The following is a 288358-nucleotide window of genomic DNA, read 5'->3' on the forward strand; positions in this document are numbered from 1 at the left end:
GCGATACAGGCCCGCAGCAGGCCCTTCATAACCCAGGCCCACCTCTTTTTCTTGGGTGATGGAATCAGTTCTTTCCTTCCTTCTGTTCTCAGAGCCTGCCTTAGGAAGAAATGCCCCAGAGGACACAGCAATGACCATGGGAGGGGGACCCAACACAGGTCCCTCTCCTGAGCCAGATACAAGGAACAGAGGTCAAGCCTGCAGGAACTGGAGGAGAGGAACAGAATCGGAAGCCTGGCAACAGAAGAAAGAGCAATTAGCACTCGGGCATTTATCACCTCATCATGCCTGTGGCGTAGACAGACTGACCCGAGGCTGGGTGTGGTGGTGTATTCCTGAGATGCTGGAGTCTGAGACTGGAGGATGAGCAATTCAAGGTGAATCCCAAATACACAGAGAAACCCTGTCTCGGCCTCCACCCTTGCTGGGCAGATCACATGATGCCAGCAGAGTTTATTAATCTTGTACAGCCCACATAAAAATGGGATCCGCACGATGAAGGAGGAGGGGAAGGCCCAATATAAGTGGAGGCCAGAAACTGAGCCGCCAGGAATCCCCGAAAAGGTTGCAATCTCTCTATATGCCACATCACAACCATACGGAAAGAGTTTTTCCAGTTAGGAATGTTAGCCCATACCGCTCCTTCACATAAACCATAGAAAAGTCTTGAGGCCAAATCCCAAATGAAGTTAATTCAAGCAAGAAAAATGAGGAACAAAATAGCATTCCCAAAAAAGCATGCCGGAGAGATGGTCTCAGGGCAGAACAGAACCCTGACAGGCGAGGCATTCAGAATCACGCAGGGCTGTGAAAGATTGCCACACATCAGCACTAGGACCTGTGAGCACAGCAAGGCACTCCGGAAGGGAGGAGATGTGCATATTTTAGGGACTGTTTGAGAAATGAAGATTCTGAAGATACAATCAGTCCTGCCTCGAGATAATGCCTTCAGAGAGGCGGAAGATGGTAAGTCAACGGAACATACAAAACTGTGTGTGCTAGTGGCTGCCTTTTGTGCCATCACTTGGGAGGAGGCAGGTGGATCACTGCGAGTTCCAGGACAGCCAGGGCTAAACAATAAGAAACTCCCATCACAACCTCGCAAAAAGAAAAAAAAGAAGGAAGGAAGGAAGGAAGGAAAAAGAAAAAAAATGCCTTTAATCCCAGCACTCGGAAGGCAAAGACAGGAATATCTCTGTAAATTTGAGGCCAGCCTGGTCTACAGAGAGAGTAGAGAGTTCCAGAACAGCCAAGGCTGTACAGAGAAACCCTGTCTTGAAAAAAAAAAAAAAGGAAGAAAGTGAACACACAATATACCTGAAATATCAACACAGAGCAATTAGACTTTGGGACATATTCTAATAAAATTTGCAAACTTCAGGGAACGAGGGAAAAACCCTTTGTGTGTCTAGGGAGGATAAAGAAATAATACATAAATACATAAATAGCTGATATAAGAAAATATTGAGCAATGCTTTATGCCAAAATAAAAGAAGTGACATTTTAAAAATAGTCAATTTCTTCCATATTTACCACAGTTGTAAAAAGCTGACTGGCACAATTATGGACATGAAAGAACTGAAGAAAGAGGATTCTTGTGAATCCTAAAAACCTACAACCAAAATGACTAAAACTACAAAAAATAAAACGTAAGGAAATTGCTTGTGTGCCCAAGACTACATGAGAACCCCGAGGAGAGCGTGTGCCATGCAATCGCTCTATCCTGTGACAATGAAGCTAGAGGAACATTTCCAAAATATGAAGAATTTCTGAAATATGAAGAACTGAGCCAGTGAGACGGTGCTCAGCAAGCAAAGGGCTTCGTGCCAAGCCAGGTGACCTGAGTTTATCACAGCACTCACTGGGGAGAGGAGAACCCCACTCCTGAAAGTCGTCCTCTGACCTCCGCCTGAGTACTTGACATGCGTCTGTACATACATGTACACAGAAATACATAAATATAAAAAGAATAAAGGGTGGGAGAGATGGCTCAGAGGTTAGAGCACCACTGCTCTTCCGGAGGACCTGGTCTAATTCCCAGATCACACCTGTCTACAACTCCAGTTCCAGGGGATCCAACACCCTCACACAGTCATACATGCAGGCAGAACACCGATGCACATAAAAATATATAAAACAGGTATTAATATAAACTTTAGGGATTGGAGAGGTGGATCAACAGTTTAGTTTAGAGCACTTGCTGTTCTCGCAGATGACCTGGGTTCATTTCCTGCCACCCACAGCACAGCTTACAACCATCTATAACTCCAGCTCCAAAGATTCTAACAACCTCTTCTGGCCTCTGTGGGTACAGCACACAAATGGTACACACACATACATGCAGGCAAAATTCTTATACATGTAAAATATGAAATATATATACTTATATATTATCATATATATATATGGAGAGAGAGAGAGAACCTATTAGATTAGATTTATATGTATTTCAGAGCTGACAAAAAGGCTCAGTGGGTAAGTGCACTTGCTGTCATGCCTGACTACCTGAGTTCAATTCCCAGAAGCCACACAGAGAAGAGGGAGAACTGACTCCCATGACTTGTCCATTAACCTCTACTTGCACACCATGGCACATGCATGGGAGGCTGAGGCAGGTGGATCTCTGTGAATTGGAGGTCAACTGGTCTACAGAATGAGTTCCAGGATAGCCAGTGCTACAGAGAGAAACCCTGTCTCGAGGGGGGAAAAAAAGGCACAGCCGCATATGCCTATAACTGCAGTACTGAGGACTAGAGACAGGTGGAGCTCTAGAGCTCTCTGGCCAGACAGCCAAAACGTAGATGAGTCAGAGTCCCGTCCCATCCTGTCCTCCCCTCCCCCCACTAGCCGGGCAGTGGTGGCGCACGCCTTTAATCCCAGAACTTGGGAGGCAGAGGCAGGCAGATCTTTGTGCGTTTGAGGTCAGCCTGGTCTACAAAGCTAGTTCCAGGCCAGCCAGGACTACACATAGAAACCCTGCCTAGAAACGCCCCCCACACCAAAAAAAAAAAAAGCAGTATAAGCTTATGGACTCTCACACTGAGATGCACAGAACACACACACCACAAACTGTTAAATGAATTTGGAATTGGGATTAGGTCAGAATTCCCAATAATTTCTGAAATAGCCGCCCAAACCATACTTTGAACATTTTGCACCGTATATCTCTGTGAAGCATTATTCTCAGAATTGACAATTACAAAATCAAAATATATGGACTCTAACACTGAAGATGCCCTGTGTTATCAAATTTCCACTCAAGAGGGGTGAGCACTCATGTAGGGAAGTATACCAGAGGAGAGAGGACAGCCTTGCTATCAAGTTCTCAGGCACTGTCTGCCTTAATTGGTTGGTTGGTTTGAGACTTTGAGCCTGGGTCTCCCTGGGACCTGGGGATGCCAAGCAGGCTGGACTGGTTGGTCAAGGAGCCCCAGGAACCACCTACTTTCACCTCCCCAGCACTGAAATTACAAGAAAGCACCCTCAAGCCCAGCTTGTGGCGGGGAGGGGGGATGGAGGGGGGGTTGTTATGGTTTTCAGACAGGGTCTCTCTAAGTAGTCTCTCTGTGTAGTTTAGTCTGGGCTCACAGAGATCCACCGGCCTGGGCCTCCCAAGTGCTGGGATTAAAGGCATGTGCCACCAAGCCTGGCATGCCCAGCTCTTTACATGGGTTCTGGAGGAGCCAATTCAGGTCTTCATGCCTGTAGAGCAAGCACTTAACCAACTGACCCATCTCAACCCAAATTTAGCTCTTTCTGAGGGAAGGGGGAGACCAAATACATCCATTTCCAGTGTATGAAACCTTGTTAACTTTAATAAATAGTGAAATCATAGGTATAACGTGGGATTATTTTAAACTAAATTTCATGATTTAGTTCTAGTAGAGGTTTGGCTTGCATGCCTATTTTATATGCCTATATATCCAGGGGAAGAAACAAGGGGCAAGTCTTTAAAAAGCCCTGATCGAAGTCAGAAAATGAGGTAAACACAGAGATGACTCAGCAGACCGACCCTACAAGCCGTTCCTGCCCTCTCCAGATAGGTGACTAAGGTAAAACTCAGGACAGCAGTTCGCCTGGGAACACCAACAGGTGAATGAGGTTCATCTGTGGGTTCAATGCACAGTTGCTAAGACTCCCTGAGTGAAACTAGCCTGACATCCTGGTCACCTGCCCCATGCTGGGGGTGTGGGGGAAAGTGGGGAGCAGGGGCCACCGGCTGTGCAGAGAGGCAGGTAGTGTTCTGGAGGCAGTTGAGCCTGCAGTTCTCTCGGGTTCCAGAGATGACTGCAGGTGAGTTCAGACAGCCCTGCAGTTTCACTTCCGGTTCTCGCCGCTCTGATAGAGCAGTGGAGGAGCCTGAGAAAGGTCCCTGCCTGAAACTGGACAGGCTGGGGCCAGCAGGGAGTGCCACCTGTGCTTCAGGCTGCAGCTCCCCCCCCCCACTGAAGGTTTTATCTGCTGAGACCCCAACACTTGACACTCGGCCTTGGAGAAAGCAGACGCACAATACGCCTTTGTTGAGACCAAGTGAATGAATGAATTTAATAAACGTTTTGATCGCATTTAGATCTAAACCTCAATTCATAACTTTAAAATACATCCTCTTTTCTTCTAAAATGGGAGCGCAAAGGGAGAAAAATATAGCACACGTTTAGTATTACATCAAGACTAGATGGGAGCTTGTAGCGGGAGTGATCATAGCCAGGCAGCGGGTTTTCTGGTGCTTTGTTTTATTTTGGACAGTATCTTGCTGATCAGTCTAGGCCAGCCTCAAATTCACAATTCTCCTGTTTCAGCCTCTCAAATGCAAGGATTACAGGTTTATGTCCACATATCAACAACCTGTTTGGTTATTTATTTATTTATTTTTGGTTTTTCAAAACAGGGTTTCTCTGTGAGCTCTGGTTTTCCTGGAACACGCTTTGTAGACTAGGCCTGCCTCAAACTTGCCTCTGTCTCCCAAGTGCTGGAATTAAAGGCATGCGTCACCACTGCCTGGCTTAACCTGTTTTGTTAAACTATCAGTTATGCCCATATTGTTCCAGAAAGATTCAAGGTAGCTCTTAGCAACACTAACTGCAGAAAAGTAAGAATGGCAAAAACAGAACTTGTAGCTGACGGGATGTTCATCAAAAACACAAGCGACAGCTCCTTCTGGGAAGGATGTGGAGCAAGGGGAACACTCTTCTACTGCAAACTTTTACAGCCACTTTGGAAGGCAATACGGCAGTTTCTCAGAAAACTGGGACAGAAGCTACCTCAAAACCCAGATATATCACTCTTGGGAATATATCCGAAGGATGTTTCATCATACCACAAGGACATTTGCTCAGCTATGTCCATAGCAGCTTTATTCATAATAATTAGAAACTGGAAACAACCTAAATGTCCCTCAATTGAAGAATGGATAAAGAAAACATAGCACATTTACACAGTGGAGTATTACTCAGCTGTTAAAAACAATGACATCATAAATTCTACAGGCAAACGGATAGAACTAGAAAAAAATCACCCTGAGTGAGACAACCAAAACCCAGAAAGACAAACATGGTGTGTACTCACTTGTAAAGGATAACCATGCTACAATCCACAGACCCAGAGAGGCTAGGTAACAAGGAGGGCTCATGGGGGGGGGATGCATGAAATTCCCTGGGTCGGGGAAATAGAAGAAATTTCATGGGTGGACTGGAGGGGTGGGGATGGGAACAGGAGGGAATAGGTGTGAGAGGACAGAGGGGAAGAGTACAGGGATAGTACAGGGAGAGATAACTGGAAAAGAGGGACATTTCGGGATGAGGTAGAAACCTAATGCAATGGAAGTGCCCGGGAATCTACAACGGTGACCCTAGCTAAGACTCCTAGCAATAGATGATACGTAGCCTGAGCTGACCATCTCCTGTGACCAGGCAAGACTTCCAGTGGAAGATCTGGAACACCAACCCAGCCACATAACCTTTGAGCTACAATTTGTCCTAACTACAAGATGTGCTGGGGTAAAGGTGGCATAGACATTGTGGGAGTGGCCAACCATGGGTCTAGACTGAGACTCATGCCATGAAAGGACACCATGCCTGACACCGCCTGGAGGGCCAGGAACCAGATAGTCCAGAGATACAGGATAGAACCAAATATAACTTGAAAAAGAAAAAAGTCAATGTAATGATGCCTAATGAATGATTCTGCTATACTCATAGATTAGTGCCTACCCTAGTTGTCATCAGAGAGACTTCATCCAGTAACTGATGGAAACAGATGCTGAGATCCACAGCCGAACATTAGGAGGAGCTCGGGGAATCCTGTAGAAGAGTGGGGAGGAAGGATTATAGGAGTCAGAGGGGTCAAGGACAGCACAAGAAAACTCACAGAATCAATTAACCTGGGCTCATAGGGGCTCACAAAGACTGAACAGACAACCAGGGAGCCTGCGTGGAACTGACCTAGGATCTCTGCATGTATGTTACAGTTGTGTAACTTGCTCTTCTTGTGGGACTCCTAACAGTGGGAGCAGGGGCTGTCTCTGACTCTTCTGCCGGCTTTTGGAACCCTTTCCTCTTACTGGGTTGCCTTGTCCAGCCTTAATACAAAGGGAGGTGACTAGTCTCACTGCAACTTGACATGCCCTGTTAGGTTGATATCCATGGGAGGCCTGTCCTTATCTGAATAGAAACAGAGGAGAGGGAGGATGTGAGGGCAGACAGAGGGGAAATGGGGGGAGGGACCAGGAGGGGAGGAGGGAAAGGAAACTGGTCAGGATGTAAAATAAATAAATAAATAATAAAAAATAAACAAAATGTCTTAGGCTGGCAAGAAGGCTCAGCTAACACCTGCCTAGAAGCCTGAAAACCTGAGTTCCATCCACAGGCCCCACATAGTGGAAGGAGGGAACTGATTATTACAGGCTGCCCTCTCACCTCCACATACTCACCCCAATAAATAAAGAAATGTGGTTATGTCCCTTCTAGGCTCATGTGTGTGAACTCTCAGTCCCCAGCTGGTGATGTTCCGAAGGCTGTGGGACGACCTTCAGGAGGTGGAGACTTGCTGAAAAAAATAGGCCAGTGAGTGGACTATTCCCACTTCCTGCTCAGGTTTACCCCTCCCCTCTCCCTCTCTGCTTCCTGGCTCTTAAGCAATGTGATCTGCTGGCCTCTCAAGCCCTCTGGCCTGAGGCCAGCTCTTCCTCACTTCAGACCTGTAATAAACCCTGTCTCCCAGATCTTGCTTCTCATCAGGTATTTTACTCCAAGAAGAAAAGTACCTAATATTCCTGGCATGCTTTGAGCCCTGGGTTCTAGACCGTGCACTTCAGAAACCAGGCAGGATGGCACACTCCTGGTATTGTAGCACTTGGGAGGCAGAGACAGGAGGGTCAGGAGCTCAAGGTCATTCCCAACTTCATACTAATATTAAGGTGAGTCTGGGCTTGAGACCTTGTCTAAAAGAGAGGGGTGGGAGTGGGAAGAGAGACTGAGATATTTCTTCACTTTCTGACATGGCCCAGAGAACCACCAGCTGAGACCATTATTTGGGGCTGCCTTCCAGCTCAGCAGAATGCACAAAATCAATTCAAAGAAAGAACTGATCTGTCCAGTGACCATAACCATGTGTCCCTCAGGGCATCAACTCCCATTTGCCCTGACTTCTGGCTATGGGTCTGGACTCCCCCACCTCAGAGACCATGAAGGAAGGAAGGAGGAGCAGGCTTCTCACCAGCTTGAACATCTCAGCAGCTGCCAGTGTGGATATCACCCCAACAACCAATTATCCTTCTGTAAAAACACTTCCTTTAGCTAAAATCATAAATCTCCCCTTCTAAATGACAGGTTGGTTGTTGCCTCTGCTTTGAAGAGATATGCGCATAGCAAGTGGTCGCCTTTTACAGGCTCAAGGGGGACTTGGGTCAAATACCAGGATCAGAGCCTAGTCCATTCATCACTGGTATGAAAAGGAGGTCAAGCCAGGGACAGAGATGGCTGCAGATCACAGCCATTCTAGGTGATCACAGAATGCTGATGTCTGGAAACTGGAAGACTCAGCTCTTCTCTGTTCCATACACACTGAACTGACCTCATATTATTTCCCTAAGGCAATTTTGATACTCTCACATGCTCCCAAAGTGCTCCTCTCAAGAACTGATCACTAAAAAAAGGGGGGAAAGAAAAAAAGAAGAAAAAAAGAGCTAATCATTTTAGAGTAAAAAAAAGTAAAAAAAAAATAAGTGAAGAAATAGAAACAAAAGAAAATGAGCAATAAAAAACTAAGAGCCATTAGGAGTGAGGTCAGACAAACAGAGACAATCACAGAATCCCATGTACTGGAAACCACAGGCCATTAGTATGAATGAGCTTCCTAACAGTCATCGTAAAAAGGAAAATAAGATATACTGTGTGATATCTAAAGCTGGCTGGAAGAAAACGGTTCTCTAGGAAAATGCCTATCCTTATTAAGAAGGAGGACAGTGTTTCTTGGTCTCAGAGCGCACACAGGCAGACTGAACAAGCATCCTCACCAAGACTGAGCCGTCAGCCTCCTAGACTGTTTCCCTTAATTTTCCTCAATAAAAGCCTGCAATACAATGCTGAGGTCCAGCTTAGCAAAAACCATGATCCCTGGGAACTCCCCAAGGTTAAGCTTTGCAGGTACAGATGTGGGTTTCTAAGAATTACATGATAAATGAGGTCCTTAAACTGAACAAAATATTTGTTTAGAAAACTGGGTTTTCTAAAAAAAAAAAAAATTAGATTTTTTTTTTAACCTGTACAAGTGTTTTGTCAGTGTGTGTTCAAGTACACCATGTGTGTGTTTGGTGCCCCAGGAGGTTACAAGAAGGTGTCTGATCCCTTGGAACTGTTATAAACAGCTGTGAGAGGCCACGTGGGTTCTGGAAACTGAACCCGGTCTTCTGTGAGAGGATCCAGTGAGTGTGATGAATATGCTTATTTCTGCATAAAGAATTAAATTTTGGCTGAATATTTGGTTTTAATAATTTAAAATTATATTATTTATTTATATGTATCTTACTTAATATTTATTATTGTTGTATATACGTGTGCGTTTGAGTTCTACGACATACATGTAGAGGTCTGTAAAAGGAGACTGCACTTTAGTTTTCCGACTGCCCAGACCTGAATAATCACACTGAAATTATATTAATTACAACACTGTTTGGCCAATGACTCAGGCATATTCCTATCTAGTTCTTACATCTTAAATCAACCCATTTCTATTAATCAGTGTATTATCATGAGGCTGTAGCCTACTGATAAGGTTCTGGTGTCTTTCCCCTTTGGCAGTTACATGGCATCTCTTTGACTCTGCCTACTCTCTATCTCTTCCTGCCTGGCTATATTCTACCCTGTATAGGCCACAGCAGCTTCTTTATTAACCAATGGTAATAAAACATATTCATAGCATACAGAGGGAAATCTCACACTAGAGATTAAAGGGCAACTTTCAGAAGTCCTATCCCTCCAGTATGGGATCCAGGGACTGAACTCAGGTCATCAGGCTTGTACAACATGATTTTATTCACTGATCTGTTTTTCCATTGGCCAAATATTGGCTATAGAAGGACATAGAGCATATTTAACATTTATCAGTCATCATTAATTTGATTTTATAATCATCAATGCTGATTATAAATACCACTTTTTACAACTACACAGTATAAAACGGTAGAAGTGTATCTTTCGATTATTTCAGATATTGTTAAAAATTCTCTCCTGATTCCAAAACGAATTCATTTAACAATTCTTTTAATGAAATTGGAGCCAGCCACTTAAACAACAATGTCAAACATTCTGACACAATATAATACAAAGTTATGCTAATTTTGAGGCTGAAGAGTTAAGAGCACTGGCTGCTCCTCTGGAGGTGCAGAGTTGAGTCCAAGCACTCACACAGCTGTTTACAACCATCTGTAATTCCAATCCCAAAGCATCTGATGTCCTCTTCTGGCCTCCCTCAGCACCAGGTGCACACACAATGCATACACATACAGGCTAATGAAACACTCATATACATAAAATAAATAAAACTTTAAAATAGTGATTAAAAATATATGTTAATTTTATAGTTAACATTCTGAGGAATGACAATAGGGACATATTAAAAGTCCTTGCTTTTCACAATTAAATCATTATGCTTTTATAAGAGCAAAAAAAATTGCACGTGCTATAAAAAGAATGTAATTCGTAACATAGAATAAACAGTCTTGTCACTAAGCTGAGGTGTTTCAAACAACACTGGTTGGCATCTCATGATGTGACTACATGCTAAGTGCAGAGTTCCAGGGCTGTGTTCAGAACCAAGACTACAGTGAAGCCACGCAATGCAACATGGGCAAGCACTGCCAGGAAATGTCTGAATCACTGATTTGATTTTGATTTTGAATTATATTTTGGCTATTTTAAGTTTCAAACCCCTTCACTGTTACCAAAAGTCTCACAGCCCTACATTCCATTATGTAATTCCACATGGAGTCATGACCCACAGTTTAAGCAGCTGGGATTTAGGAGTCACACTTGTAGGAGGGTTCGGTTCCCATAGCTGAAGATGAAGAAGCACCCTACACATGGGTGGTGCCATGCCATACACTGGACACCCAGACAGAATAAGAGAGGAGGAAGGAAAAAAAAACAGCTGAGCCCCACTCAGCACTCCCTCTCTAGTTCCTGCTCAGCCAAGGTGTGCCCCAGAAAGGAATCCCAGCAGCAAGCCACCACTGTCCTGCTTCCCTGCCCTAATGACGGCAGCCCCTCAAACCATGAGCCAAAAGGAACACTTCCTACCTTACATCTCTTTGGTCAGGTATTCTGCCACAACCAAAAGATAAATAACTGAAATAAGGGAGACTCGGAGGTCTTCTGGGATGACAGCAATGTCTGTCAGTTATGTGGATACCTTATAAAAAATTCTTCTAATATGGGGCCCTTCCACCTTCATATTCTTGGGACTTGGACTCATGGTGTGGATCCAGGGTCCCCCTAATTCTTCTCCACTGTCCCTCTCAGACATTCCTTCTAACCCATCTCCATTCCTTTGTGACTTCCCATAAACCCACAGAACAGCCTCTACCAGGAACCCACAGCTGACACACTTGGCTAGCCCCAGAATTAGTCTCTGTCAGGAACCCCACAGACTCCACACTTGGCTGGGACCCAATCATTCTGTTTAGCCCGTTTACATCCCTTTGTGACTCCCACCAGCCTGAAGAACTGCTCTCTACCAGGGACACCACAGCTGCTACCCTCGACAGGGATCCAAATGGGGCAATAGCAACTAAATACTGAAATGCCAACATAAGCAAGGCAAGACCAGATAGCTACACCAAGACATAGCACAAATGTGGTGACCCCAGATGCTTATATCCCAGCACAAAACACAAACATAAAGAACCAAGGCACTATGACTCCTCCAGAAGCCAGAAACCCTATTACAATAAGACCTGAGAAGACCAATTTAATGGAGGCACATGACAGGAACTTCAAAATAGCAATTATTCATTTGTTCAAGGATCTTGAGGACATGAATAAATAACTTAATGAAGACCATGAAAACCCAAACGGTTGAATGAAATAATGAAAACAATTCAAGATATGAAACTAGAATTTAACAAAGAAATAGAATTACTAAAGAAAAGCCAAAATGAAATAAATAAAGCTCAAAATGAAAAGCTCAAGAAATCAAACAAAAAGCTGAGAGATTGGAGCATGGTTCAACTGTCACCAGAGAATCTTCCTCTTGCAGTAGATGGTGATTATCACTGAGACCCACAACGGGGCAATGTTCAGAGAGTGAGAGACTTGGGGGCACTCAACCCTAAATGGGATATCTTTATCAAATTTCTTCTCTCAGACTCAGAAAGCTATGTGGAAAAGTGGAACAACTTAGACATCCAACGGTGAAGGATAAATGACTCCAAGGAAACAGCATCTTCCAGACATAACAGGACTGATACACATATGAACTCACAATGGCTGTGACAAAAAAAAAAAACATGTTGACACACAGCCTCCACCTGCTGGGGAAGAGAAATCAGTTTTGTTTTGTTTTTCAATGGAGTGACACTAGGTATATCAACCACACTGTAGGGCAGGCCCCTGCCTAGAAGTTGTTAGCCAATGCAAAAGAAACTCATGTTTTCTGTGTGCTTTTAATTTTGTTTTGTTTTGCTTTGTTTTGTCTTACTGCTTTTTCATTTTTTTGTGGGGGTCTTTTTTGAGAAAGAGAACATGAAGTTGGGTGGGTAAGGAGGTAAGGAGGGTATTGGAGGAGTTGGAGGGGATGCCTTAGTTAGGGTTCCTATTGCTGTAAAGAGACATCACAACCACGACAACTCTTATTTTATTTTATTTTATTTTATTTTGCTTTTCGAGACAGGGTTTCTCTCTAGCTTTGGAGCCTGTCCTGGCACTAGCTCTTGTAGACCAGGCTGGCCTCGAACTCATAGAGATCCGCCTGCCTCTGCCTCCCGAGTGCTGGGGTTAAAGGCAACCACGACAACTCTTATAAAGGAAAAACATTTAATTGGTATGGCTTACAATTTCAGAGGTTCAGTTCATTATCATCATAGCTGGCATGACAGTGTGCAGGCAGACGTGGTGCTGGCTACATCTCGAACAGAAGGCAACAGGAGGTGGTCTGTCTCACTGGGCGTGGCTCGGATATAAGTGGGTCGTCAAAGCTTGCCTCCACAGTGACACACTTCCTCTAACAAGACCACGTCTAGTCCAACAAGGTCACACCTTCTAATAGTGCCACACCCTTAAGGGGCCATTTTCTTTCAAACCGTCACATTCTACTCCCTGGCCCCCAAAGGCTAGTAGCCATATTATAATGCAAAAATGCATTCAGTCCACCTTCAAAAGTCCCCATAGTCTATAATAGTCTCAAAATTATTTAATATTCTAAAGTCCAAGTCTCTTCTGAGATTCATACAATCTCTTAACTGTAATCCCTTGTAAAATCAAAAAAACACATCACATACTTCTAACATATAATGGTCAAGATATACATTACCATTCCTAAATGGTATAGGGAAGAGAGCATAGTGAGGAAATATGGGACCAAAGCAAGATCAAAAACCAGCTGGGCAAACTTCAAGTCTGCATCCCCATGTCTAGCTCCATTTCACTTCCTGGTGCTCCTTTTCTCTTTAAATTTTACATTTTGTAATTTATCCTGCTTATCTTGTTCCTTTTCACTATAATCTTGGTCAGAGTTACCATTAATTAACCATACAACACAATCTAGAGTAGGCTGTTTAGAGATTTCCTCTGTAAAAAGAATGAATCCCAAACTTTTTTTTTGAGGGGGGGCGGGTTGAGACAGGGTTTCTCTGTGGCTTTGGAGCCTGTCCTAAAACTAGCTCTTGTAGACCAGACTGGCCTCGAACTCACAAAGATCCGCCTGCCTCTGCCTCCCAAGTGCTGGGATTAAAGGCGTGAACTACCACTGCCCAGCTCCCAAACTTTTCACTTTAGCCTCTGGCAGATTCTTCAGACAAGGGCAAAAGGCAGACACTTTTTTTTTCACCAAAGTATCTAGGCAACATACTAAAATTCTTCTCCTTTGAAACATCTTGAGCCAGTCCCTCGGCAGTTCAAATGACTCTTAGATCATTGCTTTCCATGCTCCTACTAAAATGGCCCATTAAGCAGCACATAAAAGATTTTCAACTGCTTTTCTAACCCACAATCCCAAGGTCTATATTCCTTCAAACAAAAGCATGGTCAGGCCTATCATAGCAATGCTCCAATCTCTTGTACCAACTTCTGTCTTAGTCAGGGTTTCTATTCCTGTGAAGAGACACCATAACTACAACAACTCTTATAAAGGAAAAACATTTAATGAGGGTGGCTCACATTCTCAGAGGTTCAGTCCATTATCATCATGGACTGACACAACAGTGTGCAGGCAGATATGTTGCTGCTACATCTTGAACAGAAGGCAACAGGAAGTGTTCTGTCTTACTTGGGGTGGCTTGAGCATATACGAGACTTCAAAGCCCACCTCCACAGTGACACACCTCCTCCAACAAGGCCACACCTCCTAATGGTGCCACTCCATTTTCTTTCAAACCAATAGGGGAGAATAAAAAATATGATCAAAATATATCGTATTAAAAACATAAATGAAAATAATAATTTAAAAGGTGTTATCAAACATAATAGTACAGATTTTTAAATGAAGGCTTTTGGCCAGGCATGGTGTAATCCTATTACTTGGAAAACTGAGGTTAGTAAATCATAAGTTCAAGGCCAGCCTAGACCCCAACTCAACTAAACAAACAAACGTATAAAATAAGACATGAAGCTGGGCATAGTGGCGCATACCTTTACCAGTGGTTCTCAGCCTGTGGATCATGACTCCTTTTGGGCCAAACAATCCTTTCACTGGGTTTGCATATCAGATATTTACATTATGATTCATAATAGTTATGAAGTAGTAAAGAAAATAATTGTATGGTTGGGGGTCAGCACAATATGAGGAACTGTATTAAAGGGTCACAGCATTAGGAAGGTTGAGAACTTCCAACACTTGGGAGGCAGAAGCAGGTGGTTCTCTGAGTTCAAGGCCAGCCAGCTCTACAAAGGGCTACTCAGAGAAACTGTCTCAAAAAAAATATGCTATGCTGTTTAGGAAGACCGGCTTTCTGCCTAGGCTAGGATTAGGATCGAACCAGGACTGAGCCAAGATAAGTCAACTGTGTTTGGCTCAGGGTAGCAGACAGTAACTGCCACCTTGTTCCACAGTTCAGCTTAACCATGGCTGTTCTAGAGTCTGACCACTTGGTGTCTCCACTGGACATGCTGCTCAACAAGAACCAGAACTTACTACTGAATCCAGAGCCCATCCATCCCACTGAGGTGGAATAAGTCAGAGGTCTCAGCTCAGAGAAATACTGAGAAATGCCAGCAACTGAATTTGAGTGGTAGCAGAGCTGGCTGGTAGGTAGCTGAGATTCAGACTCCAAGAACAGGGGGCAGCCATGGCGGTACACTAAGGCATGTCTAATTTGAACACTCACCAAACCTACACAGTTCCCTCTCACCCAGAACCAATCTGCTAATCAGGATCCCCTTTCCTTTTTGTTGTCTGTCTCTCCCTCTAGGATGGACAAGCGGGAAGCAGGGGCTTCATTTGTCTTGTAAAGCCTAGCAACCCCAGGGCCAGGCTCAGAGCACATCACCAGCATCTGTTGAATGAAACTTGGACAAAAATGCAGTAGTCACACCACTCCGGCACAACAGAGATGGGTGGGGACTTCCTCTGAGTCTGGGGCATCAGCTTCCAAGAACAATTGCAATTGTTCTTTGTAATGTTGAAGGAAGCCTTTATGGGATGGGCACGGCACCTGAGTGGAACTGAGACTTGAAGGTCTCAGTGGAGGGTGGAAGGTGTTGGTAGCCTAATTAATGAACCAGACACTGGGCAGTTCCATTTCCCTTTTTTCAAAAGTAAACAGCGTGATGAAAGGAAGGGGCAGGTTTCCATATCACACTTTGATAGGCTCAGGGAAAACAAGAAATATAAACCAGCAGCAATTCAGTAGAAACCAACTTGGGCTGCCTCTTGTTGGTCTCCACTTCCCAACCACCTCCATCAAGCCTGGGCAGATGATGGAGAACAAACTGACCAATCAACCTAAGGATTTCTGGGGTCCTGAGAAAGACGTTTGGAAAGTGATAGAACATGTATGAGGAATGAGCATGGAAGAGACAAAACTATAGGCAGATACTTCTTAGAGATAGGAGGAGGGACAAAGAAGCAGAGAAACAGACTCGGACAACCACACAGCTGCAGGCAGCTGCCCAAAGCCCTTAGAAGGCCCGTTTGGGCACAGAGATGGGGCACTCAAGCAGACCTCCAAAAACAGTTCTGCATGATGCCACTCCATGCATTTTGATCAACATTTCTATGTGTGCTATCTCACCAGAGCCTAGAGTTGACCAGCATTATCCAATGGAACTTTAAGCACTGGTGGAAGTTTCTAGAGCTGAATTTCCTGCTGTGGGATTTTTAAAAATATTTTTTATAATTTATTTAACTTTATTTTATGTACATTGGTATGACGGTGTTAGATCCTCTGGAACTGGAGTTACAGACAGTTGTCAGCTGTCATGTGGGTGCTGGGAATCGAACCTAGGTCCTCTGGAAGAGCAGCCAGTGCTCTTAACCACTGAGCCATCTCTCCAGCCCCCTGCTGTGAGATATTTGAACACTCTATGAAGATATATTGCTGTGATTGGTGTATTAAAAAGCTGAATGGCCAATAGCTAGGAAGGAGGTATAGACAGGACTCTGGGCAGAGAGAGGAAGTAAGAGGAGACGTCAATGAGAATGGATATTCAATGAGATATGTAAGACATTCTAGGCCTGTAGACCAAAGATAGATGCCCTATCATTACAGAAGAAACTTGGGTGACTGTCCAGGCAGCCAGATGTCTTTGTTGTTTCTTAATTTGGGAGGTTGCTTGCTCTGCACTTCCTGTTTAATCAGGTAATTTTATATCCTTCTCAGATCTTTGATGAAGTCAAAGACTAGATAGTTATAGTTTTACTGTTTTCCTTGTTACCAAATTCAGAAAAGAAACTTACATAGAGATGGAAAGTTTATAAGGTTGAGAAACATAAAAGCTTAAGATGTTTATCGAAGAAGATGTTTTAAGGTCTAAAAAGGTATTTTTAGGATGGTAATACAAGTTATAATAGAAAACAGTTTAGGTATAAAACTTTAGACTCATCAAGATAAGATAGATAATAGAATAATTTCTCCTAATTTGCCAAATACAAATGGACTGAACATTGTGAATGTAATTCTTTTTTTTACAGCATTCTTTTTTTAAATTTACTTATTTATTATGTATACAGTGTTCTGTCTGCATGTATGCCTGCAGGCCAGAAGAGGGTACCAGATTTCATTATAGGTGGTAATGAGTCACCATGTGGTTGCTGGGAATTGAACTCAGGACCTCTGGAAGAGCAGTCAGTGCTCTTGACCTCTGAGCCATCTCTCCAGCCCATGAATGTAATTCTTATTTGATAATTGTTCTTATTGTATATAATTTTACTGTATTAGAGTTAACACTTTTCCTTTCTATTTAGACAAAAAGGGGAAATGTTGTGGGAAACATTGTACAGAAAATGTATCTGTACACTGTATGAAGGTATATTGCTGTGAATGGTGTAATAAAAAGCTGAATGGCCAATAGTTAGGCAAGAGGTATAGGCATGATTTCAGGGGAGAAAAAGGAAGAAGAGAAAGAATCTAGGCACAGGAGACAACAGGAAACAGAGAGAGGAAACAGGAGGTGCAAGATGTAAGAGAAGTAATAACACATAATAGAACATAGATTACTATAAATGGGTTCATTTAAGTTGCAAAAGTTAGTTAGGGACAGGCCGAAGATATAAGATGAGCTTTCATAACTAATAAGAAGTCTCTGTGTTATTAGTTGGGAGCTGGTTGGTAGGACAGCTCTACCTGTGTCCTAGCTTCCACACTTGACAGTGACAGTTCAAGGTACCATCACCACTAGTGCAGTGAGCAAAGCTGCCTCTTGGTAGTTGTATCTCTTCCCTGTCCCTCCATTATCTCACACTGTTAGGGAAACAGGCTCATCCCTTATTGTGCCCCCAGGGACCATTAAACAATGTTGGTGGGCTTGAATTTCATGTAAAACAAATATGTAAGATGCTTTGGGGGCTAGATATGTAGCTCAATTGGTACAGTATTTCATTAGCATGCACAAATCCCAGGGTTAGCATAACATAAAAAGATATGGTGGTGTATGCTGGTAATCTCAGCATTCAGAAAGTGGAGACCAGAAGATCCAAAGTTCAAGGTTATCCTTGACTACATAGTCAGTTTTAGGCTAGGCTGGGCTACATGACACATTATCTCAAAATAAAATAAAATAAAATAAAATAAAATAAAATGCTGTTTTCTGTGATTGGTTTTAATTTCTATCTCCAGGACTCATGTTGTTGTATGATAAATATTTACTCTAAATAAATGCAAGTTAAATGCAGTTGTATGAGAGTTTCCTCTTTCTTCTTCCAGAGTCCATTTGAATCTCAGGAAAATTTCAGGTATGTGTCCAACAGCCAAGTTTTGGGGAGGGGAGATATGTTGTGGAATAATTTTTTTGTACACTGTGATTGTGTGATTGGTTTAATAAAAAGTTGAATGGCTAATAACTAAGCAGAATTTTTGGGGCAGAGAGAACACTAGGAAGAAGTGTAGAGTTGCAAGGAGATTCCAGGAGAAGCATGAAAGCAGAATGGATGGTACATACATGAAGTAAACAAACCTTGGGGCAGCACATAGATTAATAGAAATGTGGGTTGATTTAAGTTATAAGGGCTAGCTAAAAAAAAAAGCAAGCCTAAGCTATCAGCTGAGCTGTCATAATTAGTAAGAAGCCTCTGTGTGGTTATTTGGGAGCTGGCTGACAGGAATGAAAAATCCACCCACAGGGACATGAGAAAACTTAGAGGCCACTGTCTGTGTTGGCATCTAACTCTGATCTATGCTTTCATCTCCAAGCATAAAATCATGGTCTATTTAGTCTCTGGGTTATAGGATTCCTGCCACCCCTACAGAAACAGAGGAGCAAGGCAGAGTCCCTGAGAGTCCTCAGAGGCCTGCACCTGCCCACGTGCGTCTATGTCTCCTGACCCTGACAGAAACAATAGAGACAGCTGGTATTTATCAAGCATCCCATATGTTCTAGGTGTAGTATTTTAACACTAACCCGGCTAGTCTTGACAAAAGCCCACAGGCATACAAGCTTTGCTACTCCTTCCCATTTGAGAAACTGAGACACAGGAAAGTCTCCTCTCCCCCACCCAGTCTAAGATTTCCTTATCTGTGGCTGGAGAGATGGCTCAGTGGTAAACAACACTTGCTGCTCTTGCAGATGATTCTGGTTGGATTCCTAGCACCCATATGGCAGCTCACAACTATTAGCAACTTCAGTTCCAGGGAATCCAACACCCTCGTCTAGATTCCTTGGGCACCTGCACATGGATGACACACACATACATATAAGTAAAAATACATCTTTGAAAATAAATAAAATTGCCCATGGGCAAAGGAGAGATTAGCATGGAGAAAACAGGTATAGAAGCTGGACTAACTTGAGTGTACTTTAAGACTGGACTATAAAATAATACAAGTGTTCTGTGTAATTATTAAAACAAAATTGAATTTTAATTAATCCCTAGAACTTGAAAGCAAAATGAAGTCAATGTACCAAACTGTGAATTAAATTGATGGTGCAAGTGTTTAGAGAAGAATTATTTCAAATTTTAAAGCAGAATTTGATTATATATTCCCACCAGAATATACCCAAAAGGTAAGAACAAAAAAAATGTTTTTAATTTTAAAATGTGTCCCACAAGTGTTACCATTAATAAAATCATTTTTATAGACATTGTAAGATGAAGCAAATGAATCTAATGGTACCATTAAAAACCAGGTTTGGGGTCAGCAATGAGGCACACTGGGTAAAGCTGTTTGCCCCCAAGATTGATCACCTAAATTCAACCCCTAGTACCCACTTGGAGAAAGGAAAGAACTGAATCCCATGAGTTGTCCCCTGACTTCTGCATGTTTTGGTACACCTGTGCATGTACATACACATATAACATAAATAAATAAAAACGTATTTTTTAAGCCAGGTTTTTCTTTAGTGGTGAAGAGGAGGTAGAACCATTATAAGAGCCAGAGTTGGGGAAAATTTAGCCAGAGTTGGGCTAAACAGTATGCTGTGGCCATGACAGGACTCATGAACTCATAGCAGCCATGGCTGCTTGCACAAGATTTGAGCAAGATGCCGGGCGGTGGTGGTGCACGCCTTTAATACCAGTACACGGGAGGCAGAAGCAGGTGGATCTTTGTGAGTTTTAGGCCAGCCTGGTCTACAAGAGCTAGTTCCAGGACAGGCTCCAAAGCTACAGAGAAACCCTGTCTCGAAAAACAAAACAAAACACAAAACAACAACAACAAAAAGATCTGAGCAAGATCAAGCCAATCAACACTCCAGCATGGAGAGCAGAGAGACACACAGGCCCCCACCTCTAACAGAGGACCTGTTGGCAGCTGATGGCTACTGGGGAAGGGAGAGCCAGTTTTGTTCATGCTTGCTTTGTTTTTTTTAGGCATGGCCCCTGGTAAATTGACCATCCTCCAATGAAAGGCTCCATACCCAGGTATATATGGGTGCTACTAAATGGACTGTTAAAACAAAACAAAATAAAAGCTACCATGTTTAGAAGGGGATATGGAAAGGGATCTCACTATGTAACCCTATCTGGTCTGAAACTCTACACATAAACCAGACTGGCCTTGAATTCAGAGATCTACTTGCCTCCATGCCAAGTGCTGAGATTAAAGGTGTGCATCACCACTATGTCCGCCTAAAAAAATATACTTTTTAAAAATCAGGTTCTTGGCACAAGAGAAAAGAAACACAAAAATAAAGTCAAAGGCCAGGCTGATGGTACAGGTCTTAATCCCAGTTACTCAGCAGATTTCAAGCAGAGAGTAGAAGGCTCCAAGGCAGACTGTACAACTTAGTGAGACTGACTCAAAACTACAAGAACCAGTGATAGAGATGGAGATCAGCGATAGATGATTACCTAAATACACAAGGCCCTAAATTCAATCTCTGTTCTGCTGCGGGATAATGCTCTTGTACACTGTAAAGATTTGCCACTCATACTGGTTTCATAAAATGCTGATTGGACAGTAGCCAGGCAGGAATATAGGCAGGGCAGCCAGACTAAGAGAATTCTGGGAAAAGGCAGAGATGTAGTCTTCAGTCAGACTCAGAAGAAGCAAGATGAGAATGCTTCACTGAGAAAAGGTACCAAGCCATGTGGCTAAGCACAGACAAGAATTATGGGTTAATTTAAGTTGTAAGAGCTAGTTAATAATAAACTGGAGCTAATAAGACAAACAGTTTATAATTAATATAAACCTCTGTGTGTTTCTTCGAGACTGAACAGCTCCAGGTCCAGGCAGGGCAGAAACATCCATCTACACTATACTGCAAAAACAAATAAAAAAACAATCAAAAAGTTGAAACACACCAGATGGTGGTGGCATACACCTTTAATCCCAGCAATTGGGAGGCAGAGGCAGGTGGATATCTGTGAGTTCGAGGCCAGCCTAGTCTACAGAACTAGTTCTAGGGCAATTACGGCTGTTACACAGAGAAATCCTGTCTCAAAAAACAAAAAACAAAACAAAAAACAAAAACAAGAAAAAGAAAAGTTAAAACAACATAGTCCTAAATTGAAAGTTAAAATACCAATTATGGATTCTGGATTGCTTCCAATTTCTGATGCTCTACTCATTGAAAGGTACTAAAATTTCATTTTATTTACTTTTATTATGTTTTATTATATTTTTGATTTTTTTAATATTTATTTATTTATTATGTATACGATATTCTGTCTGTGTGTATGTCTGCAGGCCAGAAGAGACGTCATTACAGATGGTTGTGAGCCACCATGTGGTTGCCGGGAATCGAACTCAGGACCTTCGGAAGAGCAGGCAATGCTCCCAACCACTGAGCCATCTCTCCAGCCCATATTTTTGATTTTTTGAGACAGGTTCTATGTATCACCAGATGGCCTGGAACTAGCTATGTAGACCAGGCACCTCAAACTCACAGAGAACCACCCTCTGAGTGCTGGCATGAAAGACGTGAACCAGGGCTGGGTGGGCATGGTAGCATACACCTTTAATCCTTGAATCCCAGCACTCAGGAGGTAGAGGCAGGTGGATCTCTGAGTTTGAGGTCAGCCTGGTCTACATAACTAGTTCCAGGACAGCCAAGGATATATAAAGAAACCCTGTTGCTGGGTGGTGGTGGTGCACGCCTTTAATCCCAGCACTTGGGAGGCAGAGGCAGGCAGATCTCTGAGTTCGAGGCAAGTCTGGTCTACAAGATCTAGTTCCAGGACAGGCTCTAAAGCTACAGAGAAACCCTGTCTCGAAAAAACAAAAAAAAACAAACAAACAAAGAAACCTTGTCTTAAAAAATAAAAAAAAAAAAAACAACTTCCCAACAAGGACAAACAAAAAAGCAAAGGCCAGGGAGTCAGGGGGACAGGGGATTAGGGGAAAGGGGGGGCCAAAGGATCAGGGAGATAGGAAGTTGACTCCTGCTATGTCCAGGCAAGAAAGGACAATTCAACTGGGGTAGTCAAATAGAAAAGAAGGACTGGATTAGGTTGGCAAGAGTTGGAGACAGATGATGTGGGGCTGAGGGAAGGGGAAGAATGAGGGGGTGAAGTTTTCTAGTTTGGCAGGCAGATGGTGGTGTCATTCACTGACTGAGAAAGGAAAGGAAAAGGAAAAGCAGGTCTGGAAGTTCAGCTTTGGAGCTAATGTTGTGAGAGAGTACCTGAGGAATGTCTGGAATGGGATGAGATGTCTCCATGGAGGTTATGGGGCTAGGGCTCAGACCTCATTTCCCCTCATCCACTGAAGTCCAGGCAGTTTCCCCAAATCGGAAACCAGCGTATATACAGCTCCTCCCTATGACTGGACCCCCCCCCCCCACACACACACACACGCAAGCTGGTCACAGGACCAGTCCCTTTCAGATATCAGAGCAGATGTCACCTAAACAGAAAATCCTTCCCCAGGATCCAAGCTACAGGCAGTGTCAGAACAGCTAAATATCCGTGGTCTCATCTTGTCATGATGCTATTGCATAAAACCAGCTTCCAGGGCCAGGCAGTGGAGGTGCACACCTTTAATCCCAGCGCTCAGGAGGCAGAGATAGGTGGATCAAGTTCAAGGCCAGTGTGAGTTCGAGGCCAGCCTGGTCTATAAGAGCAAGTTCCAGGACAGCTAGGGCTGTTTCACAGAGAAACCCAGTCTTGAAAAGCAAAACAAAAACAAAATCAATTTCCAGAAGAAGGAAGAAAAAAAAAAGCTGGTTATCAGATACAGAACTGAAGCTAGAAAGAAAGAATAAATCCTTGCTACTATAGGATTGCTATAGGTTACTATAAGAAACAGTACCTTCAAAAATGTTAGGAGAGGGCTCAGTTGGTAAAGTGAGACCTCAGTTCTGTCCTCAGAACCCATGAGAAAACTGACTCCACAGAGCTGTACTCAGACCTCCACATGAGCTATGGCACACATGCCTCCCCCCCCACATCATGTACATACACAAAATAATAGATGCATAATTTAACTTAAAAATGAAACGAAATGGAGGGTTCTTGAGTACTGACACACAAAGTGGATATCCACCCTCCAACAACACAAAGGAGGAGGAGAAAACATTTTTAATATTCTTACAAAAAAAAAAAAAGAAGTGAGGTAAGGGGTATGCTAACCATCCTGGCTGGATCATAGAAAACATGAAATTTCAAACACCAATAATAAATAAAATTTTTAACTTCCAGAAACTCAGTGCACATAACAGTGAACACTGATTTCTCTCTCGCCCAGGGGTCTGCGGTCAGCTGGCTCAGGCAGGGCTCCAAGCCTTGGGTCACGCACAGTTGCCTCACATGTCCGCTCATCCTATCTCCAGCCAAAGGACTCCCTGATGCCTGATATTCTCATGGCCAAGGACGATTGCTCAAGAGGTGGAGAGGGAAACACTCAGTGCCTTGGAGCTGGCTGCTGCCACTTCCACACATCATATTCTTTTGGCCCAAGCAAGTCACGTGGCTAAGTCCAGTATCAACAGGGTGAGGAAGTATATTCCTCTCCAAGTGGGGAGGGCCGGGTGAAGTAAATATTTGCTGAGCAATAATACAATCTACCATATGACCCCAAATCTTTTTTTCTCCTAGAGAGCCACAACATAGAGCAACACATCCCTTAGAAAATACCATCTTCTATGAATGAATGAATGAATGAAGAAAATGTGCCTTTCAAAGCAAAAAGATTCTCTCTACTCTTGAAATAAGGAACCTGAGAATCCTAGAAGGGAAGTGACTGGCCCCACAACCATAGAAACCAGCCAGTCTGGCTCCTGTCCTGCTCCCCACGTAGAAGGAATTATGCAGCACAAACACGACTTTCTTGGTAATCAAAGCCATGTTACTCACCCTGTCCTCTCACCAAGGCTTGGTGAACAGGTATATAACCATCCGGTAAGAAAGGTCATGTGCTGACTCAGTCTCAGTTCTCACTCTGAATCCAGGTAGTACTTTGGTTCGTCATTTTCAGTTTCCCAAGCCCCAAACGCTAAGTGTATATTGAATGGATGAGTCATCCATACTGTGAAATTTTAACCACTGCTTTAGTGTTCTGTGAATTCTGCGGTCTGCCCCACTGGGGCCTACCCTAATGCACAGACAGTTAGTGAACCTGAAGTACCGAACACACAGTGAGCTAAAAGTGAGAGACAGAGGCCTAGGAAATGTTTAGAAGGGCACGAATCAGATAAGCAATCCGCAACCCTTTTGAATTGGGGTTACTTAAGACGTTAAACTGCTTTTAGGTTTGTGCGTTCTGTAAATGGCTCAGTGAATACAGTTTGCTTCTATAGGTATGAATTCAGGTTATGTTTCTGTTGAATAGGCTACAATCAGAAATGGGTGTGGCATATGGATTCAATGGGTATTTCCCATCTGGAAATACTTTCAAGTTTATACTAGCATGCAAAAAGCAATTACTTGCTTGTTGAAACTCTTGAAAATCCTCCTCCTCCAGAATCAACTCCTACACATTTGCCTGAAGCCTGTTTTCAGAAACAGAGTCAATTTCTAGCCACTCCTTCAGTGGCAAAGGAAGTGAGTACCTACCATGTGCCAAGTGCTGAGTGAGCCGCCAGGGTAACAGGCGGGGAAACAGGTGGTGGCCAAAGTCGGCTAGGCCTACATTCATCCCATAGCTGACATGGATGGCACTGGACCATGAGCCAGACAGCGTGCTAAGTGCTCCTCATGGATTATCACGTTTAATCCTTGCAACAAGGTGATGAGGTAGGCGCTATTATTACACTGCTTTATAGCTGTGGAAACCAAAGTGCAGAGAGGCAAAGGAAATTGCCCAAGGTCACATAACTAGCAGATGGCTGAACTGACATTTGACTCTGGGGCTGTGTTCTAAAATACTCCCCTACACTGTCTCCTATTAAGAACTCGCCCACATTCCTGGAGCAGTAAGCGGCAGAGTTAGAAATCACAGCAGAAACCCTCATCCACCACGCAAGACTCTGCCCTGAATGGACAAGTCACCTTTTCTCCTTTCAACCCACCTCATTTCTGGATGCTACACTAACATTCTGGGGACCCTAGGGAGTCACCCTGAGCCTCCTTCTTCATGGCAACAAACAGAAACATTCCTTACCCTAGGAAGTTGTAGGGGGCTCATTTTAGAAGATGGCTCCTCCTATCAAACATGGTAGATACTCAAGCTACGTCTGTGTGCTTCCTGATTTCTAGGATTGGATGCAGTTAGCTAAATGCTTCCAGGAGTGAATCCATTCAACAATCTCCATTACTAGTGATGTCCTGGGGGGCAGGGGCAGGGGCAGGAAAAGGCCAGAGGCGTGCACTGGGTAAAATGTCAAGGGTTGTAAAGTGCCCACAAAACTCAATTGAGGGAACACTGGAATAAACAATCCCCAGAAGGAGGCAGCTTGGTTCGTCATCTTTCCTGTTTTTCCAGCTTGGCCCAGTTCCAAAACCTCATCTTAATCTTGTCAGGATTTTGGCCCTCTGCCCCAGGAAGGAGCCGCCAGGAGGCTCAACATGAGCCAAGTCTTCAAGGAAGTGATGTCTTTTGTGGGTCAAGAGAAAGCGAGCAGCTTTCTGGAAGGAAGAAGGTGGCAAGGACACAAACAGGCAAGGGCCAGCTAGCCAGTTCTCCCTGGAGCAGCAAAAAAGCTGAGGTTTAGAATGAGACAAGGTTTACTGATGATGTTGCTGGCAGGGCTGGGGGTAGCGATGTCCTGTGGACTGCATGGCCTAGCTGCTTTCCACACAGCAGCCTTCTCTCATTCCCTACAACTTCTTCTGGAAACTTCTCCCCTGCCTGCACTGGGGACTTCAGAACCTAAATGTGGATCCCATAGGCACTGGAAGAGGACACAGTGGCTATAAAGACATTAGTGCAAAGATTGTAGCTGGATTAGTTACTTTTCCTATTATGATAACAGACCCTGACAAAGGGAGAAAGGGTTTGGGAGGGCTCAGAGTTTGCGGGTCCAGTCTGTCATGGCAGGGAAGTCCTGGGGGTATAAACATAAGGCAGCTGGACACACATCAGCAGTCAAAACGCAGAGCAGGTGAGAGTGCCTATGTTTATCTGTTTCTCCTTTTCATATTATCTACATCCCACCCCAGAAAATGGTATCACCCACAGTGTGTGGATCTTTCTTTCCAACTCAGTTAATCAAATCAAGATAACCCCTCCCAGGCATGTCCAGAGGCCTGTCTCTAATGAATTCTATATCCCCTAAAATAATAACTGACATTAACCATCACTTTGGCCATATGGAAACTGGTGATGAGACTATCTGAAGGAGTTAGCATGTCCTGGACACTTTTAACCTGTTACATCACCTCATCGGCTCACTGGCCTTGAGATTATATCCCATCTTGTAGATGTCACCTGGATGAGACAGTTCCTCTTCAACTCTACCCATAACTGTTTCCCAAGTTCCAGACCAGGCTATCCACTTTAACTTGAGCATGCCCGTTTGAGTAACCCTTGTATTTCTGGAACTCTGAGCAGTTCTGAATTTAGCATCTTCTTCTCCCACAGATTTCTGGTTCCCAATCACAGTTTCCATATTCAGAGCCATAATCATGAGCCTTCATCTATCCATCTCCAAATAACAGCCTGGACCATGGGTTCAACCTCTGACTCTCTCCCAGACACAGGCTTCTCTCTGCTCTGAGATGTGTGGCATAGTTGAGAACTCATGTTAATGACACTAATTTTAATAACATTTTAAACCCTATTTTCAAAAAAAATGTTGTTATTCTAACATGTAATCAATGCAAAAATTATTGACCTTTTGGAGCTGGAGGATAATGACTCAGCAGTAAAAAGCACTTTCTGTTCTTGCAGAGGTCTTGGGTTTAGTTCCCAGAACCCCCATGGCAGCTCACAACCATTTGTAACTTCCAAGTTCCAGGGGATCCAGTACTCTGTTGGGGCCTTTTCAAAGATACTATGTATACAGCGAACACACATAGTTGCAGGCAAAACTGCCATACACATGCAACAAAAATAAATACATTTTAAGCATTATTGACATTTTATATCTTGTGTGTACCTTACACTCATAGCCCATCTTTATTTGAACGATCCAGTAACACCACGAGCCAGTAGCTCCCATGTTTAACAACACATCTTTAAAGAATGTTTAAAGCTGGCCGACCTATTTCCTGTTCTGGGGGACAGTAATTCTGAGAAATATTCTAGGCATTCTTCAGGAGGAAAACAGCAGTTTAAGTCAAATAAGTATTGAAAACAGTAACAAAGTGAAACTGAGTTTTCTACTTTAAGGACCTCCCAGAGTCCTCTCTGTGCTTACACAAAATGTGCTATCAGAAACAGAACAGAAAGCATGCAGCATTTCCCTCAACTTACCTGAGCTCAGAATTCTGTTTTCAGAAACCATTTCTGAGGACTGGTGCCCAGAGGAGTACACTCTTGCAAATGTGCTTTGGGACATATCCTTGACACAGTAGGTCCCCAGATCCGCAAAGGAAGAACTTGGAACTCAAAGAACCACCTCAAGTGTCTCTATACTTGAAATACAACTACTGGGCTGACACACACTGGAACGCTTAAGAGGACAGAACTGGAATTGGTTGGCAAAGGTTCCAGTATAATTGAGTTTAAAACAAAAAAAGAGGGATGTGTGTCCATGGTGTGTGTGTGTGTGTGTGTGTGTGTGTAAATCATTTAAAACTAAAATGAAAGGATGGGGGCAATGGCTCTATTGATAGGATTTTTTTTTAAGTAAAAGGGATAAAGGGCTGGTGCATAGGCATGAGGACCTGACTTTGAATTCTCAGTATCCATGTAAAAAGCCAGACATGGCAGCGCATGCCTATAATCCAATTGCTGGGGAGAGGAACACAGTAGTCTAGAGCACTAGACCGACAGTTGAGCTGAATGGTAAGCTCTAGATTCAGTAAGAGACTCTGTCTCAAAAAATAAGGTTGAGGCCGGGCGATGGTGGCGCACGCCTTTAATCCCAGCACTTGGGAGGCAGAGGCAGGCGGATCTCTGTGAGTTCGAGACCAGCCTGGTCTACAGAGCGAGTTCCAGGACAGGCTCCAAAGCCACAGAGAAACCCTGTCTCGAAAAACCCAAAAAAAAAAAAAAATAAGGTTGAGGGGCTGGAGAGATGGCTCAGAGGTCAAGAGCACTGGTTGCTCTTCCAGAGGTCCTGAGTTCAATTCCCAGCAACCACATGGTGGCTCACAACCATCTGTACTGAAATCTCGTGCCCTCCTCTGGCGTGTGGGCATACATCGAGGGAGAATGTTGTATACATAATAAATAAATCTTTAAAAAAAAAGTAAGGTTGATGTTGGCTGGCGGTGGCGGTGGTGGTGCACAACTTTAATCCCAGCACTGGAAAGGCAGAAGCAGAAGGATTTCTGTGTTTGAGGCCAGCCTGGTCCACAGAGCTGAGTTCCAGGATAATAAGAGCTACACAGTGAAATTCTGTCTAGGAAAAAAAATTAAATTAAATAATAAATAGGGTGGAAAGTAACTGAGGAAGACACCTGATGCTTGCTGACCTCTGGCCTCCATACACACACATATACATACACAAACATGTATTACACATACAACATATACACACAAACTAGGGCTAGGGAGATGGCTCCGCAAGTAAGAGCTCTTGCTGATCTTCCAGAAGACCTAGGTTCTATTTCCAGCACCCACGTGCCAGGTCACAACCATCTGTCACTCTAGTTCCAAGGAATCCAAGGCCCTTTCTAGCTCTTTGGGCACCACACCTGTATGTGATACAAGGACATATGGCAAAACACCCAATACATATAAAATAAAAATAAAACCACCTAAAACTAAGTTACTTGAGAGGTCTAGCCAGTTCAGCAGGTGATCTTGTGAGATGATGGTTTTTCCAACCAAGGGCAGTCTTGTGAGATGATGGTTTTTCCAACCAAGGGCAGTCAAAGCTCCAGCGCCTTTCGGGTGGATTGGAAGCTCCTCCCAGAGTCTCTAGTTTCCCTTTTTAGAAACCTTAGGTGGGGAAAAAGCAGTAGTGGGAAAAGAGTTTGAACAGCAGAGGAAGTGATAAGAAACGCCTTGGGCCCTCTCTCTCTCTCTTTTTTTTTTTTTTTGGTTTTTTTGAGACAGGGTTTCTCTGTGGTTTTGGAGCCTGTCCTGGAACTAGCTCTTGTAGACCAGGCTGGTCTCGAACTCACAGAGATCCGCTTGACTCTGCCTCCCAAGTGCCTTGGGCCCTTTCTTAAGAACACACTAAGTGATGGGAGTGGTGGTGCACACCTTTAATTCCAGCACTCGGGAGACAGAGACAGGTGGATTTTTGTCACTGTGATGTTGGCCTGGCCTACAGAGTGAGTTCCAGGACAGCCAGGATTATGTAGAGATCCTGTCTTTAAAACACAAGAACACACTAATACTCTGGAGGCTCCAGAGGAAGATCAGTTTGTGGCCCAAGTTCCTCCGAGGCTCCAGACTGTTGGTTCAGCTCAGAGGACTCTTGATTCATTATACAGTCATCTGCTCACTGACAACTGAGATCAGTCGTGATCTCTCTAGACCACCATGTGTCTGGGTAGTGGTCAGGAAGATGTTTCTTTTGAAATTGCACTGGTGGACAAAAGCAGGCAAGCCCCATCTCTGCTGGGAAAGTCATCAGAATAGTGGTCACCTTTGGGATTTTGTGGTAAGGAGGAAGCACAGGGAGGGCTCAAGGCGTTGGCAATGTTTAACTTTTTTATTATGTAGGTCATAAAGGTGTGTTCAGTTTTTCAAACTTATCAAGCTGTCCATTTTTATTTCTCGCTGTATGTATGTATGTATGTATGTATGTATGTATGTATGTACATGTGTGCCCCAGCACCCATGCAGAGGTCAGAGGACAGCTTCTCGGGATGTTAGTTCTTACCTTCCACCTTGTTGTTAATGCAGGGTCTCTCTGGTTATTGACACTGGACTGCACACTGGCATGAAAGTTGTTTAATTATCCAGCTTGCTATCTGAGTGTTTGCCATCCGAGTGCTGGTGTTACCAGACATGGATCAATCACAACTCTCTTTTCTACTTTTTCCTTCATACGGTCTCACTATGTAGCCCTGGCTGCTCTGAAATTCACAATATATAATTTTAAGGCTGGCCTTAAAATCATAGAGATCTCTTGCCTCTTCCAAGTGCTGGGATTAAAGGTATGTGCCACAATGCCAGCTCTCAGATCTGGCTTTTTGTGTGAGTAGCAGAGATTGAGTTAATGTCACCAAGTCATTTCCCATCCTGAGCCCATTTTTTTATTTTTATTTTTTATTCTCATGTACACAGGTGTTTTGCCATAGTTATCGGGTCTCCTGGACCTGTAACTACAGACAGTTGTGGGCTGCCATGTGGGCTCTGGGAATTGAACCCTCTGGAACAGCAGTCAGTGCTTTTAACCCCTGATCCATCTCTCCATTCCCTCCTGAGCCCATTTTATGTGAAGTTTTTAATATTACATATTGATAGACTTTCATAAATTACTTTTATGATGATGAACTGCATTATACAACTAAAAGAAAAATCGTGTGACTGATAAACCCAACATGCTAAAAAAAACTTAACAGGCTAGTCTGAGATTTGAGCTGGGGAGGAAGAGGGTTAACCACTAGCCAGGTGTTTTTCCCATATAGAGTCTAAACAGTAGGTTTTTGGCTAAAGTGCAGCTAAAGGTTAGTTGTGCTGCAGAAAGGTCCATAACCATCAAAATCCAGAGAGAAGGAATTAAAACAGTTACGTTATAGCATCCAGGAGCCCATAGGAATTGTACGTGGATGTACCTGCAAGCCCAGGCCTTTCTGAATTGGGTGTGTGTCCCCATGCCTTAGCATAGGGTAAGACACTCAGCTAGCTGTCTTCTTCCTTCTTCTTAGATTTCAGTTGTGTCTTGGGAACCAGAAATGTCCAGGCCCACTGTGAAAAGGACTGCTGTGCTCCATTTAGGGCCAGCAAGGATCACAGAGGCAAGCAAACCTGGGCTGAGAATGGAAGGGGAAATGAAACCCTGCTACAGCCTACATGTGCTCAAGCAAAGAAGCCACCTGCGGTCGGCTGAAGTGTGGCTCGGGTAGAGAGGGCAGTAGAGCAGTGGGGGTAGAAAAGACGGTAGATTGCAGGCAGAGATGGGGGCAATCAAAGACAACAGTGGTTAAGAATAATGAGCAATACATCACAGGGTGAGAGCAGTACGGGTCCAGGGTAGGGAGAAGGTGGGTTTCAGGTGGTAGAATTGAGAGGTCAAAAAAACCCAGCAGTTAATAGGCTCCAACGTTTGCACAGAAGAAACTCGACTTGGAACCATGAGGCACTGACAAAGCATGCAGCTCAGCAGTTCTCTCATCTGGAAGATTGGGACTGTAATAGTTCCTTCCTCTTGGGGTCATTGAGAGGATGAAGCCAACTGATGCATACAGTATGTACAGCTGAGCACAGCCAGGTGCAGAGCTACTCAGGAGGCTGAGACAGGAGGATTGCTTGAGTCCAGAAGTTCACAGTCAGTTTGAGTGACAGAGCGAGAAACCCATCTCAAAAACAAAATATTGTATAAATTTTGTAGTTTGCTGTAAATAAGTAAGTGTTGATGATGAGAAGAAGAAACTTCTGGCTTCTTCCTGGAGTCAGAGCCCCTCCTCTGGGGGTGTCTCTCTCGCTTCCCCCCTCTTTAGATTTTTTGGTTGTTGTTGGCTCTCCAGATGGCCTACCTCAGCTCAAGCTCTGACTCCAGGAAGACATGTATGTTTATGTAAAGTGCTATGTTTGAGCATACCATGTTCTGGGAGGAAGAAGGCCCATAACATACGAGCTTCTCATAGGACTTGACGGTACATGTGCATATACACATTTTTAAACTACTTAGCCTAAAAAAAGGAAGCAGATGAGACAAGAGGCCCACACTCATGCATGAATGGAAGTCTGTGAACCCAGGACATGCCGTTGGGGTAAAGAAAGCAACAAAGGAAACAGAAGGCTTAGAGAACCAAAACAGCTTGTAGTGAGATTAGATAGGAATTAGCTGAGCCCAGAGAAGGTTCACAGGGGCTGGTGAATGAAGTTTGAATGAGCTGATGGATGGACAGGTGGAAAAACTGCATTTCTGAAGGAAGAGTGATAATAAAGACCCTGGCTATGTTTCTGTTCTGCTTGACACATTAGAAGTTTATTGGTAGCTCAGCCTGGTCTACAGAAGCAACTTCCAGGACAATCAGGACTATAAAGACATTCTCCAGAGATTTGTGCAAATGTAGTCCTACTGTTATGCTTCCTGGTTCTGAACACAAATGCATAAGAAAAATAAATTTCAAATAAATTGTGTTGCCATTAAAAAAAAAAGCAAAGGAGTTGTGTTTGGGGTTACTCAGTATCACTGAGGGGATGTGGAGACCACAGCATTGTCTTTTTTCTATCAGGTATGTAAGGCTGGATTCCCTGTCCTGGGGGCTCTCTTACAAGGTTCCAGAAGTCCATGTTGTAATTGATACGTTACTCCATCTATCTCCTCTCCCTCCAGGTAGAGGGAGGCTGCTGCAGTGAACTTCGACCCACAGTAGTACTAGCAGGGCCTGACATCAAACAGACATGGAGATATGACAGAGTAATTTAACTGCACTGCAGAAGCTGACGAGGAACATCTGTCTTCCTGGCTTCTCCACATTCACTGCCAGAGCCCACTGCTGGTGCCCAAAGCAGAGTCCTGAAAAATTAGAGATGTCTCCTGCAGGTACTTTGAGAGGAAAATATCTCTGGGACCCTGAAAGATAAGCCATCCTGAAAAACTAGTCCCCTGAGTCTATCTTCAAGAAATTTCCTGGGGGTAGGGGCCCAGAGCCGTGAGAGTGAGGCTGGAAGCAGCTTGTGGCTCTTTAGAGGCAAAGAATGCTGCCTCCTTCAAAGGGATATCTCCTCTAACTGACTATAAACTACACTAGCGCTTTTTCAAGGAGGTTGGGATGATCCAATAGCTCTGAACTAGAAATCAGCAGACCCTCTTTCTTACCAGATGTGTGCTGTCCAGAAGCAGCACCACACACACACACACACACACACACACACACACACACACACACACACACACACACGCATGCACACGTCTTGGCCCCAGGCTACTCCAGTCGCTACCGTATTACATTCCTCCTTGTTTATAGTGAAACCTTCTGAACTACTTGTCTAAACTTGCTGCCTCCATTTCCTGATCTTCTACTCACTTACCAACCCAGGCCCATCCCTAAAATAAGGCTGTGCTTCCAGGCCCTCCCAATGACCTCATCTATTTGAATTACTTCAGGTATTACTTCAGTGCTGTTAACTTCCAGTATCTCTCCTGAGCTCCAAAGCTATGTGTCCTACTGCCTACAAGACAGACATCCTGACTCAGCTGAAACACAATCACTTTATGCTTTCCATGGGCAGAGCTGAATTCATCATCTTTTTCTCAAACCAAGTTGTTCTTGATAGCTTTATGTCAACTTGACATAAGCTGTAGCCATCTAAAACAAAAGAACTTCCATTGTGAAAATGTCACTATAAGATGCGGCTATAGGCGAGTCTGTACAGCATTTTCTTTTTTTTCCCTTTCTCTTTCTTTTTCTTTTCTTTTTTTTTTTTTTTTGAGACAGGGTTTCTCTGAGTAGCCCTTTGTTGTCCTGGAACTCACTTTGTAGACCAGGCTGACCTCAAATTCCTAGAACTCCACCCACCTCTGCCTCCTGAGTGTGTTGGGATTAAAGACACCTTCCTGGTTTGTATTTTCTTTCTTTCTTTTTTTTTTTAAATACATTTATTTATTATGTATACAATATTCTGTCTGTATGTATGCCTGCAGGCCAGAAGAGAGCACAAGACCTCATTACAGATGGTTGTGAGCCACCATGTGGTTGCTGGGAATTGAACTCAGGACCTTTGGAAGAGCAGGCAATGCTCTTAACCTCTGAGCCATCTCTCCAGCCCCTGGTTTGTATTTTCTTAATTAGTGATTGATGTGGGAGGGCATAGCCCATTGTGGGTGGGACACCCCTAGGCTAGTGGTCTTGGGTTCTATAAGACAGCAGGTTGAGCAAGAAGTAGGGAGTACTCTTCCATGACCTCTGCATTGGCTCCTGCCTCCAGGTTCCTGCTCTATTTGAGTTCCTGTCCTGACTTCCTTCAAGGATAAACAATGATATAGAAGCATAAGCCAAATAAAACTTTTCCTCCCTAAGTTGCTTTTGGTCATGGTGTTATGTTACAGTAATAGCAGCCCTAACTAAGATATAGGTCAACTCCCAGAATTCCTGGTTCTTGTGAACTGTACCTCTAACCCCATCCTTCACTTCTCCCCCATCACTTTCCCAGACATATATAATCAATCACTGACATCAACCCTAAGCTATGAATATCACCCTCCACTGCCAGTTTCTCTCCATCCTCATGACTGTTTGGCTGACCAGGACCATCGACATCATTGAGTATGGGGAGGAGGGTTTGTGTGTACACGTGTGTATGAAGGCGAGAGTCATGTCAGGTGTCTTACTCAATCACTCTCATGTTTCTTTTTGTTTTGTTTGTAGGTTGGGTTTGGTTTTGAGACAGGGTCTTTCACTGAACCTGGAGCTTCACTAAATGGGCTGGGCATCCAGTCCTAGGGATCATCCTGGGTCTACTTCCCTGGAGCTGGGATTACAGGCATGTGTTTCCACTCTCAGTTTATTTTTTATACAGGATCCAACTCAGGTTCTTGTGCTTGTTTTGCAAACACTTTATTACCTGAGCCATCTCCTCAGGCCAACATTATTATTTTTGCTTACATGAAACAACCACCTTCCTAAGGTCTTCTTCAAATCTACTTTTTATTCAAAAGGTAATATTACCTATAATGCATATTGATTATGTTTCTCTATTGCTGGTGGCTCATAGTGACTTCCTGTTTGCTTTTTCCTGAACCCAATTCAAGAAATCTGGGCTGGAGAGATGGCTCAGATGTTAAGAGCATTGCCTGCTCTTCCAAAGGTCCTGAGTTCAGTTCCCAGCAACCACATGGTGGCTCACAACCATCTGTAATGGGGTCTGGTGCCCTCTTCTGGTCTGCAGGCATACACACTGACAGAATATTGTATACATAATAAATATTTTTTTTAAAAAAAGAAATCCAACATGAGTTAGGCCTTTCTCACTGATTCAGCCTTGTATCCGTCTACTTTTCTGTGCCAATAATGAAATATTACAGACTAAGGAATCTTAAAAAGAGAGGCTTTGCTGAGCAGAGCAGTGGTGGCCCATGCCTTTAATCCCAGTATCTCAGCTCTCGGGAGGCAGAGGCAGGCTGTTCTCTTGAGTTCAAGGCCAGTTTGGTCTTTGGAGCAAGTTCCAGTACAGCCAGAGGTAAACAGAGAAACCCTGTCTCAAAAAAATAAACAACAAAAGTTGAGAGGTGTGTGTGTGTGCTTCTCTGGCCTTCAGTTCTGTAAGCCCAAGAGCAGGAGGCTGGTTATGGCCTTGCTGGTAGAGTCCAGAGGTTGTTCAAGGCAGTAAATGGCAAGAGGTATATATGTATGTGTGTGAGTGTGTGCTCTCCTCTTTTTATAAAGCTACAAGGATTTAAATAAGGGGGCACACTCTAATCTTAATTTTATCTAATCCCAATCATATTCCAAAAGCCCAACATTAAACCAGGTAATGGCAACATGTGCCTTTAATCCCAGCACTCAGGAGGCGGCGGGGGGAGGGGGGAGGGGGGGAGATCTCTGAATCCGGGATAGCCAGGGCTGTATACAGAAACCTTGTCTTGAAAAGCCAAATTAAATAAATAAATATCAAGGATTAAATTGAACCCACTTGCTGTTTTACAGCAAGTCCTGTGGAACGCTCTAATCCTACCCAAACTCTAGGTCTCATCTCTCACCGTCCATCTGGATAATCCACTCCCAGCCACACTGAATACCAGGAGCTCCCCAAAGCACCTGAGTTTCCAAGTCTTTCCCACCTCTTAGTCTCTAGTCATTTCCCTCACACACCAACTTTTAACCTGCTAACTCCTGTATCTTCCTCCTGAGCGCAAATGTCACTTTTGGATCTGGGCTCTGAAGGACTTCACAACATACAGCATTTTCCCCCACATCATAACAAACACTTGTTCCCCTGTCTGTCTTATCTACTACATCTGTGCTCCTTCAGAACAGGCACCTGGTCATTCTAGTTCACAGCTTAATTCTTTGTTCTAGGTGTAGTACTTGGCTCATTGGTTTTTGCTTGTTGGTGTTTGTCTGAGAGGAGAAGGAAGAGAAAAAGAGAGGGTGGAGGGAGGGATGAAGGGAGAAAGCAAGTTTAGGGAAGGTGTAGGATATAATAAAAATCAGGTCTCCTTTTATCAATAAAAAAAAAAGTAAAAAAAAAATCAGGGAGGGGAAGACAGAGAATTTCAGAAAAATGTCTTGGTAGATTCCACAGAGGTAATAGCTACATCTTGGGTATGAAGAACAGGACTAAGGATCTGAGGCTGAGACCTGGACAGGGCCAACAGTAAAAAAGACAAGAAGTTCAGTCAGAAGGCTGCACTCGTGAGGGCTGTGGGATTATAGAGTAAATATTTCAAAAGGAGTCAAGATTAGAAACATGCATTTGAGAGGCTACCTGTGGAAGTCAACGTTGGGGCTCTAGAGCTACTACAGGGGAATGCATAAGGAGAAGAGACTACTGCTGATAATAGAAAGACACCTCATAAGCATGAGGATTGAAATGTGTGTCCCCAGAATCCACACAACAGCTGGACCCAGTGGCACACTTAGAACAGCAGAGCCTGTACCTGCCTCCCACTTATCTCTCCCGTAAAGGTGAGGGGAACAGCGATCTCACGACAACTTGGGAAAGCAGCCTAGGTATTCAGAGGCTGGGCTTACTGGGCAGCTTAACACACTTGACAGTTCTTGCCGATACAATAAAGGAAGCACTAGTAACTACTCCTAGTTGCTACAAGAATTTAAGACAAACTCTCAGAAGCACTTGGCACAGGAAAGATCTCAGAGTAAGTAATCAATCAATGGGAGGTATTTATTGCTTTTATTTGCTGTTTTTGTCAAGATAGGGTCTCACTTTGTAGCCATGGGCTGGCTTGGCACTCAGAACATAAACCAGGGTGACCTTGAACTGACAGAGAACTGTCTGCCTCTGCCTCCCAAATGCTGGGATTAAAGGCGTGCGCCATCATGCCAGGTTTCTGAAAAATTGTTTTTAACAATTACAAGGACAAAGAGGGTATCAGGAAGAAGGGGACAAGTGAAGCTACAGGATCTCCTGTAGGAAGAGATGTCCCTTGCAACCACTGGGCTCTGGACAGGGTCAGAGGAGGGGGTGATAGAGGACTTAGAGGGTCTGTAGCGGCGGCGGGGGGGGGGGGGATGATGATGTTTATGATGTTTTCAAAACCTGACGCTGTCACCATTTGGTTGTTAAGTGAGGCTGCTACCTGCTACTTCTGTTTCTGCCCCCCCCAAAGGAGTCATGCTGAGTCAACTTGGGGTTTCTCTGGCTCCCAGAATCTTTGGGTGTTTTCTGGAATTCCCGTGCTTGCTTCTCTACCTCCCACTCCCTGCTGCTTCTCTAGCTGAAAGCAGTCAGACCCAAACAGCAGCAGGATGACCCACCTGGCAGCACACCTAGGAGAGTCAGCAAAATTGGCTGCCACACTTGCCCTGTGAGCTCCACTCTAGATGGGTCAAAAATCCTGTCTCCTTTCCAATCCGCATCTTTATGCTCATTCCAAAATACCTGCTGTGGTTAGTGTAACGACCCCAGGAGGTCTCCTAGCTAATCTCTCTGTCTCTATTGTCAGCTTCACTGAACTGTCCACTCCTGGACTCATGGTTTTCACACCTCATTTAAACTTAAGCTCATCTTGCTGTAGCTCCACTGGGATGGGAAGGGCCCTCCCACCTTCCCAGCTTCATTCTGTCTGACAGCTAAGGCTAAGACTTTCTCCTCTGCTGTGATCTACAGCTATTTATGCTGACAATCCTTAGGATAACAGTTGAGGAATGTGTGAATTTCTCATTGTTAGATTAGAAATATTTCTAAAAATGAAGATTAGGTCTTGTTTGTATCTGTACTTACATGGCCTAGCGTAGGTCCTAACTACCTCATAGTATGAACAATACTCCAAATCCTTAGGGAATAGTTATTAAACAAATATATATATTTGTTTAATATATATCCCGAGACAGGGTTTCTCTGTGTAACAGTTCTGGCTGGCTGTCCTGGAACTCGTTTTGTAGACCGGGCTGACTTCAAACTCCTCCCAAGTGCTGGGATTACAGGCAAAAATCACCACCACCCTGTCTATGATAAATATTCTTATCATAGCAGGGATGTCTTGTGGAAGGAAGACAACAGAGGGCTTGGGCCTGTAACCTCAGTGTTCTGGGAGGTTGAGGGAAGAGGATGTTGAAAGATAATGGAAATGCACAAGCCCTACCCTACCCCTGAGCCACATGGCAGGCTCCTACATCCTAGCTACATGAACTAGGCTCACTGTGCAATTAAAGGCTTGGTCTTTTTCACTGGCCTTTCCTTGTAATTAGCCAATTTTCAACCTTTGGTGAGCAGCTGTTGTAGTACAAGCAGACAGCAGGACATTTCTTGTAGCTACTGGGATCAACAGCATGAAAGTTTCCCATGAATCATGGAACAGGCTCTATTTTAAGAGTGTCCAAGTCTTGACAGGGCAGTGGACCTCTAGGCAAGGCATTATAACAAGGGGAAACTGTTGGAATGTACTGCAGCCAGAGGCCCAGTCAAGGCTACACGAGCATCTTGGTATCACAATGTCAGGAAGGCTAAATGTGGTGGTGCATGTCAGTAGTAAGGCTAGAACTTGGGAGGTTCAGGACAGAGGATCAGGAGTTCAAGGCTAGCCTCAGCTATACAGTGAGTTCAAGACCAGCCTGGGCTGCATGAGACCCTATCTCAAAAAGTTAAAAAACAACAACCCTCCCTTCCAAAAAAATATATAACAACAAATACATTTTTAAAGATGTCAGGAGGGGTATCTGAGTCCTGTAACATGAAGTTCCCAGTGGAGTTTAAAAGCACAGTGGAGGCCTTGAGAGTTCCCTGACTGAGCAGACTGCGGTTGAATATGAGTCATATGATCACAGCTTACGCAAGCAAAAGGAACAATGATCACACAGCACAGTGAGGCACAATCCACATCCCTGAACTTCATCAGGGTCTTCTCTCTGCCTCTTAGCACTCCCAAGGCCTCTCCTGTAGCACAAATCATAAAACCCAGAGACAGAAATTGGGGTTCAACCCGAAAACCAGAAAAGTCGCTAGAGAAGTTTTACCTTTACCAAGGCTGGGCGACCACAGACTAAAACAGATAGCCTCTCTTCTCATTTTATACTACCTCTAGGGCTGGGATTAAGGGTGTATGGCTCCCTAGTACTGGGATTAAAGGTGTAGGCCACCACCACCTGGATTTATTTCTGCATTGATTTTGTGTAGCCCAGGGTGGTCTTGAACTCACAGAGATTCATCTGACTCTGTCTCCCAAATCCTGAGATTAAAGGTGTCACCACTGCCAGATTTCCAGTGGCTTTAGCTTTGCTTCTGGTCTTCAGGCAAGATTTATTTATCAAAATACAAATAATATGCCACTACACTCTGCCCTCAACCTCTGCCAGCTCCCTCTGACCTTGACAGAAAGTGCTGTTCCTTAACTTACATACTATATAGAAGAGGCTTCCTTCTAAAGCCTCAAGGGATTTAAACGGAGTGGCTCAGTTTAGGCCACACATGGCATGACAACTGTCAAAGAGGAACCACAGCACATTTGTGGCTGTGTATATTGTCCCTCCAGAACCTTGTGAGTCTAGGAAAGCAGAAGTTGTTCAGGCATCATCACAAGTGTTTAATTCTGGAAGGCAAACGTTGGATCAGGTTTAATAAAACCAATCCATAGTCGGGTGGTGGTGGCACACACCTTTAATCCCAGAATTCAGGAGGCAGAGGCAGATGGATCTCTGTGAGTTTGAGGCCAGACTGGTCTACAGAGTGAGTTCCAAGACAGCCAGTACTGTTTCACAGAGAAACCTTGTCTCGAACAAAACAAAACCAAACAAACAAAAAATCCAAAAAGCAAACAGACATAGAATGAACCCTGAGCAGTCTCCCAGATCTGGTGAGGAGCCCAAGTCTCAAGCAGCAGTCAGAAGTGGCGGGGGGCGGGTGTTTCTTAGGTTTAAAGATATTTTGAAGGGGCAGTGGTGGCACGGACCTTTAATCCCAACACTCAGAAGGCAGAGGCAGGCAAATCTCTGAGTTTGAGGGCAGCATGGTCTACAGACTATTTTGAAAAAACAAAACAAATAAACAAAGACAAAAAAAAAAAAGATGTCCTGTGTCACGAGTCAGGGGCTAGAGAGATGGCTCAGTAGTTTGGCTGCTCTTCCAGAGGACACAGGTTCAATTCCCACCACTCACATGGCAGCTCACAACTGTCTGTAACTCCAGTTCCAGGGGATCTGGTACCCATCATATAGACATACATGTAGGCAAAACACCAATGCCCATAAAAAATAAATTAAAAAGAAAGTTATTTTAGAGACACCACACACCTCTGCCATCTTTTAAGAATCATCTAGGTGTCGACACATTGAAGTAGAACTCTGGGAAAAGATCTGTTAAAATCATAATGTACGCATTTGTGTGTGGAGTGCTCCTATTGCTGTACCAGCTATAAATCATCCGCCTTTCACGAGTCATGCTTTGGAGACAGGCCTATACCATCAGCTCTCATCTACTACTTATTTTTACAGAGGCTGAGATGGTCCATTAGTGAACAGTCTTGAGTCAAAGCAGTATTCCCAAACCTCATATATATCTGCCTTTGACCTTCCTGGAGTATGTCTTATATTCCCTGTTTGTACTATTCCTGGATTTATTTTTTTAATAGACAGTCTCAGTATGTAGTAGCCCGGGTTGGCCTGAAACTCACCATGCTAGGCTGGCCTCAAACTCACAAAGATCCCCTTGTCTCTGCCTGCTGAGTAGTGAGTTAATTAAAGGTGTGGGCCAACCTTTAATTTGGATATTTTCTATTTAAAATTAATCACCTAACTTTTTTTTAATCTTTAACCCAAACAGTTATTACCATGTGTTTCATGTGGTAGTTGTTTTTTCTTCCTTACACATATTAAAACAGATGCACATCAGTTAAAATATAAACACTGGCCTGTGTAGCCTGTGCAGACCAAAAGTCCTCTCAAGCACTATGACCTCGTGAGGAAGACAGAGGGTGGCCATGGGAACATGCCAAACATAGAGGCAGAGACATCTAGTGTACGACCAGATGATGAGTAGCTAGTGTGCCATCCGTGATCCATCATTCTGGGGCCTGTGTTGTCTCCAGGTATACCTGGTTTTTCTGGGAGGGACCTAGAAAGCAAATGGAGATTCTCCCAAGTCACCAGGGGTTGGAAGCTAAAGCAGAGGAAGATGGGACCACTCTTCTTGTAGGCTGCAATGTCTCGGCATAACTGCAGTAAACAGGGGGTAGCCAGACGTCTCCCCTGCTGGCCTGGGATTGCTTTCCACAGGGGCATGTTATGAGGACAGACACTAAGCCAGGCAAACTGGCTCTGGCAATATGGCTGCAGAGAAAGAGCACTGGAATCAGGCAGACCTGAGTTTCAATAAAGACTGGATGATACAAATTATCTACATGCCCTCAAATAAGGTCTTTTTGTTTGGTACAGTCTATTAAACACAATTATCACTATTGTTCAGATGAAGAAACTGGGACTCAGAGAGGCTACACAACTTGTCCAAGGTCACAAAGCTAATAAGAAAGCAGAATTCAAAATCTTCCCAGTGTGGGCTTAGTCACTGCATTATCTGCTTGTAAGCACTTAGTGCCTAGGACCCCTTCTGTCCAAGGACCTGTTGCTGGGTCCTGGGGACTAAGAGCTGAACAAGATAGACAAGCTCACCCTGACCTTGGATTCCATAGAGAAGACAGACTAGAAGTCACTAGCTCCCCTATAAGTAACTTAACGATTGTGACATTAGTTTATGAAAGGTATAAACGATCTGCGAGTGGAAAAGGCGTGTGTGTGTGTGTGTGTGTGTGACTTCTAGGTGATAATCGGGTTAAGTTTGGAAGCATTCACAAGAACTGCTAGTGTTGACCACTCAATGCGCTTATCAACATATTCCAAATTTATTTATATTTTACAGTACTGGGGATTGAGCCAGGGTGGAGATGAGTTCAGCCAGGGATGGGCTCGGGAGGCACCTAAGTTACTTGTGATTCAAAGTCAATTATCCCTGAGACAGCTCTATAGGGGGAGGTTGTCCACAGCTAGAACCCTGAGGATTCAGGCAGGCTTTACAGTATGTGCTCCCTAAATGAAAGTTCTTTCCTTACCTCTTTTCCAATGGCCTGTTCACAGTACAACCCTGGACCTCACATCAGCGGAATTCCTGGCTAACAGTAGATGCTCAAAATAAATATTTGTAGAATGAACGAATGCAGTTGAGCCCTTGTGACAAAGGGCTTAATGTATGAATCTGTAAACTGGAGCTAAACTTGACTGAAAAATTAATTTTAAAAAATGGGTGTGAAGTAACCCAGAAGTCTGGGGTCTGGACAAAGGCTGGGAAGTGACTCCACCCAACACCTTAGGGATGGTGGTAAATTAAAACCCGGGCGGCCAAAGTATGCGCAGATCGAACTTGTCCAGCTCTAGAGATGCGGAAGCTGAAGGCTCGGTCCCTGCCTGGCCCAGCTGGGTCCCGCCGCGGCCTTTAAAGGCCTACCACGTGGCCGTGCCGGTGTCCCGGGTCCAGAGGCGGTGTCAGCGCTGCGCTTGCGCACTGCCCAGAGCCAGCGTCCCGCCTCCGAGAACGCGAGCCGGCTGCTAGGCAGAGGGTGGGCGGGGTCAATCCCGTATGCAAACGAGGGGCGGAACTTGCCAGGCAAAAACCGGCTCTGCCTCGGAGACCTCGAAGAGACCCGCCGCAACCCTCAGCTCCTTTCCACGAGCTCTGACGTCGTTGACGTCCCATTTAAAAGCGGCCGCGCAGGCGCACTGAGGGGAAATGCGAACTTAGGCTGTTACACAACTGCTGGGGGTCTGTTCTCGCTCGCCCGCCCGCCCGGCAGTCTGTCAGCGTCGCCGCCGCTGTCGCCGCCTCCTCAGCTGCCCCGGGAGTCTCGGGCCCGCGGCTGCTGTCGCCGTCTGCTCGTCCTCTCGGGAAACTCCGTCCGCCTGCTCAGGCCGCCCCGACCGTCCGCGTCTCTTCCCCCGCGCTGCCTCTGAGCCCTCAGTGTCCGCCCGCCGGCCGACATGAGCGGGGACCATCTGCACAACGACTCCCAGGTGCGAGCCGCGGGCCCCCGCCTCGCCGCCGGCCTCCCGGCTCAGCCCCGGCCCCGGCCGCGCCGCCTTGACAGGCCCGAGTCCGCGGTGAAGGGCAGCCGACTGGAGCCGCTCGGGTGGCCGGGCCCCGGGCGGAGCCGTCAAGTTGGAGTTTGGGGGGGTTGGGGATGGCAGCCCTGGGGAGGGCCGTTCGCGGGGCTCCGGGTCCCGGGGCTCCGGGTGGGCCCGGCCCCCGGCCGCGCGCTCTCTCCCGCCGCCTCGGGGCTTCATGTGCCGGTTGTTTCATCTTCCGTCCTTTTTCTTTCCTCAGATTGAAGCGGATTTCCGATTGAATGGTGAGTGTGCCCCCCGCCCCACCCGAGTGTCCCCACACGCCGCCGGCCGTCTCCCCCGCGCCGGGCCGGAGCCGGGCAGAGGACAGACATGGCGTCCCAGAGACTAAGTCCCGGCTCCTCGCTCACCGGCCCCATTGTTCCCATCGGGCCTCCTCTAGACCCCCTTTCCCGGGGTCCCAGCACCCCCAGATCACGGCCTTCCCTAGAGGGGGTAACGGAGACCCCGCGTCGCTCGTCGCTGGGTCTCGGGCGGTTTTGCTCCGCCGGGATTCTTCCCGGGAAAGTCGCCTTGTCGACGGTCGGGACTTAGTCTCTGCGCCATTTTCTTTTTCTCTCTCCTCTCCTTTCAGTGCCTGTGTCTTTCTCTCCCTCCCTCGGCTCCTTCTTTGAGCCGGCCAGAAAGAGCTTTCTGCAGAGCAGAGCCTCATAAATCACAGACCTCACCCGAGAGGCAAGGCTTGGAGACTAAATTATCTTTTTTTTCCTAAATAGAACTTTATTTTGGAAGTTATTCGCTTTCTGCTTCACGTTTGCTTGCTTTTTTTCTGCTTCCAGAATGAAAGATTCCCGTAGGCAGCTGTGGGGTTTTGTGTTTTTTCGTGGTGAGATGTTTATGATAGCAGTTATGGCTCAAAAAACTAAAGTCAACCTTTTGTGGAGTTCTTTGTATTTTGGGATTGTTTTCCCAAGTTGTGTTCTTTGCAAAGATACCTCCCTTTAGAAAGTTTTCACGTTATCTATGTGTCACCTAGTGTGAGTGTTGGACTTGAGCATATTGATTTTCCTTATAAAATTAAAAGTGTTAGTGACTAGAACTTTGTGGTTAGGCTTCCCAAGGCAGTTGGGTTTTTTTTTTTTTTGTTTTGTTTTTAAAAGAGACAGTTTAGAGACTTGTCTTGAGGAAAGGTTGTGCTGTTCATCTGGACCTGGTGTGCTGGTCTTTTCTTTAGGGACTATAGAGAGTTTGAGAAGATTTTATTTATTGAAACAAAGAGTGTCCAGCCCCTACTCCTGTTTTTCTGTTCATTCTTCTCCAACGCTGCTGTATTTCAGGAATTAAGGGTTAGCTAGCTTTTCCCACATCATTTTTTTGAGCCCTTTCCAGTCATTTGTTTTAGATATTTCCACTAAAACTACCCTGTGAAGAATGTGTTGGTGGGTGTCTCCCTCCCACTACCCCAGTAAGAAGCTCATATTTATAGGCTTTCCAACAATCCCATTGTAGTATGCTGGAAATTCCCTCTGATTTGGTACATAATCATGTCTAATAGCGTTTGGGTTCTGGGGAACTTTAGTGGGAGAAGCCGTTTAAGAAGTAGGTTTTCTGGGTATTGGCCTGCCCATCTGAGAGCAGCCATCCAAAAAGAGATTTGAGTCCAGAGAGAATCTTAAGTAAAGCTTAGCTTTTCTTGAGCACCTAATATATACTGTGCTTAGTGCTAGAATTGAGACTGTGACCACATCTCTGCCTTACTCTCAATTCATCCTATTGGGGGAGTCATAATTAGTTAATTACAAGGTAAGTTCTGGAGCATTATGTGTACCCAAAATGCTTTGGGAACATAAAGGACTTAATTTTATCTGGGGGTGGGGAAATTTCTCCGAGGTGACTGGGCCAGGGTGTTGTACAAGGCTAGGTGCTGAGAATTGCCGGGGGTTGGTTTGTTTCTTGGGTGTGTTTGTCCATCTTATCAGGCTTTTAAAAGAGGGAGATGAGACCTCTGTAATTTAGAAAGCCATCTTATATAGATATGCTTCTTTGGAAAGGGGGCAAAGAATGCGGTAGGTGTGGATTTCAGAAGTGGATTTAAGCTCTCTGAAGGAAGGTAAGAATTTAATAATAAAAGTATTTGCTTTTTAATTGGGTCTGGTAGGTGATGTTTTTAGTGATGCAATAAACTTGAGCCTTTTCCCTCAAGTTTAACTTCCATAGTTCTCATCTAAATATTAGAAAGGAGCTTACTGAATATGTGCGTGATTATGGACTTGGTATGTTATCTTTGCATTTTTATAGAGAGTAAATTAAACTGCCTCTGTTAACTGATAGAATAGATTTACATTTTCCAGCAATGATGTTTAATATTTATTAAGCACTTAACTGTCAAACTTGCACCTCTAATCTTTTCTTGGTTCATCTAACTTATTCTTTGTAACCTTATGAATTAGGTATTTTAATCTCCATTTGATAGATAGGAAACTGATTACACTCTAAAGCCATGAACCTAGCCTCCATACAGTAGGTTTGAAGAAATGAAGTTTCCTGTTTTGATGAGTAAAGGGAGGTGATAATCTGTGGCAACCCATTTATTCCTTACCAAAACCTTGATGACAAGCAGTTTGTGTATCTCCCACCATAAGGTTCTGATGCTGTAGTGATTACCTTTGTGGGTATTGTCTACATGTAGTTTCAGTAACTGCTTGCTCTACCAAGGAATACACTGTTAACTGGTGATTGAGCATGTAAATATGAAAGACAATTTTAAAAATGAGTTTTTAATACCCTGACTTCTTAATTGATCCTTATAGTAAGAGAATATTTACTTAAATATGATTTTAAGTGATCTTGAGCTATCTATCATACAGATTAGCTGCAAGTTCACAAAGTAAAACCACATATTCCTTATTTTGTTTACTAAATTCTGTAACATATACAGTACTTTTCCCCTGCTGGGGAGCTCATTCTTTACAGTATTTAAAAATTACAGCCTTTTGTGTGAAATTTAGAACATTCTGAACCATATTCAACTGCTGTGAAAATATTATTTGTGTAGTATATTTGTATATAAGATATTAACAATGAGCTAGGAATTTTAGGAACACAGCCCATACTTCATACTTCCCTTTCACCTGAATGAAAGCTATTCCCTTTGTCAGTAGCACTAACCGTAGTGAGGCTGAGTCATTATTACAGTACTGCATAGGATGCCTTGCTGTAATGTTGATAACATCAGCTTAAGGTGCTGGTAATCCTTTTCTGTTTTCAAAGACTTAAAGTTACTGGAGTTTGGGAGCTTCCTCCTCTTCCTGCATCAAAGTAGACTGACTGACTACTCAACTCCATCATACTATGATTTGGCAGCATGTGTTGATTCTGGGTAGGATTAATTGGCTTAATTTTGATAAGGTCTGCTTGCTGTCTCTTGGGTATAAGTTGAGGTAGGCAATGAGAAGACTCATGGTGTGGCTCTGAAATGCTTATCATATTTTAAAGCTGAAAACTGGTGGTCTTTCCAAATGAAGTCTGGAAACCTTTAGACTCAGTTTGGACACATTTAAGTACTAGACTCCAGTGAGATATTTCTTTTTACACTGCAGCCAGACTCCTTGATGGACCTTTTTGAAATTTTGAAATGCTACTATCTTGGAGCTTATCAGATCTCACGGATTCTGTTAAAACAAGAAAACCCCCCAAAAAAGCTACAGAGAAACCCTGTCTCGAAAATTAAAAAAAAAAAAATCAGAAAAAGACCTCATGGTTTAAAAGACAAAAACTGGGTGCTATTTCTAACCTTTTAACCTCAACTTTTCTTTGGTTAAGTAGATATTGTAAAATGGAAGATAATCCAAAGTTGTTCCCCAAATTTTACTTAAACCATATCACAGGGTGGCAAAGTCGAGTCTTTTCTACAAATAAAAATAATGGATTTAGAAAGTTTAAAAAATTTTGAAAGTTTTGATTTATTCTGGGAATAGTTAAGTAATAGCTATTTGTGTGAGTGGCAGGACATCTTATATTTAACCTGTTTTTAAGCCTTATATGCCAAAAATAGGTTGTTAAATTTTTTTGTTTTGGTTTTTGTTTTTGCTGTGTGGCATGGGAAAGTTTTTAAAAAAGTCTGCTTTTTCAATCTGTAAAATGTTAGAAAAACTATATTAATTACAGCAACAGTTGTCTTTTGTTGGTTATGGTATGGGAAATGTTTTTGTCGTTCTTTCTTAATGCATGTCATTTTACAAGACCACATTATTCTGAAAATGTATTATTCATACAAGTTGGGCATGAGTGCATAATGTGCATTACAGATTTTCAATAACTTTTGCCATTTATTAGATGCCAAGTAAAACCGACTTTCTTCAAACTCAGTCATTTCTCCAGAAACATGTCGTGTGAGAGATTGTATCTTTCTCCTATGAAACTATGTTGGACTCTAAAAGTTCTAGGTTCACATTGAAATGAATTACAAGTGTAATTACTTTGTAGGTGTAATTTACCTTGAGACTGCAAATACTAGCAGTAAGCATTTGGTGTCAAATCTAGAGGTGGTTTGTGTTTTCTTATTCCTTTCTTTTTTTGTTTTTGCTTAAAACAAAAACAACTTGAAGGAATGGTAAAACATATTTGTTGGCATTTAAAAGTTGGAGTCCTTGAGTGAAATTCTGTGTTCTATGGTTTAAATTATCTGATTATATTTGATTACTTTTAATCTACTAACTTTGCAAAATAAAGGCATTTGGGCAAACAATTGAGAAATCACCTTAAGGTGTTGAATTTAGGGTAGAAGGTGCAGATTTAGTCAATGGAGTGTTGTGTTTAAGGGAAGATTTCATAGTAAATGGAGGGGTGTCTGTCTCTATTTTGTTTCTTTGTAAATTGGAAGTTTGAGAAGCACCTTTCTATTTCTGTGGCTTCAGGCCAGTAACTGAAATAGGGACCCTAAAACTGAAGCCATCGTTTGGAAGAATTAGCTTTTTTTCAAACTCCATTCTTCCTCATGGCTATCTAGGTGCTGGTAGTGTGCAATGTTGATAATGTGGGCCTGGGCACTTTAGAAGGGAGTGAAGAAGGGTGGAGGGCAGTACACTGGCCAAGACTTGATTAGGAAAGAAAATGTTTAAAGCAGAAACTCATGTGCGCCAGGCACTGGTGGCACTTTAGTCCCAGCACTTGGGAGGCAGAGACAGGTGATCCCTGTGAGTTTAAGACCAGCCTGGTCTACAGATGGAGTTCTTGGACTACACAGAAACCCTGTCTCAGATTTTTTTTTTAAAGGCAGATATATATGACCCATATTTAAAGTATTTTGGCAGTGTTAGAGGAAATGTTTCATAGTTTGATGAAATGACAAATAGGTGTTGTGTATGTTTAAGAAATATTGTAAGTACATGTTTTCAAGTAATACTTCTGGAGTACATACAGATTATAGTACCATTGACTTAGACTGCCTGTATCAAAATGTGTGTTACTTAGCATCTCAAAATTTTGGTTAAAAAAGCAACTTCAGTTTTTACTTCTTCGTGGCCCCTGGTTTTCTCAGCTAACCATTTTCTGTTTCTTAAACTATTACAGATTATTATATAAGAATGTGAAGGTTTATCTCTCTGTAATATTTAAACTTCAGTGAGATTGTATGTATTCTAAAATGGATCTTTATTTTCTTTTTTGTTTTTGTTTGAGATAGGGTCTCACTATGTAACCCTGACTGACCCAGAACTCACTATGTAGACCAGGCTGCCTCTTCCTCATGAGTGCTGTGATTAAAGGCATGTGCCATCATGCCCCAGGAGATCTTTATCAATGTTAGATTTGTAGTAGTGTTGTTATTGGTATATTCCTCACTGGTATTTCCTGCTAATGTTTTAAATCTTCCTGTCATTTATACACTATATTTGTAGCTTATAACTAGAGTTGGTTACATCCTTTCCTTGTCTTAATTGAGCTTCCTGTTCTACCCATCTTCCCATTGTAAAAGGAGTCACCGTAAAATAAAAGGGTCTCTATATCTATGTTTGAACTAAATGGGACCCAAGTATAGGCTGTGTTCCTGCTTTTACTCCTTTTAAGAATATTTTTTGTTTTATGATCATGTATATATCTGTGTGTGTGTGTGCGCGCGCGTGTGCAGATGTCCATGGAAGTCAGAAGCATTGGGTTCCCCTTGAGCTGGTGGTGAGCCACCTGATGTGGGTGCCAGAACTCAAACTCTTTCTGAGAGTCTATGCTTTTAACCACTGATCCGTCTCTCCAGCCCCCTGTTCTGCTTTTTTAAGAATAAGTTTAAAGCCTAACTAATTTCTTACAGCAATTGAGAAGAGAGGCTGAAAAATGAAGACCCATCCATTGATGTGACTGATTTTCTAGCTTTTTACTAGAACTGTGGGTTTTCAATTAAAGATGCCCATATTTTGAATACATTTAATAAATGAAAGACCATTTGTGTGTTTTGGGTTTTTTTAAACCATGAAAGTCAACATGCCTTATCAGCATATTTTTTAAAGACCACAATTTCTCTCCCAAAACACACAAAACATTTTTTAACTCAAAGACTGAAAACACCTGAGACTTAATCTTTTTTTCCATATCTTGCTTAAAATGGCTAATTCAGCTTCCTGTGAAATAGTGATTTGGGGAATAAGAGTAAGTGAGCAAACTCAGGCCTATTCTTGAGCTTATTAGAAGGTTGAGGCAAGAGGATCATCAAGTGAGTTCCATAGCAACCTGGGCAATTTAGTGAAACCTCGTCTTTAAATAAAAATGAAAGGAGACAGTGGTGCTTCCAAACAAGGCTGTAGCCACCAAGGACCAAAGTCCAGAATCCAGGATAGAACGTTTGGCACTGCTGTCCTTTTGACAGTCTTGGTGATATGCTGAGAGCAAAAGGTGCCTGCTTGGTGGTACAAAGCCTTTGGTATGTTGTCAAAAGAAGAGCACAAGCTTGTTGATCCTAGAATGTTCAGCCTGGAGACAAAGATATATTTTTCTCTAATTGCACTGTGGGGGTGCCCAAGCACATATACCACTTCCAGACCAGTCTCACTAACAAACACATCAAGGTCTTCTAAGCCAGTTTCAACAATAAGGGTGAGGGCAGCTCTACATGCAGACTCTACCTCCAGCTACTGTGGTCTTTAGTCAGTATACAGCTGTGCTCAGACATAGCCACATTCCTCAGATACAAACTTAAAGCGTGCTGGCTCAGAATAATACCATCAGAGAATTGCCTCTCTTGGATTTCATTTCTCTGTGACTAGTTAAGCCTAGGGAAATAAAGGAGGCCTCAAGGACCAGTGTAGAGACTTTGCTTCTCTGTGTCAGCTCATTCACTCCTTTTAGCCGCTCATGTACTCTGGAGAGAAACAGAGACCCTCTCCCTCATAGTGTACACCTGTGTTACATGCCATAAACCATTTCACCCACCCTGACGCTATTGACTGGTTTTGCACTCTTCATTTCAGAGTTCGTTTCTACGGTATTTCACACACACACACACATATAATACATACAGCTCAGCATAACACTTGCCTAGTATTTGCAAGCCTCTAGGTTCAGTCTCCAGTACCACAAAAACAAACAACCCCTAAACTAAAGCTTATGTTAATGAATTTGGGAGCAAAAGTAAGTGTTAATAGTTGTATGAGAAGATAGGTTTTTGTAGATAGTCAAGAAATTTTCACAGTGGCTCATAAGTCTAGTTAGTACTGAATATTGAATTGTTTTGAATTTGTTAATTTTTAAAACTCTACTCAAAGGAAATAAAAATCATTTAGGAGTGCTTCACTAGTGTTCATTAGATTAAACCTAATAGACCTTAGAGACCTTACACCATTTATCAGGAAGAACATCCCAACAGGCTCAGACTGCAAAATTAATAATTAAATTGAAAGTAGGTTATAGTAACTGGCAATTATAGAATGGGTCTAATTTTAAGAAATCCTTAAAGCCTTCGAAAGGTTTGTCATGGAAAAGTGGTTCTTAAAATATATGTGAAAAACTAGAAAGATGAATCTTAATGTATGATTATATTGACCTCAGTGTATAAGAAAATGCACAGTAGAATTGTATTTAAATCTTATGCTGCTTTTTTTTTGCATCAGTCTTTCTAATGTATAAGGTAAATAGGTTTTTACCCACTGCTGAGTAGATGCAGGGAGTTTCTGGGAACTCAAATTTGAGTTCTTGAGCATTTGCTGAACAGCTTAATAGGAATAGAGCTTTATTCCAGTACCAAGTCTAGTCTTCACCTGTGAAGTATAGCATTAATATTTTATCTTAAGTCTTGTAAGGTGGTAGTGCTTTGCAGACATATATGACATGACATGGTCCTAGTCCTGCTTCTAGAAGTTGATGCTCTATATGCCTCACTGAAAATATGTTAGTGTGTCTTTAAGAAGCCCACATGGTGCTAGTGGCCCATAAAGAGAAATGAAGGTTCCTGTTAAACCTCACTATTTTAATTGGCTAGGAAATGTATTTTGCTTCTTTAGATTAAGATACTGTTAGTCAAGCTACAAGGCTTACACAAGGGTGTGTGCTTGCATGCATGTGTGTGTATGTTACTTGTGTATATATGATTTCGGAACTGACCACTTTGTGATAGATAACCAATGGGGGGGGTCATTTTTGAGAGAGACCCTCTCTCAGTAGTTATTAGTTGCCTGTAGTCTAAATGAATTTTTTTAAAAATCAGAACATTTAGCAGTATCGTTTGTGGTGATACATGCTTATAATACCAATACATGAAGATGAAGGAAGAAAAATCAGGAGTTAAAGGCTATCCTTGGCTATATAATAGTTTGAGGCAAACCTGGGCTTTATGAATCCCAAGTTTATTTATAAAGATAAATTCTATCTTTCATTGAGGATTTACCTATTAGAGATAATTAACTGCCTTTACTTGTCTTACTAGAATCTTGGTCCTTCTCTTTACATATTTAATAAGCCATTTCATCTTGAAGTCATCTTTTTAGATGGAATGACTGACTAGAGCTCAGAGAACTAGAGTTTGTTTGATTTAAAAATATCATTTTTTTAAAACTATTTATTTATTATATATACAATGTTCTGTCTGTATGCATGCCTGCAGGCCAGAAGAGGGCACTAGACCTCATTACAGATGGTTGTGAGCCACCATGTGGTTGCTGGGAATTGAACTCAGGACCTCTGGAAGAGCAGGCAATGCTCTTAACCACTGAGCCATCTCTCCAGCCCTTAAAAATATCATTTTTACTTATGTTTATATCTGTCGTTTGTGTCTGTCTATCTATGCCATGTGTGTAAACATGCCCTCTGAAGCAGGAGGGTGTGGAATCCTCTAGAGCTGATAATACGAAAGGTGGATGCTGGGAACCAAACTTTGATCCTCTGGGATAGCAGCAAATGTTCTTACTGATGAGCTATCTCTCCAGCTCTACAATGGTTAAGTGGAGGGCTGTAAGTAGCAGCAGAATACTGAGGATCCAGTCTATAGAGGTCATTAAATTAGTTGGGGTCTTGAGTTAGTAATAATGTCGATTTGAGTGAAAGAATATGATTAGAACAGTGATAGTTCTTGGAGTATGGTTTCCTGACTGATCAACTGCATTAGCATTGTCTAAGAACTTGTTGGAAATAGAATTTCTTGGGCCTTGCCTAGACACATATCACTCCAATCCGTTTTTAAGCAGAATTCTAGGTGATCTGATGCATACTGAAGTTTCAGAGCCAGTGGAGTAGAACTGATGAGTCTCATACTTTTAGAAAGAATGAAAGATGTTTATAGTCCACATGTTCATTAGTCAGAGAGAGACTCTGGACTTCAGATAGTTTTAGATCAACACTTCTTAGCTAGATAACCTTCAGCATGTCACAAATTACTCCAAAGTCCTCACATATAAGTTCAAAGTTTCATAAAATAATATTTATGTGTACAGCCCCTGCATTTGGGAGGCAGAATCAGAGGTATTGCAACTTTGAGCCAACCTGAGCCACATAGCTAACCTATCCTGTTACTAATATATTCCCCATATCAAATTATCGACAAGAATAAGATAAATTGACCGATCATCATAATCTTGTTAAGTTCTAAAATCCTGATTTTTGTGCAAATTCTAAAACTAGATTTGTAGTAACTTAGCTAGCTAGCCACTTAAGGCTATGTTTCCCTCACACAAAATCCCATCCCCACTCCCTGCACCTGCAAAGTTCTATGGCTATGACTCATTACTTGTGCAGTATTTGTGCTTCCTTAAGATTGTAATAATGAGGAAGGGGCTCTCTGATTTATTTATTTATTTTATTTTTTTTTTTTTTTAAATTTTTTTAGTTATAGCTCACTAGTGTCCCAGAGAATGACCTGAATGTTTCAGCAGTCATTCATAATACCTCAAAGAAAGGCCTCTTGGTGGGATCATCAATGGAATAAATGAAGAAACATATTAACATCTTGATACCTTTATGGCCAGACAAACTGGGTTTGGGGCTGTTTGAAGACCCTGACTATTGGGACCCTTGTGTGTAGTATAGGCAGACTGGAAGGTAACTAACTCTATTATCCAGGCATTAAGAGCTCAGTTAATGGAAGCGAAGGAGGACAAGCCTGCAGGAACAGGCTTACCCTAGATTGAGTTGGCCTGAGTAGGTACATGTTCAGATTAGGTGAATCTACCTCCTAGGAAAGGAGAAGCATTTGCAATTTAGGGACGTCCTGGTGAAAATGAGTCATACTACAGAGACTTATATGGAGGCAAGAGTAAAGCATTTTAACTTTAAGTGTTGTTTTTAAAAGAAGAGGATGAGTTAGTAAAAATGGAATTCATTTGCTTTGCTCCAAAAGTAGACTTATACTTCAGTTGAATATCATCTGCAGACTTAGGCATTGACTTTCCAGGGCCATTGTGCAGAACTAGTCTATTTTGTGATAACCCATTTGTGTAGAGCATACCACACAGGAAAATGCTTCATCTTCAACAGTTGGATCAGGATGCTAGGTAGGGAGTCAGGACAAAGAATTCTTAATTGCCACTATGCAGAGGTCCACACAGTATAATGTTTTGATCCCAAGTTTCTAGATAGCAAAATCCTAGTCTCTACTGTCAATATGGTGGCTGTTTATCATATTGGGCTTTTTTCCCATACGCCACAAGAGGGCGCAGGAGCTCAGGACGGATGGCTGTGAGCCACCGTGAGTTCAGTGGGAATCAAACTCCGGTCCTCAGGATCTCAGCACAATCTGGCCGCGAATGGTGCTCTTAACCGCTGAGCCATCTCTCCGGACGGTTCATATTGGACTTTTAATAAGGAAGAAGGTACACCCCCAAGTTTGCCCCCCTGAGGGTATGGTGTTGTGGAATAATTTTTTTGTACTCTGTAAAGATATGTCTTTGCCATAGTACCTTATGATTGTCTTAATAAAGAGCTGAATGGCCAGTAGCTAGCAGAAAGAGGTTAGGTGGGAGTTAGACTTCTGGGCAAGCAGGCGGGGGGTGGAGTGAGGTGGAGGAGATGAACAGCAGTGTGAGACAGGTGCCAGAGGACCCAGAAGAGAAATGGGAGGTACAAGGTGGAAGAGAGGTAAAAAGCCACGAGACAAGCATACATTAATATAATAAATGGGTTAACTTGAGTTATAAGAGCTAGTGGGACAAGCCTAAGCTACAGGCCAAACTTTCATATAAGTCTCCGTGTCATTTTTTGTGAGCTGGTGGCCCAAAGAAAAAATCTGGTACAGTGTGGACTATGTCCCTTAGAACCATATGGTAGGTATTCTTGAGTGGTCTTTAGCTGATCAACTGAGATGGGAGACCTGTCCTTAGGGACCAGTTTGTCATAGTGATTTGAGGGGTGGTTTTCCTAAGGGTATTTCTTGCTTCTCACCATGCATCAGTCTGTCCACTACCACAGGTGTCTTTAGTCCCTTGTCATTATGTGAGCGATTTTCTTGAGCCCTCTCACCAACCATCACATAGTGAGTATCTAGTCCTAATCATCAAGTGGGACATCTGTGTCACCTAATAAATGCTTCTGCATGTCACTGTCCATTGTAGGTGGCACTGTACTTTGATGAGGGCTCCTTGGAACATCATGGTCATCCAATAGAATCAGTCCTCAGGGTCATGACACTGCCAGGCTCCACAGTTGTGCTCCCTGGGTACACAAAGGCATCTTTGGCAGAGCTGAACTGCAGCAGCTGTACCTGCTGTTTTCTATTGTAATACAGATATTTATCATGAATAGGGTGTCATGTCAGAGCATGGGAGGCTGGCCTGCTATAAGAACTCCATCTGTGCCTGGACACCTGGCTTCCATTGGCATGCTCAGAACTTGGCTGTTGTAGCCTACCAGGCCTGCTCATGGCAGCTGGTAGCTGGTACAGCAGATGCCTAGTAATAGCTACAGTGTTTGAGATGCAAGGTAGTGCTTGCCCCCCAACCCCTAGCCTACCTTCTATTTTATTGAATTTAAATTAGTCACATGTAACTGGTTGCTTTCACGACTCTAAACAAAATGTAGATACAACCCAAGAGATAAAGGTTTTTATTTTGTTTGGAATAAGGAGTGGTTGGGCTTTTGTAACTTTGCAGTACAAATTTAGTGTGTTAGAAGTCTGAATGAATTTCTCATCCGTATGTTTACATTGCTTGATCCTAGATGATGTGCTAAGAGAATGACTTAGAAATTGAGGCGGGTCTTCATTTTACTTGTCCTCCTTAGTGCTAAACAAAAGAGAAAATTTAAGATCCTCTGAATAGAATGAGTTATTTTATCTCAGTGCCCCTGAAACTATGAAGTGGTTTGTGCCTGTTTTATGTTCGGCAAAATAAGTTGGCTTAAATTTACACTATTTCATGGATCAGCATCCTTCAATTACTGTTAGCGTATGACTTCATTTGAAATTCTAAACTACTAGCATTTTACCTATACCAAGTAAAATACACTATAAATGATAGAGATCTAAGATTGTATCTGTTAACTTTTAGTAAAAGCAGATTATAATTATATTCCTTCCTGCATCCTGGTCAGGGTTGTTTTTTTTTTTTTACTTGCCTGCCCATGTTGGGTGTAGGCTACAGCCTGAAATAATTGGACTCACAATTTTTTAAACCATACTAATCTGCTGAAACAAAATGTTATTGTAGCCTTGTCTGCTGAGACCAGTGACAGTAGACATGTAAGATCTTAACAACTTGAATTAATTGTGTAAAGACTAGAAATGAAATAGACCTAGTTTCCTCTAGATTTAGCTTCAAATATAATCAGATTTTTGGAGAATAGAATAGGAAGGTTAGAGGTAAAACAAATGGCAGATATTGCTATTACTCAAGCAATGCTTGAAGGGCTCTCTACATTTTCACCTGTCAATCCTGAAGCATGGGTTGTCAGGACTCACTTCTACTTTAGAAATTTAGAATCGGGTGTTAATTAGCTCACAGTTGTGTAATTTGTAACTAAATTGTAGAGCAAGGAGTTTAATCTACTGTTAGATGCCACAGCTTGAGTTAAACAAGAAACAGAGGAAGGTACATGGGTGACTGAGTGGCACCTTTGGAATATCATGGCTGTAGTAAAATATCCCTTAGACTAAGTTTCTGTTTGCGATTAATCTTAAATAATTTGATACTGGACTGTGGTGTTATTTTTTTAATGTGTCTGTATGAAGGTGTCAGAATCCCTGGAACTGGAATTGATGGATGTAAGTTACCATGTAGGTGCTAGGAATTGAAATGGGGGCCTCTAAAAGAGCAACTAGTGCTCTTAACCACCGAGCCATCTCTACACCCCTCTCCCCCAGCCTTTTTGAGACAGGGTCTCACTATGTAGCTTTAACTGTCCTGGGACTTACTATGTAAACCAACCTTGCCTCAAAGTAACAGAGATCTGCTCGTTTTGCTGTAATTAAAGGTGTATGCCACCACCCCTGGCTTAAGGTTGCATTCTGGATGTATGTTTGTCCTGTGTCTCTATTTGTTCATTTATTTATTTGTTTGTTTGTTTACTTATTTATTTAATTTTTTTTTTTTTTTGGTTTTTCGAGACAGGGTTTCCCTGTGGCTTTGGAGCCTGTCCTGGAACTAGCTCTTGTAGACCAGGCTACAGAGCTAAACTCACAGAGATCCGCCTGCCTCTGCCTCCCGAGTGCTGGGATTAAAGGCGTGCGCCACCATCGCCCGGCTGTTCATTTATTTTTTAGTACTGAGGATTGAACCTAGGACTTTACCCACACATGCTACACAAGTGCTCTGCTGCTGAACACATCTAACCCATGATTTGGTTTAGAAGTGAATCCTTGCAATTTTTTTCTCTCCTTTTCAGTTCCAGAACTCTTAGAGCCTTTCTCTTAGCCAGGAACTACTCTTCTGACCTCAAAAGTTGTTAATTATGTCCTAGAATTTTGAAAACATTCTCAATAAGAATTAATGTAAAATAAGGACTTTTCTATGGATTTACTTATATTAGCCGCCATTAAAAAGGATCTATACTAAAAGTAAACCAACATTCTTAAAGTGTGAATTGAGACCATTGGAAAGGGTGAAATTTTTTTTAACTGTTCTTTCCTTTTAATGACAATAAGCTTTCAAACTTCTTAGTTTTTGGGGGAGATTCACATATTCCTGATACATGACCATACTTCCTTATATCAGTCTTTAACACCAGAGACCAGTTCCTTTTCTGCCCTAAACAAAAAGTCTTTTAAAGTATTAGAAAATATAAGTGCATAGTATTAAGTATGTTGATTTGTGTAAACTCCAGATTTGGGGATGTGGTTATAATTCTTCTGAATAGTTTTAAATTCCTCGTCTTTTTTCTTTTTTTCTTTTCTTTTTTTTTTTTTTTTTTTTTTGGTTTTTCGAGACAGGGTTTCTCTGTGGTTTTGGAGCCTGTCCTGGAACTAGCACTTGTAGACCAGGCTGGTCTCGAACTCACAGAGATCCGCCTGCCTCTGCCTCCCGAGTGCTGGGCCTCGTCTTTTTTCTTAACTCTTGTTGTGTACTTAGTTTATCTTCTGATTGCTTCCCCTCACCTGTCACTTGTGTTGTGGAAGGTTTTCCTCTTAACTTTGGTACCATTCCTTTAACCTTCAAATCTAGAGACACCTTTAAGGTATGACATAAATTCCAAGTTGTAGCACTAATGAGTCAGAGAAGGGATATGAGAGCACATGAGTTATTTGATTAGACATTGTGGAATTATACTGCCACAAGGATTGTATATACCAACTAGATATACTGTATTTCCAAAAATGTCAAGTTAAGCAAAATGCATAGTTAGTAAATAATACCTATTACTTCTAATGTGTATATTTCCTTTTTATTAAAAATGGCCACATGGCTGGGTGGTGGTGGCACAGGCCATTAATCCCAGCACTCGGGAGGCAGAGGCAGGCAGATCTCTGTGAGTTTGAGGCCAGCCTGGTCTACAAGAGCTAGTTCCAGGATAAGCTTCAAAAGCTACAGAGAAACCCTGTCTCAAACACAACAGAAAACAAAACCAAAACAAAAAAACAAACAAACAAACAAAAATGGCTGGGTTGCCTCGCCCAACCTTGATGCAGAGGGAGGAGCTTGGTCTTACCTCAGCTTGATGTGCTATGCCTTGTTGACTCCCACGGGAGGCCTGCCCCTTTTTGAGTAGAGATGAGGGGGAGTGGTTGTGGGGGGGGAGGGAACAGGAGGAGAGGAGGGAGGGGAAAGTGGCCGGTCAGTATGTAAAATAAACGGAAAATTTTAATTAAAAAAAAAGGCCACATATTGAGAGTCTGCTCCTGTTCTAATGTCCCTTTCTCCTGTGTACCTTGGGTAATGGCTCTTTAGTTCATATATTAATTACATGATTGGATTGTAAAGTCTTTGAGTACAGAGTCCTTGTCTGATCAATCTTTAGAAGGGTGTTTTGGACTTGAGAATACATGTAAATTAGCCCTCACAAGGTAAACCTGCATCTGGTAGTACAAGGATCTCTCTTATTTTGTACAATAACTGTCAAATCTTCTGTAATGCTAGCTAGGAACTGCTCTTATAGTGGGGAAAAGATGGAAGATCTTCATCATTTGGGAGTTGACTTTTTCTGCTTTATTATTGATTGATTGGTTGGTTGGTTATTTTGAAACAGGGTTTCTCTGTAGGTTTGGAGCTTGTCCTGGAACTCATTTTGTATACCAGGCTGACCTCAAACTCACAGAGATCCACCTGTCTCTGCCTCCTGAGTGCTGGGACTAAAGGCGTGCACCACTACTGCCTAGCTCTGCTTTATATTTGTGTGTGTATGTTTGTACACTTTGAATTCAGAGCTGGAGTTAAAGGCAGTTGTGAGCTCACCCAACAGAAGTGCTGTGAGCTGAGAACAGAACTCAAGACCTGGAATTTTTTTTTTTCTTAAAAGCCTTTTCAACGTTAGGGAGAATACTTTATGTAATAATAACAAAAGTTGTTGATTTCTGATCTCTTCTATTCATTCATTTACTTGTGTGTCTTTCTGAAGTAATTTTAAATTGCAGTGAAGTAGTTAGTGTCAAACACTCTTCTGTTTTTCCAGTAACTTTAGGGGCCTTTGTGGTTTCATATAGTTTTCAAATGCTAAGAATTGAAACGTGTTGGTGTGTGTATGTGTGTGTGTGTACGTGCACGAGCGACACTTCTACATGAGCTCAAGTGGAATGCATACATAACTGCCTTTGGGTGACTGAATTCACAGTAAATAAGATTTTATGGTGATATAGTACACAGTACTTGGCATCTTTAATTTCTTAGCTGTCATTCAAGCTTATTGCTGTCTTTGCATTTGATAGATATTTGGAGATATTGTGGAAACAATCATTTTCACAAAAAATTTCAGGATACTTAATCTTTAAAGCCACTGGTATATTCTCTACAAACAAGTTTTTCACCATGCATGATAAGAGTTCTGTACTGGCTTCCATTTTTTCCTTCCTCTCTCTTTTGACCAACATCTAGGTCACGTGTCCCACTATTGCCTTACATATTTGGCTTCATTTAGACACATAGACTCTTGCTTTTTTGGGCACAGCTTTCTGTTTTTTTTTTTTTTTTTACTAGGGCCTTGTGTTCTTCCAGATTCTAGGACCTAAAGATGAGAATTTTCCTTTTCTCTTTCTCTACATTCTTTACACATATTGTTCTTAGAACTGGTTTCAGCTTCTATTTTCCTCAATGCACTTGCATGTTTTTTCCTTTGTCCTTAGTCTCTTTGCTGTCACTGTCTTCTGGGTTGTTACTAGCTAGTAATTTTTAGTTATCCTTTCTTCTACACACTGCCTTTCAACTAGTTTCCCTTATTGTGATTATTTTTGTTCCTTTTCAGATTAAAGTTCCTTATTATGATTATTTTTGTTCCTTTCCTGTCAACCTAGAGTAGAATACTCTGACCCTGGATTAATATTATCTATTAAACTTTACCTTTTGGCACCTACTGTGGTGACAAAGGTCTGTTATTTCAGCACTCAGAAGACAGAGGCAGGAGAATCTTGAGTTCTGCAGACAGCTTGAACTATATATAGCAAGACCTTGTTAACAACAACCCCAAGGGCTAGGATGTAACTTAGTGGTTTAAAAAAAAAAAACAGTTGCCAGCATAGAGCAGGGCTTTGAATTTGATCCTTAGCCCCAATTCTAAACAAATAATTTTTCATTCTTTGCTCCTTAATGCAAATTCTCTCTTGGAATTAGGCTCATTTTCTTCCTTTACCTTTACAAAATAGCAAAAAGTAAGGAATTGGGAAGGAAAATGCTTAGAGATCACAAAGAATACACACTGTATGTAACAGAGTAGTCTGATGCTACTATGTACCCATCATTTAACTTCAGTAACTGGCAACTTTTTGCTAGTATTGTTGTATCTGTCTTTTAATTCTTGATTCCACCCCAATTTACTCAGAAATACCTCTTCTGTATGCATCTTTAGAGGTTTTCTGTTTGTTTGTTTGTTTGTTTGTTTTGTTTTGCTTTGATTTTTTTGAGTCAGGGTTTTTCTGAGTAACAGTCCTAGCTGTCCTGGCACTAACTCTTGTAGACCAGGCTGGCCTCAAACTCACAGGGATTCACCTGCCTCTTCCTCCCAAGTGCTGGGATTAAAGACCATCACCACCACCCAGCCTGGTTGGTTGGTTTTTCGAGGCAGGGCTTTTGTGTAGCCTTGGCTGTCCTGGAACTCACTCTGTAAATCTGGCTAGCCTCGAACTCAGAAATTGCTCTGCCTCCCTAGTGCTGGGATTAAAGGTGTGCACAACCGCTGCCAGGCAAGAGGTTTTAACTTCTCAGTTTACCTACTAATATACAAATCACCTCTTCAGTTAAATCAGTAGATTATTCAGTTTTTTAAATGTTAAATAACTATTTAATATGTTCTCTATGTGTGCAGTGCTACTTGTGTACTGATTCAAATCGACTTCCATATTACAAGTTCTCAGATATCCAAGTGTGCCTTGTAGAAAACTCAACTGAATGGATTAATAGAATTCAACAGACATTCATATATTTATTTATTACATTTTTATTAATTTGGATGGGGCTATGGAAAATATGTTCTGGTCAGAGGACAACTTGTGGAAGTCATTTTGCACACAATTGTCAGGTTTGGCAGCAGGCACTTGTCAATTTTTTTTAAAAAAATTTGTCACAATGTTTGTAGCATAGTTCGAGAACATACTAGATAGGTAACTATCTAGTGACTTTGCATTTGTATTTTTGGCCTAGCTCTTGTGTATATGGAATTATTATCAACTGCCCTAATTTTCTCCCTGGATAGTTCTTAACATTTTAGAAAGCATTTGTTTCTAAGGCTGAAAACCTGTTCTTAAAATTGATTTTGAATTTTGTACATTTCAGAAAGATAATGTATGTGAAAACCTAGTAAGAATTACTGAGAATTATTTCAGTGTTACTATTATTTTAAAGTTCAGTGCTTTTTAGTGACTTATGTTTGTATTTGACAAAATAAATTCCATTAATTGGATGATAGATTGATTGATTGAGATAGGGTCTTTCTCTGAAGGTGGCTGTCCTGGAACTCTCTAGGTAGACCAGGCTGGTCTTGACTCAGAGATTGTTGATATTAAAGATGTGTGTCATCAGGCCAGCTTCAAAATAAATTTTTAAGTTTGCTAATCTTTAACTGACTTTATTATAAAGATACTTCATTATGGGAAATAAGATGATACTCAAGTTCATAAATTTCTATATTTAAAAATTATTACATTCATTATTTTGTTTGCCAGTCTTTTTGTATATGTTCATGGATTTGTTGAATTATGAACAGTAGTGCTCTTTTTCTCCCCTCTTTCCAGTTATTATTTTCCTGCTGTCTTAGGGTTTCTATTGCTGTGAAGAGACACCATGACCATGGCAGTGGCAACTTTTATTATAAAGGAAAATATTTAACTGGTTGTGACTTACAGTTTCAGAGGTTTAGTTTATAATCATCATGGTGTTATGCAGTGAGTAGGCAGACATGGTGCTGGAGAAGGAGCTGGAAGTTCTTCATCTTGTTCTACAGGGAGTATGCCACACTAGGTGTAGGAGTGTCTAAGACCTCAAAGCCTGCCTCCACAGTGACATACTTCCTCCAGCAAGGCCACACCTCCTAATGGTGCCACTCCCTGTGGGCCAAGCATTCAAACATGAGTCTATGGAAGCCATACCTGCTATATGCCCTTGAGACAAAGTAATAGCTAATTTCTGGCTATAAACAAAACACCTGCTTTAGTTCATGTTGTAGTTCTGGTGCATAAATCGTCATTTTTATGATCTGAAGTAAATTTCACTAATTTTATCTTTATTGACTAAACATTTTAAGATGGGAGACTAGAGATTTTGAAGTTGGATGGTTGTGTACATTGCTTGGAAGATTTGAGTTCACCCTTCTAACACTTTATTCCCATTTCTGTGGGATGGGAATTTCTTAGAACTAGGGACATGATCTTGCAAATGTTAATGTTTCTCTTTCCTTGCGGCCTGGTATAGAATAGATACTCAGTTATTCCAAGTATCATTTCTTTAGCTGAAGGTCAGCAATACTTAATCTATACTTAATCTTATTGTTGTGAAGCATGCTACTTCTAATTTAGTTGATTAAGCTGGGCATAGTGTTACTTGCCTTATAGTACCAACTTCTTGGAAGACTTAACTAAATTCAAGAATTCATTTTAAAAAGGTCTTTCATAAAAATTCATCCTGAATACAGTCATCTGGAGGCTAAATTGGGTGGTGGAAGATTTACTTCTAAGATGATATCTTCATGTGGCTGTTAGAAGTAAGCATCAGATCCTTCCCACATCTGTCTTGAGTGTGCTGCTAGATAGAGAGCAGGAGGGAAGTTCCAGTGCCTTTTACTATGTTGCATGCTATATACTGACATTTACTTGTAGACATTCATGGGAGGGTACATGTACATTTTCAGGTCAATATCAGATGTCTTCTTTGGGCTCTATCTTATTTTTTTAAAGATTTATTTTATTATTCCTGTGTGTGTATGAGTATAGCTGCCCTTGGAGGCCAGAAGAAGGTGTTAGAATCTCTAGGAGCTGGAATTACAGGACATTGTGAACTGCTCCTAACATGGATGCTATGAACAGAACACCTGTGTCTATCTTTAAAGAGCAACAAGTACTTTTAGAACTGAAATTTCTCTCTGGCCTCTTTTCACCTTTTTTTTTTTTTTTTTGAGGTAGAATCTCTCACTGAACTGGGAGTTCTAGAGTTCTGTCTGGGTCTCCCCAGAGCTGGGATTTAAGTGCACAGCAGTAGGCCAGATTTAGAGATACACAGTATTATAAGTTTCCCTCCTGTGATCGTAAATAGACAATAGAGTAAATGGGAATAGAAAGAGAACCATTGGGACTGGGGATAAGTATGGGAAATGGAATGGATATCAAAGTATTTTATATGCATGTATGAAATGTTACAGTTCAGCCTAGGATGTAACTGTGTGGTAGAGTGTTTCCCTAATACTAGCAAAAAGTGGGAGAGATAATGTAATAATAAAACCCACTATTTTATACAATCAACATAAATCAAAACAAAGTAAAGAATGCCTTTGTAATAAAACTAGGGGTAGGCTGAACAGTTGATATTTTTGGTAATTTTTTTTCTCATACCAAGAGAAAAATTGATTAAATTAGACACCTTTTTCCTTAAGACTTGTTATGGGGGCTACAGAGATAACTTAGCAGTTAAGAGCACTGACGGCTCTTTCAGAGGACCTGGGTTTGAATCCCAGAACCCACATGGAAGCTCACAACCATCTGTAACTTCAGTTCCAGAGAATCTGATGCCCTTTTCTGATCTCCACAGACAGTTATTACATGTACATGGCACACAGACATACATACAAGCAAAATACCCATGCACATAAATTAGAATAAATCTTTTTTGAAGAAAGGCTCATTATGATAGTTTACTTTTATAATCCCCAACACTTGAGTGTCTGATGTAAGAAGGAGGTTATATTTGTAGTATCATAATACACATGGCCAAAAATTGCAACCCAGAAATACATAATTTGTACAACTCAATAGTAAGATGCATACAGATTCACACAGAAACATATACAAATACATCAGTGGGTGAAATTGAAATAGATACTTGACCAAAGTATGTGAATAGTCAATAAGCACATTTAACATTACTTAATCATTAGAAAAACAGGGATTCAAACCACAGTGAGGGGACTCCAGGTAAGAACATTTGTTCTTACTAAAGAGGACCTAAGTTTGGATCCCAGGACTCTAGCTCCAGAGGACCCAAAGCTCTTATGGCCTCTATGGGGATCTAGCAAACACACACATACACACACACACACTGCATTTACATACATGCAGGCAAAACACTCATGTATAAAATAAAAAAATCTTAAAGAAAGCAGTGAGGTAGTATATATCTTAGTCACTATTTTATTGCTGTGAAGAGACACCATGACCAAGGCAATTCATATAAAATAAAGCATGTAATTGTGGGTTTACTTACAGTTTCAGAGGTTTAGTTTATCATCGTCATGTCAAGAAGCATGGCAGCAGGCTGACAGGCATGGCCCTGGAGAAGTAGCTTAGAGCTACATTCTGATCCTCAGGTCAAGAGAAAGATGTGGGCTTTTGAAATCTCAAATTCCACTCCTGACACACACCTATTCCAACAAGGCCACACCTCCTAACGTTTTAAATAGCTCCACTCCCTGATGACTAAGCTTTCAAATAGATGAGTCTATGGGGGTCATTCTCATTCAAACCACCACAGTATACCTTTTAGAATAGGAAAACTTTAAGACAATGATTATATTAGCCAGGCATTGTGATGCACTTAGGAGGCAGGGGTGGGTGAGGCCACTCTGATTACATACTGAATTCAGGTCAACCAGAGCTGTGTGGCAAAACTTTGTCTTATAGAGAAACAAATAGAAAAGCCAAGACTGATAATTCTAGATGTTGCTGATGATTTATAGCATCTTAAAGCTCAATGATTGTTTATGGACATATATGTTAGCACAATCACTTAGGAATGTGTAATTTAGCACTTTAAAAGTACTCTTCAATTGACCTGGCAGTTTTACTTCATTTATTTATTTATTTATTTTCTTCTTCTTCTTTTTTATTTTAATTTATTTATTAAGGATTTCTGCCTCCTCCCCGCAACCGCCTCCCATTTCCCTCCCCCTCCCCCATCAAGTCACCCTCCCTCATCTGCTCTAAGAGCAATCAGGGTTCCCTGACCTGTGGGAAGCCCAAGGACCGCCCACCTCTATCCAGGTCTCCTAAGGTGAGCATCCAAACTGCCTAGGCTCCCCCAAAGGCAGTACGTGCAGTAGGATCAAAACCCCACTGCGATTGTTCTTGAGTTCTCAGTATTCCTCATTGTCCTCTATGTTCAGCTAGTCCGGATTTATCCCATGCTTTTTCAGACCCAGGCCAGCTGGCCTTGGTGAGTTTCCGATAGAACATCCCCATTGTCTCAGTGTGTGGGTGCGCCCCTCGCGGTCCTGAGTTCCTTGCTCGTGCTCCGTCTCCTTCTGCTCCTGATTTGGACCTTGAGATTTCTGTCCTTTGCTCCTCTGTCTCTGTCTCCTTTCATCGCCTGATGAAGGTTAATATTCATGAGGATGCCTATGTGTTTGTCTTTGGGTTCACCTTCTTACTTAGCTTCTCTAGGAACATGCATTATAAGCCCAATGTCCTTTATTTATGGCTAGAAACCAAATATGAGTGAGTACATCCCATGTTCCTCTTTTTGGGTCTGGCTTACCTCACTCAGGATAGTGTTTTCTATTTCCATCCATTTGTATGCAAAATTCAAGAAGTCCTTGTTTTTTACTGCTGATTAATACTCTAATATGTATATATTCCATACTTTCTTCATCCATTCTTCCGTTGAAGGGCATTTAGGTTGTTTCCAGGTTCTGGCTATTACAAACAATGCTGCCATGAACATAGTTGAGCATATAATATACTTTTGTTGTATGATAGGGCCTCTCTTGGGTATATTCCCAAGAGTGGTATTGCTGGATCCAGGGGTAGGTTGATCCCGAATTTCCTGAGAAACCGAAACACTGCTTTCCAAAGTGGTTGCACAAGTTTGCATTCCCACCAGCAATGGGTGAGTGTCCCCCTTTCTCCACAACCTCTCCAGCAAAGGCTATCATTGGTGTTTTTTATTTTAGCCATTCTGACAGGTGTAAGATGGTATCTTAAAGTTGTCTTGATTTGCATTTCCTGATCGCTAGGGAAGTTGAGCATGACCTTAAGTGTCTTTTGGCCATTTGAAGTTCTTCTGTTGAGAATTCTCTGTTCAGCTCAGTGCCCCATTTTATAATTGGATTGATTAGCCTTTTACGGTCTAGTTTCTTGATTTCTTTATATATTTTGGAGATCAGACCTTTGTCAGTTGCGGGGTTGGTGAAAATCTTCTCCCAGTAAGTGGGTTGCCTTTTTGTCTTAGTGACAGTGTCCTTTGCTTTACAGAAGCTTCTCAGCCTCAGGAGGTCCCATTTATTCATTGATGCCCTTAGTGTCTGTGCTGCTGGGGTTATACGTAGGAAGTGGTCTCCTGTGCCCATGTGCTGTAGAGTACTTCCCACTTCCTCTTCTATCAGGTTCAGTGTGTTCGGACTGATATTGAGGTCTTTAATCCATTTGGACTTGAGTTTTGTGCATGGTGATAGATATGGATCTATTTTCATTCTTTTACAGATTGACATCCAGTTTTGCCAGCACAATTTGTTGAAAATGCTGTCTTTTTTCCATTGTATACTTTTAGCTCCTTTATCGAAAATCAGGTGCTCAAAGGTTTGTGGGTTAAAGTCAGGGTCTTCTATTCGATTCCATTGGTCGACTTCTCTGTTTTTATGCCAATACCAGGCTGTTTTCAATACTGTAGCTCTATAATAGAGTTTGAAGTCAGGGATGGTAATGCCTCCAGACAATCCTTTATTGTATAAGATTGTTCTGGCTATCCTGGGTTTTTTGTTATGTGGTCAATTTTTGAGAAGGTTCCATGAGCTGCAGAGAAGAAGGTATATTCTTTCCTATTTGGGTGGAATGTTCTATAGATGTCTGTTAAGTCCATTTGCTTCATTACCTCCAATAATTCTCTTAATTCTATATTAGGTTTCTGTCTGATTGACCTGTCCCTTGGAGAGAGAGGTGTGTTGAAGTCTCCTACTACTAGTGTGTGTGGTTTGATGTCTGCTTTGAGTTCTTCTAGTAATATTTCTTTTACATAAGTAGGTGCTTTTATATTGGGGGCGTAGATATTCAGAATTGAGACGTCATCCTGATGAATTGTTCCTGTTATGAGTATAAAGTGGCCATCTCAGTCTCTTCTGATTGATTTTAGTTTGAAGTCAGTTTTGTTAGAAATTAATATGGCCACACCTGCTTTTTTCTTAGGACCATTTGCTTGAAACACCTTTTCCCAACCCTTTACTCTGAGTAGGTGCCTGTCTTTGTGGTTGAGATGTGTTTCTTGCAAACAGCAGAATGTTGGATCCTGTTTTTGTATCCAATCTTTTAGCCTGTGCCTTTTTATAGGTGAATTGAGCCCATTAATATTAAGTGATATTAATGACCAGTGGTTGTTTACTCCGGTTATTCTTATTGCTTTTGGTAGTAGAGATTGTGTGTCTCCCTTCTTTGAGATGTGCTGGTGAAGGGTCACTAGATGCCTGGGTTATTGTAGGCAGTGTTGGATTCCTTGGGTTGCGATTTTCCTTCTATTACTTTCTGTAGGGCTGGATTTGTGGCTACGTATTGTTTAAATTTATTCTTATCCTGGAATGTCTTGTTTTCTCCATTGATAATGAACGATAGCTTGGCTGGGTATAGTAGTTTGGGTTTGCATCCATGGTCTCTTAGCTTCTGCAGTACATCTATCCAGGACCTTCTGGCTTTCATAGTTTCCATAGAGAAGTCAGGTGTAAGTCTGATCGGTTTACCTTTATAAGTTACTTGCCCTTTTTCCTTTGCAGCTCTTAATATTCTTTCTTTAACCTGTATATTTTGTGTTTTGATTATTATATGGCGAGGAGATGTTTTTCTTTGATCCAGTCTGTTTGGTGTTCTGTATGCTTCTTGAATATTTAAATGAATATCTTTCTTTAAGTTGGGAAAGTTTTCTTCCATAATTTTGTTGAATATATTTTCTGGGCCTTTGAGCTGTGACTCTTCTCCTTCTTCTATTCCTATTATTCTTAAGTTTGGTTTTTTTATTGTGTCCCATATTTCCTGAATGTTTTGTGTTGAGAATTTGTTGGCTTTGCTGTTTTTTTGATCTGTTCGTTTATTTTCTCTATGGTGTCCTCAGCATCTGAGATTCTTTCTTCTATCTCTTGTATTCTATTGATTATGCTTGTTTCTGTAGACTCTGCTCGTTGACCTAGATTTTCCATATCCGGCTGGTCCTCAGTTTGTATTTTCTTTCTTGCCTTCATTTCAGTTTTCAATTCTTGAACTGTTTCCATTACCTGTTTGATCGTTTTATCTTGGTTTCCCAGGGTATCATGTACATATTTACTCATTTCTTCAAACTTTTTGTTATACTTCTCATCCATTTCTATAAGGGCATTTTTTACATGTTGTTTAAGGGACTCTATTGCGTTCATAAAGTCAATTTTTTCCACTTCTTCTGTGTTAGATTGCTCAAATTCTTCTGTTGTAAGATCCTTGGGTTCTGGTGTTTTCATGTTGTTTTTCAGATTATTGGGTGAGTTCTTGCCTTGGCGTCTGCCCATCTCCTCCTATTAATCCTATCTAATGGGTCTTTTAAAAACCGGATCAGGTTTCCCTGCTGGCCCAGGGCTCCGCTTACAAAATGCCCTCACTCTGTTTCTTGGTTCCTGCCGCAGGCCAAGAACCCTCTCACCCCTCCGAAGGGTCTTCAGGACAGGACCAGGCTCCCCGTTTGCCAGTGACCTGGCCAACCAAAGGCCTACCTCTTTGATTTGATTGTAGTAGGGTGATCTGCTCTCCTTTTTGCACGCCTGGCCCTGCCGCTTGCGTCTGCTGCCGCGGTGGTCTCCCAAAGCCTCTTCCTGAATGCGGTGTCGCTACGCCTCTGTGCGTCTGCAGTTTTACTTCATTTAGAAGCAAATGTCCACTACCAGCATGTGAATCATAAATTACAGTGTGTGTGTGTGTATGTATGTGTGTGTACTGATGTCATTATTATGATGTTATATAATGAATGTCACTCAGCAGTAAATGAAACCATGGAGTCAGCTTAGTGGTAGAGTGCTTGCTTATCATTCATAAGTTCATGGATTTGAGGCAGGATGATGGGATGTCTTTGTGAAATCTTCCTACCAGTAGTGTGTTGCCGTTGACTTCTGTTTCTACATCCCTTTGTTAAGGTAGGCAGGCAAAAGATAACATGATTACTTATAACTGACTTTTCTCTTTTGCTTGCAGATTCTCACAAACACAAAGATAAACACAAAGATCGAGAACACCGGCATAAAGAGCACAAGAAGGATAAGGAAAAGGACCGGGAAAAGTCTAAACATAGCAACAGGTAAGGTTTGACCAACAGGGCTTATCACTCAATTGGGAGCTGGTGTCCTTGACTCCCATGGATAGGTATCAGCTGGTATAGACCAGTAGCGTGGCTATTTGCTGGAGTTGTTAAAGAGAATACTTTGATAATTCAGACCTCATTTGGGATGTTCTTGTTTAGACCAGTTGTAAAAAGCAAGCACATTGAGTTTTCTTTAATATACATTTCATAATAGCTAAAGTATAGATCTATTGTAACATGGTGCTTAATCAAACATGCAGAACTTGCCTTGGTAAAAAAATGATTTGATATCATTGTTTCCTAGATTTTAAAACTATATTTGTATTTTCAACATTATTATTATTATTTTTGTTTTTTTGATTTTTCAAGACAGGGTTTCTCCGTGGCTTTTGGTTCCTGTCCTGGTCAACATTATATTTTAAAACTACTTCTACTTTGTCTTATTGCCAACAGACAAGAGAAAATTTCTATTTTGTAGTTTAATTATGAATCTTTAAAATAACCAGTTTAATTTTCCCTAGTGAAAGATATTTCTTCCCAAATCATGTACCTCTCCTTGTTTTCCTACTACACGTAAAACTTGATCAACTATTTTATTTTATTTATTCAAAATTAATCTCAGCAATTGAAATGAGTTTTGGTTCTTGTGTATCTTGCCTTCTCCAGCTAATAGTAATATGTACCAAAGTAGATTTGAGAGCAAAGAATATTGCCAAAGACCCTCATTTCATGATGATACAAAGGATATAACAACTATACATGCTGCTATAATATTATTAGAGTCTCAAAATAGGGACACACATAAACTGATAGAATTTTGAAGGGAATTAATAATTATAGCCAATGCCTTCATGCCCAGCCTAAATTTAGGCAGGTTTTGGTATATATTTTTTAAAACTTTTTTATTTTCATGGAAATAATAAACCAGTAGGCTTTTTGCCAGAAAACTTTGAAAGAACTTGACCTGAGTTTCTGTGACTAGTTTCTAATTCATATGTGGTTAAGTTTAGGAGGACAGTTAGCCAGATGTCTTATAAGGAAGCTTGTGTTTTGACCATTCCGCAGACATAGTTTTTGCAGTAAAGCAAGTGAGTAAAAGGTTATACTCTACTACTGTTCAGTGTATTATGTTCCTGTTTAAGTGACTGCCGTGGTTCCTAGTAGTCAGTTTCTTTAGTGACTGTTATCCTCAATGCTGTTATTGTTAGGGAGCATGAATTTGGAATGTATTTCTGTGTCCCTCGTCTAGATAGTAGCATTGATTATTTGTCATCAGATTGCTCTTGGGACCCAAGTTCAGGAATTAACATTTCTGCAATAATAATACTATAAATAGGAGAGCCACCTTTCTTTGTTTTGGTGCTGTGGACACAAACCTGACAGGATCCCACTTTGGTTATTTGATTTCATTCTAAGTACAAAACAAGGCAGCAAATATTGATGATGATTTTTTTTCCCTGTGGACAGGAGCTTGAGGTCATGTGTACAAAAGTCATAACATTATCCAATAAGGAAAGGTTGTGACTTCAACATTCCCAGAAGATTATTCCTTACAGTCAAAACAAAAAAACTAAATAAACTTCCTGCCTAAACAAAATGTGTAGCCAACTTACCCAAGTAAAGTATAAGCACTGTCCCCCTAAGCATGTTGTAGGTTCCCTAAATTTTTGTTTTGTTTCTTTGTTTCTCAAGATAGGATTTCTCTGTGTAACAATCTTGACTGTCCCGGAAACTTTCTCTGTAGACCAGGCTGGCCTCGAACTCACAGATGTCTGCCAGTCTTTGTCTCCCAGTTGCTAGGTTTAAAGGCATGTTCCATCACCGCCAGGTGATTTCCTAATTTTTAAAGATGAGTCCATGTCATTTTGGATTCTAATTTCCTCAGACTTATCACGAAAAGCACTAGTTAAATCAAATTCTGACCTTAGGAAAACCTCATATCTGTCTCCTGTTTCTCTTTTGTTTTGTTTTTGCCTGTGATGTTGCACAAACATTTACACCAGTCAAATAAAATTATTACTTATATAGTTTATTAGATTTATATGTATGATATGGATGTTTTGCCTACATGTATGTATTTATAACACATGTTGTACCTGGTGTCCCCAAAGATCAGAAGAGGACAACAAATAATTGGAGTCATGTGAATGTGGGTGCTAGGAACTGAACCCAGGTCCTCTTCAAGAGCAGCAGGTGCTCTTAACAACTTCACCATCTTTCAATTCCTCATTTATTTCTTTTTAAAAAAAATTTTAATGATTTATTTAGCTTTATTTTATGTGCATTGATCTGAAGGTGTCAGATTCCATGAAACTGCATTTTCAGATAGTTATGAGTTGCCATGTGAGTGCTGGAAATGGAAGTGGAGTCCTTTGGAAGAGCAGTCAGTGCTCTTAACCGTTGAGCTGTCTTTCCAGCCCCCTCATTTATTTCCTAATAATTACGTGCTGGTTACTTTTGGTGAATTTGTAATGAGTTACCATCATTTGGAAAGAGGAAACCTCAGTTGGGAAATTGAGAAAATGCCTTCATAAAATCTGCCAACAGGCAAGCCTGTGGGGCGGGTGTATGTTTTTGATTAATAATTGGTGTTGGCCTGACCTACTGTGGGCCGAGCCATCCCAGGGGTTGTATAAGAAGGCAGGCTGAGCAAGCCACGTGGAGTAAATCAGTAAGCAGCATTCCTCCATGGCCTTTGCTTGACTTCTGCCTTGACTTCCTTCATTTGATATGGGACATGTAAGCCAAATAAACCATTTCTTCCCCCAGTTTGCTTTGGATCAGTGTTTTATCAATAGAAAACAAACCAGGGACAGAGTAAAACATTTTTAAGTTCAGTTTTAAAAAACACATTGAAAGAAAAGGACTGGTTTTCTAGCTTCCAAGATGTTACTGGGTTTATAATCTGATCAGTCTTATTCAGTCATTCGTAGTCAGATTTTCTTTAATACTAGGTGTGACATTGAAAAGCACCATGAGACAAAAGACTGGTTTCCGTCATTCACAGGTTTTGTCCAAATCCAAGCATTCAACTTATTTGTCTCTTTTTCCCTATTTGGTTGACTATGGATAGTAGTAGTACCTGCCTTTGCAAACTTTTGGATTTGTTATGAACATGATAGCTCATCATAAACTGTAATATGCTAAGTAATTAAGATAATGATGGTGACAGTGTCGATTACCACAAAGCCTAATAGAAGATCATGTGGATAAAATACAGCTTCCAGTTTTTGTAGTGGGATCTAATTTAGTATTTCACTATTGCTACGTCACATTTTTTAGTTACTTCTAACCCTATTGTAGTAAATAATAATCATTGCTTTTAAGATTTCATGATGAAAGCAACCTTTTTGGGTTTTCTTTGAGACGGTTTCTGTGTAGTACTGTAGACTAGGCTGACCTCAAACTCAGAGCTGACTGTCTCTGCCTCCAAGTGTTGGGATTAAAGGTGTGTGACACCATGCCCAGCTCATGGAGAGAGACAATAATTGAAAACTAGCCACTTAAATAAATAGATCGCAAAAGGAGGAAAGGTGATGACTAGAAAAAGAGGTATTCTTGCTCAGCACAGTGGCACTTGACTTGGAAGGTAATAACAGTAGGATCACCAAGTTTCAGGCCAAACTGGGCTTATAACTGTCAAATATATTAAAGGTGAGAAAAGCATGAAAAATATTAGGGAGTGTAGCTCTGTGATAGTGCTTTCCTAAGTACATACAAGCCCTAAATTTTATTCCCATAAACAAAGCATAAACAAGACACATTACTACTGGAGCATGTATTTTGTTTTGGAAGGAATGCAATTAGGCTTGAGGCAAACTACCTGTTGGAAACTGTTTAAAGAAGTTGGTGCTTGATTTTAAAGGGAGGAAGAAACTACTAGAAACAGTTGAGAAGGGGACTTTATAATACAGAAAAGGTTTCTGTTTTGGATCATTCTTTGGCTCGTTATAGAAAGATAGATTACCATTAAATGTTATGACATAAAACCAAAATGGCAAAGATAAGAAACTTAGATGGAGAAGGAATAGAAGGCTAGAATGTGCATTGATTTGGGCATCTTTGAGTACATCTTCCAGCGTGCAAACAAAGAAATAAATAGTTCCTAAATTCCATTTTACTTTGACTTTTCTATAATTACACACAGTAATTAATCCTCTCTTGGTCACAGTTTGACTTTCTAAAATTTTCTTTTTTTCTCTTTTTTAATTTTATTATTTTATTACTTTAAAAAATACCAATCCAAATTCCCACTTCCTCCCCTGACTTTCTATAATTTTCTTCTGAAAAGAAGTCCAAACTATAATAATAGAAAATTTCTAATGACAATAGTTCCTAAATTTTGTTTGTTTTGAGATGGTTACCCAGGCTGGCTTCAAACTGAAGAATTTCTTGTTGGGATTACATAGATATGAATCATTCATTCTGCTGATAAGTTTCAAATTGTGTGTCTTTCTGAGTATTCTTAGAAAATACAACTCTGGGACTTGCTTTATCTCTCTATCCAGTATATCCATGATACATATGTATTCTCATTCTGTTGTTTGTTTGTCTATTTGTTTTGTGGTTTTATCGAGACAAGGTTTCTCTGTGTAGCTTTGGAGCCTGTCCTGGAATGCACTTTGTAGACTAGGTTGTCCTCAAACTCCCAGACATCAGCCTGCCTCTGCCTCCTGAGTGCTGGGATTAAAGGAGTGTGCCACCACTGCCCAGCCTTCTCCTTGTGCTTGTCAGTAGTTGTCTGGTTATATGAAGATCATCGGTCAACACATCATAGTTAAAACTTGTATTCAATTTACCTTCATTTTACCTCATGCTTTCAATATGGGGATGCAGCAATTAGGATTTACCAAAGCAAGCAGTAAAGTGTTTCCCTGTAAATGGAAAGGGAAAGTTCTCAAAGAAGAGGGAAAATAATGTGCTGAGAGTTACAGAGAATTGTTATTGTTGATATTAATCCCTAATATACCTAATTTATAGATCAGATTTTATTATAGATATGCTTGTATAAGGACTACCAATCCCCATTCCATTCTCTATATAGAGTTGGATACTATCTGTAGTTTTAGACATCTACAAGATCCAAGGCGGGCAGCTGTGGTATTCAAAAGAGCAGAGTCCTTGTGATTTTTCTTAATAGTCCAGTGATGGTGGATATTAAGCAGCCACCATGCCTTAGAGCCTTTTGAAAACTAGCTGCTGCTCTGTTTTCCTGGAGACAACTTTGAAGTTATCTGAAATTGTTTTATTTAAACTTTAACTGCTTGCTTTGCTTGAAAAGCCATTAATTTCTTTCCTTCAGTAGCTTGGAAGCCTATTCACTCTCTTGTAGGAGTACCCTAGATTCAATTGTCTGTGACCTTCAGGATTTGCTGCTTTGCATAGTTGGCAAGCATCAGTGGCTATTCTCACAAGATGAGTAGATTTCTATTAAACCTAATAGCATTTATTTACTTATTTATTTGCTTGCTTGCTTTCTTTGTTTGGGAAGTAATAGAATGGTCAAGTTCATAACTCTGGAGCCAGACTGCCTGAGTTTATTTAATTAAGTCCTCATTCTTTCTTATTAAATGATTGTCTCTAGGCAAGTTACTTAAGTTTTCTGTGCTTTAATTTCCAGATCTGTGAAGTGGAGATAGCAGTACTTATCTCAGGGTGTTTGTGTGTTTGGTTTCTTTTTGTTTTTTTTTTTTTTTGGTTTTTTTTGAGGTGGTTTTTCTGTGAAACAGTCCTGGTTATCCTAAAACTTACTCTGTAGACCAGCCTAGTCTTGAACTCAGAAATCCGCCTGCCTCTGCTTTCCCGAGTGCTGGGTTTAAAGATATGCACCACTACCACCAGGCTTGTCTCAGGGTTTTTGTTATATAGCAAGATGTGTATTGTGTGCTACTATTCTTCTATATGCTAAACACTTCATTGTTCATAAAGAACAGATTTTAATGTCTTCCCATAGTCGCCAACATATAGCTTCTCGGAATATCAGACTCCAGGTTTTGCAAAGGTCCATCCCCTTTTAATTTTTCCCTACAAAATTAAATAATTTTCTAATGCAAAAGAGAAATCCCTAATCCTCCTGGCTTTTTTACTGCCATCTCTTTGCTTGTCTCTCCTCTCACCTTCCTTCTGTCTATATACATGCTTTAAAGATACATTGGTGAATGTTTTGTTTGCTTAACTACTATAAAAGTCACAGACCAGATCTCACTGTTACCTCATTTTAAAAATAGCATGCACTGCTTTCTTCCATCATCTTCATCATCATAGGAATTCAACTGATTCGAAGCATAAGACAAGCATGAACATTATGAAAAGAAGTTCTTAAGTCTTTTCTGTTCATTATTTTTCTCTTTTTAACTATTAATTCTTAAGAGAATTTGATTGTGTTCCACTACTTCTTACTATACTCTATCTGCCTTCTCTTCTGCAACGACCTTGAGCCTTTAGAGGCGTGGATGCCATATGTATGTATTTGTGTGTGTGTGTGTTCTGTTTAGGGCTAGACATACTATGTTTACTTTTTTGAACTTGGCTTTGCTTATTCAGCTGGCGTGGTAGAATCATTTTCACAGACATAAGTACAGAATCCAGGAGTTAATTTTTCACTGAGGCAGATTAATTTTCTAATTAACTTTTTTAAAAAAAAAATAGAATTGGGAGCTGCTGGTGTTGGTGTACACCTTAAATCTAGCACTTGTGAAGAAGAGGCAGGCAGATATCTGAGTCTAAGGCCAGGCTGGTCACAAAGCAAGTTACAGGACAACCAGGAGCCAGGACTGTTACACAAAGAAACCCTTTTCTTGAAAAACAAAAGCAAACAAAAAAGCAAAAGCAAAAAATAAAAAGAATTGGGAAGAGTGGTATAATATGTAAAGGAAGATGGAGTCTGAAGCATTCCTTAATTAGCCATTTATATTTTCATAGGAAGCAATCACAAAGGTCTTATCCTTTCAAGTATTGAAGATTTCTGTTTTAGAAAATATGTACTTGGTGGCAAGATATTAATGACCTTAATATGTCAAATCTTAGATTTTCTATACAACACCAGTCTCCTTTAAGTGATAATTGTGATATCTGGGGCTGGAGAGATGTGTCTGGAGTTGAGTACTTCCTGTTCTTCCAGAAGACCCCATTTCAATTACCAGCTCTCACGTATCAGCTCACAGCCTTCTGTAACTCTAGCCCCAGGAGATCCAACTCTTACTCTGTCTTCCTCAGATACCAAGAGTGCATGTTGTACAGACATACATACAGGCAAAACACCCATGCACAATAAACATGAAAACAAAATAGTATTTAAGTGGAAAGGTGATAACATTGTACTAGCAGGTGCTCTAAACTTATAAATGGAAATAGCAAGTTTAATCCTAGCATCGCTTCTCTCTCAACAGGATTTGCATTAGTTTTTAAACTACCGCTTCCTCTGTATATAAACTTGTCTAAGAAAATAAAACGTGCCTCTCAGGATTATTAACAAATTTAGTACAATAAGGGTTATAAAAACAAGTACAGCCATGTGTGGTGCACGCCTTTAGTTCCAGCAGAGACTGGCAGATCTCTGTAAGCTTAAGGCCAGCCTAGTCTACACAATGAGTTTCAGGCTAGCCAGGGCTGCATAATGAGACCTTATCTCAAAAGACATGCATTTATTTATGCATTCAAGTGCATGCGTCCGCGCACACTCACACAGAACATCAAAAGCCAAGTACAGTGCGTGCTTGGCTAGAGGATAGTGGGGGGAGAAGAAATGGTCATCATTTAGATGACTGCATTTGTTTCCAGAGTTTGCTTTTATATAAAATTTATGTAGGATACAAGTGTTTAGACTTTGTTATAGGGTTTCATTTTATTATAGTACTTTTAAAATAGAAGCTAGTAATATCAAAGCTATGCATATTATGTATGATCCAGGTTTTAGGCTTAGCAACATATAAAGGATTAAATTCTTTTTTATATTTATCTATTATGTGTACCGTGTTCTACCTGCATGTATGCCTTCATGCCAGATGAGGGCAACAGATCTTACTGTAGATGGTTGTGAGCCACCATGTAGTTGCTGGGAATTGAATTCAGTACTTCTAGAAGAGCAGCCAGTGCCCTTAACCTCTGAGCCATCTCTCCAACCCCAAGGATTAATTTCTTTACATTGGTTATAGGATAAAATTTTGGTGAAATGTTGCAGTTTAGTAGAAACATACAAGAACACAGTGAGAAGAGTAATAATATTAGTAAAGAAATGTCACTGTGCCATCAGCATTCTCTGCCATTCAGCCTTCATTAGCTGTATAACTCATATAGATAACAGCGAATGAGAGCTGGAGGGGAATGTAAACAGGGCATAGTGGGCATTTCTTCTCATCTGTGATAGTACCTGCATTCCTCTTAAACCTGCTTAGAACCCAGATGGCTGTCTTAGCTATGGCTACTTTTGTGCATAGAGGTGTCTGAACAGTAGGTAATCTGACACATCTTCTGTGGCTTGGTTTAATTTATTTTAATGCCTTTACTTTTTGTCTTCTTTATAGACAAGTATTATCCTTTTAGGAAACACCTTCAGAGGAGACTTCTTGGCCTCTTGAGATCATTGCCAGTAAAGCCTGCTTTTTCTGCCCCGAGTGAAAATAGTGGCAGATGATCTGATGAACCTCATAGGCCTTACTGTCCCTATTGGTTGGGCTTTATTAGCACTCCTGCACCTGGAATGAACTCCCACTTCTTGTCATTGAATTTGAGTTCTGTTTTGCTTAGCTATGGAATCCATCAGCTCTTTTCAATGAGCAAATGACTTAACTGTTAAGCCACATATATGGAAGAAAATGACCATATTGTTCTTTAGCATGTGGTTTTTGCTGCTAGTCTGTTTCTGTTTCTGTCTAATTTACATTCAAAGGCATTTTTCATAGTCCTGTTGGCATCTGTCAGGAATACTCTGCTTGTATACTTGAGTAATCAACAATATTTCTTAGTAGTTTCATAATTTGATTTAACACAAATTCCTCTCTGGTTTAATTATTTAGATTGTATCCATTTTCCCATTTTTCTCATTTTTTTTCCTTTTGGTTACTATGATGAGTACTAAAATAAACATCTTTGCCTGTAACATTTTTATGAGGAAATTTCTAGAAGATAGAACCTATATGACTATGTTTTATCATTTTAATGGCTCTTGGCTTTTAATGTAAGATTTTGCTTTCCAAAATAGGAATATTATTTTTACAGTGCTACTGATATGAACACATGTCTCTTTCAAAGCAAGACTTGGAAATAATGTCCTTAATTTCAGATCGGTCTTTTCTTATTTTGAGGAAGAGACAAGCAGGGCTTTTAACTTCATGTGGAAGTAACTTAGTTCTTCATAGTTAAAGCTAGTGGGAAAACATTGAGTATAATGGGCTATTCACTTACGACATTTTGTCTTGAGTCTGGCATAGTCACGAAATTAGATTGAATTCTCTTAGGTTAGATGTGACTGTTAGAGATAGAACTTTCATTGTTTTTTTTTGTTGTTGTTAGGAAGTTATAGAAATAACACTAGGCTTGCCATATATTCTGTCACATTTAAAGAATGTCCTGGATTTAGTCACTTGCAGAGCTTCCATTATGTAGTGCTGTGGAATTTATCTACCTAATTTAGAAAATTAGGTACCTAATTTAGAAAATTAGGTACCTAATTTAGAAAAGCTTAACTTTTCCCTTCTTTTAATTTTAAATCTGTTTTTCTTTGATAAACTGGCCCCACGTCTGGAATGCCTTCTCTGACATCTCTGGGCTTTTCACTTGTTTGCTGAGACATTCCTCACAATTCTTCTGCCATGGAGCTGCTTGTTTGCCATGTGACTCTTTGTGGGCTTCTATTGCAGAACATGCTGGCATAATTCAACAGCATAACTTTCTGTCTTCCTCTTCTCTCTACCTTCCTCTGGCAGGTACCAAGGTTTTCTACTTGTGTGCTCTTAAACTTCTTTCTGAGTCTGTTTCTAAGTCCTTTTATTAATTAGAGTAAGAACCCAAAAGTAGGAAACCCCCAAATTCCCAGGTAATATGTGGCAACTGTGAGTTCTAAAGAAGCTTCTGTGAAGACAGAAAACAAGTGATTATGTTCAGGACTTTTGCAACCTTATTTCTAAGGGACTTGATTGACTGCTGAGTCAGCAGGTAAAGGGGCACCATCTCTCAGGTCTCATTTGACCTGTGCTATCCTCACAGAGTCATGAATGAAGTAAGTTTATGCCATGGAATATTTTCTTTCTCCTAACTAGTTTTCCCTGTGTTCCTAATACAGCAGTGCAGTTACACACTGGGTACATTTCTTTGTCCCTCTGGTTCATTGTGGGCTCCTGTCCCAGCAACAGCTTGTACCTAGGAGCTGAAGGGAGATCAAAACAAAATCCAGATGATTTCTTTTGGTGTTTTCTGGTTAGTACTGCCAGCAAGTCTTTGAACTTTTTGTCAGGACTATCCAAGCATTACAAGTTTTGATTGTTTATGTTCTTTAAGTTGATCTTGTGGTCATAACTCTAGGCTAACCCTTTATGTCTTATTTTTTAACAGTGAACATAAAGATTCTGAAAAGAAACATAAAGAGAAAGAGAAAACCAAACATAAGGATGGAAGCTCAGAAAAACATAAAGACAAACATAAAGACAGAGACAAAGAAAAACGAAAGGAGGAAAAGGTATATAACTTTCCTTTAGGGGGAAAAGGAGAAGTTAAATCCTACTTTTATTTTGATCACTTTAGAAGCTGTTAATGAAAGTACCTTTGTTGTGTATGCCTTTGACATGTGGAGTAAAGCAGTCTGTAGGAAGACTTGAGAGTTAGCGGGCAATACTGTAGTTACTGCCTGGCCTACTGCTTCTTTGCAGTGTACTCATTAAACTTCCCACTCCGCCCCAAAGATTTTAGAGTCAACCTGTTCAAACTATGAAAACCAAATTATTTAACAACCGGGTCCTTTTATTTTATACTATAGTGAGTATATAGTGTTTCTGGAAGCACCATCTTTCTGAAATATTAGGAAAGTTTCGTTTTTGGAAGAAGGCCTCAAGCTTTATTGGGTCTCCTTTTGATAAAGATTGAAGATTCTGGGGTTGGGTATGTACTTGGTTGGTAGAGTGTTTTATTAGCATGCAGGAAGACTTTGGTTTGATTTCCAGCACCATCTAAACCAGGTGTGTTGGTACATGCCTATAATCCCAGTATTTGGGAGGTAGAGACAGGAGGAGTAGAAATTCAGTCATGTTGGGCTACAAAGTGAGTTCAAGGTGATTTCCAGCCTGAAATGTATACCCTGACTCAAAATAAAGGTTGAAGATTCTTAAATGAAAAAACACAGACATGGTGGAATATAGAATGTGGAACAAGACCTCCTTGTTACCTCCTGACTTGTTGTCCCCCACATCTTTCCCTGAGATAGCCAATGTGTTGATTGTTTTGTTCCTTTCCAAAGAGACTGATGGAGCTGAGAGGCATCCATTTGTGTTTATATGTCAAGATTTTTGAAAGATTTATTTTTTCTGACTCATGCAAAAAATAAAATTGAAGGAGATGGGGGAAATAGATAATACTCTGCTTAAACCAAAGAGGGCAGGAGATAGACTAGTCTGTTCTCTCTTGATTTTGGTGTTTGTTCTTTTTTTTTTTTTTAAGATTTATTTATTTATTATGTATACAACATTCTGCCTTCACGTATGCCCGCACGCCAGAGGAAGGCACCAGATCTCATGACAGATGGTTGTGAGCCACCATGTGGTTGCTGGGAATTGAACTCAGGACCTCTGGAAGAGCAGCCAGTGCTCTTAACCTCTGAGCCATCTCTCCAGCCCCTTGGTGTTTGTTCTTTTCTCTGCACTGCCAGCAGCAGATTTTGAGTAGCGAATATATTTATTGGGGAGGTGAAATTACTATTATTTTAAGATTAAAAAGTTGCTATTTTAGTAAGACCTTTCTCGGTCCATTTTACCTAGCATTGTCAAAAACCAAATTTGGGAAAAATCAAGGTCTTTAGTTGACTCACCTTAGTTTTGCTAACAAGAAGAGACAGTCCAGGATCCAGACACTCTAAAATAGCCTGGCATGGTCTTGGCCTTCCTGAACAGTCAGTCAACCACTGTGATTATCGCCCAAGACATGTACAATATTGTTCCTATCAACATTCTGCCTTAGAGATGGGTAGGGACTCATGATGCCTCATTATTCCTTCAAGACTTACCATCCATTAAAGGTTATTAGAGGAAAGAGGCATTTTCTCCAGTAGCCTGGTTACTGGTAATGTGCCTGTACTCCTGTAAGCAACCTTAGTGAGACATCCAAAAGGAAAGAAGACAAGACATGGTAATGGAAACAACTGGATTGGGGAGATGAGCCGTGCATAGATCATATACTTGTATAAATGTCATAATGAAACCTGTTTTACATATAATTAATATATTCTAATAAAAAATTTAACACTACTTCCAGTTGATGGTAGTATTCTTGAATAAGAAATTTGTTTTCATATTTAATATTTTCCAAAGCATGTACTCAATTGTTGTGGTTTTTTACCTTGCAGATTAGAGCAGCCGGGGATGCAAAAATAAAGAAGGAGAAGGAAAATGGCTTCTCTAGGTAAGATCTTATGCTATGGTAGCTTATTTTTTTCTGGGTGACTCCACCTGGTGGTGTCTATATTTTTCCAACACATAATTGACCTACCCAACTTGATGGTTCAAAATAAAGTCAGTAGTAAGAGAACTTGACCTAGGCCAGCTTGGGATTTTACAGTTCTAGTTAGTGAGACTGAACAGCACTAATACAGAAAGTTTAGAAATAGAGAAGACTGACAGAATAAGATTTTTAAAACTTGAGGTATATGCATGCCACAAAATTTGCCGTTTTAGAGTGTATCTAGCTTATAGGGCTTTACTGTATCCAAGTGTAACCTCACCATTCCCCAGTATTTCAACAGAAACTTCTTGCTAGTAATTATGGAATTTCTTAGTCACTATGAATTACTCCTTAATACTGTAAGGCTTATATAGAACCTTATTGGACTTAATTTTAAGAATAAGTATATATTTTGGTAGATGTATATAAATGTATACTAACTACCTGTAGCCCGTTTTTACTGTTTGTACTCTTTCTGTTCTTTTTCCTCATTTTCAGTACCCACAAGCAGGCTCCACAAAGTTCTTTCTAGATTCAGAAGACCACTTAAAATCACATTATGTATTCTCATGCCTTCCATAGAACAACAGAATGGATTTATTAGGGATTGTTTGATGTATTTATCTTACTCACTGAGTCAAAGAGTTGAGAAGTTTGCTTCCTTGAGTCTTTGAACTTTCAGTTTTATTTGATAAAGATAGATTTTGAGACTGTGTCATGTGTGTATCCAGGTATTTCGGAGAAAGAGAAGCAGGGGTCCTCTCCAGGGATGTTTCATAACTGGTTTAAGAATGCAGAAAAGGTCAAGGAAGTAACAAGCTACTCTTGGTATTCTCTTAGATAAATTGATTGAGATTTGTGATATCCAGTTTCTGTCCAGAGACCATGCAAGACTTCTGTTAAACTAAGATCTCAATAGATTCTTTGGACTCAAATTTATTGTCTTGAGTTCATTGACAGATTGTGGGGTGTTAGAAGGGTCAGGAACATGTTCTCCTAGGCACTGTCCTCCGATTTACTTTGCTGCAGCCACTTGCAACCCAGTGAGCCTTGTGGAGAATCTAGATGCTTCACTAAAACTTTTCTTTCTGGTAAATTGTTTTAGAACTTCTTGAAGTGTAGCAAACCCTCACCTGCTTTAAAAGTCATCAGTAGGATTTCTATAGTGGCCTTACCAATTTACATCCTCACTAGCGTTTGTTTGTTTGTTTGTTTTGTCTTGTTTTGTTTTTTCTTTTTGTTAGCTGTTCTGACTGGGGTGCTTTTGAATGTTATTTCCCTAATGCCTAAGGACGTTACTTTTTCAAGTATTTATTGCTGGTTGTATTTTGATACTATGTTCACTTGCTCATTTAAGATGGATGTTTTTTAGCGCTCTTTGTAGATTATTGTCAGATATACAATTGGGACCTTAGTTGTGTTTTTGTTTAGTTTTGGGGTTTGTTTTTTTTTTTTTGGTGAGACAGGATTTCTCTCTGTAGAACAGCCTATCCTCCAACCCAGAGATTCACCTGTTTCTGCCTCCGAGTGCTAGGATTAAAGTACTTTTCTCTTGATGTTTTGTTTGTGTACAGGTGCTTTCTAATTGTGTGCAATTCCATTTGTCAGTTCTTGGCAATTACTTCATAAGCTATAAGGGGTTCTTTCCAGAAAGTTGTTGCTTATTTCTATATTTTGAAAGTGTTTCCCTCAGACAGTTTAGAATTTCAGATACTACATTAAGGCCCTTGATGTGTTTTTAGTTAATTTTTGTGCAGGATAATAGGTAAGTGTCTAGTTTTCTCAGCACCGTTTGCTGAAGAGACTGCCTTTTCTCAATGTTTTTGATACCCTTGATGAAAAATTAGGTGGCTGTAGCTTTGTGGATTTGTTCTGGATCTTTTTATTCTGTGGGTTTACCTGCTTATTTTATGCTATTTTTGTTACCATGGTCTTTAATAGAGTTTGCGATTAGACTATGCCTCTAGTGTTCTTTCTGCTTAGGACTGCTTTGTTTGTATTATCTTTTATACTAACATAAATTTTATGGGTTTTTTTTCCTAATTCTGTGAATATCGTCATTGGAATTTAATGGGGATCACATTGACTCTGTAGATAACTTTTTATAATATAGTTAGGTTCACAGTACTAATTTTACCAATGTGCAATCATGGAGAGTCTTTGCATTTTTTAATGTTGTTTTCACTCTATTTAGAGTCTTAATGCTCGTTGTACAGGTTTTTCTTTCACTGCCTTTGTTAGATTTATTTCTACTAGAGTATTTGCTTTTCTTTGCTGGCCTGGAACTTGCAATTACAAGTTAGCATAGAATTCACAGAGGTCTTCTTCCTCTTCCGTTTCCTCTTGAGTAGTAATGGGATTAAAGATGGGCATCACCATATATCTATTGTGTGGTTGTTTGTGTGCACAAGCACATGATACATTTACATGACATACCCACGGTACCCATGTGGAGTCAAAGCTTAGCTTCTAAGAATCAGTTCTCTTTCCACCATGTGGGTTCCAGGTGATAATGAACTCATTATCAGGATAAATAGCAAAGCACCTTCATCCACTGATACATCTTGACGACCTTAGTTGTGTTTTTGTTTAGTTTTGGGGTTTGTTTTTTTTTTTTTTTTTTTTTGGTGAGACAGGGTTTCTCTCTGTAGAACAGCCTATCCTCCAACCCAGAGATTCACCTGTTTCTGCCTCCGAGTGCTAGGATTAAAGTACTTGTGCTACCATTACGTGGCTTGTTTGTTTTAAAGCTATTATTAGAATAGAGACCCACCTCCTCCAGTTTACATCTTGGCAAGTTTCATTATTGGTATATAAAAAAACTACTGATTTTTGTGTGTTATTTTTGACAGTGTTTATCAGATCAAAGAGTTTCCTGGTGGAGTATTAATGATCTTTTAATAATGCTTTGATTTCTTTTTTTCATTTTTGTATCCCTTTTGTTTCTTTCTCTTGCCTTACTCTTGGTTCTGATTATAGGGGAAATGTTTTCAGTTTTTCTCCATTTAATATAGTACAGACTTTAAGTTTGTCATTATATATATCTTCATATATATATCCTTTTTATGTTGAGGTATGTACTTTATATTCCTATTTTCTTTAGAGCTTTTATCAGGAAGTGCTGTTGAACTTTATCAAATGCCTTTTATGCATCATTGATCATGTGATTTCTGTCCCTCCAAAGTCTGAATATATGCTGTAACTGCATTTCTTGACTTGTAGGTGTTGAACTATTCTTCCATTAGTCGTGTATCATCTTAAGTGTTTTCTTAAATTTGGCTTGCAAATATTTGAGAATTTTTCATCTATATTTGTCTGAGAAATTGATTTATAATTTTATTTTCTTACTTGGTTTTGATATCTTAGTAATGGTGTTTGCTTTTTCTTTTTTGATCAGCTTGAAGAGTATTGGTGGTACATCTTTAAAGAGCTGGTAGATTTTGGCAGTGAATTTATCTAATCGTGGGCAGTTTAGTGGGAGACTCTTGCTATAGTTTCTTTCTTGTTATATATAGATCTGTTTAACTTGTTTATAGCTTCTTCATTTAATTTTGGTAAGAAACATGTCTAGGAATTTAATGTTATACTTTGTGTGAAGCAGGATTCAAGACAGGTTCTCACTAGTATCCCTGACTACTGTAGACCAGGCTGGCCTCTAACTCAGAGATTCACCTTCCTCTGACTCCTGAGTGCTGGGATTAAAGGCATGTGCTACCATGCTGAGCCTTTTTTTTTTAATTAGTTTTTAAGATTTCTTTATTACATGCATATGATGCTCTATCTGCATGCACACACCTACAGGCCAGAAGAGGGCATCAGATTCCATTATAGATGGTTGCAAGCCACTATGTGGTTGTTGGGAACTGAACTCATGACCCCTTACAAGGGCTGCCAGTTCTCTTAACAACTGAGCCATATCACCAGCCCAATGCTCAGCTTTTATCTGTTGTTTTATTAGGATTTACTTTAATTTTATTTGTATGGGCATTTTGTCTGCCTACTTGACTGCTGCTCACAGAGTTGAAGGTATCAGATCCTCTGGACCTGGAGTTAATATTCTGCCGGCCATGTTTGGAATTGAATCTGGGTACTCTGGAAGAATAGCCAGTGATTTTAACTGATCAACCATTTCTCCAATCATAATTAAAGATTGTGGGTGTGTGTGCGTGTGTGCATGCTATGTGTGTTTGTGCCAGTGGAGGCCAGAAGAGGGTGGTGTTTCCCTATAATTCAATTGGGGCATTTGTGAGTCATCTGATAAAATTGCTATGAATCAAACTACAATCCCTTGAAAGAACAGCATGTGCTCCTAACCACTGAGTGCTCCCTCCAGACCTTGTAGTTATCTACTTTTTTCCAACTTATTTTATTTACTTAATAATTTTATTCATTCCAGCCTCCAAATTATGTTCTTTCGTTATCGTGGCTCTTGTCTTTTACCATTTAACACACAGGCAATTTCTGATCTGCTATCCTAAAATCTGTGTCCTCTTTATTTTCAAAGGGCAGAGTTTTAGCAAAAGATTCTAGGCATGTTTTGTGTGAAGTAACAAACCTAACCAGCAAGTTGGAACAGTGGAAAATTTGACTTAATGAGAATAACTTTACTTTATTCTGGTACTTATTTAGTTCCTAGCTTTTTGTTGTAATTTTGTATAACTGGTCATTTTTCTGTGCTACTTACAAAATATGTATGCCATTGCCACAGCATGATTTTAGCATACCATGCTTAGGCAGGTAGGTTTTATTTCTTTTCTTGTAGAGGCTTTATTTAATTTTGGGTTGTTAAAACAGTTAGGGTCATTTGTGGGACATGGATCACATACATAGTTGATCCTTCATGTAAGTTAAGAAAACAATTTAAATTTATTCCTCTGATTTGAGACCTACTGACAAAGGCAGCTAAACTGTAGTGAGAAAAGAAAATGTTTATTTGGAGTAAAGTCCTTTATCTGTTTATCTATAATATGAAGACAGTATTATTACCTAAGTAAGGTTTTTATAAGCTTATAATGGAATACAAAAGTGATTGTTGAAAATACATGTGTACTTTATCCTTTCCTTGGTAAGATGAAGTGTGCCTATAGTCTTGATTAGGGTTACTATTGCTTTGATAAGACACCATGACCAAATGCAACTTGAAGAAGAAATGATATATTTGAATTATGCCTGCTCATCACTGAAGGAAGTCAGGACAAGAACTTAAGCTGGGCAGGAACCTGGAGGCAGGAGCTGATGCAGAGGCCATGGAGGGGTGCTGCTTACTGGCTTGCTCGATACGACTTCCTCAACCTGCTTTCTTAAAGAGCCTAATACTGCCAGCCCAGTGTAAAGCCACCCACGATGGGCTGGGCTGTCCCACATTAATCAGTAATTAATTAAGAAAATGCCCTACAGCTGGATATTACAGAAGCATTTTCTCAATTGAGGTTTCTCCCTTTCAGATGAGACTTTAGTTTGGGTCACTTTGACATAAAACTAGCCAGGCACCTACTTTGTGTTATTTAACATAATGTAGACGTTCTAGTAACTAGAATCAGTAACTAGCTGTTTTGTTTTGTTTTTTTCTCTCTCTTCAGTCCACCACGAATTAAAGATGAACCCGAAGATGATAGCTATTTTGCTCCTCCGAAAGAGGATATAAAGCCACTGAAGAGACCTCGAGACGAGGATGAGTATGTATTTCTTCCTGTTTGACTAAAGAGAAATATTTAATAAAATTTCAGTTTCAAAAGGATGCAGTAGTAAAAAAAATGGAATCAATCTTCTTTATCAATAGATGAATGGATAATGAAAATGTCGTATGTGTATGGATAATAAGAGTATATACTACTCATCTCTAAAGAAAAATGAAGTAAAATTCATGCAGGAATATAGATGGATTTAATATGTATAATATTAAGCATGGTTACATAATTTTAGAAAGAAGAAAAACCACTCTCTCATGAGATGTGTGTGTGTATGTGTATAAACACAAATGTATAAGTGAATACTGTATACCACGAAGAAAGAGAATAGGAAAGCCTCATGAAAAAGGACTAAATGTAGGTGATGGAAATTAGTTATAAAAGTGTATAAAGCTAATTGTTTTTCTAGTTCTGATTTGTCAAGGATTTTTGTTGTTGTTGTTATTGTTGTTGTTTGGTGCTGGATAAGTGCATAAAATATATTCAGTACTGAAATGTAAAATTGAATGTGAAACTCGAGTTTCTATTCTGAATGCCTATTCTAAGTATAGATATTCATTGAGGTTTGGGTCTGGTTAATTTTGGTGTGTGGTATTTCTTTTACGTATGTGTATGCATGCACATGTATATGTGTGTATAAATATTTTAAAACGTTAAAAATGAATTAGAAGAGGAGAGATACTTAAAATATCTTTAAATAAAACATGTGTATATCTAATGAATAAAAACTACATTAATTGGCATTTTGTGTAATAGACTCAAATTTTTGAGAATTGGGTTTGCTAAGCAAATAATTTATGGGAGTTATGTGTAACATGTGTTTTTTCATATTAAAATGATAGGCATATGTAGTATAGAAATTTCGAGTAATACAAAATTAATGAAGGATATTTAAATTATTTAGTCACTTAGAATTATCATTAATTTTACACTACAGGTAAATTAAGAAAATTGGGTTAGGGATGTAGCTCAATTGATGGAGTGCCTGCCTACCACACGGAAAGCAATAGGTTGATTCCAGCACCACATTAAACTGGATGTGGTAGTGCATGCCTATAATATCAGCATTTGGGAAGTAGAGACAAGAGGATTAGAAACTCATTTTTGAATACATAGTGATTTGAGGCCAGCTTAGGCTACCTGAGACTCGGCCCCAATTTTTCTTTTTTTCTTTTCTAGGATCTATGCCATTTGATACATAGGGAACCTTCAGTACAGAGATAACAAAATTGTTCTTGTTATTTATTTAAGGCTCTTACCTAGATTCACCCAGTGACAATACATTTTATTTATTAGTTTGAGTCCATGTAGCTTATTACATATACTCTGTGAATGCCTGGGACTGTAGCACAGTTGGTGTTTACCTTGTGAGCTTGAGGATCTAAATTTGATTCAGAGCCACATATAAATTCCAGGTGTTGTGGCACATGCTTATAATCCTAGGACCAGGAAGGCAGAGACAGGAGAATTCCTGGGACTCCCTGACTAGTTAGTCTAGCTTAATTAGTGAACCCTAGACCCCTACAAAACCTTGTCTCAAAGGAGATGGAGAATGTTCCTCAGAGGACAGCTGAGGGTGTCCATTCGCCTCCATATGAATATGAACACTCAGATGCATAGAATAATTGAAAATCAAATATATTGACTACAACAATGACTTAATGGTTGTGAGTGCTTTGTTTTCTGGAGGATCAAAGTTTAGTTCTCAGCTCCCACATCAGGCAGCTCTTTATAGGGTTATATCTATTGCTTTCTAGTCTGTTTCTTTCTTTTAGTTACACACACACAGACACAGACAGACACACACACAAAATGTGTATACATATTTGTTTATTTTGTCGATGAGTTGAACATTTGTGTATCACATGCATTCCTGGTACTCACAGCCTAAAGAATAAGGTATTAGATCCTCTGAAACTGGAATTACAGACATTGTAAGCTGTCCCATGTGGGTGCTGGGAACTAAGCCTTGGTCCTCTGCAAGAGCATCCATTGGTCTTAGCAGATGAGCATCTCTCCAGTCCTGTCTGATCTTCACTTGTTCCGTCCAGTTAGTATAGAATGCCCAGTCAAGAATAATAGCAATCACATCTGCCATGGACACTTCAAGAGTTGGGAGAGTCTAATCCTGTAGGTGAGAACTCTTTAGTCATAGTTGCATTAACTGCATATTCGTGTTCCCCTTTCTAGTGCTGATTATAAACCTAAGAAAATTAAGACAGAAGATATCAAGAAGGAGAAGAAAAGAAAATTAGAAGAAGAAGAGGTTAGTAAAGGTTTTTGAGGCTTAAGTTTTAATAAAACAACCTTAAAAACATAATTCTCTTTTATTTTGTGTGTGTTTATGCATATCATGGTGCACATGTAGAAATCAAGGGACAGCTTTGAGAAGTTGGTTCTCCTGGAAATCAAACTCAGGTTATCGGGTTTGATATCAAGTGTCTTTTACTTCTGAGCCATCTCATTGTTCCTAAAACAACTCTTGAAGCCAAATGAATTTTGGGGATTTACTTTTTGGTTTGTTGTAGTAGTAACAGTGGAGAAAAGTTGTACAGGCAAGTTGTGGCTGTGGCACTGAGTGTGCCAACATCTTGAAGTGATTCCAGAGTATCTTTAGGTTATCCTTAGCTACCGTTGAGTCTACTCTGTCTATTCGTGGCTTGTGTTGTTAACTGATAATTGAATTTATACCATCTGCAGGTTTGCAGAAAAATGTTCTAGATGATTGACTATAACACCATCCTTACTGATGGATGCGTGAACTTAGGTTTAGAGAGGTTGATCGTTTGTTAGAGGTTGTACACCACTGAATTGTACAACCAGGATTTGTTCTCATTCATTGTGAGTCTAGAGCCAACACACTAGCTGTCATGTTATCTTGCCTCGTGTGAGTGTGATGGTCCTTACACTTCACAAGAAGAAAGAAGAAAGGTCTTCAGTGAAATGTTTAAAATATTCATGGGTATAGTGAGCCAAAGAGATAATCAGGTTTTGCAGTTAGAAGGTTGTAGTTTTTCAGATCTGAAGTATCTGTTTAGCAGAAGTTCTAGTTAATGAGAACCAGTGTATGGAATTGATAGTGAAGTGTTTGAGTAGCTGTTACTGTGGCCAGCCACTCTACTCTCATTTAGATAATCAGTATAGACTGGTTAAAGAAGTGTAAAAGTCAAGTTCTTCTTGCAGTCTATTGCTTTGCTTTTTGTAAAATGGCTCTTTTATTAAACAGTTTGGGAAAGAAAACTTTTGACTTTATTTTTATGTTTTGGTTAGTACTCCCCTCCCTGTGGGAAAATACAGACTGAAAGACTGAATTTTGATTCACAGTCCTCTTATGGCAGAGACCCCAGATGTCAGAATTAATCATTTAAACCTCATTGGCATTCAGTTTTTATTTTTAATTTGTTTCTGGCATTGTTCTGTGATATCTCTTGATTATTGATTATCCCAGTTTGAAGCCCGAAAACTTACAGTGTGCTGGGCAGTGGTGGCACATATCTTTAATTCCAGCACTTGGAAGGCAGAGGCAGGCAGATCTCTGAGTTTGAGGCCAGCCTGGTCTACATAGGGAGTTCCAGGACAGCCAGGGCCAATCAGAGAATCCCATTCTCAAAAACCAAGAAGAGAAAACCTACAGTGTAGGCAGTAGTTTCCCAATGGGATCATCATATACATGCCTGTTTAAAAGCTGTTAAGCTATCTTAACTGAACAGCATTTCCCTGTCCTGTGTTGTGTTTCAGCCTAAGTAGTGAATATCATCTGAATTAATGTAGTTCTCCAACACCTTCTCCCAGAAGAAAGTACAGGTGTATTTTTTCCATTTAAATTTATTTTTAAATGATAACATAAAATGAGGAACATTTTACCTATTAGTGTGGTGATATTTTTAAAAAAATATTTATTAAAGCCGGGCGGTGGTGGCGCACGCCTTTACTCCCAGCACTGCGGAGGCAGAGGCAGGCGGATCTCTGTGAGTTCGAGACCAGCCTGGTCTACAAGAGCTAGTTCCAGGACAGGCTCCAAAACCACAGAGAAACCCTGTCTCGAATAACCAAAAAAATAAAAATAAAAAATATTTATTAATCTGTTGCTGTGGCATACGGTCAAGTTTATTTTGGCATTATGCTTGAGGAAATATTTTCTATTAGGCGATAAGAGTGAAATGTTGTTTGGTCATGCTACATTCACAGCCAGGAAGCAATTGATTAATCCTGTGTCTTCAGTGCTTGGGATGCTGCTGCCCACAGTTAATAAATAGGTCTTCTCCCCTCAGTTAACATTCTGGAAATTTTCTCACAGATATGACATGGTATCTTCTTAGATCCTAGATCTTAGCCAACTTAGCAGTAAAGACTAACAAGTTTACCCTTTGGTTTGTTAACAGAAGCACAGAACTTCTCCCATTTCATCTGTGTTTTCATGGGCTTATGACTATCTCATTTTGCAAAATACATTGACTTTTAACTTCATAGTCCTATTTTTCTCAACACTTAAAGTCCAGTCTCTTCTGAGTTTCAATCTCCTAATTCTGAGTTTCTATGAAATCAAATATAAATTATGTACTTTCAGTATACAGGGCAGAATAAACATTACCATTTCAAGATGGGAATGGTACAGAGCAAGGGAAGATCAAAGCAAGGCAAGATTTTTTTCTATGAATATTTATGTTCACCATATGCATGTGCTCATAGAAAACAGTAGGGGGCATCAGATTCCTTAGAATTGGAAATGGTTGTTAGCCACCATTTAGGTCATGGGAACCAAACCCAGTCCTTGGCAAGAACAGCCAGTGCTTTTACCATCTTGAGTTATCACTCTATCTCCCCCCCCCTTTTTGTTCCTTTTTCTTTTTCTTTTAAATTTTTAGGTTTATTGAGAGTTTGCCTACATGTATGCTTGTGTACCACCTGTATGTCGAGTACCTGCAAAGGTTAGAAAAGGGCATTATATACCTGGAACTGGAGTTTCAGATGATTGTGAACTATTATGTGTGCTGTGAACCAAATCCAGTATCCTCTGCCAGTGTTCTTAAATGCTGAGCTACCTCTCCAGCCCCTATTTTTTTTTGTTTGTGCTTTTGAGACAGGGTCTCACTTCTGGCTGTTCTGGAACTTCCTTTGTAGATCAGGTTGACCTCAAACTCAAAAAGATCCCTGTGCCTCTTGTGTCCTGAATACTGAGATTAAAATTGTATGCTATAGTCCCAGCCTATTGTGTATTTTTAAGATGGAGTCTTACTCCAAGACCCAGACTGGTCTTGAATTCCTGATAGTCTTCCTACCTCAGCCTCTTGACTACAGGGATTTTTAGACATGAGCTACCATTCCCCACTGATGGGATATTTTGATACTGTCCTTCTATTTCTATACACTTGTATTCCTTATACCTACTTACATTTGGTTTTTTTGTCTTCAAAAATCATCTGCTTGAAGACCTAAGTTTATCCCTTCTTTGATTGATATCATTTTATGGAGTTATAAAATGTTCTCTAGCCATTTCCGTTAGTCGTTCTGTGTTTGTTTGTTTTGATTTTTGTTGTTTGTTTGGTTTTAAGATAAACTTATGGTCCCATTATGCTCAGCAACAGCTACATAACCTTAATAAAATAGCAAACCGATTTCAGAACTACCTCGATTATGATTGGGAGAGAACAAACCAAATGGTCAGAGGGATTAGGGGAAATACTGACTGAATTGTAAGTTATCAACTGACTTCATTGTAAGTTATCAATAAATTTTTATCTGTGGCGATGGTGGATTAGACATAAGGTCTTTTAGTTCCAGTATTTTTTTTTTCCTGAAACAGGTTTTTCTCTGTATCTCTGATTGTCCTAGAATTCACTCTGTAGACCAAGCCAGTTTAAGACACAAATCCATCTACCTCTGCCTCTCAAGTAAGTGCTGGGTTCAAAGGTGTACGTGCACCAACACCACCAGCTGGTTCCAGCAGTTTTTGTTTATAGTTTTTCTTTTGGTTAGCTCACCCAAACAGCCCCAAACAGCCTCCTGGCGTGTAATTAGTCCTGACTTAAGTGCTTTCTCTTTCTTTGTAGGATGGCAAATTGAAAAAACCCAAGAATAAAGATAAAGATAAAAAAGTTGCTGAGTCAGATAACAAGAAAAAGAAGCCGAAAAAGGAAGAGGAGCAGAAATGGAAATGGTAACATTTCAGCACTAGGTTAAGCTGTCAGCTCTCACTTTGATTGTGCAGCATAATTAAGCAAGGGTTGAATTATTAAGGTTAATTTCTTGACAGTTAAGAGGGAAATACTTAATCTCTATAAGAATAGCTAAAATAAGTTTTGGGGTATTAATGAAGTAATTTCCTAGCTTTAAACCTAGTGGATCTCAAAACTACTTTCTTCTCATTGAATAGGTTTTAGAAGTAGCCTATGTATAGAAAGGTATTCAGCACAGCAGGAAGGCACAAATGCATTCATTTATTCCTTACAAATTATCGCTATTAGTGATGTAATATTTCAGTGCATATGTACCCTCTATAATGTTAAATTAGGCTAAGCCTGCTTATCTATCTTTATGCTGAGAATTATCATCATACTTTCTTCTGTCCTTATTGCTATTAGAAATGTGTTTACTATGATAAATCATATTTGGAATGCTGCCTCTTAGGAAACCTCCACAAGAATATCTTGATGGATGTTTGTGTAACTGTAGAAAAGTGAAGATCATTTGGAGCAAAATACAACCAGAACCATAATGAAATTATTAATTTAAAACATCAGAAATGAAAATGTTCATGCTAGGGTAATATAGATCAGTTGATAAATTAATTGATTGCGGCACAAGCATGAGAACCTGAGTTTAGATCCCCAAAACCTTTGTAAAAAGCTGAGCATGGAAGGACACATCTGTAACCCCAGTACCGAGGATGCAAAGATGGGCAAATTCTTGGTGTTTGTGGGCCTGTTTAAAAAATAAGGTCACAGTAATGAGGAAGATATTTGATTGACATTTACCTCTTGTATACACAAGTACCCGCAGCCCCACGGATGTACACACATGTGATCACATCTCCCCACATGCATACCTGCAACAGCTTTTAAAAAATAGATTTAAAAAAAATGGATACATAGATTAATTATTAAATAGATTTTAAAAAATGATGTATGTGGGTTGAGTATGTGTCAGAGAGTATGTGTGATCGTTAGAGGGCAACTTTTGGAATTGGTATTCTCTTTTCCTCTTTGTGTAGCTGCTGGGGATCAAACTCAAATTGCTAGGCTTATGTAAAAAAAACACCTTTACTTTCTGAACCATCGTATTGTCCCATAAATTTTTTAACTGAAATTTTTAGGCTGGTGAGAATGCTCATTGGTTAAAGGCGCTTGCTTGTAGCCACATCTAATCAGCTGAGTTTGATTCCTGGAACTCATATGGTAGAAGGAGAGATCTAGTTCCTTTTGGTTTGTTAATGTGGTGGATTATATTGATAGATTTTTGTATGTTGAACCATTTCTACAGCTCTGTGATGAAGTCTACTTGGTCATGGTGGATGATCTTTTTGATGTGTTCTTGGATTCACATTGCCAGTATTTTCTTGAGTACATTTCCACCTGTGTCCATAAGGGAAATTGATCTGTAATTCTCTTTCTATGTTGATCTTTGTGTGGTTTGGCTATCAGGGTGACTGTGACCTCATAACTTGAATTGTGCAGTGTTCCTTCTGTTTCTATTTTGTAGAATAGTTTGAGGAGTATTGGTATTACTTCTTCTTTGAAAATCTGCTAGAATTCTGCACTAAAACCATCTGGCCCCGAGCTTTTTGTTTTGTTTTTTGTTTTCAAATTGGGAGACTTATAATGACTGCTTCTATTTTCTTAGGTCTATTTAAATTGTTTATCTGATCTTGATTTAATTTTGTCAAGTGGTATCAATCAAAATTGTCCATTTCTTTTACATTTTCCAGTTTTGTGGAGTACAGTTTTTCAGTTTTTCATGACCTAATGATTCTCTGGATTTTCTTTGAGTCTGTTATTTTTACATCTCTCTTTTCATTTCTGATTTTGTTTATTTGGATATTCTCTCTTTCCCTTTTAGTTAGTTTGGATATGGGTTTATTTTGTTGAAATTTCTCAAAGAACCAACACTTTGTTTCATTGATTCTTCGTATTATAGAGAATTCTTTGTATTAACTTTGTATTATAGAGTTTCTGTTTTATTGATTTCAGTCCTCAGTTATTTCCTGTTGTCTGCTCCTCTTAGGTGTGTCTGCTTCTTTTCTGTTCTAGAGCTTTCAGGTGTGCTGCTAAGTCGCTTTTATGAGATCTCTCCAAATTCTTCATGAAGGTACTTAGTGCTATGAACTTTTCTCTCTTAGCACCTCTTTCATTGTGTCCTATAAGTTTGGGTATGTTGTGTGTTCATTTTCATTGAAGTCTAGGAAGTCTTTAGCTTTATTTCTTCCTTATCCCAGTGATAACTCAGTAGAGTGTTACTCAGTTTCCACGAGTTTGCAGGCTTTCTGTTGTTGAAATCCAGTTTCAATTCATGGGGATCTGATAAGGAGATTATTTGAATTTTTTTTGTATCTGTTGAGACTTGCTTTATGGCCTAGTATATATGGTCAGTTTTGGTGCTGAGAAGATGGTTGTGTGTGTATGTGTGTGTTTGGATGAAATGTTCTATATAGATAACTGTTAGGTCCATTTGAGTGATAACATCTGTTAATTCCATTGTTTGTTTTGTTTCTGTCTGGACAAATCTGTCCATTGGTGAGAGTGGGGTGTTAAAAATCTCCCATTATTAATTGCATGGGGTTCTATGTGTGATTTAAGCTTTAGCAGTGTTTCTTTTACAAATGTGGTTGCCCTTACATTTGTGACATAGATGTTCAAAATTGAGACATCTTGCTGGATGTTTCCTTTGAATATGAAATGACTTTGATTAATTTTGGTTAGAAGTCTTTTTTTTTTTTAAAGATGTTAGGATGATAGCTGCACCAGTTTGCTTCTTAGGTCTATTTGATTGGAAAATCTTTCCCCAATCCTTTATTCTTAGGTAATACCTGTATTTAAGTTGAGGTGTGTAGAATGATGGATCCAGTTTTTGTATCCATTAATTAGCCTGTGTCTTTTTTATTGGCAAATTGAGTTCATTGATATTGAGGAATATTAATGACCAATATTATTCCTGTTATTTTGTTGGTAATGGGGAGGAGAGAGAGAGTTTCCCTTCTTTGAGTTTTGCTGGTATAAGATTATCTACTGCCTTTGTTTTTGTAGGTGTAGTTAACTTTTATTTTCTACTTTTGAGAATTTTGAAATAGCTGTATATTGTTATGTTTATTTACTTAACTATTATACCAGTAATGTTTAATTTATATTTTTGTTGAAAATTTTCAAGTGATCCAGTCAGGAAAAAAAATGCTTCTTTCCCCATTCTTATTTTTAATCTGTGGAATAACCTTTACTCACAGTTTGACTTGTAGCTTCCAGACTCAATTATATTTACTCTCTGACTTTGATTCTTTAGAAAAGTAATGTCCCTATCACCTCTGAGGAATAGGCAATAACAGTGCCCAAGTGGTAGAGAACAGTAGAGCAGAAATGTGTTCCCATACTCAATGATGGCGTGTTGATGTGATCTTAGGAATTAAAAGGGGAGTATATAAAAGGAAGATGACAGAGTTTGGGAACTCTAGCCTTTCTAGGGACCTGAATTAGAAAACAAAAGGTGTATATGTCTTTTTTTGTTGCTGTTTGTTTTTTTTCAGACTTCTATTTCATTTTTTTATTTATTGATCTTTCCTAGAGTTTGTTCTTAGAATAGTGATACACTTTGATGTCCCAACTCCTTTTTGCTTTTGAGACAGAGTATATATCACAGGCTGCTTCTGCCTCCCAGTGCTGGGATTAAAAGTGTGTGCCATTTATGGCTTTTGGTAAAACTTTAAAATAAGTGATTATGTAAATTAGTTATTAGGAATCATGAGGATGGTTAAGTGAGTAATCACCAGTCTGTTGGATTTCTCTGGTGGGTACTCAGGAAATGTAGACTGCATTTCCTTGTTATTAGGAACTCCCTGTGGCCTCATTGTTTCTTTTGTGGGTTCCAAAATAGATATAATCTTACCCTGTGTGTATATAATTAGGGGCCGTTTGTAGGCTTTACTGTTCCAGTTTTACTTTTAGGAATTGAAGTTTTTATCAAGTGTTGCCATACATTAATTCTTTTTTTATTTTACAAAAAGGGTATTTATTGGTTCACATAACTGCAAAGTCCAGAGGATATACCACTAGCTTCAGGCACAGTTGGATCCAGGGGGCATAACTGTCATAGGAACTCAAGTCTTTCGCTCTTTTGGCTCTGTTCCTCTGCACTGGCTTCATTTTCTGTATGGCTCATTCAACATAGTAGGCCCTGTTGGTTTGAGTTTTTCTCCCACAAAACTTAAGCATCTAAGTAAAGAGAACTTCTCCACAACTGAGTAAACCACCTAGGACAAACTTGTATCATGCATCCATTCCTGAACCAATCACTAGAGTCAAGAAGGACATGCTGATTGATGAGGTTGGAATATCATGTCCAGCACAAGATTCAACAAGTGTCTAAACCACATGGACTACTGAAAACTGGAAGAGATGGTTCCAAAAAATATCAGGAAGTTGTTAAAGTAAGATAGAATCGGCAATAAAAAACAACATCCAGGGATAAGGCCAGGTACAGAGCTTAATATTTGCCCATAAAGTTTGTTTACAGTAGTTGGTGTTTCTTCCTTGGCAATCAAATTATAAAAATCACCAGGAGCAATGTCTGTCCTGTCCTTAGGAAACCTACAAATCTCTTGAATGAATGATAATTTCCATTAACATCATACTCGAGGGCTCACCATAGAGTTTCCATTCAAGTCAGATTTATCATTGGTGATGTGAAGCAGGAAAATCATCCTCCTACTTGGCAAACAGATCTGTGAAACTATTTGAGTTAGCTGCAAATTAAGCTCAGTGGTGAAGTTTTGTTGTCGCTTTATGTCTCCAGGTGAACTTATAATTTCTTAGTCCTGGTCAATCATATTCATCTCTTAGTTATCACAGAGTAAAAAACAATGCACTCTGCTTTCAACCTGATATACTTCTGTTAGATCAAACAGATGATTCAGGTGTTAATAATAAGCAGGGTTATTTTCTACTTAAAGTTGTTGGTCAAGGAGTATGCATCATGGTCCTCCCTGTTGTGAATATTAAATTCTGGTAGGGTATGGTGCAGGTTCCTTCTATTCAAAATTTGTTGATGAAACTGGACAAAAGCCTGAAACTGGTGCTATTATTCTCAAGGCCAGTTAGTCTAATTGCAGTAGCATGTCAAAACAGGCAGGTTAAGGGCTGAAGACAGGTAAACAGACAGAATAATTTCATCAGGGCCAGTCATACCAATAGTTAAACTATAATCTGGAAGAACAGGCAGATTAATAATGAAACTCTGTAAATTAGTTTTTGTCCTGGGTACTCTAGAGTTAATCCATAGGGTTTACTCCAGACAAAATATTTTTTATCTTAAAGGGCCAGTTGGGTATAGCAGCTTTCGTTTTCCTGCTCATCTGTGCAAGAACTGTCATCTTAGAAGGCTATATCCTCAATGCAGACTTGAGGTTCTAGTTAGGAGTCTATGCTGTCTGAGAGCAACAGGATTGTAGAGCCAGGTTTGTTGTAGTTGGCTCTACTTTCTTTGGTAATCAAGTCTTCCCCTTCTGGCCATACATTTATTTTAAGAGATCAAAACTTGTTTTATTTATTTATTTATTTTTTTGGTTCAGAGGGGAACTAGCTAGCCTTTTAAGATAGTTGGTTTGGAAGTTGACAGTTTTTTGCTTTAGATTATGCGTGCTTTTATCAAATCTCATTGTTTAGTTTGTGTGTTTGTCTCAAACACTGTCCAGTGGCATAGTATAAGCTGATAGAACTGCATAGAGTTCTGCTCTGTGTTGGGTTAAGTACACTTTTGTCTCTGGACTGACCTTGTAGAACCAAGTTCCACTCAGATTTAAGAAAACTTTGCAAAGGCCTATCTAAAGAAATGGCTCAGTGTTCCCGAACACCTGCTTCTCTTACAAAGGACCCAATTAGCTTTTTACATGGTAGCTCATTATCCTCTGTAACTGCCCTCTGTGCACTACCTGTGTATTGTATATAATATACATACATACATGCATGCAAGCACTCACATACATAAAACAAAAGTAAATCTTTAAAGAAAAAGAAAAGCATGCATAAATTCGTAGTGTTAAAAAGAAATTCTTGTCAAATCAACTGGCCATCTTTAAAGAAAAAACCAAAACAAGAGCCAAATTAATTCTAAACAACCGATTCTTTACGAAAAGACTTGAAACTGGACAGTTCATCACTAGTGCTAGGTTGGAATTTAAATGGTGTTTCAGGGAAAGTGCTAAAAGAAGTTAGGAATATAATATTGTAAAGGAATTAGTATTAAAAGACCAGGACTCGTGGGTCATGTCAGTGATAATGATTAAATAAAAAAGAAAAAAAATAATGAATATGGATTGTTGGTATTCTTCTCACATGTAATCTTCCCTTCATTCTAGTAGATAGCTTCTAGAAATCTATAGTGTTGGGTTTTAATCTCTGAATTTTTATAGGTCATAAAGTTTCGTGGTGAGATACTTGTTCACATCTGGAGACCTTGACTTGAGAAAGCATGCGCACCTACTTTTCTACTTTATATTCCCTTTTGCACTGCTGCACTTTTTTTTTCCAAGCAAACTTTTTTTTTCTTTTAATAAAATTGCTACTTAACTTGAAGCCAACCCTCAATCGAGGAGACATTTTGAATACATACATTTCTTAGTTGGTGGAATGTGTGTGGGGTGTTGTTCAAAGACAAAGTAATTTTATTTGAACAGTAATATATGTTGCTCTAATAATGCTGATACATTGGAGGATATGTTCCATTTTTCTGGCTAAACTGAAGTTTTTTCTTCAGGGAATCATTGAATCTTTCTCTTTTGCCCCCCTCCCCCCCCCTTTTTTTTTGAAAACAAGGTTTCTCTGTGTAACAGTTCTGGTTGTCCTAAAACTGGCTCTGTAGACCAGGTGGCCTCAAACTCAGGGACCCTGCCTTTGGAGTGCTGGGATTAAAGGTGTGTGCCACCACCACCTGGCTTTCATTGAATCTCTTAATTTGCTTAAATATTAAGTTGTCATAGTCCAGAAGAAAAACCATTTGAATTTGGAGGAATTGTAAGAAACGATTTGGAGTCTTAATTTTGAAACAATAGAGTTGCTGACAGGAATATAAGGGAAACATGGTGTTCTTCTGAACCCCTCCACAATTACACTATGACTGTTACAACAGACTTAAGCCACTTTAAGAAGCTTTCACATGGTCGCAGCGCTACCACTGCCTGGTTTTGATTTTCTTTTAAGTAAAGCGTTTCAGAAAATTATTTAACCTGCGGTTTATTTAGAATTTTGCAAGTGTTTGCTAGCTAGCTGGATATATTTAACTTCCTTAAACTCAGTGTGCCTCAGTTAAACTATTTCAATCCACTTGTTACATTTGAACTTTTTTGTTTGATTGTTTTGTTTTCTTAAAACAAAGTCTTTCTATATAGCCTTGGCTGTCCTAGAACTAGATATGTAGACCAGTCTGTCCTACAACTCAAGAGTTCTGCTTGCATCTGCCTTCTGAGTGCTGGGACTATAGGCGTGTGACATCCTGCCTGCCTGTGTTTTGTAATTTTCCCTAAACTTTCACCTGCATTTCATCAGTATAGTAATGCCTCCTTTTCGTATACCACTGTGGCATATTGTTAGAGTACCATGGTAGAACAGTTATCCCCATTTTCATATTCACTAGTTATTACTGGGCTCTTTGAATGATGGTCTTTATATCTACTATCTTTGTACTGAAACTGTTAAATGAAATAGTCACCACATTCTTTCATCAAGCTTGAAATTGTTGCCTTTTCAGTAAGAAGCAGGTTATTCTTATCCAGCCTTTGAATGAGTACCATCAGTTGCTTAATTATTTTAGCATTTGATAGGTAAGAATCTTTTTTTATTACATAAAGGGATCACTTAATAATTTTGTGCCTTGTCTTTGAAAGGTGGGAGGAAGAACGCTATCCTGAAGGCATCAAGTGGAAATTTTTAGAACATAAAGGGCCTGTCTTTGCTCCACCATATGAGCCTCTCCCAGAGGGTGTCAAGTTTTACTATGATGGTGAGTTATTTCAGGTCGTTTGAATTTTGACTAAGAGTTTGCTTCTGTTGGGATAGAAAGTGAAGGTGCCGCCTCTGCTGGACAGTCCTATGTAGTTGCTTCACTTTATTGACCTTGTGTGGTTTGGGAAAGGAACCTTGGGTGCTTAATTCATAAGGGCCCATTTGCTGCTTAAAAAAAATACCGTAAGTAAAGGGGCTATTGGTATCTTATCTGTAATCCTAAAAGGTTTATCTTTGGGGCTCATAGCCAGCCTATTGTCAGCTCATGGAAGGTTTTATCGGAACTCAGTTTCTAGGAAGCAGTAAAGCTGTTGTTCTGTTCTGAGGATTTGTTAGAAAAGCCTTACTCAAATAATAGCATTTTATTTTGGTGATAATAATATATACCAATAAACTGCTTATCATTAGATATAGTATTTGACAAAGGATTTAGCTGCCTTCATTCAGCCTGTAGATAGAAATCATAAACTGTATCACTCACTATGTAATGTAACACTGTCTTCAATGGGTGAATTTTAAAGGAATGTTCTGCCTAGGTCTCTTGTTTTTGTTTATTTACTTTTTTATTTATTTGTTTGTTTGTTTGTTTATTTTGAGACATTTTCTAACTACTGAGCTCTACCTGGCCTTGAACTTGCTAAGGTAGATCAGCTGGCCTTGAATTCAGTTCATCAACCTGCCTCTGCTCCTAGGCATGTGCCACCTTACTTGGTCTATTTGGTTTCTTGGAACTTTCCAAATTGGCTGAGAGTTATATCATCTGTGTTTTTGTCCTTAAGATGAGAGATTTGAGAGTAGTCTTTCACAAACCTTTTACTGACAGTGTACTGACAGTTTATGATATCCAACTCACCCCTTCATTTCAAAAGTTCTGTCCAGAGATGCTAGAGTCTTGTTTCTCAAACCCTACGTATGCTTAAGATTCACTAAGTATCTCTGGTCCCCTTTAATAAATGAGGGGTAGGACAGGGTGCTTCTGAACCAAATAGTCTCTTTGCCAATATGGAGAAACACTGGACAGGATAGTTACTAAGAAGTACCTGTGACAAGCACTCAGTTATTTAGAATGTCTTTGTTCATCAGCACTGCTTCAGGACTGTGGATGCCTGTGGGCTTATTAGCATCCAACATTTGAAATCTGGATATCAGAAAGGTTTTTTAAAATTTAAATTACAATATGACACTACAAAATGAAATGTTTAGGATCACCAAGATGGCTCCATAAGGCCACTTGCTGTGAAGCTTGATGACCTCAGTTTAGTCCCTAGTGTCCACATGGTGAAAGAAGCAAGCAATTCCTGCATGTTGTTAGTGACCACCATATTGTGCGCGTGCACACACACACACACACACACACACACACACACACACTAAATACGTGCAACTAAAAAAATAAGTGAAACTTGTGTGCTCCGTATCATTAAAGATTATGTGACATTACTTTAGGATTTAAAACAATGTATGAAACAAATTTGTTATAAACCTGGGTCTCATCCTCAACATAACTCATTTCTTTCTTTCTCTCTCTTTTTTCTTTTTTTCCTTTATTTATTTGTTTGTTTGTTTATTTATTTATTGAGACAGGGTCTCACTACATAGCCTTGGCTGGCCTTGAGCTCAGAGGTCTACCTGTCTCTACCTCCTGAGCGCTGGAATTAAGATGTGCATCATCATGCCCAGCCTGATACTTCATTTCTTTACACACACATACCCCACATCAAGCACCACAAAATCTGGATGGGGATGGGGGAGAAGTGAAAGCCTAAATACTTTTGGTTTCAGATGTTTCCAATGAGGGATGTTCAACTAGTTTTGACCATAGGGCTCATTCTGTACATCAGGATGAATATGCTTGTATTCAGACACTCAAATCTTATCAATAGATAGAAACTACTAATTCAAACTATTTAAGAAGTTGACAGCATAAAACACTTCATGGTCTGACTGCAAAACAGTTTGATCAAAAAGTACAAGATAACCTACATACTGGGTGATTCCTGGAGACTCTTATAAAAATAGTTGAAAGAACATAAAATCTAAGGCCTTGGAAAAGACAATTGCTGGTATTTTGTAACCTGTGTGGGCTTATTAGCTTTAGAAAGCTGAGCTGGAAAAGCCACACTGTGAAAGTCAAGGTGATGAAGGATGGATACTAGATCCTTTCTCTTGGGGTCTCTCTTACTTTTCAGTATAGGAAACTAAGGCCCGGAAAAGCACATTGTTGGCTATGGTTCATTCCTCCATTTTCCTAGCCCTCCACTATAGGAACACTGGTGTTTTCTCTGTTGGTTCTCCTGGTATTTCCTCCCTGTGGCTGTAAAACTCCTAACTGATTTGTTAATCCAAGCTGATGAGTAAGTACTGGTAGACAGGACCTGGTTGTTGAAACACAGAATGGCAGCCTCAGCTCTGAACCTCCACTGACAGCTGACTCAGCAGTTTCTGTTTCCAGGCTTTCAGCTTCCTTCACAGAGTACTATTGCTGGAAACTTATACTGTAGGAGCGCTTGTTTAATCTTTCCACAGCCTGTTTACAACAAAAAAAAGTCATAGTAGTGATTTATTGGGACAAACCCAGTGAAATAGTTCCAAAGATACCCTCATCCCCAAAATAAAAACATTATTGAATATTTAGTTTATGTGAAACATATCAGGGAACTCATTAATTTAAATTTGTTCCTATCTATTTTTGTTTTGAGACAGTGGTTATATAGCCTAGACTAGCTTCAAACACACAATCCTCCTGTCTCAGCCTTTTGAATGGTACAGTTATAGGCCAGTGCCACCTTGGCTTCATTATTTTTTCTTTATATTTGAAACACGTTGCAGTTTTGGTAGCAACTCTAATTCATACCTGAGGGTGGGGTGGGGGAGGAGCAGAAACCTCTTCCTCAAAGTCTTTTTTCAAAACAGAAGCTTGAAGGACCGAGGAGGAACTAACTACACCACCTATTGGCCTTTTAAATTACGTCTTCTAAGCTGATCCTCCGCTACAACACAAGTTTCAGTTTTGTCCTATATTCCCGGTGTTCCTACAGCCAGGAAGAGCTCTTCCAGACATTATAAGATAAGATGTCTTCTGAACTGTACAAGGAGTAGGCTTCTGGTTAACTTTTAGATTTTTGTAATGAATGTGAATACTTTTGAATTATTAGTACTTACATAATTGTAAATACATGGGATTATATTTAATCTCATTTAGTATGCAGCCAAATGTTATTGTACTTCTTTATAGCATCATAAAGTTTGTTTTGTTTTTGTTTTTAAAGAAAAGATAGAAATTGGCCCTAGGAATACAATATTCTCTTTGAATATTTGATAGGTTAAACTCGTACTTTCCTTTCGCTGATGGTTATGATCTAAGATACACAAAACCTATGCCTCCTCCAAAATTCCCTTATTAGTTTAGTGGCTTTCCTTATGAACACAGGGGCTTTTTAAGAGCAGTTTTTACATATACTTATATGCTGCCCAGACCCAGCCATACCTTGTGCTGTGGATTGTTTGGGATATTCTGAAAGAGGTGAGTTCCTGGTGCTGTTCCCAGTGTTTCAGTTGCAATGTATTTCACTGTATGTGTACACTAGTGTTGCAAAAGTGCCATTTCTGGCTAGGAGGATGAGTCAGTGGGTAAAGTACTTGCTGTTCAAGCCTAATGACCTAAGGTTGTTCTCTTAGAACCCACATCAAAGTTGGATGAAGTAGCATGCTTGTCTGTAATTCCATCATGTCCCTATGGAGGAATGGCATGAGCTTTTGTGCCAGTTATGGATAATGTAGCAGTGAACCAGAGTGACCTTATTACAAAATAAGATGGAAGGCAAGGTTCTGACCCCACATGGGCACTGTTGCACACATACATACACACAGGCACACATGCGCATACACACACAATACAGTTTTTGATTCTAGGTCTAGGATTGAGGCCTCTCAAACTTGTTATAATAACAAACTTATGTGTGATGCTTTTGGTCTGTGAACCATACTTTTATGTAGCAAGGTTCTAGAGGAAGGTCTTATTTAGTTGTTTTTTTTTTAATGTGGGAAATCTAGGCTTGCCTGCTATGAATATATATTTTTATTCATATTCCACCCACGTAACTTTGAAGAAGAAAGATGCCTATTTCTTTCCCCCACAATTCCTCTCTTCCACTCCCTGCCCCTATCCTTTCCTCCCCTTCTTGAACAGAGGCTGCTTAGCTTAGCAGTGGCAGGAGTCCTTCTGAGGATTTGATTTTTAAAAACCATTGAAGAGGTGTAAAGGACCCTGCTTGCTGAAAGGAAAAGGAAGAGTGGCTGGGCCTTCCCCAGGTCATCCCTGTCCTGAGCAGGCACCTGGGAACAATTAACTGGCATAGTCTCCAAAAAAAGACCCAGGTAAATATCTACTAAAGAGAAGGAGAAATTTTATAAGTAGATATATATAACAGTATGTTGCTCTGTTGTTGTTATAATTATGTATCAGCAGACCTTTGTACACTTTGGAGAGGTAAGCCATCAGTAAAGATGTCTCCAGTATTCAGTACACATAGAATATGAATGATGTTCCTCACTGATTTGAATCATTTTCTTCCTTTAGGTAAAGTTATGAAGCTGAGTCCCAAAGCAGAAGAAGTAGCTACATTCTTTGCAAAAATGCTTGACCATGAATATACTACTAAGGAAATATTCAGAAAAAATTTCTTTAAAGATTGGAGAAAGGTATTATGGCCCATGTGTTCATATCTTAATAGTTCACAAAAGTGCTGACTGGGAGGTAAAGCCCATGCATTAATATTTTAATAGCTTGTTTTTTTTTCTTTTTCTTTTTTTAAAAAATGCAAACTATAGTTTAATCAATCTTTTTTTTGAATTTTATTATAGTAAAAGATGTATGTCTAAATATTTTTCTTCTCAGCTTTCATGTGACACAGAAAGGAGAATTGATCAGATGGTTAAACAGAAAACCCCGATTCTAGCTGAACAAAGGACAGTTTCTTCTTGCAGGGATTGTCCTGTGCTGTCTCTGCACAGGAATAATCTGACCTCATATTCCATTTTAATTCATATTGGCTCTACTTATACTGTTAGCCTAGGTAAAAATTGCATTGTCTCCACTTGGATAATGTAAACAAGCTGAGTTAAAATTTACCAACTAAGGCTCTCTAAAGCCAGATTTAATAAGAACAGGAGTAGTAGTTCTACAGGAAAATAAGAAAAAGTGTTTCTCTCATTCCTAAAGTAACTTATTAATGTGTTTCTAAGGTTTGTATTTTTGTCAAGAATCCCCCTCAAAAATGAGTAGTTTTTCTCCACTTAAAATATTTTTATATTAAAAGAATACAGTTTATAACAGAACAACTCTCCAGCCCCCCAAGAAAAAAACACCTTACCGAGATTGGCTACCTTTCTAGACATCTAGAAATAGAGGAGAACTTATCAATATATTTATATTCTTTGTATTTAACTAGGAAATGACTAATGACGAGAAAAATACGATTACCAACCTAAGCAAATGCGACTTCACACAAATGAGCCAGTATTTCAAAGCCCAGTCGGAAGCTCGGAAGCAGATGAGCAAGGAAGAAAAACTGGTATGATAGAATTTATTAAACTAGAAAATTTTGAATAGTAATTACTTGTCTAATTTTATTGATTCTTGTGGCATAACATTAATTTCGTTAATGTTATTTTTGTGTTAAAGATTCACTTAGTAAAGTCTATGATTTTTTAATTTAGAATGAGCTTTGTGAGTACTTCAGTAACAATCAATAACTTTACTGCTGTAGCGTTTAAGTCTGAGGAGCCATGTTCCTCAGCAGCTACAGGTACTCAGGTTTAAGACACATGAAATAATACTGACCATGTGCCTACCCATTGTTTTGAGATATTTTCCTTTGGTATCTATCCACTATTGTCCATCTCCATTCCCCAGTGTTGGTTACACTTACTATGAAAGGTCCTTTAGTATCTAATGTGTGTGTTCTCTGAGCCACCTGTTTTCATAAACAGATGCGGCTATTTTCATATTCTGAGTAGTTGGAACAAACAATATAGCCTTCAATCTTAAAATATTTTCTATTTAGAAAAAGTTGCCACGCCCTAATTTAGAGAAATCTTAAGGTAGGTTTTATGCCTAACCAGCATCCAGAAGTTAAGAATTTCAAAGAGATTTTTGTACTTTATGGTGTTGTAGTCTTGGAATTTTAAAGGACTTGTAATTTAAGTAACTTAATATTATTTTGGTCCATTCTTTTAGATTATTGAGTTACTCTAAATGGCAACTATCTAGCTGTGTTGGTACATGCCTTTAATCCCATTTTTCATTTTAGGTTTGTTTTATCTGTTGTTTTCCAAGTCACTGAAATTTGGTCTATTATTTACTTAGGGAAATTTTAAGTTTTTAGTTGTATTTGAATGCATGCATGTGTATGTTGTTACACTTGGAGACCAGATGTCAGATTGCCTAGAGCTGTTACATGAGGTTATGAGCTGCCCAGCATGGGTGCTAGGAACTGCCTTAACCATGGAGCCATTTCTACAGCACCAGTGTTTTTAAATATAAAGTTTACTTTGGACCTTGCTCTTGGAATACTAGTCCAAATAACAACACTGTTATAAACATTGCCTTGTCTAAGCCCCTGGCAAGGTTACTTGTGGCCAGTAAGTTGAGCAGGGCTTGGTTATTGAATCACTACATGGAATTCATTCATCTATGGGCCATGATGTTGAACTCTTATAATCTCAGAACTGGGAAGACGTAAGCCAGGAGGATCAAGAGTTTAAGAAAAGCAAGGCCCTGTCTAATAGCCAAAAACAGTAACTAGGCAGTGTTGACAGAGGTCCCTGGACACCACCTAGAAGCATGCTGTTGGGTATTCTTAAAACACTATTTAAGTGTTTTGTGGTGGGTGGGGCCTCTTAATGGGACTGCAAAGTTTTTTCAACTAAAGCTGAGTCAGGAAGTCTCTCTTAAATGAGACACACTTGCCTCTAGCAAAGAGAGCTCACCTGAGAAAATGCTGCTACCAAGAAGCCGTGCTTAACTCTGTTCTTTTGTGTCTAGGATTATTTCCCAAGCTCTCTCAAATTTTATGTGGATTATAGTTGCCCCACTTTGGGTGCCATTTTTTTTTTTTTGACAGAGGTTTCTGTCCTGCCCTGTCCTGCAACTCTTCAGTCCCAAAGAAATACACAGAGGTCTGCATTAATCATAAACTGGTTGGCCTATTAGCTCAGGCTTCTTACTAAGTCTTACATCCTACATTAACCTATAATTCTTGTGTGTGTCAGTGTGTGGCTTGCTACCTTTTATTAGTGAGTCTTCCTCTGTGTCTGGGTTAAGATTGCAAACTGAGTCAGTCTTTTCTCTTCCCAGAATTCTCAGATTCTCGTTGCCCTGCCTATACTTCCTGCCTGGCTACTGGCCAATCAACATTTTATTAAAACAATACAAGTGACAGGATACAAGATTTATTTATTTACTATGTATACATTATTCAGCCGGCATGTCAGAAGAGGGCACCAGATCTCATCATGGATTGGTTGTGAGCCACCATGTGGTTGCTGGGAATTGAGCTCAAGACTTCTGGAAGAATAGCCAGTGCTCTCAACCTCTGAGCCATCTCTCTAACCCTCACAGTATTAATTTTTAAGGTTAACATTTAAAAATATCTAGGTAGAACTAGGACTACAACAACTCATTTGCCTGAAGGTGGCTTGCATGAAGAAGCCCTGGCTCCCAGAACTGCATAAAACCATGCATGGTGGTTGTACATTTCTGTAATAGCAATCAATCCTTGGGAAGTGGAGACTAGAATATCAGAAATTTAAGATCATTTTAAGTTGTAGAGAGTTTGAAGAAAACCTGGGATACATGATTCATGAGACCATGTTTTTAAAACTAAGTTGAATTGAAAATAAGTGACATTCATAGGTCTGTACCCTTTACAATAGAAGACCAAGGGTTGATGCTGTAGCTCAATGATAGAGTACTTATCTGGTATACATTAGATTTAGTTCAGCAGTACTACAAAAGCCACAAGTGAGAACCTGTGTAAAGTCATTTATTCTCAGTAGATCTTTTGGCAATTTATTATGTATAAGTTTAAGATCCAGTAGACATTTTCCTTTATTTGAGTTTATTTCTGAGCAAATGTTGGTCTTTACCTCTTGGTCTTTCTCTCACAAGAGATAAAATTAAGTAAGTTTTAGCAGGCAGGAGTTTAAAATAAAGTACTTCCTTGCTCTTATTTCAGAAAATCAAAGAAGAAAATGAAAAATTATTGAAAGAATATGGCTTTTGTGTTATGGATAATCATAGAGAACGGATTGCCAACTTCAAGATAGAGCCTCCAGGGCTTTTCCGTGGCCGGGGTAACCATCCCAAGATGGGCATGCTGAAGAGAAGGATCATGCCTGAGGACATCATTATCAACTGTAGCAAGTGAGCACGAAGGTTCATCTTTAGGGTCAAAGCTGGTGGTTGGGGCTATGAAAAGAGCTTTTTATGTTTCCATGGGTAGATTTCCAAATTTTTGTTCAGAATTGCGACGGCTGGGAGGTGGTTGAAAATACATACTTAGCAGATAGGTCCACTTCTGGTTATGAAAAGGGACATGGTTTGTCACTTTTCATTTTATTTACCTAGTCTGCATGGTTATTTTCACAGAGATGCCAAGGTTCCTTCTCCTCCTCCAGGACATAAATGGAAAGAAGTCCGACATGATAACAAGGTTACTTGGCTGGTCTCCTGGACAGAGAATATCCAGGGTTCTATTAAATACATCATGCTGAATCCCAGTTCACGAATCAAGGTAAGCATAACTATAGGCTACACCTTAGTGGGGCTGATAATATCTTTCTTTTTTTATTGCCTTGCAGTGTGCTTTTACAAGTTTAAAACTTAGACCTTCTGCCTGGCAGTGGTGGCACAAGCCTTTAATCCCAGCACTTGGAAGGCAGAGACAGGCGGGTCTCTGTGAGTTCAAGGCCAGCCTGGCATCCATGCAAGTTTCAGGACAGCCGGGACTGTTACAACAGAGAAACCCTGTCTTGAAATACCCTTCTTCCCAATCCCCCCCCCCCCAAAAAAAATTAAAAACAAAACAAACCTCATCTCATTTCCTCAAAGGAGGCAAGTGCTTTCATGGTTATCATTACCTGCTAACCTCCCAAAGATGTTTCCGTTTGTGTCCTGTTGTATTTATGGTCATAGCAATTGCGCAGATGCATCTCTTGCATTCACAGTTACTGCTTACTGTCTGGTAGTCAGGATGTGAGAAGTGTAGGAATTTTTTTCTATGAATGTAGATACAAGCTATAAAACCTAGAGTCTTATATATTGGCTTCCTAAGGTCTCACGTGAATAAGTTCCTTTAAGAACAGATGTGATTTCATGTATTGAAAGCCCACCATATATTATCTTACACACTCGTGGTGTTTTTAATTATTAGACTTATTGAAAGGGACTGTCTTGCTCTCTTGTTAGCTAACTAGCTATATGCTCTGAAGAGTTCTACAAGCTTCCTCCATCAGACATTGTGGAAATGTGAATTACAACTAAAAGAGCAAAAACAGCCAAGGGATTAGTTCTATGTAATGTAGAACTGTTTTCCATTCAATAGTCTGAAGCTAAAGACTTTAGAAACACTTGTTTATAAGGATTTAGTTTGTTAATATTTGAGAGTTAGAGGTGGAAAAAGCTATGTAGATAGATGTATACTTTCTAGCTTACACCCTGTGGTCTGACATATGTCTCTACTTTCTTATTGAAAAATACCACCTGGGTATGTTTTTCTGGTTCTGAGTAAGTATAGAATCAAGAAGGAGAGTAGAGAAAGAAAGTTAAAAATCATGCTATTCTCCCTTGTGTAATTAGCTTACAGAGCTATAGAAGTGGGTAAGCTATGTAAGTTTTATTCCTTGACACACTTGAAGGTTGGTGGGCAAATTGTATAAGGATTCAGTTGTGTTAGAAGAAAGGTAACTGTTATTAATAGAGTAGTTTTTTTAAAATTAAATTTATAGTTTATTTTTTATTTCATATGCACTCATTTGTGTGCATGTATGTCTGTGTGAAGGTGTAGATCACCTGAAACTGAAGTTACAGGCAGTTATGAGCTGCCATGTGGTGCTTGGCGATGAGTTGGGGTCCTCTGGAAGAAAGAATAGCCAGTGCTTCTATCTGCTGAGCTATCTCTTGAGCCCCTAGTTGTTTTTCTTAACATCCTTAATACTCTTTTTTTTTTTTTTAAGGAGGAAGTCAGATTAAAGTTAGGTGTTTAAAGAGGTCTTCTAAGCACATTGGGGTGCCTATGGACAAAAGAGGGTACATAGGGAATATGTTAATCAGAAACTGTCGAATACGGTTGGGGGAAATGGCATGATAGGTAAGACCTGACCTGAGTTTATGTCTCCAGCACCCACATAAAGCTAGGCAAAGCCAGGCATGCCTGATGATAGGAACCCACTCATCAGCCAGCTTAGCTGAGATTGTGAGTTTCAGGTTCGGTAAGAGATCCTGTCTTAATCAGGTGGAGGGGCTAAAGGGATGGCTCAGTAGCTAAGAGCACTGGTGTTTTTTCCAGATGACTGGAGTTAAATTCCCAGCACCCACATGGCAGCTCACAACCAGTTCAGTTCCAGGGCATCTGATGCCTTCTTCCAGCCTCTGGGTACTACATGTATGTGGTACACACGCAAAATACCCATAGTACATTTAAAAAAATAAATCGTTTAAAAATAAGGTGTAGGGTCTCTTTTTGCTTGCACAGGGATTTGTGCCTACATGCACACGTGCATATATCACACACCACAATGTATGTGTACTATCTACACTACAACTACTAAGTAGTGGTGGATCCATAACATCATGAATATACTAAATGTCATACACTAATAGTAAATTCTATGTATATCACCACAGGCAAAAACTTGTCAATCTATGATGAATATTATTTTAGTGTTGAAAGGCTTTTTCATGTAAGTTGATATTTAATAACCATAACAGGGTCCGCTTTGTAGATGAATAAATTTAGTCTGTGGGAATTAAAAAAAAAACTCCTACATCTGATAGCTGGTAACTCTGTCAGTCTTCTTGGAAAGTAATTTAGATCTCTAATCTCATGCTCTCCCATGACATCCTGCAGTTAAATTGTGGCCAGTCTTAAATAGCATGCCAAAGAAAAGACTGTGTTCTGTTCCAGGAAAAGAACCACTTAAGGACTTTGAATGGAAGGGTGTCTTAAACAGGTTACCAACTTTAGCAAGATTAGTAGGAATGACATGTAATCACTGCAATAAATATAAGCTGTGATAAATGCTGCTGAGCAGAGTAGGAATACCATTTAAGTGTATACCTCAGGGGTTGATCTTATCTCAGTTTCAGGGAAAGCTTCCCAAAAAGATAATATTTAAGATTTGATTTATGAGATGAATAGGAATTTTATTTGTCTGTGGAAAGAGAAACAAAAGGAATTAGCTTTCCGAGAGAGAATGAGACCTTCTGAAATCTCTGCCATGAGAAAGAAGGGCTCAGATATTTGGACAGCAGTAAAAATACCCACCAGCATTGTTGGCTTAATTTGTGTAAAAAAGAGACATGAAGAAGGCCCCACAGAGGGATACAGGCTGGGACTTTAGCTCCAAGTCTTTTTTTCCCCTTTTTTTATTCCTTCCTCTCTCCTTCCTTCCTTCCTTCCTTCCTTCCTTCCTTCCTTCCTTCCTTCCTTCCTTCCTTCCTTCCTTCCTTCCTTCCTTCCTTCCTGTAGTAATAAGGGCGGCAGGGCTGCGTCCCCAGCACCCCGGCTGCCTGGTTAGCTTATGCCCGAAATAACAACACACAAACTGTATTCATTTAATCACTGCTTGGCCCATTTCTATCTAGCCTCTTCTAGGCTAATTCTCACATATTAATTTAGCCCATTTCTAATCATCTGTGTAGCGCTCCTTGGTGCGCTTACCTGGAAGATTCTAGCCTATGTCCATTCTGGGACGGAGCTTCATCGCATGCGTCTGCCTGGGAGCTGGGAGCACGTGGAGTCTGAGCTGACTTCCTCTTCCACCCAGTGTTCTGTTCTGTTTACTCCTCCCACCTATCTTCTAACCAATGAGGGCCAAGCAGTTTCTTTTTATTTAACCAATGACCTTCCTCCATCTCCTTCCTTCCTTCCTTCCTTCCTTCCTTCCTTCCTTCCTTCCTTCCTTCCTTCCTTCCTTCCTTCCTTCTTTTCTTTTTTTAAAACAATTCCTAAGTCCAAAAGGAAACTACTAACCTAGATCTTAAAGAGAAAAATAGGCTTGACTTGTGGCATAATTGATAGTTGTGACTACTCGGTGAAGCCTAGATTTCACACAAACAGGAAATTAGGCCACAAGACAACTGTTGTTCTTCAGGCAAGAAACTGTAGAGAAGGCAGATAATGGCAATGGCAGTGGAGAAAGGGAAATAGATTCCAAATATATGGTTGTTGTGTTCTATTATAGGCAAAGATTATAATGGATTGTAATTCTCACAAGAGTGAGTTCCTTGTTAGGCAAACTAGAGTACCACCTTAATTAGAGCGGAAAGCCAGCCAGTTTTACCCAGACAATAACTGGACAACTGCATAGCAAGTATTTTTTCCAGGTTTCTTAGACAGTGGCTAAGATAGTAAACTTGAGAATCACCCAGAGATTATCCCTGTCTAGATGCATATGCCCAAGATACACTTGAGTCAACTGGGATGAGATTCCCAAAAAAAAAGTCATTATCAAAGAGGTGATGTTGTTGACCCAGGGGTGAGGTAGTGCCTCTGGCTTCTTTTTGTTTTTGTTATTTTGGGTGTGTTCTCTCTCTCTCTCTCTCTCTCTCTCTCTCTCTCTCTCTCTCTCTCTCTCTCTCTCTCTCTCTCTCTCTCTCTCTCTCTCTCTCTCTCTTTTGAGACAGGGTTTCTCTGTAGCTTTGGAGCCTGTCCTGAAACTAGCTCTTGTATCTCAGGCTGGTCTCGAACTCACAGAGATCCGCCTTCCTCTGCCTCCAGGTTGCTGGGATTAAAGGTGTGCACCACCACCGCCCGGCTGCCTCTGGCTTCTTGAACTTGTTCTCAGTCCTGTTTTAAGCTGTCTTCCCTTTAACAAAACAGCAATGTATTCAGAGGTTGGGGTTTGATAATACCTTGAATAGTTTTTAATTTTGTGTTGCTACCCAGAGAAGCATTCTTTTCTTAAATAAGTTTTTTCTTCTCTTAAACAAAGGTTCAAGCTTTAGGAGTTTTGGGAGTTGTTGTTTTAATTTGTTTTTATTTTATGCATATGAGTGTTTTGCCTGCATGAATGTATGTGCGCTGTGTTGTATGCCTCGTGGCCGTGAAGTCCAGATAAAGGCCTGAACAGTAGGAACAGTGTTGAGTTACTGGAAACCAAATGTAGTTCCTCTGTAAGAGTAACAAGTGCTCTTAACCTCTGGCCATTTCTGAGTTTTATTTTTAATAAATTATTTCAACTATGTAAGAATAGATATATAATAAATTCTTGACCCTAACATCTGACATTGTCATGGCACCATATTCAATATATTCAATCACTTAATAACAAAAAGTATTCTGATATGCTGGACATTGTGGTACAAACTTTTAATCCTAGTATTTGGAAGGTCTTGGTTTTGTTGTTGTTGTTTTTCCTCTTAAATTCTGTTAGATTTCACATGGTACAGTGGATGCTACCATGCCGTACACATAGGAATCTATGGGTGGCACTAACTATACTCACTGAGTTATCATAAAACCAAAAACTTGAAGTTGGTGGGTATGGAGGGCTTGAGGAAAAATGAGAGATAGATAAGATCATATTTCATTGTATACATGTGTGACACTTTTAAAAATACAGATGTGGCAATTCATAATAATAATAATAAAGCTGGGCATGGTAATGCTTGTAAACCCAGCTCTGGGGAGGTAGAGCCAGGATTCCTGGGCCTGGCTTGTCCAACAATCTGGCCTAAGTGGTGAGTTCCAGGTCAGTGAGAGACCCTATCTCAGAAACAAGCATCTGACCATGCTGAGTTTGTCTTACATTGATGGAGGAAGGTCATTGGTTAAAAAAATAAAGAAACTGCCTTGGCCCATTTTATTGGTTAGAACATAGGTGGGTGGAGTAAACAGAACAGAATGCTGGGAGGAAGAGGAAGTGAGCTCAGAGACGCCATGCTCCCCCTCTCCCAGGCAGAGGCAATAGCTCTGCTCTCTGAGGCAGACGCCCACCATGTCAGACATGCTCAATCTTTCCTGGTAAGCGCACCTCGTGGTGCTACATAGATTATTAGAAATGGGTTAAGAGGCTGAAACTAATGGGCCAGGCAGTGTTTAAAAGAATACAGTTTGTGTGTTGTTATTTCGAGGCATAAGCTAGCCAGGCGGCCGGGGTGCCAGGGACGCAGCCCCGCCGCTCCTATTACTACATTACATGTTCAAAGTGCAGTGGCAAATGGCATCTTTCTCAATACGGATTCCTACGAAGGGCTCAAAGACGAATTCAACTCACTTCCTTCTCTGCAGCCTTGACTCATCTGCCTGTTTTACTGAGTGGATAAGTATCTAGATTTATAAGAGAAAGTATGGTGATCGTTGGTTTATAACTGACACTAACTAGTTTTCTCTCTATTATGGAGAGGTTGCCAACTAGGGAAAGAGGAGAGGGAGTCAAGGTTCCTACAATAGCTGTGTTGTTTTACCAAACTGCTTTTCTACTCCACATCAGTAATCTCTCCAGCCCCAGATTCTTGTACTCTTCAGAACCTGTTTTTTTTCCGGGTTAATTTCAAACTCTTTGCCTATATGGAATTTTCCTAATCTTTCTTGTTTTGACATTATTAGTCCTTGCTTGTGGGTCTCTTTTCACTCAGGATGGTAGCAGAAATCAGTTTTTTAATGATGATTTTTAAAATCTTTTAATGATAGTTATTATTTAAGAATTTCATGTATACATACAGTTTATTTGGATCACTCCCAACTTCCCACCTTCACCTATTCCATGTTAAACACACACACCTTCCTCTGAATTTCATGGCAACTCTTTTTAGTAACCCACTCAGTTGAACTAGTGGTGCCCACATATGCATGGGTATGGCCTTCCACTGGGGCATGGGCAAGCTACCAGGTACCACACCTCTAAAGAAAACTAAGCACAACACCAACAGTCACCAAATGTCAGGAACTCCTCAGCTACAAGTTGGGACTTGTGTACACTTCCCTCCCCACTCCATACAGGAATGCTGACTGGCTTGATCCTATGCAGGCAACCACAGCTGCTGTGAGTTCTTATAGAATGGCACTACCATGTCCAGAAGACACTTTGGGCCCAGTCCTCACTAACCTGTGCCTCAAATAGTCTTTCAATCACCTTTTCCAATGCTTCCTGAACCTTGAGGTCAGAGTGTGTGATATAGAGGTCCCATTCATGGCTGAGCATCCCACAGTCATTGGTTCTCTGTACTTAAGATTATTTGCAGCCTTGGTATTAACTACATCTATATTTTGCACAAGTTTTGCTGATGAGGACCAAGAGCTGCGCTAGTCTGTGGGTATAGAAATGTGTATTTAGAAGACAGCTTTTTACCTCCATATCTATTTAGCAAAATCATGGTAGTACCTTCATGCCTCAGACATATGAGCTCCCGAGCCACAGGTTCTCGGTTAGGTTTCCAGTATCAGGCATGTGTAACATTTTTATAACATTTCATGGGCTTTCAGATCAGACCTCAGGCTTTATGCCAAAAGCTCCAAAGAAGGAGAGAAGGTATCCCCAGAAACATTGTTTTTCTCAGTCTCACCAGACCCTGCTTTTTAATATAGAAGTTAGAATCTATAACTGTTAATGGAAGTCATTGTGTTCCTTGCTAATTACATGTAGTCTTAGGTTTTGTTTTTTTTTTTGATAGCTCCGTGAAACTCAATGGCTGTCTTAAATTTATTAGAAATCAGTGCTAGCAGAAAACTGGTATTGAATCTGAGATTCGGGAGCAAGACTGTGGTGCATGTGAGGGACTGGGAATGCATCTGTTCTTTATGTTGACAGAAGTCAGTTTGGGGGGCTAGAGATATGGCTCAGTGATTAAGAGCACTGGCTGTTCTTCCAGAGTCATGAGTTCAATTCCCAACAAACACATGGTAGCTCACAAGATCTGATGCCCTTTTCTGGCCTGCAGGCATACATGTAGACAGAACACTATATACATAATAAATGAAATATTAAGTAAGTTTAGGGTCATGGCTTGTGGGCTTCTACCAAGAGTGTGAACATTTTATAGACTCGGAAGCTTTTTTAGCAATTATACGCGGGTCTGTTGTGCTTAATGGAAGTATAACAGGTTAAATAAATGCTCCAGACTTTCTCTTCAGTTCTGTGATTTCAGCATTGCTTTAAGCTCTGGTTATACTCTTTTATTCAGAGCTCTGAATATTCAGTATGTTATTCTACACTCTGTAAATAATCCACCTTTGGATTCTACAGGGTGAGAAAGACTGGCAGAAATACGAGACTGCTCGGCGGCTGAAGAAATGTGTGGACAAGATCCGAAATCAGTATCGGGAAGACTGGAAGTCCAAAGAGATGAAAGTTCGGCAGAGAGCTGTAGCACTGTACTTCATTGATAAGGTGGGAGCAGGTTCCTTTATTCACTTTGGACAGTTCTGTTTACAGGTATAGGGAGTATCAGCTCTGTAAGTATAGGGTCGGGAGGATTTATCTGCTGTGTGACTTATCACCAAGTCTATCCTAGTAGGAAAAGTAGATGTGGCTACAAAGAGGCATCCACAATACGTTTGCTGTTGAGTACTCCTCATCTTTGTAACAGAAGGTTCTACATAAATTGAATTTTTCTTTTAGGGGGCAGTGAAGATAACTGTGATACTTTAAAACTTTTTTTACTACCTTAACCTATAATGCGAAAGTACTTATTTTATGTCAAAGTCCAACACACATATTTGTTTCTATGCAATCAGTTCAGAAATTGCACAAACCACTGCTTAACTACTAGACCTGAATTCTGATATTTCTTCTCCATTTCATTATTTTAGAAAAAGATGATTATAACTTATAAAATTAGTTAAACAAAGTGTGATTTAATACAAATACATTTTCAAAGATAGTACTATAGAGTTCAGTTTCTTAGTACTCTTAAGTTGTTTTTCTTTTCATTTTGCACTGCTTATATTTTAGCCCAAATTCTGAATTCCCACAAAATTGATAACAGTTTTAATGTGCCCAGTGGGAAAAAAATGTTCTCATTTGTTCCCTTGTTAAATTTTCTCTCTATCTCCATTCTAAGGAAACAGTAGAGAAACTTAGTCTTTGACTATCTCTGTGTCTTTCACATGAGTCACAACATTGTAGAATCTGAGTTTCCAGGCTGTGCAGACTGGTGGCTTCATCCATAGAATTGAGGGTTTTGGTTTAGGGTTTCCTAGAGATCATATACGGTCCATGTCTCTTCACTGATGCTTATCTCTTTCTTAACAACCCCAACCCCCTTTCCTGCGCAGCTTGCTCTGAGAGCAGGCAATGAGAAGGAGGAAGGAGAAACAGCAGACACTGTGGGTTGCTGTTCACTTAGAGTGGAACACATCAATCTACACCCAGAATTGGATGGTCAGGAATATGTGGTGGAATTTGACTTTCCTGGAAAGGACTCAATCAGATACTATAACAAAGTCCCAGTTGAGAAAAGAGTAAGTTCATGTGGTCTGTGCTCTCTGGCTTGCTTTTTTACTTATTTGTTCATTCAACAAATATTTATTGAGTGCTTTTTGTATGTTCCACATTTTGCTGGGCTCTAGTGAAAATATTCTCAAAGATACTGCTTTGCTTGGTGTGTTCTCTGCCTCATTTTAGCCCCATCCTGCAACCTCTGCTACTTTGCTAAGAATATGCAGCCATCTCTGAAAGCAGTTTGTAACAGTCTGCAGAGAGTTAGCCCTTACAGAAAACTTAGCATAAATTGGACCCAACTACTTTAGCAATTTTAAGCACATGAGCATCATCGAGTCATGCCTCACACTTGACACTTTGTGCCTTTGCTTAGCCCTAGGCCAATTTCCAACTGATTAAAGTGATAATTTTTCAGTTTTTCGTTCTCTGAGCCTATCACAGTAGATCATGCTGCAGTTTCATAGACCCATGAAATAGGCATACATGCACTTATTACTCTCGTCTACTAGATAACAGTGCTAAGTTATATATATATAACACACACACACACACACATATAAGCTAATTCATGCAACTGGGGGAAGCATATAGTTTGAATATAAGGGAGTAGACACTGGGATGTTTAGAGCTAAAGTGCTATAATACATACCCACAAATGACTCAGAACAGATACTTAGATAATTATGTAAATTTATACATACAAAGCAAGAATTTCGGTATAGTATATATGGGTGGTCACTGTGCCTTTTTCTGTTTTGCAAGTTTTTGTGACTTTAACGTTATTTCTGAAGATTTTAAGAATAATAATGGGGCTTACTTCTTTTAGGTTTTTAAGAATTTACAACTATTTATGGAGAACAAGCAGCCCGAGGATGATCTTTTTGATCGACTTAATGTGAGTAGACCCTGGTCTAGAGTCCCAGGCAGTCTCATGCTCCCGAAGACAAAAGTTGCCAAAGGATGCTTGGGCTGTTATCCATTCAGGCTAGCATGTCAGTGACATTCTATATGCCCTTCCTCCCTGGGAGCACATAATGCATCTGTAACCAGGAACAAACACCCTCTGCTTCACATTACTACCAGAGCCTCCAGGCAGAGGCCTGCTGTATTTTTTCCTCTTCCTTGCATTCTTTCATGAGATGCCCAGCTGCCTGTGCTAGAGAACTAAGACTCTCACTTGACTTCTGTACTGGGAAAGACTTATAGAAAAGAACAAATTTGTTTTGAACTGCTCAAGATTGAAGTACTTTGTAGGAAGGTATCATGCAATCTTGTATTCTGAAATTGTTTTCCTTCTTTGGCTAACTTCCTTCTTAGAGGACAGGGCAATAACTTATCAGGATAATGACAGCATGGCACAATGACTCCTAGTGCTTACTGCAAGGAAAAGTTTCGTTTGGCTTTTACCCCAATATCAATATCCTCTGTGTTGCTTTGTCTTCTGCAGACTGGCATTCTAAATAAGCACCTTCAGGATCTCATGGAAGGTTTGACCGCTAAGGTGTTTCGTACATACAATGCGTCCATCACGCTACAACAGCAGCTTAAAGAGCTCACAGCTCGTAAGTAGTTCTGTTAGGCTGCCCCTCGGATGGTACCAGAGCTTCACTCTTCCCCTCTGACCTCTAGAAGAGGCCTACCTATCTAAACAAAACCAGTGCCTTTCTTCCCACTCCTACCCCAAATTCTTGATTAACCTCATGGAATGATACAAGAACTTTGCTCTAAGAATTTTTGTGTTTTCTCTGCTTTACTTAAAAGCTTACAAGGTACACACAATGCTATTAAATTGGGGAGGGTAAAGTTGTCATAGTTTCCAGAAAAATATGAGAGTAAATTTTTTTTTCTGGTATTTTTGTTGTTGTTGTTTTGTTTTGTTTTCTTAATAGTATGGTACATAATAATTACTCTTAGGACCTTAGTACTTTCTTTTTTCCCTTCTTCATTTAAGATAAGTGTTCACACTGTATCTGAAGGCTTGCCATAACTCATTATGTGCTCCAGACTAGCCTTAAATAGTAAACCTACTGCCTAAAGCCTCCCCGCAGTTGGAACTGTAGGCATGAGCCACCACCATTCCTGGGGCCTGGATATCCATGGTCTTCTGTAAGTGTGTCCAGTAGTCTCAGATGAGCCAGAAAAGGGTATAACTGAAAATCAATATTTTAGGGTATGATTTTTATTTTTATTTTTTTTAATTTATTTTGTGGTCGTTGGTGTTTTGTCTGCATGTATGTCTGTGTGAGAATGCAGGATCCCCTGGAATTGTAGTTATGGACAGTTGCGAGCTGCCATGTGAGTTTTTGGTCCTATGGAAGAGCAGCCAGTGCTCTTAACCAGTGAGCCATCTCCCCAGTCCTAGAGTATGATTTTTAAAAATTGCTTTAAAAAAAAAATGAAGTCAGATCTCTAGAACTAGCATTACAAATGGCTGTGAGGCAATACCAGGGGTATTAGAAACCAAACCATGTCCTTGCAGGTCCTCTGCAAGAACATGAAGTGTATTTAACCATAGAGCCATCTCTGCAGCCTCTGTCATAATGGCTTTAACATACACAGTTTAAGATTTTTTAATCTCATCTTTCTGTAGTCTTTTCACCCAGTACAGCATGTTCTTCAGGCTACGTTTGGATGGTAATTTGGAGACAGGGAATGAGACAAGCAGTAGAAGGGTCTCTGGCCAAATTCCTGAGTTTTTTTTTTTTTTTAAATGTAGATTTCCTTGTAATATTAGAGACAAGCTGGGCACAGTAGTTCTAGCTGCTCAGGAGCCCAGTAGTTTAGAGACTACCTGGACTACATAGTAAGACCTGCTTACAAAATCTAGTAAGCTTAAAAAAAGAAAGTAGAGCCGGGCGGTGGTGGCGCACGCCTTTAATCCCAGTACTCTGGAGGCAGAGGCAGGCGGATCTCTGAGTTAGAGGACAGCCTGGTCTACAAGAGCTAGTTCCAGGACAGGCTCCAAAACCACAGAGAAACCCTGTCTCGGAAAACCAAAAAAAGAAAAAAGAAAAAAAAAAGAAAAAAGAAAGTAGACTTCTAAAATTCCTCTTGTGATAGGAACTCATTCAGGTTTATGTAGACATTTCCTGCTTTTGACGAAAATTTTGACCTTGTACCTTCAGGGAAACTTGGTTATGATAAGTTGAAGGTCGGTACAAACATCACAAGGATGAAGTCCATAGAAGATATGTCATTTATACATTATTGGTATATAAATTGACTGTTACTCTTTTATTTCTTTACAGCTGATGAGAATGTACCAGCAAAGATTCTATCTTATAACCGTGCCAATCGAGCTGTTGCAATTCTTTGTAACCACCAGAGGGCGCCACCAAAGACCTTTGAGAAATCAATGATGAACTTGCAGTCTAAGGTATGGAGGGTTCCAAAGGTAGGATAGCAAAGGGAGTCAGTCGTGTGTAACATCTTATAAAAATGAGAGGCTTCTGGAAGATCTTGTGTAGGCTGGGATAACAGCAGACTAGCTTGGTTCCATTCTGAAGAAATATCTGTTGTATTGCTAACAAGTGGAGATTATTGGATAGCATTAATACTATCTGTTAGTTTGTTTGTTTTCCTAAAATGTTTGTGCTGGAAAAATACTATCTGTTAGTTTGTTTGTTTTCCTAAAATGTTTGTGCTGGAAACACAAGTTCTGTATTAGTTATTTTCTACTTTGAAGTGCTAACTTTGATGAACCCCTGAATTGCTAATTGTTGTCCCTGTTATAGTTAAGAAAAATGGAAATAAGAGTGCAGCTTTGTGGTAGAATGCTTGTCGAGCATGGAGCACTAGGCTCCATCCCTAGCAACACAAAAAATAAAGTCTTATGCTCTAGCCAAGATGGAAGATACACCCCAGTGGTGTGGCCTACCTATGCTTGTCTACCTCACATGGAACCCTCGGTTTAGTCCCTAAGGTATAAGCAGGGGAAGGGAAAGTTAACTCTTTCCTATCAGATTGTTTCAAGTTTAAAAGATGGTCAAGCAATGGTGTTTAATTCCCCTCTAATCCTAGCACAGATGTTTACATCTGTTAAATTCAGATCTGACGGTGTCAGGGTTGTGCCCTATAGGGAGAGACTGATAAAAACAGGTTGATGTTGGTTCCACTGTCGTGCAGCTCGCCTTCCTTTCTCTTATCATTGGCTGCTTAACCCTGCATCTGAACTCCCTCACCCAAAATGAAAGTTTGCAGATACTTCATGATGAAACAGTTGCACGTGGAAACCAGTTATATTAAAACACAGTTTGTGGCACAGGAATTAAGATCTTCATTTAAGGTCTTGAGGTAGTCCTAATAATTACTATACAGTCTAAGATAGTAATAAATAAAAGTGATATTTCAAGATTTCTATAACACTGTAATGTATAATAGGAAACTATTCAACCTCTGTTGTTAATAATCACAGGATAAGTTATATTTCTTTGAGTTCTTGCCTTAAAGAGGAAATAATAAAAGTCAGCTAGAGAGTAGCTGAAGTACAGATATAATTTTTTTTCCACCCAAGTTTATGGAATTCTGTACTTGGACAACTCAGTTTTACAAAACTGCTTTGTAGTAAAACTTAACCCACATTTCAGAAAATTTTTTTCTCTATTAAGATTTTTATGATGTATATAAATCTAAAGATAAAATCTAGAGGCTTTGCTGCAGCTGGCCTGAAGGGAATCTTCATATCCACAGTGACTGAATACAGATCACAGAGCTCTCTAGTCTATGTACAGGGTTAGCAAGCCAAGAACCCCACCGACTGCTGTCTTAGCATTTACCTTTGCTTTGCCCTTCTGTTAAACGGAGATCCTCTGATACTGCTTACTCCTTAGGTTGGCATTCTAAGCTCAGACTAAAGCCTGAGTACTGGGGTGCCGTTTTACCCAGTTTAGGAAACCCTTCTTGGATCATTTGTTGCTCTTACTCTGGAACCCCGTTTGAGCAGCTCAGAATGTCTGACAAACAAGCCCGCCAAGCCTCGGAACCTTTGCCTATGTGCCCACAAAGCAAACACACGCTCCATTGCCTAGTGAATCAATGGCGTCTTTGATGCTTAGAGAATTTGACCTAGCTAGCCGGTTTAGCGTTCACAGAAATGGTGGGGACTGTGGTCTGCTGCATTTCTAACCTGAGAAGCGTCTGGTTAGTGGTAGCTATTATGCTTTCGTGTGCACAGTCAGTTCCAGTAACTTAAACGACATAGATGTTGGAAGGAAGCCACTAACAGTAAAACGTATTTAATGATTCTCTCACAATGGTGCACTGTTTCTAATCTTAGGCTGCATTTTATGTGGGTTTGGGTTTTGTTTTTGTTTTTGCGGGGGGGGGGGGGGGTGTTTGTCTAACAAATTTTAGGCTCAGTCAACAATAATCCAGTGTGTGTCAGTCAACATGTATTACTCAGGGATATTCTCTTGACCTCGCAAGTCATCAGGGTGATCACAGGAATGAGACTTTTTTGGAACCCAGCAGCACAACTCACTAGCTTTAGCTTTAGTATCCTAGTATTGCCTACTGCTGTTTCTAAGCAACATCCAAAGCAGAACTTAGCTTTTCAAGGATTCCAACAAGCAAGAAAGGATGAAAAATGTTCTGGCTTTTCTTTATAGATATGGATTCCATAAGATTACCTTTGTGGAGGAAAAATCTGCAATTGATGTTTTTCACATCTCTCTTATTGAGTGACTAATTTTCTTCTCAGTTTAGACTTCTCTACTTTCTAAAACAGAAAGTCGAGGCGAAGCCATTTCTAATTAATGCTATTTGCCTTTTTTTATTATTATTATTTTCCTAGATATTCTCTTTAGTACATCCTTTTTCTCAAAGCTGGCAGTTCTTTCCCAGAGTTGATAAATGTGAGAGATGATCAATGCTTCCTTAGTAGATAATGAGAATCCAGTCTCAATATTGAGTTTCTCCTACAGTATTCTTAAAAGGGATGCTAAAGGCCAGATATTGCAACCCACACCTATAATCCAAGCATTTGAGAGTCAGAATCAGGCAAATCTCTGTGAGTTCAAGGCCTGCTTAGTCTTGAGTTCCATAATGAGTTCCAGGATGGCCAAGACTACATATTGAGACCCTGTTTGATTTTTGAGATTAATAGACTGACAACAAAGAAATAACTAATGCCTGGCACAGGATTCATTTGATAATAGCTGTCATCTGGGTCCTCCTCTGTTCTCTAAAGCTGCGTGTTTCCCTGAAAGATTGCAACCAGATTTCCAGATTACTTTTTTTTTGGTTTGTTTGTTTTTTAAACTTTTAATGATGTAAACAAAAATATACCTAAAAGCGAAGCTTCTGGAAAAACCATTTGTTCTTCCCTGTCTTGTATCGTTCCTCAAATTTGACCTTGGCTTCCCGCCTTGCCTTGCGTTTTAGGGCTGGGTCCCTAAAGGCATCCTTGTTGACAACAGTTTTGTCCAGGGGGATGTCCACAGAGTACCTTGTGGGCATCAGGTGGTTGTAGTTATAAACCTTCACAAAGGACTTGATCTTGGATCTCTTAGCGACTTTCTTCTTGCCCATGGCAGCCGTCACTTTTCGGGGATAGCGGTCAATTCCAGCCACCAGGGCATGGCTGTAAGGGCGGTCGGAGGTGCCATCATCAATGTTCTTCACGATGACGGCTTTGCGTCCCGAGTAGCGTCCAGCCAGGACGAGCACCACTTTCCCGGGTTTCATAAACTTGCCCATTTCGACAGCGAGCAGCCGGTTCCCAGCAGAAAGGAAAGGTCCAGATTACTTTTATAGAACTTCACATTGTTTAAAGTTCACTGAAGAACATAAATGAGTAGCAGACAGCGGCTGGGTTGTTTTCTGTGGTCACTGTCCATCCCTTGCCCTCATAAATCCACCCCTGTATTTATACTTGAAAACACTGACAACTCCCAGGTTTTACATTCTAAGATGGAGCCCTTCTTTTCCCTCTCTGGCTCATTTTATTCCTAACTTTACTGCTATTTTTTCTGCCTAGATTGATGCCAAGAAAGACCAGCTAGCAGATGCTCGAAGGGACCTGAAAAGTGCTAAGGCTGATGCCAAAGTCATGAAGGATGCAAAGACCAAGAAGTATGTATCTGATACTGTACCAAGGGCTGGCTAAGAAACAACAGTTGGCCTCATAATATAGAGGCCTGGGTGTCCCAGCTCACCTACCTTATTATAGCTATCTTTGATCTCACAATCCTCTTAGCTTCCCAGGCTAAACCACTATACTGAGCTTTTTTGTTTTGTTTTGTTTTCCCAAGGATTTCTTGGGAAACTTTTCCATGCTTTTTCTCCTTTAGTGGCATGCGAGGACACAACACAGTCTTGTTCTTATTCAGAGGTCAGTCTTAATGTATAATGAATGCCATTCTTCCAGGGTTGTAGAATCAAAAAAGAAGGCTGTGCAGAGACTAGAAGAGCAGCTGATGAAGCTGGAAGTTCAAGCCACAGATCGAGAAGAGAATAAACAAATTGCCTTGGGAACTTCCAAACTCAATTATCTGGACCCTAGGATCACAGTGGCTTGGTAAGCATTAGGCCTGTGCAAAGCTCTTGCTGTTGCTTAAGGAAGGAAAGGTCTCTGAGAGTATTGCCAGCTTCCTCATGCCATGTCTCAGCTGCACACTTCTGGGAGAGCCACTGTTTACCCTTCTCTCCATGGTTGTTGTTTAAAGTCTACCTTTTTGGTTTATATATCTGTAGTAACACCTACTTTAGAGATCTCTGTTGAGATTAAATGGGGTGATGAAATAAAGTATTTTGAATATTTTTGGTGTACCAGAAAACCCTAGACTGCTGCTGTAGGCTGTTATTAAGGTACACTAATCTCCTTTCTCATCTCTACCTTTGTTTATTTTTTGCAGGTGTAAGAAGTGGGGGGTCCCAATTGAGAAGATTTACAACAAAACCCAGAGGGAGAAGTTTGCTTGGGCCATTGATATGACGGATGAGGACTACGAGTTTTGACCAGTCTTGCCAAGGGTTCTATGAAAAGGGACAGTGTGGTTTGAGGAAGATGGATAAACTGAGCCTCACTTGCCCTCACACCTGAGGGAGAGGCTGCAAGTCTTAACAAACCAACATCTTTGCAAAAAGATAGACCTGGAGATATTATAAGGGAGAGCTGAGCCAGTTGTCCTATGGACAACTTATTTAAAAATATTTCAGATATCAAAATTCTAGCTGTTTGATTTGTTTTGAATTTTATTTTTATTTTCAAGAGAGCAAGTGAATGGGAATTTGTCAGCATCCTGCCAAGCAAATTAAGTTTTGCTGCAATGTTTGGATTCTCTCAGCTACTGTATGCACAGTCTGATTATATTGGTGCGTTTTTACAGTTAGGGTTTTGCAATAACTTCTATATTTTAATAGAAACAAATTCCTAAACTCCCTTCTCTCCCCTATTTCAGGAATTTAAAATTAAGTAGAACAAATCAAAAACCCAGCGCACCTATTAGAGTTGTTACTCTATCGTCATGGGAATCAGTTTTCATTAAACTTGAAACAGTGTGACATCGGCAGTGTTTTGGTTCAGACACCTATTCACAGAAAAGCATGATGGGAAAATATTTCCTGACTTGAGTGTTCCTTTTTAAATGTGAATTTTTATTTCTTTTTAATTATTTTAAAATATTTAAGCCTTCTTCTTGATCTTAAAGATCGTGTAGCTTGGGGTGGGGAGGGATAAAGGGCGAGTGAGTCTAAGGATAATGAAATAATCAGTGACTGAAACCATTTTCCCATCATTTTTTTGTTTGGAGCATTCTTTGTACCCTTTAAGAGATCCATCTTTTTCTTTGGAAACCCCAGTCTTTCATGTGAGAGATTTTGTTGTCTAAAAACTTCCACAGGTCAATAAATTTAGAGGAAAATGAGCATTTGGTCCAAGAAAAACAAAAACAAACAAAAACAAAAAAAAAAGTAAAAATAATCAAGATTTTAGGGCTTTTATTTTTTCTTTTGTAATTGTGTAAAAAAAAAAGGGGGGGGACATAAAAAGCAAAATTTTAATGTGAAGACATTTTTTGCTATAATCATTAGTTTTAGAGGCATTGTTAGTTTAGTGTATGTGCAGAGTCCATTCCCTCATCTTTCCTCAAGTATCTTCTATTTTTATCATGAATTCCCTTTTAATCAACTGTAGGTTATTTAAAATAAACTCCTACAACTTAACGGAAACTTAGCGTCTGCCTCTTTGTGAATGAGGCCCCAGGCCAGAATGAAGGCTCAGGGGCTGGGATTTAGTGCAGTACATGGTCTGCTCATTCAGGTCAGCAAGGGTAGGCAGGTCTCTCCCAGGGAAAGATGGATAGGGGGCTTGACATGGAAGTCATCTGTCCTAATGTGGAATGAGAGTATCAAAGTCTCTTTCCATAAAGACAGGCCTAGAAAGCAAGGGAAGGTATAATACAACCTTTAAGAATCACAGGAGCCCAGTGAGCAGTGCCTATTGAGCAAGACAAGACCATGTTTATTTGGGAAACAATTATAGAGAGCTTTCTACTGGACAGAAGCAGAAGGTTGCTTAAGGTTTGCTTGTATGATGAAGCCTCCAGTCAGCACTAAGGTCAGGCCTGTCAGCACTGAGTACCAGATATCAAAAGCTCCCAGGTAGAATAAAGACTCTCTGTATTGACTGGTTGGAAGTGTTTATTGTGTCCATTCCCAGAGCTGTAGGCACCCAATAGTAGCCCTAATCACCACAAAGTGTTCCTTCCATCACTGAAATTCGGGATGAAAAGGTGAAGTCTTCGGGCCAACAGGAAGATCAGAATGGGCTACCAGTTGAAAGGCCTGCACCCAAGCTTTCTGGCTTGAGTAGTCTATACAGAACCACCCTTCCTTAATGGTCTCAGTTATCACTGGTGCTCCACCCACAGCAGAGAATTCTTGGTCCCTTGAAGCTTGAACTTCATTGGACAGTGAGACAGGTAGCACTTAATCCCAAGGAATAAAACCAATCACGGGAATCGAGGGAATTTTGAACTCTGTAGTGTTGAGTTAGCCAGATGGAACAGGTCTTTGGTAGCCAACTGATACTCTCTGGCTAGTGAAAAATGAAATTTATTCTGGGGACCTGAGTAGACCCTGATAACTAGGTTGTCAACTCTAGACAGATACTGAGCAGGAAGTAGTACCTACCTGTGGCAGGCTCCACCTGCCAGGTCTTGGTAACAGATGAAAAGCAAAAGTATGTCCTACTCAAGTTAGAAAGGAGCGTTCAAGGTTGAGTAAAATCACAGAATAGGAATCTCAGCTTATCCTGACTGGGACTGAGAGTGTCTGCAAATATTGGGTTTCGGGGGCTGGTAAGAGGGACAAAGTATAAAGGGCTCTGAAAGCAGATTGAACTTGGAGATAGGAGTAAGCTGGCAACCCAATACATCTCAATTCCAGCCACATGGGCAGAGAAATTCCATTCTGTGGGACTCAATAGCAGGCAAAGAGGAGCTCCTGTGTGGTACCTAAGCCACACATCTCCCCTCCCCTTGTCATCTGTGCTGCTAGTTCATCATCCCTGGCACATTAGAGAGAGAAACTTCCCAACCCCCAGCCTTTCCAGCCACCACCTCTTCCTCTCATCTCACAAGTACCTGCCATGAGTCATCCCTACCACTCACTCTCCGCCCACTGCACCCGTTTGCCCCAGTCTCCTCCCTGGGGACTAGCCTTGGTCACTAGTGACCAACAAGGAGAAGCTCTCTGTGAATGGGAATGGGTGCTGCTACTTTTTTTTTTAAAGCACTGCTACTGAAGTGTATTTTACATGTCTTAAATATAATATTTTAAAATATTTTTTAGTAAATACTAACAGGTTTGTCCAGCATTATGGGCCAGTTTTAGGCCGCTTTTATCTGATTAAGATCCCTCACGCCCATCTGCAACTTACCCACAGTCCCACGGGTATCCTCCACTGGTCATTCTCTTAAACATGTCTTTTCTGGACATTTTATTACAAAGGATTCACATCATGTAACCATCTCTTCTAAAAGTGCCTCCCTGGGTTCCTTTAATGTGTACTGGTTTTACCCCTATTTCTTTAAGGCTGTTTGGTACCGAGACACCTCTGATGTTAGGTTGGTAGCTGCCAGGGTTGTTGTCTTCATATGGCCTAGCTGATTCCAGTCACACTCTCAAGCTCTGCATGGACTGTCAGCCAGTTACTGTCACCACAGCTACTAGGATGTCCACAAGACCCTCCTGAGGACAGTTTGGTACTTGCTATTCCAAGCCTGTGTGTGAAACCCCAGCCACGGATCCACTAAACCAGGCAGCCTCAGCCTTAAACTCCTTTCTTCCAATCTCACTTCTGTAGTAAGTCGTCAACTTTGACATTCTTTCCTAAATACTACTTAAGCTGCATACAGTCATCTTCTTAAAAGGATTTTAAAAAATTAATTCTAAGAACTAACTTATTTCAGACCTTGGAAGTCCCTCCTATAATGAGACATTCTCAACTTGTTTTGAACAAAAGAGCACTTCTTGGAGACATACTACCCTGAAATGACCTCACTAACTCTAGTTTTGGATGCTTATAAGTAGTTCCCTGGCAAATCAGAAAACAGAAGAAATTTAACAGACTTACCAATTATTTCCCACAACCCCAAGTAAGCAGCCTTTTTTAAATTACCAAATAGATATTTTTAGACTTAATTATGCTTACATTTTCTTTAGGAAAACATTGAAATACTTAAGGAAAACAAGTTATCATCAGTTAACAATTGCAAAAGCTGGGCCTAGTGGGTGTAGCTCAGAGGTAGGGAGGGCACTTGGCCCTAGGGTCTGTCTCCAACACCATACCAATAAAAAAAAACCATCATAACTCCCAAAGCTGGGTGGAGGCTCAGTGTACCTACTGAATCCTTATGACATGTTTAAAACAATGCAGTAATTATTATGAAGAACCTTAGCATATATCTGTGGAAAACATGTCTTTGTCACGTTACGCTATAAATTATGCTCAGATTAAATTCCCAGTGGCTGCATTTCTGCCCTATTTACTGTCTGGGTAGAGTTATAAGGAGTATATTTTTCAAACTCAACTTCATGCTTACAGTGGGTGCATCTTGGGTTGGAGAGATACCTCAGTGGTTAAGAACACTTACTACTCTTGGAGAGGACCTGAGTTTGATACCTAGTACCCACATGTTGACTCCCAACCTTCCAGGCAACTCCAGTTCCAAGTGATCCAATAACCTCACTTCCACGGGCACCAGTCACACAACTGGTGTGCATACATATAGTTTTTTTTTTTTTAAAAAAAAAAGGTAGGCACAACTTATGTGTAAATTACTCTTCAATAACGGTAGGCTTTCAGAAGCAGCAAGAGCAATGTACTTTGATAACATTGGATGATTCTCCATGTGGTTCTCATGGTAAAAAAAAAAGACTCCAAGGTTCATGCAAAGTTTACTGGTAGGACTGTGAATGGGGAATCAGTATTCATAAATAAATGGCTTTGAATAGTATTACTATGTCACTAAAACCCATGGCATTTTAATCATGTGTCTCTAAAATTTTGGTACTTTCTTTGCAGAGACACTCCATGAATACCCTGGGGTGCTCTTACTGTGAAAAGGAGTTCACATCATTTGGAAAAGCTGTATCTTCATGTATACTCAGCACCTCTCACTTTGTTCTCTCCCCACAATCACTAACGAATCTAGATAAGGCCCTTCTTGCTCCCAGCATCTTTGTCATACTGAGCTTGGCATACAAGCATTTCTGTAACCACTTCTGCAACAGGCTTGATCTGTTCCTGCCCTGCTGACTGAGAATCTCTAGAAGTCATAGTAGGGGTGTGTGTGCTGGAAGAAAGGGTGGGGGAGTAAAAAGCAAGGCCGCCGTGGCCTCAGTTTCCCCTGTCTTCTCTGCCACACTTTACAGTCACTGTGTCCTGCCATTTCCAGATGAGAGCAGATGGGAACAGCCAGCAGCGAGGCAGCTCGGGCTGTGCAGAGTAGTCTGTGGAGCTGTTGGGACAGGTGTAGTTTGAAACTTGAGTAAAATAACACCAAGTTCCTTTAAGACTGAAAATGCAACTTAAGGAGGGAACCAGGAGGTTATGATACTAGAAGAGGTGGAGCCATAGATGTGGGGGTCAGAGGACAAGAGTTTATACTGCAGGTTGGGGTGCAGCTCAAGGTTCACTGAGGGTGAGGTGTGCACTTTAGGAAGTGCTTGCTGTGTGCACACCCAACACAGTAGAGTAAATAAAAGGGATAAGGAAAAGAACACAGCTTTATGCATGGATTAGCCAGACATTTCAAGTCTGTAAGTGTCTCCCTTTGTGAAAGGACTGTCATCAACTATACTTTTGAGTCACAACTTCTACAGTTGCTCAAGGTCATTCATTATAAGAAACAAATTACAAATGTGTTAGCACTTGGTGCTAGCCTGCTGAGAACACTCTGTTATTTCAATCAAATACATATCCATGTGAGAATCTTTTTTTAAAATTTATTTCCAGGAAAATTTTACCCCTTTTCCAAGTAACCAGTTAGCAAAAATTGAGAGTTATTGCTTTAGCTGCTTGAAAGCTCATGCACATATGATTTTTAACTATTGCAGCTCTATCACCATATCAACCATATTTTGATCCCTCTTTTATAATCAAATCCTCCATTGCAATAATAGCATTTTTGTTCTTTTGTATTTAATTACTCTATTTTTCTTTAAGAGCTTGGTGTGGTGGTGCCTATTGATATTAATAGCTCAATTTGTGGGAGGCTGGGAAAACCTCAAATTTAAGGTCAGCCTGGGTTATACAGCAAGACTTTACCCCAAGAAAAATGCAGCGAACAGTTTGCCTGGTTCCCATTCGAAGAAAGTCTTGTCCTAATTTCTGGAAGAGGTGTCAACAAAAAAACCAACTACCAGTCTCTTTAAGATCATAAAGAGCCATGAGGCTGAGGATGAACTTTACCCAGAACAATGACTAGTCCCTGAGGTTGGTGAGGCTGTGCCATGACTAGTCCCTGGAGATTGGTGAGGCTGTGCCCACTCCTTATCTATTTCCTTCCTGTTCCCTCTACAATGCTGACCTTAGGGCTGCTCACTAATAAGCATTCTTGCATTCTACCCTCTAACTTGCCAGAGTCAGTATTAAAAAAAAAAACAAAACAACCCAGTCAGCAGGCATAGCTGCTCAAACTTGTAATCAATCTCAGCAAGGCTGAGAGGCTGAAGCAGGAGGATTGCTAAATTCAAGACTAGCCTGGGCTACAGAGACTGTCTCAAACAAAACAAAGCCCAGTTTTGGCAAACTTCATAAAATAACTGCAGAAAATAGAGACAGTACATAGCTCAGTGGATAAAGGTATTTGCTGCTAAACCTGATGACCTGAATGCATTCCCTAGGACCCACATCCTAGAAGATCCAATTCCCAGAAACTGTCCTTTGGCCTCTCTACACATGTGCCATGGTTTACACACACACACACACACACACACACACACACACACACACACACACTAAATGTAAAAAAATTTAGACAACAGCTGGTAGCGGTGTTCAGAAAGAGGTGAGGACTCAGAAGCGTTGGTATTACATGGTAGGCAGCAGATACCTGGCTGCCTGGGTTTTTATCTCAGACACCTGTTAGCTGTATGACCCTGAGGCGGTGCCAATTGCCCTTGTTGAGCTCAAACTCAAGATCCTCCTGCATCAGCCTCCAAAGTTCTAGGACTTGGGAGTGTGCCACTGTGCTAAGAAAGGTCTCAGTTTTGTTAAATGGGGATTAACACAATCTCATAGAGCTGTAATTAGTCACGTTCATTATATGCTTACCACGGTCCTAAGTGGATATTAAATACAGTATCTGTAAGATCAAGTCCACAGGTCACAGGGGCAGTTGGACAGTCTCTCAGACTCCAGGCACAGGCTTGGTATAAGCTAAGACATGCTGAAGCATGAGTGTTTCCAGATAAACAATCAAGCAGGAAGCGGGGCTAGTCCGAGTGATGTCACAGGCGAGTGCCTTGCGTGGTGCCAGAGCTGCTCCTCCCAAATGCATGTTACCAGTGACACCTACGCACCCTTATATATGCTGAGCTGGGGGAAGCCCACAGTGGCCACACCCTGTGTGTGCCCTACATTTCCCAAACCTCCTTTGGTGGAAGGAGACACCTAAGGCATGGGAAGCTAATAAGTCCCATGAGGAAATGGGGCCCTGTTCCCTGATTACAGGCCGGGCAAACAAATTGCTTCTGAAAGGGATTCATGGAGCCACTGGGGGTCTTATTATATACACAAGAGCAAAAGGTTTGGGCTGGACGCTGGAAAGCTCCCAGAAAAGGATTTTAAAAGTGAATTGAAGTCTTATAGGCTGTTGGAGTTTGCACAGAAAGCTCAACAATTGTTATAACATTTAAGAGGAGCCTCTTACGAGAATTGGCAAGACCACACAAGCAGCGAAGGTCCTATTCAGCTCCATTTGTTTTCTTGGTATCATCTTGGCAGAACATTCCCCTCCACCGAGTAAACCCCAGCATCCTTTCTAGCCTAGGGCCTTTGTACATGCTATTACTCTTGCCTGAAAAGTACTTTCCTCCAGCCCACCTTTAAAATGCATTTAATCTTCTTATATTCTTTGGTCTTTCTTGAAGTCCTATAGACATAGCTAGTGACAGACTACCAGGATTTACCTCAGCTAGTGGCTCTCCCGTGAAACAGAAACACATGGAATCAGGTTCCACTAGTTACGTGGCCTCACCTCGTCAAGCTGCTCTGAAACTTTGATTTGAAAATAACATGAGCATTAGTTGTGCAAGCCAGGGTCAAGCATTGGGTCAACTCCAGTTCCCTCATTCCTACATTACAGGCCTGTCGCTAGGTGGCAGTCAGTCCATCTCAACTACCCCATCCTTGAGGACTAAGTTCCTCACTATTACACTGAACACTGGAGGGAAACAGCATACAGGTCACCGCTTCAGCAAGGCAAAGCTGGAGGTGGCCCAGCTGGGTGGGTGGGTTTGCTGAGCGCTCACAAGGTCTGGTCTCCTAAAACCCAGGGAACTTTTTCTGTGTCCGCTGGTTCGGCTGGCTGTTCTGTGGCACTTCTCACCGCCGAAATGCTACTGTCCAGAGCTGCATGGTAGCTAGCTGCCCACCTAACTGCTCAACACTGGCAGACACCCTAGGTTCACGGTGCTGTCCAGAGAATGGCCTGAGGAAGACAGGTTTTAAATATATTCAACAGCCGCAGACGGGTGGCGAGCAGAGCGAAGGGTCAGTGGTGAGAGATAAAGCAGGAGCGAGAGGCAGGGGGAGACAAGGGCTGCTGGGCCATGAAGGTAGAGCTGATTTAAAGCGCAGAGGGAATTTTCGTGCGCAGTCAAAAGGATCACAACTTAAATTCCATTTTAGTGGTAAATCCTGAAGGACAGATGCAGGCAAGACCCAAGAGGACAGTGTACGGAGTGGGATGATGGGGCCTCGGGATCATGGGCTGAGTGGAGAGAGCCCCAAAGTCCAGAGGGAAGAGCCTCAGCGGATTACCTAGGGGTGAGGCCGAGGAAAACGGGCTCCTGGCAAGGTGAGGCCTTTCCACTTTACTGCCAGGCAGGGAGGGGTGAATCAGTGAAAGGAGCCATGTGATGAGGATGGCAAGGCTGTGGTGCAGATAATGGGGTGCCAGGATAGGAGGAGGTCAGGGGAGAGCCAGGATTGGCGTCACCTGTGTCTGCGCAGAGGCGAAGCCAGCGGAAGGGTCGGCTCGACCTGACAAATGGCCCAGCACTGAGTCCAGAGGACAGCAAGCTTCTGGGGCGAGGAAGGATCCGCGCCGGGGCCGACACACAAAGCTGAGGAAAAACCAGAGCGTCGGAAAAGCATCGCAGGTAGGGTGCGGGCGGAGCGTGAGGCGTGCCGCGGCCCACACACGAGAGGCCTCGAAGGCCACGCAGCCCGCGGCCGAGGGTCTCAGGCCCGACCCACGTCTGCAGGGTCTCTTCCTGCGAGGACGTCCTCGAAGGCCACCCCAGGTTCAGTTCGCGCTACCCTCCAAAGAGACGCCTGTGGCGAGGGGGAGGGGCGGGAAGGCTGTCACTCACGGCCCGCTGGCCAATCCGCGTGTGCGCCCCTCCCCGGAGAGGGTACGCGATGGGTCCGCCCCCGCCGCCGCCGCCGCCGCGGGTGTAAGGCGGCCACCCTGGCGCGGCTTCCTCCGCCAGGCAGCCCGCCCAGGTAACCGGGTTCGGCGGGCGGGCGGGCTGCCGGGCCGGGGGTCGCGCCGCGCCCTCACTCCCCGGGAGACGTGCACACAGCGGCCGGGTCCGTGCGGGAGGGAGGCTCGTGTGTGCGCCTGACTGACGGGCCGCAGCCTGTGGGCGGGGTTGCGTGCGTGACGGGCAGCCGTGCCCCGCGCCGTGTCAGGGCCCGCGCCGGGAAAGCTGCGGGCCCGAGGGACAGGTCCTCCCGCCGAGGCCTGCCCTGGGTGGCGGGGCGCAGGCGCGGCGGCGGGCGGGGGTCGTCCCCAGGAGCGCCTTTGTTCCCGGCGCGCCGAGGGCGGAGCCTCGCCCCGCCCCGCCCCCGCGCTCAGTCCCCGCCCCGTGTCCGCCCGCAGGAGCCGCCACCGGGTCCCGCTTGCCTCCCTGGCTGCCGCCTCCGCCGCCCCGGGCCCGCCAGCCTGCGTCGCCGAGGTCGCTGCAGCATGGCGGGCGCCGCGACCCCTTGCGCCAATGGCTGCGGGCCCGGCGCGCCCTCAGAAGCCGAGGTGCTGCACCTCTGCCGCAGCCTCGAGGTGGGCACCGTCATGACTTTGTTCTACTCCAAGAAGTCGCAGCGGCCGGAACGGAAGACCTTTCAGGTCAAATTGGAGACGCGCCAGATCACATGGAGCCGCGGCGCCGACAAGATCGAGGGGTCCAGTAAGTGCGCCCCTGTCCAGCTTGGCTCGCGCCCGCCCGCTTCCCAAACACTTGGGTAAACTTTCGGGCCTCGCGCTTCGCGCCTGGTCTCCGCCTAGTCCCTGGTGATCACTCTGGGAGCGGGGCATCCGGGTCTTGGATCACCTGATAGGACACCCCCTCCCCACAGAGGGGAGTGTTCAGGCACTTTGCCCTGAGGCCTAAAAAGTCCTCACTGTCTAGAGAAGTGGAGCGGGATTCTGGCCCCTAGAACCCGGCCGCTGTCAGCAGTGGTGAGGGAAAGCCGAGCCAGGGGCCCCTCACCCAGCCTGAGGACCTGGGGGAGCGACAAGACCTTCCTGCCCGCTGCCATTTCTCCAGAGAGTGCTGTTAGTGAAAGTCCGAGAGCTCCAGGACGGGCACAAGAACCTCTGGAATCCCCATGTAGAACTTAGGCAGATGTTGAGCTAGGGCTGGTTTTGCAGCATAGCGGGGCCTACTCATATCCCTCTTGGAGACAGGGAAGAATGTGGTCCTTTGGGAGGGTGGGAGTAGAAAAACTGAAAGAAAACAGTGGCCGTTTTCTCCCCCGGTTGCTTCTTTTGTCCCATGTCTGAGTTTTGGAGGTTTGTGTTACTAGGCAGATAGATATCCAGAGCCATCGCCGGGGCTCTTGGTAAAACGTCGGGGCCCCTTTCCTCTTGCAAGCTTGTAACAAGGAACTTAGCCTCAGAAGGGCTCCTAGGGCCTTGGGGTCAGGTACTCTAGGCAACTCTTTGTGTTGGATGTTCTAGTGACTTTAGGGGAGCCCAGAGTTGCTCCCCTGGTTTCCTGCCTCAACCTTCCCAGGCCTGAGTTTGGAGGGTTTATACAAGTCTCTGCTGAGAAGAGTGAAGAAGAGGTTTTAAGAAACCTCAGCTCTTCTGAGAGTCATTTTCCTTGATGTGAAGCTGAATGCAGCTCTGGCCTCCCAGCTGAGATTCTGTCTTTGCAGCTCCCGGCTTTAAATTGCTTCTTGCAAGGACCCCCCAAAGAGACTATGACTGGAGAGATCTAGTCTCCGAACCAGGTCTGTGTTGGGGGTTGGGGGAGGTTGTCAGGAAGTAATAACGAAGAGAAGGTTCCACAGATCTTCCTGGGCATGATGTACGTGTGTAGACGGGTGAGGAGATGAGGAGGAAGGAAGGTTTTTGTGGTAAGGCAGCCATTCTCAACTACAAACTTTAGGTCTGACACAGCCACCAGACAGAAGTGGCACCAACATCAGGGCCTCATCAGCCTGACCTCCACTGGAAGAGCATTTCAGTGATTTAAAAAACCATGGTTTCCAGTGTAGGGGAGTGGACACTGCAGACAGTTTGGGAGGTCCAGAGACCATCCCCCTGACATCAGGTTGCAGGCATGGCCACCTCTTACATTTACAGTCTGCCCTCTGTTAGTTCTCTTGATAATAGCTGCATTCTAAGCATGTGTGTGACCAGAAGGCAGTACATGCAGGTAGCCTGGTGGTTGAGGACAGGTATGCATTTGAAGTCGGTTTGTTAGTTGTATGTCACCCAGCCGGGTGCTCTCCTTCTCTCAGCCTTGGTTCCTCTGTAAGTGGTCATTCTCGGAAGGGAGGTAGTTGGAGTGAAGTAAGCGTTAACTACCTTATAGATGTGAGCTGACGCTGCAGAGGCTTAAACAACAGTTGTTGGTAACAATGCCATGGCAGCTGACACTGTCCTCCTAGACCTTGGGTTGGGGCTCTTTTTTTTTTCTTCAAGACAGGGTTTATTTTGTGTATCTTTGGAGCCTGTTTTGTTCTTATAGGTGGGCTTGAACTCACTCTGCCTCCCGAGTGCTGGGATTAAAGAGTTGTGCCACCACCGCCCGGCCTCTTCCGGGGCTCTTAAGAAAGAGCTTGGAGGAAGGAAGGCTGAGAGAGGGTCCGATTCACTTAACCCAGTATAAAAGAGGAAACTATTATTTTTGTCACACGCCCGTTCACTCATCCTACATGTAGACCATGTTTCTGTAGAGAAAATGTTTGGAGTTTTGTACATTGGATGTCTTTGTAAATTGGGGCCTGGACAGAAAGAAGGAGTTTGGGGTTTGGAGAGGAGACCAGCTAGTCCATTTTATCCCACTCAGGTCTTTGAGGGTTGGAGACAGGAATGCAGAGGACCTGATTTTCCTAGACCTGCAAGGGTCACCCAGAGATAAGCAGTTTTTTCTTGAGCCTGGCCCTTTGCTCTTTGGGGCCCATATTGAAGGCTAGGAGCCTGCCCCACTTCTGCCTGTTGTACCTCACTACCTTGGTGGATCCTCTACCACCTGCTCAGATGCCTCAGGTGTTTGACTTTTTGCTGATAACCCTAGCCCAGCCTGAGGAGGGAGAAAGGCTGCCACTGCCTTCAGGGTGCTGTGGCCCTGAAGGACAGACTGCTGTTCCCTAACCCTGTCTTCTCTCACTTTGGCACTGGTGAAACAAATGGACATCTGATGTGAGGTGGCAGCGTGGCTTGGAAGGGGCGGAAGGTGCTTTGAGTGTGTGTGTTTGTGACCAGAATTAGGCTCGGGGTTGGCATTTATGTTGCAGAATTTTGGGGAGTTAAAAGCAGTCATAGACTTCCTGTTCAGTGCTGGCTGCCTGGCCACTCTTTACAGGCACTGTGTTCTCGGGTTGTGTTGGCAGCTGGTCTTGGCCCCATGTTTTCTGTAGCCTTTGTTGCTCCTTGTAAGAAGAAACCTCCATGTTTAGACGGTAAAGACCTCTGGACATCTGCGACCTAGAGAGCTCTCCTAGGCTCTGGCTCTGTAGTTTTTCATACAGTGCCTCCTTAGTGGGACAGTTGAAACCTGTGCTTAGCTGAGGACCACTGTTGGTCCTGCAGCTCCAGTGGAGACTAGTGGTATGCTCTGATTGCTGGGACGTGGCTCCTGTAGTAGGGGGCGCCTGGCTGGTGAGGACTAGGCCTCTGCTCCGTCACCTGGCTGCTCATTGTGTTGGCTAGGTACTCTCAGTGAGAGAACTCCAAGAGCATGTGCCGGAAGTTCCAGAGCTAGCCATCCCTGCCATGTGTTTCCTTTTTGTCTCATTTTTCCAGGGGAAGTCAGACCTCTTTCTGTTTCCTCAGTACCCCACGCTTGTCTGGTGTGAGTTTCCAGGTCTCCCGTCCAGAGGGGGGGAGGAGGCTTTGTTTTCTCTGAACCTGCTTCACAGATGACTAGCAAAGCTGAGGAAGCCCGGCACCTCTAGCTTCTCCCAGGACTTTGTGTTGGGAAGGGGTGGTCTACATAGATGCATAGACTTGAGTGGGAGATCTTGACCATCAGCATTGCTTCAGGCGGCCCCCTGGCAGGATGGGCATTTATTGTTCAATAGACATTGTTTGCATGCCCCTTACTTGAGGAGACAGGACCAGACTGCAGCGATGAGAAAAGCGGGTGGGTGGGGCTGAGTGGGGCTGAGTGCAGAGTTGAGTAATGGGCTGCACTGGGCAGCAAACTCCGTGCCCAGCTCACCTGCTCTGTGGTCTTAATCCTGTACTTAGCCTTCCGAGCTTCTCATCTATGAACAGTTTGTGTGGGGAATGGAAGAATATTTGTGTAAAGTACTTGGAATCAAGTGTGGTGTTTGTGAAATCTGACAGGAGAGAGATTTAGTCCCCAGCAGGACCAGCTTAGAAGAGATGTGCGTGTTGTAGTCAGAGGCTGGTGCATGGCCATCAAGTCCTTTGGTAAAGGGCAAGAAGCTGTAGTTCTCAGCTGTGCCTCTGTGGTTGGTGCTTTTTGCTACCAGAGGCATTTGTGTGGAGAAAAAGACAGTTGGCTGGGAGCTGTGGCTTGGGTGAAGACATTGTGTTGGTTTGTTTCTGAGCCAGTTCAACATTGAATTGGTCTCGCTATCTGAATGATAGAGGACACCCAGTCTTCCAGGAAGTGCTCTGCCACAGCCCAGAGTGGTAGGGCTACATCCGCTTCTACCACCTCAGTGTTTCTTTCCTCTCCGTCTCCTTTCTATGGAGCATGGTTACAAGGGCAGTGTATCCTAGGCTGAATATATCGGAGGAAGTGGGAAGGCCTGAGGTTATAGAAGACTGCTGTTGGCTCTTGCTCCTCTCTGCTCTCTCATGAAGAGAAGTCAATGTGTAGACTTAGGGGAGTCTATGGAGGGTGTGGGGTAGGACTGAATGTTTTGGTGCACCCCGTAGTCCCTGCCTTGGAGGAATCTCTGATAGTAACAAGGAATGCCTGGGTGTCCTTGGGCAGCTAGCCCTACCCTTGTGGTAACTGAGCTGTGACTACTCAGATGTGTTCTTCTGACCCTAGATAAGTTACTTTTTAGCTTCTCAGCCTGTTCTACAAAACAGTTCTTAGCCAGGTGTGGCAAGTTCAAAGCCATTTTGGCTACATAGTGACTTATAGACCAGCCTAGGCTACAGAGTGAGACCAGTCTCAAAAAACAAAAGACAGACAGCAGAATTCTTACTCCTGGAGTTTAGGTTAAGGCTAACGAAGTAAGATTGTATATACGATAAGAGATTTTGGTAAAAATGGCCAGCACAACCTTTGGTGCCTGCGGACTCATAGGTATGCCTTCCCTTCGCTCTCCTCTAGTCAAGAACCGCGTTCTGCTTTCCACCGAGTGTTGCTGAGAGCCCGTTTTTGCCTTGAGTTTGGGTACAGAGAACAGGGCATCAGAGGGATCTGGTATTAGGAATTGTTGTCCCTGTCGCAGAGAGAAGCAAACAGAGGTCCTGAGAGTGAGGTCATGGAATAAGTTTACAGTTAAGTGTGGGATTTATGATTCTTCCTATAGTGTTGTTTATTCTCCCACTGTGGGAAACTAACAATAAGGTGGACCATTCTATAGATACACGACCTCTATTCTGTGCTCTGGCCAAATGTGTTTACCCAGCCCAGGCTTTCATCTGTGGCTCCTGCTCTTGTTCTGGCCAGGGGTACTTAGATAGCCGGATACCTAGCTTTCCAGACCTTCCCTCCTACAGGGAAGGTGCTGTCTACCATGGAAGCCAGAGCACCTCATCCCTGCACTTGCTCTCACTAGTTCCTGCTAACAGCCCATCAGCACTTCTCCAGAGAAAAGGGTCAAGAGGCACCTTCCCAGGGTCTCCTCACAACAGACTTCAGGGTGCCTCTACTCCTGTACGGCTACACCAGGTGTTAGGTGGGCCTAGCTGCTTTGTGCTGGGCATACTAAGCTGACAGTTTATGGTTTTAGCAGATCACTAAATGGGTTGCTCTTCATGGCAACACAGCCACTTTCCTTAAGAAGGGAAGGAGCAGAGAAGCTGGAGAGATGGCTCAGTGGTTGGAGCAGTGGCTGCTCTTCAGAGGTCCCAGGTGTAATTCCCAGCACCCATGTGGTGTCCTAGCAGGGAATCTAATGCCCTTTCCTGGCCTCCATGGGCATTGCATGCAGACATGCATTCAGACAAATATTCATATATATAAAATAAACATATATGTATACATATACATATATTAAACATGCATTCAGGCAAATGTTCATGTATATAAAATAAAAATACATCTCAATAAAAAAAGAAGCCTGGCTTCCTTGGGCCTCACTGGATCATTAAACAAGCAAGGTACCACATGTGCTCTGGCTTCTCGCTGTGGCAAGTATTGTTAAGTCTAGTAGCAAACATACAGTTAGGGCAGATACAGCCAGACAAATAATTACAGGGTGTGGGGAGAGCTGTGCCAGGAAACAAGCATGGGCCCCTCTGTCCAAAGGGTGGTTGAGGGCGTGCTGCAAGGACAAAGGCCCCGACTGCGGGCTGGTGGCAGAAAGGTTCATTTGTCCTTTATGCTAGCTACATGTACCATCCATCTACGCTGTCACTGTCTTTGGAGAGTGGCCTCAGTGCTCTAGGTTAGCTTTGTGGTGGTGACCTGAACACTGGGCAAACTAGACTACAGAGGACTCTGGAGCCTTTCTATGTAAAACTAGGTACCATGTGCACAACCTTTGAGAAAGTCTTAGCATTTAGACTTTAAAGCCCTTATATAATGTCCCTGCCCTTAGACTTTACTTGAGTTGCCCCTGGGCATCATCTGTTGCCGTATAACTGCAGAAGTAGAATGTCTTAAAGCCTTTTGCATGGCTGCTCCCACAGCTCCATGGCTTCATATGTGGAGCCTCCAGAGAGAATGTGCTTGTTGGCCCCCAGAGAGCAGAGAAAGGAGTACTAGGCCATGAACTGACTCCTGGGGAGCTGTGGGGAGAGGTGGTGGGGACAGTGGAGTAGATTTCAAGTGTCTTACTTGCAGTCCTGGCTCATGCTGTGGTGCTCGCCGTCTCCTTTCAAGGAGAGTTTTGAGGTGGTGCTGGGCTAGCCTCTTGAGAGGCTGTAGTGGCTTTGTGCCCAGCACAAGTATGAGTGCTCTACCCTCACCTCCTAGGAACCAGGCCCATCCTGGGGGAAGCAGGGAGGAGCTACTTTTTATAGCCCGCATAGAGGCTTTGTGTATAGGCTCTGCTGCTTCCTTCCGGCTCTGGCCCTTCCCGTGTTGGCCAGAGGCCCTGGCTTCAGCAAAATTCAGGAGTAAATGGGGCAAGGCTTTCTCCAGCAGAAGACTGGCATCTCCTTTATTGAACCCAGGCTAGGCAGAGAGAACTTGCTTTTGGAGCGTTTGCCATCTGGAACATACAGCATATTTAAACAGGGCTGACAGGAGGCAGTCCTGCCTGTCATACAGTGCTGAGGACTGAGCTAGAGGGCCCAGTGGAGTTGGCCTCTCTCTCTGGCAGTTCACCCTGACTGAAACATCAGCACTGGGTAGAGGCTCTTGCAGAGCCTGGAAGCAGAACATAGACAGATGAAGAGTGCACTGGCCGGACAGGGAGAGACCATGGATAGCCCACAGCTCGTGTGACACCATTTGTCTGTGGAACTAATTTTTCTTCAGCTCAGGAGGGGCTTTCATTGTGGGATGGCTTCTAGGAGACAATGCTCAGTTGAAGTCTTGTAAAGTGATTCTTGAGGACCTGTAGGAGGGTCGGGGTGTCCTTGGCTTGGCCATAGCTGTGCTAAGAATAAGGCAGTGTAGGTAGGTGTGGGTGTGTGCTGGGGAGATTCCAGCCTCAGGCCCGGGTGGTAGACCTAAGTTCATAGGGTGATTAGCCTAAGAAAGGGGAGGAAAGGGCTGGAGAGATGGCTCAGTGGTTAAGAGCATTGCCTGCTCTTCCAAAGGTCCTGAGTTCAATTCCCAGCAACCACATGGTGGCTCACAACCATCTGTAAAGAGGTCTGGCGCCCTCTTCTGGCCTTCAGGCGTACAGACAGAATATTGTATACATAATAAATAAATAAATATAAATATTTAAAAAAAAAAAAAGAAAGGGGAGGAAAGCCTCAGTTAGCCACGGGTCCCACAGCTTTCTCAGCCTCTAGAGGTCATAGGTCAGCACAGTTTCCTCATTCGACAGGTTGGGGTTTCGACCCAGACAGTGATGACCCTTCTGAGACTCTGCAGACCCCCCCAATGGTCCCATCTGATGCTTCACAAATTGGAGCAGCGTTTTTCTTTCCACCCAGTCACTTCTTCACCCACAACATATCTACTGGGGAGGCACTTTTCAGGGGTTTGTGGCAGTGATGTGAGAGCAAAGTACCTGGTCCAGACTGCTCCCAGCAGGCTGTCCTCAGATTTCTGCTGAAACCGGAAGTTCTGTACTAGAATGTGCATTGGTGGGGGATGGGGTGAGAGGTGACTAAAACTGTGGGTAGGGTCACAAGGTCTCTCTTACTTTAGAGGTGGAGAGAATTTCAAAGGATCTAATCTAGGCTTCCTGGGTAGACAGAGAGCGAGTTCTCTGTCTCTGTGGGTTAAAGACAGAGACTAGATCTTTCTCTGGGGCCTTGCTTCTTTTTTTGAGGGGGGGGGGTTGAGACAGGGTTTCTCTGTAGCTTTGGAGCCTGTCCTGGAACTAGCTCTGTAGACCAGGCTGGTCTCGAACTCACAGAGATCCGCCTTCCTCAGCCTCCCGAGTGCTGGGATTAAAGGCTTGCGCCACCACCGCCCGGCTTGGGGCCTTGCTTCTTTAGGAATAAAAGGGAAGTGGTTTGGGCTGGTAAGATGCTGTGGAGGGGCTGGGCCACACAGCTCTAAGGCAGGAAAAACTTCTTGGGGTAGAAAGAAATAAGACTTCCGTATCATAAGACTTCACCAGGCCTCCAATTTGATGACTTCCTTTGTCACTGAGATTTAACCCCTGTGACTGTCTGTGGGGTTTAAAGACCGACTCTACTTGCGCAAGCAAAAGGAGAGCAAACTCACTGAGGAGTTTTGCCAAGGGAAGCTCTGAAGCCGCTGTACTCCTCTGTGGGACAGAGACCCCAGACTCTTCTTTGCCCTCCTAACCTACTGCCTGTCCTCTGCCCTCCAGGAGGGCCTTGCAGAGCCATCTGCAAGCACCGGAAGCTGGAGGTCTCACTTACTTGCTGGGCAGGGGCAGGTTGCTCAGCCAAGAAAGACTCTGATTATAATTTTCTTTCCTTGCACCACGTGTTCAGTTCCTGCTAGGCATGGAGCAGTGCAGACATGGTTTATGTCCTCAAGGAATTTACAGAAAACAGCCAGCTAGCCTAAAACACACTTGAGAACTGAAAGAAATAGCTTAGTGGGTAAACACACTTGCCATGGAAGCCTGGTGGCCTTTAACCACTGGAACCCATAGTTGTCTTCTGGCCTCCCCAAGTGTCATGGGATGTGTGCACCCTCACAGATCACATGTGCGCACGCGCGCGCACACACACACACAGACAATAATAAATTTAAAACAATACACATAAGGCTTTTACAGTAGGAATGACACAAAGCAGCATGTATGGTGCCGCCCAGAGTCCCGCCATCCTCCCTGTGTTGCTCCCACTTGGCGGCTTCCCACAGGGATCCCAAGGCAGCACAGAACACAAGCCCAGGGCACATGCAGCTTGGCACTGAAATATCTTTGGCTCTGCCACTCGCCAACTGTCACCTTGGGTAGGATCATTAGCCACTCTGTGCTCAGTGTCCTCGCTTGGAAAATGGGAACCCTATACTTGCTTCATAGTATTAGTTGTAAGGATGAAATAGCACAGTTTAATTAAGAGCTTTATGTAATATGCACAGCAAATGTGCAAAAGATTAGTGACAGGATGCCAGATGTCACTCTTGCTGTTGCTGCCCTCCCCACCCAACAGAGACAACGACCTCATCCTCTGTGCTTTGCAGTTTCTGAGAAATGTCTGTCTGTAGGCTCTGTTTAACATAATCTTCCTAGCACGGTACATACTTAATCCTTCCTCCATGGTCAAGCTCCAGCACCTAGCATGATATCCTTACAATTGCTCATTGTGAATAACAAAGTCAGCTGAACTTGGAGGGTTGGATTGGGGGTTGGTGAGAAACAAAGGAGTCAAAAAACTTCAAAGTGTGTGTATGTTTTGAGGTCAGGAAACAACTTGGGGGAGTTGGTTTTCTCCTTTCACCATGTGGGTCCTGGGGATTGAACTCAGGTCACCAGGCTTGACAATAGGTGCCTTTTCCTGCTGAGCCATATTGCTAGGCCTGAGAAAAAGAAATCTTAACCTTTTGAAGTTTTCAGTTCATGTACCTGTTTGAATGGTAATATTGTTGGTGTATCCAGAGGAGCCTAGGGTTTGGGTGAGAGAAGACAATATTTGGCTTGAAGTTTGTCTTTGTGTGTGTGTAGGAATAGGAAGTGAGCAGCTGGAATGTAGTGCCAGACATTTAGAGGCTAGCGATGTCGTGTGAAGCAGAAGGAATTACAGCTGTGGCCATGACTGTCACTGAGGTGGCAGAACACCAGAAGAGAGAGGACTCTGGCCCATGTGCTCACAAAGAAGCAAGAAGGTCTGGACAAGGTTGCGTGGAGAAAGTCAAGAGCAGAACACCAAAGAGAGGGGAGGTTGTGGGCACACAGCACCACAGATGTCTCCCGCTGTTCCATTCTCTGCATGACCTCATAGTTATCTGCTTCCCCATCTGTTTCCTTGTTAGGCTGGGATTTTCTGAAGGGCAGGAACTCAATGCCTATTGATACGTTTCCCCAGGACCCAGCTCAGGGCCTGGTGTGGAGGAGACTGATGCTGGTAACTAACAGAGTCACAGAGCAAGTGAATGAACCTCAAGTGACGGTGAGGTCCCTTCAGGCTCTGTCTTCTGCATGGGGCCATCTTTCCTCTTTTCCCTCCCTTTGGGACCTACGTATGCTGTTACCATTGAAATAAGCTATGTTTTAGAAAGGGTGCTGCCTGCCTAGGCAGTGGGAAACCCTCTGACCTTCTTCCTTTTGTTCCATATACCCAATATCAGAGTTAGTACTACCATGGGGACACTCCAGAGCCCCATCTGCCATGAATCATCATTTGATGAATTACCAAACGAGAAGAGTCATCTGGTCAACCTGTAGGTGGCTTGCATGTTGGTGAGGATTGTATGCTGTGCAGCTGTATCCTGAAGCAGTTTGTACATTGCAAAGCAAGGTCCTGTGTAGGGATCCCATGGACCTCTATCCAGCTGTCTGAATGGCTGTTTCCTGTTTACCAAGGTAGGAAAGAAGCTGTATTCAGTTAGGCCCAGCTGCTCTTCTCAGTCAGGGTGTTGGAGGCAGTCTCTTGTGGTGTAACCTGGTTTGACTAAGGTTCCAAGGAGGGGTTTTGTCCCTTTTGTTCACAGTTGCTGGTGTTGCAGCAGCTACTTTTGCTGCACAGGCACAGGAAGGACAGTGTGTCATGGTGCCATCTTCCTTTGCTATGTGACCCCATGACCGTATATGTGGAGATATCTGTGGGGCTATTTGTGTGGCTTTGCCGGAGGTGGGGAATTTTAGGACAAAAGCTCTAGCCCAGAGTCTTGGGTCTAAATTGAGGTTTTGGGTTTTGTTCCTTCGTTCCCAGGCTCTGTGTACTGAAGATCCCTAAAAAGAGTTAGTGCCCCATTCTTTTTTTTTTATAAATTTTTTTAAAGATTTTATTTATTTATTACATATACGGTGTTCTGCCCGTGTGTTTGCCTGCAGGCCAGAAGAGGGCACGAGATCTCATTACAGATGGTTGTGAGCCACCATGTGGTTGCTGGGAGTTGAACTCAGGACCTCTGGAAGAGCAGCCAGTGCTCTTAACCTCTGAGCCATCTCCCCAGCCCACCTCATTCTTTTTATTCCCTTTCTCTAGTGCTCCTGCTGTCCTAGGTTGTAGACTGCTCCCATCTCTGCAGTGGATGACTGTCCTGTGATGGGCAGGAGAGCTAACTGCAGGCATGTGCTCAGCCTGGTGGCCGGGAAGTAGGGAGCCTTCAGGAGCTGGGCTCCAGAAGAGCCCTCTTCTCCACTTCCCAGCTTCAGGTGTATCTGCCATTTAGCTTGTCTCTGTAGCAGCCCCGTCTCTTCTGCATAGTCAGTGAGTTGAATGCTGTCCGAGGTGTGGGAGTCTATTCTGCAGAAGCTGGTTCTCATCCAGCCCTGACTGTTACCTTCATAGTGCTTCGGGTGCCTCAGATGAGAAGTCTGTGGAGACCCAGCTGTCTTGGGACCTACTCTGGAGGCCAGGCTGGCTTCGAACTCACAGAGGTCCACCTGCCTCTGCCTCTGAGTGCTGAGATTAAAGGTGTGCGCCACCCAGTCTTAAAGGGACACTAACTGCCATTCTTAGCATGTCCTGAAGGTTTGTGTTGTCTGTGTAAACCTTGTCAAGATCCAGGTGCTGTGCCCTGAGTAAGGCTGCTCCCTAGTGCTCAGGGTCTCAGGTCAGAAGTCTGTCCCTGGGCTGAGAAAGACAGAGAAGACAGGAGAGGAGGAGATGGACAGGGAGTAAGTGGCCTTTCCAGAGCCTCTGGCCTCATCATACACTTTGATTTTTATAAATTTAGTCTTGAGTCATCTGCCCCAGATCTTAGAGATGGCTCCAAATGCCAGGCAGCAAACATATTTCAGCTCCTACCAAACCCAAAGTCTAAAAGATTGGAATGGTGGGGCAATAGGGGCTAATTCCCCAAGTGGGTGTTGGGGAGTGTCATGTGCACCCTCTCACTGATACCCTTATCATTGGTCTCTTTGTTTTTCTGGACTGTACCACTGGAATATACATGCCTACACTGTGGGGGTGTGCAGGTTGGGGTGCTGCAGGCTCAGGAAGTAGGGTCTTAGCTCATCTTTGCATATGCTAAGCAGAACATGAGTCCTGCTCCCCACAAAGTACTCATAAGGCCCACTTGTGAGCTGTGAAATACCTGCGTGGGTTCAGGAAGGTGGCTTTTATCTTCATAATACTCCTGAAGGTTTGAGTTTGCCCTCTGAACAGAGTCCTAGCAGGCTGCTGTGTTCATCTTCCCTAGGTCTATTTTCCATAAGCCCCATGCCAATAACACTAGATACAAAGACATGTGTGTCCCAGCAAGGCCCTTACCTTGTAAAGTGGAAGAAACTGAACCTGAAAGAGTGAGAGACTGCCAGAACCTCACAGCTTGACTTGAAGGGCCCTGTAGTTCTTGGTTTTCTTTGCTAGGCCTGGCAGCTTCAGAAGCAGATGGTCAGGGCAGGCTTTCTGAGGGCGCAGGAGTAGGTAGATCTCCAGAAGGGGCACTGAGGAGCACAGATACCCAGGATTCTGCCTGGTTTACCTGACTATCTGACGTCAGAGCCACTGTGTGATGCTAGTCCTTAGCACAGGTGTGGGTAGTTCCTCACAATCCAAATCCCTTTGAAAAGAGCCTGTTCATAGTACCTCAAACCTGTGATCTCAACACTCTAAAGGCTAAATTCTGGAAAATTGCAGAACCAGGGCTATCTCAAAAAGAAAGAAACAGAAGTAACAAAACAAAAACCTTTTTTTAAAATAAGTTTATTGCTTTCTTTATAAAAGTTTATTAAAAGTGTGAAGGATTGGGTGTCCCTTACTTCCCTGGCAGCTGAGACCATTCCTAAAGCCTTGATCAGCCTTCTTTTTTTTTTTTTTTTTTTTTTTTGGTTTTTCGAGACAGGGTTTCTCTGTGGCTTTGGAGCCTGTCCTGGAACTAGCTCTGTAGACCAGGCTGGTCTCGAACTCACAGAGATCCGCCTGCCTCTGCCTCCCGAGTGCTGGGATTAAAGGCGTGCGCCACCACTGCCCAGCCTTGATCAGCCTTCTTACTTGGCCTGGAGCCCTGGTCCTTGGAGGAGTGCATCCATGGAAGCTCCCGATAGACTGGGCTAGCTAGGCTCTGCCCCTTCAGGTCAGGGTAAGCCCTCAGTTAGGCCATTGTCATCCTAGTTCCCCTGACTGTGGAAAAATCTGCTCTTGATTTCAGAGCATATCTTCTCTTCACTTCCCCAGCCCCTGGACATTAGGGACCTCTCAGTGTCCTGGATTTCCCTTTCCCCAATGTTCCTCTAAACACTCTTCCATAGTTTTTAGCGAGAAGGGAATGCTGGCTCATGGGGCTCTAGACATAGGGAATGAACATCCAAGCATTTGTATACACATACAAACATAGTCATTCTTGACATACAGAAGGTCTCACCCAGACCATGGCTGGGCTGACAAAGCAGAGGTGTGTCTGATTAGGGAGTCTCTTCCCTGTGGTGGCAGCTCCTGGGAATCAGTCTACACTCTTTCACATAAGAGGAATGGCAACGTTTGTCCTAGATGCATGAGGACCAGTAAGATTACACATGATGTGCTTTCAAGTGTCTGGTAGACTATTTCATTGCTGTTAGGTCTTCTCCAATCTGCTTCTGACTTCATAGACTTAGAAAGCATCAGGGTCATGCTATTGGAGGAGCAGGGGGTCAGTGTGGCCAGTGTGGGCTTAGAAGGGTGGTGTGCCTGGCCTTCCTGCTGTATGCCTGCCTGCTCCTTGTCTAATCACATGCCCGCTCTGACTTTTTATTGGACTCTGCAAATGTGCCTATAACACAGAGCAGGCTAGGGCTTTCCTGGGGCCCATGGACTTTGTGGACATATATACATATCTGCATATGTGTACAGATATATATATATGAGAACCACATGAAGTCTAACCATGAGCTTTGACTTTATAACTGTCTGCCTATTGTGTACTTACCTTATTGTGTATAGCCTGTGGGATCTGGTGGGCAGCAGCAGGAAAGGCCCTAACTGTGGATCATGCAGAGGTGGGTGGGTGCGCATGCACACACAACACACACACATGAGAATGTGTGGGAGGGGAATGATAGCTTTGCACTGGAAGAATATTTTAGTTTCTGTTTCAAAGGGCAGAGTTTGTGGTGGTTGTGTGGTATATGATGTAGGCATTTCCCCCAATGGAAGCTCTTCCTCCCACCTATAGAAACTGTTAAGTTGTGGGTTTGTGACCCAACTCTCCCCACTCTTGTTCAAGAACCAAGTAGAACGCCTCTGTTTTACTCCATTCCTTTTTACGTCCCCCATCCATGTGCCTGCATCTTTCTCATTTTTGCATTCAGTCACTCTGGGTACTGGACAGGCTTTGCCTACCATGGTGTATGAGGAACATACATTTCATAGCATGAGGCATCGAGAGGACGATTGCTGCAAGACGGAGCCTCTCACTCGGGATCTTCAGTAGGAGAGAATCCAGTTGGAGAACTGGGAACGTCAGGCTCTAGGATGAAGCGGGGCAGGAACAGTTGCTGTTCTTGCTGTAGGTCTGGTTTGGTTTAGCAGGATCACAGAAGAGGGAAGACAAAAGCTCCAGATAAAGCTCTGAGCCCTATCATGAGAACCTCAAAGGCTATAAAGGGAGTGGGTTCGTGGTGGGTGAGCAGTGGGTATCCTCAGGAGGGGAGTGTATGGGCCTAGAGGACCTGGTGTTCAAATAAATGTTTTGTGGTTCAGAAGAGTCAGGAAGGATGGGGAGTTGGTGAGAATTGTTTGACCAACAGCAAAGTCGGGGCTTCTTGCTGAAGGAGAGACCTGAGGGCTTGGTTGGGGACAGAACTGGATCCAGGTAAAGCCAGTCTGTTTGTGGTAGCAGAGCAGGGGATAGAGCCAGAAGTGATGTCACAGTTCCAGGTGGGACAGATGATGGCTACTGTGGCTGGCTCAAGGGACAAGACAGGAAGACTGCGAGCTGCTGATGGGGGCCTTTGGGATGTACAAGCTATGCTGGTGTTCAGAACTAGAATTTAAGGTAATTAGTCAAAAGGAGGCCTGGTCAGAACATTTTAAGGCATTCCCAAGCTGAGGGAAAGCTCTGTATCAAGCCAGAATCTCTCTTCCTGGGCTGTGTTTGCCTCTTTCCAGGCTCACAGCTCGCTCAGGAATGGAATAGGTGTTCAGTTGGGGCAGTGTGGCAGGACCTCTCACACCTAAAGAGGCTCAGAGTCCACACCAGAGCAAGTGATGGTCAAGGAACAGCTCCCTCCATATGGTATACTTAATCCCTGCCCTCTTAGCATCACTTTGGTCTTGCCAGTGTCTTCTCTGATGCTCTTAGCACCTGCAGAAGTGGAGCAGTGGGTGCGGGACAGCTGTCACTCTGCCAAGACTCATAGTTAACCTGGGTGCATGCAGCCCACAACTACACTGTCCTGAGAAAACTGAGTTAGTTGGTGAGACTGCACCTGGGAGGAGTTAGATGTGTCACTAGCTCACAGTTGCGCTGCCTGTCACTCAGGTTAGTGGCCAGAATGAACATTTACTTCTCAGCCCATATATTTGCCTCACCTTTGCTTGTGAAAGTAGGGGAGCAGGTGAGAACCCCTTGGTAGCTGAAGTAAGAATACCAAGCCTCACCAGCACAGGATGCCTGGCATTCTTGGACAGCCTTGGTCTTAGCTAGAACTAGACCTTTGCTAAGACTGGTATGGACATGTCTTTGGGATGTGGGTCATTTCAGGATTTGCCAGTTTTCTGGGCCTGATCCAAGGTTCTGTCTGGGACTCTGAGACGAATCTAGACTTGCCCAGCCTTGCCTCTGGGACTTACAATTGGGTCTGCATGTATATTGTGTTGGAAAGTGATCCACAAGAAACTGCCTTGGATCCTTATTTTTCCTTCTCGAGTTCAGCTCTGCTCCAGGTACAGGTGTATGGCCTGTACTCCAGCAATGGAACAAAGATAGGGATGGGATAACATATCTACCTCCCTGTCCCCAAAGAGCCTTAGCCTTAAAAAATTAAAAAAAGAAAGAAAGCCTATTAGATAAGCCCAGCTCTTTCTGTCACCTAGGATAACTATGAGTGGGTTCAGTCTGTCTCTTTGTGTTCCATTCCCTGAGGGAGGAAAGTATACAGGTGACTGAAAGGTATGGGTTGTGAGAACCTCCACCTGACCTTGGCCTTTACTACCTTTCCAGTTGACATCCGTGAGATCAAGGAGATCCGTCCAGGGAAGACGTCACGGGACTTTGACCGCTACCAAGAAGACCCTGCCTTCCGGCCAGACCAATCACACTGCTTTGTCATCCTCTATGGAATGGAATTCCGCCTGAAGACCCTGAGCCTGCAAGGTGGGAGATGGGCTTAGAGGACGTGGGGTGCAGGTAAAGAGGGAGGATGTGCCCTTAGCTCAGCTTTTGCTCTGCTCACAGCCACATCTGAGGATGAAGTGAACATGTGGATCAAAGGCTTAACTTGGCTGATGGAGGATACATTGCAGGCAGCCACACCCCTGCAAATTGAGAGGTAAGACTCCTCTTCATGTGGTTAAGACCAGATGTCTTGGAGCCAGGGGAAAGGAGGCAGAGACCTCTTCACAGACAGTAACTGCTCTTCTCCCCAGGCTTTCCCTTAATTGGAGAAGGACCCTCACCTCAGGCTTCTCTCTGCAGGTGGCTCCGGAAGCAGTTCTATTCAGTGGATCGGAACCGTGAGGATCGGTAGGTGCTGAGCTGAGGTGTGTGCCCAGAGCAGTTGTGCATTTGAGCCAGAGGGCCTGCAGAACTGAGCTACCTTGAGAGGGTTAGGGGTTCTGACACTGTAGGTCACACTGCCGAGAGTGGGCTACAGCACTGGCTCTGGGTCCTAGGAGGGTGGCTGGCAGTGCAGCCAGAAGGACCAACAGACGGAGGAAGCAAAGACCAAATGGCATGCATGCTCTATATGCAACTTGTATTGTTACAAGGCTCTCTGATAGTTCTCAGAGGCTGGAAGTCATGGGAGGTAAAAAGGAGCGACCTGCTGTGACTTAGAATTTTCTCAGTGTCCTTGATAGCATTTCTGTTGGCTATGATGAGACACTATGACCAAAGCAGCTGGGGGAGGAAAGGTTTTTTCTGCTTACACTTCCATAGGAAGTCAGGGTAGGAACTCAAGCAGGGTAGGAACCTCGAGGCAGGAGCTGATGCAGAGGCCATACAGAGGTGCTGCTTACCTGCTTGCTCCCCATGGCTGCTTTCTTTTTTGCTTTTCTTTCTTTTCTTTTTTTTCTTTCTTTCCTTCTTTCCTTCTTTTTTTTCCCCCTGAGACAGGGTTTCTCAGTGTAGCTTTGGAGCCTGTCCAGGAACTCAACTCTAGACCAGGCTGGCCTCAGACTCACAGAGATCCACCTGCCTCTGCCTCCCAAGTGCTTGGATTAAAGGTGTGTGTCACTACCGCCTGGCTCAGCCTGCTTTCTTATAGAACCCAGGACCACCAGCCCAGAGTTGCCCCCCTACCCACCCATAAGAGACTGGGCCTAATCTCACAAGTATCACTAATTAATAAAATGACCCACAGGCTTGCCTACAGCTGCATTTTATGAAGGCATTTTCTCAGTTGAGGACCCCTGCTTGCTCTCCCTGTGGCTCTAGCTTATGACAAGTTGACAGAAAACTAGCCAGCACACTCAAGATCCTACTGCTGAGTACAGGGTTAAGGCACTGTCCCACCATTCTGGGTAGAGCACGAGAGGGCTCAGGTTGGGGTAATAATGGTAGGAATTAGTTGAATTTCAACTATATTGTTTAAAATTATATTAAAAAGAATTTCCTAGTCCTTTGATTTTCGGATGCAGAGAAAAGAGTCAGAGATTGAGATTTTGACTTGAGCAATTCGGAAAGTGAAGTGGCCATTGGCTGAGACATGAAGACAGTGGGAGGAACACATTGTTGGAGCTTAGGGTTCAGTGTGGGTGTAAGTTCTATGATGCGTAGTAGATGTCCAGGTAGAGATAAGGTGTCACTAAGCAGGTAGGATGAGTTCAGATGATGGGCTGGGAGTAGTAGCATAGATGTGTGTACAGGTGGAGTGGAAAGTCTTGGGGTAGAGATAGTCACCCAAGGGACTCACTTAGCAAGAAACGTGGAGAGGCCCAGTGGCTAACTCCAGACTAGTACCACATGAGAAGCTAAGGAGCAGGAGTACGTTTACCCTCCTGATTGATAACATTGTAAAAATAGCAGCTTCAGCCCAGGCATAAAGGGAGTGAGTGCAGGTGAGTCTTGTAAGAGTGTCATCATGGAGGAGGAAGCAGCAAGAGTTAGAGAAGCAGAGGGGAAGACAAAAAGAACAGTTTGTTTGTATGCAGCTAGGAAAAGGTAAGAACCAAGGCTTCTGTCTCATTGGTGGAAAATGGGACCTCCTGACAGCACCTACTTTGCTGACTTAGGTTCATGTGCCCCATGCAGAACAAGCACTGACTCTAGAGCTGGGTCATGACCCCTTTGGGGGTCAAAGGGTCCTTTCACAGGGGTTTCCTAAGACCATCTTTATATTTGAGATTTACATTACAATTCATAACTAGCAAAATTATAGTTACAAAGTAGCAATGAAAATAATTTTATGGTTGGGGGTCACCACAGCCTGAGGAACTATATTAAAGGCATTAGGAAGGTTGAGAGCCACTGCTCTAGAACATTCAACCTTATTGGTGCAGCTCTAAGCCCTAAGGGAATTTTGGTCCTTCCTGCCTAGCTCTTGGGCCAAAGGAGGAAGTGTGCCCCCTAACTCCAGTACACACTCCCAGAAGAGCATCCCTTTCCATCTTGTTCATCCTGTTCACAGGTCCTTGTCCTAGCCCCCATGCCTAGAAAGTAGCTCTCTCTGACATTTTTTCCTGGAGCCAGCTCACTGTCCAGCCTCAGGAGTATACCCAGGCAGCAGCAGTTACCTGTGGCTAAGCATGTCCATACTTCCCTCCCTGCTGTTTATCCTGAGCTGTAGGTGAGCCTAGGGACTGTGGATCCCAGAATATCCCAGTAGGTGGCAAACATCATGAGTGGGTACTACCCTTTTCTGGACAGGCAGACAAGATGAAAGCTGTGGGCAGCTGCTGGAGACGGCTTATCCACCCCTCTTGCCTGACTTGCTTTCCTGACTTGATCACTTCTAGAATATTGAGCTTCTCTTTATTCACATGCAGAAACTGAGACCCAGAGAAAGAAGACTTCCATCTGTCACACCATGAACTCTGACCCAGTGTTGCCCTTAGGACTGCAGGTTCCCAGAGTATAGCTGTTCCAGCCTCACGTGTGCTCAGCCTACAGGTCAAAAGGATACTCTTTCTTTCCTCAGTATATCAGCCAAGGACTTGAAGAACATGCTGTCACAGGTCAACTACCGGGTTCCCAACATGCGCTTCCTACGAGAACGGCTGACGGTAATGGACACTTGGGGCTACCTACTGGTGGGGCAGGGGAAGCCAGCAGCTCCTCATAAGGGGCCTGACTGGCAGTTCTGCTCTGTACCATGTAGGACCTAGAACAGCGCAGCGGGGACATCACCTACGGGCAGTTTGCTCAGCTGTACCGCAGCCTCATGTACAGCGCCCAGAAGACGGTGCATGAGCCTCTTGCCCTTCCCTGCCCTTGCCCTAATTCCTCCCTCTACCTCCTAGTCCTGCTGCCCTGTTTTGGGGATTTTGGGTGCCATGCCATTACTCCAGCATCCCCCTTCCCCTGAACATCTGCTTTCCTAGCCTTTTCTAAGAGCCCCTTTCTTGCATGGTCTCCCAGGCTCTCTCCCTGACCAAATTCTGTTTCCTGCAGATGGACCTTCCCTTCTTGGAAACCAGCACTTTGAGGTTTGGTTTGGAACAGCCAGTTGGGGTTCTTCTCTGGGTGGTTCCGAATCCAGGTGGGAAGCATTTGGGGTGGGGGTGAGGCATGGTAAACCATCGGGTGTCTCCATTAGCTGGGAGTTGCAAGGGGCCCCTTGTGGACTGATATGTCAACCAGTTGCCAGGCACTTCCGTTCTTTCCCTGCAGGACTGGAGAGCGGCCAGAGCTCTGCCGGGTGTCCCTTTCTGAGTTCCAGCAGTTCCTCCTTGAGTACCAGGGGGTATGGCTGGGCCAGGGAGTGAGGCTGAAGGGTGGGTTCATCATTGGAGGCTTCTTCCATGACTCTCTCTACCCAGCAGGAGCTGTGGGCTGTCGACCGGCTCCAGGTGCAGGAATTCATGCTCAGCTTCCTTCGAGACCCCTTGCGAGAGATTGAGGAGCCATACTTCTTCTTGGATGAGGTGAATTTCACATTTCCCACCATTCTTTTAGAGAAACAGGTGGGGTGACCAGAACCCTCCTGTGCCCTAGAAGCTGTTATTGCAACCCTACTGCCCGTTTGGCCAGCATAGATGAGAATGCATGCACTCTTGTGCACCCACTTCTCTCCCAAGTGGCAGCCAGGACATACTCTTTTTCCTCCACATCCATTCCTGTAGTTTGTCACCTTTCTGTTCTCCAAAGAGAACAGTGTGTGGAACTCCCAGCTGGATGCTGTGTGCTCAGACACCATGAACAACCCTCTCTCTCACTACTGGATCTCTTCCTCGCATAACACGTGAGTATACCTCTCTCTGTTCATCCAGCCTCTTCTAGGGAAGAAGGTGCACCAGACCATACATGTCTCTTCTTTCTTATCCAGATACCTGACTGGGGACCAGTTCTCTAGTGAATCCTCCCTAGAAGCCTATGCTCGCTGCCTGAGGATGGGCTGTCGCTGCATTGAGTGTGAGTTGGGGCTAGGGGTTGGAGAGGGAGGGTAGAAGGCCTACCTGTTTGACCATGATGGTGTTCCCTAGTGGACTGCTGGGATGGCCCAGATGGGATGCCAGTCATTTACCATGGGCATACTCTTACCACCAAGATCAAGTTCTCAGATGTCCTGAACACCATCAAGGAGCATGCTTTCGTAGCCTCAGAGTAAGTAGGTGTGGAGGACGTGAGCAACCTTCAGAAGGCCCTCTCACTCCTGGGACACCTCACATGGCTTGCCCCCACTCCTGTCTCTACTATTCTTGCTCAAGCCAGCTTCCTAAGTTCTTGCCTCTGTTCCCTGCATCTCTGGCTAGCATTCAAGTTCGTCTCATCCTCAGAAACATTTCTGTAACTGGTCTCAGGTCAGCTTCTTTCCCTTAATTGCCCAGAAAAGAATGTGTTCCTTATGAGCTGTTCTCAGTTGCTAGCAACCACCAAGCCTGCAGTCCCCAATCTCTCAAAGCACAGAAAGGCTCCTCATGCCACACCTGGAGGCTGTTTCTCATCTTCCCTGACCTACCTGGTGTGGAATGCCTTCTGACAGGGCAGCCTCATAATTAGACCTAGTGCTCCCTTCTGCAGCACTTGCCACTTGGTTCCCACTGCCTCCTTGCTGCTTCCTGATGTGCCCCTCCATGCGGTTGCCCCTCTTCCGAGGGGTCCCTTGAGTAAAGAGCTCCAGGCCCTTGGTTCCTATCATCCACTCTGGGAGGAACTATTTGGACTGACGTCTGGTCGGCTTGACGGTAGCGTCAGTGTCACTGTCCTTCAGATACCCGGTCATCCTGTCCATCGAGGACCACTGCAGCATTGCCCAGCAGAGAAACATGGCTCAGCACTTCAAAAAGGTGCTTGGCGACATACTCCTTACCAAACCTGTGGACATCGCTGCTGATGGACTTCCTTCGCCCAACCAGCTCAAAAGGAAGATCCTTATTAAGGTGTGGCAAAATTGGTAGGCGAAGCCCTGAAGTAAGAGATGGGACTAGGTGTGGAATGGTTTTCTGTGACCTGGTCTGCTTCCACAGCACAAGAAGCTGGCTGAGGGCAGTGCCTATGAAGAGGTGCCTACTTCTGTGATGTACTCTGAGAATGACATCAGTAACTCCATCAAGAATGGTATCCTCTACTTGGAGGACCCCGTGAATCATGTGAGGTCTAGCTGAGCCTGGACATGGTGGGGCCATGTGTTGAACTCTGGCTCACAGGTCTTTTTTTTATCTGTTCCAGGAATGGTATCCCCACTACTTTGTTCTGACTAGCAGCAAGATCTACTACTCTGAGGAGACCAGCAATGACCAGGGCAATGAGGATGAAGAGGAGCCTAAGGAGGTAGAATTGTAAAGAGGTGTGGGTTCAGTCTGATGAGGACTGGGTAGTCATTGGGTATCTCTGCTCTTGTCCTTCTGTCTAGGCCAGCAGCAGCACAGAGCTACACTCCAGTGAGAAGTGGTTCCATGGGAAGCTTGGGGCTGGGCGCGATGGGCGGCATATTGCCGAGCGCCTGCTCACTGAGTACTGCATCGAGACTGGGGCTCCTGACGGTTCCTTCTTAGTGCGAGAAAGTGAGACCTTCGTGGGGGACTACACGCTGTCTTTCTGGTAACCCACATCTAGCACCGTTTCTGTGTTTAGTCCATGCGTGTAATAGACAGAGCACCATAGATAACTGGTTAACATTTCAGCCTCGGGTCTAGGTTTTCCTTGGAACATAATTCTTTCCTATTCAGGCATTGTGTACTTAAATATGTGTGTTTGATCTCTATGTCCTATAGGGCTGCCCATTATCCAAGGTTCTTTGGAGAATGGCCTCCGTTTTTGAAACTTAATGTCTTGCCTAGTTATGTAATACTTGGAGCTCTAACTTGTTTTTCATGCCTTTCTCATCCTGTCTTTCCTCAGGCGAAATGGGAAAGTCCAGCACTGCCGCATCCACTCCCGGCAGGATGCGGGGACTCCCAAGTTCTTCTTGACAGATAACCTTGTCTTCGACTCTCTCTATGACCTCATTACACACTATCAGCAAGTACCACTGCGCTGCAATGAGTTTGAGATGCGCCTTTCAGAGCCTGTCCCACAGACAAATGCCCATGAGAGCAAAGAGTAAGGAAAGGGACAGGGAGGTGAGTGGGGACTGGGTCGTTCTAGTCAGGGCCTGACTCTGCTGGTTTTCAGGTGGTACCACGCTAGCCTGACCAGAGCTCAGGCTGAACATATGCTGATGCGCGTGCCCCGTGATGGGGCTTTCCTGGTGCGGAAACGCAATGAACCCAACTCATATGCCATCTCTTTCCGGTGAGGTCTGCTGGATGGGTGTGGGTTCTTGCTGGGGTCGGGGCTGTCTGCCATGCTGACTGTCCTGTCACTGTGAAGGGCTGAGGGGAAGATCAAGCACTGCCGAGTACAGCAGGAAGGCCAAACTGTGATGCTGGGGAACTCCGAGTTTGACAGCCTGGTTGACCTCATCAGTTACTATGAGAAGCACCCCCTGTACCGCAAAATGAAGCTGCGCTACCCCATCAATGAGGAAGCACTGGAGAAGATTGGGACAGCTGTGAGGAGTCCACGGGGGGAGGGAGATGGGACGGATGGACGAGGAGGGCATAACAGTGTAGTTAGAGGACACCTATGATTTAACAGTCTCTGTATGTGCTGAAAATGAGTCCTGGGTGTTTTGGAGTTCACATGGAGGCTCTGGGAGTAACTGGGAGCCATGATGTAGCTAGAGTGAGTGGAACCTGAGCTGTGCCTGGGCATTAGACAAGATTCTCTTGAGCCAAGGGGTCGGTACCAAGGTCTGGGAGCTTACATGGGGAGAGCTGTGCATACATGGACTTAGTCTGGGTGTGCTGGGCAGAGGGCAGGCTAGGTACAATTGTATAGATGTCTCAGACCTGCAGGAGACTCTGGAGGGAAGACCCAGGTTTTCCAAGAAAGAGAGTTTGCTGGACCTCTTCCTGACCTTGGGCTCAGCCATTGAACAACTCACAGAGAATGTGGTGCTGGTGGCAGCTCAGCAGCAGGCAACTCAGGAGTAGTTGGCATTTGAGCCTTCAGGGGCCAAGGTGATGGATCTGGGGTAAAGAATACAGAAAGGAGGGTGAGGCCAAGTCCCTACAGCCACCCTTACTCCCTTGGCGTCAGGGGGTTCCAGTGGGCCAAGTGCCAGTAAACTGGATAGACAACCCAGAAGAGGGCATGCTGTGCTTCAGAATCCAGGCAAGTGGGAGCTAACAGCTGCTTTTATGTCAGTTCTGGGGCATTAACAGATCACAATATGTCCTGTTTCCAGGAACCCGATTATGGGGCACTGTATGAGGGCCGCAACCCTGGCTTCTATGTGGAGGCAAACCCTATGCCAACTTTCAAGGTAAATATCTGTCCTTGACACAGGAAGCCAGGAGGAAGGAGGGGTCCCCTTCTGCTTGGGGCTTATATTTCTGTATTCTGGGCCTTCTGTGGTTTGGAGAAGTAAGTAGTGGTTGTGGTTTTCTGAGACTAAGAGGTTGTATGAGATGTGTGGCTGACAAATGACCATAGCTCTTCCACGGCTGAACCACTTTCTAGTCCCTGGGTTCTGGGCTAACACTGGCCTTTCGTCACTGTTCCCACAGAGTGACCTCTGTCTTTCATGGTAGTAGAACAGGGCTAGACGGCACACTGGCCAGTCTTTCCCTTCATCAAGAAGATCTGTTAGACGATCTTCTTGGTTTGCCCTTTTCTTTAATGTGACAGATTGCCTTGTCTCTTATTCTCTCTCTTCAAAAGCCAAAGTGCCATCAGAGATGAGTGAGGGCCCTGGCTCTGTAGGGAGGTACACAGGACTACACTTACTCTCCTATTGCCCCCCCCCCCCCACTCCTAGGAGCAGGCCCAGGGCAGAACTCCAAAGGCTCCACCTCGGTGGCCAGGAGGTTACCTGGAGAAAGCCCTCTGTCTTCCTGTCCTGCTTGTCCTGGAACTTCCCCTCAGGGCACATTGAGAACTGGGTCTAGGAATACTTCCTCACAGTGATAGATACCTCCCACTAGCATAAGCCCAGGCACGTACGTGTATGTACATTGCTACACTGGGTTAAGTGATGGAGAGCGCCCGTTTGCTGTACTCCACACAATCCTGTTGTCTCACCTCTGCAGTGTGCAGTGAAAGCGCTCTTTGATTACAAGGCCCAGAGAGAGGATGAGCTGACATTTACCAAGAGTGCCATCATACAGAATGTGGAAAAGCAAGATGGTGGCTGGTAAGCCAGGCCCTCCAGGCTGGAGAGCCTGTGGCATGGTGGGATGGGAGTCCAGGGCTGACACTGAGTACTGTGACAGAATGCTTTGAGAGTATCTGTCTTGTGTTCAGTAGCCTTATCTGACCTATCTGTGGGAACCCCCAAGAAGATTCTGTGGGAGTTTGGGGTGGTTGCTGGAGTCCGTACCCTATGGCTCCTACAGGTGGCGAGGGGACTATGGTGGGAAGAAGCAGCTGTGGTTCCCTTCAAACTATGTGGAAGAGATGATCAACCCAGCAATTCTGGAGCCAGAGAGGGAGGTATGTCTGGAACCACAGTGTCACAGGTTTTCCTGTCCCCAGGATCTCTTTCATGTGTCCATCACACCCAGACCTTCCTGTCACACATCCCGTGTGGCCACAATCCTAGTCTCCATTGTACCTATGTCACACTTGGCTGGTCATGAGCATATCCAAAAGACAGTCGTACCCACACAAAAATTCCCTCACTTGTGCATGCAGTAGCCATGCTGACTAGCCTGTGGCTTTGCTTCCTACAGCACCTGGATGAGAACAGCCCACTGGGGGACTTGCTGCGGGGGGTCTTAGATGTGCCAGCCTGTCAGATTGGTGAGCTCCCATTTTTACCTCTTGATTCCTCTGGTGTTGGGGTGTCCTTGCAGTTCCCCCTGCTCCTGAGGAGGAAGCCAGTGGCTCAGTCCCTAGAGACTACTCTTACATTTTGGAAACCCCAGGCTCCGTTGTCATCCCCAGCTTTTACCCTGCATGCTTACCCTGTGCCAGATACAGTAGAATCGAAAGTTGGCAGAGCTTCTGAGTACAAGCTGACATCAGTCTTAATGGTTTAGGCCATAGGGTTGTGACAGAGGCTTGAAGACGGGGTAGAGCAGGGGTTAAAAGGCCTGGCCCCAAGCAAGAGCTACGAGTCACAGCTGCATTGGAGCCTCGGTTCCACCACAGCTACAGTCACCTCTGTCAATTGTATCTCTATACCAGTTGTACTTGCTTATAAAGTGTGGCCAGGAAGAAATGGAATGAATTCCTTTGAGCCAGTGTCTAAGGCAGTGTCTCAACTGTGGTCATGACCCCTTCGGGAGGTGCATACCAGATATTCACATTTCAATTCATAACAGTAGCAAAAGTAGTTTTGAAGTAACAATGCCAATATTTTTATGGTTGGGGTCACCAGAGCATGAGGAACTGTAGTAGAGGGTGGCAGCATTAGGAAGGTTAAGAACCACTGCCTTAAGAGAACATTCCTAGCCCTGTATTATTTACCCTCAACAGCCATTCGTCCTGAAGGCAAGAACAACCGGCTCTTCGTCTTCTCCATCAGCATGCCATCGTTGGCTCACTGGTCCCTAGACGTTGCAGCTGACTCGCAGGAGGAGCTGCAAGACTGGGTGAAAAAGATCCGGGAAGTGGCCCAGACTGCAGATGCCAGGGTGAGAACTGCCACAGCTTGGAAGGTAGTGCTGGGGCCTGGGAGGGCGGAGTGTGGGCCTGTCAGGGAGCAAAGGCCTTCACCAGCTCCTCTGGAAGAGACAGCATACTGCTGGTTGCTGATGTGGCCTGGCCTTAGATAAGGGACCCAGAAGAATAGACTCAAGACAGAAGTATGATGTGCATAGGAAGCATTGAACAGGAGATACTCTGGATCACCTGAATGAGTCTTCATAAGTTCCTGGGCTGGCAGCAGGAATAGAATCAGGCTAGAAGAGATGAATTGGTGAAGATAGGAAGAGGGCTGAGGTAAATGTCTGTGACAGAGAATGTGCCTGGAACAGCAGGCAGAGAAGTTGCAGTTCCCCATAGTTGTGGCCTGTAATGTGCTGAGGGCTGCATAGGTGCAGTAACAATCTGTAGGTATCCATAGGCTTTAGCAGCAGCAGGTATTCCTAGTGACACTATTGAGGTGTGCTAGTGTCATGACTAGGTTAGCAGTGGGTGGCAGGGAGTCTGGAGTGGCTAACCATGAAAAGCTGGGAGTTAGAGTTTGTGGATAGTGAGTAGTCTACATTTACTTGGAAAGACCAGCTTTCTAGAGGAAGCCTGGCCTCTGCCATTGAGCCTGGTAAAGCACCTGCAGATGTACAGGAACTTCTGCTTTGAGGCTGTTCCTCTAGGGCATTTGGTGAGCACATCTGTGCCTGATTTAGAGAACAGATACCTTGAGCCAAGCAGGGAAAGGTTGAGATGCGGAGGATTTTATCAGTGTGTCCTGGAGGGCAAGGCACTAAAAGAACCAGTGGTTGAAGTGCTAGATCCTGGGTCTAGGCTAGGCAGAGAAGGTAGAGCATAAACAGAGGAGCCACTGATTGAGGAAGGTGGACACAGCAGAGTCAGGGCGTCTCAGCAGGCTGCTGCTGAGCTAGGTCTGGGAGGAGGAAGATGGTGTTGTTGTGGAGGAACTGAGGTGGTAAAGATCATCTTAGGCACAGCCATTGCCAAGTGGGCTTAAGGCCTAAGTGCTTCAGGGAATCAGAAAGCAATGTTTTTGCTGAAAGATGAAACTGGGTAAAGAATGATCAGAGAAAGCATTACTGGGAAGGCCTTGCCCACCTTGAGCTTCCTGTGAGGTCATCTGGAACATAAGTTATGGTGATGCTTCTATCCCAAGAGGGCTGGGGAACAAGTGTGTCCTTGGAGACAAAGGAAAGGAACAATTTTGGGCTGAAACTGGGAACCAGTAGTTTTGTATACTCTCTGATGATATTTGAAAGATACAAGGGGAGGGGAGGGCTGCCCCAGAACACCTAAAGTGTGGGTGTACACAAGGCTGGCAGGAGCTTTCTTCTCCCGGGCAGAGCTCTAGCCTGGGCCTTATATGTCTTACCAGCTCACTGAGGGGAAGATGATGGAAAGGAGGAAGAAGATTGCCTTGGAGCTTTCTGAGCTTGTGGTCTACTGCCGGCCTGTTCCCTTTGATGAAGACAGTAAGGCGGGGTTAGGTGTGGTGTGCATGTGTACAAAGGGCTAGTGGTATGCGAGCGGTGTCTAATACCCTCTTGTGCACACACTGCCCAAGGAGCCTGCTCTGTACATGTTCTCACTGTTTGGCTTAGAGATTGGCACAGAACGTGCTTGTTACCGGGACATGTCCTCCTTTCCGGAAACGAAGGCTGAGAAGTATGTGAACAAGGCCAAAGGCAAGAAGTTCCTTCAGTATAATCGGCTGCAACTCTCTCGAATCTACCCCAAGGGACAGAGGCTGGACTCCTCCAATTACGATCCTTTGCCCATGTGGATCTGTGGCAGCCAGCTTGTAGCACTCAATTTTCAGACTCCAGGTGAGAGGGGCCTCAGTGGGTGGGGAGAGACACTTAGGGCAGGTTCACTGGAACACACTATAATCCCACTCTTCCAGACAAGCCTATGCAGATGAACCAGGCCCTCTTCATGGCCGGTGGGCATTGTGGCTATGTGCTGCAGCCAAGCACGATGAGAGACGAAGCCTTTGACCCCTTTGACAAGAGCAGCCTACGAGGCCTGGAACCCTGTGTCATCTGCATTGAGGTGGGTGTATTCATCTGGTTACTTCAGGGTAGGGAAAGGTTTATGAGAGATAGTGATACTAAACTTGCTAAGAAGTTGGGGACCAGATGGTTCCGTCTAAGTGAGGAAGGGCACCAGAGCCAGAGGTAAACAGCATTCTCTGCCTTGAATTGGGGAACGGAACTATTAGACTGTTCTTGAAGCAGAACTATCTTATAGGTCCTCTGTGAGGGTTGGGATCCCTTAAGTAGTCGGGCTGACCATGGCCAGTTTTTGCACAAAAGAGTCAGGCTGTCTATTTAAGGCTAACTATGAAAAGTCTCTACCTGGCTGGAAGAATCTGGTCAGGGTAGCAAAAATCAGGCTGGAGGGGGCATGTGATGAGCTAGGCTCCTGTCTGCAGGAGCAAGCAAAACCTGGTTTTTCTAGAGCATGACCAGCTGCCTATTTGCCTTTCCTGGTCCCTAGAATAGAGCTCCCTAGTGCATGTCTAATAAAAAGCCATAACAAGGGTCAAGTCAACCCTTGTTGTGGGAATCAGCAGGGTGGCCTAAACAGTGGAAAGAATAAGGACAGCGTGTGACCAGCTAGACCCACCTGGGAGTACAGAGCCATAGATATCGATGGCCATGACTGCTACTTTCCAGCCTTTTTCTCCTAAAGGAGTCTAGAAGAGTCCCACATTGGAACAGACATGGATTTAACTTGAAATGGACTGCAAAATGCATACAACACTTGGCTTAAAGCTCAGATTTTTACACCCAGTAGCTTGCTCTGGATTGGAACAGTGAGGGGCCTAATAGGCAGCACTGTCAGAGCCCAGCAGGGGGCATACTGCCTCCATGGCACATATGCTCCCCGGGCTTCTGCTATGAGGATGTTGGGAGCAGGAAGACAGTCATTACCCCATCTTTACTGCCTGCCTTACAGGTGCTAGGGGCCAGGCATCTGCCGAAGAATGGCCGAGGTATTGTATGTCCTTTTGTGGAAATTGAGGTGGCTGGAGCAGAATACGACAGCATCAAGCAAAAGACAGAGTTTGTAGGTCAGTCAGCCTTCCTCCATTACCAGTCATTCTCCTGGTATGACAAAGACCTCTCTCTACCAATCAGCTAGCCTCTTGATGTGGCCTGAGCTTTTGCCCTTGCTTCCACAGTGGACAATGGACTGAACCCCGTGTGGCCGGCTAAGCCCTTCCACTTCCAGATCAGTAACCCTGAGTTTGCCTTTCTACGCTTTGTGGTGTATGAGGAAGACATGTTTAGTGACCAGAACTTCTTAGCTCAGGCTACTTTCCCAGTAAAAGGCCTGAAGACAGGTAAGGGATCTTCTTTGACATGCTGTTCTTTGGTTTTACTGTCAGGGTGGAACTGATCCACTTGCCTGACACGGTTGGGCTGAGAGCCAAGTGTTTCTCCTAGGATACAGAGCAGTGCCTTTGAAGAACAACTACAGTGAAGACCTGGAGTTGGCCTCCCTGCTCATCAAGATCGAAGTTTTCCCTGCTAAGGTAACTACAGCAGAGTGAGCAGAGAAACCCACCTCACCCCCAGGTGCACAAGAGACCTCAACTTCTGTGCACTTCCCCTTGCTGAGCAGGAGAATGGTGACCTCAGTCCCTTCAGTGGAACATCACTACGGGAACGAGTCTCAGATGCCTCCAGCCAGCTGTTCCATGTCCGAGCCCGGGAAGGCTCCTTTGAAGCCCGATACCAGCAGCCATTTGAAGACTTCCGCATCTCCCAGGAGCATCTCGCAGACCATTTTGACAGTCGGGAACGAAGGTGAGGGAGGTGAAGGGGAAGTTGGCCAGTGTGGGAACTTGGAGGAAGGGTGCTGGAGCCAGAAAGAACAGGTCAATCCTTTGGCAGCTTTCTCCTGTGTGGAAAAGCAATAACTGTATGTCTTTGGGTTGTCCTGTCGGGCTACAAGGCCAGTAAGGATGCTTCACTTCTGTTCAGGGCCCCAAGAAGGACTCGGGTCAATGGAGACAACCGCCTCTAGTCGTGCCCCACCTTGTTGGAGAGCAGCTGGTGCTGCCCATCTTGTGGAATGCCATGAACTAGGTTCTCTGGGAGCGGCCCACTGTAAAGCCTTCCTGGTCTCGCAGCTTGGAGCCTGGATTCCAGCGGTGAAGGCTAGACAAAACCAAGCCATTAATGAAATGTATTGTTTTGGGCCTCCAAGCCCTGCTCTGGGTGAAGGCAAAAAAACTGTACTGTGTCTAGCATTAAGCACACATATCTGGCCCTGAATATGGAGGTGGGTCCTTCCATCTTGGGCCAGGATCAGGGCTGAAGCCCCTTGGAGAGAGAAGTTGCTACAATTGGTGGCAGAGGAGGCTTCAAGGAGCTGCTGACATTCCTGAGAGTGGAGGAGGAAGAAGAGCCTTGCTGGGCTAGGGAAACAAAGTTTACATTGTCCTGTAGCTTTAAACCCACAGCTGGTCAGGGTGAAAGAGTAGATGCCCTGCAGTTTGGCCCTGGATGGAGCCAGGACAGAAAAATGCAGGGCCTGAGGAGAAGTCTCTGCCCTGCATGAGGAGGAAGACACAGCACAAGGGCACACTGCCCATGGCTGGGGATGCCACCCAGCCTGAAAGATACAGGGGATCATGATAAAAAAATAGCAGTATTATTTTTTCCTCTTCTTGGTGGTATTGTAACTAAGTTATTCAGTCCTGCCCCTCACCCTGGAAGGGGAGCCCCAGCATAGAGCCTTTGGAAACAGCTGTTCTATGGGGTGCAGGAAGAGAGAGAAGAGCAACGCCTACCCTGGCGAGCTTTTTTGTTTTATGGCAAGGAAGACTCAGTATGCTTTCCCTTAGTAATGAAATGGAGAATAGGGAGGTGGAGTAAGGCAGTAGGTACCGAATGAAGCTGCTGCTAGGCACAGCTTCTGTGTCACTGGTAAAAAGATGCAGAGGAGATGGGAAGGCTGGGAAGGCAGCCTCACCTCTGAAAACAGAGGCTGGGGTCCAGGCCCGTGGGCATAAAGGTGCCTCAGCATAGCCAGCATTCAGCACACGCAAACCCACTGCCCACATTTGGGCTCAGGGTTGGCCATTTGCTAGTTCTGCTGCCCTCTTAAGATCTGACTGCCAAATAAATCATCCTCATGTCCTTTTTAACTTGTTTGTTTCTTGGGGGCTCAGGAAAGCATGGTGATTGATTGAGAATAGAAGCAAGTATGGTATGGCATTCCTGGAGACTGCTGAAACAGGAAGCTCTTCCATGGGTCTCTGAAATGTGAGGTCACCTCTGCCACTTCATCTTCTAATGGTACAGCTGAAGTTCACCCCACTCAGGAGCAAGTTCAATCTCTATTGCACAGAAACCTGCTTTTAAAAAGTAATGTTTGGATATATGCTGCCAGTTGCTACTCTACTTGCCTGTCTACCTGCCAGCCTCTGTGCTTACAACATGCTGCTCAAAAGGCCTGACTATTCCCAGGGCTCTCCTACAGCATTTTCCTGGAGCGGGACAAAAAACTATGGCCCAGTGAGCAGTGTACACCCTGTGCTGAACTAGCTGCTCGGGTCACACAGCACTAAGCACATGAGTGCTGGCTGGTCTGTAGTGGTCATCTAAAGCAGTAGTCTGAACCTGTGGGTTATGACCCCTTTGGGGTTACATATCATACATTACATAACAGTAACAAAATTAGTTAAGTAATAGCAAAGGAATTATTTTATGGTTGGGGATCCCACATGAGGTACTGTAAAGTTTTCCTATACTAGTGTATAAGGGAAGAATCCTCCCCCACAAAAATAGTGGGTGGGATATATCAGGAGCTTTGAGTTCACACTTGAGTCTGTCTGTGGCCCAGGAGAACATAGGAGCTATGTCTGCTTGTCCTCAGTGTTGATGTGTGGCAGGCTTTGCTTGCTGCTAGGCACTTTAATTCTCAGTAGATACCTCTATTTCATGGACAAGTCTTCCGAGAGAGGCTCAGCTCTGCCTTGAGCAGCTTCAGACTGTGGTTCACTCGTTTTGGCGCATTATCGCATTTCCTTTCCAGCTGTGTTTTGATCCTTCCCTCAGTGGAGCAGACTTAAGGATCAGTTTCATCTCTTCAATTCTTCAGGTGAACCTGACTACTGTTGACCAACACAGAAGACCCAGCAAAGGGGAAAAATGTTAGTGAGAGAGAAATGACATGGGCCTTAATGTCTTGGCACCTCGTGGCTATCTTGCCTGATGCATGTAGTGTGTCCCTACATGTGACAGCTTGTGTGACACTGCCTTCCATCCAGTGGGTTGTGACCTGTAGAGTCTCGGCTATGTGGTGCTTAATCACACCCTTGGGTGCATCTGAGAAATACTGATACTGGGGCCTTGTATGGATATTCACAGACTCCTTGGGGCATGAAAATAAGTGCTCAGGTTAAAAACCACTGGCTTTGGCAGAAGAAACCAAAAGAGTGGAGTTGGAAAGGAAGTCAATGGTACTAGGAACACAAGCCAAGAGAAGTGTTGTTTTTGGCTAGCAGGCCAGGGACAAGTAAAGAGGGGTCACTAGTGAACACTTACCAAGAGAGCACTGACTACAATGTCAGGGACATTCTGCCTCCTGCCACAGACTGAAAACATGGGTTAGAAGGCAGAAACAGTCTGCAGCCTTTACTAAGAAAATTCATATACAGGTACCGGTGGCCCTTAGCCAAAAGAGCTGGGGCTCACTTCTGGTCAGACTCACCCTGAACTTCAGCTGAGGACGGAAACTGGACAACGACTTCTCGTTCAACTTGTCCATTATCAGATCTATTGAAAAGTGGGGAATGAGCGTGAGGTTACTTTACCAAACTAACTTAGTGACCAAAACAAGCCCAGCCTGCCTTATATTTTAATGAAATGGATCTGGCCCTTAGAGGCTTCTCCAGAGGATGTATGCCAGCCTGTTCTTACTAGGAATCGTGTAGCTTCCAGGTGGCTGCCATCGCCATCTCCACCCAGTATGTTCTGGATCTGCCCACCAAGACCTCAGGAGACAGCTCCATGGTTTCACACTACCTGGTCCTTTACATCCAAAACAAAGCAGCTCCTTGAGGACCCAAACTGGCCTTGGGAAGGAGCAGGCCCTGATGCTGTTTAACTGCTACCCCTTGTTCTTTCCCAGGTGGGCTTCTTTTAGGAGCCCTTTTTCCTTATGTGATAGATAGGCCAGTATGGTCATCCCAACAAAATTTCAGTTGCTTTGAGTCATGGAGGTGTGGGTTTGACCCTGGTCCTCTAGAAGCCTCCTGGGTCTTCCTGCCTAGTGACATGCCTTCCTTAGCAAATGGCATGTTCTGCTGACAAACAACTCTTCTCACCAGAAAAAGGAACAGAAGAAAACTTGCCCATGCCCTATGACTCTAAGGTCAGACTTGGTTGACTCAGCAGGGTTCTAATCTCCATAGTTGTTTCACATGGGGCCGCCACAGTGAGCTCAGCAAGGCAGGAGACAAGTGAACGGAGTGTCTTCCCAGGGCACTGAAGGAAGCCCCAACATCTATCGATTTTAAAGTTGGATTTGCAAAAACAAGTAAATCAATAGAAGGGTTTTGACCTTTTTATTAATCCCCCACCACCACACACACATACACAGTCAGCAGATAAGAAATGTCTGTACATTTTTATTTAGGAACAGTCAAAAGATTGGAAGTACCACTGAGGCCCATTTCAAACTACATAAGCAGTTTTGTCCCTCATTCCATCCCTTATCCAAATTTGCAGATACAAAATCTAGGAAATGTGCAATTTGCATCTTAGAAATAGCAGCATCCCCATGGGGGACCTTACGTGGAGGTCAGCCCCGCACCTCCCACCACACACAGCCCACACCAAAGGCCAAGGCCGTCTTTCTATTCAGATGTTTCTTGGGGTAAAGGATTCCCACATTCCAGCAAGGTGTGGCCCATGCCTGCCTGTAACTCATTAATTGGGAAGCAGAGGCAGGAAGAGTGTCGTCTGATCTACAAAGAGAATTTCAGACCAGCCAGGGCCACACAGAAAATTCCCATTCCACAAAGGCCTATATGACAAGCTATTTCTCAATTTCCTCTCATAGCTGGTCACAGTAGCAGGTGACTCTCATTTAGCACCAGGGTAATCACTTCAGCTGTTTCTGGGAGACAGGAAGCACACGAAAGGCAGACTGTTCAAGTCATCCCCCAGTCACAGTTCTCAGCAGTATGGCCCCCAATGACAAAGCCATCCACATTGAGATCAGAACATAAAGCAGGTGCTGGAGGACCAGGAACCAGGATATTGTCAGCAAGGAGTCTGCACGTCCTTGGCAGCCTCCCCAACTTCCCCAAGGGCTGTGTTAGGACAACTCAAAGAACAATAGTCAGCAGGGGCCAGAGAAAGGTTGGCCAGTTTTCTCTGTTTAATAACATTATGACACAGTCTGACCTTCCTGGCAAAACTGAACAAAGCAGGCTACTCAGAAGCATGGGCCAGAGAGCACTGCCCTAGTGACCACTGCTGCCCTCAGCCCACCCAATTTCACAAGGAGCAACCCAACTCATGCTAGAACCCTGCTGGCTCTCACTGCAGCTGACCTCCTCACATGGGGCCCTGACCCTGAGCTAACAAAGCTACATGAACAAGACTAAGCTGTGTGGGCAGGAACTAGGGACAAGATCTCTAAGCACAAACTGCGGGTTAACAGGGACCACTTTATAATAGACTTTTACTGGATGGACAATGTCTCTTTGGGGACTTGCTTGGGAAGGATCAAGCACTGGCAACCCTTTCTATATTCAGTGTCTGAGCAGGCTTTATCATAGACATTTTACCTTCAACTCCACTTGTATAGAGTAATTCTAAATCACCCACCTTCCATAGAAGGGAATACGTGTCAAAAGACATTGGCCAAGAAAAGCTATTAACACATAGGTGCCCATCTATGTGCAAAGTACACCACTCTCTTGACAGAAGAGGCACTGATAGCAGGTAAATGTGCAGGTCCCTGTTGGGTGTCCTGACTTGCCATCCGCTCATCCTTAAAAACAGCAGGAAGACATCATGCAGCCTGCCAAATAGCTGTTTTCTCCCTGCTCTGCCTGGTTACTGCCAGAATAAGAGCAAGGTCTAGCTCAAGGAGGGCAGAGACAACAGAGCAATAACCACACTGAATCCATTCAGCCCTGCAAATCATAACAAGAGACCGAAAACCAAAGGAAGCAGGTACTTACTTCTGTCCTTCGGCAACAGGGGTCTGATTAGTCCCATTTCCACCCTTGCTCCAGGCTTCAGAGGGCTTGAGGAGAGGTGTTCCTACTAGACCTGAGCTAAAAAAAAAACCTGTATTTTTCAAGTCTAGAGGACCATGTCCATAGGATTACTGGCTAGTGTTGACAAGCATTCAGACCCCAAAGCCGGTTCTCAGTCCTAAGACTATAGACCCAGTGAGCTTCATGACCAACTGCAGGCTCTGGGCTCTGAGTGCAAGTGGGTTTGTCACTCCACACAGCCACCCTTAGTGGCCAGGCACTAGGAACACAGACTGTAGCAAAAATGGATTCTGAGGACTCAGTTCCTTTTGTATTTCTTCTGATAACCCCAGGTAGCGATCCAAACAGCAAGCAGTCTGATCAGGTCTGTCACACCACTCAGCCAATGCCAAACCCGGCTGTTCCACTGAAGGCCCAGCAGCCTCATGAGCCCTGGAGTATACCGTGCAGTCATTTGCCTGCTCCACTGAACCAAGGCAGAACAAACTGCAGTGTGGAGAATTCAGGTTGAAGTCTAGGGAAGGGCTATGCTGAGAGAAAACCTGTGGGCTCCAGTGCTAGAACACATGGAAATCACCCCCTAAAGGCCTGGGCAGGATAGTGGTGAGCAGTGTGCTCTTGAGAAAAAGAACAGGGAGCTAAGTTAGGGATGCTGAAGAGGGGATTCTAGTCTGGAGTAAGGAAAACCAGGCACCCTGCTAAACCTTGGCCAGGATGAGCTAACCAAAGACCTTCATGTATCTAGAAGACTTACAGACAGATGAGCCTTGCGAATGAATGTGATACAAATTCTCTGGGAAACAGCCAGTAAAGGTGGGGGCTTTAGGAAAAACAGATTCTAAGTTTTGTTTTAGGATTTTCTTCTTAGCTCATTTCTGAACTGACTGAGCTGCTCCAATCTGAGGAGTTTGGTCCATACAGAGACTAGGAAGATGAAAGGCAATGGCTCAAGACAGGGATAACTTAACAGTCACCTGGGGGACAATGCAAGAGACTCTAACCGGAAAGGCTGCCTCCCATGCTCCACACAAGGCAGCTGTGTAACAGGTGTCCTAGGGGACAAGGAGGAAGGGGCACAGGTGTGGCATAGCTACTGACAAAGTAAACCCTCTGAGAGCTATCTGGGCCTGGGGAGTGCTAAGCTTCCGGGTAGGAGACATTCAAGGTCAGATGGGGACAGACTGGAGGATACAGGCAGGTATCTACTGGGTCTCACTCAATTCTGCTTCCAGAGTGAGGGATGCCTCAGGCTAAGGTATTCTGTTCACCTAAAAGCTATTGCCACTCAGCCAAGAGAAAAGTAGAAGAGCAGTCACTAGTGACTTCAAAGTGCTGGCAAGCCATCCAGGGAAAGGACTTCCCACACTGACACACCCAATTCCCAAAAGAAAAATCTCTTTGATCAAAAAACATTTTGATCAAATAATATGCAAAACCTATAGTTCAGATTTCTGTTAGAATGGGATCTGGTTTAAAACTGAACTTGCAACCCCGTGTAAGTAGAAAAAAATAAAACATAATGCAGACAACAGAGACCACTTAGCGTTTACTGCCTCTGTAAGTCCAAGTGAGTGGTGAGGGCAAAGGATGGGGCAAGACTCATCTGACAGTGCAAGCTTTGTCAGGAGAAGCACACTCCATCCCACCTCTGCAGCCCACAGCCAGCCTTCTACTGACAACACAGAGAACTTGACCCTCTGACTGTACGAGGCCACTGTGATCTGTCACAGGGCAGCCACAGACCTGGTAGCCGTCAACTTACACCCCTACTTCTCTGCCAGTGCACTCCTGCTTGGCGCCCAGAGCTCTTCTCTGAAGCACCTGCTCCATGACCACCTCCCTCATCATTACCTACCAACCTAAGGTCCAAGCCGCAACTTCCCTCCCCCATCCCAAAGCAAAGGAAGAAACAAGGTCCATTTCATCTGTTGGGTTTCTTACCTGGGCAGTCTTGCCATCACCAGCTCTGAGAAAGGAGTGCTGGGCCAGTGTTACTGCAACTTCCCATCCAGAAGACTGCCTGGTGTCCGAGCCCAGGCTGCTATCTGTGTCCAGCACAGTGTCCACCAGTAATTTAGTGTTTCTGTTCCTTGTCAATTGTTCAGACCTTTTCATAGACTCTACCATTCAGCTAGTGCAGCAGGGCTGTATAGGTGAAGCCAGCAGGCATCTGGGCTCAGGTGAGACACAGGTGCTTTTCTTAGACAAGATGGCTTCCTCGGCTGCTCCAGCTGCCAGTGTATTGTCATCTCTTCACATACAGGCTACTTTCCCCTTGGGCATCCACATGAAGCTCATGTGTATATGAGATGTGTTTGTGTAAGTATCAAATAAGTATGTGTACTGTATATGTGGATATGCCGATCTGCACGTAAACAAACACTGAAGGAAAACTTTCAGATGTCTGTTCTCTGAAGGAAAACAGTCACCCTTCTTTCCAATTCCTCGAGGTTTGGGGCCAAATAATTTCTCTCCCCAAACAGAAAGGATACAAAAATAGACTGCAAAACTTGCCAAGTAGTCAAAAAAAAAAACCCCAATCTGAGACAAATGTGAGATCATCCCTATGGGGACAGGAAAGGCAATAGAAACATCTTATAATGGTTCCAGGGCTCTGGGTTCCAGAGAAAGCCCTCTTTCCTAGAGGCTGAAGGCCGCCATGCTCATCCTCAGACTAAGCAAAGCCTATAGCTCCCTGTGAGGGGAGCCAAGACAACACCTAGAAGTTAACCGCTGTTTCTTGGTCTGCCTGTGGCTCTACTGGTGCAGTTTCTAAGAGGTAAGTGGGGTCATGGATAACACATCCTGTTCGTCATCTTTGTCTCTCCCCTGCCCTGCTTTATCCACTGCTCTCGGAGAAGCCAGCCTTGGAGACACTGAGGCTTTAATATTTAGTACAGCTCCACAAGCAAGTTTTCCATTGTTTCAAAGGCACCTTTTCTTGTGATTTTAATCTAAAGGATACAAGGCTTAGGCAAAAGTAAGTTCTTGTTTCCCAGATTGGGAATATAAATTTCAAACTTTAAAAACACCTCACAGGAACCTATCCAGTGATGTCCAGCACCTCTGGATTACGAAACCAGTAGTTGGTCAGGCCCTTGGTGTGTGGCAGGTCTTTGTTTTCAAGAGCACTCAGCTCTGGTCATTTAAAAACTCCCACGCCCTTCAGCCTCACTCTTCCTACCAGCCACAGTGTACTTCCTTCTGACCTGCAGGAGGCATTGAGAGCACTATGATGGCCAAAGCCACAGCAACCGGCTCTACCAGGCCCACTTTCCTTTCTCTCTAAAAAAGTTGGAATTGAAGGGCTGAAGGGAGCATATAGGTCAGTACATTAGGCTTTACAAAAATGGCTTCTTTAGCTGATCTGATAATGGAGAAGTTGGTCCATGATTCAAGCTCCGTGAAAAATCAGAATTACAGTTAACTAATGAGAGTGATAAGCATCCAGTAGTAATCTCATAGCTGGGCTGTGTTCAGAATTGAGGATAACAGCAGGCTCTATCAACCAGAACACAGGCAAGCCTTGCACAAAATCTGGCTTGCCTCCACTCAATGTTGAGGGTCTCTTCAACAGTACTGTTCCCTTGAGAAGGCAAGAAGGACTGGGCCTCAAGCAGTTCTGAGCACACACATAACTCCTGCTGCTGCAGAAGATGTGGGCCCCTATAGTCTCAACTTCCCAGAGAACAGACATGGCATTGTCAGAGCTGTACTGCTTTGCTAACCCGAGTTCCTATGGATTGACAGTGTCTGTAGTTGGATGCTTTATTAAATGTATATAGGCAGCTGTATATGCTAAAAACTTGATTCTGGGTCTAGGTCTATGTAATCTGAACTCTTTGTCCCCGGGAGGCAAAGGAGCGGTCCTGCACAGTGGGAGGATGGGCTCATGAGAACCCCTTGCTACTTGCTTAGAAATATCAGGCAGAGGGTGGTTAGGGCGGCGGCAGGTTCCAGACTCAGTGAGGCCTCCAGAGTTTCTCTTGGGTGCCTGGCAGCTGTCCATCAAAATGATGCATGGCAGGTTTGGCCCCTCCACATGGTAGACAGCATCCCAGACTGGTCGGTCCTTCACAGTAATCAGATCAAATTCAGTCTGTTTCTGAGGAGAAAACATATACCTGTTACTCTATGGCAGCTACAACTTGTACAGTTTCCAGGGATGCCCAGTCTGTCCTCACTCTCCTGGATAGTATCACTGGTCTTAGGGATTGCTTAGTTCCATAAGTAATGTCATGTCCTCTCTTTCACCAGTCAGAGGACAGGGTGCTGGCTGAATCTAACAAGGCCTTTCAACTTCCTGGTCTCCTATTAATCACCTAGCCCATCCCATCACGACAACCACAGACCCCTGATGCCTGCTACCCCTGTATTCTGTTAAATCCTGCATCCTGGCCCCTAAGAGCCCTAAGCTCTGGCATCTTGGTAGCTCATATCTTCATTTATAAAGGTAAGGGCAGCTGATTACAAGAATCTCATACCTTATGTACAGTTCGGGCCTTTCCACTGAGGCTGGTGGGGGAAGCATAAGAAGCTGGGTACAGATAACAGAAGCCTTGGAGACAGTGCTGCTACAAGAGTATGGCTACCCTTATCATGTCTGTTCTGTTCTGCCATGCCTCTTATTTCCACCCTCTCACCCCATCTCCAGCTTAAAAAGAAATCTTGGTACAATATACCTAACACTAAATTTCTCATTACAGCCATATGGCTCAGTAGTATTATGTGCATTTCAGTTATGAACCCTCACCATTTTCAGAAAGTTTTCAGCCCCATAAATAGAAGTTATGTATCCACTATTTAATAACTACCAATTCTTCTGAGAAGTAACCTGCATCCTATCTTCAATTTTCATAAATTTGGCTATTATAAAGGCTGCATATAATAGAATTATACAATATTTGTCTTTTGTGAATGGCTTATTTCACTTGACGTAAAATTCCATCCATGTTGTGCAATGTATCAACATCTTTTTCTTTTGGACACATTCAATGCTACAACATCTTTTTTTTTAATATTTATTTATTTATTATGTATACAATATTCTGTCTGTGTATATGCCTGAAGGCCAGAAGAGATTGCCAGACCTCTTTACAGATGGTTGTGAGCCACCATGTGGTTGCTGGAAATTGAACTCAGGACCTTTGGAAGAGCAGGCAATGCTCTTAACCACTGAGCCATCTCTCCAGCCCCTACAACATCTTTTATAGTTGAATAATATTCCATTGTATGTATATAGCACATTTGTTTATCCATTCCTATGGCAGTGGACACAGGATGTTTCCTTCCTTTAGAAACTGTGAATGCTGCTGCTGCTTTGAACATCGTGTGCAATGTCATTAGGCCCTTTTCAGTGCTAGGAGTGAGACTTCTGGGTTGGAGGAGAAGTCATGGTTCAGCTTCTTGAGACTTGCTGAAGATTTCCAAGGTTTAATCACTTTTCATTCACATCCCCACATCCTCACCAATGCCTGTGAGTTTCTGTTTGTGTACATGTTAGCAAGAGTGGATTTAAGTGTGAGCTGGAATCTCACTCTAAGTTTCATATGCATTTCCCTAGTCATCATTTTAAAAAATTGTCTTTTAAAAATTATGTTTATGTCTGAGTATTTTGCCTACATCTAAGTCTGTGTACTACCTATGGTGCTTGGTCCCCATGGGGGCCAGAAGAAAACATTGAATCTCCTGAGACTGGAATTAAAAATGGTTGTGAGCTCCCATGTCAGCACTGGAAACTGAACCCAGTTCTCTGCAAGAGTAGCCAGTGCTCCTAATCACTGAGCCATCTCTCCAGCACAGAATGCTGGCCATCTTGTGGAGTTTGTAACTCTCTCCTTAGGAGAAATGTCTGTTTAACTAAATTTACCCATTTTTAATGGTTTGTTGTTGAACTGTACTTCTATGTATTAATATTCTTTATTAGATGCATGATCTTCAGGTATCCTCACTCCTCTGCCAGTTGTCTTTTCACTCTCTAGCTCAGTGGTCCTTAACCCTCACGATGCTGTGACCCTTTAATACAGTTCATGGTGTTATGACTCCCAACCATAAAATTATTTCATTGCTACTTCATAATTGTAATTTTGTTATGTTATAAACCATAGTGTAAATATCTGATATGCAGGATATCTGACATGAGACTCTCAAAGGGGTCAGGACCGACAGGTTGAGAAATGCTGCTCGAGAGAATGCCATTTAATGTACAAAAGCTATTCATTGATTGATTGATTGATTGAGACAGGACATCATCGTACAGACCAGGGCTTGCTTCAAACTTTCAGTTCTCCTACTTCAGCCTCCAGAATGGTAATATTACAGGAATGTGCCACCACACCTTTAAAAGGATTTTAAAATCTTAAAAAAAAAAAACAACTTTGTTTTGCTGTTTTGAGATAGGGTCTTGCTATATGTATCCCAGGCTGGCCTGGAATATGAATCTTGTCTCTGCTTCCTAAATACTGATTTAGAGGTATGAGCCATCATGCATGCCCAGCTCAACATCTGCAAATGTTGATGTAGTCCAATTTAGTTTTTGTTGCCAGTGCTTTTGCTGTCATAATTAAGAAACCTCTGCCTGCTGGGCAATGGTAGCACACACTATTAAGCCCAGCACTAGAGAGGCAGAGGTAGGCAGATCTCTGTGAATTTGAAGCCAGCCTGGTTTACAAAACAAGTTCCAGGACAGCCAGAGCTGTTACACAGAGAAACTCTGTTTCAAAAGAAAGGGAAGGGAAGAGAGAGGGAGGGAAGAAGAGAGGGAGGGAGGGAGGAGGAAGAAGGAGGGAGGAGGGAGGAGGAGGAGAAGAAGAAGAAACCTCTGCCTAATCCGAGGTCTGGAAGGTTTTCATCTGTATTTTTTTAGTGTTTTATCACTTTTGCTTGGAAGATCCATTGATCCATTTATATCTATTATTTCTATAATATTTTCCTTTTCCCTAAGCTAACCAGGACCTGACTATATAGCTTAGCCTAGCCTCAAATTTGCAGTAGGCCTCCTGCCTCCACCTCCCAAGTGCTAGGATTACAGGCATGAGTTACCATACCTGGTTAAGTTTCTATTGATTTTAAAGTCTTCCATTTCCTTGCTGATTTTGTTTGATTTCTGCTTCTTTGTGTGTGTGTGTGTGTGTGTGTGTGTGTGTGTGTGTGTGTGTGTGTATGTGTGTGTGTTGATAATTTCTCACTATTTTGTCATGTCTGGTCATAAACTCAGTGAACTAAGGGGATCTTCCTGCCTTAGGCCTATGCTATCTTATCTGGCTTCTTTGTGGATTTTATGTCCACTACTGAAAATTCAGTATAAAGGCCTCCAAGTATTTTTGCTTATTTCCCTTTAATTCTGTTCATTTTTTCATTATATACTTTTGGACTAGTGTGTATATTAATAACTGCTAAAACTTGTATCAGACATTTTAACAACATATAATATCCTTATCTGTCATAAATGTTTCATTCAAAGTATTTGCTCTCATCATAATAAAGCTATATTGGCTTTCTCTGTACTTACTCTTTGTCTGACTATCTGAGGCAGAAAAGCACTGGAAACAGTTTGGTTTGGGACCCCATTTGGTTTTGATTATGCACACATACATACCCCTGTTCCTAGATTAAAGCAAACAAAAATGTTCAGGCATTGTATGCGAACAATGCAAACTGTCCAGGAAGTACCCCAGGATCTCAGGGCAGAGTGTTGTACTTGGTTGGGCCCCACACAAAAGCAGCAGTCTCCAGGACCAGCTGCACAGCTGTCCAATCCCACAGACACTTCCTCGTCACCGCGGCCCTCCTGCCCCAGCTGGCCAGGCTACATCAGCTTCTGAGCACTCTTCCCTCCAGACTGCTTGTTCTGGCTGCTCTGAGATGGCGCACTTCATCAGGAGACAAATGCGAAGGGATAGTGAAGGAACCAAAAATATAGGAAATCACAACTGTGTCTTAAAATCTAATGTTACTTCTGAATACTAAAACACCACCATCCAGAAAAGCCAAAGGGTGAAATTCAAGCTTTGGATTTCCTAGTTCTTAAAACAGAAGGTGATTTTCCATTATGATAAACACTTCTTCCACATCAGGATAGACAACACAAACCTAAGATAAGATTTTCATTAGGAAACAAAGAGCACTCTGTGGGGCCAGAGATTATTCATCAGCTAAGGGCATTTGCTGCTATTGCAAAAGACCCTGGTTTGATTCCCAGAACCTACATGGCAAGACAGAATCACCTGTAACCCCAGTTCCAGGGGATCCAATGCCCTCTTCTGACTTTTTTGGGCACCACATACACATGCATATAAATGAGACCATTAAAGATTCTCTTCTGTCTGCCTATTTGAGTTAAATTTCCTCTGAACTCTTAACCCTGTCTTCCACATAGTGACCGGGATCTTTGTGACTCAGATGACATCTTTTTTTTTAAATCAATGCTAAGAAATGGCTAAAAAAGTATGAGTCCTTTTAAGTTCATTATGTCTCTCCCCTGCACTGATTTAAATAAAAAACACCACCACAAATAAACACAGGAACCAAAACAAAAGTTCAGTTCTCAGCCTTTTACTTCTATGGCTTCTATTGCCAGCTGATCCCTGAGACTCACTCTTCAGGAATTAGTCTGGTTGCCGGTAGCCTTAGAGGCAACAGTACCTGCCACCCGTATGTACCTACTCTGTGCCTGCACCCTCCTTCAGATTCAGAGGAAGGTCATGCATGGATCCCATGAGCCCCTTACCGAGCTGACGTCCAGTCTGGGGACTCGAAGTGTCAAAGAGCTCTGAGCTGGCCTCAGGAGCACTTGGCTCCCATGATTCACTGTTCTCAGCCATCTCTGAATAGGCATCACCCAGCACTCTATGAACTGCCACAGGCTCTCCAGTTCCAGGACCCTTGTCCTCACTGCTTGTATCTGCCACAGCCCGGGTCTCTTCACCCATTTTCTCAGCAAACCATTGCTTGACCTGCTGGGCACTCATCTGGGTCTTGTCACAGAGGGTCTGCAAGTCTTCCTCACACAGCATCTTGTGTGTCACGTAATAGTCTTGCAGCAGCTCTCGGTTGCCAGGGGCAATGATGAGCAGACCTGGTGGGAAGTTGCCCCTCTTATAGTCTTCGTACCACTTGAGCTGGCCATTCTTCAGGGCATACCTGCTATCTCCGAACCAGCGTACCACCTCTGGCCGGGGCAGTCCTGTTTGGGCCATGATAGAGTCATAGTCCTGGTTGCTTGGCCACTGTGTCTGGACAAAGAGCTGCCGTAGCAAGTGGCGTTGCTGTGCTGTCTTTTTGTAGCTCACTTTGCCTGGTGGCTGTTCTACTAGCTTGTTCAAGCCATCTTCCTCGGGCTCACAGACACCCAGCCCTGGAAGCTCATTCTTGCCACTGGCTTCAGTGACCCGCAGGTTCTTGAGGTTGATTTTGATGGGGCTGACCTTCCGCTCTGCCAAGGTATGGCTAAGAAACATTTCAGGAGAGCCATTTTCACCAGGAACCCTCAGCTCACTGGCCAACTCTTCATCTCCACCCTCATCCTCAGCACCCTCCTCCTCCTGAGGTACCTGCCCATCAGCCTTCTTGGTCTCCTCAGCATTTACTTTTTTCCGCCTCTCTGAGAACCAGCCATCAATTTCCCTTCGGGTCATTTTGGTTTCACTTCTCAGGCGGTCCAGCTCTTCCTCAGGGGGAAGCGGGTTTTGTGCAAAGCTACTCTCCAGGACTCGCAGCTGCTCTGGGGCTCTCTCTTTGTATTTGGTTGGCATGAAGTCTGGGGTCTGGTGCCAAGATTGTCGTTTGGTGGCAGGGTGGCTTGCTAGTGAGGTTGCTGTTGGGATACAGGTCACTTCCGGAACTTTGGATGACAGGGAAAAGGGCACCTCTGGCACAGAGTCAATGAGAACAGGGCCATGCTCTCCAGGCATCATGGCCCTGGAGCCCTTAAGGTTCCGGCAGTGGTATCTCCGGTCACTGAACCACTTCCTCACCTCTCTGGTACTGAGGCCTGTCACTTTGGTCAGGTGTTCTACTTCACTCTGCCCAGGGAACTGGTTCCGACAGAAGCTTCCTTTCAGAGCTGACAGCTGTTCGTGAGACTTCTTGTTTTTGTAGATGCTTGCATCAAGGAAGGCTTGGGAAGTTATGCTGGGGCATGCTGTGAGGAGTGACTGGGCTGCATTGACTACCTTTACAGCCGATGCTGTATTTGAACACACAGTGTTGATGGGTGCCACAGATGGCTTGGGAACAGATGCAGTTGTCAGAGGGAGAGACGAGCTTGATGCCTGTAACCCATTGGCCATCAATGGCTGAGTGACCAGGAGGCCCCCTGCTGTGCCCTCTGGCTGTCCCACAACATGGCCTGGGAGAGTGGCCTGGATGAGATGCTGTACATTGCCGGTACTGGCAACAAGAGGGGTGTTTAGCACTGTGATAGTGGGTTGAGGCACAGACTGGATGACTGTATTGAACATCTTTTTCCGGGCATCTTCAATCTCCTCAGGAGACCAGCTGATTCCCTGCTTCAGCCTCTGGGCTGTGAACCAGATCTTAAGCTGTTCTTCTGGATACTTGGTCACTACAGTCAAGTAACAGAGCTCAGCTTTGGTTGGGTAGGGGAATTTGTGGAAGGAGTTCTTCAGAAAGCTGTTGGAGTCCATAGCTGCATTGTATGTTGGGATGCTGCTCAAGGGGATCATGACTTTTGGAAGGGCCTTGGATGTGGGCAGGGGCTGGTGGGTATGGTGCTGGGCATGTACTGGGGGCTGCTGCTGGAGGGAGAGGAATTGTGCTATACCAGCTGGCAGTACTGGCACTGTTCCTATCAGGGGCCCATTGGCAGCATGAGTGGGCTTTGAGGAGCTAGCAGGTGCCTGGCTGACTGGAGCTGCCCCATTGGTGAAAGTGTGGTCCCCCTCTTTAACCTCTGCCTCCCCAGCCAATGGCTTTGGCAAGGCCTCACCCACAGGCTGATTGGGAACATTTTCTTTAAGCATATGAATTTTCTTGGCCTCAGCTTTGCCTTTCATTATCTTCATGATTGGTGTCTTGGTAATAATGATTTCAGCCTGTCCATCAGTCCCATCAGTAGTAGACTCACTTGCTAGGTCAGATGTGCTAGTGTTCTCAGGGACATTCTGTTCCACCACTACATGATTGTCTGGCCTGGTCACATTCCACAAAAAGCTGGCTTCCCCTGAGTGACACTTGGCATTGTGTAAGGAAAGCCCCTCAGGGGTTTTTGCCAGGAAACTGCACCCTGTACATATAAAATGTGGGTCTTTATTAAAGTCTGTGTGCTCTGAGTTCATATGCCCTACAAACTGGGTCATGTCCTGGGACCTGAAGTCACAGTCTTTACAGGAATACACATAGCCATCCAAAGTGCTCCGGTGCCCATTTGCCAGGGTAGAGCCATCAGTGATGCTGGAGTTTGGAGCTCCCTCGCTGCTGGCATCAGGGGCCTCTGAGGGAAGATCCTTCTGGGGACCTTCAGGCAAAATTTCCACAGGCTGGGCCTCTGTGCTGGCACCTTGCAGCACCACGGTCTTAACTGGGATCATGCATGGGGTGGTGGACTTCCTCTTACTGGCCATGGTGACCTCTTACTGGGTGATCAGCAGGCAAGCAGGGCCTTGCAGTACAAATTTCAGCTACTTTATGAGGGCCCGAGAAGTGCTTCTAAAGGTGGCTTTATCAGTTATTTGCAGAAAGCTTCTTTTCCTTGTTAAGCCTGAGGAGAAAGAAAAACTATGATAAAGATCTTGCAGTCTGTGAACCTGTTTCTCAGGTCACCACTCATATACCCACTGCTCGGTTACTATCTTACGGGTCTTTTCACAAGAAGCTCATGCATGTGCTTCTTAGCTGTGAGTTCTAAGGCAGGAGTTCCTTGATGTGGGATTCTCCTCTGTGTGCTGTGATTACCGTTAATGAATAAAGAAACTGCTTTGGACCTATAGCAGGGCAGAACTTAGGTAGGTGGGGAAAACTAAACTGAATGCGGGGAGAAAGGTGGAGTTAGAGAGAAGCCATGTAGCCCTGCCGGAGATAGATGCAGAAACTTTTCCCGGTAAGCCACAGTCACGTGGAGATACACAGATTAACAGAAATGGGTTAAATTAAGATGTAAGAGTTAGCTAATAAGAAGCTACAGTGAATGGGCCAAGCAGTGATTTAAGTAATATAGTTCCTGTGTGATTATTTCGGGGCTGAGCAGCCAGGAACCAAAAAGCAGCCTCACTCCTCACCAACATTCCTTGGAAGCTGTGCTAAGAATGAGCTGGGTTGTTCTGTATCATTTGATAAGCTTACATTATGTAATTTTTGTTTCTTTTGTTCCCTTTTGCATTCAGTAACTCAGTTTATAAAAAAGGGGGGAGGGAAGGAAAACCACCCTCTTTGTATCTAAAAATTAATTCTGACCATTTTGGACTGAGAACAAAAGACCCATTGTAATTCTTGTTTAAACATTTAAGCCAACAAGGATTTTTCTTTTCATAGTCTTCCCACATACAAGAACATGAAAATGCCTCTGTCTCCTTCAAACCAGGACCAGAGACCAAGTTAGTTTCATTCAGGCCTTGCCTTTCCTACCACCTGGATTCCCAACCAAAGCTGTGGTTTCTCCATGTACCTAGGACATTGTCACTTAGGTGAACTCAAGGATCAGAGGGGTCAGGATACCCACGTACTCAGTTTGGGTGCAGCAAATAAAAGGGAGGCCTCCTCTTAGATTCATGTAGTTACTCATAAGAATGTACTTCCTTGTTTTGTATTTTTCATTTTTATTTCTTTTGTTCTTTGTTTGTTTGGTTGGTTTGGTTTTTTTGAGACAGGAATTATCTGTGTAGCCTTGACTGTCCTGGATGGAACTCAAATTTTGTAGACCAGGCCTTTTTTCATGTTTAAAAAAAAAAAATCCAAAAACAAAAAAAAAGGTGTCCCTGTCACCCTGCCCTGTTTGTTAACAGAATCTGCCATCAAGGCCTCCTCTTGAGGAGCCACATCCTGTCTCTGGTGTGCATTCTCTTGTTTCCAAGTGCTTTCTCTTCCTACTGATTCCTAGCTTACATCTGTATTACATTTTCTTTCTAAAAGTCTAATATATATATATATATATATATATATATACACACACACACACAGACACACATACACACATCACTATCATTAACTTTCTAAACTATAAGTATAGTGATTCTTATATGAAATCAAAATTAGTATCAGTGTTTGTATTTGATATAAAATGTAGTTAAAATTTAAACATCTTGATTCAAATTCTTATTAAACAAAGATAATGAACTATTTTTTTGGCTGCTAAATCTAGCCTGGTGATCATGATGTTAAAGTAAAGAAAATTAAAAAGGCTGTGATAAAATAAACACATACCCAGGTCTAATCCTTGTCACTGTTTCCACTACCAACCTACCAATGTCAGGAACAAAGTTACTGAATTTAATTACAATTATATCAATAGTACATGGAGTTTAAGAAATAATACTACCTAATAATAATTTAATATTTGTGTCTAAATATACACATTTTCAATCATAACAAATATATGTATTTCCTTTTACTCACACTATCACACATATTTTCATTGTATGACTTTCATAATTAAAATGTTTGCTAACAGTCTAATAATGTACTACAATGGACTTAACTGAATCCTGTTTAGTGTCACATGAACTTCAACTGCCAATTCCTAGGGAGTCACTGTACAAGAAGATCTCAGCTCATACAAAGTATTTTTCCTTCCATAAGTTATTTCCTGAGGGTAAGTGCCCATAAATAGGTTTATTAGCTTATTTATATAGTACATAATTTCTAAGTTCCTTTAAATATAATTAGCAAATACTCTAAAGTGCTTTAACTAAGTGCCAAAAATAATAATGACACACAATTATGCTTCTCTAGTGAGCACATCAGCTTTTTGGATAAGTCATGGAAGGCCTCAGACAGAATCAAAGCACAAGTAAAAGAAGAAAATGACAGATCAACTGAGATTCACCAAAAGTAAAAATGGACTTCAACGGTCACTGTCAGTAAAGTTACAAGATGTGGCTGGAAATGAGGATAGTGTTAGAACGCTTTCTGACTTTCGTGAGGAGCTTTGAAAAGAATATATTTGATAAGATATACCTGGAATATATATGAAGATATTTTACAACTTAAGAAAAAGACACAAGGGGTGCACCCACACACTGAGACAATGGGGATGTTCTACTGGGAACTCACCAAGGCCAGCTGGCCTGGGTCTGGAAAAGCCTGGGATAAAACCGGACTCTCTGAACATAGCGGACAATGAGGACTACTGAGAACTCAAGAACAATGGCAATGGGTTTCTGATCCTACTGCACGCACTGGCTTTGTGGGAGCCTAGGCAGTTTGGATGCTCAACTTGCTAGACCTGGATGGAGGTGGGGGTTCCTTGGACTTCCCACAGGACAGGGAACCCTGATTGCTTTTTGGGCTGGGGGGGGACTTAATTGGGGGAGGGGGAGGGAAATGGGAGGCGGTGGTGGGGAAGAGACAGAAATCTTTAATAAATAAATAAATTAAAAAAAAAAGAAAAAGAGCCGGGCGGTGGTGGCGCACGCCTTTAATCCCAGCACTCGGGAGGCAGAGGCTGGCGGATCTCTGTGAGTTCGAGACCAGCCTGGTCTACAGAGCTAGTTCCAGGACAGGCTCCAAAACCACAGAGAAACCCTGTCTCGAAAAACCAAAAAAAAAGAAAAAAAAAAAAAGAAAAAGACAATCTAGTTAAAAATGAATAAAGGATTTGGTCAGACTTTTCCCCAAAGACAAACAAATGAAGAGTAAGTACATTTAAAAGAGCTCAATGTTGTCGGAGGCTGTTCATTCATTCCCTGACCGCCCTGACTCGAAATAATCACACAGAAACTATATTATTTGTAATACTCTTTGGCCAATAGCTTAAGCATACTTTTAGCTACCTCTTATATCCCAAACTAACCCATTTTTATTAATCTGTGTATTGTCATGAGGTCATGGCCTATTGGCAAAGTTTTGGCAAGCTCCAGGAGAGGCATCCTCTGGTGGTGGCTCCATGGCTTCTCGCTCACTTCACCTTTTTCCCCAGCATTTAGTTTAGTTTTCCCGCCTAGCTCTGCTCTGCTAAGCCACTGACTGAAACAGCTTTATTCCTTAATCAATAAAAGCAAAACATAGACAGAAAGACTTTCCACACCACTCAGCATTGGCAAACATGGCGGTGCACATCTTTAATCCCAGCACTTGGGAAGCAGAGGCAGGTGGGTCTCTATGAGTTCAAAGTCTGTCTGATCTACAAAGTGAGTTTCAGGACAACCAGAGCTACAGAGTGAGACCCTGTCTCAAAAAAACAAAAAGAAAACTAATAATAAAATAAAAGTGCTCATCATCATTGGGAGCTGAGGAACATAAATGAAAGCTACAGTGAGATCCCTGTACTGGGCCAGAACAACTGCAGCCACACTGCAGAGAACAAATACTGGTAACAATGGGAAGAAACTGGAATGTTCCCTGTTACTAACATAAAAAATGTAACATAAAATGGTGTAGCTACTTTGAACAAAAGATTTTGGCAATTCTTAAAAAGCTACATATATAGTTGCTAAATTTATCCAGCAATTACACTCCTGGACATATGTAAAAGAGAATGGACTGCCCACACAAAAGCACACACAACTTTACTATCTGCTCACTGTGGCATCCTTCCTAATGGTAACCGATAAATGGGTCAGTGGGTGAAACCTCCAGCTAGTAGAATATTTTTATGCCATAAAAGTGATTGGCATTTTTCTGGATTTTGTTTTACTCTCTTGAAGCATGATTTTGCTATATAGTTGGGCTGGAATCAAACTCATGATTCTGTCTCATCCTCTTATGTATTTGCCATGATACCTGGCAGGGGAGAGGTTTAATGCATACTGAAACATAATAAACCTGAAAACATTATACTAAGTGAAAGAAAGATGGAGATCCATCAACTGGAAGATGCACCACCAGCTAGAAGAGAGTTTGGGCTCACCACAAGCCCAGACAGCCAGCAGAATTCAGTAACAGGTAATGCAGGACCTTGTCTCCATGACACAAATGCAAAAGCACAGGGCCAGTGCTGCTCTTTGTGATGGGGACTACTGAGTTTCATTGAGTAACAGGTAAATAATGTCTCCAGCATTTTATTTAAAAAACCAGAGCAATAGTACAAGTAGGGGCAGGTGCATGAGCATGTGTGTATGTATGTGTATGTGCACGTGCGTGTGAACTCCCAAGGTTGGCATCACATATCTTCATTGTTAACATTCTACCTTTATATACTGAGGCAGGGTTCCTTGCTGAACCTGGAGATTGCTGTTTTGGCTGGTCTGGCTAGCCAGCTTGCTCCAGGAATACCGTCTCTACCTCCTGTATGATGTGATTACAGGCTGCTGCCACAGCCACCTAGCTTTCATGTGGATTTTGGGAATATGATCTCTGGTCTTCATGCTTGCATGACAAACGTTTTACCCAATAAGAAATTTGAGTAAGATGATTAAATACATTAGCAATACACATAAATCATAAATTTTCCCACATGACAGAAATGACTGGTTAGAGAAATGGAGGGAAAGTTCATTTACATTAACAATCAAAGCTCTAAAACTTTAACAATAAGCACAAAGCTTTAATAAAAACAAAAAAGGAAACCTAGTAAGAGCCAAAGCTTATATCTGAAATTAAAGATTCAGAACTATAGTCATAGCAGGACTTTCTAGAGCAATGTTGGATTTCAGTGGACTATAACCACAGTCAAGATATCACCAGACAAATCTAGGTGATGAGTATGTGGATGCTTTCCCTATGTCTTTCAATTTTTTCTCTTTGTTCAACACTTTATTTTTAAAATTGTTGGAGAGAAATGTCCTAAGAATTCTTCATGGAATTTGACAAACTGAATCAGAATTGTCCTTTCAAGAGAAAAGGTAAAGCTCTTCCGGTCGCAGGCACTTCGGGAGCCGCCGATTACCGTCCAGCCATGGCCAAGTCCAAGAACCACACCACACACAACCAGTCCCGGAAATGGCACAGAAACGGCATCAAGAAACCCCGGTCACAAAGATACGAATCTCTCAAGGGGGTCGACCCCAAGTTCCTGAGGAACATGCGCTTTGCCAAGAAGCACAACAAGAAAGGCCTGAAGAAGATGCAGGCAAATAATGCAAAGGCCGTGAGCGCACGTGCGGAGGCCATCAAGGCCCTGGTGAAGCCCCAGGTGGTGAAGGCCAAGGTGCCAAAGGGCCCCACCCGCAAACTCACCCGTCTGGCTTTAATTGCTCACCCCAAGCTTGGGAAGCGGATTAGAAGCTACATGGCCAGGGGTCGTAGGCTCCAAAAAACAAATCCCAAGGTTCAAGCCAAGGCAGAGGCCTCAGCTGCAGCTCAGGCTCCCAAAGGTGCCCAGGCCCCTGTGAAGGCCCCATAAAAAAGGTCTCAGTCTGCCAATGTGAAGACAGATGGACTGGTGTGAACACCTACACAGTATTTGCAGATGTTCAGGACCTTATGCTGCTTTTACAAATAAACTTGAGGCAAGTTCTGTTAAAAAAAGAGAGAGAGAGAAAAGGTAAAGAACAGCTTTCCAGGGCTGGAGAGATGGCTCAGTGGTTAAGAGCATTGCCTGCTCTTCCAGAGGTCCTGAGTTCAATTCCCAGCAACCACGTGGTGGCTCACAACCATCTGTAAAGAGGTCTGACGCCCTCTTCTGGCCTTCAGGCATACAGACAGAATATTGTATACATAATAAATAAATATTAAAAAAAAAAAAAAAAAAAAGAACAGCTTTCCATTTTTGAGACAGAACAGTAAAAGGGGTTTGTTTTTAACCAGAAACTGAAATTTAAAACTGAATGACTAAAGAGGCATATTATGAAGATATTATAACAGATGAAGGGGTCATTAAGTTACTAAATGATCAATATTAATGGATACTTTCAAGGGACTGAAGTACCTTAATTAATACAAGAAAATCCCTGAATGTCTGATCCCAAAAGTGCCATCCCACAGGCAAACAGAGAAACCAGCCAACAGCAGATACTCTCTTCTGATGCCTGGTCACAGGATGTGAGTGTCTGTGCTTCACCGTATCTCCTTGAAGTGAACACATGAGTCAAAGAAGCCAATGTTCCCTTTCTTTTAAGCTATTTATTTTAGACTTTTGTCACAGCAACAGAAAGGCTAACAAATATATTTTATGCACATGGGCTTTTATTCTTTTGTTTAACCTGTGTATGTATCTCTGTGTCTCTGTGTATACACATATATGTGTGTGGGTGCCCACAGAAGAGGACTGTGGATACCCAGAGCTGGAGTTATAGGAGGTTGTGAGCCATCTGATGTAAATGCTGAGAACCAACGTTGGGTCCTCTCAAAGAGTAACAAGCACTCTTAACCCCTGAACCATCTCTTCAGGCCCTAGGTTACAGGGAGACTCAGCATGATTGTTAGTGGTCATTGGTTAGCAGTGGCTAGCACTGTAAACTACAGCTATAAACACTGGATAAAATTCAAGGGTTTATCTCAAGACACTTGTAAAACATAAGATAAAGTAAAAGAAAAAGAAGTCCAACTGTTCATGAAAAGAAACAATCCTATGTCTTAAGTCAAGATCCTTCATTGCCTTCTAGACTATCATGGGCCTGCGTTTACCTGCCTTGCAAAGAGAAACAGCAGCTGCAGGTGTCTGTGGGAGCTGTAAACACTAGAGGGTTTGCTCGAGAGTCCTGCTTCCTGCACTTTCATCTGTAGAAACTTCTATAGGGTATATATTTTCCCTTTTCTTAGACAAGATGGCTCACTCATGAGATAGATGATCCTTCCTTCTTAACCAAACAAAAATCAGCTCATCAAAATGATACTGCTGGCTGGGTGTGGTGATACATACCTTTAATCCCAGCATTTAGGAGGAGGAAGCAGGTGATTGCTGGGAGTTTGAGGCCACCCTGGTCTCTACATAGGGAGTTCTAAGACAGCCAGGTCTCAGCACAAATTCAAGTCAGACAAAAATCCCAGCACAGAAAAGGGGAAGTGAACACAAAATCCCACCCTTAACCAAGAAGCTGTTTGCAATTGATACCTGCTGGAAGAAGGAAAACTGAGCATTCTCTAGTGGAGTGACACTGGATCTATCAACCACACTACAGAAAGGCCCCACACTCAAGAATAGTTGGCCAACACAAAATGGAATCCATGACTTTGTATGCTCTTTTTGTTATGTTCTGCATATATCTCATATTTTCATAATAAAAATAAAAATTGAGCTGGGCAATGATGGCACACGCCTTTAATCCCAACACTCAGGAGGCAGAGACAGGTCAGCCTGGTCTACAGAGTGAGTTCCAGGACAGTCAGGGCTATTACACAGAGAAACTCTGCCTCAAAAAACAAAACAAAAAATAAATAAATAAAAATTAAAAAACCTGACATAAAAATTTATATGATTAAGCAAAGCCTTTATATCAACTTCTAAAAACAGTTTTGTTTTAAATGTTTATCTTTCCTTTCCTGGAAAATACTAACTTTAGCCATGACAACCAGATACCACTACTCCCCTTCCCACTGCCCAAGCCAACCCTACACAAATCGACTATCATTTTCTGGGGATTTTCCACACTACCAAGAAAACCAAGTTAATGACAATTCCACGATTTTAAAAAACATGATACTCGCCGGGCGGTGGTGGTGCACGCCTTTAATCCCAGCACTCGGGAGGCAGAGGCAGGCAGATCTCTGTGAGTTCGAGGCCAGGCCTGGTCTATAAGAGCTAGTTCCAGGACAGGAACCAAAAAGCTACGGAGAAACCCTGTCTCAAAACAAACAAAAAAACAACAACAACAAAACCATGATTCATTCTCTCTCTCTCTCTCTCTCTCTCTCTCTCTCTCTCTCTCTCTCTCTCTCTCTCTCCTATTCTATCCTCATTGCCTTCAGGGGATTATTACTCCAACCCTCTTTTAACACTGAGAGGCTACTAAGCAAGAAGGGGGATAGGATATCCCTGCCTATCACAGCAGATCTTCATTCTAAATCCATTTTCCTTTTAAGCTGCATTTACCCCGAATCTCTATTAAACAGCAAATATAGTCCCATTATTTTTATATTTCCTTTCAGGTGGCTCAAAGATTTTACAAACTGAATTAATTATTCCAGTGGGTTTGGGGGTAATAGTCATTCTTTTTTTTTTCTTTTTGTCATTTTTTTTTACTTTTTCTCTCTTCTACTTTTCTTTTTAAAAAAGCATTAAAGGGTACCTTAGTGTTATTATTGTTGAAACACCATGACCAAATGCTACTTGAGGAGGGAAGGGTTTGTTTAGTTCACACTTGCACATCATAGTCCATCACTGAAAAAAATCATGACAGGAACTCAAACTGGGCAGGAACCTGGAAGCAGGAGCCAATGCAAAGGCTATGGAGAGTACTGCTCACTGGCTTGCTCCTCATGGCTTGCTCAGCCTGCTTTCTTACAGAACCCAGGATCACCAGCCCAGAAATAGTACCACCCACAATGGATTGGGCCCTCCCCATCAATCACTTATTAAGAAATGCGCTACGGGCTTTGCTATAACCCATTCTTACAGAGGCAAGTTCTTGGTTGAGGCTCTCTTTTCTCTGATGACTCTAGCTTATGACAAATTCATATAAAACTAGCCAGTACAGTAGCTATGTAGTCAATCCTACTTTTGTGGGTTTTGACTGGTTTTATTGCTTTGTAGCCTAAAAGAGGCTTAGGTGCTGAGGCTTCTTTCTCCTCCTCCCCCTTAAGCCACTTCACTGCTCTAAGGTTCCTGAAAGATAGAACCAACTGCACACAGCAGCCCCAAAATGCTTTATTTGACTCTCAGTGCCTCCTTGTTCTGCCGCCTCCCAGGCCAGTAAACTGAACATAACTGTGATCCTGAAGAGTTCTGCGAAATGTGGAACTTTATCAGTAAGGTATAGTTGGTCCCAATAATTTGGCATAAGATCAGAGTGGATTTTGTAGACTTATCCTGGCTCTTAAGTCATAAGGGTGATCAACCTATTGAGTGGCATTTAATACTGGCTATCAAGAGACAACAGTAACTTCCTGATAAGATACTGACAGCATTCAAAGTACCACTCAAGAAGTGAACATTTATTTAAATGTCTTAGGCCTTCATTTCCAGGCTGAACCCTGGGCTCTTACAATTTTTCCCCGTGCTCAGGCCTGGAGCAGTGCCCTCTTTTGGATGATGGACCTGGAGCTTTATCAATAGAGAAGACATTAAAAGGCTCAATAGCTTCCTTTCCTTTTTGACAAGTAGAATACATGTAAAATTTGGCACGTTGAGTTCACTTAAAAAGAAGAGAACCCAAATGACATTAGGAAGAACTTGGGAGCAAGCTTGAGTGGGAGCTGGGTTAATGACAAGAACTAAAAGACAAGGCTAGCTGACAACACCTGCAGGTGCTGACCCACTAGGTCACAGGACTGGGGAGGGAGGACTAAGGAGAAGCATAGGTTTGCTCCCTGGTGAACTCTCACGTCTGCATTGTTCACAGGTGCCAAGAGTCAGACACAACCTAATGTCCACTGACAAAGGAATAAAATAAAATAAAAGTGATGGATATAGAAAGTGAAATATTATTTACTCTTTAAAATACTCTACAATACAGTATTGCAACACAGAGGAACCCTGAGATAGCTGAGTGAAATGAGTCAGACACAAGAAGGTCAGTAGTTTTTGTACCTAAGTAAATTCCTTGTTAGTAGTATTGGTAAGATGATCAAGGTGCAGATTGCACGTAATTTTCATCTGCTAGAACTAGATTCTGAAATAGAACTCATATGAGTTCATATGAATTATATTATGAGCCAATACAGATAGCACTGTAATTATTAGAATTCCTAACCCTATTCCTAGATCCAATTTATCCATGTATTTAATAACCAAAGACTATCGCTATATGTCAGGCATTGTGAACATGGTAGAATTCAAAGAGAGAAAAAGGCAGAAAATCCAGAAGTGTTAGAAATGTATGCCTGAATACCCAAATGGCCTTATGATAAGATAATCCCAGTCTGCTCAGTCCAGCAGGGGTTCCTTAGCTTAATGGGTCACTTCACCCCATATTTCTCCTCTGTGAGGGAAAAATGAAACGGAAATTTGACATAGATATGGGGAGTAGTCAAGGAGTTGCAAAATGGCAAACACAATTCCCATTAAATTCTCTTCTGGTTGGGCTGCATCTTGAGTGCTTTTTTTCGTTTCTATTGCCACATTCTGCAAAGATGTGCACAAATTTGAATGTGCTCAAAGGACTGAGGATACCACTTGGTGATAGTATGTGCTCAAAGAACTGGTCTCCTGAGAGACTGCAAAATGAACCGAGGGTGCTTACACTGTAAAGACAGTTACTAAAGGGTGAGATAAGTCAAATATAGAAAGAGCTTGTTGGACATGTAGTAAACAGATAACTTATTCTGCACCTATAAGGGGAGATCAACTAAGACAGCAAACATCACAGCTGGAATAAGCTCTGAGCCCTGGTGACACAAGAGACTGTAGAGAAGGTCATGTGGGAATATAGCTCTGATGGCAGTCAGGCTTTGCACATTGATCCTTTCCTCCACACTGGGTGCTCCCGAGTCTCCTTAGAGCTATGGCTTTAACTTGGAGGCAAACAAAGGTTATGTTTGGGTATTGCATCCTTAGGGGCAGTACCCATGCACAGCACTACAGAAGCTATCCCAAAAGTTTGACAGAGTTGATATTTGGGATGTAAAGGAGCCCCACCTAGTTCCCATCTCGGTCACATATCGGGAATGGCCTTGGGCTGGACCCCACTACCCGATTACTTTCCTTTTTAATTTATTTAACTTTCTTTTATGTGCATTGGTGTGAAGGTTTCAGATCCCCTGGAATTGGAGTTACAGAGAGTTGTGAGCTGCCGTGTGGGTGCTGGGTATTGAACCTGGGTCCTCTGGAAGAACAGCTAGTGCTCTTAACCACTGACCCATCTTACACCAGCCCCCCCCCCATTACTTTCTTATTTGTTATTTGTAACAACTAATAGTTTCTGGGAAATGCGTCATTTTAGAATTTAGCTAAACTTAACTTTTTTGTTTTGAATTCAAAGAATATTTATAATGTTCAAAAGAAGGTTCATGAGGGCAAGGTTTTCTAGGTCTTACTACTTTATCTTCAGACCAAGAGCAAACACTGACTTGTTTCGCATGATTTTAAGTGTACACGCACACGCACACACACACATGCACACACAAACACAGAGTTGTATTTTATTTTAAAACATATCAGGATATCTCCTGAAGGTTAGTTTATGGCAGTATAGAATGTACTCCCCTGTTATTTTTCACAAGTGTGTATTATTCCACTATCTAGCTATGCTATAGTTGATTTAACTAGTGAGTGCTTAGGTTGTTTCTCATCTATTGCTGTCCTGGGGCTGATCGTGTATTACATACTTAATATATGTGTGGACTTATCAATAGAATGAGTTCCTAGATGCAGAGTGGCTGAGTTGAATAAAGGAGAGAACTTCTATTTTTGTTTGGGGGATCTTACAAAGAGTGGGTGAGAATGCCTGTTTCTGAAGCCCTTTCCCACTGAACACAACATCAGATGTCTCAGGTTTTCCCAAATAAGCAAAAGAGAAGCACATGGTGACAAAATGAAGCATTATGTGTCTGATCATGTGAACTTTATAATAAGGTCAATGAAGAGAGTCATCAATGAGACTAAGCCTGGAAGTAGAAGGAGGGACACTGGATCTGCAGGGTGAGCCAAGGAGGGTTTTTATTTTTTTAAATGAATGTTCTTCAGAGGTTCTTGTAAGCATGCCAGTCTACAAGCTATTTAGCCTGTAAACTATGTGGCCTACACTGGAAAAATTCAATTAAAACAAAACAAATGTAATTTCAAAAGTAAAACCACATCCAGAACCACTTATAATGCTTTTTAAAATTTTTAGTTTAAATTTAATAAAGCAATTTACTTTTGTATTTGAAACAAAATTTAGGATTCAAGTCTGTTTCCCGGTAACACATTAACTCTGAAAGCGGCTTTCTCACACCTCCATGGAACAAGTCCTGGACACTGGCCTTTTCTGCTACCCTAGACTTGCTCCCAGTCCCACCTCAACCCCGTAAGTCTTACCCCACTCCTACATTTTTTTCTGTGGGTTTGAGAGGGTTTTGGCAAAGATTAGAATCTTTTCACTGGGGACACTGGCATTTCACAGCCTCCCTGCTCATTAGCAGTCTGGCCCATTAGCTCCCTCAAACACAGTGAGGAAACCAGCTCAATCTAGTTTACCCCTAGAACAGAAGCCCATTATCAGCAGCCCAAATATACTTTTGCATTTTACATTGCACTTACTAGTTCCGCATATGTTTTGGTTAATAGAAATACCATCTTCCTAGTCACTAAGTGAAGTCTCGGTTTCCATCCGTGTAGATACAGCACACATACCCTGTACTTTCAAGTGTTTCAAGAACCCAGTTACCCCTCATAGTCTCCATTTCTCCCAGCCTGATGCCAGCCACTGTCATCTCCTGCCTGGACTACTTTCAAACCCTGATGGATGCCCCTGTGTTGCCTCTGACTTTTCCTAGTTTATTCTCAGTACAGCCAGTAGAGCCATGCTGAACTAAACATGGGACAGATCCTGTCAGTGCTGTATTTATTGTCTTCCTATGGCATTGCCTGTCTCAGAGAAATTTTAACACCATAGCACCCCACCCTACCCCAACAGCTCTTTCGCCTGTTCACTTTCTGTTCTCCCTCTACCACTGCTACCATTTCAACATCTGAATGCCAGCTGGTACTTTTGCCTCGAATATGCTTCCCCACATACCCAGAGGGTTCACTTCTGCATGTTCCAGTCTATGCCCCAGTGCTGGAGATAGAACACAAGGCTTTACAAGTGGAAGGCAAGTGCTTTTCCATTGAGCTACATGCCCAACTCCCAGCTCCTCTGTTAGGACTCATGAGTAGTCACTATCTGAGATAGGGCCATCTCTCGGCTGCTGGTTCTGGGTTATATAAGAAAGCAGGTTGAACAAGTCAGTAAGCAGCTCTGCTCCATGGCCTCTGCATCAGTTCCTGCCTCCAGCCCTGACTTCCTTCAGTGATGGACTATGATGTGGAAGTGCGAGCCAAGCAAACCCTTCCCTCCCCAAGTGGTATTTGGTCATAGTGCTTTATCACAGCAATAGTAATCCTTACTAAGAAAGGAACAAAAATCTAAGACTCCAACAACTAATGAAGCATACATACTCCCATCTCAACCATTGTCCTACATGAGTATACACATACTGGCACATGCACAAACACATATACACACTCATTCAACAAGAATCTAGAGACAGTGTTGAGGATGAGTTCACACAGATACACATGCACACTCACACACACTCACCCAGGGGATGGATGAGTCAACTTCCTCATCAAAGTAGCATGCACTTATTTCCGTTCTCTGACATTGAAGGTGCCTCAATCACAAGTTTCTACTGGGCACAGTGGCCCCACATGTAACCCCAGAATTTTGGAGGACAGGCAGGAGGATCAATAGTTCGAGGCTACCCTGGGCTATACAGTGATTCTCTCAGAAAAAAAATAGCTTCTAAAAAATTTCTCTTAATTGTATGTTTTAAAATTTTATGTAAGGGGTAGGGGAAATGGCTCAGTGGTTAAGAGCACTGGCTGCTCTTGCAAGGGACCTGGGTTTGGTTCCCAGCACCCCGATGGCAGCTCACACCGCCTGTATTTTAACTCTAGTTCTCGGGGATCTGACTCTAGCATCTGGCCTCCTCATTATCAGGCATGCACGTGGTGAGTATTCAGGCATTTGGGCAAACATAAAAAACATAAATAAGCCTTAAAAATATTATGTGTCTTCTTTACAAATCTGGCAGAAGTTATATTTGTTTATCTGCCTTTAAGTAAAAGGCATATTGGTTTGTTACTGTTTCAGTGATAACCTTAAGCAAAGCATTAAATAACTTTACTTAAAATATTACTTAACTCCCAGAAAACATTCCCTTAAATGACCCTCTTCTCTCCTTCCTCTCTCCTATAGACTCAGTCAGCTAGCTAGCCACAGGCCCATTTATTTAACTTCCCTACTCAGCCTCTGGCTCGCTGTAGGAACTGTTCCCCTTTCCCATTCTGATCAAACTTCTTGCTCCTGGGAGACCAGTCGAGAGGCTCTTCCCAACAACTCTTCTGCAGCTTAAATCTGAGTCTCTGAAGTCATTAAGGACCCTTAGAACCCAGGAGATGTTAAGACCCATACTTATACAACCTCACCCATACCACGACTTGGAGTCTTTCCAGATCCAGGTGACTTAAAAAAACACTGGCTCCACCATTTCCACCTACCATTCATAGGTTCCACTCTGACCTGGGTACTTACTCCTCTAAGAAACTAAACAGAAGAACATCCAGGCTTCATTTCATTTACTTCACTCTCACTATCTGTTGCAGTCAGTTTGGGTTGCTGCAACAACAATGTCATAGGGCAGGTGGTGTATAAATAGAAACATCGAGATCAATTTGAAATCACACTATCTGGTGAGAGCCTGCTTGCTTTCTCACAGTCATCACCTCGTTGTGACTTCATGTGAGAAGAGTCAAAGGAAGAGTGTGTGGACCTCTTTTGAAAAGGACCAATCCTACTCACTAGGCTTCTGTCTCCATGGCCTGCTGGACTTCCAATGGCTCTACTTCCTCATCCTACACTGGGAGTTAGGGTTTCAGTGGATAGCTTTCAGAGACACAAACATTCAGACCACTGTACAATCCATCCAGACGTCCAGGAAGAGATCTCTGCATCACTTCCACATCACTTACCCTGCTCCCTTCTTTCCCCTATGTGCTGCATTAGTCAGTTTTATCATTTCTGACAAAAACAACTTCAGGAAGTGGATTGTTTACTGATCTAATTGCTGTGACAAAAGCACCTTCAGGAGGTAGACCTTGGCTCACAGTGCAGGGTTCAGTCTATCACTCCCTGCACTGACTTTTCAATCTGCTCAATATGTCCCTTGATAAGGAGAACTCGAGGTTCTGATGTAGTTCAATTTGTCTGTTTAATCACCTTTTGTTTATTCTTTTAGTATCATAAATAAGAAATCATTGCCTAATCTAATGTTATATGTATTTTCCCTGCAAACCATTTAAAGTGTCTTACAGTTTTAATTTTTCATTTTGGTCTTTGATCCACACTGCATTTATTTTTTACATATGGACTAAGTGTCCAGCTTTATCTGCCTGCATAGGGATACCCAGTTTTGCCAGCATCATTTGTTGAAAAGATTTTCCTTGTTCCATTGAAAAGAACTGGTTAAAGTTCACCTGTGTGTGTAATAGTTAATTTCTGGGCTCTCTATTTTGTTACATTAATCTATACCATTTTCATTAACAATTTTAATATTGAACACACACTGAAATACTATTTTAAATAAATTAAATAATGCTTGAAATTAATTTTGTTTGTTTCCTTTTACTTTTTCAATGTAACCCCTAGAACACTTAAAACCACACATATGGCTTCCATTCTATTTCTGCCGGAGAGTTTTGCTGGAGATGCTCTAAACTGGAGTCACAGGCAGTGTGGAAAGCAGCTGGAACACTGTAGGATAAACTGATTGTAAGTTCTCTTTCCCTTCTGCTGACTTGTCATTACAGAACTTATAGAAAGAAAACCACTATGGCAAGCCGGGTGGTGGTGGCACACACCTTTAATCCCAGCACTCGGGAGGCAGAGGCAGGGGGATCTCTATGAGTTCGAGGCCAGCCTGGTCTACGAGAGCTAGTTCCAGGACAGGCTCCATAAGCTACAGAAAAACCCTGTCTTGAAAAAAAAAAGAAAGAAAGAAAAAAGAAAAGCACTATGGCTAGTGAGGCTTTTGAGTGGGGCAAGGTCAGGTTTCAGAACCTCTTCAACATAGCAGCCATGAATATAAATATTCACATGCCTACCAGGCACTTGAAATATAGTCAGTGCCAATTCAGATTTCTATAAATGTAAAATACAGACAATACTTCAAAAACTTAGTACAAAAAACAAACTATCTAAGAAGTTATATCAATTACATATTAAAATAATATGTTAATAGATATGGTTAAATATATAATTATTTATTGTTTGTATTTGTATTGTGTGTATTTGCACATGTGCACAAGCATATTTGTAAAAGAAGAGATGTGCTTCTGTGGGAGTATCAGAACACTACTTTCAGGACTTGGCTCTGCCTTTCCACCGTGGGTTCCAGGAGTTGAATCTTGGTCTTCAGGCTTATGTGACAAGCACTGTTACCTACTGAGATATCTCACCAGCCCATAATACATATTATTAATATTAACTTATTAGGCTTTTTCCTTTTTTCTTCCATGTTATTTTTTTCCTTTCTCTTTCTCACACACACTTTTTTTTTCTTTTTCTTTTCTTTTTTCTTTTTGAGACAGAATGTTACTATGCATCCCAGGAACTTGCAACTTCCCCGCCTCAGTATTAGATTATAGCTATGCGCCACTTTACCCAGATCTATTTTGTTTGGGTTTGTCTGTTTTTCTCAGACAAGCTTTCATGTAACCTAAGGTGGCCTTGAATTTACTATAGTCAAGGGTGACTTTAGACTTCTGATGCTCCTGCCTCCATCTTCTGAGTACTGGGATTACAGATGTATTCCACCCTGGTTCTGGCTCTGATGTTGGATGTCCTTCTATATATGTGTTGCTTTCATTGGCTAAAATCTAAACAGAGATATGTATAGAGAGAGTAGGCAGACTCAGGAGAGGTCATGTACTGTTGAAGGAGACAGATGCATCAGGAATCTTACCAGGAAGTCACAGCCTTGTGCAGATACATAGATTAACAGAAATGGGTTAATTTAAGGTGTAAGAGTTACTTAATAAGAAGCTAAGGTAATAGGCCAAACAGTGTTGTAATTAATATAGTTTTGTGTTATTATTTGGGTCTGGGCAGCAGGGAAACGAACGAGCAGTCTACCTACATGGCTCCACTTATTTTTTCAATACTTAGAATTAAACCCAGGGCCTCACACATGCTAAGAAAGCACTCTACCATTGAGCTCTAGCCCTAATCTTAGAGCTATAGATTCACAGCAAAATTAAGGAGACAGTACAGTGGTTTTTCCTATATCTATATATATAGATATAGATAGATATAGATATAGATATATAGATATATATCCTATCCATATAATGCCTATGAGTATCCTCCACCAGAACAGTGCATGTGCTATAACTGATGATCACACAGATCCTGCACTTCACACCAGGGTCTACTTGCATACTCTATAAGTTTGGGTAAATTTACTGTATTCACTATTACAGTATCATGCTGGGTCTACCTATTTATCCTTTCCTGCTCCTGAAAACCACTGATCTTTTTTTACTATTTACACAATTCTGTCTTTTCTAGAATGCCATAGAATCATAGAGATTGTGGGCTCTTCTGATTGGGTTCTCTGACTAATATGCAAGTAAGATTCCCCTCAGGTCTTTTGTTTTTATTTTTGTTTTCTAGACATGGTTTATCCATGTAACAGCCCTGGCTGTCCTGGAACTCACTTTGTAGACCAGGCTGGCCTTGAACTCACTGAGATCCGCCTGCTTCTGCCTCCCAAATGCTGGGGTTAAAGGCATGTGCCACTACTGCCTGGCCTTCTCAGGTCTTTTTATGGCATATAGTTCATATTAATTTTTACTTTAAAAATATATCTTTCAAAAAGACTTTTAATTATTAGTTTTCATTATATGTACATGTGTGTATGGGGGTGGGGTATGTACATGAGTGCAGTGCCCACAGAGACTAGAGAGGCATACTGGATCTACTGAAGCTGTGGTTATAGGTAAGTTACCCAAAATGGATTCTCTTCAAGAATAGCAAGCACTCTTAACTGTTGAGCAATCTCTCTAGCTCCTCTTAAAACATTTAAAACGATATATTCATCTTATATTATGCTTTGGTTGGATGCTCTTTGACTTGGTGTGGGAAATTTTTCAGAATGCCATTTTCCTGCCTCTCCAATAGACACTCAAATACAAACCTGTCACATTTAAGCCTCTGCTTCCTGAGAGTGCTGGCCTCTTTGCCTTTACCTGAAGTAGCATCTTCTTTAATTTACTAAACTCCAATTCAAACAGGACATGTTTAATGAAGGTTTTCAAATTTCTACTGCCCTTAAACCATCTCTTACAGCATATCCAGCATAAATTTTAAGCATGTGCCACCTAGCTTTACTCCCAGATTACCAGGTCCTACATTTTATTCACTTTTTTCCATCCTCAATCTCTAGCATAGAGCACACAGTATACCCTCACAGATGCTAACTCAACAGTGACTAAAATAGAAGACAGAATTATCATCTCAATAAGATAAAAGTCACAACAGACAGAAAAGGCTCTCAAAAGCAACAGGCTAAACTGCAAAATCTATTAACTAACATTTCAATCCAATCAATACCTTAATTAAAAGTACTTAAAATGTGTTACAGTGAAGAGATGGAGAAAATAGACTCTAACGGTCGGCACACTGGAACTGACTTGGAAACCTGGGAACTAGCCATGGGAACAGGATGACTAAAACCACATTCGATATCCTTTAAATGCTGACGGCCTTCCCTACCAGAAAGAGGCACTCAAATGAGCCTTTGATGTAGTTTCCACAGAAAGCCACCAACATGATTAAAGGGTTAGAAAATGAGATTTATGGGCCATGGCCAGAAGAACAGAGACAACTTCGCCTAGACAAGAGAAAAGGCCGAAGAGTGACTTAATAACCATTTCCATCATTGTTATTACACAGACGACAGTAACCAGATGGTCTCCATTTCCACCAAAGAAAGAATATTGAAAAGTACTTAAGCTGTAACAACAACAACAAAAGTTTTCTAGTTTTAACAAAGAACCTGACAGTTAAGAGCTGAAATACAGTGAAACAGACCCAGGGAGTGTGGAGTGTGGCATTTCTGAACCCCTTTATTAGGCTGGAAAGCAGCAAAAGAGAAGGGTGTGTTCAGGCAGTTCTTTGTTGACAGCAAATTCTCAACTGGCTACTCCTCAAAACATGTTAACAAACAACCATAAAAATGAAAAAGAAGGTATGAACATTGAAGCACAGCACCCTCTGGTGTACATAACTGTCCTACAATCAAGGAAAATTCTTGAAATTGTACTTCTCAAAATCTGAGATACAAACTATGACAAAACTTAGACAAATGTACAAAGTTACTAATAGGATCCATTTATCACCGTATCTTCCATTATCAAGCACTAACTATGTACTTCCTTGGGAAGTAGGAAGTACAACAAAGGCAACCTCAACTCCCAAACTTAGTAAAAACTGATATCACCCCATCATCTTTTGAATGCTGCATTAAAAGACTTTGATACATCAGTGGTACCAAAGTTGGCACATGAACATTCCAAATGTTGAGGTCTGATAATACCATCTGCCAAATAATATAACTTTGCCAGCATTTTGAAGTATATTTATCACATACAAAGTAATGAAACCACATTCCCCTGTTCTGCTGGGTATAACCCAGCCCTTCCTTACTACTTTCTGTGTGCTACCACAATCTTCCCAAAAACATATGATAATGTCTATTACATAAATACCCTACAACCTGGGATCGTTTTCTGCCTTAGTTAGGGTTTTTATTGCTGTGATAAAACACCATGTCCAAAATCAATTTGGGAAGGAAAGGGTTTATGACATCTTACACTTCCAGGTAACAGTCCATCACTGATAGAAGTCAGGGCAAGAACTCAAACAAGGTAGGAACCAAAGCAGAAGCTATGGAGGAGTGCTGCTTACTAGCTTGTTCCTCATGGATTGCTCAGACTGCTTTCTTAAGTCATCCAGGACCTGCCCAAGGGTGGTACTGCCCACACTGGGCTGGGCCCTCCCACACTAATCACTACTAATCACTAAGAAAATGCCTGATTTGTCTATAGGCCAATCATATAGAAGTGTTTTTCTCAACCAAGAGTCCCCCTTCCCAAATGACTCTAGATTCTATCAAACTGACATAAAACAAAACAACTGACTACTTCCTGTATCACAAATACCAATAGGTTATGTTTACATCTTCCTGAGCTATATGCTCCAAAACTTTTCCCGTAACTTTTTTTTTTATTTTTAAGTACAAGAGACATTCAGCCAGCTCAAAATGCCCAAAAATAAGCCAAGAACCTTCTGCAAACTACATGAAGTGGTGTATATCTTTAATGCTAGCAACTGGGAGACTGAGGCTAAAGAATCATCCGTTCAAGGTCACTCTGGGATACATAGACTCTTTCTCAAGATGAATGAAAACTTAAAGAACTATTTTTTTTAAAAAAAATGCTTATTTTTACTTTATGTGTTTGAGTTTTTTGTCTGCATGTATGTATGTGACCACATTCATGCCTGGTACCCATGGAAGCCAGAAGAGAGTGTTGGATCCCCTGGAATTGGAGTTACAGGAGGCTGTTAGGAGCCATGTCTGTGTTGGGAATTGAACCCAGATCTTCTGGAAGAGCAGTAAGTACTATTAACTGCTAAGCCATCTCTCCAGCTCCTAAAAAAGAATCTCTTACATTCCTCTCCATATCTTTAGTCATCTTGGTATCAGATGGGAAGTTCATTTTCATGACATATACACTTCTTTCATGTGACTCACCTTACCAAGAAGATGATGTGTCCTAAATGACATAGTCACAGTTTTGTGAGGGAGATAGATGCAGGTCAAAACAGAAGCTCATAGTTCTATAGGCTAATGAAAAAGGAAAGAGCAATGAAAATACTAGAGAACAATTAGCAAGGTGTCCCTCAGGACATCAGGCAGAGTTCACATCCTAAAAGAACAAACTCAAATGAATGACAAGGAGTTATACAGGCAGGAGAGAGGAATATGTTTTATTCTAGGTATAAAATCACTAAGGCTTAAAAACAGCTACTCACCTTTGGGAGAATGGAACCATGCAACACACTTTGCCCTATCCAGCCATCTCCTGGGATGGGGCATTAAAAAAGGACCTGGAGAACACGAACTTGCAAGTAGCACAGCATATGCCTAAGAGTCAAGCAACGTAACAATCGTGACCTAGACAGGCTCTGGTTCCACAGCAGCAAGCCAGGCAGGGATAGAGAATAGCTGCAAGCATACAGCATGGCTGGGGAGGAATTTCTCTAACATACTTCTGTGGCCCACCAGCAGCCTCATCCCAAGCCTGTCCTCTGTTTCTGTTGCACTGACAACCCTGCCTCTGACTTTCCAGTATAAACTTCCTCCCCAACAAGATTTGCATGAAGTTTTATGCCTCCATCACACTATACATATAGAGCTCAAGCAAAGCTTGAAGGCTAAGCTAAGTCATAGCTGACACTTGTGACTGGGGTTTCAGGAGCACCTGTGAACCAGACACCATCCTCTGTCTAGTTGGCCTGCTTTGCTCTTTCTCAGAAGCATCTATCCTGCTTTTGGCTAAAATTTTTCCTAGCACTCTATTTTATATTCATAATCTATCTTCCACCCTCCAAGTGAAGAGAAGGGACAGATATTACTCTTTTCAGTTCAGAGTGACCTAGGTTAAAAACACCAAGCCAAAGAGGTTAGCAGGGAAGTATCTTCTTGAGCACTCAAAAGAATGTGAGAGTCCTACCTCCTGAGAGAAAAAAGAAACCCAACTCAATTACTGTAAAAATAGGTCACTCACTACTTGAATAGATGGCAGCAAGCCCATTTTGTTTCTGACTTCAATGTCACAAGAAAGGGACTGCCCAGTCTTAGAATAAGTGTTCCATGACCAGCTGGCCACCTTGGCCTGGCCTTCTAGTTGGCATTCTAGAAGCAGCACACAGGCTCAGCAAGTCTTTGTCACTGCTGACATGAAATAGCAGAGTTGATAAGATTTTTCTATTTTGTTTTGAACAAGTTGAGAGTTCAAGGCTGTCTTGTAAGTCTTTCCTCAAACTTAGCAGTACTTTATTAATAGGGATACAATGAAAAGAGTTCAACTAGATCACTTCTTGTGTGTCCAGGCAGCCTTGGCTGGTAAGGCATTAAAATTTGGGCTCTGTGGAGGAAAAAAGCTATTTTGCACAAAGGGAGCTAAGAATTATTGATGGAGAATACTAAATATTGGTAGAACAGTAAATAATGAACTTTTTTTGGTAGAAACTTACATAATGCCATTAACTTTTGTTCTCTGTGAAAAACACATGACAAAAAACTAAGTTTGATAGGTTTACCTAAGTTTATATTTAATCAATCAAACAACAAGTAAAGCCAAGTGTGGAGACTCACCTGTAATACCACCTCTTAGGAGACCAAGAGTAAAATCTTGTTTCATAATAAAATAAAAAAATCAAACTTTAAAAGCATCAAAATATATAGGAAAGTCATTAATTTGCAGAAATGTGTTCTCACAATTTGTGCCTTGCAAAAGTGGAATCCTTCAAGTCCCCAGGCTCCTTTTTCATGATTATAGTCACTGACCTGTTAAAAATTGAAGATTATATATCTACCAAACACCATATGGATTCCAAGTCACAAGTAAGAAGCCCAATTTAAGATGATTCACAATAAGGGAGGGTGCTGGCACACATATGGAAGAAAGTTCAGTGTTGGTGGCTTCAGTTTGGTTTAGAAATTTTGTGATAAAAACAAAGGCTTCTATTTTGTTAGTCATATCCTAAGGGTAGCTTCCCTAATCACAGCTAACAAACAACTGTCCCAGGTTTCAAGTCCCCCAACATCTAGGTCAGAAGAAAGACTGGTCCACTTCCAATATCCAGGAGGATAACTATATGTTATTCTTTGGGTTCACCTTCTTATTTAGCTTCTCTAGAATCACGAATTATAGGCTCAATGTCCTTTATTTATGGCTAAAAACCAATTATGAGTGAGTACATCCCATGTTCATCTTTTTGGGTCTGGGATACCTCACTCAGGATAGTGTTTTCTATTTCCATCCATTTGCATGCAAAATTCAAGATGTCATTTTTTTTTTTTACTGCTGAGTAGAACTTTAAAGTGTATATGTACTACCCCTTCTTTATTGACTTTATTGACAGGGGTTGGGAGCACAGCGGTGGGGGGGGTGGGGAAATGGGGAGAGAAAGGGGAAGATGGGGAGAGCTTGAGGGAATGGGATGGTTGGGATGGAGGAGGGGTGGGTGAGGGAGCAGGGAAGTAGATATCTTAATTAAGGAAGCCATTTTAAGGTAGCAAGAGACTTGACTCTGGAGGGGTTCCCAGGTGTCCAAGGAGATGTCCCCAGCTTGTTCCTTGGGCAGCAGAGGAGAGGGTACCTGAACTGGCCTTATCCTATAGCCACACTGATGAATGTCTTGCATATCACCATAGAACCTTCATCTGGAGATAGAGACAGAGACCCACATTGGAGCACTGGACTGAGTTCCCAAGGTCCATATGAAGAGCAGAAGGAGGGAGAACAAGAGCAAAGAAGTCAGGACTGCAAGGGGTGCGTCCACCCACTGAGATGGCGGGACTGATCTAATGGGAGATCATCAAGGCCAGTTGGACTGGAACTGATGGAGCATATGATCAAACCAGACTCTCTGAATGTGGCTGATGGTGGAGGCTGACGGAGAAGCCAAAGACAATAGTGCTGGGTTTTGATTCTACTGCATGGATGGGCTTTGTGGGAGCCTAGTCTGTTTGGATGCTCACCTTCCTGGACCTGGGGGGGAGCGGGGAGGACCTTGGACTTCCCATAGGGTAGGGAACCCTGACTGCTCCTTGGACTGGAGAGGGAAGAGGAGGGGGAGTGGAGGGAGGGGAGAGAAGTGGGAGGAGGGAAGGAGGTAGAAATTTTCAATAAAAAATAAATTAAAAAAAATAAATAAAAACAGAAAAAAAGTAAAAAAAAAAGAAGAAGAAGAAAGGCTGCTTTTGGGGGTAGATCTCTTACAAGACTGAGGAGTGTTTTTTCCCCCAAACTCCTTAGCAAACTTTCTGAATTTCTGGATCATATCCAGCCCTGAAATCTCCTTCTGGCACTAGTGCTACTGGGTTCACCTGGAGTAACATGTAGGGTGACATGATTTAATTAAGTAATCAAGACCCAAGGCATGAAGCTTGGAGTGAGACCAATCCTTTTATTATGAAGATGAAAACAAACATGTCTTACAGCTGCAGAAAATGGAGGGGTAGGAGGGATGTGGTGAGAAAGACAATTAGAAAGTTCCCTACCCTTCACCTGGTACATAATTTGATCCTCAGTGTCCTAATAATAAAAGAAATATACTTTGAGTGGTACTATTTCCATTATTTAATAAATACTTATGTCTGTACAGAGGCAATTCCTTCTGGAGGACACTCAAATAGAAGCATTCCCTGGAGCTAGTGTAATAGAAAACAAGCAAAGGTACAGTGAAATGGATGCAATGGCCATGCTTACATTGCTCTCTAGGTAATGTCAGGTAGGAACAGACAGTAGGCTGTTATCAAGATGATGTGGTTCAGATGCTTCCCTTCAAATGATCTCACTTAGGACCTGTAAGGTAAGGCTTGGCCTATCTTAGACTCCCTCTTAAGAATAAGATTTTTGAAAATTGACTCAAACACTAAAAACAAAACTTCAATTGTTTTAAACTATTGTTATTTCAGACAATTCTTTCCATGGGTACTTCTGTGTAAATATATGTATCTGTCACTTATTTCAAATAAAAAGTTTTAGGGTTACTGGATATTTAGCTCAATGCCAAGATACATGGTAGATGCAGGAAGAATTCAAAGCTAACAAAGTACCTGTCTTCAAGCAGAACAACCACTAAACAAAATCACTGTATGCCCTTCACCAACTTCCTTATATTTGTTTTCTCATTTGACTTGAACCTTACAATAATGCCAGGAATTAAATATCAACACAACTTTATATAATGGGATGCTAAGGCTTCAACAGCTAAGTAACTTAGGTTGCTGGTACTCAAAGCCAGGTATCCCAGATTCCAAAGCTTACATGTTTAACTCACAGCACAGTACTTCTGGCTGACCAGAAGAGAAAAACAAATATCCTATAGTAATAAATAGTACAAGAAAGTATATTTCAGTAAAGAAGTAAGTCCTGAGAGGTAGCATCTATTCTGGGAAGTCAAAGAAGCAAATAGGGTGAGGAGGTACTCCATGTGTTTCTAGTAGTCATGTGACCCCTGTTGATGCTAATGCCTAACCATCAGGCATATCTGTCTCTAAACTCTGACCCTAAAAAAAGATACTGATAAAGTTGGAGATAAATATTTCATATGCTTTAAGGCATTTTCAAAGTTCTTTTTAAAGAATCAGCTCTTCCTCTCATATGCATAGACTTCCTCTCTGTTCTAAAGATATTGCCACTCCCAATGGGGTTAACTTTGAAATTCTCTGAATAAATGCTAGATGGGATTTAAATGTTTATATGATTGTTACAGCCCCTTTCCTAAGAGTGTATGAAAATGGTGTTTGACTATAGTATCAATTGTCACTAGCCTGCTAATGCTATAGAAAAAGGTAATTTATTATAATATTTGTCTGGATAAAAGGCAATACCATCCCAGTCTATAACCTGTGTCCCTCTCATGCCTCAGCAATTTCACAAAAACAATTGACTTTGGTCTAACTTCAGGCCAATACAGACCTCCCAACCTTTAGGATGTGTTTCTAGTGTCTTAGTATTCCAAGAAAGGAAAACTGTTTCTTCAAGAAATGGCAAGCTGAGTGTAGTGGCTTAAGCACTTAAGTGTAGGAGGCAGTATACTGCTAGAGGCTTGAGCCCACCCTGGGCTGCTTAAGATTCTGTCATAAAACAAAACATTAGTCACATAGGGGTGGGTGTCCCATGCTTCCATGGAGTAAGGAAAAGCACTAACATTTTGTTTTAATTGTTCATCTATTTATTTTTTATCACAGCTGCAGCCTTCCCTCATCCTCCCCTCCCAGTCCTTATCTCCCATTCCCACCCCACCCACCAATCCCCTCCTCTTCCATCTCCATCAACACTAACACTTTTTAGTATTTCTATAGCAAAGGGGATCACGCTCATTAGGTGGACTATTTGGTAGCTACCTGGAATCAAGGTCACTACTACTAGACGATAACAAACAGTGACATTTTCTGTGTCTGTTAATCATCTACTATCTGGAACCATGGCTTCATTTTCCAGTTCTATAACACATTTGAATGTGATAGGCTCATTGCTAATGTCTTTTCATAGTCTCAAACAACAATCTCAGGAAGCCAACATTGTCACTGTCTTCCTATGTGGAATCTAAAGGTCAGGGAAGATATGAGCTATGAATCCTTTGCTCTTTCCTCAATATGCCCCTTACTCTTCTGATGCCAAGGTTTGGGCTCTTGGAATATTTTTGTTTTTTTATATATATATAAACATTATATAACAACAGCATATTGGATTTGGTGGACAATAATCCGCATTCCAATCAAGCCATTATTCTGCTCTCAAAAGAACAAGTCCTTGTGAGGGGCTATCAAAGCAACAGTGAGAAAGGTTGCAATGAGTGGACAAGGCAGGTAGAAACCTAAAGGAGGACCCACTCTGACTAGGTAAGGAATGAAGGAAGCCTTAATGGAGGTGAGGCCATCCAGGGAAAGGAGCAGCTGCTGAGGTTAGAAATCTCCTTAATGTGACAGAGGCAGGCAGGATGAAACAAGAAACTCCGAGTCAGAGCTTCTCAACCCTGTTACTAATGAAAATTAGCAACAGTAAGTTCTACATCTGGGAGTAGGGTGCTGTACTGTACACTATAGTGTATGGCATCACATCCCTGATCTCTACCCATTAGAACCCAGGGAGTTGCAACCAATCAAGGTTTGAGACTCTCCCAAATGCCCCAAGGGCATGATTATTTCTTTAGGAAAAGATGTATCAGATAAGGGGTGGCCGAATGGGGGTGGTCTGGGCAGGTGAAGAGTGAGGAGAGGCCTAGGGCTAGAAGGGCAAACAAATGCTGCGGCAAGAGTTCTCCCTCACCAAGGGCCTCCAGAGTGGACTCCGACAGTATGGAAGCACACAGAGCCTCAGGAGGAAACCAATATATACCTACTCAAGGTGACTCTACAACTAGGCAGCCTGGCAAAATCAAATCCCCTCTTTTGTCTTTTGAGTAAAGGGATATAAGAAAAGAAGACACGGTAATGCTGCAGGAAGAGTCAGGAGCCTGGGACTCGTACACCTATTTGGGAAATTTGAAGGTACCAGGATTAGGATTATTGACCTAGGATATGCTTATGAGAATGATCCACACTTATCTTCTAAGAAGGCTCCTTTCTCCCATCTCTCGTTCTTAGCCCAGAAACAGCAGAAAAGGAGTGTGGATACATACTCCTGGGAGGCAGAAAGGAAAAAGGAGGAAGAAGGAGAAGATGAGAGAATTTTGAGGTACTAAATATATAATGATGGAGTTCATGAATGAGACTATATTTCTCAGCAAAAAGAAAAAAGGCAGAACGGGGACAAAGGTTGAGAAAAGGTAAATGAGGAGAAATGAACATTTGCAAATGCTCACCAAGTAGCAATACGGGGAAGGCACATTACATGAGTCACTACATCTAGTGTTGACACTATCACTTAATACCCAAACATGGAACAGACATTAACAGGTTTTCATCGCAGAAGTACAAAGAAGCAAATGTGCAAATTAAGGGACCCCACAGTATGACCAGTCTTCCAAGCTTCTTTAGTGGATTTCTCTTTGCTGTATCTTTTCACTCCAGTACACCACAAGCCTTTTGTGCCACATGAACTGGCACTGCTTGTGTACAGGTCTGTGAGCTGCTGTGAACTAGAGTGTCAGGCTGCAGTTGGGGTTCCTTGTTTCCAGTGTTCTCTTATGCACTAAGCCTCACAGCTATCAAGAAAGCAAATGAAAGTTAACACTGAGGTAGACAAAGGACCACGGAGGCCCAGCTGTCTGAATTTACAGCAGTACTAATGAGCACTTGCTTACATAACTGCCTCTCCTGCTATGCTCATCGGCCACTAGAGGAAAGCGGAGTTGGCTTTCCACTCCTGAGCTATATATAATCCAGACTTTGAACAGGAGACTATGCTACAGCTACAGCTCTGCCACATTAAATATTAAAATTCCCCTTAAAGACCCAACATTTTTATCAGTGATGCCATACAATAATATAGACTGAGTACTGAGATATCTAAGTTTAGATACCTTACCCACATTTTTATCCTGACAACATTCATTATCTCTTATTCCACTGTGACGAACAAGCAAAAGAAATTGGGAAGGGGAATGCTGAGAAGACAGTTGGCATAAGCTCAGCCTTGATGCTAGAACTGAGAGTCTCCAGTCCCAAATGGCTGTACTTCACATGGAATAGATAACCAGTTTCAAGGAAACCAGGTTTGCTTTTGCTTCTTTACTGTCTATCTCCTAGGATCTAACCCTGGAATCTATGTCATCATGATTGAAGGAATAATGAAGCAAACAGAAAACTATGTATTTGTCTTGGGGCTGACAAAAGCTGAGCTCTACAGAATAATCCCCCCTTTTAAGATACAGTTACCTGAAAACTGTTTTTCTGAACCCTCTTAGAGCATGTATTTATTAAACAGTGATCCCACACTCTTTCTATTCATGTTAGTCTTAAATGGTTCTTCAGTTTCTGAAGGCCAAAGTGTGTTGTTTTCATAAATCGTTACACATACTCTGAACATTAAAACTTACATATTTTAGGGCTGATGAGATGGTTTAGTGGGTAAGAGTGCTTGCCACCAAGTCTGATGACCTGAGTTTGATAACCAAACACACATGTTGGAAGGAAAAAACCAACTGGACAGTGGTCTGCTAACCTGAACACTCACTGTGACAGCGAAATAAAATATAAAATTCAGTCTATCAGTAACATTCATGTTTTGTCAGTTTGATTGGGCCTTTTCCCAAAGCAATTCTTAAACAAGGGTGAGATTTCAAGAAATAAAATCATGCTGTTTTATATTTTAATATTTAAGAATAAAAAGCAGATAGTCTAAATGTTTCTTGTATTAGCATTAATGCTAGCATCTAAGTATTACTAGATGACTATTTATAGGTGCAAACTCTCAGAAAGAATGTATACAGCAGGACATTTTGAAGCAAGCCTGTAAGTACGGCACTGGGGAAGCAGAAGCAGAGGCAAGAGAATCACTGAAAGTTTGGGGTCAGCATGGTCAACATATGAAGTTCCAGGTTAGCCAGGAGCATAGCTCTGTCTCAAATATATATATTGAGACTTGTTCAACACTGGGCTGCTCAGCTGTATCTAGTCCCATCCAAGAGTGGGCATGCCACTATATTTGGAGTCAGATAAAACTGAGTTCCAACTCTGACTCGGCTGCTTCCTTATACAGGCCACTTGGGTTTGGGGGAAGTATTGAAACTCCCAAATCCCAATTTTCATTGGTACAATATATAAGTGTAAACGTCATATAGTTCACTACATTAAACATGACAGTGTATGTGAGTCACTGACAGCATGTTGTTAGCCCAGGAGACTTCCTGTCTCCTGTTTCCTCCCTGTACTCCTTCTCCACCAAGGTCAGCCCTAAGCAATGTCCTCTTGTTCTTGTTTGCTGCAGAGACTTCAGTGATCTACACTACATGCCCTGTCTTCCCCATGAAGTTCTTTATGTCACAACCATATCTGCCTTCCCAAAATGTAGCTCACTGTCTCTAGTGACTCCATGCAGGAATCATTTCAGCCTGGCATCATGGTCTTTACTTAGTTTGGTCCAACCTAACATTTCTAGTCTAGTAAACACAAACCTAGTTTTTCTCACCCAATTCTGCCCCAAATCAATCTCCAACTTCTGGCATTTTACAGCTCTACTACCTATAGGAGAAAATCTAGGTTGTCACATGCTATGACAGTGATGCATAGTGCACAGTCCCTAGCCATTCCCAGCTTCACTCCCTTCCCTAGTTACTTCATCAGATCCAAGAGTAACTGTATAGTACCCCAAATCCCAGATTGTATCATTACTCCCAAACTTTAAATCCACTCCTATTTGACCAGAAACTTTTTTTAAAGGAAGAAAACTTCTTGAGTACACTCCAGGGAACAACAGGCTAGGCAATAACCAGAGCTACCCCAGAACCTTCCCACTGGCCATCTGGCAAACTCCTAAACAGTCTCCAAACCTTATTCAAATGCCCTTATTTCTATCGTCCACTATGTGAAATACTGGGATTTGTGTGTTTTCTGTTACCACCACACCTGCCTCACAGTTGTGTAAGCATGTTTCATGTTTTCTTCTAATTCACTGGCTGCCATCAATGTCTTCTCTCAAGGATGGGCTAACATTCAACCTTGCAAGATGTAGTCAGTCATGGAATGCCTGTATGCTGAGCAGAAGCTGCTCCCATCCTGACAGGCAGATCAGATGAAATGTAGGGAAACATGCCATACACAGTCTGAGGGGACAGTGGAACAGCAAAAGAGAATTCCACTATACTCCTGTTTAAATAGTTAGAATGTTATGTCCACCAGAGCACAGGAAGAAAATCCTTTTCATATAGTAGTCCCAACTCACTCTAGAAAGTCAATTACATTTACATAAAATCAGTGAAGCTCAAAAGCATGTTTCTCTCCCCAAAACCTCATTCTCTTATGAGTCCTTTGCTCTGTGGAATGAACATGGTCCTGCTGATGCCAGTTTATGGCTGTGTTTTTCTGCTCACTGAACTGGCTCATTCCTTCAAGAGAACAAACTGTTCTGCGCTGAAGCAGGAATTGGCTGGGTTCTAACTAAAAGATCCCCCCCCCCCAATGTTTTTGCAAAAGACCCAAGTCAATTTATAGCCAAGTAACAAAAGGTCAGAAAGGTTAGTTAAGCAATGGGCGTAATTCCTGTGTGTCACAGCCAATAAAGGAAATGGGTGGGAATAAATAGTATGCAATTCTAACCTGAAATCGTCTGTACAAAACTACTATTGTAAACTACATAAAATGGTTCCTGACTTCCAATGTTAGCAATTTCTGATTTTTCAAAGGCGCACTTACAGTGGAAGAACTGAGATGACCTCAAATCCCTCATTTGAAAGAAAAGAATGTAAAAAACACATTTATAAAAAATTGTTTTTCAGTGCATAAATTTAAATGTACATAAAAAATTAAATATCTTAAGTTAACTGATGGATACAATTTGCATGGTTGAATTTAAAATAAAATTCCTGTCAAAAGGGAGATGACATTGATCAAAAAGCTAAGAAAAGCCTCTATAAAACTAACAGTTTATCTGTCTTAACTTTCAACTCTCACATGTATTATTCATCAAGAGTACGAACAAGGAAGGGCTGCTTTTAAAGCAGACATGAAAAACACAAACAGCCAAGCAAGGGGAAGACAGATAAAAAGTTTTCCATGTGCCTGTGGAGTAAGAAATCTTTTCAGACCCCGAGGCTACTGCAAAGCCTCCCCAAGAAGCCCCCTGCCCACTTTATGAAGCTTAAAATTGTAACCATTCAAAATAATCATATTATCCAAAAGGTGAATGGCCAACAGAACAGTGTCATGAGCCAGACAACACGGATAAGCCCATGAGCTCACATCTTACCTACCTCCTCTACAGTACAATGGGAGCAACACAAGAGTCAATTGAAGGAAGTTGAAAAGACAGAGGAAGGAAGGTAAATGGTTAAGAACCCAGAAACAACACACCGCTGCGCATGTTATGAGAACCCTCCATCATACAACAGAAAAAGGTGGCAGGTTCAAAGTTTCCCAATCTCCAACCTAGCAACAGAAGGCAGCCCAAGGCTAAATGGGAGCTCTACTTACAATGCCAAGCCAACACTAACTAGCAGGATACTTCAGGACCAGCTGACAATAAATTAGTCCAGGGAAATACCCTCACCTTCTCTACAGGGTCCCCCAAAAGTATCCTTCTTCCCAGTGGGACAGAAACCCCTTCTCTCTTACATACAGGCACCAGGCAGCATGGCCTTGGGAAACTTCTTACTTAAGATTCCCCCATCCAAGTACTAACCAGGCCCGACCCTGCTTAGCTTCCGAGATCAGACGAGATCAGGCGCGTTCAGGGCATGGGATAAAACTGGACTCTCTGAACATGGCGAACAATGAGAGCTGATGAGACGCCAAGGACAATGGCAAGGGGTTTTGATCCTACGTAATGTGCTGGCTTTGTGGGAGCCTAGCCAGTTTGGATGTTCACCTTCCTAGATATGGACGGAGGGGGGAGGACCTAGGACTTACCACAGGGCAGGGAACCCTGACTGCTCTTTGGACTGGAGAGGGAGGGGGAAAGGAGTGGGGGGAGGGGGAGAAGGGTGGGAGGAGGGGGAGGGAAATGGGAGGCTGGGAGGAGGTGGAAACTTGTTTTTTTTTCCTCTCATTTTCTCAATAAAAATAAAAAATAAAAAAAAAAGATTCCCCCAGCAACCCCACAGGAGCTAAGCAAACCAAAGAGTTTGCAATCCACTGGGACTGCTAAATCTAAACAGGGTGACTTAACAGCAGACTTAAATAGGACTCATATTCTCCCAATGTTATAGGAAAAACTGTTTAAAACAGTGAAAATCACTGGTCATAACCAGAACCAGGAAAATCACAACCTGAATGCAAAAATATAGTCAACTGATACCAAAGCAGCCATTAGAAAAACATCTCAGCATGCAATTATAAGGGCTCCTTCTCTTTCTGACAAGACCTCACACAAGTTGTTTTCTGAGCTCCATTTATGTGCCATGGCATGCAAAGCTTTCCCTTTAAATAAACACAGGATATAAAAACCTCACTATAAACAAACACTGACTTCTACTTCATGATATGCACAGAAATACTCCGGAGGGGATGAATCAAAAACACAACGGTTAAATGGTTGGAAAAAAAAAACGGGGTGAGAAGTACATAAGAAGATATAATAACAGGTGAGACACAGCAGTAGATACATGGTTTCTCACCATTATATTCGTTTTACAATGAGTTTGAAAGTTTTAATAGTAAGATATTAGAAAAAGATCATATTGAAAAATATAGAAGGTGCTCAATACACCTTACTTTATCTCTTATAGCTTTTCCTATAGCTTTCATGCATTTACTCATTCATCTATTAAATCATACTAGGCCATACTGGAACATTGCCTAGCACAATGTTGCTCAACTCTAACCCCTCTGAACTTCAGTTTCCTCACCTACAGAATGACTGCATGTACCTCATGGTGAGAATGGGTGAGGTAATATATAACACAACCCAGCGCCTGGCACATAAGCAATATTCCATAAATACTAGCTGTTGGTATGGGTCACACAATGGAGACCATGGGCACTAACACACACATTCCAAGTAGTGCTTAAAAGATCTGTATCCCAACTTCGAACCTGGCTTCCAAATCCAACCCTTTTGTGGCTTTGGGCAAAATCTTTAACCTTTCTGTGCCTCATTTCCTCATCTGTGAAACAAGAGTATGTGCTACTCTCACAGCATTATTATGATAAACAATAATAAATGTAAAGTGTTTAGGTGATGGCTAGAATGCTAAACACTGATGTTAACAAAGTCTAGGCACCAGAGGACAGAAAGATGAATTGTAAACATTTCAGTCACGTCAGGATAGGAGATGGCCATGTCGGTTAGTCATGGTTTTACCGGTCAGCCTATGGTGTGTGCTCCAGGAGAGTCACTACACTAGGTTTGGAAAACCCAAGGGAGAGGCATATGGTGTAAAGAAGGCCAGAGTCAAAAATGGTGGCCACACCTGTAATCCTAATACTGCAGAAGTAGAAGCATGAGTTCAAGATCAGCCTAAGCTATACAGTGAGTTTGAGGCCAAAGATGGTTACATGAAACTATGCTTTAAAAACCCCAAAGATGGGGGGTCAGTAAGAGAGCCAAAGAAGACTTCACAGGGAGGATGGTGACTAGAGAACCGGGACTTGCAGGATGGCATGACAATGGCTGTTAGAACCTCACAAGCCAAGGCAGGCTATCAGATTCACTGCTGAGAAGAGGAGTGGGATTAACTGATGAGCTTTGCCCTGAAAAACTAACTGGAAGAACGACCATTCACTCAAACACTCTGATGTGGGATTTCCCTCTGTATGCTGTGATTACCATTAATGAATAAAGAAACTGCTTTGGACCTATAGCCGGGCAGGACTTAGGTAGGCAGGGAAGATGGACCTGAATGCTGGGAGAAAGGAGGCGGAGTCAGAGAGAAGCCATGTAACCCCACCGGAGCCAGATGGAACTTTAGCCAGTAAGCCACAGCCACGTGGCAATACACAGATTAATAGAAGTGGGTTAAATTAATATGTAAGAGTTAGCCATTAAGAAGCTAGAGCTAATGGGCCAAGCAGTGATTTAATTAATACAGTTTCTGTGTGATTATTTCAGAGGTCTGGGTGGCCAGGAAATGAACAAGCAGCCAAGCGGCCTCCTTCAATAACACTTCACGGAACTGCAAACTATGTCAACCAGTAATGGAGTCTTGAATTTTCTTCCTGCTTCAGCTTCTAAAGTGTGGAGTGCTGGGATTACAGAATGGGTCTTCATGCCTGGCACTGACTGTATCCTTGATTTAGAAAAAGTAACAATTTGTAATATCCATGTTTTATAACTTAAGATATGAGGACATAGCTTTACTAGATGAAAAGGTCCAGAAGACTCCAACTGAAGGGCCCAGGAGAGGCTATTAGTGCTGTGGAATCGGGTTGGCAGTGCTACTCTAGTTGGTTCACTGCTTTGAGTGAGGTCACAGCTTGGAATCTGACCCAGGAGATTTAATCCAGGAAGAAAGAAATGTCCACACAGCAACAGGGAGAAGCTGGCTCCCTCTGGATGCTGTCAGCTGGCCACACTGCCTCTTAGAGCTTGCTGGACCTTAGTAAAGACATTTTGATTGTCATATGCACTGAGCAAATCCACTAATAACATCATAGTCTGAAGGGAGCAGTAAGGATAAGGGCTGGTTTTATGATCAAAGGACCAAATGCGGCTTCAAAATTATATAACTCAGACTATACATGAAAGGATCTTTCCAACGTTCCTAGAAGGAAGTTAAAACAATAGTTCATTTTAGTATTAAATAAAAATCACATTTATAGCCATCCAAGGCACTTCTAAGGAAGGCAGATGAGCTGGCTGATGCAAGTTAGAAGGAACAATTTCATTGCTTGTGAACCTCATGAGGACAGGAACTATGACGAGCTTACTTGCTGCTGTATTAACAGTACCTAACACAGTGCCCGGCACTGCTCACAAAACACCAATTCAACCAAGTATGTCTAATTCAGCTTTGTTAAGTCCAGATTCTTTTCTTTTAGTTCAGCAAGAGATTAATCAACTCACAACTAGGTAGGGAAGAACTGGCTAAACACCAAGTAAACTCGAGGGAAACAAAGTAGACCCCTCAACTATGAGAGGAGATATGATTTCTTGGAGCCTCATTGTTATGTCACTTACCCAGAACCTCTGGGAAACAGAATTTCTGCTAGGTTGCTGCCTCAGAAACAAATTCAAAACGCCTTAAGATCTTCAACCTGTATATCTAGTATGCTCAACTTTACACAAGCCAGAATGTCTGCCCTGGGTCTGACTTCTCTCTTCTCATGGATAAACCAGATAGATCCCTCTCCTCCAAATCCAAGACTCTACACAGACTCCTAGGCTGCTCTCCCTCTAGACCATGACGTAAATATTTTATAGACCCCTGGCTTTTCTGATTTTTCTATATATAATGATTTTATATATAATGATTTAGTTTAGTTATTTCCCAACAGCAAAGGAGGGACTTCATAAGATTCCAGAAGACGGTGTCTTGTCACTTCTGCATGGATGTGCTCCAGTTTTCAAGTCATCTTGATCTCAGCAGCAAACACAATATTTAGAGAATTCCATGAAGCTGAAAGAGATCTTGGGACTCATGGTTCTGTGTAAGTGTGGTTTGGAAATTTTTTCTATTAAGTGCATTATCTTATAATGACTAAGTTCATGATCATTTTGCTCCATAAAATATTCAGAGATATCTCTTATCAGCATGGCTTTTCACTACTATACCCTTTAAAAGGGTCTAGAAAATGAGGTGTGTTAGAAAATAAGCCTAGAGGCAAGACCATGGAAAGTTACTGGTAGCATCTACTAAGTCACTGACAAGGATTCAATCCTAAACTTTCTTTCATATTCTTTAGCCAGTTTCTACTAAGGACCAAACAGGTCCTCTAACCTCATAATAGATTTTCACTTAAAAGATAAAGGAGACAGAGAAAGATACAGAACATTTATTTAAAAAAAAATCTTACATAGGCTTTTTTCTAAACTTTTTTGATCAAATTTTAGGCTTTTTGAAAAATTACAGCAATAGTTCCATTTTCATACATTCCTGATGTAGCCTCCCCAATGTTAGTATCTAATATAGTATAGTATTTTTAACAGAGCCCAAACAATAATACTAGAATAATACTAAACCAAAACCATATTCAAAAGATACCAGCTTTTCCTGCCAATATCCTTTTTCTGTCCCAGATACCTTCTCAGAATCCCAAGATATTTAGTTATTTCTCTTTAGTCTTCTGAAGTACTTGACAACTCCCCCATTTATTTCCTTGTCATCCATATTCTTGACACTTAAAAAACTTATCCTGCAGTTATTCTGTTGGCTATTTCCTTGATTTGGGTGCAGCTGCTTGTTTTCATACTGTTATACTGTTACAATTACACATTTTGGGCAACATCCATAGCAATGATATTGGGTCTGTCTTAGTGTCTATCATGGGGTAGATTATTTGACATATTACTGATAATCTGGCCTTGACCACTTGGTCAAGCTAATTTCTTGTCTATACATTTCCACCTTTCGTTATAGTACACATGTTGAGGTAGCTTTTGAAACTATGAAAACTGCTAAAGGTCTTTACAGGATGACAAGAAAACAAATGGGGGACATTCCCAGTGTGCTCCCGGCCTTCTACTTGTGGGTTTGAGATGTGAGTTCTCAGTTGTTGCTGCTATCATGTCTTTGCTCCACCATCATGGACTCTTAACCCTCTGAAACCATAAGCCCAAATAAACACTTTTTTTAATGAGTTGCCTTGGTCATTGTGTTTTATCAATGCAATAGAAAAGTAACAAAGACAACAACCATCTGGAATATTTTAAAAATTAAAGCTAATAAAGTAAAAAGACTAAAATAAGATCAACACACAAACCAATTATGAGTGAGTACATCCCATGTTCTTCTTTTTGGGTCTGGGATACCTCACTCAGGATAGTGTTTTCTATTTCCATCCATTTGCATGCAAAATTCGAGAAGTCATTGTTTTTTACCGCAGCGTAGTACTCTAGTGTGTATATATTCCATACTTTCTTCATCCATTCTTCCATTGAAGGGCATCTAGGTTGTTTCCAGGTTCTGGCTATTACAAATAATACTGCTATGAACATAGTTGAACAAATGCTTTTGACATGTGATAGAGCATCTCTTGGGTAAATTCCCAAGAGTGGTATTGCTGGGTCCAGGGGTAGGTTGATCCCGAATTTCCTGAGAAACCGAAACACTGACTTCCACAGTGGTTGCACAAGATTGCATTCCCACCAGCAATGGATGAGGGTACCCCTTCCTCCACAGCCTCTCCAGCAAAGGCTATCCTTGTTGTTTTTGACTTTAGCCATTCTGACAGGTGTAAGATGGTATTGGTTTCTAGCCATAAATAGGGGTCACAGAATCTACAATTGGCGAACCTAAAGAAGCTAAGTAAGAAGGTGAACACAAGGAAAAACATATCGTTATCCTCTTGGATAAGGGAAGTAGACAAAATTGCCGGGGAGAAAAGTGGGATCTTGGGGGTGGGGTGGGAAGGGGGTAAGGGGAGATGGGGAGAGAAAAGGTAGAAGGGAAGGAGGGGGGACTTGGGGAAATAGGAGGATCGGGATAAAGGAAGGTTGGATAGGGGAGCACGGAACCACAATCCTTAGTTAAGGGACCCACTTTAGGGTGGGCAGGAGAATTGACCCTAGAGGGGCTCCCAGGTGCCCAAGCTGAGGTCCCCAGTTAGTTCCTCGGGCAGCTGAGGATAGGGAACCTGAAATGACCCCATCCTAGCGCAATACTGACGAATATCTTGCATATCATCTTAGAACTTTCATCTGGCGAGGGATGGAGATAGAGACAGAGACCCACACTGGAGCACTGGACTGAGCTCCCAAGGTCCCAATGAGGAGCAGAAGGAGGGAGAACATGAGCAAAGAAGTCGGGACCACGAGGGGTGCACCCACCCACTGAGACAGTGGAGCTGATCTACTGGGAGCTCACCAAGGCCAGCTGGACTATTACCAAAAAAAGCATGGGATAAAACTGAACTCTCTGATCATGACGAACAATGAGGGCTGATGAGACGCCAAGGACAATGGCACGCAGTTTTGATCCTACGCAATCTGCTGGCTTGGTGGGAGCCTAGCCAGTTTGGATGTTCACCTTCCTAGATATGGACGGAGGGGGGAGGACCTAGGACTTACCACAGGGCAGGGAACCCTGACTGCTCTTTGGACTGGAGAGAGAGGGGGAGAGGAGTGGGGGGAAGGGGAGAGGGGTGGGAGGAGGGGGAGAAGAGTGGGAGGAGAGGGAGAAGAGTGGGAGGAGGGGAGGGAAAGGGGAGGCTGGGAGGAGGTGGAAATTTGTTTTTTTTTCTTTATTCTTCTTTTATCAATAAAAAAATGTTAAAAAAAAAGATCAACACACAAATTTTGTGGATAGTTAAAAATAGTAATTAATTTTCTTGTCATTTTGAGAAAATAGTTGACATAAGGAACTTTTTAGTTCATTTATTTTGGCTTGAGTTTGAGAAGACACAATTCATCATGGCAGCAGAAGTAAGAAGGGACTTTGTGTTCAGTCAGGAAGTAGAGAGAGAAATCCTAGTGCTCATCTCTCTTCTTCCTTCTCACAAGACTTTTATTCACTTTAGAGCCCCATTCCAAGGGACAGCGCTATCTACACTCAGGGTGAACCTTCCATTTCCAGTTAGTCTGGAACTAACATCACACATCCACACCTCTTCACGGAGGTGTGTTTCCTAGACACTTCCAAATCCAGTCAAGCTAACATGAAGATTAGCCCTCCCCAAAATGTTGTCTGCATATGAAAGAGCTAGAAGAACTTTTTTTTTAATTTGGAAGAGCTACCCTTCATACATATATACAACTTTGCATACATACCCTGGAGAATAGAAATAATTTTATGGCTTATTTTTAAGGAACATCAGTTGAACACTGAGATAGGGCAGGTGAGGTCACACAGTAGACATCTACATCTCCAGACGCTACATTCTACATCTCCAGACGCTACATTTGGCCAAAGCTAAAAACTGTTCACAACCAAACTCCTTAAAAATGTAAGAGAACATTACCTGGTAGCCTATTTTTCATTCATCAAAAAATGATTCAATGGTCTATGAATATATTGCTTATTTGTATGGACCAAATGACAACCAAGAAGAGTTCCTCTCTCTTACTGTTTCCCCCTTAAAAAGCTAAATTAAGAGTGGTGTAGCACATGGCATACTAGACATCATTGATTCTAAGTACTTTTTCCACAGTACCTCTTTTAACCCTGTTGGTAGTCAATACTCTTATTGTCTCCAAGTTAACAGGTGAGCAAACTGAGACACTTAGTAATTAATAACTTGTCTTTTAGTCATAGCCAAGATTTTAACCTGGGCAGCTTGATTCTAGAGTCTGGCTCTTAGCATTACTGCCTCCTGTTGTTAGAGAACTGTTTTCTAGAGGAAAGTCACAATCAGTGAAATAAAGTTCTGGAGAAAACAGAATTGAACAAGTCTGAAATGGCAAAAGAACTTCAAGAGTAGAAAGAGCTAAAAGAAGAAACCAGAAGAAGCCCCCAGGGGTTTATATGTAATTAGCAATCAAAAGAGTCACCACAGAATGTCTATAGCCTAGAAACACCTGAAAACACAATATAGAAAGAAAGCAAAACAAAAAGACTTTCAAGTAAACAAGTTAAATAAGCAGATAGTGCAAAAGGATCAGCCCCTTATTTTTATAATATCTAAAGTCTAAAGACAAGACTATCTAAGAGATACAGACCTCAAAGGGTTTAAAAACCTGAACAAATCAGAACACTCATTGTGAAGAGAATACAGCTGTCATATGTGAACAATCAACCATGAAGCCACAGTCTCCCAGACTAGGTACCACCAAGCTGTTACCAGGGCCTCACTGAATCTAGGACAGGATGGTTTGGGTGCTGTGTGGGAACTAAGTAAGCAGGCATAGCTTTTAGTTTTCTGAGAACCCAGTAGCTTAGAGTGCCCTTTTCCTATTATCTCTTAACCACTGCCCCTTGTAGGCAACCATCTCTTCCACACCATTTCTTTGCTTCTAGCAGAAAAGAAAAAAAAAAGACTTGGCATTGCAATCCCACTAGCCCCTAGCTTGCTCTAGAGCCTTAATATCTGGCTCACAAAGAAGAGTAATAATTTCCATGCACAGGGCTCTAGAGATCAACAAAGCCATCTGAAGAGCCTTAGCCACTACATGCTGGACATTAAAGTGATCATTATGTTTTTATTTCCTACACACAGGGTTTTACCTTTTTCAAAAGCTTTTATTTTCTGCCTACATGTTGAAGGGGCTCATACCTACAGTTATGAAAGCACATTCTCCTAAAAGAAAGTGAGGACCACACCTTATTTCCAGCCCCTGCTGGTCCATTTTAGCTTCTAGGTATTCCCGTAGACATGAGCAAGTTTGAAAATAAATCCTCTTTTGTCTATCTCCAAATTTGTTTGTCCTCTCCTCATACAGTCAATCCCAGTTGGTCAACAGTTCTACCATTGCCTCCTACAAAACTAATAAACAAAAAGTCGTTGATGACATCCTTTAATTCCCTACAGAGACACTAGTGTTTGTAGATTCTACCTCCAACAATCTATCTTCTCCATCCACATTGCGGGTTCCTTATACCAATAACCCTTGACTCTCTTCTAGTGACAACCACAATTTCTTAGTTAATTTTCCTTCCTACAGTTAGCTTCACAGCTTCCTTTTCAAAGAATAAACTCAAGCATGATTTCCCTCCTATAAGACTTCTGACATGCAGCCTTTAGGATACAGACTTAAACTTGCTAGGCAGGCACTCAGTGATTTACAACTGATCTCAATCTCCCTTTTGTCCAATTTTAACACTACTTACTCTTCCAAGAACAAGGTGACACCCAGGTATGCCTTCCCTTTTTCTCTGTTTCACAACACCACCGCCAAAGCAACTCTCAGCTCACAGAATTTCTTTGCCCACAAACAAAACACCATTTCCTTCCCACTCCCTGTCTCAAATACATCTGACATGTCACAACTTTTGCAGCTGTTGTTAGGTTTGCACCGCATGCCACCACTTCAACTAGACAGATGATCTTGAAGACATGGGCTGAGCTACATTTCTCTTTGTTTCTCCTGCCCTCACTCACTGTCTATCAGTTCTAGACAAAATCGGTAGTTATAAACCAAATGGATTAGAAATTTTAAAAAAAATCATAGAACATCTAAATCTCAGAAGAATTGATACACTTTAGAGACTAGATATAGGATGTAAAGGAAAAGAAAAAAATAATTTGTAGACAAGAGAAAATACAGACAAGGATTAAAAAGATAAGACGCCAAGAAAAAGGGGGAGGGGAGGGAAATGGGAGGCGGTGGCGGGGAGGAGGCAGAAATCCTTAATAAATAAATAAATTTAAAAAAAACAACTAAAAAAAAAGATGCCAAGAAAGGGCGAAATTGAGTTTCTGAATATGGATGGAATGATACATTCCTACTTCAGCTCTGATGAATGTACATAAATATACAAGCATTCTTTTTAGCACTAGCAGAATTCGAAACATTGTTCACCTCTAAAATGGAAGTAAATAATATTCTGTGAAAAAGAACTTATATTAAAATGAAGAAATATACTGGGTGGTATAGTGTCACACACCTTTAATCCCAGCACTCGGGAGGCAGAGGCAGGCAGATCTCTGTGAGTTCGAGGCCAGCATGGTCTACACAGAGAGTTCCAGGACAGACTCCAACGCTACACATAGAAACCCTGTCTCAAAAAATTAAAAACCAAAAAAAGAAAAAAGAGGAAGAGACAGATTCAGAAAACAGAGGAAAATGCAATAGCTATTCTAAAAACAGAAACCATAAATTCCTACATCAGACGCAAGACCTCCGAGAAAGGTTAACACAAAGGTGAAAACCCAACAATATTCTGCTTGCAAGATAAAAATCTCTAAAATATTAGTGAGCCTAGGTAATGTTACAAAACATTGCACAAAAAGAATCCTATTGTAGACTAAAGGACAGAGACTGGAGAGATGGCTTAGAAATTGGGGAGTATTTACTGTTCCTGCAGAAGACCCAAGTTTGTTTCTTAGCACCCATGATGGGCCTCTCACAACTCCAGCTCCAGGGAAATCAAACACCCTCTTCTGGCCTCCATGGTATCCACACACGTGCACACTCACATGCACACACACACTAAAATAAAAATAAATCTAAAAAAGAAACAGAGCCCACTTTAATTGCAGAACTCAAGCAGATCTTTAATTAATAAGTCTGCATACTGTTATTTGTGAGCGGGCTGCACAAAGAAAAATCCAACTACAGATGGAGGCAACATGGATCCTTGAATATCCAGACAGGGTCTGAGAAAGTGGTCTCTCAAGTAGGCTCTCCTTATAGAGGAATAGCTCTTTTAAGAGGCAGCTGAGCACTTGAGCAGTTGACACTAGGTACAAACCCCTGCTTCAGGCAGACACAACAAATTCTCAGAGTTGGGGCAGGTAAATGTGGCCCCAGAGTTGGATACCCACAGGTATGAGGCCAGGCTCTCAGAGCACCAAGGAGGGTGGAGCCAGTCACCAGCTACACTTCATGGTGGTAGCCTAGCAGTTTAAGATTTGTCTCCCATGGAAAGAGAACGCTGTAAGAGCGCCCACAAAAAGCCAGATCCAGACACACACACACACACACACACACACACACACACACACACACACACACCAAAAAAAAAACCTCTAAAAAGATACAAGATGGGGCTGGAGAAATGGCTCAGTGGTTAAGAACACTGACTGTTCTTCCAAAGGACTTGAGTTCAATTCCCAGCACCCACATGGAAGCTCACAATTGTCTATAACTCCAGTTCCGGGAGTTCTGCCATCATCACACAGACATGCATTCAGGTAAAACATCAATACATACAGAATAAAGATAAATAGTTTTTTTTAAAAAAAAAAGAAGAAAAGGTACAAGATGCTTAAAGGTGCTTTTAAAAAGGTGCTAAAAAAGTGAGTATACACAGTCATAAAAAATAGCTTAAAAATAATAAAGTTTTTTAAAGAAAGAGTAAAGTAATATCAAAAAATATAAGCCATGTAAGGATGGAAAAAACTACAACACAGCGAATTTGGATCTTTGTTAATTTTGAATTTCTTTAATGCTAAGAAACAAAGAACAATGGCTTCTGAGACATTAGGTTATGAAAGGGACTGCTAAATTAAACAAGCTTTATTAAATTAAACCAGCTTATATACTTTAGAAATGTCTGGCTTCAGAATGGAAGTCAGAAAATGTGTTGTGTTGGGGGAGAGGCTATGGTTTAGTTTCCAAAGGAAACAAAAAGCTGTGTATTCATTCAAAATTAACAAAGATAAGATTTGACCAGGGGAGACTGCCTAAGGATCTTAGCTACAGACATGAGGGGAAAAGCCAAGAAACTCTACAGGACAGATGACGTGTATGCTAATCCCTCAACAAGGGAATAGCTCTGAGACTGGATAGGACATGATAACTCTTATTGGTTACAGAAGCCTCATGGCTTATTATATTACAGTTTATATATGCAATTCAAATGGACTTGACAGATGCCTTTTACCACCTCAAACACAGAACAGAAAAATCATCTTCAGCTGTCTTGTGCACACCACACATTCCATATTTGTGTTAATACAGATGTTACCTTTAAAAGTTTATGTTTTCAGAAAAAAAAAGGACCAGATGCCAAAAGACAAATATCCCAGCTGATCCAGCCTCTCAGAATGCCTCTGTTTCAGTTTCCTCAAAATTCTGCATCCACAACAACTTTAAAGCTGCTAGCTGAGATGGTCCAGCCTCACAGATTATTCCAGCTAAAACTTCAGATCAGCTCTACACTTTCCCATCACACAGAGACGAAACAGAAACAATTAATGCAGCTAGCTCTCCCAGGACTTGACCATTGTCCCAATTTTCTAAGGGTCCCCTAGAGATACCGTCACCCCTAGACAACAGGAAGAAGTCTAGAGAACACAATGTCCACATTCTCAAGAGGTAGGCTGGATGGTTTTTGGTCATTCAATTGCTTATACATGTTTATTACTGTTTAGGGGAGCTGGCTGTAAATTGTTGTTGGTCATGGTTAGGGAGAAAGCAAAAGAGATTAGAGTCAGGGATCTCTTTCTGAAGGGAAAAGGGAGGAATAGTATAGAAATAATAGGGAAAAGGGTAGATTATTGAATCTACTTTTAAACTAAAAAAGCCATTATTAGTCTCAAATGTTTTACATTGGTATGGATTTTTATATATTGATACAAATTTAAGGTTATTTTGTTTTAACATATTGTATGTATGTATAATTTCTACTCTTACTAAGGTAGTATGCCTATGTATCTCATTTTAAAATATAATATAAAGTTCTTGTCCTTAAAGGCTATTATTAAAAATGGTTTAAGATAATAGCATAGGTTAGAAGTTAGTCATCTAAAACTATCAAATTTGTGCCATGTTAGGTACGTTTTCAAGGTTAAACAGAGATATATATTAGATAGGTAGATGGTCCTCAGACACTTCAAAGAACTACATAATATGGCATTTAAGATGTTTTAATAAAAGTGTAAGACTTTTCATGACAGTGAGACATATCTGCTTCTGGCAGCATCAATTTATTTCAAAAAAGAATGATAGGCAACAAAAAAAACCTCAATATGGGGTTTATTTTCATTACTAACCACTGGGCAAGAAACTGCCCTTGCCTCAACTTCTGACAGTATGCTGTTCAAATCGGTCAAGTAGGACACAAAAGAATGTGATTGCCAGACGTTGCCAAGACAAGGTAGGATAGTCCTTTGAAATTCCTGCTTCACAAAAAAGTCTGTCAGATATTCTGGGCCTGTAGGCCAAAGACAGATGCCCCAATGTTGCAGAGGAACCTTGGGTGACTGTTCCAGCAGTCAGATGTCTCTGTCATTTCTATAGTCTTGGAAGCTGATTGCTCTAAATTTCCTGTTTACTCAGATAATATAACCTTCTCTGGTCTTTGATGGGGTTGAAGACTAGACAGTTATAGCTACAGTTTTCCTATATACAAATGACAAAAGGGCCAAGAAAGAAATCAGGGAAACAATACCCTTCACAATAGCCACAAATAATAAAAAATATCTTGGGATAACTCTAATCAAGCAAGTGAAAGACCTGTATTACAAGAACTTGAAGTCTCTGAAGAAGGAAATTGGAAATACATATCAGAAGATGGAAAGATCTCCCATGATCATGGATGGGTAGGGCTGACATAGTAAAAATGGCCATCCTACCAAATGCAATCTACAGATTCAATTCAATCTCCATCAAAATTCCAACACAATTCTTTACAGACCTTGAAAGAACAATACTCAACTTCACATGAAAAAAAAACCAAAAAACTCAGGATAGGTAAAAAAAAAATCAATATAATAAAAGAACTTCTGGAGGCATCACCATCCCTGATTTAAAGCTCTACTACAGAGCTGTAGTAACAAAAAACACATGGCATTGGCATAAAAACAGACACATTGATCAATGAAATTGAAGTCCTAGATGTAAACTGACACACCTATGAACCCCTGATTTTGATAAAGAAGCCAGAAATATACAATGGAAAAAAGAAAGCATCTTCAACAAACAGTGCTGGTCAAACTAGAGGGTGGTGTATAGAAGAATACAAATAGATCCATTTCTATCACCCTGAACAAAACTCAAGTTCAAGTGTGCTGTAGGAAACTTCTCAGCCAGTAGCCTTTAAGTTACCCACGCATTTGGGCTTGGCCTTTTATAAACACCTATGTAAAGTGCTAGCTCCCTCTCTCTTCTTCTGGCTGCTGGATTCGCTTGCAGAGGACTGTGATCTGTGAGTCTACCCCTGAATAACTAACCCTTTATTATCCTCATTTCTGAGCTAGTGTGGGATTTCTTTTTAGTGTCTGTCTTCACAAGTGAATCAAAATCCTCAACATAAAACCAGATACACTGGCCAGATGGTGGTGGCTCACACCTTTAATCCCAGCACTTGGGAGACAGAGGCAGGAGGATTTCTCTGAGTTTGAGGCCAGCTTGATCTACAAGAGCTAGTGCCAGGTTCCAAAGGTGCAAAGAAACCCTGTCTCGAAAAACAAAAAAATAAACAAAATCAACCAACCAACCAAACAAACAACAGATACACTGAACCTCATAGAAGAGAAAATAGGGAATAGCCTTGAGCACAAAGGAGACAACTTCCTGAATAGTACACCAATAGCACAGGCACTAGAATCACAATTAATAAATGGAATCTACTGAAACTAAAAAGTTTCTGTAAGGCAAAGGACACTGTCAATAGAACAAAACGGCAGCCTACAGAATGGGAAGCTATTTTCACCAACTCCACATCTGACAGAGGGCTAATATCCTATATTTTTTTTCAAGAAACTATACATCAACAAACTAAATAATCCAATTTAAAAATGGGTTACAGATCTAAAAAGAGAATTCTCAACAGAGGAATCTCAACTGGCCAAAAAACACTTAAATGTCCAACATCCTTAGTCATCAGAGAAATATAAATCAAAATGGCTTTCAGATTCCATCTTATACCTGTCATCTTATACTTTGATGGCTAAGATCAAAATCACAAGTGACAGTTCATGCTGGCAAGGATGTGGAGCAAGGGGAACACTCCTTCATTGCTGGTGGGAGTGCAAACTTGTACAGCCACTTTGGAAATTAATATGGTGGCTGCTCAGAAAATTGGGAATTGATCTACCTCAAGACCCCGCTGTACTACTCCTGGGCATATACCTAAAGGATGCTCAATTATACCACAAGGACACTTACTCAACTATATCTAAAGCTGTTTTATTCCTAATAGCCAGAAACTGAAAATAACCTAGATGTCCAGAAATTTAAAAAAAAAAAAAGAGGGGCTGGAGAGATGGCTCAGTGGTTAAGAGCATTGCCTGCTCTTCCAAAGGTCCTGAGTTCAATTCCCAGCAACCACATGGTGGCTCACAACCATCTGTAATGAGGTCTGGTGCCCTCTTCTGGCCTTCAGGAATACACACAGACAGAACATTGAATACATAATAAATAAATAAATATTTAAGAAAGAAAGAAAGAAAATGTTTATTTATACTACAGCAGTTGTTAAAAATAATGGTATCATGAAATTTACAGGCAAGTGGATAAAATAAGAGAAAAAAATCACCCTGAGTGAGGTAACCCAAATCCAGAAAGACAAACATAATATGTGCTCACTTGTAAGTAGATATTAGCTATAAAGTAAAAGATAACAATGCTACAATCCACAAACCTAGAGAGGTTAAGTAATGAGGGCTTATGGGTGATGTAAGGATCTCTCTGGGAAGGAGAAATAGAACAGATGTCCATGGTGGACACAGGTGGGATTGGGAACAGGAGGGATCAGGTGAGGTGGGAGAAAATACTGGTAGAAACAACTGGAATTGGGAGAGCATTTTAGGGGCAAGGTAGAAACCTAGTGCAAGGAAACCTCCATGGAATCTATCAGAGTAACACTAGCCAAGACTCCTAGTAATGGGGGGCACAGAGCCTAATCTGGCCATCTTCTGTAACCAGGCAAGACTTCAAGTGGAGATATCGGAACACCAGCTGAGCCACAAAACCTTTGACCTATACTTTGTCCTGCCTGTAGAGTGTTCTGGGACCAGAGCCTAGCAGAATCATCATAAAAGAGACCAGAGAAACTTCATGCAGCAACTGATGGGAGCAGATGCAGAGTCCCACCCCCAAATATTAGGAGGAGCTTGGGGAGTTCTGCAAAGGACAGGGAGGAAAGATTAGAGGAACCAGAGGATTAGGGACACCACAAGAACAGGGCCCATAGAATCAAATGATCAGGACTCATGGGAACCAGTAGGGGTCTGACTTAGGTCCTCTGCATATATGTTATGGCTGAGTAGTTTGTTGTTCTTGTGGGATTCCTAATAGTGGGAGCAAGAGTTGTCTCTGACTCTTTTGCCTGCTTGTGGGCCCCTTTTATCCCTACTGGGTTGCCACATCCAGTTTTGATGCGATGGTATGTGTCTGATCTTATTCTAGCTTGTTATGCTGTGTTTGGTTGATGTCCCTTGAAGACTTGTACTTTTCTGTGGGGAATGGGAGTGGGGTGAGGGTGGAGCTGGAGCAGAGGGGAGATGGGAGGGAAAGACTTGGGGGAGGGGAGTGAGTGGAAACTGCAGTCGAAATGTAATATATAACAGAATAAAAATTTTTCAAACTAAAAATAAAAAAAACAACCAATAGCTTGGAGGGAGGGGGAAGACTAAAGCTACATGAAACCACCACTACTATCACCCCACCATAAAATAAAACTTTTTAATTAAAAAAATGTTTAACATAATAAAAACTAAATATGGCTATAACAACTCAGGCATTACAGTCTTGTAATTGACACAATAAGAATTTTGTTAAAATATAGACATACTTCTTGTCCTTGGGGAAAACATTTTCTCACTTCATCATCCTCTCTAGGTTCCCCTTCACTTTCTGCAGTCCTGTGGCATCTTTAAAGAGTCATTTATTGCTTCTGCCGTTGCAATTCAGTCCTGTAAAAGAAGTATCACACCATCACCTAATGAGAAAAGAAATCACATTTTAGGAAGCCCAGTTATCTAGTCTTGTTAATCCTTCCTAATTCATTTTCACAGCTCTACACATATACTAGGTATGCAGAGAAAAGTGAGGAGATTTACAGCTACAAGTACTTCCTGGGCACTGATGTGAGCTCTGCTCTCTTAGAGCAGAGGCTGGAGCATGCGACCATGTTAGTGATCTCAGTCATCAACACAAGGTGATTCATATAAATCTCTGCATCTCCCTGTCCAGTTAAGCTTCAGGTGGCGTGGCAGCAATACTGCATCAGCTGATTAGCATGTGGCTTGACAATTTCCAGGATGCAAGCCCAAGGATGTGCTAATTGTTATGTTTTTCCTCAAAGCCCAGGGTTTTTCTGGTATAGACTAGAGACACATGAATGCATACATGCGTTCGTATGCATTCTAGGTTAAGCAACTATTTTCTATTTCTCCTCCCCTCTGATCCATGTATCTACATCACTCCATTTTGCCCAGGAGCATTTCAACAAAATCCACCAAAGTGCTTTATGAGGTCTTAAAATTACTTAGAAAAGTCTTTAAAAAAAAAAAAGTTCTCTTGAGTTCTATACTCCTTTACCAAAACATTCCCCTCTGTTAAAATACCAATTAGCAGTGAAATGAACCCAAAGTGAGAATACTAGTAGAAGGACTTGAAATTTCCTGCAGTCACACCTTGCTACATTACCGGGGACCAGGACTGTGAACCTCTGTGACTATGAATATGTTTGACCCTCCCAAACAAATAACTAACCAAAGTAGGTACGAGTTATTACCAGCATTCTTTCATCCTTAACATGCACATATGCCTTTCCCACTGCATCAAGCCTTGTTCACAGAGCTTCATCTATGTTAGCATATAAAATCTTTACCATGACCTTAGTATGAAAATTCTATCGTTCTGATTACCCAGATGATGAAACTCAGGTACAGAGAAGTTGAATAAATTATTCAAGCCATGTAGAGTGCTATGTCACTTTTCATAGGCATATCTTTCTAAGAAATTTTAATTTTCCAGTAAGTTAAAGTTTCATCCCTCTTAACTTATTTTTTTAAAGATTCATTTATTTATTTATTGTGTACACAGTGTTTGGCCTCCTTGTATGCCTGCAGGCCAGAAGAGGGCACCAGATCTCATTACAGATGGTTGTGAGCCACCATGTGGTTGCTGGGAATTGAACTCAGGACCTCCAGAAGATCAGCCAGTGCTCTTAACCTCTGAGCCATCTCTCCAGCCCCCCTTTTAACTTTTGTTTTCTTGCTCTGCTGGTATGTTTTCTTAAAGCAGCTGTCATCAGATTTTTTTCTTAATTTACAATTTATTAAAAACCTAATTGATAATTCTCCAACTTTTTCTTATTTTAAAAACTTATTCTATGAGCATCAGAAAAAAATCTAGGGGCTGGAGAGATGGCTCAGGGACTAAGAGCACTGGCTACTCTTAGAGATGTCCTGGGTTCAGTTCTCAGAACCCACATGGCAGCTCACAGCCATCTGTAGTTCCTGTTCCAAGGGATCCAGCATCTGCTCCTATGGGCATCAGGCACACATGTGGTACACAGACATACATGCAAGCAGACAAGACATTCACACATAAAATAAAAGTAAGTAATTTAAAAGAGAAAAAAAAGAAAATCTAATGATATGAAAACCAGAAGCAATTATTATCTTAAGCTATTATACTCACCTCTCTGACTTATTCAATTTATTTTAGCATTTTGTTATGTTTACCAAAGCCTCTAACTTTAAAGTCACAAAATAAGCAAGACATTCCTTTACTCCAGTTCAGCTGTCTGGGACACAATGCTTTTCATGTAAGAAGCTGCCAGCTTGGTTTATTACAGACCAAATGAATATTGTTTGCTTCATAGCTCTAGAATCTTAGAATCTGGATGCTGTATTTGAGTCATAAAACACATCAGGTGGAGTACACAAGACATTAATGTAAATATATCTAAAAAGGCAAGGACTCAAAAAATATAACAGTGACTATGGGTCAGAAGCCACTGACGTATTCATGAAGAAAAGCTTCATGACTGACACACATCTGTTTCTGTGTAAGAAGCTCTTCTCACCCTCAGCTCCACCTGACTTGACAGAATGCAACTTAAAATCTAGCCTTCAAAAACTCGAAGCAGGTGGAAGATAAAGAAATCAATGTGTTTAAATTGTGCATAAACTCTATTTGAAGGAACTGAAAACAGGCTTTCTTATTCCCAACACCAATTCTACTGGTAACAAAAAGCACTCACAGTGGTTGTAAAGTAAAACAAACATTTCTACCAGCGTAGCACAGAAAGAGTCACAAAAACATCACTGCAACTTCATTTCTTACTAAGTCTAAGAATTTCTATACATTTTCATAAAATCAAAATTTGCTGCATCTCCAAACAATACAAAATTGTTTTAGTGATCCCTTTCCAAGTTAAATAAAGATGATCAATGTCAGACCAGACTACATTTTAAATCATTCAGTCCAGGGTAGAAGCTTTCCAAAGTTAAGAAAATAAAACTGATATATCAAAACTACATTCCTTAATTGTTATTATAGGAAGAAACACACTTGGGACCATCTGTCTTTGAGATTAACCACCCACAACTAAAGAAAATGCCCCAAAGGAGCACTACTACAAAATTCACATGGATTCCAACAGTCACAAGGTAACTATGACAGCAAAGCCATAGTATTTGTGAGATCACAGGAAGTATATGACATAATTATCTATTCATTATGACATAATTTTTAATTGAAGCAAAATGTGCATAATATAGTATTAACTATTTTGAATGCACGGTGTTAGACTATTCACAGTATTGAACAACGATTACTTCTACCTCGTCACAAAATATTTTCAACAATTCAAAATGAAACTTGGATTTATTTCTTTGGGTTATTTCTTTTTGTGTGTTGTTCTGGAACTCACTATGTAGCAGACTAGTATAGAACCCACAGAGATCCTTCTGCCTCGTTCTCCTAAGTGCTGGGATTACAAGGTGTGAGTCATGATGCCCAACTTCTTCAGAATAATTCATATAAATGTAATCATGCAACGTGACCCTCCATGCCTGCCTTCTTTCACTTAATTCCGTGTTTCATCTAAATTGTATGATGTGTCACTACTTCATTTCTTTTTATGTCAAAAAACCATTTGTATAAATTACAATTTTTAATGATTCATATATTAATGAATACTAGATTGTCTCCATCTTTTGACCACTGTTAATAGTACTGCTGTTAATAAAACTACTATAAACATTAAATATTTGAAAACATGTTTATAATTGCTAGGTCACATGATAATTCTGCATTCACCTTTTTAGGGAGCTAACAAACTGTTTACAACAGAAGCTACACTATTTTACCTACCAGCAAAGTATATGGTGGGGATTCTTCTCATCCTCACCAAGACTTATAACTTTGAGGATTTTTGTTCTGCTCTGTTTCAAGGTTGCACTCATCCTACAGGTATGAAGTAGTATGTCACTATGGTCTTGTTGTGCATTTCCTTAATGACTAATGGCGATGACTATCTTTCCATGCTTATAGACATTCACACATCTTCTTTGGGAAAATGTAATCAAGTCCTTTACCCATATTTTGATTGGGTTTTGTTTTTCAGTTTTAAGATTACAGAGAGTTAGGCCCTTAAGAGACTTTCAAATTTTTCTCCTGTTCTATAAATTGGTGTGGGACAACTGTATTTTGTCAATTATATTTTAAATAAATGCTGATTGGCCAGTATCCAGGCAGTAAGTATAGGTGGTACAACCGGACAGTAAGAAGAGGTGGGTCAAGGAATTCTGGGAAGAAGGAAGCCCATTCCTCTGCAATTCTTTCCCCGACCAGAGAATAAGCAAGATGTGACTGTCCTGCTGAAAAAGGCACTGAGCCATGTGGCTAACATAGACAAGAATAATGGGCTAACATACATTATAAGAGTTGTTAAAAAGCCTGAGCTAATGGGCCAATCAGTTTCTAGTTAATGTAGACCTCTGTGTGATTTCTTGGGGATTTAATGATTACGGAAACTGGGCAGGACAGAAACCCCAACAACAATAAGTTATTTTCATTTACTTGATAGTATCTCTTGGTCCACAAAAGTATTAAATTTTAATGTACTCCAATTTGCCAAATTTTTTATTCACTGTTTGGATCCAAGTTCAACAAAATTTACCCATGACCTGTTGCCAAAGTCTAGCAAACTGAGTTCAAGTAGTAGAACCCACAGTGGACAGAGAGAACAGAATCCTAACTGCCCTCTCATCTCTACACTTTTGTCATGGCACACAGATGTTTACCATCACATACACATACAAATAATATTTTAAAATTTTTAAAGATTTGCCTTGGGGGTTGGAGAGATGGCTCAGAGGTTAAGAGCATTACCTGCTCTTCCAAAGGTCCTGAGTTCAATTCCCAGCAACCACATGGTGGCTCACAACCATCTGTAATGGGGTCTGGTGCCCTCTTCTAGCCTGCAGGCAAACACACAGACAGAATATTGTATACATAATAAATAAATAAATGAATAAATAAATAAATATTAAAAAAAGGTTTGCCTTTGGGGCTGGAGTTCAGTACTTAAGAACATTTATTACTCTTTTAGAAGACTATGTTTGGTTCTCACCACTCACATCGTGGCTCACAACCATCCAAAACTCTAGTTCCAAGGGATCTGATGGCCTATTCTGGTCTCCATGGGCACCATGCATGCATGTGATACATGTACATACATGCGGGCAAAACATTCATATACATAAAACTTTTTTAAAAGAGATTTGCTTTATGTCTACTTGAGAGAAGATCATAGTTTTTGCTCTCACAACTGGGTCTTTGATTCATTTAATATTTAGCATATGACATTTGGATACAACCTATTTTACATAAAGATATTGAACTGTCTCGATGCCCTTTATTGAAGACAGTATCCTTTCACTGTTGAATAGTCTTAACAACACTTTCAAAAATCAATTGGCCACATAGACACGGGTTATTTCTGAATTCTCGGTTTTATTCTACTTATCTATATGCTTGTTCTTGTATCAGTACCACATTGTTTATTACAGCTTCATAGTGAAAGTTGAATTTAAGACATGGAGGTCTCCCAACTTAATTTTTCAAGACTGCTTTAACTATTCACAGTCCTCTGCAATTTCACACAAATGAATAGTCCTTGAAACTCACAGACTAACTTGCACCACTAGCACTTTTAACTGCTGAGCCATCTCTGGCCCCAAGGAAGGGTTTTTCTTTAATTGTCAAATAATAAATTTAATCAACAATAAAAGGAGATTGTTTCTAGATCTAAAACATTAGACTCTTTTCTGATTAATCAGAAGGGTAGAGTGTGGGGGTTTATTTCAATATTTCAATTATGAAACCTGTTTATCTATTTTCATTCATTCTTTAACAACTTCATATAACGCTTTTTTTTTTTTTGGTTTTTCGAGACAGGGTTTCTCTGTGGGTTTTGGAGCCTGTCCTGGAACTAGCTCTTGTAGACCAGGCTGGTCTCGAGCTCACAGAGATCCTCCTGCCTCTGCCTCCCTAGTGCTGGGATTAAAGGCGTGCGCCACCACCGCCCGGCCATACAACGCTTTTTGATCATATTCATGTACCCTATTATTCCAACTCCTCTCAGATCCACACTCATCTTGCTTTTTTGTTTTTCAAGACAGGGTTTCTTTGTGGAACTTGCTTTGTAGACCAGGATGGTGTTGAGCTCACAGAGATCCTCCTGCCTTTGCCTCCCAAGTGCTGGGATTAAAGGCGTGCAACACTACACCCAGCTCATCTTGCATATTTTTAATGACTCATGAAGTCCAATTTGTGCTGCTGAAAAACTCACAGGTGTGGGGCCATGCACTGGAACATTGATGACCTACCAAGAGCCACACTTAAAGAAAACTGACTCTCCTTCCCTAGAAGTCAACTGTTAGTAGTTCCTCAGTTGGAAGCTTAAGAGCTGCTCCCAACTCCATGCTAGAATGTTGACTGGGTTGATTTTGTGCAGGTCTTATGCAGGTAATCACGGTGTCTATGACCAAGAGACACTTTTGTAAAAAAGATTTATTTTATTTATACTTATGAAAATGTATGTGTATCTCTGTGTGTGTATGGCCACATGAACATTGGATCCCCTGAAACTAGAGTTATAGGCTGTTTTGAGCTGTGTGATGTAGATGCTAGGAATGAAACCCAAGTCCTCTGCAAGAGCAAACAAGTGCTTTTAACCTCTGAGCTGCATCTTCAGCCCAAGGGAAAGCTCTCGTAGAAATGTTTTCTGAAACATTTTTTGCTAAGGTCTGTGAGAAAACTATCATTTGATATTATAGATATTCCCTGGGCTGAGCACAATCTGTTTCTTGTTCTCACATCAAAATTTAAACTGAAAGAGATGTGGTAACATAGGAAAAAATAACTGCAGTGCTTTCTAAGACTAGCAACTTCAAGGAAATTGTATAGTCCCCAAAGCACAAGTCATCTGAGACTGGAGATTGGGTTTGTGAAGCAAAGACTGCTGCTGCACCTGTGTCTGGTGTCAGCTTCCTAGAGGCTCCAGAACCAGAAAGTCCTCCTGACACAGTAGATGGAAAGGGCTTTCTGTCTGGACCTGCCACTACCTAATGAGGTCTGTCTTTGGGTCAGCCACAATTACCCTCCCTGCAACAGTGCTTTTAACAAGATAACTTAGTTGTACCTGCCTTTCATATTCCTCTACTCTAGTTGCACTCAGCTCACCTGAACTTAATGCCAAGACTCAGAAATGGGTGAGACATGAGGCTTTCCAGTTGGTGGTAGAACAGAGGAAAAGAAAGATTTTATTTATATTTATGCAAATATATGTGTATCTGAAGTATGCATGCACACATGCAGTAACAGGCTGTTGAGAACTGCCCGAACTCTACAAGAAATGAGCCTAGGTTTCTCAAACCCACAACTCAATCTCTAATCTAGGGTAGCATGAAGTACCCTAACACAGGAAATTGAATCTGTGCTTTTCATTTCCAAGAGTTAAAAGTGGTTTTTTTTTTTCTTTTTAATTTCACTTCTGCTGGAAGGGTAGACAAGGGCTGAACAACAAGGGTTTCAAGCACTAGTGATCTCAACCCAAAAAGCTATAACAGAAGGGAGCCCAGATCAGGCACTCTGGAACACTGGCTAGGGCTAGCTAGGGATCCTTCCAGTGTTGTGACAACTGCTGGGATTTGAATTCATGCACTGGCTTCTCTATTGGATGGTAACTGGGATAGCTTCTTGGATCTTAGCCCTTCTGTTCCTTTTACTTTCTTTCTTAGTAATTGGAGTTCCTCACTGATTTGCAGGCCCACTACTTGTTGTTTAAAAGCTAAATTGCTGATATGGCCATCTGGGACTTCAGCTCTCTGTGGTGGTCCTTGTTATAAGTGTCTGAAAGCCAACCCTTTTTTGCAAGGCAAATGCCTGGTTTGCAAGCCCCACCAAACAGGAAAAGGAAAGCAGATGGCATGCAGAGGTTTGTGAAACAGCTACAAACTGACCAGGCTCTATTTTAAAGTAGCCAGTATTTGAGCAGATATGTGGTCAGTCAACATGAGAATGTATAGACTGTGGTAAAAATGCAGTGGAATACTACTCAGCAATAAAAAATACATACCTAATACATATATCACAGATTGATCTCAAAATCATATTTAACAAATGATCTTAGACCTAAAAGAAAATATAGAATTTTGTCTTATAGAATTTTATGGAAGACCGAAGTAATCTCTGGTGGTAAAGTTTAAAGAGATTTCATGTGAATGATGACAAAAGAGGTATGAAAGATCTTTTCCAGGGTAACAAAAATATCCTATATAATACAGCTTGAGAAGGTAATCACCCTTTTCAAAACCACACAATTCAAATCTGCATGTTTTCTCTATGTAAATTATATCTCAATTATTAAAAATTAAAAAGTTCAAATATCTTTTTAAAAAAACAACACAAGGGCATTTTTATCATTACTATGTGTGGTTAACAGAAAATTATATAGTCTTAGATCTTCAAGGTCAATGAGGTGGCTCTATGGGTGAAAGCATTTGCCACCAAGCCTGACAACCTAAGTTTAATCTCCAAGACCATGGGCTGGAAGAAGAGAACTGATTCCTGAAAGCTGACCTCCCCATGAATTCTATTGCATGTATACACACACACACACACACACACACACACACACACACACAATGAATGCAATTAAAATTAAAATACATGGAGCTGTAGAGTTTAACAGCAAGTGGTTAAAAGCACTTCTTGTTGTAAAAGACCAGGGTTCAATTCCCAGCACCCACATGGAGGCTCACCACTTCCTCAGACATCTGCATGCATGTGGTACACAGGCATACATTAAGGCAAAACATATACAGAAAAAATAATAAGTCTAAAAAAATAAAGTACATATATATATATATATCTTTAAGTGAAACGGTAATACATCTCTTTAAAGTTGTACGGAAGTTTATCCTAATTTAATTAATTATTTACTCTCTGTGTGTGTGTGTGTGTGTGTGTGTGTGTGTGTGTGTGTGTGTGTGGTGTATGCATGAGTGGGCATATGCAGAGACCAGAGGTTAACATCAGGTTTCCTCCTCTATCACTACCCACCTTATTTTTGAGAGAGTTTCTTTTACTGAACCCACAGCTCAGCTGTTTCATCTAGAACGGCTAGGCAGAGCTCCAGGGGTCTACCTACCTTGACCAACCGTGGAACTGAAGTTACAGGTGAGCACCACAGCATCCAGCTTTCATTTAAGTACTGTGGATCTAAATTCAGGTTTTCATTATTGTGCAATCACTATAACATCTCCCATTAGCTATCTCCCCGGCCTTCATTTAATAAATTCTAACTTAGTTACGTGAACATTTCTTTCAAATTTTTCTAACTCTAACCTCCCCTTCATGTCAAATATTTTAGGTGTCTTTGAAAGTATAAAGTACAGTGTAGAGAAGAAACATTAATTTGACTTTTAATATATAAAAATAAAACAAATTATAAAGAGATATAGTCTATACAGAAAACTGAGAGATGCAAAGGTGTACTTAAGTCTATAGAAGGGTGCTCAGTGATAGTCAGTTTTGACAGATTTTAGAAACATCTGTATTGGCCAAGCGGTGGTGGTACATGCCTTTAATCCCAGCACTTGGGAGGCATAGACAGGCAGATCTCTGTGAGTTCGAGGCCAGCCTGATTTACAGAGCAAGTCCCAGGACAGGCCCCAAAGCTACAGAAGAAATCCTGTCTTGAAAACAAAACAAAACAAAAAGAATAAAGAAACATCTGTATCAGTAAAAATACATCTCTTAGTGTTTCCAGAAGCAGTTAGATCTTAGAGATTATCACTTGGGATTTATAGTATAGAGGCAGAAATCAGCTGAAGAGGGAGAGGAAGGGGACATGCCCTTAAGGCCTATCTGCTGCCTTGAACTCTTCCTGTGTTCCCCTCTTTCTGCTTCCACTTACCAAGAACAGTCTCTGTCACACATCATGTGATGCCAGATATATAGAGTAAAACAACCATAACTGACACCATTGAAACTGTCCTAATCAGGGCTGACATTGCTGTGATGAAACACCAAGACCAAAAGCAACTTGGGGAGGAAAGGGTTTATTTCACTCACAGTCCCATAGAACAAACAGTCCATCATCAGAAGCAGTGAGGGCAAGAATTCAAGCAGGAAGGAACCTGGAGGCAGGAAACTCATGCAGAGGCCATGAATGGGCTTGCTTACCATGGCTTTTTCAGCCTGTTTTGTTATAGAACCTAGGACTGCCAGCCCAGGGATAGCACCACCCACAATGGGCTGGGCCCTCCCACACCAATTAATTACTGATTAAAAAAATGCCCTAGCTGGATCTCATGGAGGCATTTTCTCCATCAAGGCTCCTTCCACTCACAATTACTCTAGCTTGTGTCAAGCTGACATAAAACTAGCCAGCTCAGGAACTATAAGCCAAAATAAACCTTCCTTCCCTTGTTACTGTCAGACATTCTGTTACATTAGTGAGAAAACTGAATCATAATAAAAATTAAAGCATAAAGAAGAAAATTAGGGGGCTGGAGAGATGACTCAGTGGTTAAAAGCACTGCCTGGTCTTCCAGATGACCCCAGTTCAATTCCCAGCACCCACATGGCAACTCACAACTGTCTGTGACTCTGTGACTCCAAGATCTGACACCTTCACACAGACATACACGTAGGCAAAACACCAATGTAAATAAAATAAAAATAAATTTTAAAAATTCAAAAGTTAAAGCAATTCCAAAAAAATATATGCTACCCAGAGATTAGTACTGTCAATATTTGCGCGCTCTCTCTCTCTTGCACACACACACACACTCAAAACAACTAGATAATGTATATAGTGCTATTTTTACTTTAATGTGAGTAACTAACACTTCCGATGTTGTTGAGTATTTTTACTATGCTTCTCTGGTTAAATATTTTAATGTGATTTTATCATCCACACATTGTTGTTGGATGATAAACACAAGTTGACAATATAAGAATTTTATTTTTCCAGCACTTGGGAGGCAGAGGCAGGTGGATCTCTGTGAGTTCGAGACCAGCCTGGTCTACAAGAGCTAGTTCCAGGACAGGCTCCAAAACCACAGAGAAACCCTGTCTTGAAAAACCAAAAAAAAAAAAAAGAATTTTATTTTTGATAACCATATACTTTCTAAAGTATATACTTTAGAAACACAGAAAATAAAGGAGAGTATAAGGCTGTACTTCAAACTATAATAACAACAATTACTGTGAAGTCTCATTGTTCTTTTTACTGTGGCTCAATACACTATGGGTATTTTCTCACTCAGCAACATTACACAAACATCACCTCTGTCATTGCAATATTTTCTTAGCTTTGCCTTATTTGCTCAATTTTGTTAGCTGCATAGATTTATCATAGTTAAAATTTATTACTGTGACAGCTATTATTGGTTGTTGGCTTGGCTATATCTGGAATTAACTAAAACCCCAAAATGAGGGAATATCTCTGAGGTATTTTTGCTTAATTTAAAGTGGGAAGACCCACTTCTAATCTTGAACTTCGAGGTAGGAAGACATGCCTTGAATCCAGATTTTTTGAGCTAGGAAAAGCCACCTCTAACTTGGGCCACACCTTCTTCTGGAAACCTAAGGACATGGAAGAAGGAAGCTTTTGCTCTTCGTCTTCTTGCTCTCACGCTCACTCTCACTGGCAAGTCCGTTCCTTTACTAGCATTAGAGCCGATTTCTTCAAGATTCCAGGGTATCCTGAAGACCAGCTGAGACACCCAGCCTCACAGACTGAACACCACTGGATTCTTGGACTTTCCATTCACAGCTAGCCATTGTTGAATTAGCTGGACCACAGCCTTTAAGTAATTCTAATAAAGCCCCTTTGTGTGTGTGTGTGTGTGTGTGTGTGTGTGTGTGTGTGTGTGTGTGTGTGTGGAGAGAGAGAGAGAGAGAGAGAGAGAGAGAGAGGGGAGAGGAGAGAGGGGGGGTCAGGAAAGAGGGAGAGAGAGGGGAGAAAGAAATATTCATTCTGTTACTCTAGAGAACCCTACTACAACTAAACATGTAAACATTTTTGGTTTTGGTTTTAATCTACCTTGTATCATTTTTGCATGTAAATTACTGTATTCATCCATGATTATTTCCTTATGATAGGCCTCAAGAATTTGAAATCCAAGCATTTCTACAAACATTTTAATACCCATCTTGCCAAGCTACATTGTGGCACTTTTCATTCCACAAGGAGTATATGAGAATGTCTTCTATACTCTTGCCTGCATGCAATGTCCTGCTCTCTGTCTTTCACACTCTCCACCCCTTCATACACTCCCTACCATAACATCCACACCCATACACACAAACACATTTTGCTAACTTGATACAAGAAAAATAGCAGCTTACAAGTTCAAATGCATTTTTTATTAACAGAACGAAGTTGTTTTTCCATTTGGTTAAAATACCCATTGCTTCTCTTCTGTGGCTAGTATGCTAAATTCCTTGGACACTTCTCAGGATAATAAAAAGTGTTAGGAATTTCTGGTTCAGTGTGTGCAATGTGTATGCAGGTGTTCTACCAAAAAATGCATGTATGAGGCCAGAGGTGGACAGCTGGTGTCTTCTATCACTCCCCACATTATTTTTTCAGACAGGGACTATCCCTGAATCTGGAACTTACTGTTTTTCAGTTTAACTTGCTGGCCCTGATATCCACCTCTCTCTGTACCCATGACATACCAGTAGGGATTACAGACACAAGCCAGTCCCAAACTTTCTACGTAGTTTATAGGGCTCTAAACTCATGCTGCACAGCAAGCACTTAATCAGCTGAACTCTCTCTCTCCAGGACCCTCTTCCATATCTTAAAATGCCCCATGTAACATACTAGTTATTATAAGAACAGATATTATAAAATGTAAAAGGATGATAGAATAGCACAGTATAACAGGGAAAAGTTATAAAAACAGAGTGTTGACTAAAGGCATAAAAAAAATAAAAAGCAATCAAGATCATGTAGAAAAAAACCTCAATCTTAAGCAAAAAGAAAGGACTCCTAAGACTGTATTTACCCAAAAATAAAAGAAAATTGCTAACCTATATCCTCATTTATAAATGTTAATAGAACCAAACTAAGAATCAAACACTAAGAAAAAGAGTAGATTAAAAAGTGAGGGCTATATGCTCAGTTGGTACAGTGCTTGCTTAGCATGCACAAAGTCCTAGATTTGATACCCAGGGCCACATAAAACTGGACATGATGATGCATGCCTGTAATAATAGCATTTGGGGATTGATGCAGAAATATCAGAAACTGAAGGTTTTTCTTGGCTACATGATGAGTTCAAAGCCAGCCTGGGGTACAAGAGATGGAAATAAAGAGAACAAGGATTTGGGTTCAAATAAGAGAGAAGGGAAGAAAATAGTAACATAGTTGGCTTAGGTTTTCAAAAAGACCACTCTGGCTGAAGTGTCAAATGGGTAAGAGTGGAGGCCGGAATATGAGTAGAAAGAGAAAGCAGATGGCTATTGCATAAGTCTGCATTAGTGCCACAGTAGGCTGCTGGCAATGGAGAAGGTTCTCCGTGTGCCGGAAACAGGAGGGATCAACAGGCTTCTGGTGGGCTGCACATAAGGAACAGTGTTTAAGGATAGATCTCAACTTTGTCGCTTTAATTACTAAAACCAGGACAATTCTGTTCTACAAAAATGGAGATCACAGGTCAGTTCTGAAGACCATCAAAGAAATGTCCAGAAACTTCACAGTTCTTTTGTTCAGGATTAATTTTTCTAGATCCTGCAAATATACCAAAGGCAATCTTATGATTTATCTCACCCTTCCTATCAAGTGGCAATCTTCCTCAACCCATATTTTTATGTACATTTGACACTAAGAGTAATGCCCCAGATGTCTTCTAAGCTTTTAATACCTCTAATGAGGGTCATAGATCAGATATACCCTAGAATCCTAAGTCCATTACATACAGTAAAGCAGGACTAGTGGAGACATTTAATACAATTGGCAATGACGCATGGCTACTGATGGAGGAGAGTCATCTGTTTTGTGTTGATTTAATTGGTTAAATAAAGAAACTGCCTTGGCCCTTAAATAGGACAGAAAGTTAGGTAGGCGGAGTAGACAGAACAGAATGCTGGGAGAAAGAAGCCGAGTCAGGCAGTCGTCATGATTCTCCCACTCCAGACAGACGCAGGTTAAGATCTTTCCTGGCAAGCCAGCTCGTGGAGCTACACAGAATATTAAAAATGGGTTAGATCAATATGTAAGAGCTAGCCAATAAGAGGTTATAACTAATGGGCCAGGCAGTGTTTAAAAGAACACAGTTTCCATGTAATTATTTGGGGTAAAGCTAGCCGGGTGCCGGGAAGCAGCCCTCCGCTCCATCAACATGGCTACTATTCATTAATATTACCTAAAGATTACTCTTAACTCTAGAAGTTGGTGTGAGAATACTAAAATGTAAATGTACCTCAAAGAAACATCACAACACCTAGATGTTCCATCTGGTTGTGCAGGTAAGTGTCTACATACACTCACACACCATTGGTTTTCTGTATCATTGAAATGGCACATCTCTCCTCTGCATCTGTCCAGTTCTGTAGAGATCCCCAGAGTTCATAATGCAGGGCTTCAGCTCTCCACTGCAAAGCTGGATGTCCTATAACATCAAGACTGTTCATCACAAAGGGCAAAGGTAAGCACCTCTTCCAGGAAGACTAGTCAATGAACACTAACAAAACATATCTATGAGCCGAAGGCAAGCATGAAGAATCACAATCTCGAAGCTCCATGGGAGCAGGAGCTGATCCAGTCCACGGACATTAGTGGACCAGGATTAAGAGCAGACCTGAGACAGTGAATTCCACTGGAACAGGTACAGAGGAGTAACGGCTGAGAGCTGAGAGAGTGAGCCAGAGCCAGAGACCGTGAGGGTCCAGACACGAATCTGGGACCTTCAAGGGAATAGAACTAAGCCAGGACCCCTGTGGGTCTGGGCGTGAATCTAGGACCTCTGAGGAACTAGGCCTGAACCAGGACCTCTGCCAGTCTGGGCGTGAATCTGGGACCTTCAAGGGAGTAGGCAGGAACCAGACATCTCTGCCGGTCTAGGCATGAGTCTGGGACCTCAGAGGGAGTAGGCCTGAGTCAGGACATCTGTGTGTTCAGGCATTGGTCTGGGACATCAAAGGGAATAGGAAGCAACCAGAAACATCTGCAGGTCCAAGCGTGAGTCTGGGACCTCTGAGGGAGTAAGCCTGAGCCAAATCCTCTGCAGGTCTGGGTGCACCCAAGTCTGGGAGCCTGAGAAAGTAGATGGGAGCCAGAGTGAAGGCGTAAGTCACAAACAATGCCACACCAGTTTGGAATTATGATTAATAGGGTGGTATTTATTTAAAGGGGAAAAAACTTACAGATCACTGTCAGCCCTCTGCGTAACCAGGAAGGAAGTCAAGTCACCGGCGGAGCAGGAAGTGAAGAGAGCGAGGAGAGGGAAGTGGCCGCTTTTTTAAAGGGAGAGAGACCACGCCCCAAGGGGCTGGTATCTCAGCGGCAATAGGCTGGAGGAGTGGGAGGACCTCCCGTAACACCTCCCCCTTTTGTTTAAATAAGAGAGTTCTAAACCTACTATGAAATTATATACAATAAGTACAAATATCCTATTCTAACTAGCTTAGGTCTTGTATAATAAATAACTTGGCCAAGTCATGAGAGAAAGGTAACTACATCTATATAGTCTTCAACCCCATCAAAGATCTGAGAAGGGAAATAATGTTACTTGGTTAATTAGGAAGTTCAATAAAACAACTTCCAAAACATGCAACAAATCACAGAGACAACTAGCTACCTAGGCAATCACCCAAAGTCACATTAGCAGCGTTGAAGCAACCAACTTTGGCTAAGGCCTAACATAACTGACACACCATTTTCAAAGGCAAGCAACTTTTCAAAACTATCTTACCCTGTCTTGGCAGGATAAGACAGTCCTGTTTTATCCATTGATGCATGCTCTGTATCTTTGTCGGTGGTTGAGGTACGGGCATTTCTTTGCCCCAAGGCCAGTTCTGCTAAAAAGAAAGGCTCCAGGTGGAGTGTCTTTGGTGCTCAACATTCTCTCGGGAATAGAGTAGTGTTGCCAGGAGCAATTGTGTCTCACTACCACAAAACTCTGAGTTAGATTAAAGGCCATTTTCTACAGCTCTTTGAAGAAGTTGAAGATTATCTATCTATACTGAGTATAATCTCTATATATCTAAAGAACCTGATTAGTCTAATTATAAATGACAAACTTAGATGACTATTAGTCTATATAATTCTCAATATCTATCTAACTTAAAGATTAAGACAATAAACAACTGTGAAACAAATGAGGACAATGACCTCCAAATATAAACAATGTACAAATATACGTTGCAGTAGGTAAATATATATCAATACACAAACATTATATAAGTATCTTAATCAGAGGTAGAAATGTACACAGCAATATGGTAAATATATACAATACAATATATGTCAATACATAAAAATGTTTTAAACAAGGTAGAAAAATGCATGCATACAATAGTCAATATAATTTAACTTTGTATCAATATACAAGAATCTATACCAATATATTTGTCTAAAAACAGTAACTCACAATTACAAATCTATTATCCCATCATCCCTCTTTTTTTTTTTTTTTTCAAAATGACCCCTGAGCTTATAAAATTCCTCCCCCAACCCTCAATCGTATACTAATTATAATCAACCCCTAAATGATGTTCCTAAACCCAAGGGCAAACTTTACTGGGAGAGGGGACGTCGTCCTCTAGAATTACTTCCAGCTGTCATGGGGGCGATGTTCTTTCTGGGGGATCCTGTGAAAGTAAAATGATGGTTAAATTTCAAGATCAATGTCTTTTAAAATTGCCAATAGTCTCTGAGTATTTTGTGCAGGTCTGGCCAAAATGTTGTATAAGATGTGCACCATTTCAGCTAACCAAGTTGGAACTGTCTTGTGCAGCTGGTACCCAAAGCAGGTCTTGTTGTAGCGCTATCAGTATCATGACGTCATATCAACCAGGTGGAGTTGTTGTTATGGGGCCCCATCTTCTTCCTGGAAACTTCAAATGTCACTTCAGGAAAAACTCATTGTTCATTATGAAAAACTTAAGCATTAATCATATAGACACACACATATATATATATTCAATGAAAGACATGATAGATATATTCAATGAAAAGTATGATAGATATGAAGAAAAGCAAAGATGTTTTCTAAACTCATATTTCTTTCTGTCCCACATCATGGCTCTTGACATGAGACAGAAACTCCAGAAACTCTGGGTTTTTCTCTTACTAACAGGCTTGGAATTGGAGAGGGACTGAGCCAGAGTCCAACTTCAAAACCAGCTTTATAAATTTAGAAATATGGTTTAATATTACTTACACAACCCATTCAGTTTTCTTGATATTTCCTATCGGGCAGGTATTTTTCCATCTGTCAGTATCCAAACATCCAGGGTCCCTTGAATTTCTCAAAGATGAGTGTTTTCCTGTGGAGATAAGAACAGAACCCTGCCCCCATTCTATATGTTTTTCTTACCACCTGTATGAATATCATCATTGTGGATGAGTTGTCATTTCTCCTTTCCAAGAGGTTTCTCTTCTTCAAATCGAAACTTTATTAATTTTGATGGTATCCACAATTTTTCTTCTCCTGTGGAAACAAGAGCAAAACCCCTTCCCCAACGTAACACATCTCCTGGCTTCCACTGAGAGGTCAGCACATCTTTGAAATAAATCGGTTGATTTAGTTCAGCAGACTTTTCCATTATCCAATGTCTCTCTGCTGCTGTCGTTCCTTTCTCATTAGCGTTAAGAAAATTCAAGGTTAATAAAGCATTATGTAATCTATTTCTGGGGGTATTTTCGGTCCCTTTCTGTTTGTTCAGCATATCCTTTATAGTACGATTTGATCTTTCTATAACTGCCTGACCTGTAGGATTATTTGGTATACCTGTAATGTGTTTTATATTATAATAATCAAAAAAGCGTTTCATTTTCTTAGATACATATGCTGGACCATTATCTGTCTTTATTTGCGCAGGTATACCCATGATGGCCATAACTTCCAATAAATGTGTGATTACTGAATCAGCCTTTTCTGAGCTCAGGGCAGTAGCCCATTGAAAACCTGAATACGTGTCTATGGTGTGGTGTACATATTTTAATTTACCAAATTCTATAAAGTGGAACACATCCATCTGCCAGATTTCATTTCTCTTAGTGCCCTTTGGGTTACTCCCTGCAGGCAACGGTGTTTGATTATAGAAAGAACAAGTAGGACATCTCTTTATAATGTCCTTAGCTTGTTGCCAAGTAATGGAAAATTCTTTCTTTAGGCCTTTACTATTGACATGATGCTTCTTATGAAATTCTGAGGCCTGCAACACACTTCCAATCAATAATTGATCAATCTCAGCGTTGCCTTGGGCTAGAGGACCAGGCAGACCTGTATGGGACCGGATGTGTGTTATGTACATCGGACAAAGCCTGTTCCTGATTATGTCTTGTACCTGGATAAACAATGAAGTCAACTCTGTGTCATCTGGTATAAATTCAGCGGTTTCAATATGCAAGATAACTCTTTCTGCATATTGTGAATCTGTAACTATATTAAGAGGTTCTTTAAAATCCCTTAGCACCATAAGAATGGCATATAATTCTGCCTTCTGGACAGAATTATAAGGGCTTTGTTCCACCTTACTCAATTCATCTGACTTGTAACCTGCTTTCCCTGATTTATTTGCATCAGTATAGAACGTACGGGCTCCAGTTATTGGAGCATCACGTACAATTCTAGGAAGAATCCAAGAAGTTCTTTTTATGAGGTTAAGTCTACCACTTTTGGGATAGTTGCTATTAATTTCTCCCAAAAAATTAGCACAAGCTCTTTGCCACGGTTCATTGTCTTCCCATAACTTTTTTATTTCTTCAGTAGTAAAAGGCACTATAATTTCTGCTGGGTCTATACCTGCTAGTTGACGAAGTCTCAGCTTACCTTTTATAATTAATTCAGAGACTTTTTCCACATAAGTTTTTAATTTTTTACTTGGTTTATTAGGTATAAATATCCACTCTAAAATAATATCTTCCCTCTGCATTAGAATCCCTGTAGGAGAAATTCTGGAAGGCAATATGACTAGGATGCAGCTAAGATTTGGGTTCACCCTATCCACATGTGCCTCCTGTAATTTTTCCTCAATCATTGTCAGTTCCTTTTCTGCTTCAGCTGTCAGTTTTCTTGGACTATTCAAATCTTTATCACCATCTAAGGTTTTGTTTAAATGAACTATTAGATCAGGTGTTATCCCAACAGCTGGTCGTAGACTGGAAATGTCTCCTAACAATCTTTGGAAGTCATTAAGAGTCTTTAACCGGTCTCTCCTAATTTGTGCCTTTTGCGTTTTAATTTTCTCTAACCCTATTCTGTAACCTAGGTAATTAATAGAATTTCCTCTTTGAATCTTTTCAGGGGCAATTTGTAAACCCCACCTAGGCAAGACTTTCTTTACTTCTTCAAACATCCTTTCTAAAGTATCTTTATTTGAATCAGATAACAAGATGTCATCCATGTAATGATAAATAATGGACTTGGGGAATTGTTTACGAATTATTTCCAATGGCTTACTTACAAAATATTGGCACAGTGTAGGACTATTGAGCATACCCTGTGGGAGGACAGTCCATTGATATCTCCTATTGGGCTGAGAATTATTATAAGTAGGCACTGTGAAGGCAAATTTTTCTCTATCCTTTTCTTGTAACGGTATAGTGAAAAAACAATCTTTCAAATCAATAACTATAAGAGGCCATCCTTTTGGTAACAGAGAAGGCAAAGGAATTCCAGATTGTAGTGAGCCCATAGGTTGAATTACTTTGTTGACAGCTCTTAGATCTGTCACCATTCTCCATTTACCAGATTTCTTTTTTACAACAAACACAGGAGAATTCCAAGGGCTGGTTGATTCTTCAATGTGGTGAGCATCTAGTTGCTCCTGCACCAGCTGTTCCAATGCCTGTAGTTTATCTTCAGCTAGAGGCCACTGTTTGATCCATATTGGCTTCTCAGTTAGCCATTTTAAAGGTAGGGCTGTTGGTACCTCTAAAGGTTTGGTATTTGCTGTATGTTCTTGTACAGCCTGAATGGCTAGTGACCTTTTTCCATAATACCTCATCATATACTTCCCAGAATTATGAGTTCCTGGAACTACAGGAATGTTAATCTGGGTATTCCATTGCTGTAGCAGGTCACGGCCCCATAAATTTATGGCAATATTGGCTATATATGGCCTTAGTCTTCCTATTTGCCCTTCGGGCCCTATGCATTCAACCCATCTTGTGCTTTGTTTTACACGAGATAGGGTTCCAATTCCCAGGAACTGAACATCTACCTCTTGAAGAGGCCAATTCGGATGCCAAGATTCTGGGGTAATGATACTTACATCCGCACCTGTGTCTAATAAACCTTCAATAAAAGTGCCATTTATACAGACTCTTAGCTTTGGTCTTTGATCATTAATAGAAGTCTGCCAAAATATACGTTTACTCTGTCCAACTGGGTTTTTTGACTCATCCTCCACATGGATTTCATCATTTAGACCAGTATTACTTTTTACAGCAGAAATTGGAGCTTTTAATTTTCTTGGTGAGGCACGTTCTCCACTGTGACTGGGAATGACTGGGCCACTGTTGGCTTGGGGGCCTGCGAGAGGCCCCTCAAGGAGTTTCCCGACGGTATCGGGTTGCCTTGTTTGTCTGTTGTTGACCTGCATTCATTGGACCAATGTCGGCCTTTACCGCATCTCCTACATATACCTGAAGGCCTAGGTCTCCTATCTTTGTCATTCCCAGAGGAGATAATATTCCTAGAAATTCTGTGCCTGCAATCCCTTTTCAGATGTCCTAATTTACCACAATTAAAACACCTGGCAGTTTGATGTCTCCTCATTGCTGTGGAAATCGCTTCTCCTACCCAAGATTCATCGTTATAGCTAAACGTCTCAACATTCATCGTATGCTGAATCCATTCATCCATAGGTGCTGATCTAGACTTTAAAGGCCCAATTATCTTTTTGCATTCTATGTTTGCATTCTCAAAAGCTAGAGATTCAAGAAGTATTCGTCTAGCTTCTGGGTCTGTTACCCCTATGTCCAGAGCCTTAATTAATCTTTGCAAAAAGTCAATAAAGGGTTCTCTCTGTCCCTGCCTAATTCTGGTATATGATTCAACCCTTTTTGCTGGATCTTGTATCCTATTCCAAGCATTTAAAGCTGCTTGGTGACATAGACACAGTACTTCATCATCATAAAGAGCTTGGACCTGTGGATCAGCATATTCTCCTGCACCAAGAATTTGGTCTTGGGAAACCTCAATACCTTTTGCTCTTCCTTGCTGTTCCATATGTTTGGATTCTTCTCTGAAATAAATTCCAAACATCAAGGAAGGTCCATTATCTAAAACTGCAGACACTAACTGATGGAAATCATGGGGGGTAGCTCTAGCATTAGAAGCCCAAGTCCTTATCATTTCCTTTACATATGCAGAGTGCAAGCCAAAATTAACAATAGCTTGCTTAATTTCTTTTAGATCATTCATTGCTATTGGCGTCCATCTAGCTTCTCTGACTCCCTTTGAGCCTTTAGAAGTTGACGCTTTGTCAGAATTAAGTATAGGGTATGCTGCTAAAACCTTTGGTAAGCCAGTTCTAATAGCTGGTGTTGGCATTGTATCCTGTCCTTGTGCCTTATTACTCTGTTCACCAGCTCCAATCATTTCTTCAATCATTTCAAGTCTTTTTATTATTGTCTCTTTTGAATCCTTAATCTCCTGACCTGCATGAGTTTCTAGTAAAGATTGTATGGTTCTTAGGAGTGCCATGATCTTCCTAAATGATAGAATATGCAAAAGAATACTAAAACCTAGTAACCAGTAAATTAAGTTATCCCCATAGTCATATAAACCTTGCATGATATAACCCATTGTATTGGTAACCAGAACAGTAAAATTCGCGTTGGAAACGGGAACTGCCATATTACCTATTATCCAGCAGGTGGCGCTGTTGCCAAGTCTCGACGAAAACACGGTCCTGTTTCAGAGTCCGCCTAGTATTTGTTAAAAACTGGAAAATGTAAGTTGCTCAACAAAGTAAATGTAATTAAATCAATTCCAGAGATGGAACCAGAAACCAGAATCCAGGGGTAGAGAAGAGCAACCTGGAAGCCGCTTATGCCTCCACGTGACAGAGTCACCCTGAGGGGTTGCAGCTTTCAGCAACCGCGTGCTCTGGTTCGCGCCACTTAAGAGCTGTGCTTGCAAGGGAGATTTAAAAACGACTCAGAAAAGAGCAAACCAGGCGGGCAGAGACTACGCGGGCCTGTGGAGTTTAAATCCACAGGCAGCGGCTGAGGAAGCAAGGGCTCCCGCCAAGCTGAACAAGCGCCCGCCAAGCCGAACTTGCGGCCGCCAAGCCGAACTTGCGGCTGCCAAGCCAAACTTCCGGCCGCCAAGCCGAACTTCCGGCCGCCAAGCCGAACTCGCGGCTGCGAGCCGGGAGAGGTTCTAAAACCAAACGTTGGGCGCCAAATGAAGGCGTAAGTCACAAACAATGCCACACCAGTTTGGAATTATGATTAATAGGGTGGTATTTATTTAAAGGGGAAAAAACTTACAGATCACTGTCAGCCCTCTGCGTAACCAGGAAGGAAGTCAAGTCACCGGCGGAGCAGGAAGTGAAGAGAGCGAGGAGAGGGAAGTGGCCGCTTTTTTAAAGGGAGAGAGACCACGCCCCAAGGGGCTGGTATCTCAGCGGCAATAGGCTGGAGGAGTGGGAGGACCTCCCGTAACACCAGAGACCTTTGCAGGACCAAACACCAAGCCAGGGACTTCTGCAGGAGGGGACAAGACCAGGATTTACAGAAACAGATCAAAGCCAGTAACCTAGGCCAAAGTAGGCCCGAGACAGTAAACTCCAAGGTAGTGGAGCAAAGTCCAGGAGCACTGAGCAATCTCCAGGAACACAGAATGACCAACAGGGTAAATAGCACCATGACACTGACTGTACCATGAGGAATAACCATCTGAGCTTTGCATTCACTGGCACCTAGAAGATTAATCAACAGAATCTCAGACAACCCCAACCACACCTATTAGAAAAAAAGATGAGTAGAAAAGGTAAGAACACACACAACACCACAAACAGCAACACAACACCAGTAAAACCTAAAGACCCTATAACAGCAAAACTTGAACAACCAAATATAGATGAAGTAGAAGAAAATGACCTAAAAAAATTTTCAGGAGAATGTTTGAAACTCTTAAAGAGGAAATGAGAAATTCCCTCAAAGAAATGGAGGAAAAGACAAACAAAAAATTGGAAGGCATCAGCAAATCCTTAAAGAAAACCAAGAAAAAGCAATCAAATATATGAAAGAAACTTTTCAAGACTTGAAAACTAAAATAAAGACAATAAAGAAAACACAAGCTGAGGGAATTATAGAAACAGAAATCATGAGAAAACAATCAGGAACAATTTGCAAGCATGAACAGCAGAATACAAAAGATGGAAGAGAGAATCTCAAGCGCTGAAGATACAATAGAGAAAACAGACTCATCAGTTAAAGAAAACATTAAATCTAACAAAAGCTTAACCCAAAATATCCAGGAAATACGGGACACCATGAAAAGACCAGACCTAAGAATAATAGGTATAGAAGAAGGAGAAGAAATTCAACTCAAAAGCACAGAAAAATATACTTAACAAAATCAGAGAAGAAAATTTTCCCACCCTAAAGAAAGATATGCCTATGAAAATATAAGAAGCTTACAGAACACCAATAGACTGGATCCAAAAAAAAGTCCCCTTGCCACATAATAACCAAAACACTAAACATACAGAGTAAAGAAGGAATATTAAGAGCTGCAAAGAAAAAAAAATGCCAAGTAACATATAAAGGCAGACCTATCAGAATTACACCTGACTTCTCATTGGAGACAATGAAAGCCAGAAAGTCGTGGTCAGACGTTATGCAGATATTAAGAGACCTCAGATGCCAGCCCAGACTACTATACCCAGCAAAACTTTCAATCACCATAGAAGGACAAAACAAGACATTCTATCACAAAACCAGATTTAACCAAGACCTACACAACCACAAACCCAGCCCTACACAAAATACTAGAAAGAAAACTCCAACTCAAGGAAGTTGGCTACACCAACAAAAACACAGACAATTGATGATCTCATTAGCAGCAAACCCCAAAGGAAAAAATGTACAAATTAACATCACCAACAATGAAAACTAAATTAATAGGAGAAAGCAATCAATGGTCATTAATATCCCTTAATATAAATAGACTTAACTCACCTATTAAAAGGCACAGGCTAACAGATTGGATACAAAAACAGAATCCATCCTTCTTCTGCATACAAGAAATACATTTCAACCTCAAAGACAAACATCGTCTCAGAGTAAAGGGTTGAAAAAAAATATTCCAATCATATAGACCTAACAAACAAGCGGGTGTAGCTATTCTAATATCTAAGAAAAGAGACTTCAAACTAAAATCAATCAAAAGAGACAAAGGAGGACATTTCATATTAGTCACAGGAAAAATCCATCAAGAGGAAATCTCAATACTGAACATTTATGCCCCAAATACAAGGGCACCCTCATATGTAAAATAAATACTTCTAAAGCTTAAATCATACATTAAACCTCACACGCTAATAGCGGGAGACTTCAACACTCCCCTCTCACCACTGGACAAGTCAAATGGACAAAAAATGAACAGAGAAATAAGGGAACTAACAGATGTTTTGACTCAAATGGACTTAACAGACATCTATAGAATATTCCATCCAAACAGAAGAAAATATACCTTCTTAGCACCTCATGGAATCTTCTCAAAAATTACCCACATACTCGGTAACAAAACAAACCTCAACAAATACAAAAAAAATGGAATAACCCAGTGTATCTTATCAGATCACCATGGTTTAAAACTAGAAGTCAACATCAATACCAATTCCAGAAAGCCCATAAAGACATGGAAATTAAACAATGCTCACTTGAATCATCAATGAGTCAAGGAATAAATAAAGGGAGAAATTAAAGAATTCCTAAAATTCAATGAAAATGACCACACAACATAACCAAATTTATGGGAAACAATGAAAGCAGTGTTAAGAGGAAAGTTCATAGCACTAAATGCCTACATAAAGAAGCTGGAAAAATCCTACACTAGTGAATTAACAGAACATTTGAAAACTTTAGAATAAAAAGAAGCAAACTCACCTAAGAGAACTAGATGGCAGGAAATAAACTGAGAGCTGAAATCAATAAAATAGAAACAAAGAAAACAATACAAAGAATCGACAAGACAAAGATTTGGTTCTTCGAGAAAATCAACAAAATAGACAAACCTTTATCCAAACTAACCAAAAGGCAGAGAGAAAATATCCAAATTAACAAAATCAGAAAAGAAAAGGGGGACATGACAACAGAAATGGGGGATATCCAGAGAATCATCAGACCATATTTCGAAAACCTGTACTCTACAAAATTGGAAAACTTAAAGGAAATGGACAACTTTCTGAATAAATATCATTTACCAAAATTAAATCAAGACCAGATAAGCAAATTAAACAGACCTATAACTGCTGAAGAAATAAAAACAGTCATTAAAAGTCTCCCAACCAAAAAAAGCCCAAGACCAGATGGTTTCAGCTCAGAATTCTACAAGATTTTCAAAGAAGAACTAATACCAATACTCCTCAAATTTTTCCACACAATAGAAACAGAAGGAACATTGCCAAACTCTTTTTATGAGGCTACAATTACCCTGATACCCAAACCACAGAAAGACATTACTAAGAAAGAGAATTACAGACCAATTTCACTCATGATCATTGATGCAAAAATACTAAATAAAATACTGGCAAACTGAATCCAAGAACACATCATAACCATAACCCAACATGATCAAGTCGGCTTCATCCCAGAGATGCAGGGATGGTTCAACATACAAAAATCTGTCAATGTGATTGACTATATAAAGAAACTGAAAAATAAAAACCACATGATCATCTCATTAGATGCTGAAAAAGCTTTTGACAAAATACAACATCCCTTCATAATAAAGGTCTTGGAGAGAGCAGGGATACAAAGAACATACCTAAACATAATAAAGGCAATATACAGCAAGCCAACAGCCAACATCAAACTAAATGAAGAGAAACTCCCAGCAATCCCACTGAAATCAGGAACAAGACAAGGTTGTCCACACTCCCCATATCTATTCAATATAGTTCTTGAGGTACTAGCTAGAGCAATAAGATACAAAAGTAAATCAAGGGGATACAAATCAGAAAAGAAGTCAAACTCTCACTGTTTACTGAAGATATGATAGTTTACATGAGCCCAAAAATTCTACCAAGGAACTTCTACAACTCATAAACACTTTCAGTAATGTAGCAGGATACATGATTAACTAAAAAAAAAAAAATCAGTAGCCCTTCTGTATACAGATGATAAAAGGGCTGGGAAAGAAATCAGAGAAACAAAACCCTTCACAATAGCCACAAATAGCATAAAATATCTCAGAGTAACTCTAACCAAACAAGTGGAAGACTTGTATGATAAGAACTTTAAATCTTTGAAGAAAGAAATTAAAGAAGACACCAGAAAGTGAAAAGATCTCCCATGCTCTTGGATAGGTAGAATTAACATAGTAAAAATGGCAATCTTACCAAAAGCAATCTACAGACTCAATGCAATGTCCAGCAAAATTCTTCACAGACCTCAAAAAAAAAAACAGTACTGCACTTTATATGAAAAAGCAAAAAAAAAGCCCAGGATAGCCAAAACAATCCTGTACAATAAAAAAAAAAAAACTTCTGGAGGCATCACAAGTCCTGACTTCAAACTCTACTGCAGAGCTACAGTACTTAAAACAGCCTAGTATAGGTATAAGAACAGACAGCAGGACCAACAGAACTAAATCGAAGGCTCGGATATTAATCCACACACCTTCGAACACCTGATTTTTGACAAAAAAAAGTAAAAAATATCAAATGGAAAAAAGAAAGCATATTTAACAAATGATGCTGGCATAACTGGATATCAACATGTAAAAGAATGAAAATAGACCCATATCTATCACCATGCACAAAACTCAAGTCCAAATGGATCAAAGACCTCAACATAAAGTCAGCCACTCTGAACCTTATAGAAGAGAAAGTGGGAAGTACACTTGAACACATTGGCACAGGATACTACTTCCTAAATATAACCCCAGCAGCACAGACACTGAGAGAAACAATTAATAAATGGGACCTCCTGAAACAGAAAAGCTTCTGTAAAGCAAAGGGCACCATCAACAAGACAGCCTACAGAATGGGAAAAGATCTTCACCAATCTCATATCAGACAGAGGTCTGATCTCCAAAATATACAAAGAACTCAAGAAATTGGTCATCAAAAGAACAAATAATCCAATAAATATGGAGTAGAGACCTAAACTGAGAACTCTCAACAGAGGAATCTAAAATGGCTGAAAGACACTTAAGGAAATGTTCAACATCCTTAGTCATCAGAGAAATGCAAGTCAAAACAACTCTGAGATTCCATCTTATACCTCTAAGAATGGCCAAGATCAAAAAATACTGATGACAACTTATGCTGGAGAGGTTTTAGGGAAAAGGGAACACTTCTGAATTGCTGATGGAAATGCAAGCTGGTACAGCCCCTTTGGATGTCAGTGTGGCTATTTCTCAGAAAATTAGGAAACAACCTTCCTCAAGACCCAGTAATACCACTTTTGGGTATATATCCAAAGGATGCTCAATCGTGCCACAAAAACATGTGTTCAACTATGTTCATAGCAGCTTTGTTTGTAATAGCCAGAACCTAGAAACAACTTAAATGCCCCTCGACCAAAGAATGGATAAGAAAAGTATGGTACATTTACACAATGGAATACTACACAGCAGAAAAAAAATAACAACATCTTGAATTTTGCAGGAAAATGGATAGGTCTAGAAAACATCATTTTGAGTGCGGTAACCCAGACACAGAAAGATAACTATCAAAAAATATAAGTATCATATGTACTCACCCATAAATGGTTTTTAAACATAAAGCAAAAAAAACCAGCCCACAAACAACAATCCCAGAGAAGTTAGGCAACAATAAGTACACTAAGAGAGACATACATAGATCTAATCTACATGGGAAGTAGAAAAAAACAAGATCTCCTTAGTAAATTGGGAGCATGGGGACCTTGAGGGGAGGGCTGAAGGAGAGAGGAGAGCAAGCAGTGCTCAATAAAAATCAATTTAAAAAAAGAATCACCATCTCCAATTTCTAAATTACAGTTTACTCAGCTTCTCTTATCATTAGCAAATAGAAAATCATCTTAAAGGCCTTCAGGGAGACAAAGGACTAGGAGAAAGGTTCAAGTGGACAGCTTTTTACTCTCTACACACATATGTATTTTTGAATATATTAAGCATATGTCTGTGAATTATATGCATAATTTTAATATATATAATACAATTTAGTCTTCCTATAGCAATAAAAATTGTATGTTTCAACTACAAAATATAAAATGCTTATTGCATAATGACTCCTTAAAAATACAGCTATGATTAAATAAATTAAGTGCTTACTGCATTTGGTATTTATAAGGTACCAAGAAGCATGCTACACTAGACTCTACTACTCTCAAGCCACTAACTGTTCTGTGCTCATCTATACTGTTCTAATTGCTTCGGGTCTCACCTTAAATGCTAGAAATTCCCAAAGCCGCTTCTTCTCACCATTGGCCAGCTAGCTGAACGTTGAATATTAGCTCTTAGATAATCCATTTCCTCCAAAGCTCTGCTTGTCCTAAACCAGAATTATTCTCTCCTTCAGAACTGATTGCCCTTTCCTCCACTGTCCACCTCAGTGTATAAGCAATAACAGAATCTATGTCTTTCCATTCCCACAGGTACTCAATACCCATTAGTTTCCCTTCCTGAGACTTTTATTAATATGCTGGCTATTCAGTTACATCTGTTCAAAGACACAGCCCTTCTCACCAAGACTCCAGTCTCCACGCTCTCTGCATTCCACTCTCTACACTGCTCTGGACTTCTTTCCTCTCTTCCTCCCTCTGTCTCTTCTTCTAGTTTTGGGGATTTTGCATCCATCTGACTATGCAGCCCAGGATGACCTGAAACTAGAAATCTTCCATCTTCAGACTCCTGATTAAGGGTGTGTGTAGGCTTGATATTTCCTGATGGAAATCTGGTCAGTTGTTTTCTTGCTACATAGTGTTCAGGCTCCCTTCCTCACAACCACAGCATCAAATATATGAATGCTACCATCTGAATCCAGACTACTCCCCACCCTTTCCAGCCTCATAGTCCACCAATTTAATCAACACCAAGCTCTAGCTCCACCCACCTACCTCCAACCTGCACAGCAAGTTCTTGCCAGATTCCTCAGGGTCCTACCACATGTTTTTCCCCTAAGTTCTAGGCACACTGCTTCCTCTATATAAACTCTCACTTCTCCCTCGATGTGGTTCGCTCTTACTGGTCCTTTAGGCTTGAGCTCAGGCACTTCTGTCTCCAAACATTCCCTAATTACCTCTGCTTCTCCTCTCGAAACACTAGTTTGGTTGTCCTGTTGATTTGTTTTTGCCACTCTGGGGAAATCTGGTACGCTGACCTGTAATTTCCTCTTACTCTTCTCATTCATATCAACTGTACATTACTTGAAGCCAAAGGCCCTGTCTACTGTCCTTTTCCATGGAAGACACACATAACAATAAACACTGGTTATACCTTTCCTTCCTATGATCACCTCATTACTGTCCAACACAGATGGAAAAAAGCTGAGGAGATGAAAGGCTAGTCCTACTTCATCTCCCCCTTGACTCCCAAATTTTTCTGTGCCAAATGTGCCAAATGTTTTAAAACTTTGCAAAAATAACCCTCCTGAGATGTCATTAATAACGTATTCATTATAAACCTTTTTAGCTATATAAAGGGCATCCATCCAGCATGTTGGACTCCTTTTCCCTTAGAGAATGGGTAGAAGTGAATTATATTCTGGGCATTATTACACTCTAGTGATCCATGGGCCAAGAAATTTCCAGAAGTGGAGCTAGCGCTGTAATTCAGTTGGTAGAGTGTTTTCCCAGCATGCATGAAGCCTTAAGTTTGACCCTCAGCATTGCAAACACCAGGTGAGAACAGACTAGGCTACATGAGGCCTTGTCAAAGAAAAGAAAATGGTTCTCTGATCCTTCCCCTTCCAGGAACAGCCATATTTTCTCACTCAGTGCTAGTCTCATTCCTAAGACACGATGGTGAGGGTCAGAGTAAATAAATTTGACTTGATGAGCACAGATCTCTCAGGCTGCCATCAGCTCTGGCAAAATGGACATTGTTACCATCGGTGACCCATTTACTGACCTCAATGACTTGGTCTAGAAGTTCTAGTATGATTCTACACAACACAATTTCCACATAGGAAACTTGTCATCAATGAAAAGGCCATCTCCATCTTCCAGGAGAGAGATCCCACTAACATCAAATGGGTGATACTGGCACTGAGTATGTTCTGGGACCTGCTGGTGTTTTCACTATCAGCAAATAGATGGAACCCACTTTAAAAATGGAGCCAAAATGATCATCATCTCTGCCTCTTCTGCTGATACCCTCTTGTTTGTGATAGGTGTGAACCACACAAAGTATAAATACTTACACCAGATTGTCAGCATTGTCTCTTGTGCCACCAGCTGTGTACCCCCCACTGCAGGATATTTTATCACATTGTGTGAAGATGTGTCACTATTTTACCTGCTAAGACACCTGATTGGTTTAATAAAGAGCTGAACGGCCAATAGCTATGCAGGAAAGAACAGATGGGACTTCTGGGTAGAATGAGGAACTAAGGGGAATGAATCTATACATACATGCAGGAAACACCAGTGAGACACTGAGGAAGTAAGACATATAATATGGAGGAGAGGTAACTAGTCATGTGGCAGAATATAGATTAATATAAATGGATTAATTTAAATCTTAAGAGCTATTTGGAAAAAACTAAGCTAAGGCCAAGATTTTACAATTAATAAGAAGTCTCCATGTCATTATTGGGGAGCTGAAGGTCCCAAAGAATGTCCAATAAAAAAGTTCAACTATATCCCCCAAGGGTCAAGGTCATCAATAAACAACTTTCATCATTGAAGAACTCATGACCACAGTCCATGCCATTACCATCACCCAGAAGACTGAGTGTACCTTCTGAGAAACTGTGATATAATAGCCTTGGGGCTGCTTAGAACACCATCCTTAGCCGGGCAGTGGTGCCACACACCTTTGATCCTAGCACTTGGGAGGCAGAGACAGGTGGATCTCTGTGAGTTCAAAGCCAGCCTGATCTACAGAACAAGTTCCAGGACAGGCTCCAAAGCTACAGAGAAACCCTGTCTTGAACACCCCCCCCAAAAAAAAAAGAGAACACCATCCTAACATTCACTGACTCTGTATTCTGAATTAATCCAGAGATAAAAGGGAAGTTCATTGGTGTGTCCACTATGGATCTGACTCACAACCTGGAGAAAGTAGCCAAATATGATAATATTGAGAAGGTGGTAAGCAAACATCAGAGAACCCCCTAAAGAGCATTCTGGGCTACAATGAGGATCAGGTTGTCTTGTCTCCTGTGATTATAATAATGTCATTTGCTCTTCTATTTTTGATGCTTGATGCTGGAGCTGGCACTGCCTTCAAAGACCACTTTTGTCAAGCTCAATTCCTGGTGTCAATGAATTTGGCTACAGCAACAGGATGGTGAAACCTCATCATCACATGCTCTTGAAAGAATAAGAAGCCCTGGACTACTCATCCCAGAAAGAACGGGAGAGAAAGAGAGACTCCCAAATGCTAGGAATTCCCGTCAACTCAGGCTGCTCCAACTCAGCCACCAACACACTGAACATTTCCCTTCACAATCTCTATTTCAGACCCTCAGAAGAAGAGGAAGGGCTTAGGGAGTCCCACTCTTGCATATACTACCAATAAAGTTCACTGTGCTCCCCAAATAAGAAAGAAGAAATTCAAGAAGTATTTTTTAAATGATTGTACCCCCACACTTCTTACCAAATGACTAGAGTCAGGTGACTGTGCTTTGTTTTTTCAATGCCACAATTAAGCTATTAGTGGTTTTTCTTTGAAAAACAGCACTGGGACACACATTTATGTGAATGAAAAAAACTTTAACTCAATCTTTCCATAACTCTTCCACTTTTAGTTTCTTGTGAGGTAAAAACTTACCAATTTGTTTAAAAATATTTAGTCATGAGTCTCTGCTGCATCCCCTTGCCTATCGCCATGGCTGCCTACAAGCTGGTCCTCATCCGGCACGGCGAGAGCGCCTGGAACCTGGAGAACCGCTTCAGCGGCTGGTACGACGCCGACCTGAGCCCGGCGGGCCACGAGGAGGCGAAGCGCTGCTGACAGGCGTTGCGAGATGCTGGCTATGAATTCGACATCTGCTTCACCTCCGTGCAGAAGAGAGCAATCCGGACCCTCTGGACAGTCCTGGATGCCATTGACCAGATGTGGCTGCCAGTGGTCAGGACCTGGCGCCTCAATGAGCGACACTATGGGGGGCTGACTGGTCTCAATAAAGCAGAAACTGCTGCTAAGCATGGTGAGGCACAGGTAAAGATCTGGAGGCGATCTTACGATGTCGCACCACCGCCAATGGAGCCTGACCATCCCTTCTACAGCAACATCAGTAAGGATCGCAGGTACGCAGACCTTACTGAGGACCAGCTACCGTCCTGTGAGAGCCTGAAGGACACTATTGCCATAGCACTGCCCTTCTGGAATGAAGAGATTGTCCCCCAGATCAAAGAGGGGAAGAGAGTCCTGATTGCAGCCCATGGCAACAGCCTTGGGGGGATCGTCAAGCATCTGGAGGGTCTCTCAGAAGAGGCCATCATGGAGCTGAACCTGCCAACTGGCATTCCCATTGTCTATGAATTGGACAAGAACTTGAAGCCCGTTAAACCCATGCAGTTCCTGGGAGATGAAGAGACCGTGCGGAAAGCCATGGAAGCTGTGGCCGCGCAGGGCAAGGCCAAGAAGTGAAGGCGCACAAACAGACTTCTGCCCCGAGACCCTCCTCCCTGCCTGTCTGCCTCCTGTGCCCTTCCCAGCACCCGTTACTGACTCCATGTTTAGGATCTTAAGTTTAAGTTGTAGCTGCAGATGGGGACCAGTGGCTCCCATTTTGTTTTAGTATTTTATCCCCTGCACCCACTCCCTTCATAGAATCTAGTCAGAGTAACACCTCTAGGGTGCAGGTTCTTGGTCCACATCCAGGGAAGGCTCCCTCCCAGGAGAATTGAGAGGTAGTAATTACAGTTTTCTTAGTCCTATGTTTACAAGGGTCTGCTTTAGGAGGTCAGGGAGGAACTATGCCGTGGCCTGACCACTGAGAAGCCTGTCCTGCACTCTTCTGCAGTTAGGTAACTGGGGGCTTTAGTCATTCCAGTGGAAGGTGAAAGTAGCCTGCATTTAAAAGATGAACTACCTTCCTCTCTGACCCTAAAGGAGCTGCTGGCCCCCGAAGGTTGGGATCAATCCTGTCAAGTCTATGTGTTACATTTACTTTTACAAAAACAGAAGTACATATATATTTATCGGTACACAAAAACCCCTCTGAGGTTTCTAGTGGTGATTGAAATAGTCTATGTGGTCACCAGAAAATAAGCCATTCCTCATATCAAGTGGGATAAACTCCTTGTCCTCAAGGGACAGGAGTGTCTCTTACTGTGTGTTAGGACCCCTCTGCCTTGTCTTGTAGAGGTGAAGTGCCCCTTGATCATGTCTAAGGTTTTGTCTTTTGCTGTCTGAATCATGTTCCAGCTGCTTGACCCTACCATGTGGGTCCAGAACTTGTTTTGGGCATACTAAATCTTCTTTTCCAGATCAGTATAATAAAGGAGTGATGTGCAATAAAAAAAATATTTAGTCATTCTTTGAATTATAAGGTTGTGATGCAGGGAACTGAAAATGAGAAATTCACATATGAAACATGACATCATCAGTTATCTGAACATGTACATGTACAGAGAATGTAAGAACTCAATCATGCAATGTCTTTTAGATGTTCCACTTTCTATAAAGTTTTTTGCCTGAATATTATATATAATTAAACATTATTGAAATATATGTAAATATAGTTTTCCCTAATGGTATCTAGAAGTACTTTGTATTTTCTTATAGAAGTTAAAGATATAGTTTCCTCAGAAATTATAGTCAAAATTTTAAAGTACTTAAAACTAAGTAGTCAAGCATGGTGGTGGGCACCGCTACTAGTTCCAGCACTCGAAGGTGAGGCAGGCAGATATCTGTGAGTTTCAGGCCAGCCTGATGTATATGGTGAGTTCCAGGATAGCCAGAGCTATATAGCGAGACTCTGTCTCAAAAGAACAACAAAAGAAAAATAAATAAATAAAATTGGCTTGTTATGAATCCCAGCATACAGAATGAGGAGGTCTGGACAGAACATTAAATTTTCTAAGCTATTCTAATAAAATCTTGATCTTTTTTTGAAGTAAATACTCAGATTTTAAAGAAATGATGCTAACATTAGCATCAGGACACCTTGACTCCCCGGTGTTGCTGTCACCGGCATTTAAAAGGTTGCTGCATGACTACAGACAAGTCGGCTAATATGCCTGAGCCTTGGTTTCCTCATTTAAATAGTAAAAGAGAGGAACTAAACCACTAACAAGATGATACTAAGTTTAGTAAGAAATCATCATCAAAGTATTTTTCAGGGAATCCTGGGTTAACTGGGTTAACTGGGTTAACTGGGTTAACTTAGCACTTCAATAATCCTATCAAAATAAAGTCATCAAAACAGACAGAAATAATTTTGCAGTTGGGTGTATGAGATCCAGGGTAAAGTCTGTCGTCCTCTTGTTCTGGCGGTGCTGCCCAATAGCTAGAATCACCTGCTTCGTTTCCTTTCTATAGCCAGTGCCACCATCAGAAAGTTATGGAACTTTTACAATGTGAGTTTTTTCATTTGCAGAACAGAGACGGCAATGAGGCCTATCTTATAGAATTGCTGAGAGCTAGGAAAGGGAATACTTATAAATGCATAGCAGTCTACCTACCGCAGAGTAAAAACTCATCAGTGTTAACTGTTGGTACAAGTTGTAAGTATTGGCTAATAGAGTCCTTACAATGACACAGGTTAAAAAAAAAATTGCAAAAGCATCAGAATAATAGTCACTGTTTACAATGTACTTTCTTTACATTTGTAAAGTCCTTTAAATTAAAAATGCATAAAAGACCAAAAAAAGCAATAATTTCCATTACCCCAAATTAGCCACTTATAATTGAACACATTTAAAGAGACAGCTGTTGTCAATGTGACAGGCTGTAAAATGGCATCTTGTAGCCCATTCCTTCCTTTTGCATTCATTTAGGAAATTGCTACTTTAGGGGTTTAATAATGATCAGTACATGCTAAATTTCTTGTTATTTGTCTGGAAAACCTGTCACCTACACTCGCAAATGAAAGTTAGCTTGCTATCTAATAATAGTGCAGCCTGAAAAATGGCTTAGATAATTTGTCAGATCTTGAATTTGCAGGCAAATGGATGGATCTAGAAAACATCATATTGAGTGAGGTAACCCAGGACCAGAAAGACAAATATCACATGTACTCATTCATAAGTGGCTTTTAGACATAAAACAAAGAAAAAACAGCCTCCAATCCACAATCCCAGAGAACCTAGACAACAATGAGGACCCTGAGAGAGACATACATGGATCTAATCTACATGGGAAGTAGAAAAAGACAAGCTCTCCTGAGTAAATTGGAAGAATGGGAACCATGGGAGAGGGTAGAAAGGGAGGGGAGAGGAAGGAAGAAGAGTGGATAAAAATATATAGCTCAATAAAAACAATAAAAATATAAAGAGGAAAAAAAGATACTCTCAATCAGTTCTTTCCTTCACAGAAGTGACATGTTACATTTCCTTATGTCTCACTCTCTGTTCGGCAGATTTTGAGATGGTCCCTAATGATCTCTGCCTCCTGGTATTCATGCTCTTATGTAACCTCTGACGCAATGTGGGCCAGGCTTACTGACTCACTTCTAACAAATACACCAGATGTGGTGGAATGTCACTTCCCAAACCAGGTTATAGAGATGCTCTGGCTTCCATCTTGGGTGTTTTCTTTCCCTCTTCCCTGAATCATGCCTCCTAGGGTAAGTCAACATGAAGTCATGAAACAACCTGGGAGATGGATGCTTGTGAATAACTAAACCTAGCAACAACAACATTTAAATTCAAATGTAGAGCAAAGCAAACACTTTTTTTTTCATTTGAGTCTAATTTTAGAGTCTCTTAATCATGGTCTTAAAATCTTCAGGATGGTGGTAACTTTTACCCAGTACCATCATCTCTTTAAAGTGAATGGAGCATATTTGTTCATTTTTTTTTAAGCAAGCACACAGTTTAAACTATACGCTAACTACAATTTATAAGACATAAAAAAAAGACTTACTGCCAACATTTGCTGGAAGAACAACATTCACATGGTTATAGGCAGAAATTAGCCTACAAAAGACTAGTTTTAGCAGGCTAGAACAGTATCTGGAAAAATTACTCTGACATAGGCACAATTTGTCATCGGTACTCCAGTCCTGTTTGGTTATTGTTGTTTTGTTTTAAATATATATTTTTAAAATTATGTGTATGTAGGTGTACAAAGCAAAACTGTGAGGTGCACAAAAGAAGATGTCCAATGTTGTGGTGGTTTGAATGAAAATGGTCCTCATAGACTCATAGGGAGTAGCACTATTAGGAGGTTTGGCCTTGTTGGGGTAGTTGGCTTTGTTGGAGGAAGTGTGTCACTGGGGACAGGCTTTGAGGTTTCAGATACTCAAGCCAGGACCAGTGTCACTCTCTCTTCCAGCTGCCTTCCGATCTAGATGTAGAACTCTCAGCTCCTTCTCCAGCACCATGTCTGCCTGTGTGCAGCCATGCTTCCCACCATGATGACAACGGACTAAATCTCTGAATTGTAAGCAAGCCCCCCAAATTAAATGTTTTCCTTTATTAGAGTTACTGTGATCATGGTGTTTCTTCACAGCAATAGAACACTAACTAAACAGATGTCCTGGAGCTGCAGTTTCAGGTGGTTGTGAGCTGCCCAATGTGGGTGCTGTGAACCAAATTTAAGTCTTCTGCAGGAGCAGTGCTCTTACTCTTAACCACTGAACTATGTCTCCAGTTCCCTACCAGTCCCACCTTTATATTATCTCCCCATGCCCCCCTTAGTCTATGCCTAGATATTCTCCATCATTAAGGGATGCCTTGCTCAGCATTGATGCAAAGGGAAGGCGCTTGGTCCTGCCTCAACTAAATGTACCAGGCTTTGTAAACTCTGCATGGGAGGCCTTACCCTTTTGGAGGATTAGATGGTGAGTGGGGGAGGGGAGAGCAAGAGGAGGAATGGGAGGGGAAATTGTGGATGGTATGTGAAATGAATAAAAGTTTTTAAAAAAGAAAAATGTTCAAAAATAGGCCAACAGCATTTTAGCACTAGAAATGTAGCATTCTAAATATCTGTAAAGTTCCTTTGGATTTCAGAGTTCTGCAACATTGTTAATTTTGAGTATATATTTTGCAATTATTTAGACTCTTGGAAGAAATCAGAGGCACTTTTAGACAAGTTAATTAATGTATTCTAGAAAATATTCCCAAACATATAACCATTTTCAATCATTATTACATCACTGTTGAACCTAATTCCAATTGTGTTATCCAATGTCAAATCCATGGATGAGTAGTTCCAAACTCAATGTCAGTCCAATAGAGAGGAAATAAAGACATTCCTTGTATCACTTCAAATCTGTAAGGAGCTGGTTATATCAGGGCACTGAATACAGAGTGATGTCTCCCATTTTGTCCACAAAGGAGGTCTCTGTCTTCCTTCGGTAGTATGCCAAAAATATGATCATGCTGTACCAATACGGAGTTTGGATATGTCTACCATGTTCTAAAATTTGCCTTTTCCTTTTCAGCAGTTTAATCCATGCTGTTAAAACTGTCACATTTCTTAAACAATCCAATGAGCTCATGAAAGCTTTTTACACTCCAGGTGCAAAGCCACAGAGAAACGAGCCTAACTTGCTCACTATATTCCAAGTGCCTACCAACAAGCTGAAAAAAAAAAGTAGCAATTTAAAATCCTAAGTAAGAAAATAAATAATTTGGGCTGGAGAGGTGGCTCAACAGTTAAGAACACTGGCTGCTCTTCCAGAGGCCCCATGTTCAATTCCCAGCACCCACATGGCAGTCTGAGTTCCAGTTCCAGGGGATCTGACACCTTCACACAGACATACACACCAATGCATATAAAATAAAAATAAATAAATAATTTTTTAAAAAGATAAATAATTTTACTCATGTAGGAATTTACCTCCATTATAGTTGCAATTATAACAAAATGAAGAATTCTCTAAAGCAATTAGATAATCCATTAATCAAATCACAATGGACTGTACAAAATAAGTAGATGTAATCAATAGGTCTGCATCTTGGCATAGTAATTATTCTTTTAAATAATAAAAAATTATTGGTAGAGCTGGGGATGTAACTCAATAGCAGACCTATGGCTTATAATACACAAGGTTCTCTGTTCCATCCCCAAACACACACACATACACAAATACAGTCTTAAATACACTGTTATCTGCCTTATACAAAGAGCAAACAGAAAACACTTTTCTCTCAAGCTAAAAGAGTTCAAAGTTGGGGGGAAAGGGGACATCAGTACTTCTGACCTCTTGCCCTATGTTCTAAAGAATTCATTTGGCTAATCTCAAAGGCTATCATCTACATGAGTATCTTTTCAGTTCAGGAATGTTATTTCAACAATGAATCCATTTTATACAAATTCCAGTAAAATAAAAAAAACTGAATGGCATTAAGATTTCTTATAAGAGAATTTTATCAGTAACAGCATCCTTTATAACCAAGTATTTTAAAACTGTTTAGAATAGGGATAAAGTTCAGTGATAGAGTGCTTGCCTAGCATGTTAAAGATCCTGGATTCAATTCTCAGTACTACATAAACAATGTTTTTATCCTTTTTGGTAACCTTCTGGTATATAAAAATATTTCCAAAACCCAAAACAGTATATGTGAATGCTTTGTCAAATGTCCAAATGACAAGCAACTTGAAAAAATACTGGATATATAGGATATAAGAGCTGTTCTGCTAGAAGAAAGAATCCAAATGAACTTGAACTGAGAATTGGACATCATCCAAACTAGTGGAATAGCATTTATCTTGTATTCTTTATCTAGTGAGCATCAGAAAGAATCTTCTGAGGGCTTGGGTAGGAACTGCTCAGCCATCCAAACATTGATATATTTGCACTCAGGAGCAGTTTAGTCCTGCTACAGGGGTAAGATCCAGAAGACTCCACACTATCAGTTAACCTTTGAGAAAATTTGTTAACTGAGGTATAATTTCGGGCTATACTCAGACTTAATCAGAATCTGCATTGTAACTAAATTCTGAAAAGCATGGAATTGGGAAGTATTGCCAATTTGGAGGGAGGATTACATAATGTCCCTTCCTTGGGATTTCCATAAGGATGGGATACTGAACAGCTCATCAAGCCCCCAAGTGATACTAAAGTAGAAGGAGGCAACATACACAAGTAATTTGCAAAATACCAGGTTTGACAGTAGCTTATATACAAAGACATAAGCAGCCAGGGATTTCTCAACAAAGTAAAATAGCAATGCACACTTGAATTGTTAAGGTAAATTACACCACTTCTGGGAAATCTGGCCATGTATGCTACAGTGATTAATAGCCAACAATGATTATGGGCAATGAAGATCAAGAGAGTCTATCATAAGGAATAGCTGACTAAGAAGACATGAGGCTGCAGAAGCGCTAGGAGGAGACTGTAGTACTAGTCACACACTTCAGGACTGTCTCAGGACATTTCATTCTGCAAATGTTTTTCTGAGCATCTGCTATGTGATGGGCATTATGCCAAGAATAAGGCTATGGAAATGCAAAAACAAACTACTCTGATATTTTGGAGGTTTCTGCTTAATGAAAGAAATTTGACTGTTATTCTAGAAAAGAGAATTCTAGCCAGTCAAAAGACATTTAAGGAAGCCCCTTCTGTCTGGGTTATAGCTTCTACAGGCCTGAACAGACAAAAGTGACTCGGCTCCCCAAGCCTGGAAGGAATGGCTAAGGGTGGAAGAAACCACAGCCAAGGCACAGTGCAGGGGACTAGCAGGCCAAGGTTAATATTCAAGGGGTATAAGATAACTGGGGACAATATCATTACTTTAATATAAGATTAACTAAGAACTGTCACATTTAATTTAGCCCAAAACAATGTTTTTAACTTAACCATAGCTCAGATTATGTTGTATGTAAATGATATGATGTTAAATTTTCCTAAGACTTAAAACTTCACACTAACATTTTAAGCAACCATTCTGCTTACTAACTTAGCTAGTCTTGCTTTTCCCAGCTACCCTTCTACAACCACCCCTCGTGTTCCTTGACAGCTTCAGAGTTCTTCACCCACTCTAAGTTCCCCTAAGGAAATGCAGATCTCTTTCCACCCAAAGAGAGGGAGGGCTTAACTAGATGCCATAAAGAAAAGCAGTATGTTCAACAAAACCACCAGTCCTTTCTGGAGAAAACTATGAATAATTTTGAAAGTCTAACAAGTTTTTAAAAAAGGTTAAGGTAAACAATAAACCATTATAAATAATTTTGCAGATTACATAGCAACATGGGAAGTACTTATAGAGATAACCAAAAGATACAAAGTTGTATAATTCCAGCTATGTAAAAATTATACATAAGAAAAAAGCAGGAAAAGGATAAAATTTTAAAGTTATTTTCAAGTGTATTATGGTATTTTCTTTTTATTTAAAATTTATTTTGGGGGAGTTGGAGAGAAGATTCAGAGGCTTACTATTTGACGTTCGCATAGAGGATCCAAGCTCTGTTCCAGTACTCTTACAGTAACTCACAACCATCTACAACTCCAGATCCAGGGGACCTGATTCCCTCTTCTGATCTTCAAGAGCACCAGGCATGAGCATATATACATGCAGGCAAACATACACAAAGAAAACAAATCTTAAAAGTTAATTTTTATGTTATTTTAATGAGAGTGATGGGAATTTTAACTCAGGTCCTCATGCTTGCCACCAAGCATTCTTACTCTCTTGAGCCATCTCCCTAGCACGTTATTTAGAATTCCTGTGTCAGCATGGCTTTTCTTATTTTTTCAAAGATTTATTTACTTTTACTTTATGTGTATGGTGTTTTGTCTGCACGTGTATCTGTGACAGGCATGTGTACAGTAAATGTGGAGATCAGAAGGAGCTCTAAAACTAGAGTTATAGACTATTGTTAGCCACCATGTGGATACTGAGAACCAAGCCTGAATCCTCCGCAAGAGCAGCAAGTGCTCCTAGCCACTTAGACATCTTTCCAGCCGTATTTTTTACTTTTAACACATACTTTTATAATGAAAAGTCTCAGGAAACAAAATAAGAATAACTCATTACTTAGTATAATAATTTTTACATTAATAAGAAATAAAGTAGCAACAGTGATGTAACTGATCTTCACGTTTGATTGGGTCTTTGTCCTTTAAAGATCTACCTATCTGGCATCACATGATGTGTGGCAGAAACTGTTCTTGGTAAGTGGAAACAGAAAGAGGGGAACACAGGAAGAGTTCAAGGCAGCAGATAGGCCTAAGGGCATGTCCCCTTCCTCTCCCTCTTCAGCTGATTTCTGCCTCTATACTATAAATAAGAACACTGACTGCTCTTCCAGAGGACCCATGTTTTTTATTCCCAGCACCCACATGGCAGCTAACAACTGCCTGTAACTCTAGTTCTGGAGGATCTAATGCCCTCTTCTGCCTCTTTGAGCACTACATGAATATGGAGCACAGACATACACTCACTCACATAGAAAATTTTTAATTAATTAAACAAATATTTTTAAAGATATTTAAGTTTATAAGCAAGTAAAAACTAAAAAATAATGTCATTCATGTTGTTAGAAGAGGAGAAGAACTCAAGCATTTGTGGAAAGTAAAAAGGACTTTGTTCGGCAACCGCCCATGAACTCTGAGTAAAAGCAAAACTAAATTTCTGGATGCTATTTTGCTTTTCACCTTATTTGATCTTGCTTAACATCACTCATGCCAAGTTGAGTTTTTTTCCTCTTCTTTTTCCTTGCCCACAGTTCAAAGACCTGAAAGCGGAAAGTACACAGCAGTTCTATTACAGTTCCCTGTCCCCCGGAAATGCCTTGAAATAGAGCTTTCTGGGATGGGGTAAACACTACCCATCACCACCAGAATCACAAGGACTGGCTGAGACTCATGACCAAGGTATCTGGATTGAAATCCTCCATATTTGTAACAAGAAAACAATACACTTACCCCAAAGATAAAATCCTAAGAAAGTCCCTAGCATATGGTGATGCTCAAGAAATGTTCATCTCATCCTTTTATCCCACTTTCTACCTAAAACACACATGTAATACCCCCACTGTAAAGCGTCATGAGTCCTTACACCTCATGCTACCCTTGTATCTTCCTCTATCCTTCTCTCTAACATACTCAGACCTTGTGCCCCAATTGATTGCTAAGTCCCAGAAAGAGGCCAAGATAAGGAAGTAGGGGATGAGGAAAGGAATAAGGCTAGGGGAATTCACTGCATTTGATCTGCTTGCACTCCTCATCCAAAATGTACAGGATCCTCTCAAAGAACCCTCCCTCAAATAAAAATCTCTTCTGGCTTCATACAGGAACTTTGTATCCATCGTCCCTTTTCAGGTAGGCTAGTAACAACTCCTCCAGTACCTGAAGTTACTATAATATCTTTACTATAATATCTTCCTCTATAGACAACCTACACCTCTCTAAACTACTTCTCCTGGAATTAGCCTGAGTTGAGAATAACAACATTTCTTTTCAAAATTCCAATAAAATCCCATGCACAGGCTTCCATTTGATATCAAAGGAAAAAAAACATTCCCCCTAGTTTGGCTCTAGGCCTCTACAATACATCAGACTTTGACTGATTTAATATGGGTATAAAGCCTGGAGTGACTGTAGTCACTCAGGATTGAGAAGAGATTTGACCTCTTTCTACTGTGTCTTGAGACATAGCACGCCAAGGGCCTCAACTCTATCAGCACCCACCATGTGCATGCTGCTCCTCTAGATGACCTGGTAAGTTGACAAGAGTCTGCCAACATATTTTTTTAATTTTTAAATGGCATCCCAATGAAGAAGATCAGAAAGTTAACCACTGCATGAAGCACAAGAGATGGACGTAGTACAAAGAAAGGAGTGAATGAAGTAGTGGGGAGGCAGGCTTGTTCCCTGTAAACTATGGGGCAGTCTCAACCTTTCTAAGCCTCTATTTTTTTATCCTTACTAAAATGAGGTCAGTAACATTATACCTGAATGATATTATTATTAACACAGGGTTGCTGCATGGTACTAATAATATCTGTAACAAACTGGTTCTTGTCATCAGACTCAAGTGACATGGGTAAATGAACTCTAGCTGGAAATCAAATTCTATAGCTTTACTGGCATTCTCCCCTTACCCCCCCAATTTTAAAACATTTATCTTCTTTTAGAGGTAAATATATTACAATATTACCAAATATAATAAAACACACAGGAAACTTGCCAGTTAAAACTCCTGAAATAAAAATATTCCTGGCCTGCAAGATGGCTGAGGAGGTAGACACTAATCACCAAGCCTGATGACTTGAGTTCTGTCCCCACATGCAGGAAGAAGACCAACTCCTCCAAATTAGCATAAGTACCATAACATGTATACATTCACACACATGCACAAAATAAATATAACTTTTAAATTCTCTAAGTAAACATTTTGGAAAGCTATACCGACAAGAGTTCCATAAGGGTGGGTTTCAGACAATTATAAATCAGCAAGTGATCGAGAAAGCAGAAGAATCTATTATGATGACAGTGTAAGAGGGAAGGTTACATTTGCAAAGACTATGGATTGGGAGTGTGGAGAGGGAGACAGGGATAAAAGAGGAGATGATAGCTTTAAGCATCTAAAGGGTTGTATATGGTTGAACAACTAGCTATGAAAAGTGGGTGAATCAAAGTTTCCAAGATAGAGGCTGGTTACCTTTGAGGAAGAATGTTCTTAAGCTAACAGGGAAAGTCCCTACATAAGAAGAGTTCTCAGCATATCATCAGTGGGCATACTAGAAAACTCCATGGTCACTTCCTGAGTGTCTATAATTCCAATGTCTAGTTAAGTCACCAGAAAGAAATATAAGTGATAATAAATAGAAAATGGCTCACATGTGCCAGCATTTCTTATCAGGATAACAACAAACACTTAAGAGAGTAGAGGAAGTGCTCTGAGTTAGTCTGCTGTGTTACAGAGGGAGTTTTACTCCATTTGAGTTATTCTAGCAGCCCTGCAAACAGAAAAAATATCCAAGCCAACACTACACTTAAAAAGCACAAGTACAATCTGCTGCACTATTTTGTGTAATGATTCTAAGAATTTAATCAAAGGCAAAATAATCTTAATATATATTGATATATTATATATTAATATGATGTGTTAATATATTAGTATATAAATATTCTAAAAATTGTAGCCTCTAGAAAGAAAGAGATTCAACATTGTACTTTCTTTGTTCTACCCTTCCCTCCCCCCACAAAAAAAAAGGTAGAGTGGCTTTAGAACTGAAAGACAAAAAGAGAGGATTCAAAAGAACAGAAAAACATGAGAGTGAAGCATATGAGTTCAGTGACATTAACTAAACCTTACTGAACTTCTAAATGTTGGACTTGTACACTAACTGACACAGCACCATCTCTGCTCATCTCTTCTTTTTCCCTCTCCACAATGAGCTGGTTAGCAGGAGGCAAGGACATAAAAGAAGAAGCTCATCTTTCATCCAGCGTGTTTGCTGCTTTCCACGGCTATCACAATTCAGCACAGAACATTAGTGCCCATCACCATGGAGGCAATTGTAACGTCAAACCCAGAACTGTGAAATCACAAAACACAAGACACATACAAGTTCTGGAGAGTGAGCAAGAGAGCAGAGATACCAGTAAGGAACATAAATCTTTACAAGTTCTTTTGAAACAATTCAGATTTTTAAGTCATTTTGTTCCTTTCAGAATATAAAGACAATATCTAATTATTTCAAATTAAACTATTTTTTTCTGTCCACAGAAGACATTATACCCAAAGCCCAAGCCTTCAGACTCAGTGAGAAAAGGGCCATGCAATTAAGAGCAGACACCTTCATAATGAAGTGTGCCTTTCACCTGAAATGAAGAAAGTAATCTTTGGCCTAGATCATGAAGTATTTTGTTGTAATACTACCCTTTGTGCACTATTAGCCAGGTGCAAAGTGCTACCGAAAGTATCCAGTTTATTATCCAAGAGAAATGAAAGAGGGGGGTGGTGCCTGACACAGTCAGAGAGGTCAGGGAGAGACCTCAAAGGAGGGTCAACTGAGACAGAGCTGGCAAGGCCTGATGAAGAAGAGAAGCTCATTTTTAGCAGAGGAACATAGGAAATCCAGAAAATTTGGGGCTAGAGGCCTCAAGTAATCCATCATTTTAGGACTGTTCTGAGAACTTAGGACCTGAAAGGTCACAGGCCTGAGGGCCAAATAATTAAAGCATTAAATGGGAAAGCAGCTCCAGGCTAGAATTGCTACAGTGAATGTCCTGGACTTAGCAACCACAAAGAGCCCTGGGTGGCCCTTGCCTAAGACATTTCAGGGAGTTACAGAGCTAGAGAACAGAGGGCTGAGCCACAGGAGGTAAGGAAGTAGAGACCACGGATAAGGCTACCCCCAGGAAGCTAGCCTCAGAACAGACTGGGCTAACAGGAAACACAGGATCACATTCTATTCCCAGCCAACACCTCTTCTCTGAGCTCCAGACTGACCTTTGGATTGTTCTTTTTACCTATCTACTACATTGATTTATAGTCTGGCCTCCTCTCTACCTGTTCTTCATTCAACAGCTAGATGGGATGATCTTTTCAAAATACAGATAAAGACCATCTTATGCATCACTCAAAATGTATAATGACTTCCTGCTGCCCTTGGAGTAAAAAATCTCAACTCCTTGACAAGCTTGTAAATCCTTGGATGATCTAGGTTCTACTTTCCTGCCATCTTCTCATCACCTCTCCCTCCTACCTGATCTTACCAATCTGCTCTTTTCAAACCTAGAACGTTCTAGGCAGGTTTTCACCTTAGGACCCTTGCTCAGACCACTTCTTCCACCTAGAAATATTCCTCTTTTTTTTACCCTCCCTCCTTCAACTAAAGCAGCCAAAGGGGAGGTCATTTACAAAGATCTTCTTTCTATCCAATGTCCAGGAGGTTCACCTCCAGCCACTTCATCTGTGCTTCAGTAGTCCAGTCATCCAAGCAGGATTTTCCTGGTTCTCACACTACAGACTTAACTCATTTTTCTCAACTCCTTAACAAGCTTGTAAATCCTTGAATGATCTAGGTTCTGCTTTCCTGCCATCTTCTCATCATCTATCCCTCCTACCTGATCTTACCAATCTGCTCTTTTCAAACCTAATAGCTGCATAGGCCTTAAAGGGCAACAGTATCTGCCTACAGAGCTGTCCAGAAGGTTTCTTTAGAAGGTACATGAACACCCTAGTTCTCACTTCTCTCCTGACCTTTGCAACCACCTGCCTCCCACCCAGGAGCCAGTTTTAGGCCCTCCAGTCCTTCTCAATCCTTATCTATCCAGGCAGAAGGCCCTCTTCATTCCGTCTTGATACTGGAGTGAGGTCCTGCCTCACTCTTCCTGGAGTCCTTTCACCACTCTGGGCAAACATTCTTCCTATCCAGCCTTTTCTCAGCTTTTTCTCGTTTGGATTTACTCACCAGCTCCCATCCTAAGTGCATAAAAGCCTCAGTTTCTTCCCTCATCTGTTGGTCACTGATACCCTAGTCAACTTAGGAAACCACAATTTGAAGCCAGCACATATTCATAGGAGTGGGTCTTCTCTTCCATACAATCTGGATTGTAAATGAGTACAAATATGTCTATTTTTTTATCACTGAGGTTTCAGCAGTGCTGTCTATTACATAAGCTAGTGCTTCTCTACTCATAAACTGAGTTTAGGTATCTGAGAGAAGGCAGAGGATATAGTGGTGAAGAAGAAAATTTATACAAGAGCCTGGTGTAAGGATTAGAAATAGCCTAATGACACAGGATCTCTAAACCTCATCAAGAAACTCCAAAATAAAGTTTATCATTTGACACTCGTCATCACCACTCGCTGCTGTTGTTACTATTACAAAGGGTTATAAGTGAAAATAACTTAGAGGGTGAGTCACTAGTAAATGGAGGAGCCAAGACTGAACCACAGTTTAGTACTTGACTTGCATCAGGTCTCTCAAATCACATTCTTGTGTTATATCAGAGGTACTCTTGGCTGGTGTACAAAGGAGCTGGGATGAAGGGAAAAGGATAAGTAGTCTCGTAGAACTGATCAAAGACTGTGGAAGTCTTTAAATACCAATCTGTGGAGTGTAACTTTCATCCAACAGACAATGGGAAGCAATAACCAACTCCCACTTCCAAGTTCCACAACAGTAATTCGATATATCCTCCTTCCTTCAAAGACCTCACTGTACTATCTGCCCTTGACCAGTTAGTGCCAAAGGCCCACCCACTTCCAAAACAAAATGGCTTTTACAAGGGTAAAACTTCAGCTCCTCCTTCCCACAAAGCCAGCACACTGATCAACCTGGCTCTCATGAACCTGCCAAAGGAATAAAGACTCACTCACAGGAATCAATCAGTGAGAGAGGATTCACTCTAACAAGATTTTTTTTTTCTGAGGCGGACTGTAGCACAAATAATAAAAACTCAAGATAGATATTGGGGTTCAAGCTGAAAATCAGAAAAGCAAAGCAGCCAAGCCACTAGAGAGCTCTTACCTCTACCAAGGCTCAGACAAAGCAGCGATCCTGCAATGTTCTCCACCAACCTCAGACTCTACACTCCACTAAATTCCTGTTTCTTCCCCTTTATATTCCTCTCTCTGCCCAGCCATATGGTTCCTGTCTCCACCTCCCTAGTGCTGGGATTAAAGGCAGTGATCCCAAATTCTGGGATCAGCTTTGTAGGAGCTCCATTACTCTTTTAGACAGATGCAATCTTGTGTAGCCCAGGGTGGCCTTGAACTCACAGAGATCCATCTGCCTCTTCCCCCACACATACACCCCACCTCCACCCCACCCCCAACCCCCGCCCAAGTGCTAGGATTCAAGGTGTGTGCCACCACTCCCTGGCCTGTATGGCTGACTAGTATGACTGCTTTGCCCTCTGATCTTCAGGCAAGCTTATTTATTAAAACACAAATAATACACCACTATAGCGGACCACACAGGAACCAAGCACATAAGAGCTCCCCTGAGCAGTGCTTCACAACTTTTCTATTAGTCCCTTTGTACTTTGCCATCCTAGAGCAAGAAAGGTTCGAGAGCAGCTGACCCACCCTGCAGGGCTCCATCACCAACCATTCCATTATTTTGGTTTTCCAAATAATCACACAATCACGAGCCATATTGTGATGTTTCAGCCAACAATGGACTGCATATATTATAATGGTTCCATATGATTATGATGAAGCTGAAAATTCCAACTGCATGGAGCTCATACTATACTTTCAGTTTAAACACACAAATACTACTGTATCATAGTTACTTCTAGTATTCAGAATGGTAGCATGCTGTACATTTTTATAGCTTAGGAACAATAGATTATATCATTATCTTAATCACTGTTCTATTACTGTGAAAAGACACCATAACCAAGACAATTCTTATAAGGAAAGCATTTAATTAAGGGGGGGGGGTGCTTGTCTAAGGTTTTAGGGGCTTAGTCCATTATTGTCACAACAAGACATATGGGAGCAGGGAGCATGGAGGCAGCAGGCAGGTGAAATAACTAAGAGCTACATCCTTCTCCACAGGCAGACAGACAGACACACAGACACTGGGCATGGCAAAGGCTTTGACTTCAAAGCACCCCCCATTGCACCCACCCCGTGACACACTTCCTCCAACAAGACTACACCTCTTAATTTTTTTTAAAAATTATTTGTTTATTTATTTGTTTGTTTATTTATTTATTTATTATGTATACAATGTTCTGTCTGTGTGTATGCCTGCAGGCCAGAAGAGGGCACCAGACCTCATTACAGATGGTTGTGAGCCACCATGTGGTTCCTGGGAATTGAACTCAGGACCTTTGGAAGAGCAGGCAATGCTCTTAACCACTGAGCCATCTCTCCAGCCCTACACCTCTTAACCTTAAAAAAAAAAGTTCTTTGAGAACCACCACTACCTTTTTCTTTAACACCAAGATGCCTGGTACATACCAGGCATTTACAAAAATTGCTTTGCAAACTGAATACTCTTGGTAACTCAAGCATTACAAAGAGTACCACAAAACGGCAGTTTCTGAGGGCTTCTAAACTCTGGGAGAAAAGCGTGATACTCAAGAGATAACAGACTGTTCACAGGCTTTGTCCAGTGTTCCTCTGCTTTAGGAGAAATGTTTTTCTAAAAGGGAAAGAATACTGTGACTTCCAGGGGTTTTTTATTTCTAAGACAGAATATTTTTATTTTAAAACTGAAAGTTCTTATTACTTGGGATTTGCTAAACTTCCACTACCATTATTTTCTAGGCCTCTCAGTGCGTAAAAACAACTGGGTCCCTGAAGTTCAATGGTAAAGCAGGGGAGGGAAGAAGAAGGGAGAGAAGAGGAAGAGAGTGAAGACTGAAACTCATGACTGGAAGATGTGGAGGGTATACTGGAATGCAGCTGGGATGTTAACTGGCTCATCAGCTGAAATCCTGGTTTCTCTATCTAATAGGAAATAGAAATCCAACACAGAACAGAGCTAATCAAAATTTTAAGCTCAAGGCCCACAGCATCCACTTCCTACAGTCATGGCTGCATTCTTCTCCCCAAAAGCTTCAGTGTTTGTGTATGACAACCCAGGTGGTAGGTATAGAATTAAGTACCTTACAGGACAATTCAAGAGCAAAACCTCCTCACAAGGAGTAACAGAAGCTTCTAAGCAGTCTGTCAGAGAGTTCCATTCCTTGCAACTACTTGTTTGTAGTGGTCCTCTTGTCATGGAAAGAAACAAATATTCTTAGTAGAAATAAAAAAACAGGGCAGCATGGCTACTGGTATTATGATACTAAGTTCTAGCCATATATACATCCCTTATGAATAAAATTCCTTTTGTCTTTGCTATGTTATTAAGTAAATTTTTCTTTTAATCCAGTACCTTCTGAGACAGAATTGAGTGGCTTAAGTTAACTTTATGGATCACTAAATTACTAAAACTTGCGAGTTTGTGATAAAAAGCTTTCTAAATTGCACTATTCTTTCCTTGCTTTAGGAACAAACTAAGCCTGAAAAGTTATTTGTTTTGAATGGGATAACAATAATGATTCATGAGCATTCTTCAGTTAATTTGTTAAGCAGTGTTGTTTCTACCCTTACCTGGGTCCCTTCCAGTATGGGTGCCACTAATGAAACATTTCCCAGCTTCTGCTATCAGGTGAACTGTGGACAATGAGCTAGTGAGAGCCAAGGCAAAGGCTCACTACTTCTGGTATCACCTTTTAGAACCAGCAGTCAGCTTTCAGATTCATAGCTGTCCCCCTCCCTTACACCCCGTGTGCCTGTGTGTGTGTGTGTTTCAAACAGTTTTGTGCAACCCAGCCTTGCTTGAGCTCTACATAGCCTAGGTTAACTTTGGACTCCTGATTCTTCAACCTCCACCTTCTAAGTGTGGGATTATGGGCAACCATATTTTTGAAATGCCAGGGGTGGAATCCAGGGCTTCATGTCTGATAGGCTAGGACTCTACCAAATAAATTGCATTCCTAGCACTCCCATGTTCTCAATCACCATGGACACACTACCTCAAAACAACCTAATTATAAAGAAGTGCCAGGCATATGTATATGAGAGAGGAGTGTTAAATATATATTCTCATCTCCAGATAGTCTTCTGGACCTATGATAGCTATGATAGAGTCTGGTGTGTGTGTGTGTGTGTGTGTGTGTGTGTGTGTGTGTGTGTGTGTGTGTGTGTGTGCCCGTCTCTCTGTCTCTCTCTGATTTTGTTTTTTTCAAGACAGGTTTTCTCTGTGTAGCTCTGGCTGTCCTGTCTACTCGCTTTGTAGACCAGGCTGGCCTCGAACTCACAAAGATTCACCTGCTTCTGACTTCTAAGTGCTGGAATTAAAAGTGTGTGGCATCACCACCTAGATGTATCTCTTATTTTTAACATAGTTTTAATATACATTCTAGAAACACAACAGTGCATGTTACCAGGGCAGATCATTTGAATTACAATGAACTGGGTCAAAACTGACTTCTCCCAGAGACTTTACATCTTCTAGGTCAGATTTTTAACACCCTCCCTTGAACAGAATCCACTAATAAGCTGAGGCTCCTACATACTGGTTTTAACAGCTCTTGCCTCTTCCACTACTGGGACCTCTACTTCACCTCACTTCCTGAAGACCTAGCTCTTCCTTCTCTCAGTTCCATACATGCTGCCATCCTTCTAATGGCTTCTCTAGCCTTACAGACAACTAAAGCAACACTTCAGCTGCTCAGTTATGTAAGCTCCTTGGCATCAGCCATCTTCACTGAGTTCACTTCAATGGTTCATGTCTTTTACAAAACAGGGGCATCTGTCATGCCCACTGATTTACTTCAGCTCTGAAATCTCCCATGCCCATGTCACTCTAGCCACATCCTGTATTATTCGTCACTCCAAACACTCATCCCTTGACTTCATCAACACCTCTAGTCCTTTCTCCTTGCCATGTAGCCTTGACACCCCATCTGTCATGTTAATCACTTTCTGACCAATACCCTCAATGCCACCTGCTTCACTGTCCTTCTGCCACTCACCCTTAGCAAATCCCAACTCTGGCTCAGTCCAACCATATGCCTTCTTTGTTCCCTAAATTAGGCAGTTAAATGCTACTGGTGTCCCAATTAATCGATCTTCTCTCATCTTGATGCTGCCTAGCAATCGCAGACATGGTTTCAAACTCAGTCTCCATCCTTCTGATCACAATTAGTTGCCAAGATGTTTCTTTTTTCCTTGGCTTCGTCCCACTCATTCTAAGCAAACAACTCCATTCTCTATTCATTAATTTCTATTGTCAACTTGGTTAGATTAGTAAACATGTAGGTTATCAGTGAGGCATACATTTGAATCTGTCTGTAAGGGTCTTTCCAGAAAGGATTAACAACAGAGGAAGGCAGTGGGTAAATGCAAGCAACACCATCACATGAACTAGAGTCCCAACTTAATTAAAAGGGGAAATGGAGAAAAACAACTTTATGCCAAAATGCATCTTTCTTGGATTCCTGATTGTGGACCCAATGTGACTAGTTGTCTACACTCTGTATCACCGTGCCTTCTCTCCATGAATGACTGTGTCTCTTCTTAAACCTAAGTTGCGTTTAGACAAGTATTTGGTCATAGCAATGAGAAAAGTATACAAAAAGGGTGGAAGCCATTATGCTATCACTCACCTATAAGCAATCTCACTAGAAAATACAACCATGCTCAGAGAGTCCTATCCTGAGGGCTGCCAACTTCATGATACCTGAGCTGGTCAGTTAATGGGGCCCTGTTCATTCGATGATTTGAAGTTCCCTGGAGGAACTGGAGCATTCCTGAAACAAACAGTATGCTGGTAGGTAACTTTCTAATGTTTTTATTTTATTTCATGCGTATGAGTGTTTTTGCCTGCATGCATGTATGTGTACCATTTGTATACCTAGTGCAGGTGGAGGTCATAAGAAGGCATTAGACCTCCAAGGACTAGTAACAGCAGATGGCTGTGAGTCACCATGTGGGTGCTAGGGACAGAACTCAGGTCCTCTGGAAGAGCAGCCAGCTCTTAACCACTGAGCAGTTCTCCAAACCCACTGAGTAATGCTCTAGAAAGGGAAAATAAAATAGAAAGAGTTCTCTCCTCTAAGAATCTTAAAGTCAGAGATGAGTTTGAAAAGAAAACATAAAACAAGTTTAAATCCAAACATAAAGTTATCACAAATACACAGAATAATTACAAATCGTGATTCAAAACCAGAGTTAGTGAAAGAACACA

At 41.8% G+C, this 288358-nt stretch overlaps 5 protein-coding genes across 12 annotated transcripts in view; 3 read left to right on the forward strand and 2 right to left on the reverse strand.

Moving 5' to 3' along the window:
- The first annotated feature begins 43158 nt into the window (after positions 1-43158).
- On the forward strand, positions 43159-129792 carry Top1 (DNA topoisomerase I). The gene is made up of 21 exons (XM_075962900.1): positions 43159-43587; positions 43898-43922; positions 70520-70622; positions 81174-81297; positions 83173-83228; positions 88847-88942; positions 91145-91220; positions 95005-95111; positions 103035-103150; positions 107732-107853; positions 108603-108725; positions 111390-111577; positions 111803-111947; positions 119620-119763; positions 120651-120836; positions 121643-121711; positions 122264-122378; positions 124065-124192; positions 127793-127887; positions 128183-128332; positions 128670-129792. The coding sequence occupies exons 1-21, from the start codon at positions 43555-43557 to the stop codon at positions 128770-128772; spliced, it is 2304 nt and encodes a 767-aa protein (XP_075819015.1). The 5' UTR covers positions 43159-43554; the 3' UTR covers positions 128773-129792.
- LOC142844452 (large ribosomal subunit protein eL27-like) lies at positions 127054-127567 on the reverse strand. Its single transcript, XM_075962901.1, has one exon. It carries the CDS (start codon positions 127510-127512, stop codon positions 127102-127104), a length of 411 nt encoding a protein of 136 aa, XP_075819016.1. The 5' UTR covers positions 127513-127567; the 3' UTR covers positions 127054-127101.
- Positions 129793-137630: 7838 nt separating the features above from the next.
- On the forward strand, positions 137631-170407 carry Plcg1 (phospholipase C gamma 1). 3 transcript variants are annotated; one of them, XM_075962905.1, is made up of 33 exons: positions 137631-137646; positions 138372-138675; positions 154948-155100; positions 155182-155275; positions 155422-155469; positions 158084-158168; positions 158264-158347; positions 158557-158591; positions 158776-158848; positions 158925-159029; positions 159228-159346; positions 159431-159516; positions 159588-159708; positions 160316-160484; positions 160572-160694; positions 160774-160875; positions 160958-161145; positions 161446-161646; positions 161719-161838; positions 161917-162097; positions 162836-162913; positions 163680-163783; positions 163986-164082; positions 164322-164391; positions 165070-165227; positions 166622-166718; positions 166848-167072; positions 167150-167298; positions 168208-168322; positions 168434-168595; positions 168699-168787; positions 168877-169061; positions 169239-170407. In XM_075962905.1, exons 2-33 carry the CDS (start codon positions 138459-138461, stop codon positions 169279-169281), a joined length of 3876 nt encoding a protein of 1291 aa, XP_075819020.1. In that variant the 5' UTR covers positions 137631-137646; positions 138372-138458; the 3' UTR covers positions 169282-170407. The 3 variants fall into 3 exon arrangements, with proteins under 3 accessions (XP_075819020.1, XP_075819019.1, XP_075819021.1); XM_075962904.1 differs by lacking the exon at positions 137631-137646 and adding an exon at positions 137895-137992; XM_075962906.1 differs by lacking the exon at positions 137631-137646 and adding an exon at positions 137895-137992 and having other exon boundaries at positions 158928-159029.
- An 8056-nt stretch (positions 170408-178463) lies between these two features.
- Positions 178464-288358, reverse strand: part of Zhx3 (zinc fingers and homeoboxes 3) — a 116723-nt gene continuing 6828 nt past the window's right edge. For 2 of the 6 annotated variants that reach the window (XM_075962907.1, XM_075962908.1), the window contains exons 2-4: positions 235279-235399; positions 183228-186218; positions 178464-178604 (exon numbers count right to left, since the gene is read on the reverse strand). In XM_075962907.1, coding sequence (XP_075819022.1) covers positions 178594-178604; positions 183228-186081 — 2865 coding nt within the window. In that variant the 5' untranslated portion in view covers positions 186082-186218; positions 235279-235399 and the 3' untranslated portion in view covers positions 178464-178593. Of the gene's footprint in view, positions 178605-183227; positions 186219-200825; positions 200948-207205; positions 207299-235278; positions 235426-279961; positions 280157-288358 lie in introns of those variants that run through there. The other 4 variants (XM_075962911.1, XM_075962910.1, XM_075962909.1 and 1 more) reach the window with 4 other exon arrangements.
- LOC142844454 (phosphoglycerate mutase 1-like) lies at positions 267388-269056 on the forward strand. The gene has a single exon (XM_075962902.1). It carries the CDS (start codon positions 267641-267643, stop codon positions 268175-268177), a length of 537 nt encoding a protein of 178 aa, XP_075819017.1. The 5' UTR covers positions 267388-267640; the 3' UTR covers positions 268178-269056.

The sequence above is a fragment of the Microtus pennsylvanicus genome, chromosome 2, assembly GCF_037038515.1.
Source record: "Microtus pennsylvanicus isolate mMicPen1 chromosome 2, mMicPen1.hap1, whole genome shotgun sequence".
In the NCBI taxonomy this organism is placed as follows: Eukaryota; Metazoa; Chordata; class Mammalia; order Rodentia; family Cricetidae; genus Microtus; species Microtus pennsylvanicus.

What these genes read in the sequence shown, in the direction of transcription:
- Top1 (XM_075962900.1), top strand. Translation starts at nt 43,555, where the DNA reads ATGAGCGGGGACCATCTGCACAACGACTCCCAG. An exon ending in AAAAACGAAAGGAGGAAAAG is followed by an intron (nt 81,298 to 83,172) that starts GTATATAACTTT and finishes TTTACCTTGCAG; the next exon opens with ATTAGAGCAGCCGGGGATGC. An exon ending in TGATGAACTTGCAGTCTAAG is followed by an intron (nt 124,193 to 127,792) that starts GTATGGAGGGTT and finishes TTTTCTGCCTAG; the next exon opens with ATTGATGCCAAGAAAGACCA.
- LOC142844452 (XM_075962901.1), bottom strand. Translation starts at nt 127,512, where the DNA reads ATGGGCAAGTTTATGAAACCCGGGAAAGTGGTGCTCGTCCTGGCTGGA.
- Plcg1 (XM_075962905.1), top strand. Translation starts at nt 138,459, where the DNA reads ATGGCGGGCGCCGCGACCCCTTGCGCCAATGGCTGCGGGCCCGGCGCG. An exon ending in ACCCTATGCCAACTTTCAAG is followed by an intron (nt 162,914 to 163,679) that starts GTAAATATCTGT and finishes TCACCTCTGCAG; the next exon opens with TGTGCAGTGAAAGCGCTCTT. An exon ending in TGTTCCCTTTGATGAAGACA is followed by an intron (nt 166,719 to 166,847) that starts GTAAGGCGGGGT and finishes TGTTTGGCTTAG; the next exon opens with AGATTGGCACAGAACGTGCT.
- LOC142844454 (XM_075962902.1), top strand. Translation starts at nt 267,641, where the DNA reads ATGTGGCTGCCAGTGGTCAGGACCTGGCGCCTCAATGAGCGACACTAT.